Below are 283741 nucleotides of genomic sequence, written 5' to 3' on the forward strand. Positions count from 1 at the left end.
GACAGCCATGGGTAATACACAACTAATATTTCCCTTCTCCCCACACCCAAGCACCACTCCATGCTTTAAAACTACTACTACATTCCTGATATGTTTCCTGTAGTAGTCTCAGTTATACTACAAGGCCAAGTGATAACCTAGGCCAGCATTCCAGGGGACAGGTTTCTTTTCAAGGGAGTTAAGGCAAAACAGGCCAAGGGCCAAAGGACAGTTAGGCAGTCCAATACATACACAATCCAGCAACAAAGTCAACAGAAGTCCAAGGTCATAGCACAGGAGTTCAAGCACATGTCAGGCTCAGAAGACATTAGGAAAAGCTTTATTTCCAGCAACCAGCAAGCTCTTACTACAGGCTTTTAATCACAAAAGCTGATGAGCCCCACCCAGCCTCAACTGCTGTCCATTAGAATTGATGAGCTCCACCTAACCTCAACTGCTCAAAACGAGTAGCTTTCTCCTTTTTATAAGCAAGCACTCCTTCTTAAGGAAGGTCTACTGGCTTGTCGCTTTATGCTCTTGGGAGTTGGGTAGGGTGACCATATGAAAAGGAGGACAGGGCTCCTGTATCCTTAATAGTTGCATAGAAAAGGGAATTTCAGCAGGTGTCATTTGTATATATGGAGAATCCTGGTGAAATTCCCTCTTTATCACCACAGTTAAAGCTGCAGGAGCTATACTAGAGTGACTAGATTTAAAAGAGGGCAGGGCATCTGTAGCTTTAACTGTTGTGTTGAAGAGGGAATTTCACCAGGTTCTCCATATATATAAATGACACCTGCTGAAATTCCCTTTTCATTACAGCTGTTAAAGATACAAGAGCCCTGTCCTCCTTTTCATATGGTCACCCTAGTACAGCATTTATCAATTTAGATAGGGTGACCATATGAAAAGGAGGACAGGGCTCCTGTATCTTTAACAGTTGCATAGAAAAGGGAATTTCAGCAGGTGTCATTTATATATATGGGGAACCTGGTGAAATTCCCTCTTCATCATAACAGTTAAAGCTGCAGGTGCCCTGCCCTCTTTTAAATCTGGCCACTCTAGTATAGCTCCTTCAGCTTTAACTGTTGTGATGAAGAGGGAATTTCACCAGGATTCTCCATATATACAAATGACAGCTGCTGAAATTTCCTTTTCAATGCAACTGTTAAAGATGCGGGAGCCCTGTCCTCCTTTTCATACGGTCACCCTAGAGTTGGGGAGGTTGCTCAAGATCTGCTTCAGAGTCAGAGTCTCCACTCTTTGAATGGAAAGGATCTGGAGCCATTTCCTCTGAACGCCCACGCTTCTTCTGGTCTGGTGCCAGCAACTGAACTGGTTTCTGGAGGCTCTACAACTTCCTCTGAGGATGATTCCTCTAGTGAGGGTATGACAATATGTAAGAACAACAATAACATGTTCTGCGAACCCTGATTTTTTTTTAAAAAAACCCCAATAATATCCTGAGCATGTGCAGTTCTGCATTTTAAACTCACTTCATAGTACCAGGAATAAAATGGAGTTTGTTTCTGCTGCCCTGATGCCCTCATCATCTGCTGCTCTCTGGGTTTTCATTTTGGCGCCCCCTTGCGCTGTGGGGCCCTGGACTTTGACCCCAAGGCCAAACCTTAGCTGAACCGCTGACTACAAGGAGGAAAACTATTACCGGAAAACAGCCAGTCAAAATAACTGGCACTTAAAATGCTTCATGTTAGAAAGAGAGAGGAATGTTTTATCATGCTCGACTTGTCCTATTACTAATAAATATTGCTTTGGCATTTATTGAATTAATGGAATACTTGTAAATTTGGAATCTTTGATGTTACTGTTAAGAAAATCATACACAGGAGTTATCCCAAACTACTCTCTTATGTAACTGTGGCAAGGATTGTGGTTGCTAAATAATGGAGAATGGCAAAGATGCTCAATAGAAGAATAGGAAAATAAGATGTATGAGTTTGCCAATTGGCTAACACATTGTGTAAGAACTAAAGAAGGTAGTCACAAGTGTAACCAATGTAACGAAAGCTGTCAATTTTGTATTGGAACGAAGTACATTTAATATACACATAATCTATACATTTTAAAACTTTATATTGTTTAAAAAAGAAATTAAAAAGAAAAAAGGCTGATCAAAAGCTCACCAGTAGAGGTGATTAAATGCATAATTCATCACTACGTGTTGAACATCGATAAACCACAGGTACTTTGCAGCACAGAATAATGGCCTCAGACATTTTTCATTTTCCTACAGTGCATTAACTGCCTGGCATTCAACAAGCCAAGATACCTTTGAGACTAAATTTGTGTGGGAAGGGAACTGGCAAAGATTATAATGCAGATGTGCCAGCATGCAATTGTGAAACACTTCTGAACAATGTTTGGAGGGTTATTAAATTCCACAGGAAAATGCTGAGTGCAAGTTTTGTGTGTGTCTACCTGGTTTATATCTGGGGTGGGTGGGGTGTAAACATTTCTTAATTAGACTTTTCATGGCATGAATGAAAGAATCAGGTCATGAAGACAGATGCTTTTGTAGACCCAGTATAAAGTTCGTGCTTAACATGGCATGTTTGAGGTTCTTAAACAGAGAAATGAAACTACTCCTTTCAGGGATACCTTCTCCCAACAGAAAAATCCCAGGCCTCTACGGCCTGACTTTTAATACCTTGCCTCAGCAGGCCTCAAACCTAGGGTGACCATATGAGAAGGAGGACAGGGCTCCTGTATCTTTAACAACTGCATTGAAAAGGAAATTTCAACAGGTGTCATTTGTATATATGGAGAACTTGGTGAAATCCCCTCTTCATCACCACAGTTAAAGCTGCAGGAGCTATACTCGAGTGACCAGATTTAAAAGAGGACAGGGCACCTGCAGCTTTAACTGTGGTGATGAAGAGGGAATTTCACTAGGATTCTCCATATATACAAATGACACCTGCTGAAATTCTATTTTCTATGCAACTGTTAAGGATACAGGAGCCCTGTCCTCCTTTTCATATGGTCACCCTACAGGCTGTACTCTTCTATTCACCTTCTGGGATTTGCTCGGGAGGACTTCAGTGCATTCTGTCCCACCTAATCTAATTTCATTCTTGGTTCTGAAGGCCTTAATGAATCATCTAGGATGTTTAGATTACTTTAAATCTGCAAGGATTTCAGTTTTAAAAGGTCTGTAGAGGGGGAGGATTTTCTAAAGCAAAGTATGAGACTGAAAATCTGTGTGTGCTCTTGGGAAAGCAATACATGGTATTATCCTATCACTGTCAATATGCAATGGATAAATGGCCAAGAACTTTAACAAAAGAGCTTTAATGTTCTTTGATGATTGGGGATGTTTTTCTGTTGGCCTGGAATGTTTCTCCAGCCTTCTGAAAATGAGCTTCAAGTTAAAAGGAGGGGCAGAGGAGCAGTTTTGCAAATTAAATTTAGAGAGAAACTGACAGAGAGCTGGAGTTAGCTAAAAACCAAGATGCAGTCATGAAGGACTGGAACAACGGCTTTCTGGGCTTCTCATGCAGGGTCAGCAATTTTGCTACTTGTTTTTATGAGTCTGCTTGCTACTGGATCCATTTCAATTTGGCTTTCACACAGAAATGGCTTGGTTACCTCAATTACCTATATTGGGAAGAGTGCAACACTGTTAATTCTCTTTGTCTTCTTGGCAGCTTTAGTACCATCAGCCATGGCGTTCTTCTAGGCAGGTTGGGAGCAGTGGAGGGCCAATTCCAGGAGGTAGTGCTGGGTAGGGTGACCATATGAAAAGGAGGACAGTTGCATAGAAAAGGGAATTTCAGCAGGTGTCATTTGTATATATGGAAAACCTCTTCATCAGCACAGTTAAAGCTGCAAGACGTATATACTAGAATTACCAGATTTAAAAGAGGGCAGGGTACCTGCAGCTTTAACTGTTGTGATGAAGAGGAAATTTCACCAGGTTCCCCATTTATACAAATGAGACCTGCTGAAAGTTCCTTTTCAATACAACTGTTAAAGATACAGGAGCCCTGTCCTTTTCATATGGGCATCCTAGTGCTGGGAGACTACTTATTGGCCCAATGGCAGTTGTGCTATGGGTCTTCCTAGAGATGTAAAAATTCCAGAAATGTCCTTGGAAAAAACGTTTTTCCCTACTGTTTTTTCCAGAAAAAACACAGACACTGGGGGAAAAACAGAAAAATAAACAAGACTTATTTTTTAGAGCTCTTTATAGATCTAAAGTCACTTTGTTGCTTCAAGACAGCCTTCCCCAACCTGGTGCCCTCCAGATGTTTTGGACTTCAGCTCTATGTCAGTAGTTAAGACAAGTGTATCAGTGATGACTCCTCTTCAAAAGGGATAGTTTGGCTATGTTTACCCAGACCTGGTACATCTAGATTAGACTGCTGGAACACACTGTGTGTGGGTTTGCCTTTGAGGACTACTCAGAAACGACAGTTAATTCGAAATATAGCAGTTGGTAGGAACTGGTTGATGGGAACATATCTCACCAATGGCACAGGGCTGTAGATCTTCTTACCCTCACTAACAACGGTCTCTTATATTGCACCCCTTTGGAGGCTGGTGGCTCCTATGCCATTGGGGCAGTGAATCCATTGTGGGTTTCAGCCAGAGCACCAAAGGTCCTATCCTAGAGGCTGGACCCATTTTTGGGATTGGTTTCAGCACCTTTAGCGTTCTGACTGAAACCTACAGAGGGTTCAATGCCCCACACTGGCATAGGAGCCACCAGTCTTTAAAGGGGTGTATATATATGCTGGTGAAGGTAAGAAGAGCTAGAGCCCCATGCCATATTCTGAGTAAACATAGATGGGATTGTGCCTGTAAAGCTGCAATCCTATGCATGCTTACCTGGGAGTAGAAGACTCATTGAACACAGAGTGGGGACTGACTTCCTAGTTCAATGCCCCACACCATAGCCACCAGCCTCCAATGCCCATTTGACTCACCGCCCATGCTGCCCCCCCCAACTTTGCCCTGTGCGGCTGCCACTGTGGCCATACCCCTGCCGCCATGTCCGTGCCATTGCCACTACTGTGTCCATTGTCATCTCTCTTGGCCATTGCTGCCATGCTGCCGCTGCCGCCGCCACCTTTGTCACCACCCACCTAGCCAGCTGGCCAGTGGCCAGCCAGTGAGCAAGCCGGCATTTTTCCCCCTTTGGCGCGTGTATGCACACCCCACATCATCCAGAAGTGAGCGGCAGCTTCTCTGATTCTCCCAGATGTCTTGCGAAAAGAGGGACTTCCAGGAGAGTCAGGGAAGCGGCTGTTCAGGGAAGCGGTCTTCCTTTTGGCCCAGGAGGCTGCGGGTTGGAGCACAAGGAGGGCACGTCAGTCCATGGACCAGCCAACAAATAGTGGCTTCCCTGACTCTCCTGGAAGTCCTTCTTTTTGCATGACATCTGGGAGAGTCAGGGAAGCCACAATTGACCAGGAGCTTCCTTGGCTCTTCCGGGTGTCACGTGAAAAGGGGAACTTCCAGGAGTGATGTGAGGCCCAGCAAACGTGTGCCTGGCTTGCCCCCATCCCCGCCTTTCCTGAGATTTCAAAATAAATTGAAAATTCCCCCTGGAGTGCCCCCAAGGGCCTGAAAGCCCAGAGATTTCCATGGAAAACTGATGAGTTGGTCATCCTACGCAATACCCCTGCAGAAGCTACGCTACAGATTACTATAGGCCATGTCAGCACGTACAAAACAAGTCAACGTTCTCATAACAAACCTTCAGCTATGGTTCTGTGCATTGAGAATGGAGTTACGCATTTCCCAACATAATGTTTAGCAGATTGTTCTGTTTTTAATAAACTGGAATGGCAACAATTTGCCAGAGAAACTTATTAAACGTTGGTTTCCCCCTTCACTCAAATCTCTATAAAACTAAAATTACTGAAGAGTGGAGATTGCAACATTTCCTTACAATTATGCTTTTTGAAGGAATAGCTTCTTTAAAATTTCCTTAAGTCCGAGGCTGAAAGCAAATTAAGATTGACAAGCCTTGCTATTATTCGTCCTACTGTTGCATTCAGCCTCAGCCTTAAAATTGCTAGTCAACTTGATGGTGAAACATGACCACATGAGGAAATTCCCTTGTAATTCTTCTGTGAGTGCCTTATTCTCAAGTGAAGAAATCAAGGTATTCCATGTGAAATGCAATCTCAGATTCGAAGGTTTCTTGTTACCTCAGTTTTGCATTTATAAGAATGAACAATCACAGAAAAACAATGGGTCAAAATATCCCTTTTTGGCGTCTTTGCCATTAAAAATTAGCATATGCTTGTGATTCTTAGGCTGCTTCCAGTTGGAGCACTCCTAGCACTAACACTCAGAAGGCATCGTCTGCGTTCAGACAACACATTAGTCAATGGTGGGTGGAGTAGTCAACTCACAGTTGAGTTTTTGGTGGGTACTCCCCACACAACATGTTCCTACACAACTGTGGGTGGGTGGGGCTGGCATCACATTGACTAATGGTCAACCTGGCATTTGGCTGACACAGCCCCCACTCCTCTCCCTGCCCTCCCTCCTTCCTCAGTCCTCCTGGTGCTATCCCAGCAGTCTCTATGAGTTGTGCCAGCTGTAGCAGAGCAGCTGGCTCCGTTTTGGCCGCTCTTGCCTGGCAACTCTGTAGCCATGGAGAAAAGTCAACTCAACAGGTCAAAAAATTCCATGGCTTAGTTTGGACAAAACAATAACCACCAGTTTTGCGACTAGTCAACTCTGCAGCCGGTTGTGTTGCTCCAGTGGTTTTTCTGATGAAAAGGTCAACCGTGGGGTGGGTTCTGCCCAACGGATGACACAAATACCAACCGCTGACCATTCAACTCATGGTTGACTGCTAAAACCACTGGCAGTTATAGTGTTGTCTGAACTGAGCCATTGTGTCTTTTCCCCCCTTAATGACAGTGGTGAGGAACCTTTTTCGGCCTGAGGGTCAGGTTCTATTTTGGAGAGGCTGGATCCCAGTGGTAGGTGGGGCTGAAAAATTCACAACCCCCCAAATTCCATTGTTACCAGTTTATAGTAGGAAGCATAGAAGTACTCATGAGCAGCATGTCTGCTAACAAATTAGAAGGATAAGGGCAGTCATTCCATTAGTGCAAATTATGTGTTACTAGCAGAAACTAGGGCAGGATCTACACTACTGCTTATAACGGTTTATAATGGTTATGACAACTGTTCAGGCCCAGGACACATTACATATACCGTTTTCATAACGTTTTTAAAGTGTTATATCCTGCTTGGTGTAGATCGGGCCTAGGTGTGGAACTATGCACAAGAGGAGGATCTCGGGTGACCATATCAAAAGGAGGACAGGGCTCCTGTATCTTTAAGTTGTATTGAAAAGGAAATTTCAGCAGGTGTCATTTGTATGCATGCAGCACCAGGTGAAATTCCCTCTTCATCACAACAGTTAAAGCTGTGGAAGCCCTGCCCTCTTTTGTATCTGGTCACTCTAGTATAACTCCTACAGCTTTAACTGTTGTGATAAAGAGGGAATTCCACCAGGTGCTGCATGCATACAAATGACACCTGCTGAAATTCCCTTTTCAATATAACTGCTAAAGATACAGAGCAAGCAGTTGTGTGATCCGCTGTGCAACCAAACTGTGCACTACATTCACACAACCCATTCTGGAACCAGTTGCAAAAGCATAATGTGCAATTGCTTGTGCAGCAAAATGATTTGGCAGAGCTCTGCTGTTGCTATTTGAGTTTGTGGAATGACAGCGTCATTCCAAATCTCTGCAGGTCTGCTCAGAAGTAAGCAGGAATGAATCGCTCAGTAGCACTTTAAAATAGCAGCACAAATATCAAGTCTATGCATGTCTATTCAGAAGCAAGCAGAACAAGACTCTGCAGGAAAAGGCTCAAAAAGAAGCAGGACTGACTCACTCAGTAACACGTTCAAATAGCATTCCTATTCAGATGTAAACATTGTTGTGATGTTTTTATTGTTTATTACTATTTCTCGAGGATGTAAATGGGGTTTGGACTTCGGATGGTAAATGGTTAATTCTGTTGGGAGGAGGAGTGGGAGCATGGAATGTTGGAGTGGATGCTGATTGGCTGTGAGATTCAAGTGTGTACCAGTTAGCAGTTAGAAGCAGCTAGGAGTTGTGTGTGGAGAGTGGACAGAGTGAGAGTGTCTGGGTTGAAGGGGTTTAGATCAGAGTAGGATCAACGTTTTATTGTTTTGGGAAAAGAGGGAACAGGAGGAGATAGAATTGACTAGTGGGTAGAGTAGGCAAGGATACATGAGAGTCTTGTAACAAACAAGTTTTGCAACAAAAGGAGACCCAAAGGGAGCAGTTGTGACAGTCATGCCTACTCATAAGTAAGCAGGGCAAGCCTCTGCAGGAAGCAGGACTTCCTCCCCTGGCTCCACTCCCTCTGCCTCCAGAAAAAGCTAAGGTAGCCAGTGATAGGTGCTTTCCCCTGCTAAGCACTGACAAAAGGAGTCTTTTTGAGTGGTAAGTAGGGCAAGGCATTCATCTCCAATCAGCTGCAGATCACACATAAGGGCTTTTCCCTCCGTGGCAGAAGGTGTGGGGTCAGCTGCTGGACAGGATGTGGAATCCCGTGGGCCAGAGGCTCCCCTGGATTTTCTGTGGTAAGAAAAACAGAAGAACTGGTGTGGAAACATGGGAAGGTTATGAGTGGAAGATGATGTCTAGATCCATGCCTACAGTAAAATTACATGAATGAGGCACAATGATGGTGTAATAAAAGCCTCATCTGGAAGCACCCTTAAACTGAAGTGAAGGACCACCACCAATCTGCAAACTCCGATAAAGGCAAAAGAGGAATAAACGCTTTCCCATTCTCACCAACCTAAGGTGGTGGGGGACTAAACTGGATCACCCTAAAAGTCTTCAGTGGGTGGGCGGGATCATGGGGGAGTAAGTTGTTCTTTAAATACTGTGGTCCCCAGCTACTTGGGATGTAATCCTATGCACTTGTAGACAGAAAAAAGGCCTTATAATTCCCAGCATTCGCAAACCAGCATGGCTGCTGGGGCATACTGGGAGTTGTAGGACCTTTTTGTCTAAACATGCATAGGATTGCACCAGCAGAGGCTTAAAGTTGTTGACCAATGTTTTGAATTAGACATGGGTGAATCAATCTAGTTCTGGTCCACATCACTGTCTCATTGTACACCTAAAAGGGGTTTTCCTCCTCTTCCCATATTTATTGGCATTTTTTTTAAAAAATGTACAAAACTTCTATTTAAATAGGCATTTTAATGCACACACATGACTAAACATAACCTGAAGGAAAGGAAAGAAACCTCTCGTGCAAGCACTGAGTCATTACTGACTCTTGGAGGGACGCCAGCTTTTGCTGATGTTTTCTTGGCAGGCCTTATAGCGGGGTGGTTTGCCGTTGCCTTCCCCGGCCATTATTACCTTTCCCCCAGCTAACTGGGTACTCATTTTACCAACCTCGGGAGGATGGAAGGCTGAGTCGACCTGAGCCGGCTGCCTAAAACCAGCTTCCGCTGGGATCGAACTCATGCTGTGGGGAGAGTTTCAGCTGCAGAAACTGCTGCTTTACCACTCTGCGCCACACGAGGCTCATTTATTTCCTTTCAAAATATGCATTTCCAAGTGTGTTTATTATCAAAATACACATTTTAAACATATTTTGATACCTTTATTTGAGCCAAGAAGTGTGCTGCAATGTTCAGAAAGTGCAACAACTGGTTCCTAACTATGTTTCTATATACATGTTGGAGCGGTGCAGATCAGGTTAGTTCTTATTGGAATTTGCAAAGACCAAATGAAGATGGAGTCTCCAAACACTATTCAAAGGCAACCCATGTAGAGTGTATTGACATAGCCTGACCTAGATGTGAACAAAGTATGTGTGGAAGTGGCCAGATCTGTTTTCTCCAGGAAAGATTGCAGCTGGTGTATCAGCCAAAATTGTGCAAAAACGTTCCTTGGCCACAGTGGCCACCCAACCATCTGGAAGCAAAGCTTGGCTCAGGAGCACCCCCAAGCTGGAAATGAATCTGATCCTTCAAGGAGAGTGTTTTCCCATCTTAAACAAGCTGTAGGCCTAATCCCAGATGAGCTTTTGAACTGACGGTAGCCAGCTGTCTTATCTGGATTGAGTTAGGTGAACCAGGGGTGAGTGCCCTTGGTGCGTGAGGACAAGTTGCTCTCTGGAGTTCTGCTGGCTGTGTTTGGAAGCAAGCTTGCTTCCAATGGGCCCGGCATACATAATGCAAATTTTATAAAGACACCCGAAATGAGCACGGCCCCAGTACTTCTCACCACTCACACATGGGAAGTGAATAACACACTACAGTCGACGCATCAACGTGCAGAAGGGAGGCCACAATGTTGTGGTTAAGAGTTCTGATGTGGCAAGGGGATTGTTGGAGAATACCCAAAACATAAACACCGGATAACCTATAATGTGAACAGTTATTAATTGTATTAAAACAGGGGTAGGGAACCTTTTTCAGTCCAAGGGCTGAATCCAATTTCAGAAGAACTCCCAGGGGGCCACATTCCAGTGGTAGCCAAGGCTAAAGGCAGAAGGAAATGGGCCCAAAATTACAAAATAATACCAGCCTATTGTAGCTTAAAGCTCATACTGCCAGTAACTAAGCCATAGGAGAGGCACTGCAACCTTTTAGAATTTTATACTATTCAGTTTTATTGTATTCATATTTAATAAATAAAGAATAAAACAAAAATTGAAGAGAGGGGCAGTGGAGGCTAGTGGCTCCGATTCCAGTGGGGCTGTGAACCTACTTTGTGAGGTTCAGTCAGAAGCAGCCAGAACTCTAAAGGAACTCTCCAAGGTGTTGAAGACCATCCCCCAAACGGGTTCAGCACATTGAAGACCTCCTTTAGAGTTCTGGCTGCTTCTGACTGAATCTCAGAGTGGATTCATAGCCCCACCAAAATCGGAGCCACAAGCCTGCACTGAACAAGTGCTTGTCAGTTATCCCAGTGCCTCTTCATTCATTGGAAGACAAAATGTACAATGGTACCTTTGCTCCAATGCACTGCATGCAGGAGCGAAATTGTCACGCATTATCTCCTTCTGTTCTCCTCCGACAATCCCAATAGAATATTGAGTATCTCCCCTGCCCTCCACCCCACTAGCCTCACTGAGCACCTGCCACTACTGTCCCTGACAGATTCCTGTCCACTCTTCCATGAATACCTCCAGTGATGGAGAGCCCACCACCTCCAATGTCCAATTCCAACTTCTTCACAACTTTTGAAGATACAGGAGTCCAACCTACCCTTGCATCAGGCAATCCTAGTTAAACTATTTTTAAAAAGACGTTAAAATGGTAGTTCCTAGGGAAAGATTGCAGGAATATAGCCCAATAGCATTGACACTGAGGGCATGGCTAGCCCTACCGATGGAGGGGTGAGGATCTTGCAATATGATGATCGTGAGATCCTCTCCCTCAGTCTACACACAGTGTGCGATGTCCCAGGAGGACAGAAGATGTTGCGGCCACCACTTTTAAAAAAATTGAAGAGGAGCGCTCAAGCACTCCTTTGAAAAGGTTGTAAAAAACCCCAAAAAGCCTCACGTTCTCCCCCACGCCACCCCTGATGGGCACGGAGCTCTGTTCTCGGCTCCTCGCATTTACACGTGAGGAGCCGGGAAGAAACCGGGACTGCTGCCCACACATCCCGCGGTCTCGGGGCGATCCTGGGACTGCGTGAAATGCCGGAATTAAAGCTGTCCCGGCTATCCCAGGGAAAGGGAGGGATCATCCCTCCCTGCCCCCGGGACCCCCTGTGCATCACGTGGATGCACAGGGATGATCCTGGGGCAATCCCTGGGATATTGCCCTGTCTAGTCATGCCCTGACTGGCAGCAACTCTCCTGGGTTTCAGGTAGGGGTGTGCACGGACCCCCCACTCCGCTTCACTTTAAGATCCGCCATTTTCGGATCGGCCCGCTCCGCCCCGCCCCCACTCCGCCTGTGCCCACTCCACTCCGCTCGGAGCTCCGGATCCGGATCGGAGCTCTGGTCCCCCCCCATAGGGGGGGTTACCGGGCCCTGCCGCCATCGCCGCCCATGCGGCGACGGCGGCAGAGCCCGGTAAGGGACCAAGGGGGAGGGGGCCTTACCTGCCTCCGTCCGCGGTCTGTCACCGTCTTCAATTGAGCCCACGGTTCCACCAGGAAGTCTGGGCCGCAAGTGCGGCCCAGGCTTCCTGGTGGAACCACGGGCTCAATTGGAGACGCTGATGAACCGCGGACGGAGGCAGGTAAGGGAGGGGAGGGCGGGGGGCGTTACCGGGCCCTGCTGCTGTCACCGCATGGGCGACAGCGACAGCGGCAGGGCCCGGTAAACCCCACTTACCTTTCCGGCGGAGCTCCGGATCAAGGCGAAGGATCCGCCTTTACCTCGATCCTCTTCGCCACGCTCCACTGGCCCCCCAATCCTCTTCGCCTCCGCCTTAAGGGCAGGCGAAGCCCCCCGCTCCGCTACTGCTTCTCCGGTCCGATTAGAAGCGGAGCACATCCCTAGTTTCAAGCAGTATTCTTTCTTAGCCCTTTTTGGAAAAGCCAGGGATTGAACCAGGGACCTTCTATATGCAAAGCTGGTGCTTTACCATGGAGCGATGGCCCCTCCCTGTATTGCCTGGGGCTGCAGCCCTATGCACAATTACTTGAGACCATCTAAAGTGGGATTGGCTTCTGAGCCAACATGCATAGGATCAGGCTGACTGATAGCTTCTTTGCTTAGCTCTTGATATGCTTCTGCTATGCCCTTGGGGCTCTATGCTCTTCGATGCTACTATGCAACATTTCTCTCTACCCTGACCAGTGCTTATATTTAACACGCATGTGTTAATTGGCCAGTCATCAAAGACAGCACCGCCACCACATACCACAGCAGTGTCGTGTCCCCTTTTCTGGCCAGGACTTCCATCTGCTACCACAGCAGGGGAGTGGAAGAATCCCAGCTTAGCTCTCACATCACCTTGTGTGGAAACACTCTGCCATCTGCTGTTGCCTGTAAACCATACTAGTGATCTCTGCATAAGACATCTGCAATTGTGATAAAACACCGAGGAAAGTATTTGCTGTCTCATTTGCTTGCACATGCAACAGGTCAGAGAAATTTCGCAAATGTTCAGTAATTGGGTGGGAGTGCCAGAAGCCGTGGAACCCTTTCCATATCTGCTGTGAATTCTTATTTATAGAGCTGAAATGCATTTCCTCTCCAGACAGTCTCTGAATACTCAGATATTTACCAAACATTTTCTGAGTATTTGATATATGCATTTGACGTCTAATTATGTTTGATTTCAATGTTATTGTAATTGAAATAGAAATGCAGTACATCTCACTGTAGTGCATAAGACTTTGACCAGGAGACCTGAGTGCCTACTTGATCAGTCCAGGATCTGAACTTCAGTCCAGCTCAGTCCACCTGCTGCCCAGGTGCTAACTATCAATGGGCAGCAAGTCTTGCGCTCATCAACTTTAAACTGGAATTTGCCTGGACAAATGCAACAAAAATGGTGATAACCTTAACCTAACACAATATAAATAGAAGCAAGGAAGTTAAGGAAACAGGTTAAAAATGCAATTTTATAAACTAAAATATAATGTTAAAAGTAACATGCACAGAGCATTTCACATTGATTCAATCTACTGAGCATTTTCTGTCTAGCAATTTGATTGTTTTGTTGTATTATTTTACATGTGAAGCGCTCTGTATTTGCCTGGACAAGCCTTCAAATAGAGGACTGTCCTCTGTAAACGAGGACACCTGGTCATTCTAATTCTGTAGTATTTGATAACTGGCAGCTTTACCTCAGTTCAGAATGGGATTGGCAAATATGTGCTATTTTAAACAGAAAAACTTTTCCCCAAGCACAACAACAACAACAACAACAATAATAATAATAATAATAATAATAATTTCTTACCCGCCTCTCCCTTTGGATCGAGGCGGGGAACAACATTAGTACAAGAATCAACACATCTTAAACAAATTTGATTTTACATTGATCTGGATAGGCCTTCTGGAAAAGGCTAGTCTTCAAGGCTGTCTTAAAATCACAGAGAGAGTTAATTTTATTAATTTCCTCCAGCATGCCGTTCCACAATCTGGGGGCGACGGAAGAAAAGGTCCTCTGGGAAACTGATGTCACCTAGCTTTGGTTGACTGAAGTAAGTTCTCCCCAGAGGACCTGAGTGTGCAGGGCGGACTGTATGGGAGAAGGCGATCCCGCAGGTAACCTGAACCCAAACCATGTAGGGCTTTAAAGGTAATGGCCAACACTTTGTACTTTGCCCGGAAACTAATTGGCAGCCAGTGGAGTGATTTTAATATTGGGGTAATATGCTCACCCCTAGATGTACGGGTGACCAACCTGGCTGCCATATTTTGAACTAGTTGAAGTTCCAAAATGTGGGTTGCATTGCACTCCTTACAACACCCTTGTGACTGCTACGGGGCCTGAACCCCACCTCCGCCTTTCCATAATTCCTGCAACCCTGCCACATGTGCCCTTCCCTTTCCCCATAACGTGCCTGGCGATGGCAATGATAGAAAAATCTCACATGGGTTGTCTCTGTGATGCCACCATTCCTCCCTGGAATCTGGAATGCTGAAATAGAAGCATCTCAAGCACTGAGGACTCTGGGAAATGCAGTTTTCCAGTGTACCTGAGAGTGGACATTGGGTCTCTTGGAAACTATGTGTCTCAGTGTGCCCTGAGCTAGAGATATATAGCTTCCCAACTTTGACACCATTGCTAGAGTTAGCATGTAGTGATGATTGTTGGCTTGAAATAGTATCTAACTGTATTTAATGTTGTGCAGTGGTATATATTAATATTTGATATGTAATAGCATCTGACAGCATTTGACAGATAACATTTAATGATATGTTATATTTCACAGTATTTGAATGGTGACAGCTTATTCAATGTCATATTTGATGCCTGCCAATTTAGAAATTTCGTTGTTTCCTTACTCTCTTATTCATTAAGGGGCTATTGACTCCTGTTGACTCTGCTTGAGTTGCTTTATAGGTATGCCTCATTATAATAATTGTCAAATAGGTATTCCTTTAATTACGATTTGGTAATTGGCTTCGAGATCAGTTTACATATATAAGTAATAAGACAGTTCTGGGCCTTGAGCTTACAATCTAAAAGACATGAAACACAAGGAAAAAGTGATGGGAAGGAGGAGGAAAAAAACAAGCTCAGGTACCTGTTCTGGAGCAATTCTCTGTATATTGGAGATGTGCACTGTGAGCAGTCCTTAGCCTGTTATCAGTTTTCTGAACAAGCAAAAAATACAATTTTAAAAAGAAATGTAAGTCTAAGGGTGCAATCCCAAGGAGAACATTCCAGGGACCATAAGATTGCTGGGACTTCCCCTTCCGAAAGCCTTAAACACTGCTACAGAAGGGAGGCTTTGAATTGCGATCCCTCCCCTTGTGCCCACTCCATTGCAACCGCTGTAGAAAGAACCATGGCACCAGCTTTCTGAGATCACAAAAATGGATGACCCCTGAGGGGTCAGAAAGGGGTGTTCCAGTGGGCGGGGAATGGGGGGAGAAACAAGGCCAGGATAATACAATCCTATAGCCACTTCAGATCCTTTCCCAGCAGCACAGCTCCTCTAGATGGATTCAGAGGCCCGTCAAATGGTAAAATTACAGAAAGAAGGATGGAGAGGCCAAAATTGCCGCCATCACTCCTGTCCTGTTATTATTATTATTATTATTATTTATTTATATAGCACCATCAATGTACATGGTGCTGTACAGAGTACAACAGTAAATAGCAAGACTCTGCCGCATAGGCTTACAATCTAATAAAATCATAGTAAAACAATAAGGAGGGGAAGAGAATGCCAACAGGTACAGGGAAGGGTAAGCAGGCACAGGGTAGGGAAAAACTAACAGTAGAAAGTAACAGTAGAAGTCTGCACAACATCAAGTTTTAAAAGCTTTAGGAAAAAGAAAAGTTTTTAGTTGAGCTTTAAAAGCTGTGGTTGAACTTGTAGTTCTCAAATGTTCTGGAAGAGCGTTCCAGGCGTAAGGGGCAGCAGACGAAAATGGACGAAGCCGAGCAAGGGAAGTAGAGGCCCTTGGGCAGGCGAGAAACATCGCCCCTCCAGCAGGGCATAGGATTCTCAGAAGCCTCCAAGTCTGGAGGCTTCCATCTAGAGTCACAGCCTAAAGGACTCCGATTTCACATTAAAATTTCACATTCAAAATGCCAACGTATATTTCTAGTTCAAAATGTCACATTTGAAATTTGCCGAGACTGGAATTTGCACCAAGTTTTGAACATTTGTATCAGCTCTGCTTACTTATGATGTGTACACTGCTGAAGTGCAATACTGATGATAGAGTTCATGCTGGCCATTATAAAATAGTCAGAAGATTTAGATCAGTGCAAGATTAGGGACATCTGTGTATCGCTTTCAGAAGTATGGCATTCTTGTTACCTCTGGAGAGAAGGCACATCTATTCCCACAACAGTCTCCACATGTAGGTTTCCCTGTACATGTGAAAGGAAAAGAGCATCACATGAGAAATGCAGGTTGCTTACCTGTAACTGTAGTTCTTCGAGTGGTCATCTATGCATTCACACATATGGGCTTTGCGCCTGCGCAGAGACCAGACCGGAACCTTCTATAGCTGAGTGGAACGTTTTTGGCGGGAACCCCTCCCCCACGCTACCGTGCATGTCCATGGGGTTCCCGCCCTTACCTCAGTTTACAGGAGTCCGACATTGTGCCCCCATAAACATGAGTGTAAATAAAATACAAGTACATTCCACATATAACTATGTCATTTATAAGTCTCACACCACCAAGTGGGGATGGTGGGTGGGTTGTGTGAATGCATAGATGACCACTCGAAGAACTACAGTTACAGGTAAGCAACCTGCATTTCTTCTTCGTGGTCTCTATGCATCACACATATGGGCGAGTAGCAAGCTGACATATATTTGGAGGTGGGTTGGTGCATCATCTGAAGATCTCCGAGAGCACTGTCCTTCAAATGAGCAGTCCTGCCTCGCACGGGTGCCCAAACTGTAGTGCCTAACAAACGTGGATGGAGTGGACCACGTTGCAGCTCTACAGACTTCTGTCAAAGGAACACCTCTGCCGAAAACCACAGATGTTGTGACGGCTCTGGTAGAATGAGCTGTCACAGGTTTCACCAGTTCTAGTTTAGAGATAGAGTAGGCAAGTTCAATTGTCTCTACAATCCAGCGTGACAGACGCCGACATGAAACAGGGAGTCCCTTATAAGGCTCCCCATAACAAATAAACAATTGCTTTGTTTTTCTAAAATTCCCTGTCCTAGCCTTGTAAAAGGCAAGAGTTCTCCTTACATCAAGTGTATGTAAAGCAGACTCTACAGGTGATGTAGGATTCGGAAAGAAAGCTGGTAGAGTGATATATTGGGACAGATGAAAGGTTGACACTACCTTAGGCAAGAAGGCAGGGTCTGTGCGTAACACAACCTTATCTTTGTGAAAGATAGTGTAAGGAGCAACTATCTTGAGAGCTCTAAGCTCACTTGCACGTCTAGCAGAAGTGATGGCTACTAAAAAGACAGTATTGAATGTTAGAAGCCTAAGGTCAGATAAGGCCATGGGCTCGAAGGGCTTCTTTGTCAATGCCTGTAACACCACTGATAGGCTCCATGGTGGAACAATAGTCTTTACTGTCGGTATCATATTTTTAAGCCCTTTTAAAAATTTCCTCGATGTTGGATGCACAGAAGGTGTAAAACCAATCATGCCTCGATGAAAGACGTAATAGCTGCTAAGTGAACTCTGATGGAAGTGAGTTCGAGTCCCTGCTGATAAAGTGTCAGTAGGTATTTGAGGATTAACGCTAAAGGGCAAGATTCAGGTGCTTGATCGTTTTCCAAGGCAAAAGTTTGAAATCTTTGCCACTTTGCCGCATAAGATTTTCTTGTTGAAGGCTTTAGTGATGCCAAAAATATATGGTCTACAGTTAAATCTTTGATACGAGAGGAGGAGTGGATGATATCCTCCATGCCGTCATCTTGAGGGTCGACGGGTTTGCGTGTCGAACCCTGCCCTGGTGTCGAGACAACAGTGTCGGTATCGGCGGGAGTCTGATGTAATTCCCGTCTGACAGTCGAAGGGCGTGGAGAACCACGTCTGTCGAGGCCACCACGGTGTGATAAGGATGCAGTCCGACCTGTCCGACTGGATTTTGGCCAGCACCTTCGTCAACAGTGGAAACAGAGGAAAGATGTAAAGAAGATTTCCTTTCCAGGTTCTGGTGAAAGCATCTCCTAGCGAGTGCTTTCCTCTTCCTGCTCTGCTGCAGAACCTGGAACAAGCTGCGTTTTCTTCGGTAGCGAAGACATCGACAGCAGGGAGGCTCCAGTACCGAAAGAGAACGTCTCTTACTTCGGTATCGAGCTCCCATTCGTGGTCGACGTGGAAAGACCTGCTGAGGGCATCCGCGATGATGTTTTCATTGCCCGCTACATGGGTCGCCGTCAGGTGAGTATTTCTCTTTATGCACCAGTTCCAAATCCTGAGTGCCGATCGATTCAGAGGATGAGACCTTGTCCCACCTTGTCTGTTGATGTACGCCACTACTGTGGTGTTGTCTGTTGCGATCAGGACGATTCAGCCCTCGATCAATTGTGAAAAAGTTCTTATTGCATTCTCCACCGCTAGCAGTTCTAGGTGGTAGATATGATGTTCCCTCTGGGAAGGAGGCCAACGGCCCTGAGTTGTGAGGGAGTCGCAGTGTGCTCCCCATCCGATCAACGATGCATCCATCGTGATCGTTACCGAAGGAGTGTTTCGAAGATCGAAAGTTCTTAAAACCCAGGCTTGCAATATTCTCATTCTGAGTCTTGCAAACCTGATGACTGTATCAAGCCTAATAGTCTCTGAATTGTCCATGCCGAAACTTTTCGGCGGCTCTCGGTATCGATGGCTAAAAGCTGTAAGGTGTTCGCTCTGGTCGACGGTAAGTATGCTCTCCCATCTCGAGACGACAGAGTTACCCCTATAAAGTCGAGCTTCTGATGTGGGGTCAAGATGGATTTCTCCTCGTTGACCCACAAACCCAACAAGTCCAACAGGTTGAGGGTGGTTGAAATGTCCTTCTGGAGCGTGCAACTGCTGTCCGCTACCAGAAGCCAATCGTCCAAGTGTAGGAGCTGCAGAATAAAAGTAACCGTTGTCATACAGAACTTCCTTGGAATGATGAATTTGTTTAACTGCTTTAAGTCCATGATCGGCTGAAGACCTCATATTTCTTCGGGACCGTGAAGTAGCGCGAGAAAAAAACCCTGGTTGAGTTCCTCTGCGGGTACGGGAGAGATGGCTCTCTTCGATAGCAGGGGTCTGTACCTCCGGAAGCAGAGGAAGGGATGGCGCCATTACTTTCACCCCCGAAGAAGGAGGAAGGACATCGAGCTCGATGGCATACCCCGAGTTGATGATAGTGAGCACGCAGGAGTCTGATGTCATTGACTCCCATTGATGGTAATGGGGTGCTAGGCGGTTCGCAAAGGGAGGTGGACGTGGGACAAAGAAGTCAAAGTCGCTGCTTCTTGGTGAAGTCAGGCTGACGCTTGTCTTGTTGAAATGTAGACTGATATGGCCGCTTACTCTGGAGTTGTTGTTGTTGCTGCCTCTGTTGGCTTTGATAGTAGGGCCGCTGCTGTTGTTGTTGAGCAGGTGGTCTTGTTCACCGTCTCAGCTTGTATTGGGCAGGCTGAGCAGAGAAACTTATTTTCTTGGCTGTTGTGCAAGCCTTGTATATAGAGTCCAAGGTCTTGTCCGTCTTGCTATTAAACAAGCCCTCGCCATCGTAAGGCATGTTCTAAATCCTGGCTTTGGTGTCATGAGCCAGATTAGCGGGGCGGAGCCAAGCATGTCTCCTCAAGGACACGGGTCCCATCATCGACTTGGAATGGCAGTCAACTTGGTGTCGCGCTGTCGACACTTGTTGCCTGGCTATGGCTGAAGCTTCACTTTGGAAGACTCGTGCCCGCTCTTTTTTGTCCTCTGGGAGATGTTCACCTAGTGATCCTATTTTCTCCCAGAGGAAGAGCTGGTATCGTGCCATGGTAGCCTCGTAGGCTGATGCCCAAAGAAGCAGAGGAGTAAATCCTCCGGCCCGTAAGGTCCAACTTTCTGCCCTCTCTGTCCACGGGTGCAGAATGTGTCTTCTGTGAGCGGCCTTGAGCCGACTCCCTACGATCGAATTAGGTTTGGGATGTTGGACCAGAAACTGTACATTTTCTTGTTAGACTCGATAGAGGGTCTCTAGCCTTTACGATGTGGCTTGAGACATAGCCGGTGTTTTCCAGAATAATTGAGCCATTTGCTTTAAAGCATGTGGTGTTGGATCACCAGTCCTAATGCCTGAGCCATTCTAAGCATATGGTCAGAAGATCTGACCATATCGTCGGAAGGGGAAGAAGGGTCGTTGTCATGAACCTCATCTTATGGTGAAGGCATCGATGGAGTAGCCGACAACCCCAATTCAGAATCCGATGAATAATTTTCTTCAGGCAAGGATACTGTAACCACCTGGAGGTATACATGCTCCGTCGGTATCGTGGTAACCGCGGCAGTCGATGCCGATGGCTGTGTACGGTGTCGAGGCGTCGACACCGTGGACATTGGTGGGCGGGCGGTGGAGGCAGCGGTAGATGACACATGCTCCGTCGGTATCGTGGTAACCGCGGCAGTCGATGCCGATGGCTGTGTACGGTGTCGAGGCGTCGACACCGTGGACATTGGTGGGCGGGCGGTGGAGGCAGCGGTAGATGACACACCCTCGATGTAAGCGAAGGGTGCGCATAATACTCTTCTTGAGGGTACTGGTGGTCACCCTGGAAGTGGGCGATATCGATCCCATTCCGAAGGCGGTAGAGGGATTAGTCCCTGAACCTCTCACGGCCTGCTAGGCTCTCGGAAAGAGGCCGCTGAAACCGAATCCCGCAACTCGCCCTCCGATAGACTGGGAGGGTGCGTCGGTACCGTAGCCATCGGTAGCGGCTGGAATCTCGATACCGAGGGAGGCCTCGGTATCGAAGCGGTCGGTATGGCAGGAGGAGTAGAGTGACTCCTAGCCGGTTCCGCCGCTCCATTTCCGAAGAAGATTTGGGAGTCCGGGCCTTTTTTGGAGATTTTCCTGGCCGCGGAACTCGCCAGTGACCGTCCAGGCGTTAGGGGTATCTGAGCCCTATTAGCCGCTCTGGAATATTCAGGCACCTCAGTGCAACGGTCATCAACGGACTTACTGGCTGCCGTTTTGTCGATCGTCGAAGATTTGGGAGCCCGGGCCTTTTTTGGAGATTTTCCTGGCCGCGGAACTCGCCAGTGACCGTCCAGGCGTTAGGGGTATCTGAGCCCTATTAGCCGCTCTGGAATATTCAGGCACCTCAGTGCAACGGTCATCAACGGACTTACTGGCTGCCGTTTTGTCCATCATCGAAGATTTGGGAGTCCGGGCCCTTTTGGAGATTTTCCTGGCCGCGGAACTCACCAGTGACCGTCCAGGCGTTAGGGGTATCTGAGCCCTATTAGCCGCTCTGGAATTCTCAGGCACCTCAGTGCAACGGTCATCAACGGTCTTACTGGCTGCCGTTTTGTCGGTAACGGACTTACTTGCTGCCGTTTTGTCGGTAACGGACTTACTGACTGCCGTTTTATCCATAGTAGGAGCCTCCGTGGCTCTAAGAGCTTTTTCCCCCCAAGATGGAGGGAAGTCGTCAGCTCTGCTTTTCCTCGTTTGTTTTGTAAACGACATGCAATGATGGCAGGCCTCAACGATATGGCCTTAGCACAAACAAAGGACACAGAGGGAGTGTCCGTCAATAGGTGGAAGCTTGGCCCCACACTTCACACACTTCGTAAACGGGGCTTCAACTGCCATACAGGCCTCACGCGACCGAAGTCGCTGAGGAAAACTATCTACAATAATTTTTTATTTTTTTTAATATAAGAAAAGTAGTAAGAAGAGTCTTAGAAAAAGATCGAAAAACGAAGAAGATCATAAAAGAGAAAATAAAGTTAATAAGAAAAACGCTAGAGGTTCGGTTAAACAGGTCTGTGCACAATGGCGGACGACGAAGAACTGAGGTAAGGGCGGGAACCCCATGGACATGCACGGTAGCGTGGGGGAGGGGTTCCCGCCAAAAACGTTCCACTCAGCTATAGAAGGTTCCGGTCTGGTCTCTGCGCAGGCGCAAAGCCCATATGTGTGATGCATAGAGACCACGAAGAAGAACTGCTATGTAGAATCAAGGCAAGAATGATTAAAAAGCTTTTGATAGTGCTTCCAGTTGGGAAGACATATACGAACTCCAAATGAGTTAATTTTAAAGAGAGCTACTCGCCCAGAAACATTGACTTGGATTTTAAGAGAAGTTAATTTAAGGAAACGTGTGGAAATAAAGTTTCCTGTTGCCCCCCCAATAGCCACCTGCCCCCTTCAAAAAACTCTTCTATGGAAGGTGTGGGCCCCTCCTGAATAATATGGAGTAGGATATGGGGGCAGCTAGATGATGGGGAATACTACAGGGCTCAGTCCTGGGCCCAGGGCTCTTCAACATTTTATTAATGATTTGGACGAGGAGGTGCAGGGAACACTTATCAAATTTGCAGATGACACAAAATTGGGTGGGATAGCTAATACCCTGGAAGACAGAAACAAACTTCAAAGTAATCTTGATAGGCTGGAGTGCTGGCTGAAAACAACAGAATGAAATTTAATAGGGATAATTCCCAAGTTCTACATCTAGGAAAAAGAAACCAAATGCACAGTTACAAGATGGGGGATACTTGGCTCAGCAATCCTACAAACGAGAAGGATCTTGGAATTATTGTAGATCACAAGCTGAATATGAGCCAACAGTGTGATGTGGCTGCAAAAAAAACAAATGCTATTTTGGGCTGCATTAATAGAAGTATAGCTTCTAAATTGCGTGAGGTACTGGTTCCCCTCTATTTGGCCCTGGTTATGCCTCGTCTTGAGGATTGCATCCAGTTCTGGGCACCACACTTCAAGAAGGATGCAGACAAGCTGGAGCGTGTTCAGAGGAGGGCAATGAGGATGATCCAGGGTCTGGAAACAAAACCCTATGAAGAGAGACTGAAAGAACTGGGCATGTTTAGCCTAGAGAAGATAAGTTTGAAGGGTAACATGATAGCACTCTTCAAATACTTAAAAGGTCATCACACACAGGAGGGCCAGGATCTCTTCTCGATCCTCCCAGAGTGCATGACACAGAGACTAATGGGCTCAAGTTACAGGAAGCCAGATTCCAGTTGGACTTCAGAAAAAGCTTCCTGACAGTTAGAGCAGTACGACAATGGAACCAGTTACCTAGGGAGGTTGTGGGGTCTTCCACCCTAGAGGCCTTCAAGAGGCAGCTAGACAATCATCTGTTAGGTATGCTTTAAGGTGGATTCTTGCATTGAGCAGAGGCTTGGGCTCCATGGTCTTATGGGCTCCTTCCAACTCTACTATTCTGTGATACCCCTCCCCAGCAGTTCCCTTTGCTCCATACCACATTGTTCAGCAGGGTCATGACCCAGGAAGGCTCTTCTGGGGGTGCAGGCGGTGGGGAAGACATGGGAAATGTTCGTTACGCAAACTTCCTTAAATGAACTCATCTTAGGAATGAAGTCATCATCTTGCATCAGAATTTATCAGAAGCTAATGTCCTTTCTCCAAAAACCATTGCAGCACTATGACCTGGAGTCAGCAATGGCCTGGATTTTATGGGCAACCTTATTGTGACCTGTGATGAGTAATGACATTGTGAGTGTTTCCTTATTATGACCAAAGCAAAATGCTGGCTGACCTTATACAGCTAGAGAATGACTGCAGGCTGGCCACTTACGCATGGCCAGAAAAGAGAGAAAAAGCATCACTAAGAAAGGGGATACCAATTTGCATAACATTTGTATGTATACGCGCAAACTTAGAAATAGTAGCTATAATTTAAATTGAAATACAGTGTATCTCCCCATAGTTGAAAAGACTAAGAAGGTGACTGGGCTTGTTCAGTTTGCTTTCCAGACACAGCTGATGGGCAATTTCAAGGCTCCTGTTCTCCCTTCCATATAGTTCTTTCAATCAGTCTTGGACTGGACACCTCTTCAAGTAGAAGACACCTTCAAATAGAGGACTGTCCTCTGTAAAGTAGGACACCTTGCCATCCTAGCTTGTTGGTTGCCTCGACCTAAATGGGTCACAACCAAAAATGAAAGCAGAGAAATTCAACATTGACTTCAGAACTTTGGGGGCTGAGGGAAGCTGTGTTCAAACCATCCCTTCGCTAGGATGGCCCTGCTATAAAACTTATTGCTGGCCAGGAAAATTAAGTCTTTGTAATATCCAATGCAGTTTTCTAAAGGATGAGATCTGCATTTGGTTTTTGAACCAGTGGAATAGAAGCAGAAGCTTGGTAGAAAAAAGCAAAGAAGAAAGCATAACCCTTGTGTTCTGACTTTGCGGTGCTCAGAGGCCTGCACAAATTATACCTTGGTGCTGGCTTGAATGCTGAAACAATTCCAGAGTTTTACAGACACATACATGAGTGTGGTGCTCTCCCTCCCCTCTGAGGAAAATTGATCCTGTAGTCTACCTTGAACTTTTCACCTCTCGATGAAGAGGGAACAAAACAGAAGTGAAAACCACAGATGAGCGAATCAAAGTTTAGGTGAGGTGCGCAGATAGTTCTGGCAGCCAAGACCCTGACAGCACTAAATGTGTCTTCTGCACCGCATAGAGTTATTTGCTTTTGAGTTGTTCACACACAAGACATCGTCCTCTTGTATTGCTTGCAGATTTGGAAATCTTCCACGTTCGTCACTTTAAATGAAGACCAGGCAGCACTATGTTTGTGTAAGTATAAAGTCCACAAAGCAATGTGTGGTTCCAAAAGCTGTTCTGGGACTTGAATATTCAAAGGTTAGAGACAGGATATGATGAAGAAATGATTAAACAAAAGCGAGGAGATCTGCAGCCAATTTCCATAGAAGAGGACCATGATTCAGCTGGTGCATCCAGGGCCCTGGCTTTTATGTATACCAGATGCACAGAAGTTCTCCTCAATTTCCAGTTATTAATGCCCTGTAGTAATCTCGTGCCATGGAGACTGGAACCTTTCTGGCACATGGGTGATTTAGGAGCTCTCTGTCCTCTGACGGAAAGACACAAAGACAAAGGATCTGCGTGCGCCCCTAAGCTGTGTGGTAAACATTTTGGAAGGAGCGCTTCTAGTTATTTAAACATTGAGGTTTATTACATGGGAAAAAGAAAAAAAGGCAGTACCAGTAACAACCTCTTTTAAATAGTTTAACAATCAAACAAACAAAAATCCTCTACCCCTGAGCAGGCCTGATAGAAGCTAAGGAGAGATGGGGTCAATAACACGCTTTACATTTGGAAAAAACACAAATAAATCACACTTTAAAAAATTAGATTCTGAGCCCATACAGAAGTTCAGCTACCCTGGGATAAATTTTCATACCCTGGGACTACTACAATGTCTATATTATTTGCTATTTTTTGTTTTGATGTTTTTATCCTTCCTGTTCTCCAAGAAGCTCAAGGCGGTATACATGGTTCATCCTCTTCCTTATATCCTTACAACCACTCTGAGAGGTAGATTAAGCTGAGAGATAGTGACTGCTCCAAGGTCACTAAATTAACTTCATGGCTGAGTGTAGATTTGAACTTGGGCCTCTCCAGGCTTGGTCTGACACTCTAAGCACAACACCAGTCTGGCTTTTTGTATTATCTGTATCAGCCTACCTAATAGTATGATTTTTAAAATTATTATTAAAAACACATATAAGGCACAGATACATGATAAAACGTATAGCAGAAGGGTCATCCATATGCAGCATTACTAGTCTCTGGAGTATTACTTACATGGTTTGCGGACACTAGATTTGTGAGGTTGTCAGTTTGTAATGTGATAGCGCTGAGCTATTAAGATGAAATTTGGTGCACATATTTTGGGCACAATTCTGTTTTAGGTTTTCAGGTGGGGAAGGAAAGGTACAAAGTAAATTGTAATGCAAGATCAGGCTTTTAATTGTGGAATAATGGAATTTAATTTGGTACACACATTCAGAGCACAATTCTATGTTTCAATAAAAAGCAGGTTGACCCAACACCCATTTTAAAGGGGAGGAGAAAATGCAATATATAAATGCAATTTTCTTCTGAACATCAAAGCAGTAGAATGAAACTTGAAAACATACATTCATGACAATGGGTTTCACTTCAAGGACCAACACCATTTTCAAAGCAAACAAGAAAGCTAGAATACACAAAGCAATTAAATATTGACACTGAAAATGGAGTCATTGGAATGAGATGTCAGTACAACATTCTGCAGTTCTAAGTCAGTCTAAGGAGAAAAGGAGTAATGTGGAAGAACACACTGGCCCCATTCAGAAGGCACCTTAAACCACGGCTTTAACCACGGTGGTTAAGCCAGAAAGCCAGGCTGTGTTCAGAAGACACCTTAAACCATGGCTTTAACCATGGTGAATAAGGCTTTCTGGCTTAACCACCATTGTTAAAGCTGTGGTTTAAGGTGTCTTCTGGATGGGGCCAATGTGACATATGACATTAACGCTAAGGCAGTAGAATGAGAGTTTGTGTGCATGTTTAGGACAATGTACTATGTTTCAAGTTGGCATCTCAACTTGACTCCCAGACCCATTATCAAGAGGGTCACAGGCAAGTGAGGCTTTTCAAACATTGTGCTTTGCTGGTGTAAAACAGTGTCATTCTATTACTTTCTGCCTATTCCATCTGTTAGGTTACAACAGCCTTTGGCATGCACTGAGCCATGTCCATCAGTTTTTTTCATCCTTTGCTTAACTAACACGTGGGTTCGCTTAATGTCTCTGCCAGTGCAGTGCCCCAGACACGAAGAGAACTGTTAATGCAGCTCCATTGATAAACTCTTTAAAAGGCCCATGCTTTCATTGCCAAATTGCTTCAGTTCATGAAATCAAAAGTATGTGGGACTTCAGCTTAGTTGGACCACGAGGAACTCAAGAAATATAATTTCTAAAAATCGTTGACATTGGATTTATTTCCAAGGACTATTGTAGACTCACTTTGAAATTTCAGCAATAGAACATTGATAGGTACACTCCCTGCAACGTAGCAATGATTTGCATTTATGAGACTCTTGATATTCACATAGACTGCCCCTGCCTTCAAGAGCTTCCCATTTATTTCCACTACGGTGTGTATGTATATGGGGAGGGGAGACACGCAACCGCGCCTATTAATGTCTGTGGGAAAGATTGTCTTGAAAGTCCTGCCTCTGTGGGAAATAAGAACAAGGGTTCTCCAAGAGTTTCTCCAGTACTGTAAAATGTTCTCCCTCCTCCCACAAAGGAGAATGTAAATGCTCATCTATCTTGGAATTTCAAAATCCTACTACATAGCATTTTAATAGCATTCACGGGACATTCTAAAGGTCCTTCTAATACATTGGATCAGAGAAAGAGACTCTTTTGATCCAACCCATTATCTCAACATTCCTGACAACGCTCCTGCAAGGTAGGCTAGCGTTATCACCCTACATTCCAGATCTGGGGGTGGGGGGGAAGCAAATGACATTTATTTCAGTTCAGCAGCTTCTAACACACTTCTGTCCTTAGCTATAGCTGAAATTCTTTTCTGCTTGTTCTTCTCTTCTCATCCTGCGTGGGCCATTCTTTGGTACATTTCCTATGAAGTTTCTCTTTTGGTTTTCATATTGTCTGTAGTACTTTTGGGGCTGCAGTCTCCACTCTTTTATTATAGTTCTTCCTTTGTGGTGATACAACTCAAAACTGTGATTCTTCTGATAGCTTTTTAGGAAGTTCCTGGACAGTTCCTTTCCCCAACGCATTTGCTTTTCACAGAACATTATCTGTTAACTGCTGAAATCCACCCGTTTCATATGAATTTCTTTGATCTTGTACTCTCAGCTCATTCCTTTCCAGAATTTAAATGTTGCTGATGTCCACAGTTTCATCCATTTCTAAAACTGCCGCAAAAAGCAATTTGCTGTCCGTAAAAGTGAGCATAGATAGGGTTAAGTCATAACTCTTTATGTATGCTACTTTAAATGGTTTTTAATCCTAAATTATAATAAACCTTTAAGGATTTTATTTTTTGGTAAACATTTCAGGCTAGTAGCTCTAATATACAAGATTGTCTGCAGTAGGAGACAAATTTGTTAAAGTTCTACCAAGCAGGATCTAGGGATCACTTTTTTCAACATATTCATAGTTTTCTCTGAAAGAACTTTATTTTATAAGTTAACCCTCCAACTCTCACTTAAGGATGAGGATCGCGAACATCTTTTTCTACAATAGAGCTCTTGCTCAGCTTTAAAATATATTTGTTCTCTTGATGTTTTATTAATCTGTGGGCCTATTAGGATTCTTAAAACCTAAATTATTATACAGAAAGATCTCCAAAGTTTCAGGAACTTAGCTTAAAAACTATCAAATAGTTGTACAACACGCTTTTTGCAGAGGAAGAACTTAATCAGCAAGAGAGGTGAGAGCATCTGAATCCAGGATGTCTTGTGCCCAATTCCTAAAATAGCCCAGATAATCTAGATTAATTGCTTACAAATAGACTGGGTGAGAGACCAGAGTGTGACTCCCATGCAGCAATTGGGACGTTCAGATTAAGAACTCCAAGCTGGAAAGACAGAAGTGTTCGCTCTCAAATGATATATTTATGTATTATAGAGTGTAATAACTTTACTGGAGCTAGTACTCACATTATAATAATGCAATTACTTGAAATAATATTATGATCTCAAGGCCAAATCTGCATTGCCGTAGGAGTCCTTTTGTCTTGGTAAAACCTTACAGTGCGTAGGAATACATGAAGGGACCAAGTGGGTAGGGTCAATGTTGTGGCTGGGAAGTAAAACGAAACCATGCAATCAACCCAGACCATGCGATTCCCATATTAAAACATCACCGAAGTACACCAACAGGAAATGGTTCCCATAGCATTGTGGTTATGTGTAAACAGGCCTTTAAAAGGGAAATGTTTTTATTGAGTTTGAATAAAAAGCAAGTTGGTATGGCTACTGAACCTCTCAGCATCCCATAACAGTGAGAGGAGATTTGGGACACACAAGGAGAGGATCAATTACAGCTGTAGAAAAAAAAGCCCAGTGGTGGTGGTAAGACAGCTGCATAAGTGGATATGGTTCCCAATTTGTTTTGAGGAAACTAAAAAGGGGGAAATCTGCTCTCAATAAAAACTGCTTGGGGAAAGCATTCGCTTAAGTGTGCCACAGCAAAAGTTGTCCTGAGGTAACATTTCTCCTAGATTTCCTTGAAATACACGGGCAACTGTATCTACCTGCGCAGTTCTCTTTTTTTGTCTTTGGGAGGAGAGTTAGGCATTTGCTGTTCCACTGAGAGGCCTACTCAATGCCAGACTTATTTCTGCAAGCCTCCCCATTTTCTGTGCAAGGGAGTGGATGTATTGTTTCACCTCATCCAGGCTTGATTGGTCCACACAGAGAGGCAGCTTTAATTGATATTTGTTCTCTGCTGGTCCACACAGCGAAGGAATATTTGCAGGAGCAGTGCAAAGGGCAGCGTGGTCTGCAAAGTTGCCTTTCTATTTTGATGGCGGAGCTGCTCAGGGGCAAAAAGTAACTACCTACCCCATCTTGCTTCCGCAATCAGTTCTCCACTTCATAATTGGCAGTACTTGGCCTTTTGCCAACAATCAAATAAGAGATAACCTACACATTCAAAAAGAGCATGCAGTATAACCTTCTTGGAACTGCACTATTTCATAATGCCAGAGCATCAGGCCTGGCTCCTTCCCTGAATATCCAGTTTTCATCAGAAAAGCCCTTTGACTTGTGGAGATAGGAGGAAACCACGCAAGCATCATTCTAGCCCAATCTGGTGCCCATAGTTCAGATTGGGCTATAGGCCAGATGTTTGGGCCTGTAACTCCGTTTTCCTGATCAATGGCCATGTTTGACCAGGCCTGATGGGATTTGAAGCTTAAAACAACTGGAGAGCTCTAGGTTGGGGAAGGCTGTTCTAGCCAATTGCCCAATAAGAAATAAACTAGCTGATTATTGGGAGCACAGGGACTTTTATTTTAACTTGATTAAAATGTATTTAATTTATTAAATAATTTCTTTAAATGTTACTTTATAGTAAGGCATTTGTATTTAGGTTTTTGTTTTGTTGTGGCAACTTATAATGTCTACCTTAGGGTATCCTTAGACTCCCTCTGCAGTACAAATTTCAGGCTATGGCGCTGGTAGTGAACATATTTGGATTTTTCCTCTTTTCAAAAACTAAAACTAGTGCCCGGATGACACTAGTTTGAATTCTTCTCCCTGATAGGCCAGCGTTTCATAGGAAGGGATTTCCTGAGAAGGGGGATAGTCAGCAGTCAAGCATGTGAACCCTCAACCTATGTTTTGAAGTACTACAGTTTCAGAAGGGTGTTACCTCTCCTCCCCACGGTAAAGAAAAATAGGTGAGATGACTACAAGACATGCCCTCCATTTCAGAAGCATTGTCAGCCCTCTACAGCCCAGTGCTGTTCTTATACTCAGTTTAGGCCAGTCTTCTCAAAGCCTAACCTAACACCATAATGATGTTATCAGCATCTTTTTTCCCTGCCTTTGGGATGATCATTCCAGTTGAAGAAAACACGAAATTGTCTCAAGAAAAGGCCTACATAAAGGACAACAGACTATATTTAATAGGCAGTGTAACAAGAGGGTTATATAAATTTATTCTTTCATGTAACATTTGATTAGTTAGGAAAATTCCCATTTTTAAATGTTTAATTCCATCTTTCATTTATTTATTTATTTAAAAAAATCACTAAAAAGGAACCCTTCCCTCCCAAAATACAATCTGTATCTGCTCTATATTTACAGATAACTGGTCGCTATAAAGGCACAAAATGTAAAACTAACGTTTCAATATTTTTTGTGCATAATACAATACTGACAATACTGACTATTGCATTGCCATATTCCCTTTTGTGTCATCAAAAGGAGTGAGAAAGTTGTTTTTCCAGTGTGGAGTTTGTGGGTTCGTGTTTGTGTATGTGCAAGCCCTATCTTATATCTGGGAAATTCTTCACTTCAGCATAGACCACAGTAGCTTAATTGCATCTTCCAGGTATAATACTGTCATTAACACATGGCATTTTCAGTACACACTGAACAAAAAATCAATCTGCATAGTTCTGTAGGAGAAGAGATCTAATGGGCAGGAGACGCAATGTAAACCTAAAGACTGCAGGTGCTCATCCTCATCTCTGTAACAGATTACACCAAGTAAGTTTTAAATTTTGGTAAAATGGACCTGATCTGCTAACACAAGTGCTTAATTTTAGCCACATAAAGAAACTCATACCAAAGGGGAGTATTTGTGATAAAAAGTTAGTGATTTGTAGTATCAGGACCTGTATTTTGTTGTAGGAACAGAAGTAACTGCTGTGTTTCAAGACAGGGATATTTGGTTTCCAGAATAATATATGCCTTAACACAGAGAAAAAGTCCACTATAGTCCTATATGCACTAATCTGGCTTTTTCACACTGGAGAAAGATCAGCAGCTATTTCAGTAGCAGTGGAAGGTTGTTTAGCTATAAAGCCATCATTGGATATGGTTAAAACTAATGCTGATATGTGACAGGTTACTATTGCCTATGCTCTCACCTTTTAAAAATTCCCTGTGTGTATGTGAGTGTTTTTCTTCACCATAGAAAAGAATTATCCACAGAAAGTGTCAAAACGATTTCTCACCCCAATTTTGCATATATAAAAAAACAACTATGGTAATTGGTTAAGTCTAATGCCTTCGTTATGAGTGGTTTACATCCACCTTAAAGGGTCTGTACATTGTACATAAATAAGAAATTACAGTACAAGTAATTCACAATATTTGCTATGGGAATGTTTTTTCTCTTTCAATAAATTCGTGTTTGGAAACATATTGCATCACAGAGAGGCACTTCGTGCTATCCTTCACTTCATAAATTTGTATGTAGCCATTTGCAAAAAAAACAACAGAAATAGTATAACCAGATTTCTTGGGCTTTCACAGTATAAGAACACAACTGTTAGTTCGATCCATGCACAACACGGACTCTTTCTGGTGATAGTCAATACAGATTTTTGGAAACAGCTCATCTCAAATTGTCCATAGCTGACAATCACAAACTTATAGCAACCAAGAAAACAGATGCCATTGCAGCTATTTGATTTATGTTGCTCTATTGTTCAATGAAGAGTCATGTAAGAAATATTCTTCTTGAAATGAATGCAACAGTGCTGTCTTGTCAAACGAAATCAATGCTCTGTTTAAACAAAGCAATGGCCCAGAGCTCTGGTATGATGAATTGCCTTCCATTCTCTATCATAAACTTTTTAGTAGATCAGTTTAATTTCGTATGCACTGTAAGTGTATAGAATCTAAAAATAAGACGTTTGCTATAAATAAAGTGTCCTTTAGTGGCAGTTTTATAGTAAAATAGTCCTTTGCTTTGAGACAACCATTAAAATCAGTTTTAGCATTACAGGCAGCAGCTAAATAGGGTTAACTGATGGCAATAAGGTCCGTTTTGGTCTTTCATTGCAGCTTTTACAGTGTGCAAGCTTAATTGCAAGTATTTCATAGACTGCCTCCCAAAAGTGAAAAGAAGGTTGTCTAACACTAAGAGCCCTGATTATGGAAGACTTCTCAACAGTTTTTAAAGGAAGAAAATCATCAAAATTTGATTTGCTAGTACCGTTTATGCCAAGATTTCTTTTTATCTAATGTGGGAACACACCTGGCAAATGTTGATTAGTGCCAATACAATATTTTTTTCCATGGAAATTAGAGGAAAACAATAAAATTTCCACAGGACAAGCAATCAGAACACGTAAAGTGCAGAAAGACCTCAATTAATTATTAAGCAGTACCAGAAATACCTTCTTGATAAAAACCACATGCTTATGCCCCTCTGGCATCCCAGCCCTTCACTCTCCGTTCAAAGAAGTAAAAAATTCAGTGCATACAATATAGTTATTATAAGTAATAAAATACTAAACAAAGAACCCTATATTATTATTATTGCAAATTCTGTCCAATCTACATGAGTAAAACATAATCCACATTTGGTGTTTGGAAAGACAGACAAGTGTTCTCTCTCTCTCTCTCTCTTTTGGCACAAGTACTTGTGCAGAAAAGAAGGCTTTGGTCCTTGGTACCTAAACTCCCAAAGTGCAGAGGGTGGTGTGCAGTGATGGCTGTCCACAGGATTGCCATGTCCATTTGTGCAGCCAACTGTGAGAGCCTCAATTTACTGCTACCAGCGGCCGCTCACACTAGCAATGTCTGAATGATACTGACGTGGCAGCCGTCCACTAGCGCCGCCTTCCAGGAATGAGGCACGTACGTTGGCGGGGTCAAACAGTTTTCTCCTGTTTTTATTCAGTTCTGCATATGGGGTGGAAAAAGAAATGCTCTCGTTAATATTTTTTTTAAAGCCGTTAAACAGAACAGGCTTAATTATTGTGTTTAATAATAACAAACCCAGATTCATTTCACACACACACAAGGTGATGAAATGCAAATTAGATTCTTGTACGAGAGTAGGCAATTAGTGACATTTTCTTAAGGCCCTTCTACAGCAGCCTACATCAACCTAGTGCCCTTCAGTTGTGTTGGAACTTCAACTCCCATAATGCCCTGCCTGCATTGCCTATGATGGCTGGGAATTCTGGGAGTTGCAGCCCAACACAGCTGGAGAGCACCAGGTTGGGGAAGGCTGTTCTATAGTTTAAAACTTGCTGTTCTAGCTTGCTGCAGTTTTGAATTCAAAGAGGAATAAGGTGGTACTTTAAGAGGGATGCCTTCAACATTCTAGATGGGTGGAGTTCCTTTTTTAATTTCTTTTTTATTGATTTTCAATATTAAAACAATTTTACAAACAATTTTAACACAACTTCATGGGTAAATATACCAAACCATACATGATATAATACATTTTGTTATTATGTTCTTCAGCAAGAAATATACAGAAATATACAAAATAATAACAATTTTGAGCTCACACAGGTAAGTTCAATTTGCTATCAATATACTTTTGGCTGGAGTTTCTAAAGCAACATGTTCAGGTGAGAGCAATATTATATTTAAGACCTGGCAATTCCATGCATACCTCTCTTGTGAGATGCCACAGCTTTGGAATACCAATGAACTAACAGAAAGTTAATGTGTCTTAGGGCCTGTTCAGACAACATGCTAAGTCATGGTTAGGCTGCTAAACCATTTGCAGCAAATGGTTAGTAAGCATGTTTAAACTGTGGTTATGTACCCACCATGGTTAGGAATGGTTCACATAACAAGCTAAGCCACAATGTTTAGCTCAAAATACTTAGCATGTTGTCTGAACAGGGACTTAAGAGTGTTAGAGATGTAAAAGCAAGGGGTCACGCAGGGTGCAGAGCTAAGCTACTCCCCTACTAGTAAGGCAGAGCCAAATATGGTTTTGCTACTTCAACCAGTACTTTTTTGTACAGAGGAAGTTCAGTTCTTGCACCAGTGTTTTGGTGTGTGGTTTTTGCTTTGCAAACCTTCACTTTGTGGACTCAGCTATTCATCCGCTCTTGATAACACACACATCCCTGGCCCATTAGTCATCACAGGATTTTGAGAGGTGTTGTAGCATGGTGACTAAAAGTGATAGTCAGGAGGCTCTGGGTTCAAATCACACCTCAGCCAGAAACTCATTACTCCTACGACCCCATACCCATTTATCTGGGCATAAGCACCACGGAATGTATGGGACTGACTTTGAGTGGACATGCACAGGATTGCACTGTAGGTGGCCTTGGGCAAACATATACAACATGTTATTTCGGTTTGGGTTTTTGGGTGTAGCTGCTTTACTGGCTATTTTGTTTACCTGAGATTGCAAGCAGCATTTTTCTTCGTGCACCAAAAGTAGTAATTCCAAGCTCTTTCAGATCCTGATCTGTAAGAGTGAGGAACGTCTGAAGATCAATCTAGAAAAAGCACAAAACATATACCTTACTAATATAGAAATCTCACACTAACATTCAAAATGCATGCAACATGGGAGTGGTATAGTTAACATCACTGAAGAAACTGGAAGTTTTTAACATTCCAAACATGCATTTATTTATCAGAAGAGAAAATGGACCAAGAAATGTGCAATACAATCCTATACACATCTATTCAGAAGTAAGCCCCATTGAGTTCAATGGGACTTACTCTCAGATAATCCTGCATAGGTTTGCAGCCTTTGGTTTATGTATCTAATTAGAATAGCAAAGGGTACACTAATACCCTATTAGGTAGGAAAACAGATATAAAGGGGAGCCTAAATATGTACCTCTAGTTGCCAAGCACTGGTTACGTGGTCATGGTACAGTAACCATATGGGAGGAAGAGTTTGGATACGCCACTAGTGTCATGTGAGAAGTCAGAGGTGATGGGAACAGTACTACAAACAGGATTAATTCATTTTAATGCATGAATTAATGAAAGCACACTTAAGATTCTCAGGAAGCTGAATTCTGTACTCAACAGCACATTCTGTGCCTATTTTGCTGTCCTATGGAATCATTGCATACATAGAGTCAGTGTGGTGTAGTGGCTAAGGTGTTGGACTGGGAGTTGGGAGATCCGGGTTCTAGTCCCCACTCGGCCATGGAAAGCCACTGGGTGACTTTGGGCCAGTCACAGACTCTCAGTCCAGCCTACCTCACAGAATTGTTGTTGTGAGGATAAAATGGAGAGGAGGAGGAGGAGGAGGAGGAGGTATATCACCTTGGGTTCATTGGAGGGAAAAAGGCGGTATATAAATGTAATAATAATAATAATATTAATAATAAAGGCCTGATTCTGACTCTAGTCCAGCCTTCCCCAACCTGGTCCCATCCTCCCAGATGTATTGGACTAAATCTCCCATTACCCACAGCCACAGTCCAAGCTGGCTGCGGGTAATGGGAGTTGTATTCCAATACATCTGGAGAAGACTTGATTAGGGAAGGCTGTTTTAGTCTGTTGAGCTGGAATGCAGGCAGTAGGGCAATGCGGAAGAGGCGAAGGCCTGATTCTCTGCCACAGCCAAGGGCTCAGGCCCACCTGTATTCAAGTATGCTTATGAACAATGGAAATCTGTTTTGGGAATGTGAAGTTGCTTCTCTCAGCACAGTCCTTTGAAAACACTGAGGCCTGAAGCTGGCTACTCCTATATTCAAGGAATGAATATGTGTTCTTCACAGAATAGTCAATGAACGTACAGCAGATGGTAGCAATTGAGCAATTTAGTTTGGAAAGTAATCAAAATACTCTAGCAGGAACAACAACAAAAAAATGCCTTTTCCAGACACTGACCTCTTGTTGCTGGAATATGTCTGTGTATTTGCCCAAACCCAGTTTGCTGAACAGCTCAGGCAGGTCAGATCCCTTAAATAGACTGTTCAAGTTACAGCCATTGCTTCCTGTCAGCGAGGAGATGCAGTCCATGTAATTGCTGCTGCTGAGATAATGTTCGGCTGGAAGTTCAGAGAGGAAGTACCTTTGAGTTTCCAATCAGTTTGCATTTCACTTTAAAGAGAGGTCCACTGAACAACTTAAATTTCACACAAACCACCATGATGAGGTTTTAATTCCCCCATATCAAATTACCAGACCTTAACATTGACACTTTAATTGAAATATTATAAAAAGAATTAAAAGACTACTGATAGTAAGAGAGGAATTCCTGTTGTTATCAGAAATGAAGGGCTGCTGCTGCTGAAAATGTCAGCCCTAGGTCAAGTCTCCCACCTTTGTTTTTTGTACATCAACTTACTTCATATGTCATGGTGTGGTGGCGGGCATATGGAAGTACTCAACAGTGTGATATCAGGGCAAGAAGCTGAACCACGTGACTGCCATTTTCAGCAGCAGCCCAATGTGTCTAATATATAGCTTTCCCCTAGTATTTGAACATGTATGATTAAAGGTTGAAGTAATTAACCAATTTTGTTTCCCTAGGCTTAGAACAAACCTTTATTCAAGCCAACAGTACTGCATTAGAAAAGTCATGCTCAAAATGAGGGGGGTGCAAGAAATGTGTAGCAAATCATTACTTGATTTCTGTTTCCGTTTAGGGCTGCCAATGGATGAAACGAAGTCGTTGGGAGCTGTAGGACCAATGCCATTATGATCTCTCCAGTTATCAGAGTCGCTACCACTTCCTAGGTGTTCCCGGCTGTTGGACCGCGAGAGAGACATTGATGAGCCCTACCAGAAAAACAAGAAGGAATAAGTGTAACATGAAAACTGGGCAAAGTTTTTCCTTGACAACCCCACTTCGGATTGCAGGAAGTGGGCTGCATCTTTCAATATATCCCATGTTCTTTTAATGATGTCACAACCCTTTATAGAACTACATCAAAAGTTGAAGACGTGCAAAAACCAACACTGTGTTGTGATGCATGTATAAGTCTGGTAAATATGAATCAAGTTGGTTTGCTTAAAAATGTGGCCTGAACAAAATCCTACAGCATCCCTATCTGTACTCTGCCACATACGTACAGCAGATACTGCCTAGTTTGTTTATGCAATACATCTGGAATATGTTGAATATTGACTCCTTTTGATATTTCAAGATTAGCGTATCTAAAGCAGCACTACTAATTACCAAAAGAGTACCAGCCACCTTACATGGCTTTAATACTGTTTAGCACCCTTCTCTCCCCTGACAGGTGCTACTGCTTCTTGGCACAGCTCTTGTTTGTATTGGCTCTGGCCTCATTTGCTCTCCCTGCCATTTAATTCAACTTGCTACAATCAATCACCCACAATAATTTTGTCAATGATTCATCGCTAGTTAAGAAAATCATCTGGCTCGAGGGTCTGCGCGACAGAGGACAAAGAAACCCCCCCAGCAACAATAACAAGCTGCCCCCAGGGCTCCAAAACAAGACTGAAATAATGTTCATGAGTGTAAAAAAACTACTGAAAACAGGAGTTATTTTAGGCACTCAATAACTAGTGCCAAATGGACTTTTCCTCCCAACACAAATGGCAGCTTCAGCTTCCGGTCACCCCAATAACGATCTGCACGCTCAGTAGTTGCTATCTGCATTTTTAAAAATGTTCATCTTAATATCCTGTCCACTTTGGCCCTTGCTTCTGCCGTGAACATATTAAGCCCTATTATAACAGCAGGGGATGCTTGAAGGATATTTTGAGCTACGCTTTGCTTAAATTATAAGATGCAAGCCAACGAAGAATAAAATCAGATTTATATTCTCACCTTTACCCTTCTCACAAAGTATGGAAAATAAAGCCCAGTAAAATACATATTGATTTAATGCAGGGGTAGGCAACTTATGGCCCTCCAGATGTTTTGGCCTACAACTCCCATCAGCCCTAGTGAGCATAGCCAATGGTGAGGGATCATGGGAGTTGTAGGCCAAAACATCTGCAGGCACTGTAAAATGCCCAATCCTGATTTAACGGCACATCAGAATTTGGCGGAGAGGGTTGTTTGCTTGCATATATAGCCAATTTAAAAGGCTTTTAGAAATTGCTGATCATCTGCTGTAAGGTTTGCACTCAATTCTGGACAATGAAATGTAGAGTTAAGAAACTGTGCCAAAGACTATCCTCAATGACCATTGATTATGGAGCGAGGAACAATAGGTTTGTTTTGGGTTTTAAATTGTTCGGGTTTTTTGACTGGTTGTGAATCACTTTAATTTCTGGTGAGTAATTTATCTAATGTATATTTCTTTTTTGTTTATATTGTTGTGTTTTGTATGTTTTGGTGAAATGGAATGCGCTCTGGTAGAGAAAGCAATATAAACTATTATTAATTACTATTATTTTATTTATGTAAATTAATTTCTGTAAGAAATGCCTCAAAAACACTGGGTTTAAGGAAAAGGCACTCACCAGCCACTTCAAAAGTAAACTTGTAGCAGAAAGTTTTGCAAAGCTCTTTTTAAAAAAGGAAATGAGGCCAGACTAATATAACTGGGACTTTGTTTGGTCAGTCTTAACTGAGATTTGGAAATGAATTCCCCCACCCACACCATACCAAGTTTTTGTCACCACCACCCACTGATCACACCTACGTGGCTCAGCTTACTAGTAAGACCTGGCTAATTGCTTTGGAATCAAGGATGTCAAAGCACCGTGATAGGAGTGCTTTCTAATACCCATGGACGTTCTGAAAACAACCCAGTAAAAGCAGGAAAAAACAAAGGGATCCATGGTTTTTATTTTTCCCACATGTCCCAAGCACGGCAAAAACAATGAGTGCTGGAGACTCTGAAGAAATAGTTTACAGAGCAAAGAACCCAGGCTGTGGTTTGTTTCTGAGCCACGGCCAAGTGACTCAGATGCAGAAAACATTTTTAGTTTCCTAATAAACTCCTAGAAAAAGGAGGCAAGAGTAACATGGCTGGAAGATAATGTGAAACACACTGAACAGCGTATCTGCTAAACATATATAGGTGGAATAATGTGCACAAAGCTAAACCTGGTCCCAAGGGAAATCCATTTTATCATTTGTATCCTATCCAAAAAACACGCAGATGGTTTACAGAAAGCCTAGACCCGATTTACTGCAGTATTGTGACTTGGCAAGAGAGAAGAAACTCCTAGCAGAACACAACTGCTGCCATTTTTTAATCATCGTAATTGCTTTCTGTAAATCAAAAGATCAGGCATCATCCTATCAGCAGTATTTGCACCCCGCCACTGGACCACTGCCATTGGGGAAACCATTCTCCTCCCATCTTCTTTTCCAGATCAAATGGCAGCAAACCCCAGATTCATTTGGGCTTGGCAAAAATATGGGAAATATCTACCACTCTATTATTTGCAAGAGCTGTTCCTTTATAGCGTCGCGTTATTGGGACAAGGGAGAGATGCTGCAAAAGGAACACAATGTTTCCCTATTCCCCTGCCAACCAAGAATGCCACATCCCTGCTGCCAGTGAACCACAGTAGTTCATTGTGGCCTGATAACTATACTACAACCCCTTCCCTTTCATGTAGAGGATACTGTAAAACACTTCCCTGTGGCAAATGCTCTATGCATCGGGGCATTGCACTTACCCCATAACTTAACCTAACTCCATGAAACATATCCATGCTGGGCTGCCAACAGGAAGAAGCAAATCCCTTTTCCTCCACTTTATAACTCATAAGGACTCAACTCTTTTCCGTCTTTCACTAAATTACTGGATGTACATGCTTTATGTAGCTGAAAGCTGCAAAGGTGGTTTTATGTCCGTGTGATAACTTGGGCCTATATTTTAGTCCACAAACCATGATTGCCATCTATTCAAGCTAGAAATAAAACCACCACGTTGAAGGGACTTTTCTCTTTTAGACACTTGGGAGAAAAACACAAGAGAACACCAGCATCTTCACTGTGGCACGGAACTATAGCTTTGAGGGATCTCTTGACTGGTCCCGCACAGCCATGCTTACTAACTAAGAGTTAAAACTGCAGGAGTAATGGAACTATGCTGCATCTTCTTGGTGCTCTAAGAGATTGTGGAAATCATTTCATGACATGTTCAAGGTTCGGGCGAGTGGTTCCAATTTCTTGAACACTAAAAACACATTGTAAAAGTCATGCTGCAAGTTTTTCCTTACCTCGTAAGTTGTCGACATAGATGGTTTGTAAGATACGTGGTTGGCTCGTCTTAATTCCTTAATGGTTTCAGCTGGCATTGATTTGGAGAAGCCAAGCCCACTCCAAGTGTTGGTTGGCGTTCTCACTTCCGTAACAACGGGTTTTTTTAACATAGCTTAATGAAGAGAAAAAGTAACAGATGTTTGTAAGTATTAATCTTGCATGCTTTAGATTAAAAAAAAAGCATCCTTCAGTCAAAACTCCTCATAGAATAAGTTCACAGAAATCCAGAAAACCACTTGCTCTCAACTTTTGCTTCCCTTTGCATACAAAGGGAATCACACTTCATCTTATGATTCTGTATGTGGGGTGAGACACATATAAGGTAACGTGTAATGTGGGGACCATGTGTGTGCGTGCACACACACCAAATTCAGAAATGTGGGACTGTTCAACCAAGCAGCCTGCTCAGAGCACAAACTGTAGAGGGAGAAAGATTGTGCTAGCTGATTGAGAAGAAAGCAAGCAGGAAACAGGGATGAAATGGAGGAAAGGAGGACATAATCATGGACAAATGCTACCCCCAGACTGTGGAATGGGCTGCCAGAGGAGATTCGTCGACTTAATACTCTCTTTTGAGTTTAAGACAGTCATAAAGACTAGTCTCTTCCGGCAGGCCTACCCAGATGAATTTTATATGCTCTTTTAACAAGTTTTGTATTGTGTATTGTTGTATTTAATGTTGTTCCCCACCTCAATCCAGAGGGAGAGGTGGGTTAGAATTATTATTATTATTATTATTATTATTATTATTATTACAATTATTATTATTATTGAGGAAATGAGGGCTTCTGTGAGGGCATAAAACATCTTTTAAAAAGCCTAACAAGGCAAAACCTACAAAACAGCCAAATGAGGGCTTGAACAAGTTTAGTAGCCATGGAATGTTGACTATCAATAGAAAAAAATGGAAAACTGAGGGGGGGGGGGTGCACGCGCGTATGTAATGGGAGTCTCCTGGAGGAGCACATGGCTGGCTGGCATCCTGAGTACTCTACACTGCAACATTTTGTTGCAGGTCTCACTGGTCTATCTATGATATCTGTGATCATTCTCCACGTTTTTTAGATGGGGAATAGTCACATGTGCATATTGATGTATGCATATATCACCCATGTCAGCTGTGATCTCTTATGTGGAGGAGTATGGGATGTGAAGAAGCATGAGATGAGCATTGCCCTGCCTTCGTATTTACAGGATGCCTGGTCAGTGAGTGTGTGACCAGCTCTCCTATCTAAGCTACCTTAAAAAAGGGACGCACACGAAGCATCATTATACTGGAGAAAAACGTGTGGTAGCCTAGAAGGCCTGTGCCTTTTAAAAATGTAAAGTGCCAGATGAATCAGTACCAGAATTGGAACTAGTAGATTATCTATTCCCACCACCTGCTTCAAAGAAAGCGTCACAGGGCAACAAGTTTCAAGTTTACAGTGTTCTCTCACATAAAATTTAATAGTAGATACAGAGTTTTTATACACAAAGAAGTTTGGATTGCAAAACATGTTGTCTAAGATACAGTTTCTCCATTTTAGCAAACAACCCGGCCAAATCTCAGGGCAGCAGGGAATAAGTGGGGGGGGGGGGGAGGAGAAACCCTTTCATTGCTCTACTAACAGATAGATGCTACAAGTCACAGTTGTCCCACATACCTTTGGTTGCTAATAGCTTCTTCTGTTCATAGTCAAATGCCTAAAAATGAAACACACAGAAGGCAGCTTAATCACTGCTCTCGCTAAATGTCATGCCAGCACTTTGCTATGCAAGCCACAAAGATTTTGATCACGGTCCATAAGTTTGTCTAGGAGGAACACGAAACACCGAACAACAATGTGCCAACAGCCCAATGAACATTTGATATACTTAAAAAATTTCATCTAAAACTAGCTAATTAGGGCTGTGAATACCTTTGAGTAAAGGTTTAGCAATATCTCCAATCCAGTTTTCAAACACAATCACATCTTATCTATCTATCTATCTAGCCTCCACTAAAACAGCAATGCTTAAAACTTCCATCTTCTTTGTACTGATGCAATTCCAACACTACTAACTGTGTGCTACTCTAGGAATACTGAACTGAGTCTGCCCACTGAATTTTGCTTTATGGTGTGCCTAAAGTTGTGAAGGCCCAGATAAAACAATAGTTTTTCCCTGTTATTTTCCACCACAGACTTCCCCCCCCCCCCCGAAAAATTAGAAAAATTGAACAGCTTTGAATTATGAATATATATTTTTTAGAATTTAAGACGTGTTTACAGATTGTTATCAAGCCTTTAACCCCCACTCCTTTTCTAAAAACGATTACTAAGAAGGCTTTTAAAGAAACACTAGAGAAGTAAAATGTCTGGAAATAATGAAGCCATGGAGGAAAATGTTTTTAATTGCCTGTAAGATTCTCAGCATAGTTATTTCTCCATTTCTTATTAAAGCTATTGATCCAATTATCTTTTAGTGATGGACGTTTTGGGGTGCTCCAAGTTCTGCTCAGTTTTTCAACCATGTGGATAGAGACACATCTCTAGGTGTGCCTAGATAAAACATGGAAGAAAATGTACATTCTTGACAGGCTGGGTTTTCTTCAACAGACGCTTGTGTTTCTTGACTTGTCTTCGACTGCCTCCAGTTCTTCCTGCTTCTTCTGCCTTCTAGGATGATTCAGACATTTCAGGGATGATTTGCTGAAGTTCCCTCTGGTTAGACATAAACTAGGAACCTAAAATATGTTCTATATAACTTGTTGTGTTCATAACATTAATCATGTTTGGTATACTAAAATTTAAAAGTATAGTTTATTCAGACAATGATTACAAATTTACTAATGGAGGTCACTTTTTAATATTTTCAAATATAATGATAATTTTATGAGCAAACCATGTTATACATAATGTAACTCTAGAACATAAAGGCTGCTTTACATTCCCTACTAGTGCTCTAGAGATGTTTTGGACTACAACGGCTGCATTTCTGACCATTGGACATCCTGCCTGAGGCTGATAGGAGCTGAAGTCCAAAATATCTAGAGGGCACCAGGTGAGAAAGGCTCTCCTAAAGTAAACAAGTGACTTTAGATCTGTAAAGAGTGCTTAAAAATAAGTATTGCTTATTTTTTTTTTATTTTGTCAAAATATCTCGGTGGGGGGTTAACCCCTCTGGAAAAAAATCCCCATGGCTTCAACATTTCCAGAAATGTTACATTTCTAGATAACATGTAGATTAACACTGATTCTAGTCTTTTCCTTGATATACTTCAACTTATTTACCTTTAGTAGATTACTGGTGAGTATAGTGGGGCAGTACAGTAAATTTTCATTGGAAATCTTATTGTAATAGACAGCAACCCTTGTGAAAGTACTCCTAGACATATATAGATCCTTTGTGTTTTATGTACACTTGCAGATGCTTGAGAAATTATCAAATTGCTACAGGGAATACTTCAAAAGTTGAGAACCTCAAGCCAGTCCACTGAGTTGGATCCAGACTACGTTATTTATTTATTTATTTATTTATTTATTTATTTATTTATTTATTATGCTTTACTCTTATTGAAACAGATGGTACAAGGTAGTCATGGTTAAATTAGTCCCACTAATTTTAATGGGACTAAAGTAAGACAAACTTAGTCTGGAACCAACCCATTATTACCAGATATTTCCAGAAAGATACTCATTGCTATAAAGAAGCCTATAGCAGGGATGGCTAACATCTGCATTCTTGGGGAAGAGACACTGTTCCAAGGCCCAGAAACAAATGGAACCCTAGCTGGCAGTCAGGCTTTTTAATCAAAATGAGCCACTAGCACTAAGAGCTTCACAGTTATGAGCCAGAACATAAATGGGCTGTTACATACAGAACCCAAGCAGAGATAACATTAAGAGTGGATTTTAAGGGTGGCACGTGAGAGGGAATTCTCTGCAGTGGTCCCGCACCTTGTTGTTGCTGGTTTTATTGTTGGTTTTTATAGCTATTTTATTGTGTTAATGTTTTTAACCCTTTTAATATTTTAACGTTTTATGTATAACGTTATATTTTATTCTGTAAGCCTCCTTGGGAGGGCTTCTGGCCTTAAAAGGCAGCCAAGAATTATTTTGAGTAAATACAATAATTTTTTGATCTTAAGCATTTGAAAACAAGTTCTCTTTTCCTTGTGAGTAAAATGAGCAAATGTAAGCTTGGGGAAGGCTGAGAGGGCCAGATTATTTGCTCTGGAGTCTAGTCCTGGGTCATATGCTACCAGTCAGTTACTCTCTGGCTTTTGAACTTAAAACCTTACTGACCATATTTATTTTATTTATTTATTTACAATATTTATATACCGCTCCCCATTCAAAATTTCAGAGCCGGGTACAAGATAAAATAAAATAAAAACAGAATAAAACACTTTAAGATCGATTTTAAAAGAAGCAAAATGTACAGTGAACTGTGGCTGGTCATTAAGGAAAGGCTTCCTGGAACAATGACATTTTAAGGAGGTTCTGAAAGGAATACAAAGTTGGCACCTGCCTGAACTCCAGAAGCAGGGAATTCCATAGGAGGGGGGCCCACCACGCTGAAGGCTCTTCCCCTGGTGGACTCCAATCAGAGGATGGGTCTATGTGGAACCACCAGGAGCATGCCCTTAGATGACCTCAGTGACCGGGCAGGTTGGTAGGGGAGGAGGCGCTCTCTCAGGTATCTTGGTCTCATGTTGTTTAGGGCTTTGTACACAAGTACAAGAACCTTAAACCTGGCCCAGTAGTGAATAGGCAGCCAGTGCAGTTCCCTCTGCAGAGGAGTTACATGCTGGAAAGGGGCAACTTCAGACAACAGTTTGACCATATGCTCAGTACCTGCATATTCACGTAGGATGTCTGCGGGGCAAGACGGGCTCTTTCAGAGTTCTGTTGGGCTGCTGCCGCCCTCTCCGCTGCTCGTTCACTTCCAGGTGCTTTTTTATCAGCCACCGGGTTCTCTGAAGCACTCAGCTCAGAATCTGACAGCAATCTCTCTGCAGTGCTGTCAAAATAAGAAGTTTATTTTGTCAAGGGTTGGGATTTGTTTTCAAAGCATGTACAGCGACTGGAGGTTTTATAGTTTCCCCCCCATTTTTTTAAAAAATAAAGCTATAGGATATTGGATTATTCAAGGATAAGACAGGTTAGAAAGTCAATCTTTAAGTAGGTGATACAGCAAGCAGTATACTAATGTTTGCTTTAGCCTCCATTGCCACCAGTATTTCAGGAGATTCAGATCAAAGTGTGAATGCTGTTTGGCTTATTTTAAGAAACCGGCATTTTCCTCTTGGATCAATCAACATATCTAGAACATCTAAATTCTGTTGAGAAACATCACATCCAACTTTATGGAGTAGAGAGTTTAATTCCTTAGCCTAATTTTTCAAAAATGTTATAGACGGAAGCATACCAATCTCAAAGCAACTTTCATTCTAACACATATTTTATTTTAATGTTATTAACATTCATTTACCTCCTTAATAGCTAAAAGCCATCAAGATAGTGCACAATTTAAAACAATATAAATAAAAAAGAGTAAATCATTACATTTGGACAGCTGCAAAGGCTAAATTAAAAAGATGTGTCTTCATGACCTTTTTAAAAGCCAAGAGACTGGGGCCAATTGTAGTTTGGAGAAAAGGCAAGTATGGGGGGACATGATAGAGATGTACAAAACTACGCATGGTGTGGAGAAAGTGGATAGGGAGACATTTTCCTCCCTCTTCCATAATGCTAGAACCTGGGGTCATCCCATGAAACTGATTGGTGGGAGATTCAGGACAGATAAAAGTATTTCTTCACACAGCACATAGTTAAACTATGAAATTCACTTCCACAAGATGTAGTGATGGCTACCAATCTGGATGGCTTTAAAAGGGGATTAGACAAATACATGGAGGAGAGAGTTATCAATGGCTACTAGTCCCGATGACTATATGCTCCCTCCAGTACCAGAGGCAGTATTCCTATGTATAGTTTCTGGGGTGGGAGAAAGTTGTTGCACTCATGTCCTGCTTCTGAGTTTCTCGTCAGCAGCTGGTTTGCCATTGTGTAAACAGAAACCTGGACTGGACCTGGACAGAAACCCTTGGTCTGATCCAGCAGGGTCCTTATGTTCTTAGTTCTTATGCGAGCATCTTCTACAGTTTGGGAGTGATACAGGAGAATGCCCTTTCATACAAGCCCAAGAAATGGGCCTCTGCAGGTAATAGCGGTCTCAAAGGGGCCTCTCCTGCAAATCTGAAAAAGCAGGCAGGTTCAAAATGAGACAGGCAGTCCCTTATATAGACAGGTCCTAAGCTGTTAAATATTTTGCTAGAGATTTCTAATATTAAACTAAAATTATAACATTTGAAGGTCCCTTCACTCCATGTGCTACAGATCATTTAGGCGTTTTTATGCTAAGGGAAATGTGATAAGTTTTTAGTTGTTATGGACATCCAAATATGGAATAATAATTTTCTGAACTGCCCAGAGAGCTCCGGCTATTGGGCGGTATAGAAATGTAATAAAATAAATAAATAAATAAATAAATAAATAAATAAATAAATAAATATACACTGGAATGTGATTCAAATTAGTATGTGAGCTTCTTTTGGGAGGTGGCACAACCCTCTCCTTAACTACTCCTAGTGTGTATTTGAATTGTGCGAGAAGGCAGAGTATGAGCTCACCCCTTTCCCAACCAATACAAGAAGCTGTGTGCTTCTGCAACTTCTATTTGCACACACACACACACACACACACACACCCCAAAAAAACATGCATTTTGATCTCATCCTTTGAAGCATGCCGTAGGAATTATGGGTGAGATTACTCCCATGCTTTTGATCTGCTTGCTTGCCTGCCTGCCCTGGGGTAGGACAACAACTGTGAATGCTTCCAGGTGAACCACCTTGAGTTTTATTATGAATGGTTCTTATCTGTCCATGTTAGAGGAGTTACAAACCTCCTTTGTTACAGGAATGTTATAGTTACAAATCAGGAAGTTCCTAATTTAAGTCTCACTACACACTAGGCAGACTTTTGTAAAAAAAAAAAACATTCTCTCAGCCAATCCCATTTGCAATGGGGGTAATATTAGTATTAATCTACCTTACAGGGTCATTGTAAACATTGCAAAAAGATAACAAAGGAAGTACTATATACTACTTATTTGAGAAGACTTTGGAGTAAGATTTTAGAGTAAGATTCTTATTAATGAACGAACAAACAACCCTACTCCAGAAAGCATTTTAAAATGTTACTGCCTCTCAGTACTTTTATTATTTTATATACTTTATTAATGCAACATACTGCAAGTGAGAGTTTTTGGTGCCTTGCAGAAGTTCTACAGTTTGCCTCTTCGCACAGGATTGTTTGGAGGAACTCATCATTTGCTTGAGATCACTGGCATTTGCTGAATGTGAAGGACTTCTTGGCATGCCCACTTCCACAAAAGCATCATTGCAACCTATGAAGAACCAAGAGCAGTAAAACAATGCATATGAAGAATAGGTTTCTATCAGGGATGATTTAAGCTGAGAAGAAGTCCTACCACAATAGGGGTTGATTAGATCATCACAGATCTTCCTACAATATCCAATACTATGAATGGATACCCTGTGTTGAAGCTTAGAAAGACCGACATTTAATCGTTCATATTATAGGGCAGCATGTATTCTGAAATGTAGAAACTAGTATTACATGCAGAGTAGAGCTTCATTTCAAGGTAAGCCTGACAATGTATGGGCTATTCCTGGTGAAATGTGGCGGGGCGCCGAGCAACATTTCCACCAGTCTGCGGAGCAGTGCTCTGCTATCATGCTGTAGTATCTACAATTGCTATAGTATTATATATACATTTTAAAAATGGTATTTTTGACTTATAAATTTGCTAACGAAAAATGATCAGTTAAACACAACAGTTAGTAACAACCATGTTGAGTAAAAAAAATTACAACTATAATAATATTATTATTATTAATGATAACAAAGAATAAACACCCATGAACTTGCTTTGTGCAATTTACAAAAGGACACAGGAATTCACCTTTTCTTGGTGCACAAAACCTTGATTATTGCAAACCAGTAGAGAAATGTTTAACCTCCTTCCCTTGTCCGCTAAAGGGAGGAGAAGCATTTAGGTCAAAGGCTCGTGCTTCTAACACTCAACCATGGTTTGTTGTTATTCTGAACCGAGCTGTTGAGAAACTCTGTCATGAGATGAATGGCAATGGACATTTGAGGACTCCTTCACTGAGCAATTTGAGCTTAGGCACTTCTTTAATATTTAGCATGATGTGACTTAGGAGCCCTGTCTAAGGAACCCCTCCTTAATTTCTCAAAATCTGCTTAGTCTTTCAGCACACCATTTACACAGCTGCTGTTTAGAATGATTCATCGCCAATTAAAACACAAGCTTGTCCTGAATCTCTCAAGAGAGGGAACGCTGCCCCCTCTACCATGTTGGGATGATGCAACCTTAGAAAACACAATGCATATTTTGATTATACCTTCGCCAGCATTCGACTTGGTGGTCACTTGTTCAGAGGCATTATGGCTACTCGTCTGCCTGGATGGATCACTGTGGTTTGGAACCAATACGTTTTCAGTAAGTGCTGCGGCAGATAGTGCAGTATACTTCATAGCTGAGGTCTGGAATAGTTACAAGTACGTTTCATCATCATTTTAAGCATTAAAACATCTTTATTGAAAAAATCCATTACGAACCAAAAAAACAGCATTGTATCACTTTAGCCCATTTTAAACGAGCAAAAGACCTATTATTATGAATGATGAGGGGAATGTAAGTGTAAGGGAGAGTCCATATAGTGCAGAAACCACTATAGGCTGCATCCCCTACCCCACCCTGTGGGATGCTTGTGAGTAGGCGCCAGACCACCCAGTGTCAGGAACGAGGAGATTTTGATCTGAAACACAGTATCCTAGAGTGCAATGTTGTCCTTCTCTCCAAAGGACTGAACGGCAGTGTTATACATACTCAGACGCCACTAGGATTGGGGCTTAGATTTGCCCCCACCCCGCTTTGCCCCAGAGTTTCCCTCCCCGACAGTCTTGCTGACTGCAGCCTACGACCCCTACGAGCCTAGCAGAAGCCATGGAAAGTCTCGTACAATGACTGACTCACCACCTTGCATTGCAATATGTTTGTGCCAATTTCCTATCCAGTCAAAGCTAGATTAACTGAACGTAATCTTTAAGTATGACTTTAATCAATGTAAGACTTTGATCATATCCCACAGAAGCCATCTACTCTTGCCCTCTTCCAACAATGTGAGCTCAGATTGTCACTGTGGGACACTTTCCTTCTGCCAGAAGGCTGAACACAAAACTAGGCAGAGAGCAAAAGGAAAGAAAACTTGGACAAACAGTATTTAGATATTTTCCTACACAATTGCAGGCATGTGGTATTTCCTACCATTTGCGATAGAGAGATATGGCAGAAGCCAAGTGGGAAGAAAGCTACAATGGAGAGGGGATACCACAGTCATACTCTGTGACGCTTAGAAGCCAAACGTTGTAATTAACGTTCTTCTTAACACAAAGGCCCCAATCAAAAATTCGGTATGGTTAAGTTCCACTGAAATCAATGAAACGTTTAGTTGGGATGAACTTAAGCACCACTAATTCTGTGGCTGGATTTGGATGTAACATTGAACTCTGCTTTAACCTGATGTGAACGGGCCTCAGGGTTGTGCACTTTGGGATAGCTGTGAGGAGATTGGAAGCTTTCACTTCCATTTTTAATTAACCCCAATTTAGTGTTATGTCTGAACGCAGCCTGAATCAGGAGAAAATACAGTAAATACACGTCAATATGTTGACTACTATCTCTACCTTTAAACAATACATCACATTTTGCCACTATTAGGGCCTTAATCATCAGGTCAGCAGATTTTACACTGTGCTTATTTTTTTAAATGAAAGCTTTTAATTATCTTACTATTAATCAAAATGCAATGTTGATATAGACTGACTACACAATCCTAAGAATATTTACTCATATGAAAGCTCAGCTCAGTGATGTATTCTCTAGTAAGCATGCTTAGGTTTGCAGCGTAAGTCAATTTGTTTACCTTTACATGACCATTTAAAGAAGTTGGATTTTTCTTGCTTTCTGCTTGCATGCTGTTAACATGGATATCAACTGGGGTTAAGCCAGGAGGGGGAGATGGTGTGTTCTGACTGTAGCTTGGCACTCCTGATAGAAGTATACTGGTTAAGGTGGCTTGGGCAGTAGTTGGCATCATCAGGTGGGGGATAGCAGAGAAACCTGTAAGGAAATGTAAGAACTTCTAGACCAATACAATTCCTTGTTTGCCCTGATACACAAAAATATCTAGAATAATGAGACCCTCACAATGTGGATAAAATAGTCCAAGCTGAAAGTCATATTTTAGTTAAATAAACCGAGGCAATTACATAAGTTTATGAATATATGGTGAGACAGACCATTGCTTCACCTAACCAGAGCCAGTGTGGTGTAGTGGCTAAAGTGTTGGACTGGGAGTCGGGAGATCAGGGTTCTAGTCCCCACTCAGCCATGGAAACCCACTGGGTGACTTTGGGCCAGTCACACACTCTCAGCCCAACCCACCTCATAGGGTTGTTGTTGTTAGGATAAAATGGAGAGGAGGAGGAGGATTATGTATGCCATCTTGGGTTCCTTGGTGGGCAAAAAGGCAGGATATAAATGCAATAATAAATAAATAAATAACCCAGTACTGCCTTTCTCTGACTGGCAGCATGTCTCCAAGCTCACATGCAGAAGTCTTTCACAGCCCTGCTACTGGAAATGTCCAGGATTGAACCTGGGAACTTCTGCATACAAAACATGCATTCTACCCTCAATAATAGTGAAGTTACAGAGTGCATTTCAACCGTCATGACTTGGATAATTGATGTTTCATTGTAACAAAGGTCTTTACAACAAAGAGGCCTTAAGCGGAATGCATTGTTTTAATACTATAAACCTTTATGCAGTGGAGGCTGGTGGCTCTGATGTCAGTGGAGCGCTAAATTCGCCACAGGCTCAGTCAGAACTGTAAAGGAGCTGCCCAAGGTGCTTAGCCAAGGATTTGTCAAGCGCCAAGGATTCACCGCTCCACTGATATTGGAAGTACCACGCTCACTGCTTTTATGATACTTCGTTCTTCATCATCAGGATGCTACACTTCAATTAAAAAAAAAAACTAAACACATTTTTTATTGTTCTTTCTTCAAAAATTTCCATTTTACATTTTTTAGAAAAATAAAATAACATCAAAAAAACAAAATATACCTTATACTAACCTGTAGCACTTGTATTGGCAATTGATGATGCCCACAATGTTGGGCTTGGTGCGCCTGAACTTGGACTCTGCAAAGGACTAACAGAACTATTAAGAGCATTTAAGAGGGAATTTGGAGTAGTGGATGTGTTGACAGATAAGGTGGTCGGACCCAAGAGACCTGCAAAAATAAATAAATAGTCAAGACATTAGACATGCATGTACAGAAATTAAACAATGCTTTTAAAAAGCCAGTTCTTCAAATAAGTCTTGCTTTAATATTAGATTGCAGGAGGATTGAAATTTGAAGCCAGATTGTATTCAATGTTGTTCCCCGCCTCGATCCAGAGGGAGGGGCGGGTAAGAAATAATAATAATAATAATAATAATAATAATAATAATAATAATAATAATTCTGGCTGGATATCAGGAAAAACTTCCTGACTGTTAAGAGATTTGATTTGATTTGATTTATTACATTTATTTACCACCCCATAGCCAAAGCTCTCTGGGCAGTTTACAAAAGTTAAAAACAGTGAACATTAAAAAGTATACAAAATTTAAAACCATCAAAAACATAAACAGTATAAAAACAATGGTATCCATTGTTGGAACCAATTACCTAGGGAGGTCGTGGGCTCTCCCACACTAGAGGCATTCAATAGGAAGCTGGACAGCCATCTGTCAGGGATGCTTTAAGGTGGATTCCTGCACTGAGCCAGGGGGTTGGACTCGACGGCCTTATAGGCTCCTTCCAGCTCTACTATTCTATGATTCTATGAGTCTGCCCTACAATTGCCAGGATAGCTGCTTCTCTTCCTGGATGCTGACACTAACAGAACATGGGGTACTACAGGAATTTCTCACACATACACCTTTACACGCCAGTGACATTAACGTGTTGTGTGTCTCTTCAGCAAACTAACTTGGAAACTACTCACTTTTGCATTGTGTGTTTTAATTAGGAATCTTTTCCTTTACATCTCATGGCTATTACTTCAGCTGTTCCATCATTGCTGAGATCTTTCAACATGCCTAAAAACCCTTATTTCACATCCCATCTCAGATATCTTAATTTCTTATGGTTTCCCCTCTTCAGATGCCTGTCTAATAAGCACAGCTTTTTCTTTTAATTCATAACATGAAGTTTCAAAATATTATAAATTATTATAGATGTACCGAGTCCAGTAAGTCCTAACCCAGCTGAGGATAAGATATCCAAGCCAGGACACGAGAGGCCAACAGGACACGAGATGGTGGATGGGCTTGTTGCTATGGCGACTCCGCTGCTTTCAAGGCCCAGGAGACATTTCCGTGCCTCATACATGTTTAAGGCATTTCGCTCGACACTTTTTACAATTACAGACTGTAAAAAGGAAACCACAATCATGAGAATGTAACAGAATATTTCAAACAATTCTATACAACTGGCAGCAATGAGAAGAATTGTTTACAAACAGATTCTTAAAACAACCTCATTCTGTGGCATTAACAGAAAGAGCACGCTGGGCTCCAAAACTGGCAGGTCTTACACACAACTCTCTGGATTCGCTAAAAAAAGAAAGAAAGAAAGAAAGAAAGAAAGAAAGAAAAATATACTTGTAGAACACGGGAAAGGTAAAATGCATCTTGTTTATTCCCTCAGTTACAAGGTAAAATGCACGATTTTTGAAACAAAGTTTATGCTTTGTAATACTTCAAACCATAAAATAAACGAGCATTTAAGCAAAAATCCACTTCTTGTGTAAAGGTCATTTAGAGTAATGCTAGATAATTAGACATCTAGCATTTTAAAAAAATGTACACAGCAAAGTGAGATCCCTCCAACCTTAGTAATCTGTACTCCACAACTCCCCTATCCAAGATTTTCTATTCTCCACCACTTTTCTGCCTGTTCCACATTCACAAAGCAAGGTTCGTGAAAAAGTAACCACCTTCTTTCCTTCCATTTTAGAAAGAAGCCTTTGAATCCCACATCCTTGTACCCACTGACATCTCTCCCTATACATCATACCAGTCCAGTATAAATGGAACACTGGCTCCCTGAAAACCATGGCTTGCAAATCAGGAGCCACCCTCATAAACACATGCCCCCTTGCTTCCATGTGTAACAATGGCTTCATGTTACAGGTGCACTGGCACATGCTGGGGCCAATATTTATTTATTTTACATCCTGCCTTTCTGCCAAAAATGGCACTCAAGGCTGCTTAATAATAAGTAGAGCTGTGCACAAGTGGCCTCTCAAAATTATCCACCCTATTTGTGGGTGGAGAAATTGGAGCGGCAATTTCACCAAATTTCTTCGGGAGCAGGAGGAGAAATTCTCCAACCATTTCTCTCAGGTAGGCATCACTATTGGGAAGGGTTGCAGTATAGCTTCTTTCTTTTCCTAAGTTTTTTTTTGGGTGTGTGTGTGTGTGTGTGTGTGCACTGTGTCAACTGTGTTGGCAGCCTTTCTCCCCCCACCCCCATTTTGCATCCTCCACAATGCCCCATATACCTAGCATCACTCCAGGACATTGAGAGGAGGGAATGCAGCTGCAACAGAAAAGTAATGGTGAAGAAAATGTGTCGAAAATCCTGAAAAATGTCCTTTAATTTCTAGAAAGTAAGAAAAAAATATATCTCAGGGAACTCCTGAAAGTTTTCTTCCTCCCAAGAAAAGCGCTTCCCCTTTTCTGCCTCATTCTCAGGGCATTTTATAATTTATTTCGAATGTGTGTTGGTGGTATTTTTGATCTTACTTAATCACTGCAAGTTGGCTGAGGGTACTGTCTGTATTTTTATTTCGATTACACATTTCACATTACTCTACAATCTCCTAGGCTGCCTGTACTTCCTGATCTGAAAAAGTGCTAGGGGCAGAATAAATTTATGATACCTTCCCCTGGGCGGGAAGTGCAGGACGCCAGGGCAGGGGTTCAGGCTGTGAGAGAGGTGATTGTACCATGAAAGAAAGAATGCTCTCACAAAGGATGCTCCTCAGATATCTCATAAGTAAGGTAAGCACAAGAAGTCTCAACCAAACCCATGAGAATTTCTCCGAAATTTCTTCTTTGAATTTTCGAAAGCAATTTCTTTTCTATCAAATTAATACTGATAAAAATATTTTTTTATTAAAATGTCAAAACAAGTTAAAAACACAGTTAAAATACAATAAAAGAAATGAAAACACACAGCTAGTAAAAACAAAAAAACAAAAACACCTTCAGGAACAACCTTTACATACCAAAGGCCTGCCTGAATAAAAAACCTAATACAAACCAATGTTCCTTCATAAACCAGAAGTTGAAACCATGGTTATGAAAAACCTCATTTCTCTTGCACAGATGACACAAAATCATGGTAACAGATGCTAGAAAGGGCAAAAGACTAAGGGAATTCCTGCAGAAGGGGGAGAGAAGGTAAATTCCCCAGCCTGGGTTCAAATTTGCTAACCATGGTTTGCAAGGACCTAGTGCTTTATCTGCCTGAAGTTGCATAGCCCTGCTGTAACTTTTAGATAGCAGTTTCTTGAGTACAAACAAACACTATAGAGACTTTGTAAATTTAGTATGTTGATAAGTGCCTCCCATTCCCCAATGGGGAAATACCAAATGTTAAATTCATTTTACTATAGGGAGACTTAGGGCTATAGTATTCTTAGTTTTCTAGAAGCTTGAGGACCAATTCAATCAACCTGTTAATTCTTTCAGTTCATGCGAGCTTCTCTTGCCAGTTTGTACCAAATGTACACATGATGAAGAGGCTGTCGATGTGCTACTATACAGGCCCACATCCTGATTTATCTTTCCACAATAATAGTTCCAGAAGATTATTGTACTGAAGGAAAACCAGGTTTTGACCACTTTTTTTGGGGGGGGGGAGGAATTTGTTTAATCCATTCCAGTGGCAACACAATGGTTCCATCATTTGATTCTGCAGCCCAGGCTGCCTTCAAATTGGCACAAATTGCACAGACCTCCCACACTTTGTGCAATCAGCCTGAGCTTTTAGAAAACATGTCTGCTATAAGGAATGGCTACATTGTCTTTCTTGTTCACGTTTTAGTTACGTGTATAAGCCCTAATGAATTACAGGCCATGTTCTTGCTTGCCATGGAGGAATTTATTGTTAAAGCTTTACTGTGGTATCAGGAAAATAAAACTAGAATATACTCTGATAGAGTCAGTTCAAATAAACCTAGCTATAAATTACTTAATGTTATACATTAAAATCAGGATAATAGAATGGATATTGCCGAATAGTGATTAGATTTGGTGTTTCCATGTTTAGTGTGTGCGCCTATTCCCTTATTTCATAGATCTGTATGTAAGAGTTGAAGAAGTGATGAAAAGTCAAAACCAATGTAAAATGCCACGAGCCACTCAGTTTTAAATCCAGATGATTCAAAGTGCTTCTGTACACGTCACAGTTGTAGTGTGGCCTGGGTATCAGGCAGAAAGATGGTACGTCCTATATGGCGAGATGCACATTTTAGCCACATGAGGGAGTGAATATATCACTCACACACACACACACACACACAGTGTGTGTGTGTGAGAGAGAGCAATTTACATGAGACCTGGAAGCATGAGTAATTTATACTTCTCTCCACTGCCATGATCCATGCAAAAGCATCAAAATCAGTCCTGCTCCTTTGTGCAAAAATAAGACAAGCCACATTAGCACCTTCTTTAATCATGGAGTAAAAGGGAGAGGAGGCGTTAGAAATGCAGCACAGTTTGCAAGGGAGGGAACCTCCATGGATATATTTAAAGGTTCGTTTTCATCTTACTTTAAATGTCAAAGCACAGCGTACACCTTGAATTTTAGAGCATCTGGGTCAGGAAAAATTTATAATGAGCAATTTACAGAGTCACACTAAATAATTCTTAATAAATAACCATGTTTTATTTTCAAACCATGTAGATTTGACCAAAGAGTTGGTTTTGCTTTATTTCTGGGCTACAGAATTTGCCCATAGAAAGGAAACATTTTCTACCAACCTTGCTTGGCTGTTTTGGCTTTGGTTTAATACTAATGAAGACATCTAGCTGTTCCATTAGTTGAGTTATAAAGTGTGGCTCTACATCAATTTCTTCCTTCATATCAAACATCAGCACAAGAGGAAGGCAACCCTGAAAGATTAAATACAAAACCCAAAATAAAGCTATTCTTGTACCAGGCAAGCTATATTCAAATTAAAAACAACAACCCAATGCCTCATACGCAGCATAGCTGTGCAGAATCTTTGCACTATCAATAGGAACAAGATTTCTCTCCCATGTTTTGTGCCCAATTTGAGATAACTCTAATATGCAGCTGACCTGCAACACTGGCACTGACAGATTCTGAAATTCTCAATAGGCTCAGTGCTTTCACAGTGAAAGCAGGGTTCTCCATGCAGAAAATTGCCATGTTTTCTTACTTCAATTTCGGCACTACAAGAATGTGAGTGCAGAGAAACACTGCAGATCAGATAGTGACTGACAGTGGCAGATGGAACCCACTGCCTCTTATCCCCTTTGTTACTGGGTTTTATAAAGAGGATGTTTGTAAAGTGTAATCAAGGAAAAATTAGAACGTCACCTATTTTTTAAGATAAGCACTAATAGCTTTGACATGGAGAGATAACTGAACACACAACATATGATGCTGTACAAACAAAAGTGACTGAGTCAATTGTACAATCCTAGATAAAGATGTTTAATTCAGCATTGTTGGGAGGGAACATATTTAAGAAATTGGCAAACCAACCCAAAGTTCCCATAAAATCCTTATGACAGTTCAGATGTTCCAATTTCAACATGTGTCAACACAGGAGACTCTAAAGAGACTCTAATAAGAAATATACCTTATGCAACTAGATATAACCACAACATCAAATAAGACTTAATGTCCCCCATTACTGTCAAACATGCATGACAAATATGGGAACTTAAATGTTTGTACATGCATGAGGAATTTGTCAGTTAAGATGCTTAAACTATAGGAGACAAACGCAGAGATTTATGGCCATCCAATGCAGAGAGGGAGGAGCAGCAGAGGCTATTTTCAGCTTTATGCTCCACCTGCTCTGCATTTTGGCTCGATGGGCTTTTTTGCCCGTTTAGCTGGGGCTCTGCAAAGCAGGAGGGAAGAAGGCTGGGGAGGCCTGAGAGACCCAGTCCAGTCCTCTCTCCTCCCACTGGCACGCCCCCTTTCCCTCCTCTCCAAAGTTGATTTGTGACACTTGAGAGCAGGTTTTCTCCATGCCAGTGGAGAAAGGGAGGGGAGAGTGGATTCCTGGCTCTGAGGTCGGAGCGCTGACTCCAACCTCAGATCCAAGAATCCAAACTGCCCTATGTCCTCCCAGAACCTTTCTAGGGCCACAGGATCGCTACCGAAGACACTTACCTGATATATCTTCTATTTGTATACCACTTGAACATCTACAAATGAAATCACTTTGTGAGCTCGTTTAGGGTGGGGAGTCAGTGATGACACCCAATTCTACTTGCCCTTTTCAATGAATTCAATGAGTTCCTGAGACTGGTAATAGACTGAATAAAGATCAATAAACTGGACCTCAATCTTGAAGCATTGTAAATGAGACTACTTTTGGAAATTTCAGCTGGTACAACATATGGGAAGTTGATTATGAACTGGGTTGGGGCATATGGAATTCATCTTGCTAGTTTTAACACAACTGTACTGGCTTCACATCCATTCCTGGACACAATTCAAAATAAAATGTGTGGGGGATATTAGGGATATCTTTGTTGTGGCATCCAGATTGTGGCTTGCTGGGTGCTGTACTGGGTGTTTTAAGCCTTTTAGTACATTTTGCTTTTCTACCGTTTTAATCTGGCTTTCCCCCCCCCTCTTGGTTGCTTGGCCTTCTGCTGATTTATTGTACTTCTAAACCACACTGAGGGGCTTCAGTTGGAACAGCGATAAATAATTTAAAGAAATAAATACAACAGTCATGACAGACTCCAAATTAAAAAGGGCTTCGTGTCACTTGTGAGATTGTCCTTGCACTTGATCTCCTCATCTTTATTCACTATTTTTAAAGTTATCAAACCTAATGCTCTTCTGAGCATTAAAAAATACTCTGGTTTCATTTTAGTTTTTTGACATTTCTACACAGAAACTAATTAGTATTCCTTATGGCATCCTGCAGAAGCATTCCTCAAAGGCCATGGTTCTAGATTAATTCCTTCCTCCCCACAGAATACTACTAGCTGCATTTTTAACATTAATTAAAACATATTATAGATAAATGGAACCAGGTCTTACCATCCCATTATATGTGTACTCCCTTGCTGCATTGAAAGAAAGAATGGCCAAGTTAGTTACTACTAAAAGGATGTAGATGCTAAACGTTTCTCTGAGGCAAACTAGAACTCTCACTGCTGCTGCTTTAGGGTTATGGGAATTCATGGGGATTCAAAATTCAACAATCTTCCTGCGTGTTTAAGTTCTGCATTCCAAAATTCTTATTTCATAAAACCAAAGAAAACATGATGTTGGATCGAGATTTACTCATACTTAGAGCAGATCCAGTTAAGTTAGTAGGAATTCAATTAGTCATGACAAAAGGCTGGGTTCGCACAACACACTAACGCACCATGGGCTATTGTATTTTTTAACACAATGCTTTTTCCACAGGTTGGGTTAACATGTTGTCTGAACGCAGTGCGTTTTCCGCAGGGTGGCTTGTTTATCATGCAGTGTAGTTTATTTTTCTTGAACAAGCCACTTTGATAAGCTATCGCTTGTTTTGGGGTTGCTCAGGGTGGTTAACAAGCAACCCAGTGAAAAATGTGTTGCGTTCAGACAACGCGATAACCCATCTTACAGAAAAAGCACTGCGTTCAGACAATGTGATAACCCATGGTTCAACAACAACACAGACTGGTTGGGTTAGTGCGTTGTGTGAACCAGCCATTAACTATGAGCCTCTTTGCAATATGGTGGGGGTGCAGAACCTCTTTCAGGCCGAAGGCTAAATTCCATTTCAGAGAAGCTCTCTGGGGGCAGCACTACAGTGGTGGGTGGGGCAAAAGGAGTGGATCAAAGGCAAAAGAGGCAGATCAAAGGCAAAAGGGGCAGGGCCAACAATAACCCAAATACCAGCCTATTGTATCTTAAAGTTCTTACTGCCAGTAACTAAGCCTTAGAAGAGGCATTTTAACCTTTCAGAATGTGGGAAATCTGCACAAAAGCTAGGAAACTGTCAAATTATCAGTGGTTGGTGGAAAGGAGGTGACATGATCTGGGGAACCCCACAGAGCCAGATTGGGACCTCCATTTGGGCTGGATTCCTCACACCCCCCTCAGACATGAGGTTCTGCACCCTTGCACTATGGTATGATCCAGCCAATGATAAGCATGTTTAAGTCTAATTGATTTCAATGGGAAAGATTAAATCAATTAAAGCTAACAGGACTTAAATGTGCTTAACAACACCTGGACCATGCTCATTATATGTTTAACCATGCTCCTAAAATGTTGTGTGTGAATGAAACTTGTTTAGAAACACACACATCATACAACCACATTCAGACGTAGTTCACAATGATGGGGTAACCCTGCATTTGAGTTCACCTGGCTGATTCCTACTCCATCCACACACAAAAACCCTCTTAGAAAAATAGTCATCAGGAAGAAGGGTCCTAGCCAAGCATTCTCTCCAACATGTCTATGTGAGTTTTCTTTCCTATGGAGGTGCATTCAATTATGTAACTCCACATGATCCAACTATGTGAATCCACACCTGCAGCCAGTCTGAAGTGGTACAGCCAAAATACAGGTTTATCACCTTCGTGAGAACTAGGAACTTCTGGATCAGGGCGTAATATCCAATGCTAATCCTATATAGATTAGACCCACTGATATGAATGAGATGTAAGACTCATCCATTTCAATGGGTCTACTCTTTGTAGGAGCAACACTGAATACTCCCCAGGAATGGCGGCTGCTCCTTACCAAGTGTATACTTGCTGCGAAAACCACAGCCCTACCATTCACTTGAATACTAAAGAGCCACCGTAGAAACACTGTTGTTGCTACTTAGTAAGTAAATATAAATGAATTTACCATGAGGTACTGTCTGGCAAGACAGACTGACTCAATAGTGCCCTGGAGGTAGACTGTGGATTTCTTCTGTGGATTACTAGGATCGGGAAAATGGATCTGAGCACCAGTTCTCTGCATGATATGCTTGATGTTGCTGCCATTTCGACCCATCATAAAGAGATGATGTTGAGCTGCTATATCTAGCTGTGTGCTCACAGGGATTGCAGACGCCAAGGTACCAGCCAGGTGCTCCAAAAGCATAGCTGTTCCTTCCTATTTATATATTTTTTAAAAAAAGTTTGAGAAAAGCTTTCATTAGGTTACCCACCATACATTCTATATAATAACAAACAAAAATTAAGACTTCTCCAAATTAAAAGCAAAGTGATACATAAATGCTTGTGCATGGTATTTTTAGTAGATGGACTGGGGAGACCTAGGTTTAGAGCCACACCTTTATCAATCTCACAGGGTTTTTGTAAGGATAAAGTGTGTGTGTGAGGGGCCTTAATGCCTACGTAACCTCAAAACTCCTTGTAGGAAGGGTGGGCTATACATGTGAGAAATGTAATTTAATACACATTTTAGGGAGAGGTGATTTGTGCTTCGATTTATTGTAAAATGAACCAGAAATCAGCTGCTCCCCCAAAGATCTGAAAGATATTTTATCTTCTGATGCTTCAAATAAACTGAATAGCTGCAAGGTGCATCTGCACAAAACTGCATGGGAAGCCATGGGGAAATCCCTAAAGTTGGACTGCACACATTCTCTAGGCGCCCCCTCCTCTTAGAGCTCCACAATATTCCATGACAGGAAAAGTGGGTGAACATGTGAAAGTGAGTTCACGGCCAGCTGCCGGTTTCAAGGCCTACTTTGTGTATGTCCATCATTACAACAGCTGTGTTCGTACACCTAATCAAATGTGGCTTTGCCTGTAATGTTTCAATCCTAACCTAACAAGATCAGGAATAAAGACTGCAGTCTATCAAGCTTAAGCACATTAGACTGCTTGAGCATATACATCTCACACCTTATACACAAAGGCCAACAAGGCTGAGGTAAAATAGATTTCTGCAAGTCTATTGTCCAAATGCACTTAGATTGAGGAATGGAACAGGTGTGTGCTTTAATCTAAACAGCATCATTATTATTATTATTATTATTATTATTATTATTATTATTATTATTACATTTCTATACTGCCAGTTTACAAAAGATTAAAACGTTAAACATTTAAAATTGCTTTACAAAAAAATAAAACTGTATAAACATAAAAACAGACAATATATAAAGATAATATCCATTTAAAAACAACTTTGAGCTCTCAGCCAAAGATGTTATATGTAATACATGAACTTCCTATCTGTACTAGGAATACCATAGAATTGTTAGCTGCAGAATAGCTTAAACTGCAGTTAGCATTATGCATGATACACATTCTTGAAAGAAGTTTCACTCCTCCCTCTTGTTCCCAGACAGTTTATGTTGTGGGAGTACCTGTGAAATCCATCAGTTGGTCTTGGACAGTACTAATTGGGATTGATTACCAGCCACACAGACTCAAGCGAAACAACCAACTCAAACAGATACTCAGTCCATCTATGCCTTCACTACAATCAGTATAATTAGTTAAGATGTTACCTTTACAGCACTAGCATTATTCTGAGATCCTCTGATGATGACCGTAGCACCATATGTGCGAGAACGTTGTTTAAATGACACTGAAATGTTATAGGTCTGTGATATATGCTGAATTGTGGGAGAATTGGGATCAGGGATTGGTTGAAGGATTCCAGCTATAGGTAATTCAAACATCAGTACCAGAGGAAGCAGCTCCTAGAACAATGATAAAAACAAAATCACAGCAAATATTCAACACAAGTAAGAGCATATCTTGCCTATCATGAAGCTACACACACAGAACGTTAAGCTGAGTGGACTGGAGAGCCATTTGTGCGGTGACCACATTGTACACTCCAGCCATAAAGGAGCAGGTGTCACAGACTTCCAGGATTCTGCCTCTAGTTGGCAATGGTATTGTTATCCAATTTCCATACGTGACATCAGAACCTTAGCATTGACATTGAAATTGCAGGAGCTCAGCTAAACTTATGCTTCAGAACTGTCTTTTGGGACATTTATCCACAGAAAGTGCCCAGAACTTTTCTACTGTAAGCTTTAGCACAACCAATAAAAGTGGGTTGCTTTCCTAACAATAGTTCAAGCAAAAAAAGAAATATAGCTTGCTTGGTTGCTCTCACTGGTTCAGGACTGAGGGACTAAAGGGTAAGTGGATTTGCTAGGATATGTATTTCAGAACAGACTTGAGCCTCTAGAAACAAGCAGTAACACAAAACCAGGAGAACCATAGCTGAGAAAGCCTGGATGCACGCAGCACCTCTTTTTCATGGAGGGAAAGTGGGGTGAGGACCCAAGAAGGCCTCTACTGATAGTCTTAATGAATGGTTGGCACAATTGCATTTAAAAAAGAACGCACATCTCCTTCCAGCAGGGATTTCATTTGTTGCAATTTTCTCCTCGAACTGGGCCAAGGGTAACTTCTGGGTGGACGTATTGGAAAATTTGGGGAATATGTACTCTGTAGCACATATGGTGCTACGGTCATCAAAATTGTATTCATTCAGTTTGAGGCAGTCTATTTGAAAAACATGCAAGTAGGCATTTGGTATTGGGACCCGATGGAACACATATACTGCACTGAAAATCGCTGTAAAGGAGTTTAAATCCATAAAGGTCTGAAATACTCCTAGCAGAATTGAGATGGCTAGGCCAACGCAATTAGAGAGGCCATGTAGAAGGCGGGGCTTCCCCAAATCTTTCCCACCTATAATGGCTTATGGTACCACCTGCCTTGGACCAAGGAGACTGCCTGATCCCACACAAGAAGTTGCAATGGTGACATTACGTCTCCTTTGTAATATAGCTGAATCTTAAATTTTTACTGGAATAGGTAAGCTCAGGTTTGGAAGAAAAACTGGATAGGAAATGTTATTGGGAAAATGTTGAGTGATCGTGCACACCTTACATTATTTTTCTTGAGCAGTAAACCTTGAAATACATAATATCACAAATGTGAAGAAAAATGTTAATTTCCAGGTGCTTTTAAGAGCATTATATTAAACTTGAATCTCATAATTACCCGTATTCTAACTCTGGCAGATTCAACTCCAGCTGGCTGTCCTGCAATAGACACCTGTGGAGGTTGGAACACAAAATTTAAATTCTAACAATGATCATATTATTTTGATTCAGGGGTATGTCTCTATTAGCATCCTTGACACATAACATAATTTAAATGCAAATATAGTTTCTGATTTCTTCCTCTAAAAAAAAATCTAATTATCATAGCTTGCATACAATACAATGTACACATTAAATTCCACCTATTAAGTGTAATTCAGGAAGTAAAAAAAAGAAAAATGTAATTAAATATTGTTTTTAAAATAAAATTTAATATCAAACTATTTTATATCTCAAAATAGAATAAACCAGTTTTGAATTCCCTACCCCAAATAAAGTTTTCCAAACCTGTCAAAGATGACAGTTGAATCTCTAGTGTGTACGCAAGCCAAAATTTTCTGATCACCTGAGCAAGTGACTGTTTGGTTGTGAAAATATTAGGAGTTATTGCTATCACTGCTCCAGGTTTATCTCTGTATCTACAAGGCTTAGCGAAACTAAGAAAAAATGTTTTGCAATTATATATGCGACGCAAAAAAAAGTGGTTTTGTGTCTGGACAAGTCCTTAAAATTGACTCTGTTGACTTCACAGAGCACTCTAAACTAATCTATATAGTCAAAAAAGAAAGCACACAGTTCAGCCTTCTTCGAACTATACTATTTTAGCATGCAGGTGGGTATCCTTAATTGGAGATGCCAGAGAATTTCTTGTAAGACAGTGGAAATTGAACATCATCTTAAGAGAAAGATTGGGTGACCACAGCCTGGTAGAATGCCATTACTTGTCTCAGTGTGTGCATACAAATGCAGATATGTGCAGGCATATATACACATATACACATACACACACACACACACACACACATACATATACTTGGGAACGTTAAGGAATTCAACAACAACTGGAATATAGTTGAACACAACTTGGTTGTGTATTTTTCTGTATTATTTTTAAGTATATCCTTGTGTATGTTTAAATGGCTATGTATTATACAGAAGTATAAAACTGTTAAAAACACAGAGTTGTGTGTGTTGACAGAATAATGACTAGATTTTAAAAAGCACAAAATAATGTCCTGGGATGTGAGTGGGGCATTTATGTATATAACACAAAATAAACTTCTGCCAGTAGAAGACTAGTAAGCCTATCAGTAAGAAACATGTGACACACCCTCTCTGCCCAACACACACACATATGCATTCCAAACTGGTACTGTCCCAATAAGGCTGTGCTACATGCTTTACTCAAATGTGTAGGCGAGTTTTAAGATATCCATTTGAAGAGAACCCTACTTAGGCATTCAAATAGCACTTTAAATGCTCAAGGAGGAGGGAGGGTGATCATGAGTACATTAAATCCGCTCCCCCTCCGTCCCTGTCGTGTTGGGGCCAAATCTCTAAAGTGGAGAGTCTCTTCTATCTGCGCAGGTTCTCTGCATAATGTAGAACTCCAGGGATCCAGGGATAGAAAAGGCTCTTTAGTAGCTCACCTTCAGCATGATAACTGGGACAGAAGAGGATCACAGCTCATGTGCTCATCCTCACTCTCCATCCTCATGCATTGTTATAAGGCAGTATCTGAAGACCCGAACAGGGCTCAGGGCATAGCTAAAACACTGACTCATACATATAGACATTATGGCTAAACACAATCTTGGAGAATACTCACTTGATTGCTTTTTTCGGCTTGGTTATTTCTATTAGAATCTGGAAAGTGGATGTGGCAGCCTGTTTCTTCCATCACCTTTTTAATATTATTTCCTCCTTTGCCAATCACATGAGAATGTTCTGTATGAGATACATCCATTTTCAGGGTGACTCGATTACTCTAAAAAAAGGTTGAAGTATCTTTTATTGCATTTTCCCAATATAGACAGAGAGAGGATACTGAGAGGGAGAGTTTGGGGCGGGGGCGAAAGAGATGTCTTTGTCTCACACTTCATGAAAGAATGGTTTGCATGGAACAATGGATGATATACAAGTTTTTATTTCCAATTCTGAACAACATTCTACTGTTGACAATTCATATGGTCCAGCTTTAACATTATTTCCACTGCAAGTGAAGCATAGTCAAGAAAGAATTGGTGTGCTAAAGAACGACAAAATAAATGAAAGGTGGGTTTTTTCTTTATCTCAGAACTGTAAATTTCTGTTGCCATTGTAGGTCTTGATGATTTTATTGTTAACCTTTATGGTTTTAACTGCTATTTTACTGTGTAGGTTTTTATTGCTTTTAATGTTTTAAACTGGTTTTTTTTAAATGTATTTTATTGTTGTAAGCCACCTTGTGGGGACTTCTGCCCTGAAAGGCAGCCAAGGAATGTTTTAAATAAATAAAAATAAATAAAGATTTCTAGTTTAGAAAATCAATGAATATTTTCTGTGTCCACTATCAAATGGCTAAGTGATGAATATATAGGTGAGCACTATTTTTTAAGGTCACAAGGTCATAGTCTTTTGAAAGATAGTGGACTTTTGAGTAACTTTTCAGGTTGTGTTATGGTCTATTACCATTCCTCACAATTCTTCCTGCGAATGTGTTTTGGTCTCTTGCCCTGTTTGTGAGCATTAAAGGCATCAACACCACCTCATATTTAACTAGCAAGAAAGAATTCTGTGTCGCTGAATAAGCAGGTTCCATGTGAAAAGTGAAGCTCCTACCTGCCAGGCCAACATTGCCACCGGTCTGCCATGTTTCGGTGATTGATGCAGAGAAAGGAGCTTTGCACAGAAGCAAAACAAGCTGGTGGAGAACGGACAGACCGCTCTGTATGCACCAGCTTGCTCGGTTTCCATGCTGGTTGCAGAGGAAGGCACTTCACTTTTCTGGAGCCAGCTTGGAAATGAAGCAAATTGCTGGAGGAAGAACAAAAGATCCATCCTCTTCCACCAGCCTGCTGTGCTTCTGTGCAAAGCTCCTTTTTCTTTGCATCGAGCACAAGAACATGGCAGACCAGTGGCAAAGGGACAGAGTAATCCATGCCTCCACTGACAGCCTGCTTGATTTCTATGCTGGATAGCAGGACGGGGTTTCACCTGCTAATCTAGCAGAGAAATGGAGAGTAGTGTTGGAGGGACAGAGCAATCCTTTCTACACGCTGAGCACAGAAAATAAAATGAACTGGTAGCATAATTATAGATTGCTTCATTCCTCCACCATCAGCCTACTGTGTTTCTATGCTGGAAACATAAGAGGAAAAGTATTGACCTGTATGCTTAGTATAGAAAGCAAGCAGCCTGGTAGCACTCCATGCCTCTTCTGCCATTCTGCTGTATTTCCAGCATCTTACTAGGCTGCTTTTTATAACATGAGCTTGCAAAAGAGGGACCATCTGCTTTGTCCATCCACCAACACATCCTCTTAGGAGTGAAAAGCAGGTGAATAAAATTCTTTGCAGGCTTAACTTTGGGGGCCTAATTTACAAGCCGGAACTAGACAGGCCTTAGACCGATCCATCAAGGCAGATCTTTTCTTCTCAATCCTCTTCATCAACCTTCTCCAGATGTTTTGGACCACCTCTCATCAGCCCTGCTCCTGTGCTTTTAAGAGCAGCCTGAGACTGTAAACCAAGCAGGTTAAATGTATTTCCAAGTTTGGAAAAGCTGTACCGAAGTTTGGCTGATTTTCTTTCTTTCTTGTGTCAAAGTGGGAGTTCTGAGTGAGTTCGCTTTCCCATGGCCCCAGCTTTTCCAGAGACAGAATGAGGACCCAAGAGGATCCTTTCCACAACCTCGATGGCCTCCTCTTCTTTAAAGTGATGCATCCTCTCCCCACTTCAGCTCCCACTAATTTTTCCCCTGCACCCCAATTCAGCCAAAATAACCTGCTCTCCCACATTGACCACACTGTTCTTGAATTTCTGGGTTTTGTCTTAGGCAAATATTAAAGTTGTAAATTATACAAAACCCACTTCTAATAACCCAAATAACTTCAACAAGAGCACTCCTCTTTTCCATACAAAGGTACTAGTCATTGGTACATCTAATGGCAAATCCGTGGTATTTTAAAGTCAAGCCAAACCACACTGAAATAAAGACAATTTTTCAAGGTAAGGAGTTTGTTCCAAGTGTAATTCGGGTTGTGTTTTATCAGCTGATACTTGCTATGCATCTGGCTACTATTTACTTAAATTATATTTATACACCCTGCTTCAATCTTCCTCAATCTGGTGCACTCCAGATGTGTTGGGGATTGCAATTCCCATGCTGATTGGGAATAATAGGAGTTGCAATCCAACACACCTTCATTGGGGAAGGCTGCGTTGCATTCTAGCAACGATCATGTGTTCTTAATTCCACTGCTACAGATTAAATATTGTTCCACACTTCCCTTTTATTATGCATTCAAAATCTAGTTGATATTTAGAACTCAGATATGGTGTTTCATAGATCTCATGTAGTGGCAGGCATGAACTTGTATCTCCTCAAATCCTATCTTGGGCTTGTGTGTGTTGGTGTGCACACTCAGCTAATACATTTTGTAGTAACTGGTTTTATGTTTTTAATGTTAAGTTTTAACCAAATAATGTTAATTGTAAATTGCCTCATGGGGCCTTGTTGGGCCTGAAGACAGAGTATAAATGTAGTGAACATATAATAGTGGCCTATTATGAAAAACACAAAATTACTTACGATTTGAGGTAGGTTGTAGAAGAGCCTGTCAGACCATTATGGGAGGGGATAAGACAGATTTTCAGATACCAAGATGTCAATTATTTAGTTTTAGTAAGTATTTGCGTCTTCATTTTTATGGCCATGGGAAGCGGCACTTGGGTTTTCTGTCTTAAGCCACCAAAATGTCTGGGACCATCTCTGCCCAAGACTTTTTGTTAGTAATGCAAATGTACTGGGGAATTGTAGGAAGCTCGAAGAAAAGGGGAAACTACAATAAAAAGAACTTTACCCACTTTAATCAAAAAGGCATTCTGCAACTTTTGTAAGATGTTCACTTTCAGAACTTGTTCTATAGTCAATAGGTATTCTTTTAGCTCAGCTAAAACTTTTCTTTTTTCTAAAGCTTTTAAAACTTGATTTTGATCTGACTTTTATACTGTTAGTTTTACTCTACCCTGTGCCTGTTTGGTGCATTCTCTTCCCCTTCTTGTTTTATTGTGATTTTATTAGAATGTAAGCCTATGCGGCAGGGTTTTGCTATTTTATTGTTTTACTCTGTACAGCACCATGTACACTGATGGTGCTATATAAATAAATAAATAAATAAATAAATAATTTTACAGTTCTCTTTATAAATTGGCCTGCATATTACACCCAAAGAAGAATTTAAAGCAGTCACCACTGCTGAATGCAGATTATGATCCTTCACATCTCCCACCAGTTAATATTATTACAGACCCTAGGTACTTAACTGCATTTTCCAGAAGCGGGGAACACATATAAGAAACAAACTCACAAAATAATAAATTAGCCTCAACATGTTTCATTGCACAGCATGACCTTTCTAAGAGGGAGCCAAGACTGAATGTGGTCCCTTGAAATCCTTGGCTGCCCTCAAGAAAGGCCATATAGGAAGTGGTCAAAATGCTGTAATGAGAAAGCAGCCAACAGCATCGAGCACAGGAGGTGTCAGTGAATGAGCAGAGGCCTAACCGATCCTCTAGCTCCAGGGCCCTAGGAGGAATGCAACAGAAACCATAAAACAGTACCGCAATAGCAATTACCACATGGCTTGAGAGAGACTGCCTCCTGCAGTGACCAGGGCAGGACAGCAACAAGGCCACAGTGCAGCATCCATGGAGTTCTTTCAGCAGTAACTAGTCATTTCTAAACGTGGGGGCAGGTTCCCAAACTACAACCAATCCTCCCCAATTCTCACAAAATTAAAACAATTTGGGAGATTATATGCAATGAGTAAAGAGTTTAAAAAATGTAAACAAGGAGCTATCCCTTGACTAACTCCTGTGTGGCTGCTAAAACCTGCAGCAAATTGAAAACTATTGCGGACTTTTAAGGGAATGGTGGACGAAATTCCAAGTTCACGTTACTGAGCTTGTATGATCACTGCAGCTCATTGTAGTGGGTTGCCACATGTGCAGCTAGCAATCCTGAATATTCATTCCCTAGTGGGGGTTATCCTTGGCTTGTCAGGTCACCCAGACCTAGGCGGCAGGAGTTATTTGAGGATTAAACTTCTCTCAAATAACCCTACAACAGACCATAGGTGCAGTGCAGACAACGGCCCAGTTTGCATGTAACAGGAAGCTTCTGTAGTTATATTTCCTTGCAGGGCTTCTCGGTGCAGCAGCTGCAGCCATTTTGAATATCTGAGCTGTGGCAGGGCACACTGCTGTTTGTTATTATGTGTGAACCTGGCGAGGGTGGCTTGTTGGGGCGGTTAACAAACTACCTGCAACCCTGAAACATCTTTTGTGTTCTGAGCATCTTGTTAACCACTCCAACAACCCACCCTTGTAGGGTTCACACATCACAACAAGCTACAGTGCACCACTGCTGTGGCTTGAATATTCAAAATGGCACCTGCCATGGTGATGAAAAGCCCTGCATGGTGGCTTCTAGTTACAAGCAAACTGATGCAGCTAAAAAAGCACTTAATAGGATCAGGCTGCTCATGATTATTATTGTTTTAAAAAGAAAATATTATGTTACCAAACCCCAAGTTCTCTAAAAGTACATCCAGAGTTCCTGTTGGGTGCTGTCACTGACTCATTTTGCAGCGTGTAAAGCTGAACTACTAGAAATTACTTGAAAGCAGATCAAATTTAGCATAGAAATAACCACTGGCTGTATTATCCATGTAAATGCTACATTTCAGTGAAAGTGTTTGCTTTTTAATGTAACCTAAGAAGGTTCAATAACTTTAATATGCTGATGAATTCAGCACTGTTGACTCTCAAAAATCAGAAGCCTGAGACTTGGAATTCTAGTCCAAAGCTGAATAATTGATTTTCATCTTACTTTTGTGTCCAAGACAGACATGATCTTTTCTTTTGCTTCTTTAACGTTTTCTTTATTTCCAGAGACTTTAATATGGGGATCTTGAAAAGAAAAACACACACATACACACAAAGATTACTTTGTTAAATGGGCTATACAAACAGTCCAACAAGTTACCCATTCTTCCTAATACAAGCAAACATGTTGCCTTAGGTAACATCTCTTTGTTAATATGCATTACTTTAAGTTATACAATATATGCAAAGTAAACACACAGCTAAGTTTCTTTCTAGAATATCACCCTCAAAGCTTCTGCAGTGTGATAACTTGATAATGAATTTGTTTTCTTATGGCCATGCAACAAGTATATTTCCAAAGGTCTCAAAATATAATTTATTATGGAATGTGTCAGTTAGTTATGGGACTCTGCTTTAACGAAACAGAATTTCTAGGTTACATATTAACACTTTGGGAATGTAAAACTGCCTACTGCCAAGCACAACAGGTCCAGTGTATTATCATAGAAACGTTCAAGATAAGCCATATGAAGTTATTTTCATGAACAACGAGGTTAACAAACTCTGAGCCAGTCCGACAAAGGTTATGAGCCCAAAGAAATTGTTCCTAGCTCTCCTGTCCACATATGTTAACATCTGTGACCAGAAGAAAAGAAAAACACAGAAAAAACATTTATTTATTTGATTTATACCCTGCCTTTCTACCAAGAAAATGGCACTCAGGGTGGCTTAATCATAGAATTATAAAATAGCACAGTTGGAAGGGGCCTACAAGGCCATCGAGTCCAACCCCCTGCTCAATGCAGGAATCCACCCTAAAGCATCCCTGACAGGTGGTTGTCCAGCTGCCTCTTGAAGGCCTCTAGTGTGGGAAAGCCCACAACCTCACCAGGCAACTGATTCCATTGTCGTACTGCTCTAACAGTCAGGAAGTTTTTCCTGATGCCCAGCTGGAATCTGGCTTCCTTTAACTTGAGCCCGTTATTCCGTGTCCTGCATGAAAGCTTCCATGCTTAGTTTTTTGGAGGCAATTCTTACTTGCAACAGGTAGCCAAGAAAGTAGCTTCTACAAGCCTGTTCAAAGCTACCAATATAAAAGCTATCATTCCCCGATAGCGATGCTCACTGAAATAAATGGAAATTAAATGCTAACTCTGGCTACAACAGAGATAGGGTTGTAATGCCAGTCAATTGACTGTCTCTTGTTTGATTGTGGTCCCTTTACAAGCAGGCTTCCTCTACCCAGCACAATAACAATACAGAAAAAATTATGTATCTTTTTTTTTTTTTTTACTTTTGTAGTTACTATGCACATTTTGGCCACATTCAGACATCACACTACATCACAATGGGTTAATAAGTTACTCACAGTAGCTTATTTTTTAAATAGCCCATAAATCCCCGCCACACCAGTGGGCTAATAAACTACTATGTACCATGTACATTGATGGTGCTATATAAATAAATAATAATAATAAAATAATAATGAGAAGTTATTAAGCTACTGTGGGTAATTTGACTCAAACCCCACCAATATATCAATGTGTGACTGTATCACCATGTAGATATTTCAGTGTGTAGATATATCAAATTTACAGATATAAGGATGTATAGATATATGGACGTAAGCCAGTGAAAAGCAGAGTGGCAGCTGTTTTGACCACTCTTGCCATGCAGCTCTATAGTCAGCCAAAATAACCCATGTTGACCACCACACAGCACAATAACCAACAATGGGTTAAAAAACAACAATGCTGCAGACAGTGGGTTATCAGAGTGGGTTATTTTGTCCAAATAACCCATCATAGGTTAAAAGAAAACTCCCACCAGATGGCATGATAACCCATGAGGAGTTAATTAAGCTACTGTGGTTTAATTAACCTGTAATGGGTTATTGTGACATCCAAACCTAGCCTATGCTTAAACATCAGTGTTGCCACTCTTTGCATTTTCCCTGTGGAATCTAGACTGACAGTCAAGGAGAACTGTATAATCTCCTGAATATCGTCCATCATATAAACATGGTTATACTTTGTTACAACAGTAGTATTATATAAGTTAACTTTTCAAATTAGCTTAAGCCTGTGTGTTATACTTAATGCTTGATTTGATCGGTCAATTGACCAAGTAATTTTAAGGCAAGTGACCAACACTATTCAAGGAACAGCCATTTTTTTTTTTTTTTTTGGCTGTATTTTGCCGTCTTACTATAATATGGTCTATATTTGACAGTCTTTTAAAAATATTTTCTAGAAGTGGTAAATGTAATTAACATGAAAAAGTTGGTCACGTTTCCCCCCAACTATACAATGGATGCCAGTTCACATCAAGTAATGCATATTTTACTATGTGTAATTGGCACTTTTTAAAAATGCTTTCTCGGCAGCTTTTTATCAACACTGAAAATACCTGCTGTTGGACTGTCATATCACACACTAACACAACAAAAGCAAGTGACCCATCTCCTGGAGGTACTCCTTTAGTCAAAGTTCTCCTGGCAGGATTTTTCCATTGTTAAATGAGTGCGGAACTAACAAACTTCAGCTAACAGAAAAATAGAGCAACTATAAACGTAGAAGGACAGCACCACCTGGTGTTTTTAGACATTGCCAGCACAGTTATAGAATTATTTCCATAAAGCTAGCTACATTTTGTCTGGAACCCAACTTGCTGACACCAATACTGCAACTGAAGTTATATGTTTTTGAGACATGGCAATGCTAAAGCAGACCTCAGTCCATTCTTCTTGGGGTGCAATGCAAGGCAAGGTGCAGCATGTTCTATGACTGACACACATCTGAAAAATTGTTTGAGCAACTAAAATCTGCTTCCTCTTTCATTCAATGCCTGTGCATCTCTCAATGCAACATGGCATTCTTGACGACATTCTGAAATTATCCAAGGAAGTTCTTTAATCACAACTGCAAAATACAGTTGCAAACAAATCACACAATATCTCATGCTTCAAAGAAGGTGTGGGCGACTTGTGGCCTTCTAAATGGGTTGACTTACAACTCCTGTGATCCCTCACCATTGGCTATGCTGATTAGGAGCGATGAGAGTTGTAGGCCAAAACATCAGAGGAGCCACAAGCTGCCCACCCCTGCTTTAGAGAATACATAGCATCGTCTTCTACTACAGTCAAATTATAACATTGAGACAACGACATTTCTTACAACGAAAGATTTGGAAGTACTGCAACAAACACAATGGGTGCATTGGGACATTACGATAAACTGTATTTTATTGTGTCAGGAACAAAGGCAGCTTCCCTTCTCCTCCTCCATGTATGACTGCAAGGATTTAATTAACCATAGTTTAATTAACCTCAGATTAGCATTACATCTGAGCCCTAAACAGTGGTTGATCTTAGCTATGGTTAGTTGAAACAAGCCAGCTTCATAAATCAGTTTGAAGTTGGCTTGTTTCCAACAAATTATAGCGGGTTTAGAAACACAAGCTAGTTTATCAAAAGCAGAAGTGAAATTTTCCAAACTCCTCTTTAAGGACATGCACTATGTGTGGGAAGCTAGTTTCATTCCTGTCACAATAACCAATGGTTTATTGTGACATCTGAATGCAGCCCTTCAATTACATTTTTTTTTAAAAAAAGTTGCAAGCGTTTATAATGGAATTCTATTATATGGAAGCTGTGAGCCACTTTGGTGATTCCAATACAAAATCTAAAAAATAGCAACGGTTTTAAAGGCCTGGCTATTGCTATATTCTAAGAGTTAGGTAGGGACAGAATATTTATGCCATTTAGCCTGGAGCTTCTTTCCCAAAACATAGTAATGCCAGAGGAATGAGGGTGGTGTGCTCAATCAACTTGGGTTGAAATCTTTGGGGTATTTTGTTTGTTGGGGAAGAGGCGGTGAAATCTGTTCTGAGGCCTTTCCTTTGTTGTGATGATTTGTCCACTCCAGGCATAGAAAAACGTTAGTTAGATAATATAGTTACCTGGTGGCAGCTGCCTGACAAGTCATCTGAAGTTATTGGGTGAAAGCAGATGGGTTTCTAGATTAAGGAAAGAGAACCCAAGTGCTTGCTAATTGGAGCAGGAAACTCCTGATAAAGCCCAACTCTATGATTTTATATAGAGTTCCTATCAGATATAAGACAGCCTCTCCTCATAACATGTATATGATAGCATTTATAGACATGTATATTAATTACATTCACATTCAAAATGTGAATATACCTTTCCTCCCCTTTGTGTGCGTGGAAAGCATTTGTTCTTAGAGACACTGAAACATCACAGAAGTTAAATTTGGGGAAAAAATAACCAGAAAAATGCACAAGTCAGAGAGGCACATCTCTGTGTAGAACAATTTTAAAATTAAATGCATTAGTTTGGGGGGAGGGGGAAGAGGGACAGAGCCAAAAAAAACCCCACCAATCCCACCGCTCAAATTTATTTCAAGCTGCCTTCTCATAAGAGATAAAACGCTGAATACGTCAGGAACTAGTAAACCCCAACACATTTTCAGCAAAGTTAATGAAGATCTTATGAGGCACATCGAATTGCCTTTAACTAGCTACTATCTTTTAGATACACATAGAATGATACACAAGGCTGGGGAAGGGATAAACCTCCCCTCCTTGTGTGCTGTGCTGCGTCCCAAATCACCCCATCGTGCCTGGAGAAATGAAAGGAAATCGGAAGACAACAATGTACACAATGCAGTAAGCATAACATGTGTATGGTGTAGTGGTTAAGAGTGTTGGACTGGGAATCAGGAGATACAGGTTCTAGTCCCCATTTGGCCATGGAAGCTCACTGGTGACTTTGGGCCAGTCACAAATTCTCAGCCCCACCTACCTCACAGGGTTGTTCTTGTGAGGATAAAATGGAGAGGAGGAGGAGGAGGAGGATTATGTATGCCACCTTGGGTTCCTTGAAAGAAAAAAGGTGGAATAGAAATGCAATAAATAAATAAAAACTAACATGTGGTTTGGCCCCAACAAAAGCTCAGTAAGGCTATTCTTCAGATTATGATTTGGAGGATTGTAAAGAACTGTGATTTTCTTCCTTCATCCTTCCATCTTTCTCATGGCTTCATTCTCAGTTACCTGGGTAGTGCTAACCATGGTTTACCGTAAAATCTGAACAGGTAAACTAAGATTTGCATTGGCCCTCCAAACTACAATGAGAAGACACTCCAAGCTTTCATTTCTATTTTGTTTTGAGGAGAAGAGAATAGCCATTGTTTGCCTAATCAGATGATGAACTATGAGAAAACTGAGAACAAAGCAATAGGAAAAGAGTCATGTTAATCAACATCTTGTGAAGTCTGATCATCTGAACCAAGCCAAACACTGCGAAGTTGTTTGTATCAATGGCTAACACTCCTACTGGGGATAGCTATTTTTTAATTTATTACATAGATAAAAGCATTTACAGTAGAGAAGCAGAAGTTGCATGTTCCAAAATCCTTAACACAGCATATTCTGGATGATTAAATGTGATGAGGCACTTTTACCTTAAGTGTGTATTCTTAAGTCATATATGGCCCAACAGGCATGAAAAATTTAGAAATAAACTTATCTTCATATTCATCACATGCACTGCCATTTTAGTTTGAACAAAACCCTAGAATCTAGAAGGCAAAATGTATCTCCGCTGCCCCGCGGCTCCCTGTCCACAATTGCTTCTATTATACTTGTGAAATAGTAGGCAACAGAAATCTTGGAATGCAGGCAGTAAATTTATTTATTTATTTATTACACTTATATACCGCCCCCATAGTTCTCTCTGAAAGAACTAAAGGGATGGTGGGAGCTAGGGGCCACATATGACCTGTGTATTGTCCACCTCTCTTTTAAAGGCCTCAATGAGCATTCAGAAGCTAAACCACTAGATTCCTAGTCACAAACCTTGGACAGGTACTGCTAAACTGAAAAGAGCCTGGATTTCTTGAAATGAGGCCCCACCACTTCTTAGCATTCACATCCAGTTCTCTTGCCTTTCTTGCTCAAGCACAATTAGTGACAACATAATTGTTGTTCACATGCTTGGGAAGATTTGGTCCAAAAAAATTGTTGTTTATGCGTTCAGTCGCTTCCGACTCTTTGTGACTTCATGGACCAGCCCACGCCAGAGTTTTCTGTCGGCTGTCGCCACCCCCAGCAAATTACCTTGCCAGAATACTTCAGTTTTGACACAACTCCTCCATCTATCCTGTGTATAGCTGTCATACTGAGGAGGGTTAACAGATTAAGACAATGGTTCCTTTGAAACAGCATCACCTCTAAAGATCCTTCCAATGGAACGGAGATGAGAACATCCTAGCACCTGAGCACCCCACCCCCCCAGATCAATAGAGCTCCCTGATTTGCTAAACCAAGCTCCCAAACACTCCCTGTCATTCTTTAATTGACACCATCCTGTGCACCTTTGTGACCAAATGGTATCATAACTGCTCACCCATCATGCTTCTGTCATCCCCTTTTCAGAAACTGCCCTGGCCCCCTTTCAGCCTCTAAGGAAACTTTATTTGGCAGTAGACAATCCTATCTTCTTTTCTAAATATATATACACATGTCCTTAGATTCCTGGGCTTAATGTGTGTTTCAGGGGTTTGTCTTGCTGGCATCCACTTTGAGTCTCTGTTGAAGCTCCTGGCTGTGCACCTGTCCTTTAACCTATCAACCCAAGTTTCTGCCAGGTGGAGGCTGTACCATAATCTGGGAACACCTGCTCTTACCTTTTCCGGATCATGGTGCTTTCAAGAGCAGCACTGAGGGCAACCACTTCACCCAACTCACTCTTGGAACACCCAGCTGGGTACGTGTCTCACACAAACAATTTAACGTTCCTCCTGAATGAATGTTTGGAATGCCCAACCCTCTTCACTTTGGGGGGGGGGGATTTAAACTACCATTGAGGATTACCCCTTCTGTTTATCTCATCAGATTAAGGATAAGTAACTAACTCCCTTCTTTCCTCCTTTGTCCTGTGTCTCATTAAACTCTCTCTCTCTCTCTCTTCTCCTCTCCTCTCCTTTCAAACTTGCACCTTATAACAAAGTGTTCATAAACAGATGGTTCTTTTACCATTTACTTCCTCTTCTTGATTAAAACCTGAAGTTTCTCAGCAATGTGTTTCCTTCCCAGAAACTTTGCTGTGATGATCCATTACTTAGACCAAAGAGCCTAAATTGTGTATCCTGGAGTGACATAGAGTCTGCATGTCTGGTAACAAATTATCAGCTACCTTTGGCTCTGTGCACATGGATGGGGCATTGTTCTAATCTTGCATTTGTATGTTGCAACACCTATATGTCTAGCAATATATATAGCCTGTCAGCACTGCATCGGGATTGAACACCCTTTCCTATGAAGCTATCTCAGATGCCAATACTGTCAGTGTTAGGAATACAAGGGTGGCTTTCAAGCAAAAATCATCTCCTTGTGGGTCAAAAGTAACTTAGCCATCACCAGAGATGAGGTGGGCTCTTTGGAAGAGAACAAGAGGACGTGAAGGGAGAATACAGAGTTAGCCTTGAACAAGGGAGACGTGGACTCAAAAGCACACTTGGGCCAGTTACTAAATTCTAGCCTAGCTACCACTCAGTGTTGCTGCGAGGATTAAATGGGGCAACCCCATTTGTTGCACCACGTCCTGCTTGTTCATCCCTGGCCGATGGCTGGTTGGCCACTGTGCGAACAGAGTGCTGGGCTAGATGGACCCTTGGTCTGATCCAGCAGGACGCTTCTTATGTTCTTATGTTTTAACCCACATATGTACTGTCCTGACCATCTTAGAGGAAGGGCAGATAAGCATAATAATAAGTAAGATAAGGAGAATGGTTCGTTAATTCTTTCACAGGACATTGGGGTCCCAAAGGGTTCTGACCAAGCCCCTAGTTCTTTCCTATGAAAAAGGATGTCAAGAAGAGTAAAGGTATTTAGCATCATGCACAAGCATGAAAGCTTTTTTTCCTTCCACAACTGCTGTGAGGACCAACAGGTTGGTATACAACATGGAGCAATATCATCAAGTTATCTTTGGTGGATCAGCTATGTACCACTGAACTATGGACTGTTTGCTAGGGTACACAGCAGGATGGCATTGTCTTCTCAAAACAACTAGGATTAATAAGCAAATAGGGAAAAGTTTGACTTTGATCATCACTGAGGAAATGACTGAGGAATAAGTGCCACAATAGGTGCCCACAGGAGTGATTTGAATATCAGGCCAATATTAAGAGTGGCTTTCTCCATTGAGGAAGTGCTGAAGATGTGCCCTTTCTGGGTAACATGCAAAGGACATTCATGCACATTGCTTTCATAGCAAGATGCATGAGATGGGGTCTAGATGCACAGCAAGATGCACCTGGACTCCATTCTTCTCTCCGCATAGTTTCCTCCTTCACATGTTACACTGGAATTACAAATGGAGAAGCGAGACTCACTTGTGCTTCATCTTTCATCATTGTGATGTGTGATGGCACTGTGAGTATTTTGGTTAAGAACTTTCCTTCTGAGTTAACCAGAAGCAGTGATCAGATTTGATACATCTAAAGTAAACTACAACCCTTTCCCACATTCCTCTAGCTGAGGGTGTTCCAATACTCCATTTGTGTCAAAAAATGATGGGCTGATCCTTCCTCCACCCTCCAAGCCATTGGAAAGGAGTTACCCATGTTTTAAATCAGGATGTCAACCTTGCAGACTGGAGACTGAACGTGGCTTACAAAGAAGCCTATCTGATTCTTAGTTACCTTACCAAATTTTAAAATGGGTTGTCATTAAAATGGGTTGTCATTTTGCTTATTAACACCCTCCCCCACAAAACAACAACAACAACAACAACAACAACCCCTAGGGTTTTAAAATTGAGAGATTCCCAAACTTTAAGGCAGCAGGGTTTTGTATGTAGCTGAAGACCTTTATTTTCTCCGTATTTTAACACCTAATTTAACTTAAATTTAAACTTTGCTGTTTTAATTCCATATTTTAACCTCTATCAATTTTTGCAGTGTGGTTTTATCCTGGTTTTGCTTTTATATTGTATTTTGTATCTGTGTTTTTAGATTGTTGGTTGTTTTTATGTTCTTCATGATTTTAATTTTTGTGAACCGCCCAGAGAGCTTTGGCTATTGGGAGGTATAAAAATGTAATAAATAAATAAATATGTAAAAACTTAGCTGATAGTAACTTGGAGATTTTATTATAGTTCTTGACCACTGAATGAAGGTCCTGGATTGTGTAGCTAATACAAAGTTCTGGCTCCTGGACAGAATAGAGAAATAGATTGGTCCCACAAGAATACCGAGCTGGCCTTCCCTGATTTCAGCCGATACAAGAGTAGCTGCTACTCAGCACATTAAATGATGTCTTTGTGAGGTTTTCAAACAGAATATGCAAGAGGCAACATTACAATGTCCTAAGGAATTTGTGCTGATGAAAAAGTCCTACAACACCTCAGCAGTCATAGAAAAGCATAGCTTTAAAATAGTGTGGATTGGGTGTGTGTGTGTGCAACAACTGAAATTGACATTGAACCCAATTCGAAAGTTTGGATAAAACGCGTAGGCAAGCAGGGAGAGATGTGTCCAAACAATGCTAAATTTTCTTACAATACTAAAATAAGAGGTTTGAAAACTATTATAGGACAAACTTCTCTTAACAAGAACATCACCCACGCTGACTTTTTCCAGCATGAAGTAGAATGAGCAACATTCGTTCAGTGACCACTATAGCCAAGTTGTTACCAGTGTATGGGATTTAAAAGCTGCCATAATAAACACAGGCCCTATAAGAAGATGCTTACATAGAGAAAACTCAATACATCATTTAGGGCAGATTTAAACATTACTTAGACTTTGAACAGGTTTGCAAAACCCCCAATTTGTCCTATGATGTCCCTTTGTTAGGTTTGTTATGTGACCACAGCCACAACATACAATATCCCTCAACTTCTTATCAATGTTTATTGTGCTTTTTATGAAGCATTCCATTACAAACATTCGGTTCTGTTTCTAAAGGATTTTGGCAAATGTTGCAACCAGCTAGCAGCCAAATACCTTAATATCTTTGTTCCAAGAGATTTATTACTTTCTGGCTCAACAACTTTAAGATCGTCCAGTAAATGCAGATGACAAGAACTGCTGTAGCAATTACGCTGGATGCCCCAAGGCATGAAAGCAAAACTTTTTCCACACACTGATTTATTAGTGTTAAACAATTTAATGGAGGGAGAAACACACCAAAGTATTGAATTGTCCCTGCTGTGGCCACAACAGGAATCACATCACTTGAGTTTTGAGCAAGTAGAACATGAATGCCCTTCTAGTGAAATTCCATTATGGGCTCTGTAGTTTAAAACAATATCAAATTAATTCCTAATCAAATTAATTCCTAATCTTAATCCGGAAAGCACACTCTGCTTTCCAGATTAAGAAGCTGACAAATTCCTATAGCTGAAAGTTGTTGAGCATTCAAGAAATCTGGTGGGTCAAGGATTTGTGCAGGAAGCTATGATCATATGACTCCTCTTATCATATTTAAGCAAGGAGCAATTTAAAACATCTAATACACACATGAACATTTGTGCTAATTTGGGCTTTGAACATATGATGAGGAACAGAGACACACAGCAAAGGTAAAAGGAATATACTTGGGATAGATAACAAAGTCAGCTTTCTTTATGAATAGTTTAAAACACACACACTTAACTTTTCTGTTTTGCATTTCTTTGCTAGCAGAAAATTTAGCAGACTTCACTCTCCACCTCACTCAATTATTTCATTTGTCTGTCTGTTTGTTTATTTATTTACAATATTTATATACCACTCCATATCTAAAATAGATTCCGGAGTGGTGAACATATGAATTAAACATTAAAAATAAAGATTAAAACAGCAATTATCTATCAATTGTAAAGAGCAATGCTGAATTGGTCCAATCTGTCACATGCCAGCTCACGATATGATTGAAAGCAGTGGCTACAAACAATACACGATATGCTTCAGTGCAAAATTCTCTTACATGGTTCCAGTACCATGTTCGCATCATAACACACATGAGCAAAACAGGATTAAGCAGTTAGTTACATTTGTTGCCTAGACTACAATTGGCAGCGTGGCTTATTTTAAGCCTTAGGGAGTTCCAGTTCCAACAAAGAACATATGCTTCAGATGAAAAATGTCAGATATAAGGCCTGGGGCCAGATCCATTCTGTAGCCTGGGTCGACACTTCAGTCCCTGATGCTTTTTTGTGTGTGTGTGTGCTCCTCTCCCACATTTTTGGCAAGTCTACAACATGAGGTAGAGTCCTAGCCAGACCATCCCACACAGGTTTGCAAGAAGAGGAGAACCTGGCACTCACAGTACCTTAAACCTGCACATCTGTTCATCATACCATGCAGCATTGGTACCCTCTTGATTAACAGCATTTTGCTACATGTAATTTCTGCCTGATATTATTTGTTCCATCTAGCAAGATATTGTCCCATCTAGGAAGATGCTTAAAATAGTTTTTCTTGCATCCAGCAATACCGATAACTTGTAAAAGGCAAGGAGTATTTCTGACAGTACTGTACCACTTATCCTCGACTGTGTTTTAAAACTGCACTCGACAAATTAGCAATGTGTCTTGCTAGACAACATCTACTTCTCATTTTCAACATGTTTTGACTTTTTTCTGCAACAGAGAATGAAGCATGTTTAATTTTTATGTGGAAGTTCTTTGTTACCTAAATTCTATCCTGCAAAATGCAACACTACAATAAGTAGAGGGATGACACTTTGAGGCGAAAGGCACTGCTGTTTTCACCATGGTGCCACAATAGCACACTTAGCCATACGGCACTCGATCGGGCGTGAACCAAAATATTTTTTGTGCACCATGTACTAGTGACACAAATTAAAAACAGACACACATAAAATCAACCCATTCATGCAAGGTCATGCAAGGTAGATGAATTTAGTCACAATATGGGTTTCCCCCCGCCCCCCACTAAATTCCTCTCTTTTTCAGAACAGTAGGTGCACAAAGTGTGAAAAGTCACAAGTGCTCTGAACCTTTAGTTAAATAAGAACTGCTAAAAGATTCTGCTTCTTGGCTTGGTTAACTTATAAGGCAACAGGCTACTTACATTTATTTCTGCTACAAAAGCAGCCATTGTATCAGATTTATCAAGCTTCCTAGTCTACCCTTTCAGTAATATGTCATTAAGCATAATGCAGGTTCAGGGTTCAGCATTATGACTTCAATCAAATTAGGACTCTAGGATGCTGTGACTTCCTTATATGTAAAACTTTATTAGCTATCACTAAACTAAAATTTCTGGTATCGCAAAACTAAAAATACAACTTTTCTAGTTTCTCTATTATTGCCTGTGCATAACAGTAGAAACACTTCCTCAATTTTCGTTCAGATGCTTCTCATATAGATACCCCATGCAATTACTAGCTCATTTCACTGATTATGCAATAGAGCCAACATTTTAACTAAGCATATCATTTCTTTCTTTAACTATAGGACAGTGCAAATCTGAGTAATTTTCTGGGCTGGCTCTACCATTATTAATAGGTGTAACCCACCTCAGACAACATAATGCCCCCCTTCTTTGGAGTGCCAAAGAAGGGCAGAACATTTATGATTTAGATAACTCTACTATTATCAGGGACCACCATTTTTATTTTATTTTGGAAATACCACATCCGTTCTGGGTGATCTCTAATGTACATCTGACCTGCCTTGTCTGTACTAATACACAAAAACCTGTGTAGGCATACAAGGGCATGATATTACCACTCTCCGCACTGTATGTGGCTGAAGAGAACAAATTTCTCTGCTTCAGGCCATTCAATGAGGTGAGAGGGCAGAAATAATATTAATTGTAGATTTACAGTTTACTAGCCATGACTATTCTGCTAGAATTGGAAAGTGGATGCAGTTATATGTTCCCTTCCACTACATGTATTCCACCCCAATCACTCATGATAAGCTAAAGATGAAAGAGGTTGCTCCATTTTCCTCCTAATCCACAATTGTGGGAAGTTGTTGGCAAGTGGGAAATTTCACACACACACACACACACACACACACACAGAGAGAGAGAGAGAGAGAGAGAGAGAGAGAAGGTGTGGACTTAGGAAAATAGGAACTAAGCCAAAGCCATAGATCCTCAAGGGCAGCCCACTTCCTCAGAATAACCCGATCTGGGTGTATTTCTAACATGGATGCACTAATATAAGCAGAGAACAAGAAACAGATGTGCTGTAAAGCACTGAAAAAAGCATCGATATCCCAAACACGATTTAACTTCCAGTATGATATCCACTAAATATCCTGGCAACCAGCTTGGTATTTAATTTTGTTTTTCATCATGTGCATTATATCAAGATGGAGGACTCCATGGATTTTGAAAGCTAAAAGTTATACCATACTGTTTGCTGATAGTGCTACCCTATGTTTAGAGGCATATGGGTGTCTATAGACTGTACCAGCTGCAAATCCCAGTAAACACTTATCTTTCTTGCTTAACAACCACAGCCTAGCCGCAGCCAGTTAAGGGACTCCATCTTTCATTGTTTCCATGTACCCCTTTTCCCATTCCAAGTCCTCTTAAATTATTATATCACTCCCTCTTCATCAATTCAACTTCTGTTGGGAGCCCATTCTTCAGTTAGCTTTCTAAACATTCCTCAATATATCAGGAGCAAGCATCTGCTAGTCCAAAATTCTAACAAAATCAATGGAAGTGCCTAATTTCACCATGTTTGTTGACAAATAGTATTATGTTCTCCACTAATCTCTACCTGGTTTGTTTCAGAAAAGTTCCCAAAATGACCCTAGTGAGCAGGTGTTTTACTATTAGAAAGCTTACCAAAGAACCTTTGCTCAAAGTGGCTACAGTTAAACATCTAATAAGAGCAAATCTGTATAGTAAAAACAAAAAACAAATTGCATGTAATTTACCTTATGTTATTTTCAGTACTACTTTTAGAAAAGCAACAAATAAGCATCTCCAAATGGGACTTGCAACAAAATATTGCAATGTATGCTCATTCTCTGGTTCTGAGTTCTAGCCAGCCATGCCCTTCTCCATGACTCTATCAGCTGTAAAGACTGAATCCAGCCAATAACTACTGAGCCATGTACAAGGTTATGTTATTATCTTATAAAGCCCTAAACAACTTGGGACCAGGATACCTAGCAGACCGTCTTCCCTTATATACACCCAGACAACATTTACAATCATCAGAGGAGGTCCTGCTTGCCATTTCAAGACGAACGGAATGTCGTCAGGAAGAACCTTGATGGTGGACCTTCTCTGTAGCCGCAGCCATCCTCTGGAAAACCCTCTTTCGTGTGGTTCAGGAGGCGGAAAATGTAACATCCTTCAAACACCTCCTGAAAACATATCTTTTTAGACAAGCTTTCCCTGGACTATAACTTAATTTGGTTTTATATGACATTTTAAAATTTTAAAATCTTGAATTTGTATGTTACGGTTTTAATTGTAAACTGCCCAGCGAGCCTTGGCTGTTGAGCAGTATAAATATGTAATAAATAAATAAATAAATAATTTTCTTTGACACCTTTGGTTTTTCAACAGATACTCAGCACCTTGTGGCTCCCAGAGGTCTTATTAGGCTATTTTGGGGCAGGGAAAATGCCTCTAATAGGTTTCTAGAAAAAGAAATGTTTTGCACTTCTGCATATCTCGGGGTTTATCCAATGATGTTGCTACCACCCCATCTTGTTTCTCAGTGGCTTCAGTCTATTATTATTATTATTATTATTATTATTATTATTATTATTATATACCGCCCATTAGCCAAGGCTCTCCGGGCGGTTTACAATGGCTGGCTTGGCTCCAATCTTGTTGGCACTCAAACATCTAACTTTACTATTGGTGGAAGGACGAACAGAGCAAAATAAAATTTCTCAGCTAGACCCCTCTCTCAAAAGGGAAGTCTTTGCCTGTCACCTAATGTCCTCATGCAAGGGCCTCAGATGAGCTTCCTCTAAACAGGGAGTTTTACAAGATTAATACAGAGACAGGGAGGTTTTAGCCTGCTACCCTACCAATCAAATCATACCATGGTACACAAAACAGTAAATTCTATGGAGAACTCAAATGTTGGGTTCATACGGGCACCAGCAATTGAGGTAAGAAGCGGAGTCAGTCCAACAGTCCATCAAACCTGTTGCTGTCTACAGTGTCCATGCTGGCTGGGGACAATGGGAGTTCAGATTCAACACACCTAGAAGGTGCCTGTGGGGGAAGGATGCTCTAAATGTAGATGCCAGAAACTGAACCCAAGACCTTCTCTATGCAAAACATCTACTGTATACTGAATTATGGTCCCTTCTGTTTTTCTTTTAGAGCATTTATCAAATGCAAATCTCAATAACACCTCATTTTAAACATAATAATATGACTTACACAAAGACTGGTATAGGGTACTTGGGAAAATATTTTCTTATACATTTTATCCCATTTTCAGAAATATAACCTGAAAAATCTATTTATAGACAACAAAGACACCAGACCTCCCAAGCACACATAAATACACAGAAACTATGAGAATTAAGAAAAGCAAGCCAAGTTTGAGGTTGTTGAGAGTAAAGCCCACATTAACTACCTACTCATTTAAGGTCAGTCTGAACAAATAAGTTTTTAAAGTTTTATTAAAGGCCTTGCACCAAAGGGGTTAGATACAATGCAGCAGGAATAGAACCCCCATCATTCCATAACTGAGGGAACACTGAGAAAATCCTGTCTCCTGTACTTGCCATTCAGGTTGTTCTAAGTGGTGGGCATGTGAGCAGAGCTCCTGACAATGATTTAAACATATGAGCAGGATCATATGGACAGTGGAAGTACCTTGGATAGGTCCTTTAGAGTTCTAACAGAAACCCAGAGCAGAATTACCGGCCCACTGACATCGGAGCCACCAGCCTCCACTGTATAAGGATGAAGGCAGTCCTTCAGGTAACCTAGTTCTCCACTGAGATCTAGGCCATTTTCAACTTTGTAAGTTGTAATTGGCAACTTTATTTGTGCTTCCAAAGGAAACGAGTGTACATGAATTAAAAAATAATAATCAATGTGACATATTCCCCCCACTATGAACTCCCAAAAGGACATACTTGGGTATAACAAGTTTTCAAGGATAGCCCTGCATAGAAGCTATATGCATCCCCATCATTTAAGCTCTGAGAAAAACTGATGCAACTATGCCTGGGGAAATCCCATGCAAGGGAGTCCAAAGTAAAACCTATCAACCCAAACACAAAAACATTTTTGGAGAGCATGAAACAAAATAAGTCCATTTTTCGCATGGGCACACACTGCACACTATTGTTTTTCAATTACGCTTTAATGAAAAGCAGATGTAGTTTCTAACATAAAGGTTCAAAACTTGTTGTAATTCATGTGGGATTCTAAACAATAAACATGTCATCAGGGAAACATGCTCTACAAATCTTGATCTCAGCAAAGATACGTAGTAATGGCCTTAATGACACTTTTAAGTAAAATATTTTGGATTTACAAGGGGTACTTAAAGCAGTGGTTTAAACATACTGTGATACATGCACTCTGCAGGCCAATTTAAAAAAACACACAACACAGGCAAAATATGTGGAAAGCAACTGTTTGGAGCCACAATGGCTGCAGTACTGATTCCTTCTGTTTACCCACAAAGCCAATAATCAAATGTAAACCACATTTTAAATAAATAAATAAATATCCCAGCATTTTTGACATGAGCGACCACCAATTCAAGAGAGGCTCCATTTGGTTCCAGCAGTTCAGGGTAAAACGCTAAGCATAGACATCCACTATTGGCAAGTTAAGGGTAAAACAATGAAATATGGGAGATTTGAGGCTTAGAGAGATGACAGAAAAGACAAGCCAGCATTACATACTTGAATGAAAAGGAGAGATTTAGATAACATGATGTGGATGTGCTCCCTTGGATAGAATAAACACCACTAGATGAAGGTTTACCCATAAGACGATGCATGGAGTAGAGTTTATGTGAGTAGGTGTGGGGGTGGATATTAACTTGAATGGACAGCAAGATACATGGTCAAACTACATCAACGTGTTATATGGATATATAAATACCGTCTTTTATGTCAGAGTGACCATGACTACAAGATCTAACTCATTCTTGTAAGTCCCCAATAATTTAAGGAGTTCAAGTAACTTATCAGGAAGGATGTATTAAAAATGAAAATCCAGCTATGCTTCTATAGTTTCAAACTTTATAATACACTTGTTAAATTGCTTGCAAATTGGGAGAAAGCCATTTAAAAATACAGATGGGAGTTAGCAAATGCAAATGGCATTTCCTTAAGGCAAGCTGTTCCAGTAAACGTCTTACACACACACACACACAAAGAGAGAGAGAGAGAGAGAGAGAGTTTTATCACCCCATCCCTATACTGCACAGCTATAGGATTTTAGTAATCAAACCATGCACGTACCAGGTAGTTGTTCTTCACCTCCTTGAACATGTGTATTCTCTAATGCCTATACTATTTAAAGCCCATAGGCCCATTCTACCCCAAATGGTCTTTGCTGTGTAGGCATTTCTCCAGTGTTGCTGGAGGCTGTCCCAGACCACCTACTTATGACCTCAAAAGACAGTATATTATGTCAATGGAATAGCTACTCAGTCTTCAGTTGCTGTGGTGGTGGAATGTTTCCACAAGAGTGGTTTGTTGTCTCAAAATGAAACAGTGAAGTGGTCAAAACAGTTCTCTACTCTCTCATCTGACTTGCAAAAAAGCAACCAACCAAATGAGAGTGCAACTATGCATTCAAATAGTCCTTCAAGACCAAAAACCCAGACAGAGCAGTGATGCTGCTTACAGGGGCTGACCATTTTGAATGTATTACTCCAGTGCTTTATCAACTGCACTGGTTGCCAGTCAATTTCCAGGTCCAATTCAAGGTGTTGGTACTGACCTTTAAAGCCCTAAATGGCTTAGGATCAATCTACCTGAACGAACGCCTTCTCCTATATGTTTCTGCTGCTAAGATCCTTTACAGTAGCTCTTCTCTGGGTGCCGCCATCCACAATGGTGACTACAGGAAGAGCGCTTTCTTGATAGTGGTGCCCCAACTTTCAAATGCCCTTCCCAGGGAGACCCACCTGGTCTCTTCACTGTATACATTTAGATGCCAGGTTAAGATTTTCCTCTTTAAGTAGGCATTTCACCTTTAATCTGTTGCTATATTAATTTTATGACCGAGTCAATATTCTTGACTTTTAAACGTTTTAATGCTTATTATTTTGATACTTGTATTATTGCCTTATTATTGCCTTATTATTTTTATTTCTACATTTCCGGTTATTATGTTGTTGTAGTTTGGTTTTATGATTCTAAACCACCCCAAGGTGGTGTATATTACCAGTTGGGCGATATACAAATCAAATAAATGACTTTAGGAGGTTCAGCAAATTCAGGTTTAGAGGTACAACATCTCAAGAAGGTTTTCTGTTGACATTAGGAAATTAGACATATACATTCAAGCTGGCTTCTCCCCACTGTCTTATAAGTATCTGAATACAGCATGGCAATGCCCTACGAATAATTAAACACCAGGCTGGTAAGACACTTCAGCATGTGCACTTCCAGTGTCTGGAAATAGACTAGTAGCCAGTGAAACTGTCTTAACAAGGGTGTCAAGTGCTCCCCATAACCGGCTCCAGTGAGCAGCCTGGCTACAGCAGTCTGGACCAGCTGAAGTTTCCAAATAGTTTTCAAATGCAGCCCCACATACAGTGCATTGCACTAGTTCAAACAGAATGTAACTAAGGCATGTTTGATCGTGGCCAGATCAGACAACTCTAAGGATGCAGTTCCCACATTAGCTTCAGCTGCACAAACACACTCCTGGCCACTGCGGAGACCTGGGTATACAGGTACAGGGCTGAGTTCAGGAGTACATCCAAGCTGAGAGCCTTCAGGGTGAGTGTAACTCCATCCAGCACAGGTTGAGTCCCTATTGCCTGATCTGTTTCTCGATGAGCCAGGAGCACCTCTGTCTCGTCTCAATTAAGCGTCAATAATTTTGTCCGTTACTGATCTCAGACAATTTAGAATTGGAACAGCTTCCTTGGATTGAGATGGAAAGGAGATATAGAGCTGGGTGTCATCAGCATCAGGTGGCACCAAACCCCCAAACTCCAGGAAATCTCTCCCAGCGGTTTCACATATATGTTAAATAGCATGGGGGATAAGATGGAACCCTGAAGGACATCACAGGCCAACGGCCACGGCATTGAACAGGAACACACACACACACAGCACCACCTTACGAGATTACCCCTTTAAGAAGGACCAAACACACCATATAACAGTACCTACCAGTCCCATCTCAGGCAGATGCCCTAGAAGGATACCATGGTCAATAGTACTGAAAGCTACTGAGAGATTCAGCAGAAAAAACAGGAACCCATTCCCTGTGCCCAGTTCCTGACATACATCATCCACCAAGGCAACCAAAGCAGTTTCTGCTCCATAACCAGGCCTAAAACTAGATTGTAGTGGATTCAGATAATCCACCTCATCTAGAAATCACTGGAGCTGAGACGCTCCAACAACCTACTCAAGAATGGAATACTGGACGTTGGTAAGAAATTATCCAATACAGTGTGGTGTATGGAAGATTTTTTTTAAAAAAGCAATTAAACAAAGGTCTTACCACCACTTCTTTTAAGAAAGATGGAATCACACCTTCCCATAAAGAGGCTTTCACCACTACCCACTCTGCCAGTCCCCCCCATCCCACCCTCTGGCTGCTTTTATACACTAGGAAGAGAGCAAGGTTTCAACAAGCAAGCGGTAGGCCTCAGCCCTCCAAAGATCCTGTCCACATTCTTGGACTATACAAACTGGGAAGTATTCATTATAACTGGTCAAGCAGGAGCCAAAGTTACATCCATCAGATCGGAATCAACTATGACATCCCAGTCAGCACAGATACCATTGATACAATGTGTCACGCAAATTGGTCACAATGGGCTATTCGGTGATCCACCTCTTCTTGTCATGGGCCTTTGACCGCCCAAAAAAGCTCTGTTGGGCTACAGAGCATACGCATTACTCATTGGGCTGTTTGTGGGGAGTTTTCCCCCTTAAGTGATTTTTGTACTTCTGCAAACCTTAAATACCTCCCTCTACTTTCTCAGTAGCCCCTTTTGACTCCAGGCCTGTTGGCACTGAATTTGCTATTAGATGGAGCGATACTCCACTTTGTTTCACGTGTGAAGTATTCTTTAAGAACCCATCCTCAATGAGATTTATGCAACACATTTAATTAAACAGAAAAAAATAGAATTGACAAAAACAGCAAATATTTCATGAACAAAGTGAGAGAAAGAATATCAAATCTGGAGACAGACCCCTTTCTCAGTGGGGCAATGGCATGTTGCAGACTCATGCATGCAACAGTCCTCAAATGCCTTTAGGCCCTTCAAGAGGAGTAAATTTAGAGCCAAGAACATCAATAAAAGAGAGTGCTTAACCCTTTCCCTGTCCATTGTTTCTCTACTCCAAATCACCTCCCCAAAGCAGTTTCCCTACCAAACGGATTTCAAATGCATGTTGCCCTCATCAGCATTCCCCTCCAGATAGATCTTCTGGCATATCATTCAGTTGGAAGAAAATGGAAGAGACAAATTCCACCGAACCATAGTACTAAGCGCCATTATACTGAAGGAACAAATATGCAGCTCTCTGCAACCTGGCTATATCCAGTTATCAATACGCATAATTATTTTTACAGCTCTATATCTTGACATCTGCATGGAAAGTATAATTCCTAACAAAAATCTTTGGAACTGAACCAAAAACAAGTCTGGCAATGATATGGCATCATGTACCAAAGTCAGTAGGAGTGACAGCAGCAATAGTGACTGAAGTAACATAGAAGTTACATCTGAAATATGAAATGCAATACTGCTTAGTATTCAGTGCCATTTTTCATATGTACTGCGCAGTTAAAATCTCTGCTTTATGGGGAGAAACATATGGAAACTGTTAGCCTCAGTTATGTGCTCCCAAGTGAAGTCGAGCTCAGTGGTACACTTTAGTGCTTATGAGCATGCCAAAAGCTAATTTCTCCTATCAACTGCTAAGAGACCATACCACAACACACCTCCTCACGTATGGACCACTCGGCATACAGGGGAGGTTTCTAGACTTACTGAAAATATTGGAGAGGATCAACCTCTACTACTGCCACTCTTAACCTTCCCATAGCTGTTGCTGTTGCATTAGCTATAGGTCATAACACACTCTGTTGCAAAGGCTCTCATCCATCTGCTAAATATGGGTTGTGCTTCCTTAAATCTAAGAGCAAAAACATCTTAACATTGGGGTCCCCACTGTGTCATCTGTGGACGCCACTCTGCCTCCAGACACCTTTTCCACCCAGCAGGCTACCTGCCTCTTCCAATTTTTAATTTATTTATTTTAATTTAAACTGGGAAGCTGGCATACTACTTCAAAGTAAAGCACTGGCCTTCATTTCATGAATGCCTTTGGACCCCACAGCCATTCTTAGAAAATAAAGAGGGCAGGTGGCTGAAGCCTAGCATTTCGTTTTGAAAAAAGGAAGTTAAGTTGAGGGGGGGTAGGTAGGAAGCTTCAGCTATTGGGCGGTATAAAAATGTAATAAATAAACTAAATAAAATAAAATAAATAAATAAATAAATCTTGTGGGGGGGTACAGCCAGTGGTGGGGTATAAGGGGTATTTCCCCTGTGCTATATGTGTGTTTGGGGGGCAAGTACATGTATCTTGGCTGGTTTGTTTTGCCTTTAATGGTGAGTGTGTGTGTGTGTGTGTGTGTGTGTGTGTGTGTGTGTGTGAGAGAGAGAGAGAGAGAGAGAGAGAGAGAGAGAGAGAGAGAGAGAGAGAGAGAGAATGAGAATGAGAATGAGAATGAGAATGAGAATGAATATTTTGCCTTGTGCATGGGGTTTTTCTTTCTTTTCTCATGTGCTATGTTTTGCCTGGGTTTTGTTTGTGTGTTGCCTGTGGGGTTTTTGTGGCATTGTAAGAAGCTACGGTTATAGGCAATAATATTGACGGGCTAATATGGGAAGGTGTTTTGCCTGTCTCTTCCTCTAAATATCACCAATTTGCCTTCTGTGTAATGGACATTTTGTTGCACTCTGTGGGAACAAATATTTAATTTACGGCTCAAACCCCAGCTCTGACTTGTGTCCAGTTTTGTAGCAAAGTTACTTGAGCCTCATGAGTTTGCCTTGTCTGAAATCAGTGTTTTGTGACTGGCCATGCCCATTATGGCAGCCATTTTAAGAATGCGTAAGACCTCCCCATGGCAGCCATTTTATGAGAGTGCCTCACTCTCAAAATTCCAAATGTGCCCATGATCCCCAAAACAAGCACCATTGCATATATAAAAACTCTCTGCACTAAGCTAGAGCAAGGACTCCATACATGGTGGTCCTATATTGTCAACAACTTCTTTCCTCTTAGGGCTTGTTTTCTGAAGAAGTTATAAAGCCCTTATTTGGACAAGCATTTAGTGAGGAAGGATGCATTAATTCACGTTAGCAAAACCAGCGTCCTTGTTTTATATGGAGCTTGTTATTGGTTATAGGTTATGTTGCAATAATTTGCAAATAAAGAGATTGTGGCTTGCTCTAATGTTTCATTGCCTAGGATAGAGATACTGCTAAATTGTATATGCACTCAGCTCCTCTACACCAGAAGAAGATAGGAAAAAATATTTTTAAAAATAGCCATCCTAGAATTCCCTAGGATTACTATAGAAAAACAAAAACTTATCAGTGAAAAGCCTGAACTAGCTAATGCATCAGACTACTGGAAAAGCTCATACACAGTTTTCAGAGCATTTCATATATGCATAGCTCTTCCACACTTTTATGATACATATTCATAGGTATTATATCCTAGAGCAAAGATGGGCAAGAAGTAGGTGTTTTGCACTTCAGGTCTCAGTGTTCTTGACCTTTGGCCGTACTAGCAGGGACTTCTGGGGGTTGAAGTCCAAAACATCTGGAGATCTACTTTCTGCAATTTCCTCCCATCAACAGTAGAACTAGAAAGGCATGCTTTCTCCTTTCGAATTAATACCTCTTCTCCTCTTCATGTTACACATATATTTTAGGCACAAGTGTCACAGATCCAACACATACTGTCAGAGTAAACACACTTATATCTGAGAGAGCATCTTCTTCTATATGAGGTTCCCTTTCCCATGTGTATTGAGATCTGTTGGTAAGAGCTTTGTTCGAGTGCTACTACTATCTGAGATGTAAGACTAGTTAATACTAGAACAAAGGCTTATTGGGTGTCGGGCCCCTACTTATGGAATCCCCCCTCAAAGGACATCCACCAGATCTGTTGGCAAAGCAAGTCTTTGGCAAAGCTAATGGGTTTTAATTGTCCATTCAAGACCAAGACACCCTCAAATACTTTGCATTACAACAGGGAACAATATATTGTTGTTGGGAAAATTCATTTCCCCCAATTACTATGAGGACTGCTGCTAAACTCAGAGGGAATAGGGAATGCTGAAGGGAGGGGGCAGATGACATCAGGATAGTGTTTTGTCTATTTGCCCTACCAACCAGATTTCCCCTTCCCACATAAGTGCAGCAGCTCATGGGCTCGGTCTTCCTTTCACTCCCCCTGCTTTGGGTACAGACTGTTATGCTCCATGAAGCTTCCTTACTGGCCAAACCACACTTCTTCAGCCTACATGCAGACACACAAAAATGCAGGTTATATCAGATCTAGCAAAGCCCGTTTATAGAAAAGGAATAATGAGTCATTCCCTTATAACGAGACATCTGCTTACGATCATCTTGCTTGGGGACTATGGATTTAGTTCCACTTTTTGGCTGTCTTCACCAGGGTAGCTCATCTTATAGGCATTCAGCCAGAGAGACTTCATCATAACAGTGAGCGTAAACGTTTAATATTTGTGTAACAGTAAGTTTAAAAGTTTTTTTAAATTAAAAAAAAAACATTGCTTAAAACCAGACAATGAGGGTTTGAAAATTATCATAATAAAAGGATAGTGTACTACTTATTCCTTTTTGCTAGCTAGTTACAATGCATTATTAAAACCCGAAGTTAAGAGGCTATTTGGGAAGCACTAATATTGGAGAAGTAGTGTTTGGCAATTTTACGTTTGGCGCTCCCAGAAAAGCCATGTCAATTGTGAAGATCATACGCATATATTATGAGTTACACCTTTTACAATTGATACCATGCTTATTGTAGTTTTAATTCTGATAACCACATACAGGATGTCAAGCCTGAGGCAAGCCGAAGAAAAACCGTTGCTAGGATAACACAATAACCCAGTTCACATGTAACGACAGCCCATTGGTTGTTTAAGCCATGGGTTGTCAGGACCAAACAAGCACACTGCCTCCTGCTTGCTTGCCGCTTCTGCTTCATTTCTGCTTTTTTCAACAACCCAGGAATGCTTGGGATACTCACAATGATGTGTGAACATGGAACTCTGGGTTGCTGAGGGGAAAACAACCAGAAGTTTTAACCCAACAACAAACCTATGGATTAAATCTCTGGGCTGTTGTCCTCTCAACAATCCAGAGTTCCAGGTTTGCACATCATGACAAACAACATAGGAATATTCCTGAGTTACTTGGAAATCAGATGCAAAACAGAAGCAGTAAGCAGCCTGGAGACATCATATTCGCTCTCAGCCCAGACTAATTATGGGTGGTTTAACCCATAATTGATTGTGACGTGCGAACCAGGCTGTTAACATCAAACCTTATTCAGCTACAGAATACTAAATTCATGTTTAAAATACTCTTCATAGTCATCTATGGAAAAACACTCTTCGTTGTCGTAATGTAGAAACCCTACACATTGGACTGGGGGGAAAATATATTTCAAATGTCCATGTTTTTCAAGCATTTGCCAATTTTTAAGTAGCAGAACATAACTAATTCATATTTTTCTTAATTATATAAACATTATCATTTTTTCTATTACACTTAAGTACCTACTTCTATTATTTATAGCAGCCTTCCAGATATTTTGGAGTACAATTCCCATAAGACCCAGTCAGCCTGGCCAATGGTCAGGGTGATAGGACTTGTAGTCCAAAATGTCTGGAGGGCACCAGGTTGGGGAAGGATGATTTCAAGTATCTTTGAAGTGAGGCATAACTCGAAATGAGTACACACTGGATTTTGTTTTTCCAGGAAGAACACCATGGCAAAGGGAAGACCAGTCTGGCCCCAGTTGTCAGCCAGAGAAGGAGCAGCTGCAGGGAGTTTGCCTCCCCCCACCAAACACCCATGCTAGAAAGAACACTCTGCTCTTAACTGTAGAAGGAAGGGGAATACTCTGGCCTCTGCCACCATCCAGACAACTAAAGGCTATTGTGTTATTGCATCCTCTCTCAGTTAATACTGTCTGCTGAGATCAGCAGCAACAGGAACATCAGGTAATAAGGGGAGAGTTCTTTTAAGAACATCTGCTCCCAGCACATGCTCTTTGCTGCCACCACCTTTCAGGGGAGCACAGTTTGGGTTGCAGCACTTGGGACACCAGCCTGGCTGAGGAAAGACAGGCTGCTAAGGTTCTACAAGTAAGGGTTGGATGGGTGCAGGGAGGAAATGGTTAAAACTCAATCTGGAGCAAATGTTTTAGAACACAAGTTATTTTATTGCACAGTTACATTTCAGATAATAAAAACTGCGAATTGAAAAGGGCTGAAAATATCTGGTTCCTAAGTGTATGCCTGGCAAGCTTATATGGAGGGGAAAGGCTATTTCCCCACTGACCGGTGCAGTGGAACTGCTGTGGCAACCACACCAAGAGGACTTGTATACATCACGGTCTCCTACCCACTTCCATTGCCTCTCAGAGGTTGGGCACTTCTTCCAATGGGTGGGATTTTCAATACCTAGGGTGATCAACTGTCAGGATTTCCCCGGATTTGTCCTGGTTTTTGTTCTTTCCATAGTGTCAGGGGGGATTTCTATAATTTTCAATAATGTCCTGGAATGACACACCTTCCTCTTTAAGGCTGCCATTAGCATGGCAGGAGGGAATGACATGCTTTCTTGAGGCACCTCATTCCCCCACCCCGAGCTCCAATTGAGGTCTTAAAGGGGAAAGTGGGTCATTCGTGGACATTATAGAAAAGGCCCCAATTGGAGTGGATGGTGGTGGTGCAGAATGAAATCCTTTCCCCTCCTCCACTCCAATCAGGTTCTTTAAGGTGGCGGGGGAATAACGTACTTTTTGCAGGACTCAGAAAGCTGCTTCCCCACACACACACTAGGTGTCCTCTTTTTTGGTTTCCCAAATATGGTCACCCTACAATACCATCTAATCAGAGCAGTAGCAACAACAAAAGTGGCAACAGGAACATTTGGTGGGCTCGGAAAAAGACTCTGAAGAGCTTCTGCGGCCCATGGCTTAGGAAGCCAGGATAGTTACATCCCAAAAGGCTCAATGTATAACATGGTTCTAGTGACGTGGGGTGCAAAGTTTTCTGCTTTTTTCCCATGTGCAAAAAAATATTGTATCAAATTAATTAATAACATACGGATATAATGCCAGTCAAACTGGGCAGTTTAAAAGTTACAATTAACTTTATTTCAAATGACTGTACTTCAAAAAAATCTCCCCACACATGCACACAACACAGCTCCTTGGGCATATTAAAATTATTGTGTTAACAGTTTCCGTGCCGTCATCTTTTCTTTTAAACTTTATATAATGCAAGGGAATTGTATCCTATTAAACTGTTATATCTTAAAATATTTACAAGTATTCCAATAAAAATAATTTTCAAAAAAACGTTTAAAAACGTTTAAGCTACATTAAGTGTGCTTTATTGAATTTCTTTTCCCAAACAAAAAATTCAATTCAACTAGTTCTCAGATATCTTTAAAATATAAAATTTACATGGTGCTTTTTTTTAGTTTTGTTAAGTGAATATGAATCAAACATGCTAAATCAGATACCTGTCATTTTAGCATCAGAAAACTTCCCATAAAAATTCCAATTCAATTTTTTTTCCGGAAAACCCACACCTCTTAGTAACTCTAACATAACGTAAAGTATAACTGATATAACAGTAGTAAGAGGTCCGTTTCACAGATTTCATAGGTTCGTCACATACACGTAACAGGAAGTTTCATCCAGTCTTACCCCTGTGCATACCCACAGGATACATGCCTTTTCAAACATACTCGCCACATGCTCAAACAAAATGCTGAAAAAGGCATGTGTGAAGAGGCCCTGAGATACCATTTTCAAAGACCAGAAATGCAGACTAAATTTCGATTCTGAACTGTACCTATTTGACTGTATTACCTTAACTCCGTTAAGGTCTCCTCCTCCTGACCCCACCCACACCTTGATAAAATCTGTGGGGTTGCATTTAGAAGGAAAACATGTTCTAGATATTCTGGTTGCAGAATGGCTCTTTACAGTTTTAAACTTTTGAATGGCTTTAGAGGGCCCTCCCAGTCAGCAAGGAATACCCACAATAGTACTGCATAACCTTTTCCTTGCATGTCCCCCTCTCCTCCTTTGGGAAATGGAGATCCAAAAAGAGCTATGAAGGATTTCTGCTTGATGCATAATCCCATAGCAAAGCTGGTGGAATACCTATGAGTAGTTCAGCCGTCATGGGGCCCAATGGAGGAAAACTTTAAATGCCAAGATTCACACATACACTCCTTAGTGAATTGCTATAAAAATCAGACCTATATAGTTTGGGAACCAAAACCTTAAGAAAATCCCTCACAGGCCTCAAAAGAGCAAGTGATCTTGAATTCTTCTTCCATTAGTGACACCATGGCATACTAAGCAAGAGGGCTCAGCTGCTTAGCAGGTAGCTATGGAAACCAAGAGACACATGGTAAGCATACAGTAAAAGTAGGAGAGATAAGACTGCAGCCACACAATTTAGACTGTTTTCACAGCTGCCGTCTCCTTGTTTTATTTCAATTCTGGTCAAACTAGTAAGCAATGCCTTTCCTTTTTAAGGGACTTGGAAAATATACAGCCTGAACACAAAGGAGGATAAACATTCATAAACACAAAATAATGAGATCATCTCAGATGCACGGAAACTCAAAACTTGCTTACTGAGCTCATGTGATGTTATCTCATTCTAAGCATTTCTTCCCATTTCATGCTGAGAACAGAAAAACGAATTTCTCAGAAGTTTACCATCCTAGAGTCTGTATGCACGTCTTGTTATTAGTCAGTTTGTCCTGTAATCTTAGAAGAAATGTCTCAGAAATGGCTTGGATCTGGGTACATGAAGAATTGCTTTCTACCACATAAGCAGCCTACCCAAACCCTACATTTTCCTCAGAATCCCTCAGACATCTGAACTAAAGCAGGTAACTGGGCAGAGGGCTTTTTCAGTTGTGGTGCCCTCATATGGAACATGCTTCCCAACAAAGTTCACCTGGTGCCAAATTTGATGTAATTTCATCACCAAGCAAATGTCCAGGCTTTTCCGCATGTTTACTAGCTGATTTCAACTGTTGATTTTACTCTTGTTGGTTTTATTTATTTCACTTTTCCCCCCTATACCGCCCACAAGCTAAAGCTGTTCTGCTGGGTTTTGCTGAATAGTTGTTATTATTATTATTATTTACATTTATATACTGCCCCATAGCCGAAGCTCTCTGGGTGGTTTACAAAGATTAAAAGGCTGAACATTAAAAATCAATACACAAAATTTAAAACCTTAAAAGCATAAAAACAGCTAACATTTAAAACAATAGTTGTGCTCTGCTGAGTCTTCAATTGGAAATATTAGTCTTATTGTATTTGTTATTTTTACTATTTTAATGCAAGCCACCCTGGGAGTTTTATACTGAAAAACAGCTCATAAATATATTAAACAAAAATAAAATAAGTAACTTTATATTCCACTGAGGGTCGGTTTACACAATATGGCTTCTCCTCTACACAAGCAATCCCGGCCCTCCTTGGATACAACTTACAAGGTACTTGCTTGCATGGAGAAAGAATGTGAAATGGGTAGTCATAGATATACCCCACACCAAACCCCATGCTCATGGCAGCATGTTTTTCTACCTTACGTTCTTCCACACAAATGCATTCCAGGGATGGTTGGGACTTTGAGGAGGGGGGAGAACATAGGGTGTGAATAAATTGTGGTTATAGGTAATTCTCAGAAAGTTTTCCATGAAGGAGTAGCTTTATACAATGGCCCTGTGAGAGCCGTGTCCTGCATGGACTGGCCCCATCACAAGGACAGTAAATGTCCATGTCTGCATAAGGAGCATGTCCCCAACAAGGAGAGTTGTGTTTATTAAAGTCTTGTGAGGAAATCTGAAGCTGTTGTTCAACCCAGTCTTCAACCCTTCGTGGCAGTGGATTGAGTCTATCTGGGAAGAACTACTACTAAGTCATACAAAACTGTTTTGCAGTGATGTGCACTTCCCAGAAATGGGGGAGGAAAATGAAGGCACATGGATAAGACAGCCCCTCTTACAGGTGACAACTGTGTGGGGGAATTTGGTGCTCAGTATTTTACAATGGTAGATGTTTAAGGGAGGGCAGCTTGACTCTCTTAAAAGCCATATAACTTGGAATTGCAACAGTTACAAGATGCTTCAGTTCATAAACTGCAGATCAGATGTACACTAAGGCCCAATTAAGAATTTATCATTGCAACATGGTTACCATCCAAACAGGTAACACTTGTCATTGGAAACCATGTAGGTTATGTAGTCAGTTTCAACACCAGCACCCCTAACCCTAACCCTTTCTCTGTTTGCGAGAGTTTTATACAAACTTGGTTGTCCTCAAAGAGTCATATGGGTTCTAGTTCAGCTATTCCAAAGTCCAGCAAAAGCTGATGTGTCCACAAGAGCTCTTGACATGTTTGTGCTGCTGACACATATTCCACTTCAGTAGATGAGAAGGCAAACTCTTACTTGTTTTCAGAAATAGCTGAACCACAACCCGTATGACTCTTTGAGGACAACCAAGGTTGTATAAAACTCTTGCAAACAGAGAGTCAACTCTAAGACAAAACACATTGACATAAAGTATCATATGTTGAGAAACTTGCAAGATCAAGGAACTGTGGAAAGTAAGCATTATTCAACAGAAGAAATGGTTCTAGATGCACTTACAAAACCGCTCACCATAGACAGGTTTGAAAGTCTAAGAGAGAAGATGAATCTCAGGGACTTGGACACTCGTTGTTGAGAAGGGGTGTTAGATGTAATCAACACTGAGTGTGCAAGAAACTCAGCCTGTCATAAGGGAGTGCAGCAGAGAATCAGGTAGTTAATCAGTTAGAGAGATGTTTGTATTACGTTGTTTATTTTGACTGGTTAGTAAGTCTTTAACTGATGATTCTACCATCAGTGTCCCATAATGCAATTCTCAGGCTTTCTTCCTGGTTCTAACTGCTTTCTCTGTGACAGTTCTCATACTTACATTTTTCTTCCCCTGATATAGCCCTGCTGTTCTGAAGGGCAGATCAATATGTTCACTACAGATGCAAAAAGCTAGTTGTACCGTACTACCCAAATAGTACAGCACTAAGTATACATACAGCACTAAGTACACATACAACTAGCCTAAAACCTACGGTCTTGTTCATTCAAATAGCCAATAATATGTGAGCTGTATTTCTATTTACATAATTTCTATTCACACTGCTGACAACTGGGTTGATCTTTGGTAGTAGGACTGCTATCTCTTTTGGCACTAATTGTTATGGTGGGATGGGGCAGAAGAGAAAAGAAATGGACAGTGTATATGCAAAAAATAATAAATAAACTATATAATTTTAAAACAGTCCATTGACTACAGCTGAACCCAGTGGGTTTTTTTTAAAGCCAATTGGCAATAAGTTAATCAGGTTTAAAAATCTGTCAGATATTAAGCTAGTCTAGTGATGAAGAGCATCCACAACTACCACTCCAGCCACCACCAACAATGAAATAGGAAACCATTTGTTTAGCAAGATATTTGACTTTAATATTCACTTAATACAAACACAGGAAACAATAGAGGAAGTCCAAGCCAAAATAAATGGATGGTGGAAACTCATATTTCAGAGTCTAAGGAGATAGAAATGATTAACTGTGGCTAAAGGCTATTTGCCATAAAGAAGAACAAAACCCTTCTTTAACCCTGTATTTTTATTTTTTTTTAACATGCTTAAGTGAAGGGTTTGGGCCTTTCACTTATGTAGGCTATTTTCCCACCATTCCTAAAACTGTGAAGCTAGATTCGACAGAAGAATTCTAGATAAAATGCATATCACTGGAAGTTGTATAAAATATATTAGAGGGGAAGGGGCCTGAGAAGGGGAAATAGAGAGGCAACATGGTCCTGTCAAGGCCAGTGAATTGTTGCCTCATGTGCCTTACTCCATGGCAAGAATCTGGATAAAAGACTACATAATCAAAAGTGATGAAACATGGTACTGTAAGCATCTGTGAGTGAGACAGAGTGAATGTTAAGGATGTGCATGAAGAAGAGGAAGATGTTTCTGTTCTAAAGAAAGCAAGCCTGTTTGGCATTAATTATCTGACCGAATCTGACAAAAAGAGTGAAAATTAGATTTGGAGCATGGCTTAGAGCGGACAGGGATGATCCCTACCCCCACCTAGCTTTGACTATTATACCCCTGATTTCTATCCAAATTTGATAAACACCATTTGATTTGATATACCCCTGATTTGATATTTGATATCAAATTTGATATACCCCTGATTTCTATCCAAATTTGATAAACACGATTTCATAACGTGTCTCATTCTGTGCGTTCTATACCCACATATATTCCCAAAACCACCACAATAGTGAAGACTGAGTTGCAACATCAACGTGCTTTCACATATTTTAGAGTGTGGTTCAATCTCATGAGGAAAAGCCAGCATTTTTGAAAGCAAACCTATTGCTTAAGCCCATCCAGCTATTTCCTTTAAAAAAACCTTCACTTAGCTGTGTTCCAGCTGCCAAATTCTTTGGAAAGGTTTCATTTTACATAACTGGATTCTGCAAATGTTAGTCCCCAAGGAAGACAAAGCCTTTGACACTTAATGATCTAGCGGAAAAGTTCACATTTAAATCTAGAGATTAATAGCATATAATACTCGCCATTGATAACCAAAATCCCCCCTAAAATGGCTCATTTTAGAGCCCCCTGCCCTTAAAATATATTTACAGAAAGTTACTGTAAACTGTACAGTATAGATATCTCACAGAGAAAGCAGGAAATTGGCCCATGTTTATCTCTTTAACAGTTGGGGAGGCATTTATGCAGACATTAGATTCCTAAATTGGGATGTATAAGCTCAGTCTAAGAATTGTGTACATTAGTAAGTGTCCTGAACTTAGAAAAAAAAGAGGTTTTGTTTATCTATTCCTCATCAAAATATAGCTTAATGGTTTTTATTTGTATTGTCCTGATTATGGTCTATATGGATTTTGGGTTTTGTCTGTAATATTATGTATTTCTGTATGTATAATTTGCATCAGCACTGCTTTTTGCAGTGGTAACCAATGCAATAACAACAACAACAACAACAACAACAACCCTACATAATGTATATGTGCAACATGCAGGGCCAGATCCAGGTTTGTGGGGGCTCTGGGCAAAGTCTCATGTGGTGGGTTTCCTCTTCTGCTGATAGGGCATGGGGAGGTTAATTGAAAACAGTGCTCCATGCAGAACTGTCGTGTTTCTCAGAAAGCTCCTGCTTTCAATGGGAGACAAATGACGAGGCCTGCTAGGTAATCCACAAAGCTTTTATTAAGCAGCAAACATCTCTGCTACCTGAAGAGAGTCTAATCTCTTGGAAACTTCCCCCTAGGCAAAACTATGCAAACTAAGTGAGACAATTGACTGACCAAGGAGAACAGGAAGCACCTTCCCAAATGCCCGTAACTTCAGAGAGCCTGGTGTGGAGGCAGGTTCTGGCGCAATCCTAGTCAGACTGACTTTCTCACACCTTCCTTCCACCCTGTGCGTTTTAGCTTCTGGCGGACCCTAGCATCAGCTAGCTTGTCAGGGTGCTCTCCTCCGGAAGAAAGGTCACTTCCCACTGAGTGTGTAGGATTTGGCCTTGAGGAGATAAGCTCTGGAGAGGGCTGACTCCCAGCTGGTGAATCGCCTGTGAGAGCTTCCTCCCCCACTGGTACAGGCTGGCTGGTGTCTGGCGCCTCCTCCTCTAGGTCCGAATCTGATTCTGATTGATTACCTGAAACACCTTTTCCCAAAATAGGGGAAGTAGGGTTAGCCATGACATGAACCAGATGACTGGGAGCCACCATTTTGATTTCCTACAGTGCTCTAGAGTAATACTATATCAAGGAAAAAGAGCCCCAGTGCAAGTATCAGTGGTAAACCCAGTCAGGGTGGTGGGGTTGCAATACCTGCTAAAGGATGTCAGACGCTGACATCAGCTCTGAAACATTTGTAATCTTTCCTGATGCCAAAAACAGTCATTCCCCTTTAAGAATCGACTAGAACAGTCTAGTCAAGGCATTGGCCTCATCAAATGATAACCTAACTGCAACAAATAAATTAAGAGAATTTACTTCAGTTTTTTTCTCTCTCTGAAAGATTCTTAGCTCTACAATCCCCACAGAACTAACAATATTCAATTGTGTTCATGTGAATGTATCCTATATGTCAAGATCTAACATATATGCACTATTGCACATTTTGTTCAACATCTGAAGTCCTGCTCCAGGTCCCTTATTTGTCTGGGGTTTGGAGGGTAGGAATTCATTCATTCATTTATTATATTGCTACACTGCCCCATAGCTGAAGCTCTCTGGGTGGTTCACAAAAAATAATGAGGAATGGGGAGCAGAGATGTTTTAGTTGTGACACTGATCTTTTGGAATGCCCCAGGGAGCTACTTATTAACTGACTGAACCCTATAGCATCCTATAGTATATGCACTCTGTAAAAACATAAAATTATACACTCATTCATTTCTAAGAAGATGTTTACTTAAATAAAACTTAAATAATACAAAAGTTAAATATTAGGTAGATTAAGTATTTTTATGCAAGTCTGAACAGCAAAGAATGTCAGCTACTTAGGATGGTCCATCATTTTATCTTCAACTTGCCATTACAAAAATACATGCAAGGAATTTCTACTGGGAAAAAATCCTTATGTTCTTTCAGTACGATGTAATTCCAAAAGTTACAGAACAGGCTAATGCTCACATCTGTTCATATTCAAATACAGAATACAAACTGATTTGCAGCTAAAAAGACTCCACAAATACCATAGACTCATAGGCCCCGATTGGACATATTGGTGACAATTAGTGGGTTAATTAACCAAGATCAAACCTTGGGATTGTTTAACCCATGAACAATCTCAAGTGCCCTGGGTTCAGATATAACAGAACGAAACTAGGAATGCCTTAGTCATAGGATGTTGCTGGAATTGGGTCATGCGTACTGCACATCCCTACAATTTGTGGGTTAATTAACCCAGCAATTTCTGCCGAATGCAACTGTTACATCCAAACAGGGTCACAGAGTTTGATTTATTTGTTTGATTCCTGTCCTTGGAAAGCACTATCTGCACAGAGACAAAAGCTTGGTCATAATGTGGCATTCATTCAGGAAGCATCGATTGCAGGTATTATACAATAATCCATGTCAATCATCACCCACTCATCTTACTTCCTAGTGTAAATAGGTTTGGTTCTTGCATCAGTTGAATACAATAGATAATTCCAATATTTGATAATGATACAAAATGTTTACATCTTCATAATCCTTGTTGCAGGTTAATAAACTTGATGTATATTCAACCCTCATCATGTGTCTAAACTTTGTCAAATTAGCAACCATTTTTTAGAAACTGATGCATAATTACATTGCATTCTAAATTTATCACAGGAACAACTACCTTGACAGTTATCATTACCCAATGATGCTGAATGTGACGAATGTATAGGCCTTAAAACAGGCTAAAATAAACTAGGAAAGACAAAATAATGTTAACTAGCCAAATTTATCTTTTAAGTACAAGGAATCAGGAACACATGTATCCAAATTATCATAATCTAAGACAAAATTTTACCTTTCTTTGATTTTGCACCAATCTTCAGTTTGGATGGCCAAGCAATCTGGGTGTTAGTTTCTTCCATAATCTGTTAAAAGGACAAAAATGTACAGTTTAAACACATTTTATTATATTTTTAATCCATCGAATAATGAATGTTCTTTGAGCAGATTGCAAAAGAGAAGAACTAATAAAATACAAGGTAACAAACAGCACAGGAATAAATGTGTGCGTATGTGTGTACGCACAGACACCCCTAAACTTAAACTAAAAGAAAACTCTCATTGGGGAGGATATTCCATAAACAAGGTACCCCTAACTTTTTACAGCTAGCAGAAGCAAGGCTGATCTGGTGTTTTTGAACTGCTGAAAGTTTCCAAGTCATGCCAAAGAGAATCAGATATTTGAAGACGGGCCTAAAGTAACTCCAGTGTGAATTATGTATGGGCATGGCTAGACGAGGGGAGTGGAGAGCAACGATCTCGTGATTTTATGATCGCAAGATCGTCACCCTTGTCTACACGCGGCGCGTGATGTCCAGGAAGGAAGAGGACGTCACGCTCGCCATTTTTTTTAATCGGGACTGAGCACAGGAGCACTCCTACAAAAAAGTATGTTTATTTTTAAAAAAACAACAGCACAACACCTCCCTCTCCCCCCCTCCACCCAATGGGCATGGAGCTCTGCGCCCCATTCCCAGGTCCTCATGGTTACGCGAGAGGAGCCAGGACAAACTGCAACACCCAGCCACACATCCCACAGTCCCAGAATCATTCTGAGACTGCATGAAAAACGGGTAGGGCGGTATCCCGGGGCAAGGGAGGGATCATCCCTCCCTAATCTCGGGATCCCCTGTACGTCATGTGGACGCACAGGGATGATCCCGGGGCAATTCCTGGGATAAGTGCTTGTCTAGCCATGCCCTATGACATACAGTAAACCAATTCCTAGTATCACACTTCATTTTAAAGCTTTTATTGAAATATGGAATCCATATAAATCCAAGAAGTTACATTTTAACCAATTTCTTCTATCATATTAAGCTTTTTTCTCTCCCCATAGCAACTTGCTTCTATTATTGCAAGTCTTCTTCCCCTATTTACTCTCAAGTGTTTCTCAGAAAAAAAGTTACTAAAAATACATTTAAAATTCCTTTTCAAAGCATATTACATGTATCCCCTGCTCTACCTCTAAAGAACCTTGCAACAGCTTATAGCTCCCAAGCAGCTTCCCATCCATCCAGCACACAGCACTAAACCAGGTTTTATCCTGGTTGTGCTTTTTATACTGTATTTTTTGTATTTGTGCTTTTAACCTGTTGGTTGTTTTATTATGGTTTTAATTTTTGTGAACCTCCCAGAGAGCTTCGGCTATTGGGCGGTATAAAAATGTAATAATAAATAAATAAAATAAACTTAATTTGTATAAGCAGTAGAACCAAATCCTGTGCCTTCAAACAATGATCAAATTACAAGAGTTACTATTCCTCTGTAGACAGTTCCATACAGTAGAGCAGTGTTTCTCAACCTTTTTCCAACCGTGGCCCCCCCTGTCCTACCGGTAGAAAGGTAGCTATTTAAATGTTATGTCTGTAAATAGAACATGATTTATTTATAATTTTTATAATTTATACAAAATACAATTACATAAAAAATTATACTTTAACTATTTCTCCATCAATGTGACCCTTGTGCTTGATGACCAGAAACAAGCTTTTTTATATATCTGGTTCTATTGCTGTGAGGGATAACCGAAGATCACCTCTGTCCATTATGTTAAGGCAATTCCGCGTTAGGCTGAGTACATAATTCACATGACTGAAACCTGATTCTACCAAATACAAAGTAGGAAATGCCATGAAAAACAATTTTGCTTTGTCCCAAAGCTGTGGAAACTTTTTAGATACCGTACTCTTTATCCAAAAATGGTGTTTTTCTTGACTGAAAGTTACTTTGGCTGCTATGTCGCTCTGTAGCTCTATGAGCGCTTCTTGCAAAGAAACATCAACGTCAGCAGCATTCACAGCAAATGGATCAACTACCCAGGTCGGAATATCCATGTCCAGCAGATCACAGAAACAAACTTCCATATCATTATAAAGCTGCTTCAAATGATCCACATACACAATTATTTCATCATCTTTCAATTCATCACTAATTGCTGCCAAAGAGGAAAACTGGGTGAATTCTCAACGTCCAATATTGGTGGCATACAGCTTGACTTTTCCAAGAAACTCTGTAATAATCTCCTTGCTTGTAAAAAGATCACAATTCCTGCCCTGAAGTTGTTTGTTTAACAAATTGAGCTTTTCGAAGACATCACACAGGTAAAATATATCACATTTAGCGGAGGTTATCTTTTCTTCCATTTCCTTGCCTCTGAAAAATGTCACAACTGAGTCCCACAAAGCAACAAAACGACAAAGGCACAGCCAACGGACTTCTGTATGCAATAATAAGCGTGTGAAGTCTTCATTATTGTCCTCGCAAAGCTGTCGAAACAGGTGGTCTTGAAGTGCATTTGATTTAATGTAATTTACTGCTTTTATTACAATCTGTAGAGACTCACACAAGCGCCCTGCTAGTTTTTTTGAAACCAAGTAATAAAACCTCTGTGCCCCCCTAGGAATATCCTGGGGGGGGGGGCAGGTTGAGAAACGCTGCAGTAGAGAAGGCTCACACATTTGCAGACTCCCTTAGAATCCTAAGCAGGTTTGCTGTTATTTTTAAAGTACTTAGTCCTCATATTGACTTGATTTCATGGAAATCCTCACTGTTAGAGCAGTCCAACAATGGAATCAGTTACCTAGGGAGGTTGTGGGCTCTCCCACACTACAGGCATTCAAGAGGCAGCTGGACAACCATCTGTCAGGGATGCTTTAAGGTGGATTCTGCATTGAGCAGGGGGTTGGACTCGATGGCCTTATAGGCCCCTTCCAACTCTACCATCCTATGATGGGAAAGTTATAAATGGCTTAAAGATACGAATCCCAAACTTGGAAGGCTGAATTCATTGTAGAATATATTGTGGCCTTTACAAATGTGATTAATCTTATAGAAAGTTTGTTGAATTACACTGGTAGGCTATTACCACATGAAATGTAATACTGATGCACTGAGCTCTGGGAGAGAGCAGCAAATTGTTTTTATTGATGCAGATATAAAGATAGGGGTGGATGAGGGGAAGGGAAAGCACAAAACCATGGTGAGTTGTATTACATGTTTCCAGTAAAGCTTTCTATACTGCTTTTGAACACACAACTCGGTTGAGATATAATTTGCACTTAACGAAAAGATAGTGATCACTTAACAAATTTGTGTGCTGCCAAATCAAGATAATGCACAATTACTCACATTAGTTGATTTTTAAAATTATGAATGTTTTTACATTGTTTCAGGGGGTACAGATGTGATGTAGTTAATCCTGAATTAATCTAGCCCTAACTCTTTTCGTCGCCAGCTGAAGACCTTTTTATTCTCTCAGTACTTTAACACTTAATTTTAACTTAATTTTAAATTTTACTGTTCTAACTCTGTATTTTAATCTTATATCAATTTTGCTGCATGGTTTTATCCTGGTTGTGCTTTTTATGCTGTATTTTCTATTTGTGTTTTTAACCTGTTGGTTGTTAATTATGGCTTTAATTTTTGTGAACTGCCCAGAGAGCTTCGGCTATTGGGCGGTATAAAAATGAAATAAATAAATAAATAAAATCTTCTTTCGAAATGAATGAGGAATCCCCTCTGGTGTCTGAACAATATACTCTCTCTTACTAGTGTTGAAGTTTATATAACCTTCTTATCCAAATCTGACTTAAAGGGCTCACCATCTTGTTTACTTTTCTGATTGGTACTATCAAATGGTTTATCAGAGCCTAAAGCAAATTACGGGGTTGTCTTCATAACTGTTGATGTAAATAATCCCTGAACTTGAACTTCAGGCTGATGGGGGAAGGCTTTCTAATTTTTTAATCCAGAAACTAATTTCTAAAGCTGTAAGTATAAGAGCCATTAGGAAGTTCAATTCAGTTGGCACAGGCTTGAATTAAGATAGTTTTCTTTTAAATCATACTACAACCCTGTTCATTCGTAACAACAAACTTTTTCCTGAACAACCCATGATCAACTCCTTCGTGGCTTATGCAGCTTGATGTGTGAATGTACCATGGGGTAACTGCTGGATTCTTTAGCCCCTAAACAATCCAGATGTCCATGTTCTCATGTTACTCTGCACAACCTACAAGGGAGCCAAATTGTGGGTTGTGCTGTAAAGCAGAAGAGGCAGGTGCAACAACCCATCGGTTTTTAAAACAATGGGTTGGTTTGTTATATGTGAACCAGATCTATATATGTTAACTGGTTTACTTTAAGCCAGAACATTTGTCTTATCGACAACAACTGTTTTGTGAATGGCCACTATTAATAATGTCCATGTTAGTGCAATATCTTTGTTAGGCCAACCGAAAGTTTACAACAACAAAATGTGGAAGCTTTCAAGATCTCTTCACCAAAAAAGATAGTACAAAAAGCAGTTTTGGAGGGGTGAGAAAAATTACTTGATGGTATCTGCATGTTTAGAATTCCAAGATAAAGTGGAGGGCAGGGGAGGTGTCTGCAGACATTAAAAGTCATGGAAGTCATGTGATAGTGGAAAAGTTGGACCTGGAGCTGCACCTTATTTATTTATTACATTTTTATACCGCCTGATAGCTGAAGCTCTCTCAACCTTGTGTTGGTGGAACCAGAAAGAGAAAAATGTTGGATCCTCCATTTTGGAAATACAAAGTTTCCTCCACAACTGGGAAGGTGTTGTTCTACTCATTTGTGGGTTTCCTGCAGGCGGTTGGTTGGCCACTGTGTGAACAGAATGCTGGACTAGATAAGAACGTAAGAGCCATGTTGGATTAGGCCAAAATCCATCCAGTCCAGCATTCTACTCACACAGTGGCCATCCAGCTGCCCTTGGACATGAGTGCAACAGCACCGTCCTGCCCATGTTCCCCAGGACCTTCGTCTGATCCAGCATGGCTGTTATGTTTTTAAAATCCAGCTATTACTCTGACATGACCTCACCATCAAGTTATTTTATGCTCCCCCTCCTCCAGGTCAAGCCTGCTTTTTGTAATGTCTTGCTTGACGAAGAGAACTGGAGATATTGAAAGACTGCACTTTGTGATCTTTTGGTTAATCTAATAAAGCTATTATACTAATATGGATTCTGGACACTTCTTTAGTGGCAATGTGGCTACCTTTGAGTGGTGGGTAAGGGTACAGGTGGGGGTTGTGTTAATAACTTGATTATCATACTTTCTGGATACAATTGACCTCACTGTTTACAATTCCCCCCCTCCCAACCATGTGTATTATATACTCACACATGAAACTCTCAGTACTATTCAGGTATCTGATGTAGTTAACTGTAATCCATGTAAGTTTGTGCCCTAACAAATTTGCTAGATTCTAAGGTGCCACAAGACTGTTTGTTTGTTTTTGCTGCAAGAGACATAACATGGCTACCTCTCCAGAAACCCTCTCAAAGAGATAAACATAACAATCCTAAGATCTGTGTATGTCAGTTATTTTACCTGCCTGTTTATATCAACTGCTATCAAACCTTTGCAGTGGGCCTATTCACACGATGACCTGGGCTCACCATGGGTTGTTTAAACTCAAGATGAGCCACAGTGCATTCGACTCCCATTATGAATATGCAACCCTTCAATGGGCTTATGATGTGTCATCTGAACCTGGCCACCATGGATTATTCGAGGGTTAACTGGGTTCAGACAGCATATTGCAATCCCATTGAGGTTGCATTTTCATAACGGTGGCCACATGTGCCTGTGGATCATCGTTCTGTGGATCATCGTGGGTTACATAACCCACCGTAAGCTCAGGGTGTCGACACAAAATGCTTATCTGATTTGCAGACGACACAAAATTGAGTGGGATAGCTAATACCCTGGAAGACAGAAACAAACTTCAAAGTAATCTTGATAGGCTGGAGTGCTGGCTGAAAACAACAGAATGAAATTTAATAGGGATAAGTGCCAAGTTCTACACCTAGGAAAAAGAAACCAAATGCACAGTTACAAGATGGGGGATACATAGCTCAGCAATACTATAAGCAAGAAGGATCTTGGAATTGTTGTAGATCACAAGCCGAATATGAGCCTACAGAGTGCTATGGCTGCAAAAAAAAGCAAATGCTATTTTGGGCTACATTAATAGAAGTCGCATGAGGTACTGGTTCCCCTCTATTCAGCTTCATATTGAGTATTGTGTCCAGTTCTGGGCACCATGCTTCAAGAAGGATGCAGACAAGCTGGAGAGTGTTCAGAGGAGGGCAACAAGGATGATCAGGGGTCTGGAAACAAAGGCCTATGAGGAGAGACTGAAAGAACTGGGCATGTTTAGCCTGGAGAAGAGAAGATTGAGGGGAGACATGATAGCACTCTTCAAATACTTGAAAGTTTGTCACACAGAGAAGGACCAGGTTCTCTTCTCAATCCTCCTAGAGTGGAGTACATGGAATAATGGGCTCAAGTTACAGGAAGCCAGATTCCGGCTGGACATCAGGAAAAACTTCCTAACAGTTAGAGCAGTTTGACAATGGAACCAAATCCTCTCTTCATAGGGCTTTGTTTCCAGATCCCTGATCATCCTGGTTGCCCTCCTCTGAACACGATCCAGTTTGTCAGCATCCTTGAATTGTGGAGTCCAAAATTGGATGCAATACTCTAGATGACGCAATGCTCAAACATGCTCCTCAAGACAAAACACATGGTAAATCACACACACCATATTATAATTATAGGTGTGCATTCATTTCGTAACAAATGCACAGAGGTACAAATGGAACTCCCATTTGTATATATGGGGTAGTTAGGGATAACAAATCTCTGGTCAGCAATGACAGCAGGAGAGCTGATGTAGCTGCTCCTGCTTCTTCTCCAGATGTTGTATAATTCAAAAGCATTGTGGTAAAAATGCAGGGATGCCATTTTACCCCCAATGCCCAGGAATACCACAGTATCCAGGGTATTGTGGGTAAAAATGGTGGTCACCAGGAGCAATAGCTCTCCTGCAGCTCCAACCACCATAGGCAACAGCAAAAGGTAGAACAAATGGACACAGCTATGAAACTCTATACACTGCACCAGTGAGTTGACAGTTGCCTTAGTAGTGCCGTTTAATGTATTATTTGGGTGAACCTTTTGGGTGGCCATGTGTTGATGTACATTGTTCTTCACTATATTTTAAAAAGATAACTTTTATTGAAGTTTTAATACATTCAACCGGAATAGGTTCCTGAACACAAACCATCTTCTTCTTTTTTTTTACTAAGCATCTAAAGTAGTAACTAGCACACCACAATGCAACTGCAGCTGTGCTACAAGTACGTCACTTCCTGCTGTCCGTCTGTCTACACGATGTAAGGCTCAGTCCTTTCCTCGTTGCAGCCCTCCACTGCTAGGATGGGCAATTCTGCTACATCTCTGCATCCAGTATGGCCAAAGTAATGACTCCCAAGGCAGAATCATTATCCTCTGTTGGGTCTCTCAATGAGATCCTAGTATGATCAGGAGACGCACTGAAGTATTCAGCAACAATTGCCCTCACTGAGGGCAGCTAATTCTTACCCTGACACTGAAAGGAAGCCTCTTCAGCTTTGCGTGTGCCCATCAAATTTTGAGTCAGAATAAAGCATGCCTCAGCTATATGAATTTGGTGAAAAACTGATCTAAATGATCTAGTTCCAAGTACTAAGAACATATGAATGTAGTTATGATTAAGGAAACTTCAGGTGCATCCTTTGCTGGTCTCCTACAGAAGAAACTTTGAAAGACAAACACACACCTAAAAATCTCTAAGTTGTATGCTTACTTCTACTGCCTATATCAACAGAATTCTTTAAACCCACTATTTCCAGAGTAGGGTGCCATGTGGAAAAAGTGAAAAATGTCAGCCAGGGCTTAGTACATTTTGCTTTGTATGGGTTTCAGCAGCCATGGGATAATAAATTGCAGCTGGAAGACTATTTCCAAACAAGTGAAATTCTACCATGACATGCATCTATTCCTGAGAATTCCCAAACCCAGATGTGAAATAAGAAATCCAGTGGTATTAAATTAAAATGCTAAATCGCTCAGGTCTCTGTGGTATTTCAGTCCACAGACTGGAGATGGACGCACACATACATCTTAACTCAAAACATTTTAAAACGCATGAAATGAAACAGTCATCATAGCTAGACAGACTAAAACCTCCTTTACATGCACCCAAGTCGCATAACTGCCACCTTCTATGTAGTTGCTCCCATGCTAGTTCGAATCTGTGCAAAGTTTTCTGCCTATGTGATTCTTCCAATAGCATATTTAGCATGGCACAAGTGATGGCCAGTAGCTATAGGCTCCAAGAAATTCCAAAACAGTCCAAAGCTAATCACTACTACTGTGACGAGATCCCTATCAACATGGTTTCCCTGTTACCATCTCCATAGTTCTGAACACAAGGGAAGGTCAATCCATACACAGGTTCGAAACACAGCCAAAAGACAGGGATGATTCCTCAGACAATCAATGGAGCAAATTCTTGAAACGCCTAACAAACCACCCAAAGAGAGTTAGTCCAACCTCGGATTATACGTTGGTAACTCCAGTCAAGGCTTACACAAGATCATAGGGAAAGGTAAACCCTAAAACACAAGGATTTCCATGCCACTGCTTTTGCAAGGGCAACTCCTTGCCGCATGAGTCCAGGCAGAGGAAAGGAAGTCCAACAGTCAATGATCAAACCCAGTCTGCCAGTACACTGAGCTGACAACAAACAAGGACACACAATCCACAAGTTTATGAAAAGCATCACAGTACTTTTCATGGTAAGTTCTTCGTAACCCAAAGTTCCACTTAGGATGGAGCATGAGCAGAGTGCCCCCAAAGTCTCAGACTGTGATGGATCCAAACAAGGAGGTTTTCCAGGAATGCAGACCAGACGTTCCTAGCAAAGGCTCCTCACCTTTGCACCAGCTTAAAAAGGGAGGTGTAGGCCTCTTCCAGACCACTTGACAGACAGGGGCTTTTGGCCTTTCAGCAATGCCTGTGTCGAAAGAGGGCGGCACTGCTCAGCCCACCAAGATGATGCTTCAATCTGTGCGCCCCTTCTGCAAACCCTACCCTTTCTCTATCAAGTTCTTACAGACAGCTTCTCTGCCAAGGCCAAGGCAAGCAGGTGGCCGCAGGGAATAGGGCAACTCCCCTATCCCTGCTCTGAGAACGCTGACAGAGATCAACACATTCTGACATTCCAGAGGCTGAACAGGCCCACAGCCTTCTAGACTGCTATTAATTAAATCTTAGCTAAAAACTACAAGACCCCACGGCAGTGCCTTAACTATCCCTGACACATGAGGAGGTGCCCATGGAACCCCCCAGCTGTGGTCCCATTGCCAAATTCTATCTCAGGTGATGTTACATGTGTTTTGGAGGCCAAGATGGAGAGAGATCTATAGAGCACAATTTGGGAAACCACATAAACAGGATTTGGATTGGTGAGGTTGGGTCAGAATTCTCATAGCCAAGAGAGTGCCTAATTCATATTGCATTTTCATCCACTACAAAAATGTCAAGTAGCTTAAGTTTTCATAGACTCAAAGAAAACCAAAAGACTGTTACCAAACCAAATGTTTTATAGACACTTGATTTAATCTATACCCCTATGCACAAAGATGGTTAGAAAACATATAAAAATAGCTACAAAAAAGTTTTAAAAGTTGAAGGCATTAAAAAAAAACCCTACCAAAGCAGGTTCTGTAGCATCATACAAGCCCCAAAGATGGGAGACACTTCAGGCTGTGGAATGATCAGGCTTATATTGCACGGAGAAGTGGAGAGAGATTGGGCAGCTATTCCTGCCTACTCAATCAATCTTCCCAATTTTTGTAGCTGACAGACTGAATGGACAAAACATACAAATTTACAAACAAACATCTGTATGAGCTCAATTGTGCAATATGCTACATCACTGTGGAAAGCCTATGTGCTGGAGGCTTGTATGAATTGCCTCTAACTAAAGGAGCATTCCCCAACCTGACACCCTCCAGAAATTTTGGATGTCAACTCCCATAGCCCAGCCAGCATGACTAATCTGTAGAAATTTTGGGCATTGTAGTCCTGAAGGGTACCAGGTTGAGGAAGAATGCTTTAAGGGGTACAATTTATCTCCTCCAAAATCTAAATCACTCAATTTCCAAATGAGAAAAGTCAGCAACCATTTTTTTTGTACTGCTGCCATTATTCCTGATCTACTAGTTCTACACAAGTGTAATACTTGCACATTGTTCCCCACCAGAAGGGCCTTTTCCTTCTAGTGTGTTTTGAATCACACTACACATGCCCCGTTGTCCTCTGGGACTGTGGACCTCATTCATTCCTACTCTGTACTTGAGTCACACTACCATTCTGAATGTGTGGTGATACTGCTGTTTGCAGATTAAGCCTATTGAATTGAGGCAGAGGAACAAGAAAGCTGAAAGTAACCTGTACAGCACCATGTACATTGATGGTGCTATATAAATAAATAATAATAATAATAATAATAGGAGACTTTAGCTTCACATACGAAAAATATTGGTGCTGTCATGCCTTACTGACATCAACAGCCTAGAAACAGTGATCCCAGACATGACTACGGTCAGTTTAGTAAATCAATATAAAGCTGGCAAGAGAAGTAAGCTAGTCAGTCAGGTTATGTTCTAGCAACTACCAATCACCTGTGTTTTATTTCTACTTATGACGTTGTCAAGCTACAATGCTATCAAGAGGCTCCGAAACACAACAAGATAAAGGAGTTTAATTTAGTAATGCCCTCAACATGCATCCACTGTTGCAAATCAGCTTTTGATTTTTCCTGCATCTCCATATTACAACTACTTGCAATAAGCACGCTGTCCTTTAGTTCAGGCAAGGCTATCACCCATCCCCAACTCCTGCCCCCATAATGCAAATACACAAGGCTGAATTGGTTGAAACAGAAGTATACATTTCTTGCGTTAAATAAAATAGAGACTTTGGAATTATCATTGGAACTGAAATATAATAATAATAATATATTTCTTACCCGCCTCTCCCTTTGGATCGAGGCGAGGAACAACATTAGAACAGGAATCAATACATCTTAAAAATTCTTGATTTTACATTGATCTGGATAGGCCTGCTGGAAAAGGCTAGTCGTTAAAGCTGCCTTAAAATCACACAGAGAGTTAATTTTATGAATCTCCTCCGGCAGGCCATTCCACAATCTGGGGGCGACAGAAGGAAAGGTCCTCTGGGAAACTGATGTCAGCCTAGTTTTAGCTGACTGAAGTAAGTTCACCCCAGAGGACCTGAGTGTGCGGGGAGGACTGTATGGGAGAAGGCGATCCCACAGGTAACCTGTACCCAAACCATTTAGGGCTTTAAAGTTAATGACCAACACTTTGTACTTCGCCCAGAAACTAACCAAAGCTAGCTGTAGAAGGGCAGCATGACACTTGCAAAAGCGCCTTCAGTCTATCCATCTGATGAATTAATCCAGCCTTCCCCAACCAGGTGCTCTTTGGAGTCAAACTCCAAAACATCTTGACGGCACCAAGTCAGAAAATGCTGAAGTTGTTGCCCTGAATCACAAATTAATTAAAAAAAATAATCTCAAACACTGAAGCACTCTGGCAATCAGACTTCACAGACCAACATGAATAGTCTTCCATAATTTGTCTTTAGGATTTGTGTTATTCCAAGGGCTATTTTCAAACAGTCCACAACCAGCCAACTTGGGTTTACCAACAAGTGTCCTCAAAGGAGAGCTACAGCCAATCACAGGTCTCTAATGAGTGCACCTGTATGCTACACATCTTTGCAATGCTTGTTTGTCATATTCTCACTGTGTTTTTCAGATGCCGTATGCCTAAACTTGAAGCATACAGCAGAAGCCTAAGAAAAGGCTCTTATGAACTCATATGTGAGCATCGATCATTTTTACTCTCTTGCCATTTTACTTCCATTTCTTTTAATCTTAAGAGTGCCTCTCAGGGTCATAAGAAATACAAACAAAAGTGAATAAAATGCACCCATTTATTTATTTTTTATTGCACAATATTCTAATGGCCCCTTTCCTTTCCTATTTCTTCACAAGTCCTTTCACCAAACATGTGCTTCCTGTGAAAAAGTTTCCATTTTTGAAAAACTGTTGACTTAAGCCATAGTTGTTGTTGCCTAAAGCCACAGTATCATTTTTCCTCCCCCTGCTTTCCACTTCTGTATAGTTTTCTCTACAAAATTGGCTCTCTTTATTTCACAAGAAAAAAAGTTTAAACAGATTGAAGGGAACTGGACAAACAAGAGAATGACTAAGTCATGAGCAGCTACCTAAAGAACTGTTCTAAAAGGCTCAAAGGATATTCCCATAAGTTCGCTTCAAAAACACTAACCCATATGCTACCAAAACGCAAGATTCTGCAAATTCACATTTTCCGATAAACCACAATATTTAAGTCTAGCTGTGTCAACTGACCACAAGCAATGCATCTCTAAAATTACTTTTTGCATATTATATAGTGTGGGTGCTGTGCTGGCCCATGACCGAAATAAACTGAAACTATAGCGTGGTAAACTAACAGCAATGATGTGCTGTAGGAATAGTGGAAGTAGAATCAAGGGTCTCCCAAGTTTAGGGCCTACACTGGGTTTCATCAGTGTTAGTCACAATGGGTTGAATCCCGACTAAGTTAGTTGAACTTAGCTTGCACTGAAATCACTGATACTTAAGTCATGGCTAACTTGTCCACAATTTATTCCAATGGGACAAAAGTTCAACTGGCTTAGGCTGGACAGAATGGGCATTTAATGTTTCTGTCAAGTGCATCTAAAATTAATGAAAAGCCTGAAGGTTTACTGCATTTCCAAAATGTGATTATTGGTCCATCCTAAATTGCTGCATATCTTTAGAACTTTTTTAAGCTATTGTCATAAAAAAAAGGTTTATAAACATAATGACGTATTAAGGCTATCTGTGCATTATATTGGGGCAAAAATGTGTTGAGTAACTGAGCAACATGTAAGAAAAAATCAGGGTATTTAATATAGCATTCTAAGAAGGGAGAATGGTGGTGGTGGTGGCAGCTAGATTTTTAAAAGCTAGCAGCTTAAAAAACTGTTTAAGAAAAAGGAAAATAAAGAGTAAGACCACACACCCTTCATGCTGCAAATGTGAGCCCCTCTCCCACAAATCATTTTGGCTGTTGCCCCCAAATCTCCACCACCACAACCAAATTCAGCAGTTACCAAAATGCAATAGAACCAGCCCTAATATGTGAGGCACAACATTCCCATTTATCAGTGACCAATTCTAATCTAATATTTAGGAACTCACTTTAAAAAGACTACATAGAAGCATTTGATTATTTTTAGAACAACAAAATATTCTAGATTCAGCAACAACCATTAGGACCAAGCTGGGACGGTGGCTGATCATACCCTGCTTCAGATATTGAGTGTGCATTCTCCAACTCAAAGTTCTTGAGGTCAGTTGTGATAACCAGAGTGAAGGCTTAAGCTGAAATCAACCACTCTATCCTCTAAACAAAGGCAGAAGGCCAGGCTGATGGTATTTATATCTAGTCTGGCCAATCCAGTTGTTTCATACTACCCAACAATCAAAAGGATTGATGTTGCAAATCCCTATTATGCTTTATACCTGAAAATGGCGCTGAGGTTAAGGACAACACATACAAGGTCCTTCCAGATCAGGCTTTTATTGTGCAATCACACAGCCTCTTTCATGGAATTTTACAAGTGTCCAGATAATGTTTGCAACCCATCCAGGTTTTCACACTGCTTCTTCCTTCTTTCCTTAAGGAAGAATAAACAATATAGCCTCACAATGCCTTTGGATCGATAGCACTAGGTGCCCTCCATCCGGAAGCACCCAAAACCACAGTTAGCTCATTAGGCCAGCCTCAGCTATAGATAAAAAGGTGCCTGGGCCATGTCCCAGACAGACAAGTCATCTATCTTTGAAAAATTTACTCATGTTATTTGCTATGTTATCTGAGTGTGCGATATTTCTTACCTTCTGAAAAAAGTCTTCTCCACTTTTGCCTTTTCCTTCAACAGCAGCTGAAAATAGAACGGGCACATAATTAAACAAATATAATACATCTGCTCTCATGCAGCATTTCCCCTTATGTACTCATTTATCGCCTCTTATTTATTTTATTTATTTATTTAAAATATTTGCATCCCGCCCTATATCATTAGGATCTCAGGGTGGCGTACAGATAAAATCAAACAGTATAAAACAATAAATATACACAGCTAAAAACAAATTAAACCATTAATCAAGTTAACTGTTTAATTTCGGCAGTCCTTAGTAGTTCTCAAAAGACATAAAGTGCTATTAACCCCAATTTATCAGGGTTGCAATACTGACCCATCCATGTTGGGAATAGTGCTTTGACAGTGGTGCTAGAAACAGGATTGCACTGTCCAAAAATAGAAAAGGCTTTGCAAAAGTAATTAATCTTGAATATACGTTGGTCAACCTCCTTCATGCAAATTATGAAAGGTTGGAGGGAAACAATATACTGCATGGTTAATCTGTTGCTTAACAAAGACCTCAATTTGCCTGTGCTTAAAATGGAGCAGATTCCTTTCTACTCTTAAGGGGGAAAGAATATTGTGATTGTAATATGGGGGAAAGGCTGAGATTCAAAAAATGCAGTTAGGCTGCTCAGTCTTTTTTCATAGAACCAGTGGCATAGGTAGTTCAATTCATTTTCAGATTCTGGATAGGTTCATTCAAACTTTATCTACCACCCTAAACTAGTGTTCTTTAATGATCAATGGCTATTTAGAGTTGGTTGAGTAGCACAGCACTCTATCTGTCCCCTCCTCAAACAAACAAACAAACAAAAAGTCAGCTAGATGGGCCTCTGATACAGTCTAGATCACTTATCATCAGTGTAGAGGGATAAGCCATGGAATTCTGGCTTCTCCTCTCCCTTCCTACAGGAATGTCCTCTTTTAGAACTCTGTGAGGTTGTCTGAGGATGCTGTTGCAACCTCAGAAAGCAGCCACCTTGGTACTTTCCATGGCATCTGTGAAGGAGGAAGAACATTATTTCCAATTCCCCTTTCTCAAGGGCATAGGAGTGTCTATGGCCTTGGGAGGGGAAATCCGAAATATCTTATTTCTGCTCAGTTTCAACGACAATTTGCTACGTTGGAGCTTCTGTTCAATAAATTCAAACATAAAGCCATCACGGACATACAAAATTAGTTGTATGGTTCTTTGGATCCCACCCTAGGGCTAGATATAATCTAATGTTTTACTTTGGCTTTTACAACTAAAGTATGTCAGCCTTTGAACTTCCTCCAGTGAATAAACCAAGTGTGTCTGCACATTCAAAAGTACTGAATTACATAGCATTCACACAGTTTACCTCCTTTATTCAACCACAAATACAAAATTTCTGTAATGCTCCCTTTCATCATCACAATTTGAAAATAGAATTAAAACTACACATAATCTAATATGCTTTGTAATACACACACACACACGTACATGTCTGTGTGTAATTATCAGCCATTGATGATTATGTTAATGAAAAACTAGGATGAACTAGTTCATCTCAGTGTGGGAAAACCAGTTTTTGGCAGGAAGGTAAAAACACACAAAGACACACACCACTCCCGTAAATTGTACACTGACTTTGAAATCCATGTTACACACAGTGAAGACACAAAGCTGAAAAAATACACCCTATGTGCTATTGTCAACTTCAATGTTTAAGACTCACAGGGGTGGGGGTCGGGGTGGAGGCAGACCTGCATAGCGCTAGATAAACATTTGGGTTTTCTAGACACCAGTACTGAGCTTTTAGACACTGGAGTACCTGGGAATTTTCCAACCTCTCTCAAAGTTTATTTTTGCTCTCCAACATATACTACCCCCACCACACAAGTCGACAGTCTGTCTAAAGGAGACTAGCAAGACAGAATGAATTTTGGTAAGACTATCTGCTCAGAGGAATGGGAAAATTCACCTGCACCAGACTACTCAGTGTTAAATAGCAACAGAACTGAAACTTATTCTTTGCTGCAGATGTACTGGGATTTGCATTGAGCCTTTTGAGAGAGGCGAGTTACCAACCTAAACTCATGGTCAGTAGGATTTGATAGGAATTATTGTTAGTTTTTCATGAACATCTAGAAATAGACATAAAGCAGTTCAGGGCCAAACCAAATGTTACATGTGAGACCTAAGTCTGCCAATGTTGTTGTTTTAAATGAAAAACAGGTATAGGATGCAGAGGATCAGTAGGAAAACAGTTGCTTAACCCTTTCCCTTGCAGCCATTTTTCATTTCAAAGTTCCCAATTGCCTTTTTACCTGCAGGGCAAAATATAGCGAAGGAAGTTAAAACGAAGTGATTTAAAAAAAAAAAAACAAGTTTTAAATTGGGCTTAATTTCTTTTTAATAACTTGATTTTATCTTTTTCAAGAGGGTCTTGATAGAATTAAAACTGTTGTATCTACAATTATGTTAAAATTTCTCTTGAATGCATTGAATTGAAGTGTGTTTTTAATGCATTATAAATATGGCACAAGTCTGTTGTACTATTGTTATGTGTTTGGTAATACTGGTGGCCAACAACCTTCAGCTCATACTATACATGTCACACACAACATATGGAAAGTCATAAACCAAGTATCCTAATCGAGCAACAACTAGGAGTTTGTACATTACCACACAATCCATGTTCATTCAGACTATATCTACACTTAAAAAAACGAGTTCTAGATCCAATAGCAAATCCAGTCTCCAAAATCTGATCAGGATCAAATGTTATTTTCAACCCTTTTTCGTATTCCAAATGTTGAGTTCACTCTTGTTTCTTTTATTCTCAAGGCATCAAACAGTGTCTGCAATAGGTCAACATGGCCCTTTCTACACCTAAGGATTATCCCAGGAAAATGGAGGGAGCGTGCTTGCCTGCTCCCAGGATCCCCTGTGTGTCATTTGGACATGCAGGGACAATCCTGGGGGGAAAGGCAGGTGTAGAAACGGCCCATGATAAACTATAGCTTTTGATTGTGATTTGTGTCTTCACAGCTGTGTTGGAAGAATTAGGATTAACCACATTTTGTCAAGTTTGGATGAAACAAGTTATGGCTAATCAAGTACAGAAGCAAAAGTTTCTGAACTTCTCACGGCAATGCTAGAGGAAGAGAATGGAGGGAGGGGCTTGCAATCCCAAGACTTGCCTAGCTTTGTTCCCATCACATTAAACCATGGCTTACCATGACATCTGAATCCAGCAAATGACAAAGGACTTGATGCATCTCATCACACTGCAGAAATTATTTGCTTAACTGAAATCCCTATGTAAAGAAAGAGGAACAGATGCATCGCTCACAGAAACTTTAGTTGTAACTTGAAGGAAAGCTCAATTAAAAGACTGAGCTACAATTAACTCTTTTCTGGCACTTTTTCTGTTGCACCGTGCTGAGTATTAAGCACACAACTACAAACAACATGCAAGTACTAATAGATATCAGAGCCATCCGCCTATTTTACACTGGTGTAGTATGGCCTTGAAACAACTTTTCTTTTGTAGTATGCACACTTCCAAGCTAATTAGTGTAAACTGTTGCTGCCTTTAACAAGGAGGATATCGTAAGACCCAACACCTCCACCTGCTTACAAGTGAAGATAAATGACTTTCCCAATAGAAGTACAATGGGTGGGGTCTACCATCAATTAAATTCTTGTTCCTCTGATGTACATTTTGTAGAGTACATCTACAATTCACCTACACCAGACCAGTCTTCCCTAACCTGGTATCCTGCAGATGTTTTGGACTTCAACTCCCATCAGTCCCAACCACCATGGTCAATGGTCAGGAATGCTGGGAGTTGTAGTACAAAACTTCTGGAGGTTGGGGAAGCAGCCTCCACATTTTTTATGCCCTTTACAGCAACAAAATGCCAGTCTAGCAATAGCTGAAATTTGTCAACTGGCATCCTTTGCAGCAGTTCCCCCTCCCCACAGCAAAATCTGTTTTATCTGGCCTTTAGCAAATATATCAAATTTTAATTAAAAAGTGGTAGGAAATTTGCCAACCATTTCTCACATAAAGAAGAGCAATTTGTTTTCAAAATGTTCTATGGTGGACAGATATGCTATACTTTTCTGTTGCATCTCTCACTAGGTTTCATATATGATACTTGGGACATGTACTCCATATGTGAAAAACCTCTGCTGCTCTTAATGCTGGCTATTATAAATATTATAAAGCTTGAACACCTCCAAAGGAGTTAGCCTGTATGACAAAATATACATCTGGACTACTGTGAGGTGAACAGAACATCCCATGATAATTCACAACTTGGCAATCACTGGCCTAAGCAGATAACAGCAAGACTTTTCCTCCTATTATTAAAAACATACAACCTCCCGTTAACTTCTGAAATTTAACAAACTATGCATTTTTCTGATATGGTACTTGTAAAGACTATTGAAATATTCCTAAGAAAGCTGTCTATTCTTTAAACTACAGGTGTGTTGAAAACTGTATCTATTCCTATTTAAATATATATGTAAAGCAATTTGTATTTTCAGCTTTACTCTTGTGGTTTCCACAGTTATAATGCAATATTGCATTTCATACACTTCTCATTTTCAGCCAATATGGAGCTGCGAAGGTTCTATCCAAAACTAACAGCACAAAGTTGAAACAGGTGCTAACTATTATGATACCCATGAACTTCAAGGTTTTGTCTACTTAACCATGATAAAGTACTGTTGAAAATTCTTGAGATTAAATTTAAACAAATGACCTTGAAATTCTACTTGTGTTATTTTAATTCCACTTTGCTGCTCCAGCCTCCAGTACATTTCAAAGCGAATATAGACATATGAAGCCAAGGCAAATTTTGTGTAAATGTAGAATTGTATAAGACTCTTGCAAGTGCCATCCAGCTTTCAACTCATGTCTTTCCTGACTAATCAAAGCAATCCCTGAATATTTTTTTCATCAGTGCTAAACAAAAGCTGCTTAAGCTATCCAAGGGGCTGGACTGCAAATGCATTTTGTTGTGAGTCCTGACTTGTACTATTATTATTGAAGCAATGCATCCCCCTTGAAATGGAACTCTTTTAGTTATGTCTTGTTAAGTTTCACATTTGAATTCAGCCCTTCCAAAAGCACTTTGCATTTAGTCTTTGGAGAAAAGAATATGTATGAGTCCCATCATCCTGCTTCATTTTGGAGATGGGGCGGGGGGGGGCTATTTAAAGGCTCAACCAGTGCCATACCATGGGAGTTTATATGTAACCTCCAGCCAAACTTCTTTGTTAGGCCACTGTGCTATGCAAACTGGGCAGCAATTGTGCCAGCACTAAGATGTGCACAGATATTTGATTATTTTGCCACAAGTTCAAAACTTATCTCCTTATTTAGTTGCATGTAGAAGTATAATGGGATATATTATACTACAATATAATAGGAGGCAGTGGTTGAAATCACTGGAGACAAAAAGGAGAGCAAATGTACTGAACCACCAAATGGACAAATAACCAACTAATGTATAACATATACGGCTTATAAATACATTTTTAAAAAAACTTTTTACTTATATTCACATGTATTTCAAGGGATTGGTTAGTTGGTACAAACTCAAGGAATACCAAAGTACAATGCAAACACTACATATGGTCAAATGCACAGTATATAATTACATGTGAGCTCAACAGGAACCTAGAAGTATATTCTCTGGAGCCACTGGGGTTCTTCAAATTAATGAAGACAGTGGTGCCAAATTCAATGTAGGACAAAGGCTCATCAATGTCACTGTGAATATAAGTAAAAAGTTTTTTTAAAATGTATTTATAAGCTGTACATGTTATATATTAGTTGGCTATTTGTCCAATTGGTGGTCTCGAAGTATAATAGACACCTTATCAGTATAAGCTACTTATACTGAAAAGCTATTTTTCCAAGTGCGTTCACATTATTAAAATCTTCCTATTTTTGACCATGAGGAAATGAAGTCATTGTTGAGGCAACAAGATCAAAGCATGAGCAAAAACTAAATGGGGTGAGTAAAGTTATATTTTCACAGCTGTTTGTGTACAGATATTTAGAAAGGTGACTTCTCAATTCTTTCTAAAGCTCCAATAAAACTTTCCACTGTCTCAGATATAAGAAGACTTAACACCACAAATCTGGGGGCTGTCTTGATGTCTTCCTTGCCCTGGGTTGGCTCCGAATCTGTGCAGCATCGGTTACATGATGCAGCCGCATAGTCAAAGCCACCCCAGGGCAAAGAGCCAAAAATGCACAGCTGAAAAGTCAGGGACTTACTCCTACTTTTCCGGCAAGAGCAAGGGCAGCCCGGCTCTTCTGTTGGTCTGTCCTTGCTCAGGAGCCACTCAGGAGCAGCTTTGGGGGTGTTCTTGGCAGATGATGACCCCCAAATTGGTCGCCGTCCACCCAGGCAGAGGACAGGGTGAGCAGAATGGACACCAGAATGCCCTGCACTGCCTTTCTGCAGGGAGAAGAGTTTATTTTCTTCTGCCTCCTCCCCCTCCTCCTAAAACAAATAATTTCATCCTCCCTGGGCTGCTGCCGCTTTCTACTCCTCCTAAAATATTTTCTCCCCTCCCCAGCTGCTGCTGCTTCCTCCTCTTCACCCTAGTCTAGGGAGGGAGGGAGGGAGCAGATGACAGCCATAAAAACTCCATGCTTGCTCCTTGGCATCGAGATTATCTGGTGCAACCCCACAGCAGTGAAAGCACAGGTTTTGGGGGTGATTCGACACCATGAAGATAGCCCATTGGAAAAACAGTTGTGTGTGGTTCCCGAGTAGGGAGAGAGTGCAGATTTCAAGATGAAACACAAGAGAGCCTTGTGTTATACTGGACTGATAGAACTTTAAACTTATCAAAATTAAGAAGATGCACAGAACTTCTCTACCATTAAAACACAAATTAGGTTTTAACTAATGCAGGTCTGCACAAGTTATGACCCCACAAGATGAACATAGCCTATCAGGCCCCCACGGACCCCATAAACTTCCTGTTTTCACTAATCACTTGGAGCTTAAACAAGAATGTGACAGTTCACAATACAAAGCTGGTAGAAGCTGCCCTTCTCTCAGGGCACATAGGATCGAGCCCTTAGTGAGTTAAGAATTGTGTAGACCTTTCATAAACTAAAAATGTAAGTTCACTCAAAGACTACAGGTGTGGCGCACTTCTGAATCATATCATAAACTTAAAAATCGTTCACAAATGTATCTTTTTGAGTTTGCCTTCATTGGCCACCATCATTCTCTTTAAAAATGAACTCTGGGGGTTTAATGTATATCAATGTGCAAATGAAATGGGGATACCAGGCCAGTAGTTTCCAAGTACACAGAAGACACAGTAGTTACACAGATGTATATACATTAGTGAACTAAACATTTTAAAAACCAAAAGCGAAAAACCAACTCCAGGGCTTATGGAATTCTGATAGCAACTTGAATCCTGGCAGGATGGAAGCCCTGTGGATGAGTGGTTCCTGAGTCCGGGAGACAGGCTCATTGCCTGTTCTGGATGGGGTTGCACTGCCTCTGAAAGAACAGGTTCGTAGTTTGGGGGTACTCTTAGACCCATTTCTATCATTGGAGGCTCAAGTAGCTGCCACGGCTCGGAGTGCCTTTTACCATCTTCGGTTGGTTCGCCAACTTTGGCCTCTCCTGGACAGGGATAGCTTGGCCACGGTGGTACAGGCATTGGTAACCTCAAGATTGGATTACTGCAATGCGCTCTATGTGGGGCTGCCCTTGAAGCTGCTCCGGAAGCTGGAGCTAGTGCAGAATGCTGCAGCTCGGCTGTTGTCTGGAGCTGCCCCTTTCCAGCATGTAACTCCTCTGCTGAGGGAACTGCACTGGCTGCCTATTCGCTACCGGGCCAGGTTTAAGGTTCTTGTACTTGTGAACAAAGCCCTAAACAACTTGGGACCAGGATGCTGGAGAGAGCGCCTTCTCCCTTACCAACCTGCCCGGTCACTGAGGTCATCCGAGGGCCTGCTCCTGGTGGTTCCACCTAGACCCATCCTCCAATTGGAATCCACCAGGGGAAGAGCCTTCAGCGTGGTGGCGCCCCTCCTGTGGAATTCCCTGCCCTGGAGGTCAGGCAGGCGCCAACCTTGTACTCTTTTCGGCACCTCCTGAAAAAATATTTATTCCAAGAAGCCTTTCCTTAATATGCAGCCTTGAATCTGTTTTTGCTTCTTTTAAATTTTGTTTTAACTGTTTTATTCTGTTTTTATTTTCATTTTATCTTGTACACCGCTCCGAAATTTTTCAATGGGGAGCGGTATATAAATATTCTAAAATAAATAAATAAATAAATAAATATAGAACAAGGGTGGGGAACACGTAGCCTGCCAGATATTGTTTGATATCAAACAATATCCCAACTCTTATAAGCCCCAGCCAGGTCAGGGAAGGTGTGAACTGGAGCCCATCAACATCTGAAGGGCTACAGTTTGCTCATCAGACAAACCTTCTAGGTCTGCCTGTAGCATTAACATATGGTACTCAAATGTTGTGAAGCCAACTCATGAAGTCTCTACAGCACACTCTCCCCCAGATATAATTGTCAACATGGAACTGAAAAACATTTTAACTTTATTATTTTCATGTATACCTTTTTGTTTCGCTTATAGCTATAGCAAATACAGGCGCTCCATGTGAAGAGATCAAATAACCTTTACATGCATTCCCATTTCTTTCTCTCCAAATAATTATGATGTATTCAAGATGTCAAATTCTGAGTTTCAGTTTTATCAATTGCTGTATTCATACGGATTTAGATTTTTGTGATAATCTTTGCAGAAGTCCCTACCCTAAAAAAAAAAAAAAAGACTAAAAACCCAATTAGAATAGGCACTAAAGCAAGATAAAGCCTTTTATCAGCTAGTCACATCCCAAATATTGACAATTGAGTCTTAACTGATAATTAAAAGTAATTTCTCCTAAGGGATGATAGAATTAATTTTTTAAGTACTGAAAAACAACTGTAAGTCCGAAGAAGCCCACTTAATTATAGGGAAAAAAACTCCCTGTGCAAGAACAAACAGTGATGCAAATAATTCCAGGCTAAGAAAACTAGTTTAATGCTACATATATTACTCATACAGTGACAATATAATTTAAGCTTCAAGAAGTCACAAGTTGGATTTTGATTCTACAACCCTTCCAGGAGAATCTGTTTACCATTGGGATTTGAACAATGTTTGAAAACAAGTCTGAATACTGTTGACATTTACTGCTGCCAGATGAAGAAGTCAAGAACAGGCATGAAGCTGCTTTTTGTTCTGAGTTGCAATATTAAAAATAAGGAGCATCTAGCAATTTGGGTTTAAACCCAGTCCCAGCTTACTGGATTTCAAACATACTGCTAACCAGAAAGTGCACAAAAGTAATTTAAACTGTCTATATATATATTTCTGCCCAAACTTTGTGCAGAAAGCTCCCTAAATGCCCACACTGAATTCTTCCCAGACCCATTAAGTATTTCTGAAATACTTCCATTTGCCCATATAGCTAAGGATTACGGCCAAGATCTTAGTTAAAATAGACACAGGGTCTCACAGGGATCTATAGTCATAAATGATTTAGAATTCGAAATGAGCAGTGAAGTGGCCAAGTTTGCCAATGACACCAAATTATTTAAGGTGGTTAAAACAAAAAGGGATTGTGAAGAGCTCCAAAGGGATCTCTCCAAGATGAGAGAGTGGGCATCCAAATGGCACCTGGGATTTAATGTAAGCAAGTGATGCATGTTGGGGGGAAAAACAATTCCAACTTCAAGTATAACCTGATGGGATCTAAGCTGGTGGTGACTGACCAAGAAAGAGATCTTGGGGTTGTGGTGGACAACTTGATGAAAATGTCCACCCAGTGTGCGGCTGCTGTAAAGATGGCAAGCTCCATGTTAGGCATTATTAGAAAAGGAACGGAGAATAAAACTGCCAGTATCATACTGCCTTTATACAAATCTATGGTGCGACCACTTTTAGAATACTGAGTACATTTCAGGTTACCAGACTTAAAAAATGGTATTGTAGAGCTGGAAAATGTGCAAAAAAGGGCAACTAAAATGATCAAAGGGCTAGAGGGAAAGCTACAACACATTGATGGTGCTATATAAATAAATAATAATAATAATAGTTGGGATTGTTTAGCTTGGAAAAAGGAGGCTAAGGGGAGACATGATAGAGGCATACAAAATTATTCATGGTGTGGAAAATGTGGATAGGGAGATATTTTTCTCCCTCTCTCAAAATACTAGAACCCGGGGTCATCCCATGAAGCTGATTGATGGGAGATTCAGGACGGATAAAAGGAAGTACTTCTTCACACAGTGCATAGTTAAACTATGGAATTCACTATCCCATGACGTATTCTTGACCAGATACAAAAGAAGGCAGGGCTCCAGCAGCTTTAATTGTTGTGATGAAGAGGGAATTTCACCATGTGTTGCATGCCTACAAATGACACCTGCTGAAATTCCCTTTTCTATACAACTGTTAAAGATACAGGAGCCCTGTCCTCTTTTCCATATGGTCACCCTAACGGTAAGTAAAAATTATCCCACATACACAGAGAGTGAGTGTCAGAGTGAGTAGCTTGTCTAAGCCCACCTAGTGAGTTCATCACAGAGGAGACATTGGAACCAGTGACATCCTGATTTGTAGCTTGATCTGTACCACTGTCTGACACCAGCTCTGACATGTCCAATTCTCTTTATCTTGAAGAAGGAAATAACACTTATACATTTTTTTCACAGACAGCAAACCAAAAGATATGCCATTATGTGGTGGCAAACCCAGCAATCATGGCTCTCTGATTAGTGTACCTATATGACACATGCTTATATTATTTTTGGTGTACCCCTGAAGAACAACGGATTAAACGATTCTCTAACAATATAAGGAATATGTACAGAATTTGGCTAAACACTATTTGATTTCAAGATAAATCTGACAAATTCAATGTTTTCTTCTTTGGTTTCCATATTTTCAACATTCAGAAAAACTTCCTGACAGTTCAATCAAATGAAAGACGGAACTTCATAAAGCTGTATTTTGTTTTTATGTCACTTTTTATCTATCCCTTGTATGATTTATATTGATTTTGCTGGTCTGCGCTCATAATAAATAATAATTGGTCAAATGTTTATGTCCTAGAACATAATGTGAAGCGTACATTAGTGATACAAAACGTCTTGAAGGGAAAACAAAATATTGTGCGCTATCTCCCCAAAAAAATTGAAGCAAAAACTAGACATGTTTGGAATACTGCCTCCTGACTTCTCTATGGCAGGACCAAAGCCAAGTAATGTTTTTATTTCTGCATGTGCAAAAAAATATATTGGGCAGCAAATGATTAGAATTATAATAGATCAAGTCAAGCAAATTAAAATAGCATAAAGCCATTACAAGCACATCTGTGTACTTTCCTAGTTGTACTCGTATTTTATTTCCCAAATGAATAGACAGGGAGTGTATTAGTAGAACTCAAAAGCAACCAAACACAAGGCAAATTTCAAGCTGGTCCCATTCTGTATTGAAACCACAGAAAATTAAAATGGATGTCTATAGGCCAGTAGGATCAAATGGAACCAGAGATCCAAATACTGTCTGATCTTGGTAGGCAGAGGCTCTTTTCAGATCAGGAAATGGGTTTGTGGACCCCCTGTGCTGACAACTGCAAATATCACAGCACTGTATTACCATGGCAAAACAGAACGTACACTGTAGATTCCTGTCTATACAGTCACTTTATGACTGGGTTAACACAACACCCTAAAATACACTCAGTGGTTGAATGTGGATTGTTGTTGATTCATGGATTGTTTGTTGACCCATGAGTTAGCATGTCTGAACTCAGGATATTTTCTGCAGGGTGGTTTTTTAACCATGCAGCATGGCTTATTTTTCTTGAACAAGCCACTGTGAGAACTCATGGTTTGTTGTCGGGTTATTTAGGGTGGTTAACAAGACACCCTTTGGAAAATTCCTAGGTTCAGACAAGATATTGTAGAGCTGGAAAATGTGCAGAAAAGGGCAACTAAAATGATCAAAGGGCTGGAGCATCTCCCCTATGAGGGAAGGCTACAACAGCTGGGATTGTTTAACTTGGAAAAAGGAGGCTAATGGGAGACATGATAGAGGTATACAAAATTATTCATGGTGTGGAAAATGTGGATAGGGAGATAACGCTAACCTACAGTTCAACAACAATCCATATTCAATCACTGAGTGTGCGTTAGCATGATGTGCGAATAGCTCCTATGTGGGCAAATATTTATCCAAATCAGATAGAGCAAGCAAAATATGAATTGGGAATCAGAAAAGCAAAACACATCAAGCAAACGTTGAAAATTTGCTCCTATCTGACCTTTACACTAGCAGAAGGTTCTGTACACATCTAGTAGCAAAAGATAAATGATAGAGATGTTAGATTTCATCCACATCATGATGGAATCAAGCACACTCACCAATATACAGTGTGGATAGCAAAGCACATCTGGATGTGTCCAAGATGCTCACCCTTATTCACACATATATAGCTGCTTGCCAAGAGTGATTATTTTTAACTCAATTTTTGCTTGGAGCAAGGTGGATGTTTTTAACACTTACACTTTGGCGCAGTTTGCCAGGAAAGAGATTTTTGCTTAGCAGTGTAGTGCAGGAAGGTATCTAAGTACTTAAATTAAACAAACTTTACACTCATTCTTCTTTTCATGGCGTGTCAGATGTTTAGAGAATGAGATAGTATAGCATGTGACTTTAAATGCAGCGAGTCTTAAATTTCCTACTAAATATTCCTCTAGCAAAATACTCTACATGTGTTTCAGTGCTTTGCTCTAAACCTCTTGCCAAATGGCCTGCTCTCTTTAAAGGAGACATAGGAATTGCACTAATTTGGAAGGAATGTCAGGGACTCAACAGGAAAAGCCAGCGCTATTACTTCTTTTTTACCACCCTGAATACTGCTATATACATCTGCTGCCAGTGTGCATTTATACAAATAGTTAAGTAAAACCAGCTCTGTGTACTCGAGTTAAATGCCCTTCCAAATTCATTGCCAGCTCTGTGCTATGCCCTTTCAAAAGACAAAACAAAACAAAAAATACCTTAAGTGTTAGACTTCCATTTCATTCTTTCCTTAGCTGTGTGGGTGAGTAATCTTTTTAAAACGGAGAAATTAAAAAAAAGTGTGTGGGGGGAATAAAGACCATTATACTAATTAAATTTGTCTGTCTTTATACTTCCCCAACCCAAATACCAGCTGGTCATCCTGGACCAGGTTCAGCCGAGGACATGATGGTGTCTTGAGGTAGGATTAGGGTTAGGGTCCAAAGTGTTACACCATCATACTACTTCAGATCAAGCACAGGACACTTGGAAATTCTCTTGAGCAAGTCTCACTGAAATGAACAGTGTCACAAGAGTACTACTATACTCCTGTTCACAGGAGAACTTCATATTATTATTATTATTATTATTATTATTATTATTTATTTATTTATATAGCACCATCAATGTACATGGTGCTGTACAGAGTAAAACAGTAAATCGCAAGACCCTGCCGCATAGGCTTACAATCTAATAAAATCATAGTAAAGCAATAAGGAGGGGAAGAGAATGCAAATAGGCACTGGGTAGGGTAAACAGGCACAGGGTAGGGTAAAACTAACAGTGTAAAGTCCAAACAACATCAAGTTTTAAAAGCTTTAGGAAAAAGGAAAGTTTTTAGCTGAGCTTTAAAAGTTGCGATTGAACTTGTGGATCTCAGATGTTCTGGAAGAGCGTTCCAGGCGTAAGGGGCAGCAGAGGAAAATGGACGAAGCCGAGCAAGGGAAGTAGAGACCCTTGGGCGGGCGAGAAACATGGCATCAGAGGAGCGAAGAGGACGAGCGGGGCAATAGTGTGAGATGAGAGAGGAGAGATAGGAAGGAGCTAGACCGTGAAAAGCTTTGAAGGTCGACAGGAGAAGTTTATATTGGATTCTGAAGTGAATTGGAAGCCAATGAAGAGATTTCAGAAGTGGAGTAACATGGTCAGAGCGGCGAGCCAGGAAGATGATCTTAGCGGCAGAGTGGTGGACAGAAACCAACGGACTGATGTGAGAAGAAGGAAGGCCAGAGAGAAGAAGGTTGCAGTAGTCCAACCGAGAAATAACCAGTGCATGAACAAGCATCTTGGCAGAAGAAACAGACAGAAATGATCGAATCCTGGCAATATTATACAGGAAAAAACGACAGGATTTAGCTACTGCCTCAATATGAGGAATAAAGGAGAGCGATGAGTCAAATATGAAGCCAAGACTACGAGCTTCCTTGACCGGAGTAAGCGTAAGATCATTGACAGTGAGAGAGAATGAAAGATGAGGAGAAGGTTTAGGCGGAAAAACAAGCAATTCAGTCTTTGCCATGTTAAGTTTCAGACGACGGTGAAGCAGCCAGGCTGAGATATCTGAGAGACATGCCGAGATACGATCGTGAACATCAGGAGAAAGTTCCGGAGATGAAAGATATAATTGTGTATCATCGGCATACAGATGATATTGGAGGCCATGAGATTGAATAAGCTTACCCAAGGGCAACATGTATAAAGAAAACAGCAACGGGCCAAGCACCGAGCCTTGCAGAACCCCTACTGAAAGGGGAAAAGAGGAAGACGAGCTGCCATTAGCCAACACACTGAAAGAGCGACCCGCTAAATAGGAGGCAAACCAGTTATAGACAGAGCCACGAAGTCCAAGGTCATGAAGGGAATCTAAGAGAAGATCATGATCAACCGTGTCAAAGGCTGCAGTTAGATCAAGGAGAATAAGAATGGAATAAAGGCCTTTAGACTTGGCAGTAAGAAGATCATTGGTGATCTTAGTAAGGGCTGTTTCAGTGGAATGCAAAGGATTGAATCCGGATTGAAAAGGATCTAGAGCAGAGTTACTAGTAAGAAAGTCAAGACAGCGAGAGTAGACCACACGCTCCAGGATCTTTGAAACAAAAGGTAACAAAGAGACAGGTCGGTAGTTAGACAGAGATAGCCTATCAAGAGTAGGTTTCTTGAGAATGGGAAAGACTGTAGCATGTTTAAAAGCAGAAGGAAATGAGCCAGAAGACAGAGAAAAATTAATAATATGAAGCAAGGAAGGGAGGATAGCGGGAATAAGATTTATAAAGACGCGAGAGGGAATCGGATCGCGGGAGCAAGTGGAAGGCTTCGAGGAGCGTAGTATTGTAGACAGTTCATCAGCTGAGACCGAAGGAAACGCAGAGAGATTTGCAGGAGGAACTGACAGATGAGGAACAGGAACTGGAAGAGGAGCAGAGCTGGCCAGATCAGAGCGAATAGTTTGGATTTTAGCATTGAAAAAAGAGGCAAAATTATTAGCAGTCAGAGAGGCGGGGAGAGATGGCGGATTAGGCTTCAGAAGAGAATTGAAGGACGCAAAGAGCCGCTGAGGATGCCTAGCATTTGACTGGACATCCTCATAGTCAATTGTGCCCTATGTGTCACATCTGTCCATCACTTGCTCTGCCACCCTTAATGGTACCCAAAGTTTGCTGCCCAAGGCAGCTGCCTCACCTTGCCAATTAGTTGTTAGATTACCTGTAGGTTGTTTAACCCCAGTGACTTAGTTTGCACAATCATTGCAGTCCATCATGGGCTGCAGTGGCTGTGGGTTTCAGATTGCCAATTCAGCCTTCCACTGTGGCTTTATGTGACATCTAAACCATGCGAGGGTGGCTTGTTTGTTTGGTTAATAAACAATCTCACAAACCTTCAACAGGCCATGGGTTCTGGGCGATTTGTTAATCACCCAAACAAACCACCCTTGCTGTGTTTGGACAATACAACAAGCTGTGTCTGGCAAGGGTAATTATGCAAATCGGTAATTATGCCTTATTAACCACCCTTACCTAGGTTGAATATTCAAAAAGGCTGTGGGAGCCACCTGGCAAACAGTGGATTAACCCACAATTGCGGCCTTTATGTGCAAACAGCCCCAAGGTGACAGTATTCACACAATTAGCTTCTCCCATGTCTATTCACATTTTTTAAAATATTCACATAATTGTTAATTAGGTGAATAGTGCTATATTTAATTTAGCCCTTTGGTATGTTGTGTTCAGTTTCATTAGGGTTTACATTAGGGGTGTGCACGGACCCCCCGCTCCGCTTCTCTTCCAGATCCGTGATTTGTGGATTGGGCCACTTCGCTCCGCCCCCGCTCCGCCTATGTCCGCTCCGCTGCGGAGCTCCGGATCCAGATCAGAGCTCCGTTTCCCCCCCCCCATAGGCTTGCATTAAGCTAAAAAAGTATACAACTTTTTTTCTGTGAAAGTTAGAAACCTCAAGTTTGGCACCATGACACCTCATGGAGGTATACATACACACGCCAAGACTCAAGGCAATCCCATCATCCCCTGATTTTTGGGGAATTTATGAAAATTGGGCACCCCATTCACACCCCTTTCCATAGCTCCGTCAATTTGCATGTCAGAAACCTCAAACTCGCCACCATGACAGCTTATCCAGGGATACACACACACGCCAAGCCTCAAGGCAGTCCCATCATCCCCTGATTTTTGGGGAATTTATGAAAATCGGGCACCCCATTCACACCCCTTTCGATAGCTCCGTCAATTTGCACGTTAGAAACCTCAAACTCACCACCATGACAGCTTATCCAGGGATACACACGCACGCCAAGCCTCAAGGCAGTCCCATCATCCCCTGATTTTTGGAGAATTTATGAAAATCGGGCACCCCATTCACACCCCTTTCCATAGCTCCGTCAATTTGCACGTTAGAAACCTCAAACTCGCCACCATGACAGCTTATCCAGGGATACACATGCACACCAAGACTCAAGGCAGTCGCATCATCCCCTGATTTTTGGGGAATTTATGAAAATCGAGCACCCCATTTGCAGACGTGGACTTTTCTCTGACATTTGGACAGATTAAAAAAAGGGAAGTGGGCACACTCACAGATGCCATCTTGACCCACAATCATGCCAAGGTACAAGGCAATCCCATCATCCCCTGATTTTTGGCGGGGCTTAAACCTGCAGACAGCTCAATGGGGCCATTTCAAAGGAAATCCCAAGATGCCATGAATTGGGGAGTAGAGATCATCAACCTAATATGAATCTTCTTCCACACTTGAAAAATGGATTTGGAACTTCCAAAACTCCAAAGGAGCGCAGGAAGGACTTCTCCCCTGAGTCAAAGCCAGACACAAACCATCCCTGCGAGGCGGGCAGGGGAGGAGGGAGGGAAGGCAGGCAGGCAGCAGACATTTCTGGGAGCATAAGGAAGTGAGCCAAGGATAAGCCAGTAATGCATATAAAATGGAATAAATAAATAAATAAACGAAGGAGAGGTGGAATTAAAAGCAGCAGTGTTGCTGAATAAAGAACAAGAAGAACTTTTTTAAAAAGGCTATATCTGTCTTTTACCAGTAAGAGGGGGACGTGCCCAGGGGAGGGGGAAGCATCTGCCAATTTGACTGGTCCTAGTGACACCAGTCTTTTAAGAAGCAACGCTCTTAGTTCAACTCATGAAAGGCATTGCTCCACCATGCTACTCTCTTTGGAGGGCTCTGAGACCCAGTCTTTTAAGAAGCAAAGCTCTCCCTTCAACTCATGATAGGCATTGCTCCACTGGGTTACTCTCTTTGGAGGGCTCTGATGGCCCTCCAAGTACAGGAGAGAGTGGGGGCACATCCACATGACATGTCCTAGGGGAGCTCATCCCCTTGCACCACATCTTTTCAGTTGTTCCCCAAAGTTAGGGTGGGTAGCAGTGCTCTCTTATTATTGGCCTAGTATATGATTTCAGGTTGTGTTTGTGCATTTGGTGGGGCTACTGTTTTAAAAAACACTGGGAAAAGTCCGTTCAGAATAAGAAAGAGAAGTTCCCAAAATCCCAAGTTACCCGTTTTGCCTATCCCCTCCTCCAACTTTGGGATCATGTGATCATGACTGTGAGTTGACTCTGCCCCTCAGCCCTTCGGAAAAGGTATTTCCCCGTTTTTTAAAAAAATTCTAGCAAGCGAACCGCACCACGCAGAGAGCTGAGAGTAGGCTCAAAATGACCCCCAGCCATGACTCTCTAAGCACAAGAAGTTTCAGAAAGATAGCTTCAAAAACAACACAGTTATCCCCTTTTCTTTTCCACAATGTAATCCTATGGGCGAAATGTTTCAAAATGGCGATCGGATCGGTCCGCGGAAAGAGAAGCGCTCCGAAAATGGGCGCTTCTCTTCGCCTTGCTTCTAGAGGTCCGCGGTCCGCTTCTACTCCGCCTCTGGGCAAGGCGGAGCAGGCCAATTCGCTCCTGCTTCTACGCTTCTAATCGGAGCCGAGCACATCCCTAGTTTACATATCAAAGCTTGCACCTGAATGGGGAAAAGCAACGTGGAGCTAACACCGACAGATTATCCAATATTAAATTAAGAGCTGAACTATCTTTAGAAAGGCATAAAAGACTTAATTAGGAACATCCTTAATTTTTTCGAGCCTTAGAAAAACCAATAGCAAACCTTAAGAAGCTCAGCACTGGAGGACTTTCCAACAGATGGAAACAAAACCTGCACTGATCATGCTACCACAAACATTTTAGCAAACGGAAATAATCTGTACTGTTTCAGGCCTGGCATCTGATTTACTCACTTCACTTCTGCATAGGATGCCCAGCTCTGAAGTGCAAGCCCTAAAGCAAGGCCTAAATCAACGACAGTTGTATTATTATTATTATTATTATTATTATTTATTTATATAGCACCATCAATGTACATGGTGCTGTACAGAGTAAAACAGTAAATAGTAATGAGAACTAGTCATGCATTTCCCCCCAGTAATTTGTCTCTCTTTTTAAAGTGAACATTGATGGCAGATCAACAAACACAGAAATACAATTCTGTGTTTGTCTTCAGTGTGCAAAATGGGGGTGGGGAGATTTAGAAATTTGCAGGGAGAAAATGCAGTATGAGGTGGAGAATCTTTCCTCTTTCTTTCTTTCTTTTGGGGGGACCCACTCCTCTCTCCAGCTTTGTTCCAAGTGATGGAAAGCTGCAGAGATTGGGGCTGAAGAAGAACAGCAGGCAGGAGAAGCAGTTAAAATCCTTTCCAACTCTCCAGTTCTCTCCCTGCAGGTACTATCCCTCTGCACAACAGAACCGAACACGGGGTTGCTGTGTTTGCTGCCAAAGTAATGTTCTGGCCAAATACAAATGGTTTGAAATGCAAGGTCAACATCTTATATACTCCAAGTCCCTGTAATGAAAGACTGCAGGAAAACAAAACCATGGTTGCATGCCTTTGCCATTTCAATATAAAAGCATTTAATTCTACTTTGCAGTTCCATTTCATCTGTACATTCACAGTGCAAGAAGGAAAAGGATATAAGAACCTATGTAACACTATGTCATTTATAATGGCAAATGAAAGAGATGGCAAGTGCTCAATTGCAGTTTTTCAATATATCTAATCTTCTCTGTTACTGTGGGCCTCAATGAAGTTGGTAAGTATTGCCAAGATTAAAAAAAAAGGAGAACTTTTAGCTCCACTATTCCTGTAACACGCATAAGGTTTTTGTGCCATGATTTCTGACTAGCATGCAGACGTAGTAGCCTGCTAATCTGAAATTGTAGTACAATGTATCAAAGGCTTTTGGGTTAAAAGCAAAAAACGAAGAGAGGAAACAATTCCCTGAGAATAGTCCGAAAAGAGTATGGACCTATTGGATTATTTTCCCCATTGTTTGATTAGGAACGAAATCTGCATTAGTGGGCTTAAAGCAGGCTTCTTGCTAATTGCCGCATATGTAGTATAACCCTGCTAGAACCGTATCTTAAGACTGATACTATTTGAGGAGTCTATGTTTGAAGGCGATATCAAATTACGCACACACGTGTGAAACTTGTATACAGATTCTTCAGCGAGGACTCACATTAAATTTTGTTTTAGAACATTATATCCTGCATTATCATAGCTTTAAATTAAACTTAGGCTAGAGCTGGCAGGAAGAGGCTTAACCCACCAAGATAATGTATACAGGCTAGAGCTTAGGCATTTCTGCTTTATAACAAACAGCAACATTAAAGAAGAGCAAAACACTTAGCTTTAGGAAAAGGAGACAAAGGATCTTTACTGACCACTAGTGGTAAGCCATTCTATTTTTGATTACAACAAGCAGACAGACTGCAGACTGAACAACTAAATAGTACTATTTATGTTTGGTTAAGAGCCTCTAAAATTCTAGCTAGTAGCAGGGTTGCAGTTTCCTGTAAACTTCACAATGTAGAGAAGGAAATGAAAGAGTTTTTACATTCATCAAGTGCTGGCATACAAGTGTCCTTTATGCTGTTATAAAATTGCTACTTATACTGAAAGCAATGAAATAGATTAGGTTAATTTCAGATATTATGCTACCATCCTCAACCACGTGGTTAAGGATGGTAGCATAACATCTGAAATTTAAAAATATTGTAGCACAACATCTCCAAAAACTCTTTAACATTATCAGAACCAGAATATTTGAAAGCTTTTCAAATATTTAGATGAATGAATTCTGTATTTTAATCTAATTGCTACTTGCAATCATAGAGTGACATTAAAATATGCATCAATTGCAAAATTGCCCCTCTGAATGCAAAAAAATAGTTTTGGCGGACTCAATTTTTTCATGCTTTGAACAACCAGGCTTCTCTTTTCTACCACCCTCTTCAAATAGACATCTATTACTATTGCCTAAGGCAATGAAGAGTCCAGCAAGAAGGCTGCTTACATACATTCAGCCTCCTTATTAATATCTTTGACCTCCTACATTGTGTGATCAGTGCCCTTTCAGAGCATCCTAAAGGCCATCATGCAATTACTGTACCTCAATAATTTGACAGCCTATTAGGGTTGGGATATCAGCCAACTGACTGCCTATTCTAGACCACTATTGTAAGATAATCCATGTCAAGAATGCCTTTGTTTGGTTGATGGCTAAGATTTTTAATGCATATGACGGAGACATCTGACAGTGAGATGAAAATGATAACCTTCTTTTAGAACTCTGCTCTGCAACCCTCTAGAGCAGGGCTCCCCAAGAGCCAGTGGGAACATTGGGAATTTTAAGAATTATCAAGGGTGCCATTACAAAATGGCTGCCATGGTCACCCAGTCAGTCATATCATACCCACGTTACAGAAAAGCAAACTGGTGAAGTTTAAAGTCACTTAACTTGCCTAAGAACTTGAATACAATGCAGACGTGGGATCTGAGTCTTCAAATACAGAACCACTTGTTTGAACTCATAGGTTTTTTGCTCCAATGGACAATACTAAAATACATTGAATACAATATGGAACTGGGATCTGTTTCCAAACATATAAAACTATGCCTCAGAACCCATAGTTCTCTCTCTTTCAGAATCACCTTATATTCCTAGCACATAAGATCCACTCACCCAATCACTCATTTCTCTTTCATCAATCACACATAACTGTCCATTCACTCCCCAAACACACACACACACACACACACACGTACATATCCCCTCCCCAGGCCACTCCAACTGCTTCCATTGCACCCATCATGGCAGACTACAGTTAAGCAAATCAGGAAAGGGAGAAAAGAACCTGCCAGAAAGAGGGAGGAAGGAAGCCCATGGCACATCGTTTCTAGGACTGGGGGTGTGACATCTGAGTAGAGATTGACCTGGTTTGCATGTAATGAAATCCCTGAGTATGGGTTGTTATTGAATCATGGGTTGTTGTTATGTGTGAATCCTGCACTATGGCTTAACTATGGGTTGTTACCCAGGAAAAAATCCAGGAAGAAAACCCACGGTTTATTGTTGGGCTGTGAACTCTGGGTTGTTTGTGGTTAACAACCCATAGTTAAACCACAGTGCAGGGTTTGCACGAAATGACAACCAACAATTCAATGACAACCCACGATTCAACCTGTATTCTTACTGCTGCTACATGCAAATCAGGTAAAAGTGCTCAAGAGGAAGCATGAGGCACACAGATGCACAAACAAAGCAGCTACTACAGAGGCACAAGTGATATGTGCCCAGGACAATCAGCAAGCAATTAGTATAATTCTGTTCTCAGTTACTCTTGCAATAAAATCAATGCAAGTAACATAAATGATAGTATTTGACTGGTCGAATTCCAACTGTGAGACTTATAAATGTGAACAGCCATCCAAATGCAAGTCTCCCATATTTGAAGAGGATCATCTTGGGACTGACTTCAAATATGCCAAAGTGGGATGAGGCTCTTAGAAACAGCATCAACCGCAGTATTAGCAAATGCAATAATGAGGTCTGCAAAGAATTCTAGGGATGGGAACATTTTGTTAGCGCCAATTCAAGTCTTCAACATCTTTAGTTATCATGCAAACAAGATTTCACTAAAAAACAACAACACCCAACCTTGATTATAATGTCAAAACATTCCATTTGTTGCCATCCAAACAATATGTAAGGGGGTGGGGGGAACCCTTTCCACAAAAAAGGGTTTTTTAAACATTCCATTTCATGTACAATATTATAAACTCCAAGCGTTTCTGCATAAAATGGGATCACAAACTAAAAATGTCTGTTACAAGCCAAACTAAAAGCTCATTCTGAATGTAATTAAACACAGACTCTGCTAATCTAAGGAAGTCTGGGAGATGCCGGGGGGGGGGGGGAGCCAAGATCCAAAAGAGAAGTCACTTTTCAATAGCAAAAGGTCTTGTATTTTGGTTTGAAGATTCAGAACTGGTTGGGGAAATCATTTGTACAGGCAATGGGAGCCAGATTTTTCTGTTCACGATGCGATGCCATTGTTGCTGTTCAATTGTCACCAAATTTACATGTCAGTACTCACTAGCGGTAATCATCAGCCTCACCTTGCAGAAAACCAGTCTGTCTGACCAGCTGTCTGATCAGTTCTTTCCAGTCTGTTGCATATATTCATTTCCTACATCCATTCTGTCCAGTTTCCACATGAATCTGTTTGGGTTTTTTTTAGATCTACGTGAAAATTCACATATAAGCATATATTTAAATAAGACTTTTTGCACTGAATACACATTTCGAGGCATATTTCATCTCAAAATATGAATTCATAACTCCATTTTTTGAACTTAGAATTGCCATGCAAAATCCAGAGCAGTGCAAAATCTGATAGATGGCTACGTTCTCATTTGTACATTAGTCCGGGAGGTGCAAATCAGGTCACTACATTTTGGAATTTGCCAAAACTGAATTCCTCAAGCATCCCTAACCATAGCTGTGTACACATGCTGAAGTTTCACAGTTGCAAGGAAAAGACAGATTGTATTAACTGGCACAGAATTCAGATTTCTAAAGATTTCAGTGTTTGTTTGGAAAATATCAGAAATATCAGAAGTCAGAGACGTAGCTAAATTTCAGCTGTTGAAGACAGGGATTCATTGCCTTTGCTCACCCCATGACTAGCAAAATTAGAATAAACTATGCAATAAATAGCAGAATTCACCAAGAGAAATCATGCAAAACCATTTCAATCTGCATGATTTATACATGTCACAGAATTCAGACTGCCTGGATACAGAACAAGAACATCCTTGGGGAGTGAACAAAGAAATAATTTGGGGTGCAATCCTACGCATTTTTAAACAGGAAAAACTCCTACAACTCCCAGCATGCCCCAGCCATCCATGATGGGAATTGTAGGATTTTTTTTCTGTCTAAACATGCATAGGATTGTGCTCTCAATGTATTACTTTTATTAGAACAGTGAACTATGCAATGGGGGGGGGGGAACTATTGAGTAAGGAGGACTACACTATTCTGTCTTCTGAAAATTGCCATGCTGAATCACATGGAGGTCCTTCTTCTGCCCAACAAATGTAGCCAAACTCCTGACCTCTGTACACTTTTGACCTCTGCTACTGCAATGCTTGCAAGCACACACACATGTGAACTGCATTATGCTTCCCCCTGAACAGTGGCTCAACTCAGACACCACATTCCCAGTCCTTCAAAACAGGGTTTGGGGAGGATTGTAAACAGGCCACAGGCTCCCTTCTCCAGCCCATTCCTTCCCTTGCCAACACAAGCAGATTCCCTTCACTTTTTCCTGGTTTTCATAATCATGATTTACCACAATGCCAACATCAGGCAAACTATAGTTAGTGCCAGGAATTGTCAACCATTATGAAGTCTGTCAATAACAGAGCTCCTGGAAAAAGGGATGAGTTGAATCCAAAAACCTCTAACGAGAACAAATTTGCTGAGGCTGCCTTAATGAGTCAGGCAATCTCAGGCAAAGATGAAATTTACAATTCTCAGTAAGTTATTTCTTAATCTACATGCAAGCCGCTGGAATTCATTTTCTTAATTCATTTTCAAAGACCCAGCTACACTGAAACAAAACAAAAAGGGCCTCCCTCCACAGAACCTTTCAACAGCACATTAAGGCAGGATATTTCCCCTCGCAAGCGAACTATCAACAATATCCACAGAACTGTAATCTCCAGACTGGTTTAACTAATACTGTATGTAGTACACAAAACATGTTTAAAAGAGCAGGCTAGATGTACTATTCCTGAAGCATGGCTTATACATTTTGGTGTTCGACCAAACATTTAAGCACATTTATATACTTTCAGGATATGTGGATTTGTAAATAAAGTGAATCTGGAAACGAAAAATGCAAGGTCTAGTCCTTGTTTCAATCTATCTTCCTCAAATGAAGAGACATGCTTGGATTACTTTTGACTAGGAATTTTATTGTTTAGACCAAGCCCTTTTTACACTAACTGCAAAACTGTAGGATATTTTTTCATATATTTCTACTCTGATCAACAACAGAGCAGTAACGTTCTAGAGCTGGTTAATAAATAACCACTTGCCTGGTCATCTTCAGTGAGTAAAAACTTCCTCCAAGTAACCACACAGGGAAAACTTACACCAGTTGGGGAGGATTTATTTTACACAAATGGTTAAAATGTATGTATAGTCTAGCAAACATTTTTGAGGACTTATTTGCAAGAATGAAGTATGTACAACAGGGGGAGGCAACCTAGTGCCCTCCAAAGTTTTGGACTACAGCTTCCATCAGCCCAAACCAGCAATGGCCAATCATCAGGGATTAAGGGAACTGTAGTCTAAAACATTTAGAAGATATCAGGTTGCCTACCCATGATGTACAAGCTTTCTCCATTGTACCCCAGCAGTTTTGATACTCATACAGTCAAGTAGAATATCCCAATACAGCGATTCCCATATAGTAGTGATTCTCCCTACAGTGGAAGGGAGAAAAAAAAAAAACCCACTCAGATTACATTCTGTTGAAATGTGCATGGAATTCTTAACAGGAAACAACCACATCTTCCTATCCTTGAGAATGTACAATCGCACAATGCTCAATTAGTATCCAAAACCCCTAAGTTCATCTACTGAGATTCGGCAAGAGCCATCTTGCAAGAGTAACAACAACAGTAATATATTTATTTATTTCCCACCTCTCCCTCTGGATCGAGGAGGGGAACAACACCAAATACAAAACACCATAAAATTCATAAAACTGATAAAAAAACATAAGATTAATAATTTATTAAACTTCATCTTAAACTTCAACTGGGTAGGCCTGCCAAAAGAAATCAGCCTTTATGGCTTTCTTAAATTCGGGAAGACTGTTAAGTTGGCGAACCTCTCCCAGAAAGCCATTCCACAGTCTGGGAATGGCAGAAGAGAAGGTCCTCTGGGTAACAGTTGTCAGCCTAGTTTTTGCTGACTTGAGTAAATTCTTTCCAGAAGACCTGAGACTGCAGGGCAGATTGTATGGAGAAGGCGATCCCACAGGTAACTTAGAACCAAACCATGTAGGGCTTTATAGCAACACTTTATTCTTTTCCCAGAAACTAATTGGCAGCCAGTGAAGTGATTTTAAAGTTGGTGTAATACGGTCACCCCTAGGTCACCCAACCAACCTGGCTGCCATATTTTGAACTAGCTGCAACTTGCTTTGGTTGAGTTACTTAGAAGACTTCAAGATTTAGAGATGAGTGACTGATTATCTAAACTATCAGATTTCTTTCTTTCTTACATTTTTAAACAAACGAATAATTGAAGTTCTCTGAGTGGGGTACACATAAATTAAAAACATAAAATACAAGATAATAAAACAATGGCAATAAAATGGAGTAAGATCAGACCAAGATAAATGCAACATAATACAAGCTAAAACAATACAACACATAATAAAACCAGATGTAAAACCAGCAGTAGGGATAAAATGGTAAAGATCTATAAGCACTAAAACAGTTCTCAGACTACATGGAAAAAAATTAAAAAGCCTTCACTTGGTGCCAAAAAGATCATAATGTTGAGAGCCAGTGTGGTGAAGTGGTTAGAGTGTTGGAGTAGAACTTTGGAGATCCAGGTTCTAGTCCCCACTCAGCCAAAAAGCTCACTGGCTGACTTTGGGTCAGTCACTGCTTCTCTGCCTAACCTACTTCACAGGGCTGTTGTGAGGATCAAATGGAGAGAAGGACTATACAGGCTGCCTAGGGTGCCTTACAACAGGGGGGAATAGGTGGGACATAAATGTAATAATAAATAAATAAAATGTAGGTAATAGAGAAGCCTCTCTGGAGAGGGCATCAATGAGGACTACCACCGAAAAGGCCTTCTCTTGTAGCCATCCACTTTGCCTCATTTGGTGAGACCATCTGCAGGAGGGCTTCACATGTTCTTAAAGCTCAGGTAAGAAAATGGGAGAAAATGGTCCCCCAAGCCATATTGGTATGAAATCCAGAACTTTGAATAAGACCCAGATGTTTCAGCAGCATGGATTTAATTGGGTTTTTTTAAGTTTAAAGTTCAATGTTGTCATAACATCTGGGCCCAATTTAAAGTGCTGACTTAAACAAAAGGTACCAGATGTGTGGATAGTGTCATAATATAGTTTAGTCACTAGATGGCACTGGACTTGGTTTTATTTAGATAGAGTCTAGAGATTCTTGTTACTCTTCTGTTCTTGATGGAGGCACAATAAAGTTCTTGCTAGATTCCTGACTGCTCTGTCCTCTAAGCCTTTCTTTGCACTGACCAACCAAGGAATTATGAGAAGATAGCAGATGTATAATGCTGGCATGCAGATTATCAATAAGGCTCATGCAATTGATAGGACTTCAGTGGCACAAAAACAGGTCCCAAAATAAAAGGAAGTGCCTTAAAGGACTTTGGAAAATACCAACTTCAACAAGTACTCCCTGAAACATCTGAATTATCACAGACATCAGAAGAAGCAGGAAGAACTGGAGGCAGAGGAAGACTGCTATACATCATCTGTTCCTATTCGTAAGGAAGTTTAGGGAAATTCCTAATCTTGCTCCTGTGTATGGAGTGAAGCTTAGGGAAACATGATCTGAAGGAAAAGCTACTGAGATTATATTTCGCCAAGAAAGATTCAGTTTAGGAATGGTAAGTCATCATATTTAATTTAAGCAATCTCAACCTATTATTTGAAGAGTGACATTTCATTCACTTTTGTAAATAATTTCTATCAATGAACGTCTTATTTTTGGATCATTCTGAAAACTTATTTCTAGTGGTAGTGTCAGTCCTATAGCTATTCCATGGGAACCAGGCTACTGAGTTTCTTTTAGGTAGGGAGTGTTTATTCTAGTGGCAGCAGTTGAAAGGCTTTATAGCTGAGGCAGAATTTCCTAGTGGTGAGGACTAATTGAAAACTTTATTAAAAATTGTGGCAGTGAGTTCTATAGACCCAAGCCTCAAACTTAATTAAAAAGAAAAAAGAAATAGAGATAGGGTGCTGTTCCATCTGGTGACAAGCTTGATAACCTACAGTGGGTTTTTTCACATGTGGGTTGTAGATTAGAATTACATTAGAACTACGGGTTTTCCCAGAATCCTGGTTTACTGTCCTGAACAAACATAACCACTGCTTTAGGATATGAGAAAAGATTTTTGCTTGGGTTAAACTGAAATGCTTATGGAAATATTGAACTTGCCACTTAATTATTTCCTCAATTCCTTGCACTCTTAATTAATAACTTCAAGAAGAATCCACATTTCGGAACTAAGACTAGACATAGAAAGTCATCCAAAAGGAATTTTGAAAAAAGCAAATGCCTATTCAAAAATGTGGTAATTCTTCTGGGAACAACTCTCTGGCTTTTGCTACTAGAAAGGCCATAATTACATAACCCTTGTTTTAGATATAGCTAAATGCCTGTTAGCAACAACAGCAACTCTGACGCAACAGTTTTGGCGCAAGAGAGAAACTTACCATTCTTTATGTATCGAACATATTGAGTTAATTGACAGGGGAATTCCTGATTTTACAGCAATGGCAGAAGGACGGAATGACTCAGTTGCATTTTTAAGCTTCATCCTACTGAAGCTATAAATCATTTCCATATTGTGACCTAGCAAAACGCTGACGAAATCTCAGAAAGAATCATTCTGTCTAAAAATCCTTGCTAATGTTATTTATTTACACGTTCTTGTTCAAACCAGTTGCCCAAAGCACTGCACAAAACACTAAGATTTAGAAGATACGATATTAAACAATACACAGTAAAATCCAAATAAACAAGATGACAGCAACCAAGCAAAATCAGCTAAGACAGTGTTCCCCAACCTGATGTCTTCCAGATACGTTGGGCTATACTACAACTCTTGTACTCTCCAACCAGTTATTGGGGATGATGGAACATGTAGTCCAACACCTCTAGGGAAGGCTGACCTACAGTTCAAGCAAACCAAGGGTTGAATCCAGTGTTAGTCCTACTCAGAGTAGGCCCATTGAAATGAATAGGACAAGTTAGTCATTTCAATGGATCTATTCACAAGTCAGACGAATACTGGATACAACAGGGAAAAGTCTTAATTAAGAGATAAGTTTAGCTGGCTTCAATTGGACACTGTTCCACAGATCTTACCTCATGAAAGGAAGGGACTGAGGAGTATGTACCGAGATTATGTGACAGGGAAGATTCAAATGGAAGGTGAAGGTAAAGCATAAGATAAAATGGGCCCAGGGTACATAGGGCAGCCTTTCCCAACCTGGTGCCCTCCAGATGTTTTGAACTTCAACTCCCATAAGCCCAGCAAGCATGGACCATGGTCAGAAATGCTAGGAGTTGTAATCCAAAACATCTAGAGGTCACCAAAATTGGAAGGGCAGAAATCAGGCGTTTACCATTAGTCACCAGCACTCTTAATTGGGCCTTGAAGCTAACCAGTGGTGGGGTGCACCCATTTTCACAACTCACCATCCATGAAGCAAGGTCATTGAGGCCAAGCAATTGAGGCTTTCTCTGTTGTGGCACCCCGGTTATGGAATACCCTCCCCTTGGAGGCTCGACTGGTGCCAACGCTGGCTTCATTTCAGCGCTAAGTTAAAACATAGCTTTTTATCAAAGCCTTTGAGGGCTATATTCTCCACGGTTGCACACAGTTTTAATTGTTTTTAATTATTTATATTGCTTTTTTAAAAAAAATTGACTGGTTTTAGTTTAACGATTTAATACAATTTTAGCTATGCATATTCATTGTTTTACATTGTCCTGATTTTATCTGTATGCCACCCTGAGATCCCAGTGATATAGGAAAGGAGACAATTATTTAAATAAATAAAATAAGCAAGAGAACCACATAAAACATATGTTCATTCGTCAACAGCTGTAGTTTCAAGAGTAAAGGGCAAGACTGTGCACATGTCTATGGGAAAGGCCTAAAGAAATCTAAATCGGGCCACTTCAGATCTCTGATATAAATGTGCTTCTTCGGGGGGGGGGGGTTGCATCAGAGCCTTAACAACTACACCCACCCCAATGCCCATCTCTGCCAGCATTGTATGTCCATCACCACCACTGCTGCTTAGACTGAGAGAGGTAGACAAAGATGGTATCTTGTCCTACTAGGGAGCTCAACATCATGAGCCTTCTGGATGTGCCAATGTCCTCCTCCTACCAGCACTGCTTCCTCACTTGCCAACTCCCCTCTGAGAAAGTAAGAGGTGCAGGAAGCAGCTGCTGCCTACTTGCTCACCAGTTCTCTTTTTATCAAGAAACAGAGTGGTAACCATGGCAAGGAAAAGCCGCAAGCAACAGTGGTGGTGAAGACTTGGGTTCACCAAGGGTTTCTTGCCCAGGGTCCCCAAAACCTGAAGATAGAACAGTTGGCAGTCAGGAATCTTAGAGCACTGCACTCCAAAACCTATGTAGTCTAAAAACAAAAAACGCCCAAAGCAATGACGCCAAAAGGTAGGACAGGTCTCCCAAGTGGGTCATAGTCTATGTCAATGTGTGTGTCCCCTACCCCACCCCCAAAAGAGTGTGGCTTTTAATTAAGAGAATTATGGTTGACAAAGTCAAACTTTGCTTGTGGAGCTCTTTGGCCAAGTCTTTGAGTATTACTGTTCCAAAAGTTCAGGTCCAAATAGCTGTGGATACAGGATAGCATGTACCCATTGCATAGCATTTTCCAAAGTCTTGGGCAGGGGATATATCTCAAATCTTATTGAAGTACAAATATTCTCTACACAGTGCACATTTAATGACTTCTGGATTTCTGAGTCAAAGAGTTACACAAAGTCCTTATTTATTAATCAGAAATGTAAATGACCTTACCACACGAGCCAGGTGCACAGTATCTTTGCAATACATCTCACCAGACTGAACATTTTTGCCATTAACATAAAATGCTTCAGTGCATCACCAAGTGAACTCACATTTAATCTGGATCAAACTTTTTTAGTTTTACCTGAAGATAACAAGTTGTGAATGAAGGGCAAGAACACTACTACATAGTTATAAAGCAGAGTTCAATGTTTGTCTGTTTTGATTTTGAGGTTGAATGTAGTATTTTAAGGGAGGAAAAATATTTCCTGAACAAAAGAAGAAACTTAGTTCCGTCAATGTTGATCTTGTTTTATCCTATTCACTGCTGTTATTCCCCCAATCTGATGCTATTTCAGTGCATCTTATAATTATGAATACTTCAACAGTCACATGGACTATCTCAACTAGAAATCACAGCATAAATGGAATCATGTCATCATGCTACATATCAAATCTGATTTGGTTGATAATGGCTGTGTTCGGACAACACAATAGTCAATGATGGGTTAATAGTCAACTCCACGATTGATTATCAAAGAGGTACTCCTCACAAGACATGATTATAATTAACCATGGTGTGGATTAACGCCAGCATCGAGTTGACTATTAGACAACAGTGTATTTGATTGACACATCCCCCACCCTCTTTCCCCCCCTCAGTCCTCCCGTTGGTATCCCATTGACCATTGCGAGTTCTGCAGGCTGGACTAGTCACTGAAAATAACCAACTGTATGTGATGAAATAGTCAATGGTGCCCAAAAGTTGACATGATAACCAACAGTTGTTCAAATAATCAACTCCACACAGCATTGGTTATTTAAATTGGTTAGTTTGGCCGAATAATCAACCGTGGTGTGAAAAAATCCCAACAGATGACACAATAACCAACCGTTGACTATTTAACCCACCATTGATTATCGTGTCATCTGAACCCAGCCAATATCACAGAGACCCTTTTTATCATGATAGTTCAAACCAAATAATTGCATGTCCTGGTTGTGCTTTTTATACTGTATTTTATTTATTTATTTATTTATTTAAGGATTTTTATGCCGCCATTCAGCCAAAAAAGGCTCTCATGGCAGCTTACAAAAGTATTTCTTGACAGTCCCTGCCCACAGGCTTACAATCTAAAAGACATGACACAAAAGGAAAGGGGATTGGGAGGGAGGAGGGGGAGGGGGAAAAGGAAAGCAAATTCAGGCACTACAATCTTAGTTGCAAAGTTCAGCAGTTACAGGTGACAGCAGGAGGGAGGGGTGCTCTCAGCTGGAGCTGGACCCAGGCACGGTGGAGAGGTGCCTGGCTGCTGCTTCCTCCCTCACTGGTGGCCTCTGCAGAGACAGTTGGTAGCAGGAGGGAGGGGGCTCTCAGCTGGAGCTGGACCCAGGCACGATGGAGAGATGCCTGGCTGCTGCTTCCTCCCTCACTGGTGGCCTCTGCAGAGACCGTTGGTAGCAGGAGGGAGGGGGCTCTCAGCTGGAGCTGGACCCAGGCACGGTGGAGAGGTGCCTGGCTGCTGCTTCCTCCCTCACTGGTGGCCTCTGCAATTTTGTAATTGTGCTTTTAACATGTTGGTTGTTTTATTATGGTTTTAATTTTTGTGAACCGCCCAGAGAGCTTCGGCTATTGGGCGGTATAAAAATGTAATAAATAATAAATAAATAAATGTGTATAGCGGATTACAACCCAGCTCTTATAGAATGGATTTTGTAGTTTCTAGTTGCCGTGCTAACACAGAGCATTTAAGAAAGTATATTAACAAAATCCACTCTACGAATGCCAATGAAATGAAAGAAGATTCATTCAATGTGAGGACAGTGCTTATTGAATTAGCAGAAATGTTTCATGCCTTTTACACCTATCATCAAAACAAAACAAAAACAATAAAGAAATGGATTACTTCCACCACTGACAAAATGAATGTGAAAAGTAACCCACCTATCCCACAAGATGCTCAATCCTAGCTGCAAAATTTTAAAAACAGTTCAGTTAAGTGCTTCAGTTCAGTATCTGTTCACTTTTCCTGATTACCGAAGCTATATTCTGACTCAGTTTTACAGTAACTATTGGGATAATGGCTCTGAGCATTATGAATACAGTCTTATGGACAGCATCACTACTAGAACAAAACAGGAATGACTACTAGAATGATCCTCACTAAATTATAGTTCTATAGCCTTGCCCACTGGAATTCTAGAAGAGCTGAGGGTTTCTTTGCACCCACCTTGAGCATGCCACCCACATGAGAGGTTGTCCTCTATTCATGCCATAGGCCCCATTTGGACGTAACAGTGGCGTCCAGTGGCAATTTGTGGGTTGATTAACCCATTTCTTGGGTTAACTGGTTTGTTTAACCCACAGACAATCCCAAGTGGCCCTGTTCAGATGTCATGAAAACAACCTATGAATGCAGCATTGGTAGGTTGCTCCAGAAAACCAGAAGCGACTAACGTACAGCTTGCATCCCCACAATTCATGGGTTAATGAATTAACCCACAAATTTCTGCCAGACATTGTTGTTATATCCCAACCGGGTCATAATGTCTAAGGTGTATTAGACTTTTCAGCAGGGATTGGCAAAAGGAAAACTCACCACCGAAATAATACTAGAACCCAGCGTCATCCCATGAAGTTGAATGGTATGAAATTCAGGACAGATAAAAGGATGTCTAGAGTAGCACTGGGCAAACTTCTCTTGGCTCCTGTTCAGTATTCATAAGCTTTTTTCCTTTTTTGCAAGCATTGAAAATAAGTTTGTCTGTTTTTGGAGATTTATCTCGCAACTTGTAAGCTTGGCATATGTGCACTGATGGTGCTATGTACATACATATTATAATGCCCTCTCCCTGCCAGAAATTGTAGTTTTCTTCCACCTGCACTGAACCCACACCACCAACCATGTAAATTCTGCTTCTCCTCCACCAAAACGAACAAATCTAGGAACATGACGAGCAAAGAACAACCACAAAACATTTGCAACAAAAATCAGGAGAACTAACTGGCTGAAGTAGAGAAAATATTCCCTGAACAAAAGGCTGATGAATCAGGCAGTTATAAATTTTGGCAATATTACTAGTCTACAACATCTGTGTGGCAATGGACAGGAGTATTGGGGATGACTACAGAAAATGTCTGTTAGAGTTCCTGCTTAGTCACTGAGCTCACTGGGAAGCCATAGGCAAGTCACTCTTAGACTAGCTTATTACCCAGGTTTGGTGTGAGCATAAACACTTACATACATCACTGTGAACTCACAAGAAAGGTGAGATACAGATGTGACATAAAGAGGGGGCTGAAAGACTTGGTGAAAAGCTTGGCATTATTTAAGGTGTTCCTTTACCTCAATGTAACTTGCAGGATTTTCTTCTATGTGACAAGTTATTAGTAGAGGTGTGGTCTGCACACAAGGGTGGGAAAGAAAGGTTTTAGACACAAGTTACTATAATTCATAATATCATGAAGAATATAATATGCTTCGTAAGGTAGATTAGATGACGGCCCAAGACTGGCATGCCTTCCAGAAAGAGATAGAATTGGCAGCAATTCTGTATTATTTTTTTTTAAAAAAAAATCTCCAATTGTCTGGGCATTTTGATGAGAATTTTGAAAATTTAAGATAGATTTAATTCAATTGAATTGATTTAAGATTGATTTTATGCATCTAATTTTACCGTCCTACTGTTTTTATCATTTATAATTTTATGTACATCTGCCCTAGTGTTACGGAAAAACTGGAGCCCACACGGAGAAACCGGAGTCCACACCAAAGTTCTTGTCCAAACAGATAGCTTTATTCGCTAGCGAAACAGCAGCCCGGGATGAGTCCACGGGCAGCTGCCCTGGGGACTGGGAGGAGGGGCTTTTTATACACGCCCCTCATGCAGAGGAAACGCCCACACTTTTACACAAAGGAATTGCGTGCGCATCTTGACAGCATAGCACAACCGGTTCAAACCTGTTCGGTAGGAATGTCTGCCTCGGACTTCAGGCATGCGCAAAGAACACGGCCTTCATTAAGGTCATAACCGGAAATGACAGCCAGTTCCCTCACATTCCCCCCTTTGATACACTCTTAGCGAAGGCACAGAGTGCTATCATTATCCTAGATTGTCATCATTGACAGGGACTGGCCTGTAATCCTGCAAGGCCATTAGATGCACTGCAGTACGTTTATCTGCAATTTGCTCTATCATGTCCTTCAAACTTTGTATAATCATTGGCATAAGACAGGGTAACAGCAAGCATAACATAATTCTTATAACAACAATACTGATCATCTCTTTTAGCCCACCAAACTAATTGAACCATGAGCCTAAGCCCTGGCCTGAAGTGAGCTTGGCCATGGGCGATTAGGAGGTATGACGGTTTGATTTGGTCAATAGGACAAGATAGTTTGGTTCAGCGTGGTAATGGTCTGACATGGGGTTTCTCCGATCTTGGGAGCCCCGGAAGATATTCTTTGGATGCACCACCTTCCAATTAGGGTGTTTGTCAGCATTTACTGACCATGGGGATTGGGGTCAGTGGTCTCATTATACGGCTGGCTGACATTGTATTCTTGGGCTTCCTAAGGCCATTGGTCTCCTAGGTTGGTTCCTCCGCATACATAACAATTAGATACATTCAGAGTCGCAGCGACAGTTTCTGCAAAAGTGACAAAAAGGTTGCGCGCTATCTCTGGCACTTCAAAAGGCTGTTCGACTTCTTTCTAAAGTCTTGGAAGAAGTGCTCTTGTATGGTGTGGCCTGTTTCTACAAACTGGGTGAGCTTCAGATAAATCCACCCCAGGGGATCTGCTCCCCGTCCATGAATGCGGAGCCCGAATTGGTTCCCAAAAGTGGTCACGAACTGTTGTGGGTTAAAAACGGTAAAATTCACTAAGTTGCACTGTTGTGCTTTGCAGTTACTGAGGACTGGCACTTTGGTTAAAGAGGCGTGGATTTTACTAAGGGGGGGTGTTGTTGGATAAGTGGCCCACCATACACAGTTCTACAGCCAGTTCCCTCACACTAGGATCACTTTTGGTCAGTGACATGGGGTTTTCAGAACATTTTGAACTGAAAAATGCTCCCTCCCATTCCCCCCCCCATGCCAATTATGTAAATTCGCATAGGATATAGGAGAATTAAGCCTGGGATGGCTACAAGAAGCTCAATTATCCCATGTCCTTAGGGACACTAACACAAAGATACCTGCACTCAGAACTTTAACAGAATTTGAACGAGCATTGTTAATGGTAAGGGAAGGAGGGAATGTCCTAGAGCAGGGCGGGGCAACTTGTAGGGCCCCCATAGATGTTTTTGATCTACAACTCCCATCATCCCTCACCACTGGCTATGCTGGCTAGAACTGATGGAAACTATAGGTCAAAACATCTGGCCCCCCCCTCAAATTGTCCTCCCATGCCCTAGAGAGATCTAATTTATCATTTCCACAGAAACTTTCCACAGAAAATTTTCCGTCCCATTATCACTGCTTTGGGTGATGGAGTAGTATAAAAATGTTAAATAATAAAATAAATGAGCAGACAAGCTGATCTTTTAAAAATGAAATCTAAGATCTGTATATTCCATGCACCAATACACTCTCAGGAATATGGTACATAGGAATCGTCATTCTAAGTAGGTGAAAGCAAACAGTAAACAATTGGCACAGAACCCCTGAAATACATACAGGACATTTCTAATCACTGATCCTAATAGTTGCATTTATTTTAATCAACTCATTTACAAGATGTTGCCCCACCCCAATTGATGGAGAAAACTAAAACTAGAGGAAGACTTGATTCATACCTTATGTAGTCACAAAATGACCCATTAATGCCTCCACAGCTCTCTTGCACAGCCATTTGTATACTACCCTTCTGACCCTGCTCAAGTGTCAGTTTCCATGTCAGAATACAAATGTAAGTAACATGCATATTTGTATAAGTTATTCTGTCTGCAGAACTTGCATTTGTTGGTGCAGAATACACATGGTTTCCATCACCCATTCTGAAACATTAAATATGCACAATTATGAAGGTAGTGCCATTTTCTAGCTTGTGTGGAGGACAAACTGTGCCATGTTTATTCACTAAACAGGCAGGATTTAACCAGGCTGTCCACAATAAGAAGTTAACAGGACATATTTTCCAATAATAGGTAAAGATTATACTGTAACCAGCAAAAATGTGCAAGCCAGCAATACTTAACCAAGACATTCGTGCCAAACCACGATAGCCTGTTATACTACTAAGGAAACATTGAAATTTGAGAAAGTGGTATTATTACAATAGTTAACAAAGGAATGCAAGAACATTTTAAAGACTACAACTCCCACAAATCTATTTCATACATTTATTTTTCTATAGGAAAGCCTAATCAGCAAATATGGCACATGAAAGTTCAAAAAGTAACTGAATCTTTTCCTGCTACGCACACATGAAAGACAAAATGTAAAGGCTATTAAAGATGCCCTAGTTACTACAGAATCCAGACTGCTAACCTGAAACTTCGGTATTTTCATTTGCTAAGCAAAGAACTACGGAGGTACATTAAAAACCTAGACACAGGGAGAAGGAGACTTGGATCCTTTTAGTGGTTTATTATTACTAAAAAGTATTTATATAGGAAAGAATGGACTTCCTGCTTTGCACACCTACCCATTCCAGAAGAACCAGAATTTAATTCTTATGACTGACTTTGTTTCAACTGCTGGAAATAGTTTTACATCTGCAGCAACCTCTTAAGCACAGAGAACCCTTTTATCATGATAGTACAAACTAAATAACTGCATACGTATGGAGAATTACAATCCAGCTCTTGTAAAGTGGATTTTAGTTTGTAGCGACTATGCCAATTCAGAGCATTTAAGAGTGTGTATTCAAATCAGAAAGGTTTAAAAGTTCAAAGATCCACTTTTACATCCTGGTGCCCATGCTATCTTAAAAGATACATTTTACGCGAAAAACTCAAACTTACTACTTCACCCTTACAGAGACTGTTTCCATTACTGAATGCAAGTTTCGACAATGTAATACAGGGCAGCTTCCTTTGGGTCAAGAGCATTTTTTTTAATGTTGGGCACCTGGTCAGGGGCCACAATTCCAAAAGGGGGGGCGGGGGGCGGGCAAAGCAATAAGATGATCAGAACAAAAACGCTATTAATTTACTGCTTTATTTTCTCTTAACACTGTACTTTACAGTGCTGTCATCTCCATCATCCATCTTTCCTATACCTCTTACCCACTCTCATCCATTTGGTTCTGAAAATTTAGGGGAGGGGGTTAGGGCTTTCCTGCCCAGGGATGAGAAGTGTTTTAAGGGTCAGCATCTCCCATGCAGCATACACCAGGTTTATAAGGGAAGGAGGCAAGCACAGAGTCCAGAAAAATGGTGGCGCTTTTAGTGGCTGAGGGGATAACACTTAGGGGGCTACAGAAATGGCCATCAAGGGCCACATGTCGCCCACCCCTAATGTAATACAAGGCATCATTAGTATAATAGAGCACTACCTGGAGTTCTCCAGAATTCCTTTGTTGCCAATTGGAACATCACTTTTGCTGAAGTAATTGTATCCAATGCTGGCCGTCACACTGTGGAACTGATCCCCCTCCAAAATCTGCTCCAGAGCAGTTCTGGGGAACATGCTGGGGTTGCAGAGGGGACAGAACTAGGACAAGTCCCATTATCCATTTGTGTCATGTCGAATGTAGTCCAATGCTTACATAGTAGAGATTTTTAAACTATATCAGTGTCTGTGCTTAAGTTTAACTACTGTGTTGAGAGGCCGGTAAGAAATTATTATTATAATAATAATAATAATAATAATAATAATAATAATAATAATAATAATAATAAAAAAAAAAGTTTCTTGACATAATCAGCCCCCATCCCAACTATTGCCCAAGATGGCGAAATTCTGACTATAGCTGGCTAGAGATTTGAATGACCCAAGGAAGGTGTAGCCCATATAACAATGTGACCCTGAAGAGAGTTCATCAATAACTTTCCCACCACTGAAGTAATACTTGGCCTGCTTAGCAAAACACAGTTCTGTGCCTTACTCCATAAAAAATCTAAATAACAAACTTGTCAGATTTTAAACTGATTATGCAAGGGGAGGGAGCATGAATAGAAAGCAAATTTGCTGCCAAGCCTTAAGCCCAAAAAAGATTTAGTAGTATTTAAGCATCCCAGCAGTCTTTTTAGATGCTCACTTTCAGGAAACCCTCATCAGTGACATGAAACCTGTCCTTGACGATTATTCAAAGCTACAAGCACATTTGCTGATATAAAGTTTTAAAAATTGGCTTTAGTCCGCAGATCTGGTTTGTTTTAACTATAGTCACAGTTACTTCAATCAGATCGTTTCAGTACACTTAAGAAAAGGTTGGCTTGTTCCCTTCCACAGATTCCTTTTTCAATGACCTGTAGTGCCCATCTTCATGTCTTTAGTTAAGGAATCAGTATTTTGTTAAGCATGAGATGTCTGAAAATGATTGTTTAGCCCATCCTCAACCTTCTCCCCACCCCTTTTAACATCAATAGCTTTTTGTAAGTACTATTTACATTATCACATATTGAAAACTTAGTAGTGGCTATCTCTTTACATTGAACAAAGCTGTACTAAAAGCTCCTGCAGGGCCAGATCTACACCAAGCAGAATATGGAACTTTGAAAACAGTTTGAAAACTGTATGTGTGTCCTGGACCCCAACAGTTGTCACTACTGTTATAAACCATTTTAAAGCAGTAGTGTAGATCCTGCAGGGAAACATTTGTATACTGGAATACAATTGGTACTTTCCTCCTTTCCCATGCCTTCAGTATATCACAGATGACTAACACAAGTACATGTGGGCAGTCAGGCTACTAAATGTTTTGTACACTATTAATTTTTGTGGATGTTCAAGGCTGCATTAAACTCTGCCCTCAAAGTATTCATGCTGTCTCTTCCCAGCACGCCAGGCCAAGTACGTTAAATTACTGCTGCATTTCCCAAAATTAATTTAGCAGCAAACTACTCTTGGCAAAGTACAAACCCTACAACACTTGGGGGCAAGTCCTGCAATAAAGTAGTACTAAACTATGAGCACAATAGAACCCACATTTCACTGTTCTTAAGCAGATCACACAACACAGGGATGAATATAATATGGGATGTCTTCTCCAACTCACAGATTCCTGTTGCAATGCTTTGACCTTCAGCCTTCAATAAATCTAGATCAAAACAATACATGGCAGCTCAAATTCATTGTGATTTAAAATTCAAGATTTCTATATGTACACAGCAAATGTCCCACTGGCATGATCAACTCCAAATTTTTCTCATTTAATAGTTTAATACCAGTACTAGTTCAGAATTAATGACTACAAGTCCCCCACAGCTTGGAATCCATGAAATGATATACAGATATTATCTGAATTACATTCCACTATGCAACTATTCAAATCAGCCATGGCCCTCCAGCATGCAACGTATTTGTAATGAAGTCAATTATAAGGAATAAAGTTTAATTGAATCGTTTGTCATTTTTCTTCTCTTGGAAAAGCTCACTGCAGTATATCATCTTTCTAATAACCCACATGTGGAATGTTTAAGACTTTTCTCAGCTGATTACAATGACATTTCAGTTTGTTACAAGGGATCACAACTCCCACCAAGTGCTGTGCCACCTTCTGGCAAATATGACAAGCCTCAGCCCTCTTCCCAACCCTGGGATCTGGATAGGGGGACAAGGATCATCCCATAGTTGCCCAGCACTTCAGAGACACTCTTGGAGTCGCTCTAAGGTGCAATGCAACTGCAAAGACAATCTCCATTCCTGGATGCTTATGGCACCTCAGAAGCAGAGGCCCAAACAAGCCGCCACCGCCCTTTCTGGTTCTGAAGAGGAAGTCAGGAGCTTGCCGTTAGGTTTCCAAATTACTCATAATGCCTTGGAAGCTCAGCACCAAAACAAACCCCAGATCTTGTCTCTGGTTTGGAGCTAGAGAGGAGAACAAAGGCCCTTTCTACACCTAAGGGTTATCTGAGAAAAATTGAGGGATCGTCCCTGCTTTCTTCCAGGATCTGCTGTGTGTCATTTGGATGCACAGGGATGACCCTGGGGGGAAAAGGCAGGTGTAGAAATGGCCAAAGACCATCTCTGCAACTGTGATGGCTTCCAAGGCCCTAGCTAGACCTAAGGTTTATCCCTGGATCATCCAGGGGTCAAACCTGTTCATCTAGGTGACACACAGGGGATCCAGGGCTCAGGCAGGGGTGAACCCTGGATGATCCCAGGATAAACCTTAGGTCTAGCTGTGGCCCAAGTATTTTGAGACACCAGCACTACTGGTGAATCTGATTTTACATAGAGCCTAATCCTATCCCTAAGAATTACAAAGTCTTACTGAATTCAATGGGATTTACCCACAGGTAAGGGTTCACAGAAATGGAGCCTTAATCCTGTTTGAAGTTACATTGCCTTTAGTAAGTATTAATGCTAGTATACCCTATTTATTTATTAATATTTACATACCCCTTAATATAATAAAATATTTAAGTGGTTTACATATAAATATTAATGATCACATTTAAAATACACTATTAAAGAGAATTTTGACTACAATAACAAAAGCAATGGAGAGAACAGTAAGACAGGACAGCATATAATTACAAGCCAGAGAAAGCTTGGGTGAACAAGTGCATTTTCGGGAGCCATTTAAAACATCCCATTTTCTACTTTTCAAATTGCATGGCGGAGGGTATTCTAGAGGGTGAGCACCACCACCAATAAGGCCTGCCTTCAAGATATATCATGACATCATTCTGTTCATCACAGAATTACAAGTGAGTACTACTCTAGCATAACTAAATGGGCGGGTTCACACATCACACTAAGCCACCCTGTAAATGAGCCACAATGGGTTGTTTGTCTGCAGAACAACATACAGCACTCCCAACCGACAATAGGGCTTCAAGGTTTTGTTGTTGACACACAAAGACCTAAACAACTGAACCAGGGAACTCAGGACCAGGAAACCTAGCTGCCCTCCTTCCCATATATGGACTCAGTATATCCTTAACTGAAGGACAGTATAGAAATGTTGTTAAAAATAGTAACAGCAAAGTTGCTTTACTGTGGTCTGGTCCAATGCCTTTCTGCTAATATCTGTAGAGAAGAACCACATGGTGACGGGAGAGAGAGAATACTGCTATGGGAAGGAATATCATTAAGCAACAAGTGTAATTTGTCCCTACAGACATTACTGAATGCTACTCCATTCCAGCAATGTATCAACCAGGCATCTGTTCCAGAGCTACTTATCAGCTTCACAATCTTGTTGAGGAAGTACTCCTGTCCAAAGAACCTGAAAAATTGAGCAGTACAGGGTGGGAGGCTGTGGGGAATGAGAGCAGTTTCTACAGCAGCACTGCTCTGCCTCATGCCTTCCCCCCATGGGCTGACTCATGGCTTTTCTGTGTGCCTGTATTAGGCCATTTGTATCACGGCACTTAAAATCATGTGCAATGGACTGGAGGAACTCCATCCAGAACTAGTTTCACACCACTATCCCAACCTGTTGTCTTCCCAGCCCACAGCTTTGTTTTCCTCTCATCCAACCCAGTACCATATGCAGACATTTGCTTGGCAGTCCCATCCCCTTGGAGAGAGGTTGAGCTGCATATCATCTGCATACTGGTAACAATGAAGCCCCGGCTTCTGGATAACCTCTCTCAGCCACTTCCTATAGAAGTTAAATAGCATGGGAGATGCAACAGAGCCCTGAAGACCATTGGGCAGAACAGAAGTCACCCAGTAGTATCTTCTGGTACAAACTGTAAAGAAAGGACTGGAACCATCATAATGCCATGTCTTCTAACCTCAGGCTGGAGAAACAGACATCACACTTTTAACAATTTAGAAAACATGTGGTAGGTCTCAAACTTTTAGAGGACAAGTAGTAGGACTCAAACTTTCAAGCAGCTAGGGATCCTGTTCTGATCTTCATCCCTAATTAACCAGCAATTCAGTCTCTCTCTCTTATTCACATGCACATTTCTTTCCAATAATTTTAACATGCTTTTAGAGTTTCAAGGCATCTTCAAATTTAAAGTTAAACTGGAACAATTACAATAAGTACTGTGAACTCTCTGCTCAGTTGCATACCAAAATACCTCTATCAGCAAAACAAAATATGAACTGCTTAAAGATTAACCGACCTCCAGGAGTCTGAATCTAATTTGAAACAAATTCCAAACATTATAGTCAGTCATACCGACTGCGTTCCTACTACCCACACAATTTACTAAAGTGATCATTTGAATAAGCACTCAGAATGTAATGCCCATAACCATGCAGATATCTATCACAAGTGAACGCTGTTTTCCCATTTTGAGGGAGCAAAAATGGAAAAGACTTTTAGCAGCAACAACAGACATATTAACTTGCCTGACATATATAGACCGATGAAATCCTGAAAATATTCCTAAAATGAGGAGTGCTGAAGAGTTCAGTCCAGATGTTTTGCAATTATGATAACATGGAGATTAAAAAACATGAATATACAGGATATATTGTTCACTTTCAAAGCTTGTTATAGAAGTAAATTACCTTTGTACAAGATGCAAAGCTAGATCAATTACCTGCTTAACAACGAGGATCATATGCATGATGATAGGGAGAAAATAGAACAATGTACATGATTTTCTCTTCCTCTGTTTACTATTAGAGGATTTGATTTTGTAGAAGCTCTAGGGGACCACATTCCAGTGGTGGGTGGAGCTGAAGTCAGAGAGGGTGGGGCAAAAAATACAAAACATACCAACATGTTGTAGCTTAAAGCTCTTACTGCCATTAACTAAGCCTTGGGAGAGGCATTGCAACTTTTAGAATTGGGGTGAAGGATGGGGATTGCATAAAAACCAGGAAACCACCAACTGGGGGAAGGGGGCACAGCCATTTGGAAAATCTTATAGGGACGGTTTTGGCACCTGGGCTTGAGGTTGCCCACCTCTGCATTAAATAAATGTTTGATGTGACATTTCTGTTGGTAACAACGGATCATCTACATAATGTATATCAGCCACGCTGAATTGGTCCATGCAGTCAGGCATGCTGCTTCCAAGAGTAGCAGGCCCCGATGCCTCTGAGCAGCTCACAAGCAGTGCATGAAAGAAAGAAATTTCCCTTCTTCACCTCTCGCTGCCTCCCCCAGTAACCACTTGGTACTCAGAGTTGAATTGAGAGCTTCCCACTGGGATATTAGGTCTGTCTTCCAAAAGTCACATCTCTGTCAGATAAAACATGTTTCATCCACTAATTTTTGTGAACTGCCCAGGGAGCTTCCGCTACTGGGAGGTATAAAAAACCAAACAAATAAATAAAATAAATCCACTCCAATAATTTATTTTATTACTTTAAATATGTTATTACTTTAAATCTTTACACCTTGTAAATTACTTTTATTTAAATTACTTTAAAGGTCTATCCTATTGTTCAACTAAAACAATGCTCAAGGTGACTCACAATATAGTCATCCTATTAAAATGGTGAAACAGGAGAATATGACGAAGTTATTTGCTTTGTTCAGATTTGTAAAGTCAAACTTATCCCCAACAATAAAGCACATGAACCATTAAAAGTTCAGTTAGTTACACAACTGTTGTGCATATCCAATTCTTTCTAATATACACATCCAACTTTATAACCACTTTTTGTAAATATTGTATCAAAACTGTTTACTTAACTTTCCAGCAAGACAGACATAATTCAAAACAGAACAAAATTTAAGACATTCCACCACAGTCATGGGCAACGATCTGGACACATTTGCAGCAAACCCTCAAACACTTCCTATCCTGCACTTTTAAACATTTGCCTTTTTTCTTTTCTTTTTAGTAAACTGATGCAATTTCTTTTCAATCTACTTTCCATATTATATGATACCAGCCACACTATGCTCATTTTTCCAGTACCACTGAGTTTTCATTCATAGAACAGTGGTTTTCAAACGGCATACTGCAGAACTTCGGGATGCCAAAAAGCTTATTGGACTTCCACAATGAGAAGATCAGTAATGGTGACTAAACTGCCTAGCAGACAGCTTACAGACTACTTCTCCGGCATCAAAACTCCAGAGGAATTGCAGAGTGCCGATTCTTAAAGACAGGTAAACATTTTTCAGGGAGGGGAAGATGGCATGATGCAATTATTGATGCCCATGGCACATAATCTCTCGTTAAATGTGGAATACATTTTAACCAGACGTTAGTGGAATAAAAATGAGCATACATACCACAAGCAATGACATGGTATTTTACTACCTTCTTTAAAAGCTGCAAACATAAATAATGGCATCAATTTGCATGGGGTGACAATTAGTTTAAGGGGTTTTCTCCTATGTGTCTCAGAATCCTCTGCAACATCCAACAGCAAACATTCAGATCAACATGAACAGGATCATGAGGAAATTTCAACTCCACTATTCTAGAATACTCTTCTTGTACGGTATCTTCTATTTAGTTGTGAATGGCTTATATGTCAGATTACAAATAGTTTGAAATCTGACTTTAGATAATTTCTAAAAGCCTCCTTTGTCACATATGCTTATATTATAATAATCAGTTATCTAAAAAGCTAGGTGAATCAATATTTTTTCCTATGAAAGAGATTGCCCGTAGATCTATGACTTGCATGAACACTTGGTAACTTTTTGACACTCATTCCTACTGGGCACAGAGTATTCACTTCAGAGTGTGTATTTCATTAGTGAGTTAGGCTATAAGTAGGGGCAAGATGTAGTCTGCAAAACCTACAGGTCTGAGACGCTTGAAGCAGACCTTTGTGCCGTGTTAATTATTAAAGCCCTTTTGAAAAGCAAAAACAAGTGGAGACTAATTAGAGATTAATTGTGCACACAGCCTCTCACAACACTAATTTCTCGACAAATTTAACCTTCTGAACTTGGTGAAACAAACACTTTCACCCCCTAAAAAGGACAGAGGCAACAACGACTGACATCTGCAGAAAGGAGTTTATCCACATCTGGAACTGGATGTATTTGGGAAACAAGCCGGGAAGGAAAATTGGGAGGAGGAAGAAACAGAAAACGGCAAGGGAGATTTAGAGCCAGCATATTTCAACGTGTGCTCTGCAGACTATTTCTAGCATTGTGTTTTAACTGGCACTTTAGGGTAGAGAAAGAGAGAGAGAGAGAGTGAACTTGAAGCATCCCAGAAGCAGCAAATTGCAGCTGCCGCCATTCCCAAAACAGAGAAAAAGATACCCTGGTTTGAAATGGGATAGAAAACAAAGCTCTGATTGGAAATTCTATCAAAATTTGGCACATAGAATGGAGAACGTTGACCCCTCTAGTCTCACTAGAGATCCCCATGCACTAAGGATGCCTTTAGCTCCCCACCACCACGTTATTCCATATGTCAAGGCAAGCAGAAACACATGCAGCCTCTTCAGTTAACCCCTCCCCCTTTGGCAGCCCTCTCCTTCCGCCCCCAAATTTGCCAGAAAATCTTTTGGATCAGAAAAGATCATTTGCTCCCCCCATTCCACACTCAAGCAATTCAAAAGCATCTTCCCAGAAGTCCACAAAAGGGAAAGGGGCGGGAAAAGTAGTCAGATACTGACAAAACCTATTTGCAGTAACTTTGCTCAGCACTGTCACCGAGAGAGGTTTTCCTCAGAACAAGGAGCGGAGGTTTTGGACAACTGGTCCCTGCCTGTGCTCCCCCATTACTCTTTGCCTTCACCTGTTATACTCACAAAGACTCAGGCCTTAGCTAGACCTAAGGAGTATCCCAGGCAAATGGAGGGGCTGTCCCTACCTGCTCCCGGTATCCCCTGTGTGTCATTTGGATGTATAGGGATGATCCCGGGATACAGGCCTGGTCCAGCCATGGCCTCAGTGGTCCTGTTCAGAAGACACCTTAAACCATGGTTTTAACCATAGTGCTTATGCCAGAAAGCTGGGCTGTGTTCAGAAGACACGTTAAACCACAGCTTTAACCATGGTGAATAAAGCTTTTTGCCTTAGTCACTGTGGTTGAAGCCGTGGTTTAAGGTGCTGTTATATCCTGGATTCTGATGCTGGGACAGCTAAAGAACTTCACCTCTCCTGCGTTATAGCTCTGAGACCAAGCAAAAAAACAACTATCCAGGAGTGGGCTCTGCCGTCTCAGGGTTTGCATAGCCATCTACCATTCCTGCCAAGTGGCAAGGAGAACTTTACCACACTTCAGGTGTAAACAACTGGTAGGAAGGCATCCGGGTAGCTTCCCTACTGTCCTCCAGGGATATGCTAGGTTAGAGAGAGAAGCTCCTATTGAGTTATGGGTCAGGAGTATAGATTCAGGGTATTCAAACTCGTTTTCTTCCTGGGCCTCCAACATCGCAGACCCAGTAAGCGCGCCCCTTTCTTCCACCGACATCGACCCCAAGCCCTTACCAGACGAGCAAACCGCCACAAGGGCTTAGCTTCTGCTCATGGGGGGCAGCTCGGCCATCTATTCCACCCTGCCACGTGGTGAGGATGTTGCCACGCATCCTGCGCCAAGAACCCTCTGTTACGGCCTCACAAGGCTGCCCCCAAGAGCGGCCAAGCAAACGAGGAACGGGCAGGACAGGGGAGAAGGGGGAAGCTCTCCGGCCGGCCGGGCACCTCCCGCCTCTTCTCGAGGCGCCGGCCGCCCGGCCGCCCTCCCCTCCGCTCCCCGCGCGGCTCACCTTGCAGCATGGCCTCCAGTTTCTTCCTGTCCACGCGGAACCTCTCCTCGCCCCACTCGGGGCTGGCCGAGTGGGCGCGGGCGGGGCCAGCCAAGGAGGAGCCCGCGTCGTCGTCGGGCAAAGGCGAGTCGGCGCTGCGCTCGCTGTTGGAACCCGGGTCCGAGAGCGGATAGCCCGGCGGAGCCGCCATCCCGCCGCCGCCGCCGCCGAGTTGCCCAGAGCCAAACTCCCCGGCGGCGGACGCGGAGGCAGCGGCGACCACCGCCCCGTCGCCCTCAGCCGCCGCCGCCGCCGCCGCCGCCTCCCCACAGCAGCAATAGCAGCAGCCGTCGTCCCCTCTTCCGCCGCCGGCTCCTCCGCGGGAAGCTATTTGGCCCCACAGCCGCCCACCCCCGGCTTCATCCCAGCCCGCCAGAGCCTCGGTGGCTCCTCCGGCGCCTGCCTCCGGCTCCAGTTCGGGGGCCCCGCCGAGCGCGCGGCTGCTCTTGCTGCTGCAGCCGCCGCTGTCGCCTCTCGTCTTGCAAAGCGCTTGTCCCGGGCCGGCTGCAGCTCGGCTGCGCCCCCATCCCGCCCGCAGTCCGCACAGCATCCCCGCCTCCTCCATTGGGCAGCGAGAGGCAGGCAGGCGCGCGCGCGCGCGCGAGCCGCCGGAGTGGGGAGGGATAACCTCGGGGAAAGGGGCGGGTCAAGGCGGACAGCTAGGCTTGGAAGGTGGGGTGGGGGGAGAGAGAGCACGAGAGACGGGCCGGAATGCAAACCCAGGAGAGCCTCCGCTCCCCGCTATCGCCGCGCGACGTGTCTGTCAGGAGCGCGGGAGGCTCCGCCCAGCTTAATTACCGCCGCCGCTGCGCACGCTTTGCGCTGTCTATGTGGCCCCAACCCTGCAAGGGCTCGGAGGGGCGGGGGGAGTCAGCTGTCCCGGATAGCACATTTGGCTGGGCAGGCCCAACGATTCTTTGGGAACTTCTCAGGGGTTTCTCAATGAGGGGACGGAGGATTTCCCCAAGATACTCCGAGGCGAAACGTCCTTAGGTTGAAGCAAAAACGGCCGTGTCCTGTGGTGGGTGGCCTCCTTTGGGATGCCAGTTCTATCACGCGCATTAATTTTGTTTGAGATCTACACTGCTGCTTTAAAATGGTTTATAACAGTAACGACAACTGTTGGGGCCCAGGATACACTCCAGATACAGTTTTCAAACTGTTTCAAAGTGTCGTATCCTGTTTGGTGTAGATCTGGCCACTCTTGAACTACTTTCCAGAGGTATGGAAAGTAACGGGACCACAGAAAATGAATACTATGGGCCTTCATGACCACTAAGAGGTTAATACTTCAAAAACGGAAAGAAAGAAAGAAATCACACTAGCCGTTATGCAAGCTCTTGTAACTTTTTTGGGGGGGAGATATATTGCCATCACCTATTATGCCCAATTAACATATGAATATCTATATGGTCTAGAACTATATGTGTAGCAGGAAGCAAGAGCAGAAACTAACATTTGGTTGTATTGATTTCGCTTTAGTGATGTTTCTCTATTTAGGTTTGTGTCTATGTAAATGTTGTTTTATGTTATAGAAATTGTAATAAAACTGTCAAATATTTATTTATTTTAAAACCCTACCTGACACACTAGCCTCCCCTAGTCCCAGGCTGCTGTGGCTGCAGCCACTCAGAGCCTCCCACAGACTGCCTGGCCTGGCCCAATGAATGGAAAAGATCTGGTAATACAGGACAGACAAGCCTTTCCTGTCCACAACTAACCTTCCCCTGCAATGTGCAGATGCAGTGTTGGGTTGTGCTCTAGGACGAGCCCTCTGTTCACAATGGGCAACGGAGAAAACAAATGGACCTGCTCCATGGCGTGGGTTTTCCTCCCATAATACGCCCCAGGGGCCTCTGCAACCAATGCACCCATGGCAGATGCTCTCAAGATGTCCTCAGCAGTCCAGTCAGCGTGGAAAGGGGTTTACTGAGGGAATCTGTCTTGAGAACTGCTATGCCAACACATTCTCTTCTCAGTAGCTGTGGGGAGTCCTGCTAGAAATTTGCCCTAACTGTGTATTGTTTAATCAGAAGTAAATATGCCTCTGGGTTCAGTAAGTCGGGCACTCCTGTTTATATGCAAACATGTGCATCCAAATCCTCCCCTTTTTCCTCTACCCTGAAAAGCCACTTCAGAAGGGGATGAATTGGAGTGGAGAACATAAGGACATTGTCCCATAGGCCACCTAGAGACTTCTGAGAAGCCCACAAGCAGGACATGAGCGCAATAGTATCCTCCTGTGTTCCATAGCAACTGGTATACCATACAGTACCTCACGTCAGCAAACCAGAAAAGAGAAGACAACTCTGCTGCTGAATAATGAATAACGGTAGAAACCTTTAATGCAGCTCTATGTGTTTAGGAGTAAAGTCTCCTACTTTGGAAGCCTGAAAGAAAACTGTAAAAATGTCAGTCGTCGTTCTCTGGAAGCTCCATCCGAGTTACTGGGCACTTAAGGAGTTTGGTCAGGTTGTCATGGCCTTTGGCTAGTACAATAAATTGATTGATTGTTTGCTCAGGTCCCTCACATGACATCATCTGCCTCCCATGCACCTTTCGCCCCTTCTGGCCTTCCTTGTACGACAAAAAAATCCCTCATTAAGTCTGATGTTTTTTTAAATTCGGAATTGCTGCTCTCTCCTACTGTGTGCAGGAGAAGCAGCGCCATTAGAACAGCAGGCTCAATGGGCCTCCTGCTCCTTGGGAACATCTTCTTTTGAAAAGAGGAAGTAACTGAGGAATGAAAACACAGGCGGAGAAGCGAAGGTAGGGAGCATGTTAACCCCGGAGTGATGGAGCTTTGGGTATGTAGAAAGTCTTTTAAAAACAAAAGAGCAAAGCTTTCTTGTTCTCCATACTAGTAAAGAATCACTACAGCCAAAATGGAACATAGGAACAGCCATGCTAAACCAGACCAGTCTATTCCATCATTCTGTTCACATAGTAACCAATCAGCTGCCTGTGGGAAGCCCCTGCCTCTGATTCTGAAGGTAGTAGCCATGTCTTGGCCAGTAGCCACTGATAGCCTTATTCTCCATGCGTTTTGTCTGTTCACGTTGGTGGCTGTCACTACATCTTATAGTAGCAAACTCCATATGTACTCTGTGACGTAGTACTTCCTTTATCTGTCCTTAATCTCCCACCATTCAGCTTCATGGGATCCTGATGGGTTCCAGTATTACGAGGGAGAGAGAGAAAAAACCTCTCCATATTCACTTTTCCCAGACCATACACGATTTTATATATTTCTATCATGTTCTCCCTTAGTTGCCTTTTTCCCCCTAAGTGAAACAGTCCCAAACATAACTCTTTCTCATAGGTGAGATACTCACTTTGGTTGTCTTTTTCTGCACCCTCTCCAACCTTACAAGGTACCCCCATTGGTAAATTTATCACGAGTGCACAATAAAAGCTTTGTATAGAAAACCTCTATGTGAAGCTCCACGAATCTTTCCTCTCTCTGTGTGCGTTACATTAAAAAATATAGAAAGAGGGCAGATAGAGAGATGCTGCTGAACTTTCCCCCCTCCAGGCATTTTTTCAGCTTACACTCTACTTCTTCTAGCTGCTTTTTCACACACTGGGAAAAGGGGAGACACGTGAAGACCCTTTCCCTTCCCCATTGCAGGTGAAAAAATAGTTTGGGGAGATTTATTTATTTATTTATTTATTGCATTTATACACCGCCCCATAGCCAACACTCTCTGGGAGGTTATTTTGAGCTAAAAAAGGGACAAGAGAGGTAAGGGTTAAGTAGTTTCTGTGTATGTTCCCTTCCTCTATTCAGACTCTTAGCATTCCCAAGCTAGTTTGGCTAAAACTCATACTGTGAGTGAGAAAGAAAATAATTACAGAACTCCTTGGAAGGCCTGATTGAACTCAGTAACTGAATCCTGTACACTCAGTAATAGAAACTGATTATATATTTTAAAGAAATGCCACCATATTCATAATGATGAATATGGGTAAATGTTTCCAGTAGAGACTGGTGGATCTGATATCAGTGGGGTGGTGAATTAGAACGTAAGGACATAGGAAGTGCCATGGTGGATCAAACCAAGGGTCCACACAGTGGCCAACCAGCTGTCGACCAGGGACCAACAAAGCAGGACATGGTGCAACAGCACCCTCCCACCCATGCTCCTCTCCATCAGAATCATTCAGAACTCGAAAAGAGCTACCCAAGGTGCGAAACATCAGAGTGACTACTTCTGATTGAAACCCAGAGCTGATCCACAGCCCCACTAACGTCAGAGCCACCAGGCTCCACTGAATATTCCCCCCACAGAATTCCTGCCACTTTAACACAACAGCATCAAACCTGGGATTAAGTGAGAAGAGCTGCCTGGCCCCACTGCCTCCCTTCCCTTCCTAGAAACTAATCAATTGCCACAGGATGTTGTAATGACCACTGGCTGAAATGGCTTTTAAAAAAGTAAGATTAAAAAAAAAAGTCCAATCCATGAAGGATAGGTCTGTCAATAGCAATCAGAGTATACTTCCTCATCACATGTGAATGGCTCACATGCAGAGGAAGAATACCTCCACACGTGCTGGAGAAGTATACCTCTGATTGCCGTTCCTTGTTTTCCCAGAATCTGGCAATCACACTCATGCACTCTTTGCGAGCAGAGGTGTCGTCTAGGAAGGGCAGGAGACAAACTCACTGGTTCTAAGAAACTATTGTTAAAAATAACTGAGGTTTCAGCTACTAGGGAGTAAGCCCCATCAAACACAGTGGGCTTTACTTTCAAGTAAACATTCAGAGGATTGCACTGTAAATGGGCCTATATGCATGCTAAAACCACCAAACCTTTACTTTGGAGAAGGAGTGCCGATTTGTGTTATGTTGATAACTTTGCTTGAATAATTATGAAGTATTAAAAAATGGCAATCCCTTAACCTCACCTTGTCATCTGTAATAGAAGTATAATTATATTGACCTACTTTGCAGGATTGTTGTAAGAGTTACTGAGATAACATATGAAAAACGTTTGTGTAAAAATTATAGAATTATGATATACTACCACTGCATCAGCAGTAATGTAAATAAAGATGTGACTAGGATTTATGGGAAATAACCCATAAGACTCCATACATTCCACATATTTTATTTACAGTGGAAATAAACCCTTTAATGATAGGGTCTTATATTACACAAAGACTCAGCATTTTTTAAACAAAACTCTGTGTGCAATTTTGCCAGTTTTTATATTTATTATGATTATACTTACATTATACTTACCTTACTTTATAACGTTTCTATTATTATTCTGTTTTAGCAATTAAGTATATTATATATGGGAAATAACTGCAGAGTGCTTAAATCTCCCTCTACCCCTCCTTCCTTTGCTCACCGCTTCACGTTCCACAGGACCTATGAATAGACACAAATATCATGGGTGTGGGTGTGTGAGCTCTCCCCCAGTCATCCTCTTGATGGTGAATGTTTACCGTATTCACAGGTCTGAGTCACATATAAGAGCCCCACCATGAAAACCATACTGTTTAATTCTAAATGAGTTGGGGGGACGGGACTACAGTTGCTCATTGGTGATGAAAAGACACTCTGTACATGCTCAGGTATATTTTTTAAAAATATAATATAGCACCACATCTTTTTTCTGGAAGGAAGGGACCTTTTTATTTTCTCAGTATTTTAACACCTAATTTAACTTAAATTTAAACTTTGCTGTTTTAATCTCATATTTTAACCTATATTAATTTTTGCTGTGTGGTTTTATTCTGGTTGTGCTTTTTATATTGTATTTTGTACTTGTGTTTTAAATTTGTTGGTTGTTTTTATGCTCTTCATGGTTTTAATTTTTGTGAACCGCCCAGAGAGCTTCGGCTATTAGGCAGTATAAAAATGTAATAAATAAATGAATAAATAAATAAATCAAATGTCCACAGATGGGAGAGGTTGTAGCTCAGTGGTAGACCCCATGCTTTGCATGCAGAAGGTCCCAGCTTCAATCCCTGGCTTCTCAAAGGCTTGGTTCAGGCAACACAATAACCAATGGGGGTGTGGTCAACCGTCAGTTGAGGTGGTTATTGTGTTGTCTGTCAGACAACACACAACTGTTTGTTACCTATTTTTCCAAAATAGCCAATGGAGAAACACCATGGGCTGCTCCGTTGGCTATCCACACACCTGTTGGTTAGCGTGTCATCTGGGGGCCTCCATTGATTATTTTCCCTGTCCACAGAGTTGTGAGGCAAGAGCGTCAAAAACCCTGGTTGCCTTTGCCCAGAAGGGCTCTATGGGCAGGGAAAATAATCCTGTGCCAGCAAGCGCTTGAGGAGCCCCGATTGTCCCATCCCTGGTTGGGGTGGGGCGATCAGGGCTCCTGAAACACTTGCTGGCATGGGGACATGCCATCCCTGGGAGCCCCTTCCATCCCCTCCAGCCAATCCCCAAATGGCTCCTGGGGCAGGGGAGGCCAGAAGATGCCTCCCACAGCTGGACATGAAACATCCAACCGTAGGAGGCACCTTTGTGATGAGATTGGGGTGACGGAGGGGCAATCCCAGCAGCAGATTCTTCTATGTCACTTCCCTTCAGTCTCAGCACAGGATGTCCCTTTGGCTGCTGCGAAAGGGGACGGGAGGCAACACAGAAGAATCTGAGCTGCTTCTCACAGCAGCAGCTACGAGCCCTGCACAACCATCTGTCGCCCTGATCTCTGTAGCATCAGGGCAGGGGGAAGCGTTTCTGTACCCACCTCCTCCCCTCTTGCCATGGAGATGACGCCAAAGGATGCATTGCCAGGGGGAAGAACTTTTCTGCTGTGGATCCCCTCGCAGCAGAGAAGATCTGCCCCCCACCGGCAATGTGTACAGGAACACTGCCCCCTGCCCTGATGCTACAAAGATAATTGAGAAGGACATGTCACAGCGGGAGGTCATCTCCAGTATGAGAAGGACCCTCTTGGAGCAGAGATGACCTTCCCCCAGCAACGCATTCTTCTCAGTCAGTGCCGGGACAACAGGACAGGAGGCAGCATTGCTAGACCTGCCCCTGCCCTGTTGCCATGGCACTGACTGAGAAGGACATGTCAGCGCCGAGCCATATCATCGGGATGATGTGTGTCAGTGCTGATGCATCCTTCGCTGGAGCGGGGGTCAAGCACCATAACACATGAGGAGACAGGCCCCTCGCCTCGCTGCTCCTCCCCCTGTAATGGCACCATTGGTAAGGTAAGCACTAACCAGCACCACCATTCAGTGGGGAGAGCCTACAGGTGTGTGGGGAGAGATGACAACTCCACGGAGAGGAGGCAGTCCTCTCCACAGAGCAGCACTTCCGTGTCTCCCAAAGTCGCACACGGATTAGCCATCTGTGGAGTGGACTATTCCCTCTCTGTGGACTAATATGTTATCCAAACGCACACAAAGTAGGGCTAGGAAAAAAACTTCCTGCCTAAAGCCCTGGAGAGCTGCTGCTAGTCAGTGTTGATAGTACTGGGCTGAATTGACAATGGTGTGACACAGTCTTTACAATAAGTGGAAATTGTGTTGCTTACCTGGGGAGTTTGTAGCTTTCTGCTTTTTGGTGCAATTGTTATGGGCTTAATTACATGGACTGAGAGGGGCGACCACATGGTTTGGATTGAATACTTCCCCTCCATTCAGTTCCATTGAGACAGTGCCATCTAGTGGTGGAAGACCCACTTTCCCCCCAGATATTATCACTTTAAAAGTGGTTCTTTTCATGATAAAATTTCCAACAGATGTCCTGGTCATTCATGATGTCATTTAAAAGACATGGAAACTTTCATGAGTGGCCAATCACAAGCATGCAATAAATCATTCATTTAGAGGAATTCTCAGGATTAGGCTGCTTCCCGGGAGGGCTGGGCTGGGCTCTGCGGCACTTGCTTAAGGGCTGCCGAGGCGGCCCTCTCCTCATCTTCCTGCTCTGGCGTGTGCCCCGGGAGGACTGCTCTGGGCTCCGTGGTGCTCGCTTGGGGGCTGATGAGGTCGCTGGGTGGCCCTGCTCCTCATTTTCCTGCTCCGGCATGTGCCCCAGGAGTGCTGGGCCTGCTCCGGGCTCCGCAGCGCTTGCTTGGGGGTTGCCGAAGGAGGCGGCTGGGCAACTGCTCCTCCTCATCCTTCCGCACCCCCAGTGGCCGCTCGGAGACCAACAAAAGAATCGCACTTTCCACAGTTCAAAATACGTCACTATTTTGGGGGGGGGGGGGAAGCTCAATCAAAGCAGGACATTTTGGAGTACTTTGCCGTAACAGCAGATTAGAAAACATCGGAGTCCTTTGCATGCAATTCGCAGTGATTGCATAGTATAATGCTGGTGTGATAGAGCTCTATCTCCCGTATGTCCCCTCCAAATCCTTATGAATCTGCACGTCAATCATACAACATGGGTTGCGTATTATATAGAGAGCGTTTCTCCCATGTATTTTAATGAAGGCATAAAATGCCAAGTGCACGGCTTAGTTTAACTTATGCTTAAATGAAACAGAAAGCCACATTCTTAATGGTTAGAACAACATGACATGTGCAGACAACTGAGGGAAATAGAGGGAAATTGGCAGATAGAGGCTCCAATGCTTAGAGAGAATATTGCTTGGGGTTGACTTTGGCACATGCAACTCAGTAATTTTTGTGTGTGGCTAGTACTTTTGATCAAAGCAAAGAATAATAAGAGTTTTCTCATTCTTTTTTTATTCCTTTATAATGATTCCTGTAATGATCTCAGCTCCTCTGCGGTCTCAGAACCCCACTCTGAATAAAGGACAATATTTCTTCCCCGTCCCAAATATTCAACATAGTATAGGTAAAATTATATCTAATATTGGAGCCACTGCTGTTGACGTAGGAGCAGCAGGGAAGCAGAGCCTACCCAAGCCTCTACTAAAGGGGAAATTTTATTAGCACATTAACAATAATCAGCCCTGCCCTCAAATTCTTTCTCCGTGTGGCCAACCATAATGGGGAAGGGGGAAGAATTCTCTTCTGAGTCTAGACTTCTGACTGAGGTACTACTGAGATTCCAAAAAACCCCGCCATGATTCTACTCAAGCCACCATCTTCTGTTCTTTTTGATGAGCGGGGATATCTCAACGTGTGTGCAGCATCTCTGTACGTTTATATCCTCATCCGGTGTTATTTAGCGATGTTGCTGAGCCTCAGAAAGGTGGGTTTTCTTCCCTCAAGCCCATTCCGGATTGGTTCCAAACACCACAGAAGTTCAGGCCTGGTTCGTTATTGACTTGCCCCAGTGCCAGCTGTCCTCACTCTTGTCTACTCCGCCCCCCAAGTTATCTGGCAGTGGTGAAAGCAACAAAGTGGGGTACTGACAACAGGGATGCTGAGAGTGCCTCCAGAGTCAGTTTCAATCCTTCTAGGAGGATCAGGAAGCAAGGAAACTATATTTTTCATGGTTTCTGAGATTTGGGATTTCTGAGCTTTGGGAAAACAGACAGAGCAGCATTCTTGGCATCAAGAATCATGGTAAATGTAATTCCCATGCTCCCTAATGGTTCCTAGTAGGGATGTAGGAACCATGGGAACTACATTTCTTATGGCTCCTGATGTCGTGTTTCTCAGAAAGCTTCTGCTTTTGATGGGAGACAAATGATGAGGCCTGCTAAGTAATCCACAAAGCTTTTATTAAGCAGCAAACATCTCTGCTTCCTGAAGAGAGTCTAATCTCTTGGAAACTTCCCCCTAGGCAAAACTATGCAAACTAAGTGAGACAATTGTCTGACCAAGGAGAACAGGAAGCACCTTCCCAAACGCCCGTAACTTCAGAGAGCCTGGTGTGGAGGCAGGTTCTGGCACAATCCTAGTCGGACTGACTTTCTCACACCTTCCTTCCACCCTGTGCGTTTTAGCTTCTGGCAGACCCTAGCATCAGCTAGCTTGTCAGGGTGCTCTCCTCTGGAAGAAAGCTCACTTCTCACTGTGTGTGTAGGATTTGGCCTTGAGGAAATAAGCTCTGGAGAGGGCTGACTCCCAGCTGGTGAATTGCCCATGAGAGCTTCCTCCCCCACTGGTACAGGCTGGCTGGTGTCTGGCACCACCTCCTCTAGGTCCGAATGTGATTCTGATTGATTACCTGAAACACCTTCTCTCAAAACAGGGGCAGTAGGGTTAGACACGACACCTGATACCTGAGACATTGTCATGAGTAGCTGTCCCAGATGGCTTCCTAATGGAGATTCCTCCACAAAGTTTCTTTGTTGCCACCACAGGTAAGGGAAATGGGAGCAAGGAGGATTCCAGGACCTAGACTTCAGAATGGGCTCAGAAACCCCCCCCCCAAAAAAAAAATTAATGAATTGTTTTGCCTGAACCCATTCTGAACCAAGTTGGGAGAGGGCTCCTCACCCAGAACCAACGTTATTCCTATCTAAGTTTGGAACTAAAATTAGTGATTGGGGTCCTATGCAATTCAGTGGGGCTTAAGTTACATACGATATGACTGGGTTGTAACACAATTAAAAATAATGAGGCATTTCTGTTCAAAACATATAAATATGAATTAACATACCACACTGGTAAAATGAAATGTTTAGCTAGTTCTAGATTATTTGAATTTAATTTGTTCATTTTAGCTGAAATGTACACAATACCTGTCTATTTCACTGCGTGGGAGATTGGTACTGTTTTCTCTGGCTTAGACTTCATACTTCATACCATATAATCTGGACCTCATTAAATGTAAAGCGTATGGATCGGTCCCCCACCATATGTGGGCAGGCATACCAAGGGCAAAGAGACAGCTAGGAATGTAAATCCTTGCTACTAAATATGTGCCTGTCAATCAGGCTTTCTTGATGCTCTTCCATTGGATGAATCTGAAGCCAATTTTGCTGGTTCTTGAAATGACAACCACCACACTCTGAGGCTTTCTAATTTGTAATTAATGAAGGTTTAAAAGATGTGCTATCCTAAAGGCTCTGAACAGTGTCCACCCATTTTCATGTTTAAAAAGAAGGAGGAGGAGATTCCCATTCTGAATCTGAAGGAAATGCATCTACATCTAGATGCTAGTCCAAACAAGACTAGCTCTAGGTTTGAGGGGGGGATATCTCAGGAATGACCATGATAGTTCCCCCCCCCCAAATGTTGAGGTTATCAAATAAAATCTGACATTATCATGTTCATCCCGAACCAGATCAGCACAGCGCATCAGCCATGTATGATTGCCCACTGAGGACTTAACAACTCACTTATTTCTGCTTGCCTGGGACTCAGATCTGTCTGGCTTCAGGTTTTGAGGAGGTCCTGGGCAAGGTGCCCTTAATGAGCCTCTCTTGTTGATGGCATGAGTAGCATGTTGGTGGCATGGGCTCCCCAATGCCCCAACAGGCTGATCAGGCAGGGAGGAGCAGCAGCGGCAGGTGGCCCATCGTGACTCCAGGAATAAAATGGAGTTTTGCTGCTGCTGTGAATCCTTCATCACTTCCTGCTCTCTGGGTGGTCATGGGGGAGTTCTGGGCTGTAGGGCGATGAACATTGGTCCCAAGGTCTAGCCATAGCTGCACCACTGAATCAGGTTGTGTGGGCATGCCCTCTGGTGTCATCTGGGTTGGTGGGAAGTCATTTGGTTCAGTGGGAAGTCATTGGGTTGGGTGGGAAGTCATTGGGTTGGGTGGGAAGTCATTCGGTTTCCCATCCTAAATCAGTTCCTAACCTGGCCTGCAGGAATTAGATTTCCACAGTATGGATTATAAATGTTGAGTAAATAAAAATGCCCCACTCATCAAGTGGGGGAAGCCTTACTCCTTGATAAGCCCCCCCCCCATCATCATCATCATAACCGCAGTAAATTAATGATGTCAACTGGGAATGGCATCATGTTGTGTCAAGTTAGATTACTTGCGCTCATAGCTTTTGTATAGCTTGATAATTAATGGCCACTTGATGGGCACTTGATGTTCCTAGGGCCAGGAATGCGCGTCACCCTTACCTGAAAGGCAGGCCCTGAAACTGTTCCGTATGTCTGCATCTGTGTCTAGATTGGGGTGGGGGAGTGGGGTGGGGGACACCGGCAATTTGTATCCAAAGAATAAGGAATTTGTATCCAAAGAATAAGGAAGTTAAGACGTTTGAGGCTGCAGATGTAGTAATGGGTGAAGTTTAAGTCTTCTATATTGGGTTGGCACTAAAGACTCCACCCTCAGACTGTTCTTGTGATTTACTTTCATTTTTCTATTCAATGCGGTCCCTTTGTTGTTAAAAAAGAAGACCCCTGTCTTTATGCAGGTGCTTTGGTGCCGGGAGGCACCTTGCACCTGCACTTGCCTTCCTTCCCTGCATCTGCACGGGAAGGAAGGCAAGTGTGATTTTTCCTGCCCATGCCTCTGGGAAAAAAAACAGACCCCCAAACAAACGGGGGTGGGAAGAGGAAAGGAACAGGGCCATTCCTCCTCCCCCGCTTTTTAAAATTTCCTAATCTCTATCTGCGGAGCTCCACAGAAACATATAATAAAAATAAAAACGCGGTGGGGGGAAGGAACGTGGCAGCAGAGGAGGACGCGAGAGGGACTGGGAGAACCCTTTCTCCTCCCTCTGGCTGCCTTGTTCCTCCCCCCCCCCCAATTTTTATTTTTATTATATGTTTCTGTGGAGTTCCACAGATAGAGATTGGAAAATTAAAAAAGTGGGAGAGGAGGAATGGCCCCATTCCTCTCCTCTCCCCATTTTTATTTTTTGTACCTTTCTATAGTGCGGGGCCGCCGATGGTGCCCAATCAGGGGGCGCCATGGGCTCCACTCCCAAAAAAGTTGGGGTAAGTGCCCCAATTTTTTGGAGCGCAGTTTCCAGCATTTGCCCCCCAATGGCTTCGCAATGGTGGCTAAGAAGCAACCCCAGGGCAAACCCTTAGTGTAGTTGTGGTTGCGATTTGGCCCTACAAAAGCGAGAAGGATCTGACTTCTTTTAAAAGCAAGGAACTTAACAGTAGTCCTTTATGCACTTTCCCATCGAACAAAGGGCTACTTACCTCTGAGTAAAATATGCAAGCGGCTGCACTGTGAGCTTTTGAAAGGAGTTGACATGAAACAGCCTTAAGGAGTTGCTGTTGCTTTGGGGAAACGGATAGTGCTTGAAAGATTTGTCTATCTGGATGCTCGCCTGCTTTTCCGTGATCAAGTTGTATGTCTGTAAATAAACAGATGCACCACAAGTCTTTAGTTTACTCTCCTTACAAGGGAAACCGATGCTGTGAAAGGCCACTCTGGAATGTTGTAGTGCTTGGAGAACTGGTGAGCCCCAAACGTTATGCTGTCTTGATTCATACCATGCTAAGACCTCTCGGTATAATGATGTAATGATGAAAGTCAAAATAGTTTTAAACGATTACTGTATCCCTGAATTCCTGTGACATCATTTCGGTTTTTCTTTAAAAAAGAAAAGAAAAGCCCATACCACAAGATTAAATAAGTAACTTCACTTGGTTGACCATTGGGAAAGGTCTTCTAATCATTAACCGAAAGAGTAAGAGGGTGTTCTGCTGCTTCTGCTCAAAAGAAAAATAAGTAGAATTACGTTTAATTAGTTATTGCATTTTAGCATAACAGATTCAAGTGCGATTGATCTGCCTCTGCTGCGTTTCCATAGATCAGGCCTATGCAACTCTTGAGCCACTCACCCAAGCACAGCTGCCCACCCAAGCCTGAACAAGCCTCCTGGTTTTGCCGCCTCATGGGGATAGCTGTCAACCACTTGGCAGGCCACAATCAGCTGTTGGTGGGCCGTGGTTGGCTTGGGGATCACAAGTTGTGCAGGCCTGCCACGGACGATCGCATATGCAACACAGTATAAATATTATTGTTGCTTTATGCCAGAGGTGTTGAACCTCTTTCAGCCTGAGGGCCGCCTTCCATTTCAGAGAAGCTCTTGGGGGCCGCATTCCAATGGTGGGTGGGGCTAAAGACAAAAGGGGTGGAGCCAAAATACCAGTGTATTTTAATTTAAAGCTCTTACTGCCATTAACTAAGCCTAAGGAGAGACATTTCAACCTTTTAGAATGGGGTGGGGGAAAGGATTGCACAAAAGCCAGGAAACATCCAAAAGTCAGCAGTCATGGGAAAGGGGCACGGGTGGGGGAAAGGGTGGGGCCATCTGGGGACCCTGGAAGACCAAACTGGGACCCCAGGTGGGCTGGATTTGGCCCCCGGGCTTCAGATTCTGCACCCCTGTTTTATGCTGAAACTAGCCCAGTTCTTTCTGTTCCAGTTGACAGTGGTTCTCCAGAATTTGAAGCAGGAGTCTTCCCCAGCCCTGCTACCCAAGGTCCATTTCATTGTGTATGCCAGAGACTTGAATCTGGGACCTTCTGCATGCGAAGCATGTGTTCCTGGCTGGGTTACTGCAATGTGTTGAAGATGGCTTGGAAACATCAGTTAGTTCACAACAGAGCTAGCAAGTGGCCGATATTTTCATGCAACACCAGTGCTTCTCAAGCTACACTGGTTTCCAGTGCATTTCAGAGCTTAATTCAAAGCGTTGGCATTGACTTTTACAGCTCTAAATAGACTGGGGCCAGAGTATCTATGTACCTGCTTAGCTCATCTTTGGAGGCCCTGCTGAACGTACCTGCTTAGCTCATCACTGCAGGCCAAGCCCTGTTGAAGGAAGTTAGCTGGGTGGCTACAAGTAAGAAGGATTATACTACTTACAAGGGGTCATATACAAAGCTTCCTTCCTGAAATAAAACTAGTACATCACTGAGAGGGCTATGCTGAACATTTCACTCTGGTGTGTTAGCTTTCCGCATCTTGGGAGGGATTTTATTTCAGTTCTAATGTGGGGAAACGTTCAAAAATATGATCCCCACCCAGCAGTCTGAAGCATCCAATACATGGTAGATAGGCTCCTGAGCATGCAGAATGGCCACCTCCATTGAAATGAATAAATATTATTATTATTTTATTTATTTATTACATTTATATACTGCCCCCATAGGTAGAGCTCTCTGGGCAGTTTACAGAAATTCTAAAATGAGATAAAAACAAGTATACAAAATTTAGTTCTAAAACACAGAACATACATACATGGAGCATTAAAAACCATTAAAATAAACATGTGGGTGATTAAGATGTGCTGCCATATGCCTGGGCAAAGAGGAAAGTCTTAACCTGGCGCCGGAAAGATAGCAGTGTTGGCGCCAGGTGAGCCTCGTCAGGGAGATCATTCCATAGTCTGGGGACCACCACCGAAAAGGCCCTGTCCCTCGTTGCCACACTCCGAGCCTCTCTCGGAGTAGGCACAAGGAGGAGGACCTTAGATGTTGAACGTAGTGACTGGGTATATTCACGTCGGGAGAGGTGTTCCAACAGGTACTGTGGTCCCAAGCCATGCAAGGCTTTATAGGTCAAAACCAGCACCTTGAATTGGGCTCGGAAACATAAATGCCACATGCCCTCCACAGAAGTGTACTGGATTCAGGAAAATGCATTTAGTTACTAATGGGGGTGCCTCAGCTTAAATTGCAGGATGGCCTTTATTTTAGATCACCCCTGCAATAGAAAGGAGTAAGCAGGTGATTTTAAAAAGAAATGCATCAAACACCCAGATAGCACGTGAGTATCCATTCAATAACTATGAACTTTGATTTCTCAATGAAATATTTTAGTGGGCTTTTTTTTTAAAAAAAAGAATGATTGAAGAGGCAAAGGATAAGTAAACAACCAGTGCCCGCTTTTTTCCAGTTGTCTGCAGCCCGTCATGTCTGTAATTAGTCCGAATTCCGATAAGCTACATTCCTTCTCTTATAAAGCAAACTGCTAGGCTAATGTGATTCCTGAGCTATGAGAAAATGTTTCCCTTGGTTTACAGGTAGGTTAATATTGGAAATTCCAGTGGAGCTTGCAAGATATCACTGTTTGTTCTGATAAGGACCAATACTTTTGCCTTTATCTTGTGTTCAGGAGGCATCATCATCATCTTCATCATCATCATAGAATCATAGAATCATAGAATAGCAGAGTTGGAAGGGGCTTACAAGGCCATCGAGTCCAACCCCCTGCTCAATGCAGGAATCCACCCTAAAGCATCCCCGACAGATGCTTGTCCAGCTGCCTCTTGAAGGCCTCTAGTGTGGGAGAGCCCACAACCTCCCTAGGTAACTGATTCCATTGTCGCACTGCTCTAACAGTCAGGAAGTTTTTCCTGATGTCCAGCTGGAATCTGACTTCCTTTAACTTGAGTCCATTATTCCGTGTCCTGCACTCTGGGGTGATCTAGAAGAGATCCTGGCCCTCCTCTGTGTGACAACCTCATCATCATCATCATCATCATCATCATCATCATCATCATCATGCCTGTTTTCCATCCCCTCATTTATCCTCAGTCGTTGCTATTTTCATATTATAGAAACAACTAGCATATGGCAAATCTGAATACTAAAAAGAACTACTGATATTAGCTTGGATCTACGATCCACCTTCCCCAAGAGGAAGGACTCTGCTCCTAAAAGGTCCCTTTGTCTGATTTTTAGGGATACTCCCCTTCCCCCCCCCCCCACCCCACCCCACCCTACAGCTCACCCCATTCAGCAGGGTCTCCTGACTCTCTGACTAGGTTCACATAAGCCATAACAGTTTATTTTCTGGAACAACCCATGCTGGGTTAGTATGTTGCCTGTGAGGTTTTTTTTTTTTTACACACACACACACACACACACACACACTGGGTTACTTTCCCCAAATAAGCCACCCTGAGAACTCACAGTCTGCAGTAAGGGTTATTTTACCCATGTGTTGGGTAATGTGTTGTCTGTCATGCCAGTGTGGGTTACAGAGATCGTCTACAGAGCAGCTCAGGATGAGCGGCCAAAACACTGCTGCCACTCTGCTGCAAAGGAAGCTGGCATATCTGCCTGGCTGGGTGGGAGGACTGTAGGAGGACGAGGGGCGAGGGGGGGGATGGAATAAACTATTCTGTGTAGCCTGTTTGTCTGATCATCTGATGGGAACACAGTAGGTTGTTTGCATCACCAACCCAGTGTAGCTTGCCAATCGCCATGGGTTAGCATGGTTTGTGTGAACCCAGCCTTTGTGTGGTATTTTCAGGAGGCTGGAAGGGCTGCTATGGGAAGAAGTGGAGTCGATCCAGTGTAAATCATTATCCAACCCATTGCTTTCAATGTTATATAACCACATGGAGTGCCTGTTTAAAGAAGAAATGTGGGATATTTATTTATTTATTGCATTTTTACACCGCCAAATTGCCGAAGCTGTCTGGGCGGTTCACAAAAATTAAGTTTGAATAGCAATACATTTAACGTATAGCAAATAAAACCTGAGATGTGTATTTTTATTGGTTTTGCCAGTCATGTTTAAAGTTAAAAGGTCATTTAAAATAATAATAATAATAATCTGTACAAGAATAGTCTAGAATAGGCTGATCCAACTTTGGGCCCACCAAATCAAATTCAACATGTCAGCCATATCTGAGAGCATGGCAGCAGCTCAAATCTCCTGTTGTTGTTACCTGCCTGTTTTTGTTACCTGACAGATTGATAAACCAGGGAGGTTTATCCAGCACCTGGCAGGCCCAAATGCATCAGCTATTTGCATTCATAGTGAAGCAGAAGCAACTAGGCCCTCATACCTTTCCAAGAGGTGTTTCTAAGGTGTGATTTGCCAGAAAAGAAAAGAAAAGAGGGCATGTATCACCAAAACAGTGCACAAAAGAGGACACCTGTTTCATATACGAATTTAAGTGTAGAGATGCACATTTAGCAATAAATTTAAGAAGAATTACATTACATTTCACCGTACTGTGATAGCCTGTGACCAGGTGATTTGTATGCCTGCTCTGCTGCTGTTGAGGTGCTGTTGTTGGAGTACTTCAAGACTTGGACTGGATAGGTCTTCAAAATGGAGGACAGTCCCCTGGCAGCCCTTTACAGAGGACTATCCTCTGTAAAAGAGGACACACGGCCACCTTGTAGGATATTTCCCTGTGTTTTCTGTTCACTGCAAAATGGGGATTGTGAAAACCATGACACATAACTGAGGGGAGAAAAGAGAGACATTGCTTCTAGAAAACCCTTTCCCACTTCATTCAGTAATAGCAGAACACACACTGCTGGCCTGTTTTTGATGTAACACTTGGCACTCACCACCTGGTACTGTTTTTTTTTAGAGAGTGAACACATAAACACATACAGATGGGGGAAATGATGATGTCAGAAAAGGCATTTAATCTCTCAAGCGTTCATTACAACAATTTTGGTAGTGAGAAAGCACCAAATCATTTTAACAGACAAATACTGCGAGTCTGTGCTTAGAGGCAGCATGGTGTGCTGTGCCGCTGCTAGGGCCAGATCCTGGGGTGCACATCTGGGGGGATCCCCTAAATCCCCCCCCCAACAGGCAGCCGCTGGTGGTTGCGGCTTCCCCTCTTGCCATGGTGCCACCAAAGGAAAACAATTGCGACAGTAGACAACAGCCGGTTGAGGCTGCAGCCATTTTAAATTCAAGCATTTGTTTTGTGCTAACTTTGATTTACAGTGAGCTGAGCCAATCATATGCTGTCTTTATGGGGTGTGCGGCCAATAAGGGCACCAGAGTGGCAAGAAGGCTGCCCCTTTGCTGCTCCAGTTCCCTCATTGGCTGCACACCCACAAAGACAGCATCTGATTAGTTCAATTCCCAACTAATCCTTGTATTGCTGCACTGGGGACACTGGGTGGTGCTCATACGGCACTCCTTTATGCATTTTGATTGGAGATAAGAGTGGGGCTTCACCACTCAGCACTAGAAAAAGGTAGCCTTTCTCTAGTGCCTAGGAATCCCTTTTTCCATGCACAGTGCGTCACAGAGTGATTACTTCTCTGATGTTTGTGTACAAAGGGACTCCTTTCTCCATTCAGAGAAGCACGAAGCCTCTCTCCGCATGGAGAAAGGGACCCCATGATATCAGGGGCTGCAGTAGAAGAGGGTGGGGCTTCAGGAGAGAGCGTTCTGCCCCTGACATCATCCAGCTCCTGGGGCATTTATTGGGAGGCATTTATTGTGCGCTTGTCATTCTCTACTCTTAGTTGTTTAGACAATGTCATGACCCTCTAGTTTCACTTCTGTTTTTAAATAGCACTTGTGGCAAGATTTTTTAAGTGCTGGATAGTGTTATTTGTGAAAGCAAAAGAAAACACTTTCCCACTTGTGTAATTGCACTATTCTGTTCTACCACAGTGCCACCTTGAGGTTAGGTAGTGGAAAACTAAGAAAGGAAACACTTTTCATGTAGTGCTCAGAACTCAATTCTGCGATGAAACTGAAAGTAGATACAGCGGATTAACAGCCCCATGTAGAAAACCTCCTGGGTCCAGAATAGTTCCTCACCCCTGTTTTAAATAGTTTGATGGCTGTTTCATTCTTGTTTTCCACTGCTGTTTTCATGTTTGATGTTACGTTGTAATTTGTAAGGATGCCTTTGTTGTAGGCTGCCTAGAACGCCTCAGAGAAAAGGCAGGGTATGTGTTTAGCTTTGAGAAGACAAGACTGAGGGCAATGCAGTGTGTGGGCGGGCGATATATGATATCGCTTTCAAGTATCTAGGGGGTTGTCCCACAGAAGAAGCCCACAATCTGTTTTCTATCATCCAAGACTGGAGGGCACAAAATAACAGGCTTAAGTTTCAGGATGGCAGCTTTTGGTTGAACATCAGGAAAGAATCCTAACGGTCTGAGGAGTTAGATGAAGGAACCAATGGCCTAGAGAGACAGTGGGCTCTCTGTTCCTGGAGGCATTTAAGCAGAGACAGGACAGACATCTGTCAGGGATGCTTTAAACTGGATTCCTGCACTGAGCTGGGGATTGGACTTGATGGGCTAAATGGCCTCTGCCAACTCTATGATTTTGCATCCATGCTGTCCAGCTACAAATATAAAACAGAACGATTTTCAGAAACATTTTGCCCCATGCGTTGTTCAAGCAGTGTCATGGTTTGTGATTCATTGTTCTTGGCATCTTCCATATCTCAGTGTTTAAAGATACTTCCCCCCCCCCCAATACACACTGAAACACACTGTTTTGGTTTAGGGCCTTACAGCAGATGGACCTGGACTAATATGATCTCACCACATTAATAGAATAATAATTAGTCTAACTGAAACGGCTCTGAGCCTCAGGCGTTTTGCAAACTTGGCTGGTTCAGAAACGAAAACGTCCAGTGTCCATTGAATCATGATGAATGTACATGCCTTGGGCTTGCAAACTTTTACTCTTTGTGACAAGGGTGTGGAATAGAAGAGAGAAGGGATATTCGATCACTGTTGGAGAGAACATGATTTTTTCCCTCCCCTTCAAGATGCTACCGAATTTCACATTGGCTTAGGTTTGGCAATGGAACTGTGCTTTCACTTGTGGTGGAAACAACGCCCCCAGATCAGACCAAGTGTTCACTGGAATTGCATCTTTTGGTTCAGTGTGCAACCTTTCTGGGCCATGGACCCCTTTGGCAACTTGAGAAACAGATGTGGCTACCACCACCACCACAAAATAACTGACATGGGGAAGCATGGCAAAGGACAATTAACCTCCTCCCAAAACAGTGCAAGGCAGAGCTGGGATCTGATCCGCAACACGCTAAACAACTCATTCAAACCCATGGTTTAAGTGGGAGGGCTTTGGTACCTTGGCAAGCACCAAGAAAGGTGTCCAAGGGCGCACTGGTGCCTGCAGGCACCACATTGACTAGCTTGATATATGGCATGGTTTGTAATGTCAAAGACATCTACCCAAACTACTAAGGCCTGCTGGAACTCCAGTTTCTGGAGTGCTCATCAAACACAAAATGGATTCTGGGTGGAGGCAGACATTAGGTAGACATCTAGATGGAAAATCTGAGTCTGCCAAAGTGTTATCATAGCAGTAGAAGCACATGGTTCCATCCATCTCTAGTGTTCCTTTGAGGCAGCAATGCTATACCCCCTAGCCTGCTCTCAGGAATCTCTGGTATTTGTGTGGTTAGAGGCAGCTTGCCCCATCAAGATAACATCAGTCTGAAACCCAGAACTCTGAGTTGCATGATCTACAGAGGAAACAAATATTGCATATACTCATACTAAATTGTCATGGATACTGATAATGGATTTTGGACACATGAAGCTGCCTTCAACTGTATCTGAAGAACGTTGCTACATCTATCCCAGACAGATCCAAGCTTAGTGGTAGTGGCACTCAAAACTTTCAAGAAGAGCTATTTCTTGGTTGTGAAACCTGGGAGCCTTAAGCTGAAGATGTTAGGAATTGAATCTGGGACTTTATGCATGCAATGCAAGTGCTCTAGCACTGAGGTATAGGACCGTCACAATAGTCTCCAGATTTGAAAATGCAAGATGTGAGTCACCCCTATAAGTTAACCCAGCCTTTCCTAAGTGCTGTCTTCTAGAAGTTTTGGCTTACAACTCCAAGAATTCCTGGCCATTGGCCATGCTGGCTGGGACTGATGGGAGTTGTAGTCCATCAGACCTGGAAGGCAGACTGTTGGGGAAGGCTAGTTTATATCATGCAGTGTAAGGACGTTCATCAACGATATTTTCCCCTTCTAATAATTAATCCTGTTCTGGTACAACAAAACTGATAGCCATTCAGGACATTTTTATCTCCTTATGTAAGAGCTTGGCCGTCGTTCTTTGTCCAGCGTTGTTGACAAATGAAGTGAAAAAGCTGTTGCAGGCATTTTGTGACACTGGAGAACGAACTATAGAGAAACTATTACCTCTAATAGTTTATGATGGCTTGAGATCAGCATTGGTCAGATGCCGAAAACGTCTGACTTCCTCCTAAAAGCACATTCAGCACAGCAGGACGCATTTGTCTGGACGTGTATATATATTGGTCTCCATACTTTATTTACACTTGAAACTTGCTACGATTCCTGTCATTTCCAACTGCATACGCCCACACAACTCGGGTTTCTTGGTATCCGTCTGGACTGGAATCTTTCAGGAGTAATTGAGCTGGTATGCCCTCTTTTGTTGATAATTGGAAAATTTTGGATCCAGCACAAGAACTTAAAATTCCCTTTGCGCAGCCATATGTTTTAGAAGTTCTTGCAACAGCAATTTTCAGGTCATTTGTCGAGCAGGAACTCGAGAAGAAACATATGGCTCCCGCTTATGTCCTGCCTTACTATTCTTAAGAGTATTATTTCATAAACAGAGAAGGGGGTCATTAACGGGTAAATTATTCATAGATCTAGCTGGAAAAGAACCACATACACACAGGAATAGCTGGGCGGGAGTGGTGGGGAAACAACTTGATTTGATACTACATTTAGAAATGAACAGGGTCAGAGTAATGTCTTTCTCAGCAGCAAGTCAAACTGCAGAATGCTACAAAGGAATTTGTCTCCTGGAAATGGGAACTTACACAGGGAAACAATCATACACACATTGTGCATTGGATGAGACTTATCTTTATTTATGTATTTAGTTTAAAAATGTCAAAACCACTCCTTCATCTGCAACAAATCCCAGGGCAGTGTTCACAACATTATAAAAACAAGTACAATATAATCCCAACAATAACATTACAGTAATAAGAGGTATTAAAACTATTCAAGTGGCAAACAACAATCAAACATCCAAACATTTATTGATTGATTGATTGTATTTCTGTACCGACCAATAGCTGGAGCTCTCTGGGCGATTCACACAAATGAAATTTAAGGCTGAGTTTAAAATGTAAGTTTTCAAAATTTAAAATGCCTGGGCACACAGGAACATTTCAATTGGTAGTCGAAATGAAGGCAGAGTCAGCACCAATCATATCTCTCTTGGGAGGGCATTCCAAACATCAGTATTTATCCCAGTGATGGCACATGAAGAAGGCCCTCCTCTGAAGATCTTGATAAGCAGGGAAGGTGATAAGGGAGGAGGCACTCTTTCAGATATTTGGAAACCCAAGCTATTTAGGACTTTCAAGGTGTCATTCAGCAACTTGAATTGGGTTCAGTAGAAAATAGGGAGCCGATATAACTCCTTGAGAATGGGTGTAATTTGGCTCCATATGGGTGAACCGTTCTGAATTCTGGCAGCTGAATTCTTTGCTGGTTGAAAATTCTGGAGGCCCGGCCCTACTGTCAGGAAAATAAGGCAGCTGTTTCAGGCAGCAGGGGCTGGAAGTTGGCAGAACTTTGGCTTTGGGGGCAGTATTGAAATGTAGTAAATAAATAAATAACACAAGGTGTTAGAGGAGAGAGCTATGTGCTACACACCCTGCCTTATAAGCACTAAGCTAGCCTGCTGCTTTCAGACATGGTGGAAAACACTATGCTATCGTCAATGTTGAAGAAATATTCACCTGCTAGTCCAGTTGGCTTTTGTACATGGAATAGAAGGGGAGGGGGCATCCAGTTCTTTGCCTCAGGAAGCAAAATGTCTTGGGCTGGCCCTGAACTTCCAATTGCTTTTTTCATGGGCAACCTGATATATAATGGAGAACCGTAATCTAACCTGGAGGTGTCCAGAGCATGGATCACCACAGCAACGCTGCCCCTTGTGAAATGGCTAAGAGGAAAGGTGTGAATTGGGATTGTGGAGACTAACAAGAAGGAGGGGGAGGGGATCTTTCTACATGGCTGCCGAGCGAAAATAATGTCTTCTACAGCAGACGATATGTAGAACTTTCCCTCCTTGGTCCCCCTTTAGTACAATTGGGGCAGGGGTTCCGGAACATAGTCACTTGAGAACCATCCTAGAACCATCTTTGGCACAGGTGGCCTCGGTGGCACGGAGTGCCTTCTACCAACTTCGGTTGGTGGCCCAGCTACGCCCCTATCTGGACAGGGATAACCTAGCTTCAGTTGTCCATACTTTGGTAACTTCCAAATTAGATTACTGCAACGCCCTCTACATGGGGCAGCCTTTGAAGACGGTCCGGAAACTGCAGCTTGTGCAAAATGCGGCGGCCAGATTGATAGCTGGAACAGGAAGATTTGAGCATATAACACCGATTCTAGCCCGCTTGCATTGGCTGCCTATATGTTTCCGAGCCCAATTCAAGGTGCTGGTTTTAACCTATAAAGCCCTACATGGCTTGGGACCACAATACCTGATGGAACGCCTCTCCCGACATGAACCTACCCGTACACTGCGCTCAACATCTAAGGTCCTCCTCCGAGTGCCTACTCCGAGGGAAGTTCGGAGGATGGCAACAAGGGAGAGGGCCTTCTCAGTGGTTGCCCCCAGACTGTGGAATGATCTTCCCGATGAGGCTCGCCTGGCGCCAGCGTTGTTATCTTTTCGGCGCCAGGTCAAGACCTTTCTCTTCTCCCAGGCATTTTAAGCAGCATTTAATAACGTTAAGTTTGTTTTTAATGGACCCCAGAATTGTTGTTTTAAATGGATACTGTTGTTGTTTTTATACTGTTTTTATGTTTTTTAAAATTTTTGTGTACTTTTAATGTTTACTATTTTTAATTGTTGTAAACCGCCCAGAGAGCTTCGGCAGGGGGGCGGTATATAAATGTAATAAAATAAATAAAAAAATAAATAAACATAGTAGGGCAAAGAAAAAACGGATAAGGGGATGGAATGGAGTGGTTCGAATCCTAAACAGGGACCGCTCCACTCTACAACATTTTGTTGCTGTTCCACATGTATTGACATTTTATCCATCCTTTTTCTAACATTTGGATTCAAACACTGATTTGTTTAAAAGGAAATTGCTTGTAGAAACTTGTGATAATCTCTGTTTACAGGTGAGCTTCTTGGTGAGCTAGAGAACAGGTTTGTGGAATTAACACAAAGATGTTTTACTTTCATGGTCTCATTTGATGGATGTGGGAGGGATGGAGGAGTCGAAGGATGTTGCAAAAGAGGCTTTTTTTTAAATAAAAAGTTATTTCGCAATCCATTTTAGAAAAGAATGTTCGGTATGTTTAGATTGACCTACTCTATTATCACACATTTTAGGAATACCTTGCTTAATCAGGAGTTTGAAACGTCCAAGCAAATAAAAAGCTGCATCCTAGAGGTGATGAAAGGCTTATCGAAATAGCTGGTATATTTAAAACTTGACTCAAGGCAGCAAGGTAGCAAATGATAAATTGTTAGAATACGGGTGCTCTTGTTTATCTGCCCTGTTTTGGGGTCCAAAAGGCAGGGCAGAAATGGTCTGAAACAATCAATACATTCACTTTATTAATCTAGGCAAAATGCTAGCCCACCCAGCCCAAGAAGATAGCAATCTGTTCTTTGAGGATTATTTATTTATTTTGTTACAATGATTTGTATTCTGCCTCTCAAGATATGAATCCTTCCAAGGTAGGCTTACAAGTACAACCAAAATGCAATATAAAAAATCCGCACCATTAAAAATATAAAGTACATATAGGAAGTCATCAAGATCCTTCCCATAGAGTAGCTGTTGTCAGATGGCCATGCGACAGTGTCGGGCGGGGAGTGGGGATGGGCGGGGAGTCCGGCTGGGGGCCACTCCGCTCCGCTGCGGAGCTCTGGCTCCGAATCAGAGCTCCGCAGTGGCGGGGAGTAGCGTCAGGTAAGGCCCCCCTCCCGCCTCCCCCTTACCTGTGTCCGTCGTGGCCCATCCCAGCTTCACTAGAGCCCACGGCTTAACCAGGAACTGTAGGCCCCGGCCTACACTTCCTGGTTGAGCCGCGGGCTCTAGTGAAGCTGGGATGGGCCGCGACAGACTCAGGTAAGACCCCTGTCCCCCTTGGTCCCTTACCTGGCTCTGCTGCCATCGCTGCATGGGCGGCGGCGGCGGCAGGGCCAGGTAACCCCCCCTCCCTCCTCTCCCTTACCTGCATCCGACCACAGTCCCGCGGCTGCTTCAACTGAGCCCGAGGACTCAACCAGGAAGACTAGGCCGCAGTCTTCCTGGTTGAGTCCTCGGGCTCAATTGAAGCAGCCGCGGGACCGCGGACGGACTCAGGTAAGACCCCCCTCCCCCTTGGTCCCTTACCTGGCTCTGCCGCCGTCGCTGCACGGGCGGCGGCAGGGCCAGGTAAACCCCCCTCCCTCCTCTCCCTTACCTGCATCTGACCGCGGTCCCGCGGCTGCTTCAACTGAGCCTGAGGACTTAATTGAAGCAGCCACGGGACTGCGGACGGACGCAGGTAAGGGAGAGGAGGGAGGGTTTTTTTATCTGGTCCTGCTGCTGTCGCTGCATGGGCGGCAGCAACAGCAGCAGGGCCAAGTAAACCCCACTTACCTTTTTTGTGGAGCTCTGGATCGAGGCGAAGGATCCACCTTCACCTCGATCCGCTCCACAACGCTCCGCGGGTCCCCCAATCCTCTTTGCCTTAAGGGGAGGCGAAGCCCCCCACTCCGCTCTTGCTTCTCTGGTCCGAGGAGGAGTGGAGCACATCCCTATTTTTTATGCTCTTCATGATTTTAATTTTGTGAACCGCCCAGAGAGCTTTGGTTATTGGGTGGTATAAAAATGTAAAACCCCATTGACCTCTGGTGTCACCTGATCCCTTCCTAAGTTATAGCTGCAGTATTGCATCTAGCCATCTGATGGCTGAGCACAGTAGGCAAGCAGCGCCCTCTTTTGGCCTTCTGCTGCAATAAAATAAGGATGTTGTTGGGTCTGAGAGCTTCACTCTTGAGACTCTGGGTGCCTCACTAGGTCCTTTTTATTTCAATGTTGTTGTTGTTTTAACCTGAGCTGGAATGGGTTTTACAGAGCTCAGCTCCACCAGCAAACTAGTGGTCTGTTTTCATGAATGCTGCCAATTATTTCTTTAGACATTTCCTAGCCTGCTTTCCTTTAAAAATCAATTCAAAGTGATTCACAAAATTACTAATACACACCAAGACAATAAATACGATAATAAAACAATCCAGAAGTGACTAAGAGCAGAATCATGTAACAAGAGGAGGTTAAAGCGAGTTTAAAAGCAGAGAGAAGTGAAAGCATGAAGCTACGTTGAAAGCTTGGCAGAATAAAAAGGTTATAAGCACACCTAAGGCTCAAAAGAGAGAGGGGGCCAAGCACTCCCACTCAGTGGAGGTTGGTGGCTCTGACATCAGTGGGGCGGTGAATCGGCTTCGGGTTTCTGTCAGGACCAGTCAGAACTCTAAAAGAGCTATTCAAGGGGCTTCTGGATAGTTCCTTTAGAGTTCTGAGTGATTCAGACTGAAACGTGGAGCGAATTCATCGCCCCACTGACATCGGGGCTACCAGCCTCCACTGCTCCGGCCCACATTAAGCTCTGGACACCCACGGACAAACATCTGGTTCACCAAGGGCAGCAGTCAATGAATGCTACGGCCAGGGCAGGAGTTTGGGGCAACACAGCAGGGCTAGCTGACCACATTTGGAAATATGCACAGTGATACATACTGACATCTAAAGTGTGCTTGTGGGGGAGGCTAAAAGACTATGAAATCCAGAGATGACCATTACCTAACGGCACTGCTGTCCATATCCCTGCCTCTCCAAGAATATGAAAGGTTGAGCCCCAGCCCTCTGTGTCAGGCCTTGCAATATAGTTTCCACAGTGTTAAGCATTGGAACCTGCATTGTGAGCACCAGAAGCCAAAGGCAGGGCAACTGTGGCTCTCCAGATGTTCTTGGACTCACATCATCCCCATCTAATATGGCCAGGGATGATGGGAGCTGTAGTCCAGGAACATCTGGAGGGCCACAGAGTTCCCACCCCTGGCACAGGCAACCTTTCAATTGGACAGCTTTTTTTTTCACTTGTGCCAAAACATAAACGTTGCCTTTGTTTGAGCGCCATGTTACATATCACCAGACTGCGCTTCTGTACAACGAATGCAAATGGGGTTGTGGTGGACAGCTCAGTGAAAATGCCAACCCAGTGTGTTGCAGCTGTAAAGATGGCAAACTCCATGTTAGGCATTATTAGAAAAGGAATTGAGAATAAAACGGCCAGTATCATACTGCCTCCCAGTATCATACTCCCGCCCAAGAGTCTCTATCTCTCTTGCCCGGCTTCGCCCATTCTCTCTGGCTGCCCCGTTTGCGTGGAATGCTCTTCCAGAGCAACTACGTACCGCGAGTTCCATTGTAGATTTTAAAACGTGTCTGAAAACTCATTTGTTTTCAATAGCTTTTGGTATTTTAGCTTGATTTACTGTTCTTATTACTATGATTATTCTCTTATTTCTGTTTTGTGAACCCCTTTCCCCCTTCATATGTTTTAATGTGATTTTAGGTTGTAAGCCTCCAGGCAGGGTATCGCTGTTTTATTTGTATATTTTGTACAGCACCAAGTACATTGTTGGTGCTATATAAATAAATAATGATAATAAATCTATGGTGCAACCACATTTAAAATACTGAGTACATTTTGGGTCACCAGACTAAAAAAAAGCATATTGTAGAGCTGGAAAAAGTGCAGAAAAGGGCAACTAAAATGATTAAGGGGCTGGAGCATCTCCCCTATGAGGGAAAGTTACATCAACTGGGATTGTTTAGCTTGGAAAAAAGGAGGCTAAGGGGAGACATGATAGAGGTGTACAAAATTATGCATGGTATACAGAATTTGGACAGGGAGACATTTTTCTCCCTCTCTCAAAATAATAGAACACAGGGTCATCCCATGAAGTTGATTGGTGGGAGATCCAGGACAAATAAGAGGAAGTACTTCTTCACACAGCACATAATTAAATTATGGAAGTCACTACCACAAGATGTAGTGATGGCCACCAATTTGGATGGCTTTAAAAGGGGGCTGGATAAATTCCTGGAGGAGAAGGCTATCAATGACTACTAGCCCTGATGGTTATATGCTACCTCCAGTATCCAAGGCAGCAAGCTTGTGTGCACCAGTTGCTGGGGAACATGGGTGGGAGGTTGCTGTTGCACCATGTCCTGCTTTGTTGGTCCCTGGTCGACAGCTGGTTGGGCACTGAAGAAGTTGTTTCATGCCATTTACACTTACAGTACTTGTTTATTTTTAAGGTGTTTACCATCACAACAGCCCTGTGATATAGGTAATTCATTCCCATCTTGCAGATGGGGAACTCAGTATTAGAGAAAATGGTGTGTCCAAGGTTATGTATCTATAGTAGAAGAGGGATTTGTGTCTAAGACTGCAATCCTATGTCCAGTTAGCTGGGAGTAAATCCCATTAAGCTCAATGGGACCTACTTCCAAGTAGAAATGTATAGGATCCCACTGTTAAGAGCCTTATAGGGTTTGTTAAACTTACCAGACTTTTTAATTAGTTGATAACCTAGCAAAGGCATTCTTCCTTCACTTTCCCTAATATTTCTCTGCCCTCTAGTGGTCATATCTATTGTTTTATGTTTACGTTCAGCAGCATGCTGAACAAGTCTTCCACTGAATGTCCACAGAACTGAGTTTCATTGAAATAAAAGCACCCCAAAAGTTGCAGTTGTGCAAAAAGGAGACAGACATCTGTCTCTTTCAAATTGGATGCTGTTTTTCCAGCTTTTCTGACAAGCACAGCAGAAGAATAAGGTAATCTAGCAGACATATTGCTCTGAACACTATTGGGGTAGGTATGCTAGGTAATTTTAGGCCCTGGACTTCGTGGTCTCACAAAGCCTCCCTTTAAATGCAAAATTCCAGAGGTTAGCCAGAAGAGATAAGGAATTATTTTTAAACAAGCAATGCATGGAAGTGGAAGAAGACAATAGAATAGGAAGGACAAGAGACCTCTTCCAGAAAATTAGAATCATCGGAGGTAAATTCCAGGCAAAAATGGGTATGATCAAAAACAAAGATGGCAAGGACCTAACAGAAACAGAAGAGATCAAGAAAAGGTGGCAAGAATATATGGAAGATCTGTATAGGAAGGATAATAATATTGGGAATAGGTCAGACGGTATGGTCAGTGAGTTAGAGCCAGACATCCTGAAGAGTGAGGTTGAATGGGCCTTAAGAAGCATTGCTAATAACAAGGCAGCAGGAGATGATGGTATCCCATCTGAACTGTTTAAAATATTGCAAGATGATTCTGTCAAGGTGATGCATGCCATATGTCAGCAAATTTGGAAAACACAAGAATGGCCATCAGACTGGAAAAAATCAACTTATATCCCCATACCAAAAAAGGGAAACACTAAAGAATGTTCAAACTATCAGACAGTGGCACTTAATTCACATGCTAGTAAGGTAATGCTCAAGATCCTGCAAGGTAGACTCCAGCAATTCATGGAGCAAGAATTGCCAGATGTACAAGCTGGGTTTAGAAAAGGAAGAGGAACTAGAGACCAAATTGCCAATATCTGCTGGATAATGGAGAAAGCCAGGGAGTTCCAGAAAAACATTTATTTCTGTTTTATTGACTATTCTAAAGCCTTTGACTGTGTGGATCATAACAAACTGTGGCAAGTTCTTGGTAGTATGGGGATACCAAGTCATCTTGTCTGCCTCCTGAGGAATCTGTATAACGAACAAGTAGCAATGGTAAGAACAGACCACGGAACAACGGACTGGTTTAAGATTGGGAAAGGAGTACGGCAGGGTTGTATACTCTCACCTTACCTATTCAACTTGTATGCAGAACACATCATGCGACGTGCTGGGCTTGAGGAATCCAAGGCTGGAGTTAAAATCGCAGGAAGAAACATTAACAATCTCAGATATGCAGATGACACCACTTTGATGGCTGAAAGCGAGGAGGAGCTGAGGAGCCTTATGACGAAGGTGAAAGAAGAAAGTGCAAAAGCTGGGTTGCAGTTAAACCTCAAAAAAAAAACCAAGATTATGGCAACCAGCTTGATTGATAACTGGCAAATAGAGGGAGAAAACGTGGAGGCAGTGACAGACCTTGTATTTCTGGGCGCAAAGATTACTGCAGACGCTGACTGCAGCCAGGAAATCAGAAGACGTTTACTTCTTGGGAGGAGAGCAATGACAAATCTTGATAAAATAGTTAAGAGCAGAGACACCACACTGACAACAAAGGTCCGCATAGTTAAAGCAATGGTATTCCCCGTAGTAACCTATGGCTGCGAGAGCTGGACCATAAGGAAAGCTGAGCGAAGGAAGATAGATGCGTTTGAACTGTGGTGTTGGAGGAAAATTCTGAGAGTGCCTTGGACTGCAAGAAGATCAAACCAGTCCATACTCCAGGAAATAAAGGCAGACTGCTCACTTGAGGGAATGGTATTAAAGGCAAAACTGAAGTACTTTGGCCACATAATGAGAAGACAGGATACCCTGGAGAAGAGGCTGATGCTAGGGAAAGTGGAAGGCAAAAGGAAGAGGGGCCGACCAAGGGCAAGATGGATGGATGATATTCTGGAGGTGACAGACTTGACCTTGGGGGAGCTAGGGGGAGCAACAGCCGACAGAAAGCTCTGGCGTGGGCTGGTCCATGAAGTCACGAAGAGTCGGAAGCGACTGAATGAATAAACAACAACAACTTTTTGCTTTGGTTGTGAAGTACGCAATTCACATGTCTCCCCTGTCCCCCATCACCGCTGTTCTATGCTTTACAACTGCTTCTACGTTCCTGATACATAAAATAAATAAATACTCTGTATTTTAATCTTATATCAATTTTGCTGCATGGTTTTATCCTGGTTGTGCTTTTTATATTGTATTTTGTATTTGTACTTTTAACCTGTTGGTTGTTTTATTATGGTTTTAATTTTTGTGAACCACCCAGAGAGCTTCGGCTATTGGGTGGTATAAAAATGTAATAAATAAATAAATAAATAAATAAATAAATAAATACATTAGAACAAAACCCAAACCCAGTTTATCAACCCTGATTAAAAAACACACATGCACAGTTTTGTACATGCACAGTTTTGCACTTTTAACTCAGAAATCATTGCACCATCATGAGTACAGGAATAAAATGGAGGCTGCTGCTGCTGCTGCCCTCAGGGCTGGCAAAAGCCCTCCCGTTTCCTGAGGTGGGATGATGTGCCACTGCGGCTGCCAGGGACGAGAGAGCCTGAGCCCCCATCATGTGCCATTGTCAGGGCGGAAATATGAGCCGCCTTGCCAGCTGCCTTACCTTGTTCTGAGGGGGTCATTTTTCAGAGTTAGACATTGCTGAGGAGGTGGTCCTGGAGACCTCCTGTCCCACCATACTACAGGTGATCTCCAGGGTCACCTCCCCTCCAGTTCCTCACTCTGAAAAATGACCCCCTCAGAGATAGGTATAGGGTGCTGCTGCTATGGCAATGGCTGCCCTGGAGATCTGCAATGCCTGCTTTCCTGCCATGGCAATAGATTGGCCAGCAGGGATCTCTGGAGCTCCAGACCACCCCATGTCTCGCTTTGGGAGGCACAGGACAGGGGCAGCGGTGGATCCACCACCCTTTCCAATCTGTCACCTGAGATGGAGAGTTCACGCTGACTCATGGTAGGGCCATTCCTGGCTGCCCTAATGCTGAACACATTTATAAGGAATAAGCACCGTTTTGTTGTAGAAGGGGACAATATATTTTTAAAGTAAAAATAACAGTATTACCATCTTTAACCTAGTACATTAGCTGACTGCCTCCTCCTGGCTATTAAATATTTTTTAAAATAAGGATGCTTTAGGAGGCAGTGTCCAACCTGGTGGGCTCCAGCATGTCCATGTCAGCCCTTGTTTTGCCACTGCCCCATCACCTGCCACTCTCAGGATGGTCATCGAGTGGAGGGGGGTGGCTTGAGACCCTGAACTTCATCCCTAAGGTCCAGCTCCATCTGAATGGTACGCATATAATTTCTTGATTTCTCTGCTCACAATGTGATCGCAGAATCACAGAGAGAGGCTGTAATTCTACAGCCAGCCACTTATCTGCGAGTGAGCCCCATTGAACTCAGTGGCATTTACTCCTGAGTAGGCACTGTTAAACTGTCAAGAGGTCTAGCTCAGCTTTGAAAATGTACTTCAGCATATAGTCCAATATTTTAGTTATCAGCTATAACCACTTCTTTCATCCACCAAGTGATTGGGAAGTTTAGCGGGCGTCAGCATAGGGAAGGAGCCAGGCTGGGGGGAGAGGAGTCCAGGGACATCGAGGGTGGGGTGGAGTGGGGGTGGGGCTGTTGCTGTTTTACTTACTTTTTCATTGGAATACCAAAAAATAAATAAAAAAATGGCGGATGCAACAGACGCGACGTCCCTCTTCTCTTCCAGGATGTTGCGCTTCCGTCTAGATGCCCAGGGACAATCCCGGAAGCAGGCAAGTCTGGGATCGTCCCTCCTCCCTCCCCGAAGGCCTTTAGGCATAGAAAAAGCCTCAGTGTTATGAATCTCCACACCCCCACCCTTTGAGACACATTTCAGTTTCTTCTACTTACAGCTGCATTATTATCCAAGGAGCAAACTAGAGCAAACTTTTTTTTGGTAAGAATGCCCAGCGCACAAGTGTTCCTGAAAATCGATCTCCAAGAGGAGCAACAAAGCCCCGTATCAAAGAATTTTGCAACAGCCTCCGTCTCTGGATATTAAGCCACAGAGTAACTTCTGAAGGTTGGCTGCTGAGCTTTTGGGAATGCAGTCCTGTTCTGACAGTTCATCAGGCTGAGTGGGTCTGACATTCTTCATGTAAGAAAACACATGTAATTCAATTTAATCATGGTCTTGTGGCAAAATCTGTGCGTTCCAGGACAATAGTTGCTACTCTCTCAGGCTGCTAAGAAGCATGATCTGAAAACAATTGGGAAGGAACTCTCCATAACTCCAGAGCTGACCTGAAATTATTATTTATTATTATTTATTTATATAGCACCATCAGCCTCCCATCCCATAACACTCATCAATGCTGAGAAACTTGGCCCAGCTGCTGAGCTGTTTTTCAAGTCTGCTTTTCAAGTTTTAAAATGGCATATGCCAATGTATTATAAAAGAAAGAGCAATAGCCAAAGATGTATATGGCTGTCTTAGATCTTTATGTGGACTTTACCCTTCTTCAGCTCTGTAGCTCTTGGCCATGTGAACCTCTCTCTTCCCCTGTAAATAGGGATGGATGATTCTGTAAATGTTGGATTCTCACGGTTTCACATTTTCCCCATATTAAGTTTGTTCTGTCTGGCTTCCATATCAGTTTGCAATTTTATTTTTTTAAAAAGTCTACATGAAAATTCATAAGCATTTCTTTGCTTCCCCCCCCCCCAATATACACATCTTGGTATGCAAGCGTTGTTTAATATACCCATTTTTGTACACTTATATGCACATTTTTGCAAGCAGTTTTCCATAATACAATGTTGCATTGTGCTTTCCCCCCCCATGAATATACACATTTTTGTGTGAATGTTCCCCTAATATATACATTCTTGTATGCACTTTTCTAGAATGTATGCATGTTTTGTTCGGAAAATTGAGTCACAAATTTCTGAGAAGTGCGAATAACCAAGGAAAAGTGTGTTCTTCTTTGTATATTGATTTGGGAAGTGTGAACTTGATAAGTTGGAATCAAAATGCAAACTGAACCAAATTCTCCCCCATCCCTACCTGTAATTTAGCACCAGTAGCACAACAAATCTATAAAACAATATGCATGTATCATATTTTCTTCATTACAACTGTTTATTCCAGAATATTTTTGTGCATCTGTGTTTTGGGGAATCCTGAACTTCCTTTGAAGTTTATGAGAAGATCAGTCATGGCAGGCAAGTTTCCCTAAAAGGCAACTTGCCCACAGCTGACCATCCTTTGTAATGTTCACTTGCGAGAGAGCGTTGGATGGGCTCTTGAGCACACACACAGTTCATACAGAGCAACGGTGGGTGGGGGGCATTCCGGCCTGGTCACTACCCTCTGTGAACTGAGCTAAAATCCTTCCCAGAATCCTGTGCAATGCACAAGGATTCCACGGCTGATACACAAAGATTCCTCAGGTGGCGTCTGGCCTAAATACCCCTGTTCCTCCCCCCCCCCCCTGTATTGAAACCATCCCACATTCTTTTTTCTCCCACTTTGGACACTGGCTAGAGCAGCCTTCCCTCCAGACATTTTGGACTACAATTCCCAGAATTCCTGACCATTAGCTATACTGGCTGGGAGTCTTGGACTAATGGGAGTTGAAGTCCAAAACATCAGGAGGGCACCAGGTTGAGGAAGGCGGGCTAGAAGATTTGAACACCAGTGCACTAGCCTTTCAAGACCTCTTCATTAAACTGAAGATTGGCACCACACCTTGCCCATGAGGGAAGCTTAATCCCAACAGAGGTCTCTGAGTATTCCCATATACTGATCAGGATCTATACCAGCCAAATGGGGTGGGGCTTGCCTTGGGAACCACAACTCTAGGCTTTTGGTTGATATATTTTTTCCTACTTGTTTCTTTCTGCCTAAAAGACAGCCCACAATGATGCAGGCTTCAAATTCCCTTGTCTTGGAAGGTGATTCTATCTATCTATCTATCTATCCATCCATCCATCCATCCATCCATCCATCCATCCATCCACTAATATGACCCCCCTCCAAATATTCAGTTTTGTCTTACTGAAAACAAATATTTATAATTAAGGAAGCAAAGTAAAAACAAAAAAAAGCTGTTTGTAAGTTTTTACTACTGACATTTTCTAATCCGTCTACGGAATGGGAGCAGCACATTGGGAAAACAACACAGGCTTTTTAAGAGTCAGCTTGACTAGAAATGCAAGAGACGAGGATAGAAAGGGTGCTCAGAATGTAGATAGCTGTGAAAGGATCGGTGCCCCTAAACAGCTGTTTGTGGAGTGCATGATGAAATCAGTAAACTCAGAAAAAAGGAACCAAGAGAGCAAACATTTGTGGCTTTTAGATGGTCATCAGCATCATAGAAATCTGACACAGGCCAAGACCTCCTGAGGCAACTGTTTAAGGAAAGACTGACCCTCCTGCTTTAGTATGTTTGGAAAGGACAAGGAGTCAGAAAGTTAATCTTGCCTGTCCAGTATTTTTCCTGTGAGTGTAACACACCGGAATGCCACCCAAGTATGGAAGATATGATTGCTAATGGTAGATTTTGAAGTCTGTAGATTAGAGGGAGAAATCCTGAAGGGATTTGTCTGGACTCTGGAAAGGATTTTGAACACCCCATCACATACTGTCTTGCTAATGGAGCCACTGATATTGTCCATCAGGCTGCAATCCTATATGAACTTACCTGGGAGTCAGTCCCACAGAACTGGGTGGGGCTTATTTCTGAGTAGACATGCCTAGGATTGGATTGCACTGTCATGGACCCCTTTGGCATGGCCAGGCCTCAGCCACACAATGAGTATCAGAAATAAAACCATCAAATTATTTCCCAGTGCCAACCCTAGGTAAATTGGGGTGGGGGAATTACATTTAAACTTTTTGACTAAAACATTTCAAATGCAAAAAGTAACATGGTTAGCATCTCAATCACTACTTTAGCTAGGGTGACCCTATGAAAAGGAGGACAGGGCTCCTGTATCTTTAACAGTTGCATAGAAAAGAGAATTTCAGCAGGTGTCGTTTGTATATATGGAGAACCTGGTGAAATTCCCTCTTCATCACAACAGTTAAAGCTGCAGGAGCTATACTAGAGTGACCAGATTTAAAAGAAAGCAGGGCTCCTGCAGCTTTAACTCTTGCGATGAAAAGGAAACGTCACCAGGTTCCCCATATATACAAATGACACCTGCTGAAATTCTCTTTTCAATACAACTGTTAAAGATACAGGAGCCCTGTCCTCCTTTTCATAGGGTCACCCTACTTTAGCTAAGCTCATGGCATTTTCTCCAACTAGGAAATACTATGGCATGGAGAATTTCTATAATCCTCTTGGGGGGGGGGGTTTGCCTTCACAGAGCCACTTTGCTGCCACTTCGGAGGAAACCCCGCAGTTTCGCTGCTGCGGGGTGGGATGGGGAAATTCCCATGTCAGAGGAGAGTGCAGCCTTTCCAGGCAGCGAAGCGACCACTGAGTTCTTGGATCCCAGCCCCTGCCCTCTGCCCAGCCCTCACATACATACCCTTGACCTACCATGAGGCTTGATCCACCCCCAGAATGCCCCCAGTTTCGAGACGCAGTGAGGACACCACCAACAGATAGCATGAGGAGGGGGTGACCTTGCATTAAATGGAAAATACACTGTAAGCCAGGGAAGGGTGTTTCTGCTGTTTTGCCAGAAAATCCTGTGGTGGGTGTGAGTTGGCGGCTGCATATAAACGACGCAGTGCCACTCCGCTGCCACTACAGGGTATATGTGGTGTACAGCCCCTTGGTAAAGACTCTTTTAAAAACAACAACAACAACAAGAAGAAGCTGCCAAACCTTTGTCCTTACAGGTGGGCCAGAAATATGGAGTAGTCCTGGAGCTGGGTGGGTATGAAAAGTTTCCCTTTCCCTTGGCTCTCCCAACTCTTAAGTAAGGGCTAAATTTGAAACGATCACACATAAATAGTGTAAAAAAAGAAAGAATGGAGATTTGATAGCAGCGCATCACTATTGCGTATCCAGTGGCCAAGTTTCAAGGCAAAGCTATCACAAATCACTTTTGCAGTCTGCCTGGAGATAGCTGTCTCAGTCTCCGCAGACATCAATTAGGATATACAAATTGGGGGGAATTCCAAGAGCTGAAAGCAGTTTGATAAGGTACGTTACAAAATGTGCTTGCTTTAGATCAATCTAAAGTGTGTGAGAGTGTGTGCGTGCGAGAGTGTGTGTGTGTTTCCAGTTTCGGATTTTGTAGGTCTCGAGATGAGTGCTTTGATTCTGATGTCAAGCCTCGCATTATAAAGTGCTCTTAGTGAAATTCCAGATAAGAGGTTTAAAAAAGTTGTAGGTCACAGGAGCAAATCTACTTTTCTAGACTAGGACACCTTCCTCTCAGATCTTGCAACTATCGCTGCATTCTGTCCAAGAGATTTTTAATGAGGCAGGCCCCAAATGCTGCCTGGGCATGTCGTTTCTCCAGGAACCAGTTTTTGAAGGAGACTCAACATTTCTTCCGCGTCTTTACAACTTTACTGTAATACCTGACTGGAATCCCAGAAGATCCAATGAGATAGACATCAAACAAGTAGACAGTTCCTGCATCCAGCCCCCTGATGGTTTCTGTTGTCACTGCCCGCTGCAGATTGAGATCATGGAAGTATTTGCACAGTACCTTCTCACCTTTCTGCCTCAACTCAGGTCCTGAGCACCTATCGGCATTCCTTGTTTCCATCCAAACCTGGTCCTCCTCGATCTGTTTCTTGTATACACAATACTTGCTCAGTTGCTGGGTTCCTAGCCAGGCAATAGTGACCGAATCACAAGTTCTCAGCTTACTGAAGGACTTGATCTTTAAGCTCTCTGGGAGAACGGGGAAGAAAGGCTTGTGGAAGAGTGAGGATACTTGAACCTTCACGGAATCATTGGAAGGCTCTGTGGACCCCAGGTGCACCAAGTATCTGTCACCCAACCGTCCCTTCATCATGAAGTGTCTTAAGCCGGCAAAACTCTCCGTCATCAGCACCTTCCCATCCCTTGATATTTCAACTTGTATTTTGCCGCTGCAAGACTGAAAGGCAAATTGGACCTGCTTGTGCCTTGCCTGGTACTGCAAATAGTGTTTTTGTTTCCTTCCATCCAAGGTGAGTTGAATCACCTTCCCGTCCTTCAGGTCAGTAACCTTGGGCTCAGGTTCTTCGAGGGTTCGGGCAAAGGTGCCTGTATAGGCTGCACTGGCATTGGAGAGGAAGTTGACCACAAAAACGTCAAAGTAATACTGAGTGTTGGGAGAAAGATTGGGCACCGTGTAGGTGTTCTTGGAGCCCACGCATATCTGCCTCACCTCTCCATTGCCAGCTTTGCTGATGATGCTCAGTTCACCATTGGACAATATCACCACTTGCTGAGGATCCAGGATATAAGGAGAGAGTGAGAACGAGAGCGCTTGCAGTGATTTGATCCCAGACGATCTTGTAGCTGTTTCTGCTGCACATAAACTCTTGTAGTTGTACTTTTCGTTCATCAGGAGACAGTACTGGATGTTTTCTTTGTACTGCAAGACTGTTGGACTGTGCTTCCAAGCCAGGGTGACTGTGGTGGGGCCAATGCCAATGACATCTATGCGTGGATCCATCGGGAGCTCTGGATACAGGTGTTCAGACGTTGCGTCAGTGGTCAGATACACTGTGATATGAGTGTCTCTTTCAATGGATAGGAATTCTAACATATAGACAGCAGAATAGTAAGACGTCCCCATGTAGGTTTCCACAGAATTGCCTCTATAGCTGTAGAGAGTAGACACCATCTTTGTGGTCTTCTGAAACTTTGTGGCTTCCTGAAGGTCCAAATTATCTGTCATTGAAATATAGGCATGTAAAATACTAAAGATCAGGCTTGAGGGGAGGAAAAAGGCACCTGTTGGCCTAAGTAATAGAAGCCACTGATGGCACAGGCCTAGCTATGGTATAGAGTCAGGCCTGCACTCCTGCCTGCCTTGCTCAAGAGACATCTCTGCCTTATCTCTGGCTCAATAGACAGGTGGCAAAAGGTTACTAAGATACGGTAGTGTACTGCCTCATGCTTTGGTCTTTGTGGCATACTTGTTAAAAATGTTAGCCATGTTGGATGTACACCCTGTTGCTGAGGGCTTCTACCCTAATATAAAATAATGGCACAATCTTATGTGTGTTTAGACAGAAGAAAGTCCTACAACTCCCAGCATCCCCCAGCTAGCCATGCTGGAAACTGTAGGACCTTTTTCCTATTGAAACATACAGTACATAGGTTTGTGCCCTAAATTAAGGAAGTTCATGGGAGGAAAGTTTCCCATTCCCTCTGCCTCCCTGTGGTCAGCACACCATCTGAGAAGCCTCTCCAGAGGGTGTGAACAAAGTGGGATGGGCGCAGGCGAGGTGGGGAAACTTTCGTTCCACGAACTTTCCAAATCAAACTTATTTTGGAGTTTCCTTTTAACCAGAACCAGTTCCAGAGCAACATTATTTTCATTAGCAGATTTGTCTCAACCAGGGATGAGGAACTTGTGGCCCTCCAGATGTTTTTGTCCTACAGCTTCCATCAACTGTATCCAAGGGTGAGAGATAATGGGAGCTGTAGCCCAACATCTGGAGAGCTGCAGGTAGACCTCCTCTGGTCTAGACAATAGGCCAAGTGTTCTGTTACAGAGCAGGATGAACAGTCTTGACAGTAGTGGGTGGGGAACCTGTGCCCCCCCCCCAAGATGGCCAATTATTGCGGATGATGGACACAGTAGTCCAACTGGAGAAAAGAGGGGGAAAGCACCACAATACAGATGCAGAGAGACAAGCTCTGGTGCTGGTAAAACAATCTTTTCTTTAATAAATTCTTCTTTAATTAGCATTTGGGATAAAATCCTTCTCCAGGAGCTGAAGGAAAACATGAATTGTTAAAATATGTAACAATAACAAAAAAGTCCTCAGTTTTTTTCTTTCGGTTGCCCCCTCTGAGAACGGCACTCTCTAAAACACTCCAGCTCATGCTGCAAGGTCGATGAAAAAAAACGGAGGACTTCTATGAAAGAAAAGATTGTTTTTATCTGCACCAGAGCTTGTCTCTCTTCCCGCCACTGAAGTCCAACAACATCTGGAGGACTTCCAGTTCGCATCTCCTACTCTCAAGTCTAAGCAGGGCAGCATCTACACTACTGCTTTATAAAGGTATCGAAGTTCACTGACAAACTGACAACCGTTGGGGCCCGGGACACATTCCACACACCATTTCCAAACTGCTGTCATAGTGTTATACCTTGCTTGGGGTAGGAGTCTTGAACCAGGGGCTCAGGTGGTGAGACTCCCAGTGTCACTGTGGGAGCTTGCCTCTGTTCTGTGCTTGAGCACCACCATGGATGCAGCTATAAGGTCAGTAAGAGTCAGAGGTGACAGGAGGGTTCATGTCACCTGGGTTCGCGTGGCTCTATGAAGCTCCTGCCTCTGGAAAGGCTCCTCAGTCTGAACAATTTTTCACTAAAAATGTTCCTCTCAATCACCCTCAAGACCAGTCTTCTCAGAGCTGGTGCCCTCCAGACGTTTTGGACTTCAACTCCCATAATCCCTAACCATTGGTCATGCTGACTGGAGCTGATGGGAGTTGTGGTCCAAAACATCTGGAGGATACCAGCTTGGGAAAAGGTGCTCAAGGCCATCAGTCCTGACACAAATATCCCAGGATTCTCTTCTGTTGTCCGGAAAGCTAAATAAAGCCGAAGAATGAATCCATTATTTCAAATGGCTGGGGAGCACTTGTGACATTTGTGAACTTTCTAACCATGTCTGTTCATGAACCTCTTACCATGTGCCTCTTTCCCAAGATAGTTCGTGGAAGTCTTGTGCACCCGTATATTCCACTCAATGGGGACATCGCACGGCGTCACTGTCACTGTGAAAGGTGAGGAAGTTCTGCCTTCCTCTAAAACAAAATAGTACCTGGAAATGAAGTGACACATGGAGCAGGGTTGTTAAAAATCAATGATTTTTTAAAAAGAAATCTAAAAAATCAGATTTTTTAAATTTAAATCGGTTTTTAAAAAAAATTAAATTGGATTTTTTTTTAATAAAATGCTTTTTGAGGGAAAATCTATCTAAAGATAGTTTTCTATTTAAGATACATTATAATCCAAAGGTTATTCATCATGAAATAAGGATTAGTTTTTAATTATGTAGCATGAGGCTCTATATTCATGCAATGTTTACATTTTTTGGTAAATGAATTCCATTAATCCATTCACAATGTCCTGCTCTTCCAGAGGTTTCTGTAAGATTATTTTTCTATTTAGAAGATATTATCACAGATGCTTGGTTTTACAGTTTTCAAAACTGTGAATTTGTGTCTGCAGAGATCTCAATCCCATTGTGCCATTGCAAATCTACGTACACAGACTCACCCCCTTACTACCTCTTAAGTGCTAAGTTTCAAAAAATTCAATGAATAGAGTACACTCTTTTGGGGCGGGGGGAAGTCACATGATTAAATTGAGTCTTTCTGAGTAGTGGTATACATCGTGATTTAAATCATGATTTAAATCAAATTGATTTAAATCAAATCCACCCTGACATGGAGTGTGGGAGAGTGTTCAGGCTCATTTTACACCAGAGGCTTCCAGCTGAAGAGACACCCAGCAAGCCAGAGAAGACACCTGGAGTTCTGCTCCACTCCGGTAGACACTGACAGTGTCATTCAACTGAGCCATCCCCCACTGACAACTGACTTTGGTTGTTGTTGTTGTTGTTGTTGTTGTTGTTGTTGTTGTTATTATTATTATTATTATTATTATTATTATTATTATTAATTTGTATCCCGCCTTTTGCCCTTGTCGTTCCCTTAGCATCCTGCAACACTGACTTTTGAAACCATCTTTGATGCAAAGCACAGGAGGGCCTCTGGTTGAGTCAAAGTGCCTCACTGTGATGGAGCGTGTAGGCATGAGCAATGGTCATGGTGGCTGGGGGATGGTGGGGATTGTAGTAGAACACACCTGGAGGGCACCAGATTGGGGGAGCCTGGTCTGGTCAGTTTGGATCATCTGGTCCTACAGCTGTGTGTCATATTTGTATGTTCTGTAATGCTTGTGTGTGTTTTATGTTGTTTTGAATATTGCTTTGAATGTACGTAAAAATAAAAAAGCAATCCCCACCTTTCAACAAACATGCACCTAAAAGGGATTTGATTTCATATGTTTGAAGCACAGACCAAATAATTTGAATGAAATCTCAACCAACTGCTGCAACTGAGAACAGATGCAATATTTTAAAATACCAATTGATATTTTACTGTCCCTGTGAGTGTTTTATTTGTTGGTTGGTTTGATTTACAAAATTTATATACTGTCCTATGTCCAAAAAAATTATTGAGTGGTGAACAATAAAAAGGAAGAAATAATAATAATAATAATAATAATAATAATAATAATAATATAAATAAATAAAAATACAGATTTAAAATCTTTAAAATCAAATTATGCCAGTAAAACCATGGCTGGTCAGCCAGGGAAGACTTCTTTAAATAGAAATATTTTTGGTAGGCACTGAAAATGAAACAACGGGTCTGTTCAGACAACACACTGAGCCACGGTTAGGCAGCTAACCCTTTTGCAGCAAATGGTCAATGAGCATTTTTAAACCTTGGTTATGTAGCCACCATGGTTAGGAATGGTTCACACAACATATTAAGTCATGGTTCACATGACACATTAAGCCATAACGTTGAGCTCAAAATGCTTAACCACTGTGACTTAGCGTGTCGTCTGAACGGGGTCACTGTCAGTGCTTACTCAACGTCAGTAGGCAAGAAGTTCCATAGAGAGGGAGCCAAGGTGCTGATGGCTCTACTCCAAGTGGACTCCAAACAGACTGCAGGTGCAAGTGGAACCACCAGGAGTAACTCATCTGATGACCTCAGTGACAAGGCAGGGCGGTAAGGGAGAAGACGCTCTCTCAAACACCCTAGTCCAAAGTTGTTTAGGACTTTATATACCTTAAACCTGTCCCAGGACCACAGGTTCTGTTACAGGGAGCATACAACTCCACTGTTAGAACAGCTTTACTGGCTTCCGGTCTGTTTCCAGGCACAATTCAAAGTGCTGGTTATCACCTATATAGCCCTCTATGGCTCAGGTCCAGGTTATCTAAAAGACTGTATCCTCCCATATGAGTCTGCCCGTGCTCTGAGATCTTCTGGGGAGGCCTTTCTCTCAGTCCCACCAACATCCCAGGCAGGCCTGATGGGTACGTGGGAGAGGGCCTTCTTGGTGGCTACTCCAAGGCTCTGGAACTCCCTTCCCAGGGAGGCTAAGCTGGCTCCCTCTGTGCTAGTTTCAAAGGCAGGCAAAAACTTTTTTGTTTCAGCAGGCTTTTGGAACTAGACTGGACCTGTGTTAATGTATTGGATCCCCCCCCTTTTAACCTGTTACAGTTTTTTTTAAAAAAAAATTAACGTGTTTTTAATTTTACTGTAGGTTTAATTCTGTTTTAACTTTTGTAATTTATATTTATATCTTTTAATTGTACATGTTTTAATCTTGTAAACTGCCTGGGGAAAAGGCAGGATATAAATATAATACTGGGGAAAAGGCAGGATATAATAATAATAATAATAATAATAATAATAATAATAATAATAATAATAATAATAATTCTCAACTTGTTCTTGCAGTCTGTACAGTGCCTGTGTCTGAAGGGAACCACATGCATAAGATTTATAGATGGGATGTAATTAATGGTTGTTTTTTTAGGGGATAACAGATCTAAATTAGAATGAAAGAGGTGAGCACTACCTTGCCAAAATCTGGCAATCACATAGAATTTCTGCAACAAAATATTGCAGTACATCCTATTATTATTATTATTATTATTAGCGTTTTTAGCAACTGTGAGCACTATTTTAATCAGAAAGAGTGGGTATAGATTTAATACATACATACCTAAATAAACGCTCTAGTCCTCATTCTTAAGGGCTTGGGTACAAGAGATGCACAGAATTAACCTTTCATTTTCTCTTTCAAAATCTCAAACCCATTAAAAAAAAATCACATCCTATAATAGCGTTGCTGTAGTATTTACCACGGTAGGAAATGAAAGGACATATAAGTTAGGCTGACCATATGAAAAGGAGGCCAGGGCTCCTGTATCTTTAACAGTTGCATAGAAAAGGGAATTTCAGCAGGTGTATATATGGGGAACCTGGTGAAATTTCCTCTTCATCACAACAGTTAAAGCTGCTGTGACCAGATTTAAAAGAGGGCAGGGCACTTGCAGCTTTTACTGTTGTGATGAAGAGGGAATTTCACCAGGTTCTCCATATATACAAATGACACCTGCAGAAATTCCCTTTTCAATACAACTGTTCAAGATACAGGATCCCTGTCCTCCCTTTCATATGGTCACCCTATATAAGTCTGCCTTACCTTTTCGGTATATCTTTGAAGAGGTGGATTGTGGTTTCCTTGCCATCTGCGAGAATCAGGGTGTGATAAAAGTGGGAGAGATCACTCTTGAAGCTTTGCTGTAACGTGCTGGCCACCTCTGCGGAATGACAGAAGCACAGGACCAAGAGAAGCCAGGAGGGCAGGCAAGGCTGGCTTCTAGACATCATCCGTGCTACAGGCCTGGGAGATGATAATAAAAGGCTGAATATGCTTTCTTAAATAGTCAGCATTACCAATCAGCAACTATAGAATTGCAGGTGACAAATATACCACTCAGGCTTTGCTTGCATTTAGTTTCACATCTATATCCTGCCCTTCCCCCAATATTATCATTTATTACATTTGTATACTGCCCAATAGCCGAAGCTCTCTGGTCGGTTTACATAAGATTAACAAACTTAAAAACAATATGTAAAATTTAAAACTACAAAAACATACAACATAAAAACATACGTTTAAAACAACTATAAACAGCTTTAAAAACAAACCTAGGATCAGTAAAGCTCATCACATATTGCTAAATGCCTGGGGAAAGAGAAAACTTTAACCTGGCACTGAAAAGATAACAATGTTGGTGCCAGGCAGGCCTCATTGGGGAGATCATTCCACAATTGGGGGGCCACCACAGAAAAGGCCCTCTCCCTTGTTGTCGTCCTCTGAGCTTCCCTTGGAGTAGGCACCCGGAGAAGGACCTTAGATGTTGAATGTAGTGTACGGGTAGGTTCATGTCAGGAAAGGAGTTCTGTCAGGTAATTTCACATCAGTTGGGAATCCAGTTACAGTAGCAACTGACACTATCTGGAACAATTATAGCACTCTGTGGGATGCCACCTGGCTTCCAATTGCAAAATCTACCACTAAGAGAGCAGTGGATAAATAGGATCTTGCCAGCAAGCCATTTTGGATATTGGCACTTGGAAACTTGGGGCATAGCTAGATGGGGCGATATCTCGGTGATTGCCCTGGGTTCATCCCTGTGCATCCACATGATGCACAGGGCATCCCGGAAGCAGAGAGGGACGTTCCCTGTCTTGGACTGGGCTATCGCCCTACAGTTTAGTTCCGATTTTTCCATGGTCTCAGGATCGTCTGTTATTGCGGTTTTGTCCCAGCTCTTCATGAGTAACAGCAAGGAGCCAGGACCTGGGCATGGGGCACGGAGCACCTCAGGAGCTGTGTGCCCATTGGGGGTGGGGTGGGGGGAGCGGGAGGTGTTTTTTAAAAAAAAAAACTTAGAATTTTTGCAGGAGCGCTTGTGCACTCTATTAAAAAAAACACCCAAAATGGCGGCCGCGACATCCTCTTCTCCCTGGGACGTCGCACGCCATGTGTAGACAAGGGGGATGACCTCGTGATAATAAAATCGCGAGATCATACCCCTCCACCCCCCCTCGTCTAGACATGCCCTTGGTCTGTCTCCCACTCCACACACTTTCTTCTCAAAGGGACCAAAAACAAAAAATAGTTGCGGATCAGAGATCTACAGGGAGTTGTATCACTCATTATGAATCATGCAACGGGCGCTGTCCAGTAGGTACCTCTGCAATCACATTTGTGACACTGCTTTAAGTTACAATGGTCCCATTTGCTGGCTGCATTTTCTGTTTGTTCTGAAATGAAAGCCTTGTTGGAAGATGTCTGGACCCCACAATTTTTTTTGCTGTATAAATTGGTCATGTGGAAAGAGCGTTGTTTTAAATGTTAAAAGTAGAGGGCACAGGGTAAAGCAAGGAGAATACAGGGCCAGATCTACACCAAGCAGAATAAAAAACTTTGGAAACATTTTGAAAACTATATATGGAGTGTGTCCTGGGCCCCAACAGTTGTGGTTTATAACAACAGTTTATAATATTTGTTATAAACCATTTAAAAAGAGATCCTACCGAGTTCAGAGAGGGAAAGCTGTCAAGTTTTGAAAACAGATGGTAGATGCAGATGAAAGTGTCAGTAGGTAGGGGGTGCTCTTAGAACATTCTCCATTTGGGGAAAAGCCTCTTTAAGCTGTTTTTTTTAGCAGTAAATAGAAAGGAAATTGGAACATTTGATTAGCAGACAAAGATAAGAGAGCAGAAAATTGTAAATATACAAAAACAGGGAAGCCACTTTTGTTATTTTTATACCCACACCCACACACATATATAATTTAATAAAGATCAGTAACTCAAAAAAATAAATAAAAAATCGCCCCATTACAATTTTGATTAATGTTTTTGTCCTGGATCTGGTAGTTCTCTTTGCACTGCATCTGACTTCTACTCTTGGTCAGGGATGTTTCCTAACTCCTAGCATGTTTCATCAACCAATAAATATAATACTGCATTTTATTAAAGTAAGAGTATTCAGTTTTTTGAACGCCTTGGTAAAATTTAAAGCAGGTAAATAAATGGATCACAATGTATAAAAAACGACTAGACTAACATGAGTGAATGATGCATGCAAATATTCTTTTGCATCTTGCTTACCTAAATAATTCCTTTTCTATTAATATTCTCAGTATATATTGAATTATCTCTTTGGCAGTTCTTTGCTCAAGCTGTATCTTAGCAACTCGACATAAATGCTTGAACTTTTACATGGACATGAACTTTAGGTTTTCTATACTTGCTGCTGTCCAAAAGGTAAACCACGGTCACATATTGTATTGACAGCAAATCCTTCTGACTGAGAAAGGCAGGTATAATAGGCTTATCCCAGATAGAATATCAACCTCAAGCCTGACTTCTTTTGATTAAATGAAACTACTATAAACAGATTCTTGTGTGTGTGTGTGTGTGTGTATGTATATATATATATATATATATATATATATATATGGGGGAATCACCATTTTATTGCACTTACCTTTAGACAGATGTTATCCAGGCAACTTTCTTTCTGTGCAGCAATCCAGATGAAACACTCTTAGCCACAGCTTGGGGGATCCTTGATGGTGGATGAAAATCACAACTGGAAAACCCGTTTAACAGGAAAAAAACTGATTTTTCCATACGTTTCAGGCAGAAGGATGAAACAGAGTGCCTTCAGACTGAGAGAAGGAGGGGTGGAGAGAGTTCTCTGATCCCCCCCTTAAACCTGTGCAATTTGTATATCATTGAAAACAGGCAGTCCCATTCTAATTACAACTTGGCCTTTTGAGAGCCAGGATTTGTCCCCTGTGGAAGGTGTCAGGCAGGCAGCTGGGTGCAAAGGAGAGTCCTGCCCCACTGGTGGCTGATCTGAGAGTAGGTCTTTGACAGAAATGCAAAAGAGTGTGTATGTGCGAGGTGGAGGGTGTGTGTGTTCATTTAACCCTTTTGTAGCATTAGCTAGCCCAGAGCTTGGCTCTCTCTGTGCATGTGTGTCAATAGGGTGAGAAGAAAAGATTTTCAGGCAGAATTGCTTCCAAGCTAAGCTGTGCATTTCGAACTTGAGAATTCAATGTTTTTGACATCCAGTATCTAGAAACCTAAAGAAATTGGTGGTATTTATTTATTTACACTATTTTATATTTCTAAGCCCAAACCTTAGATTTGTGGAATCAGCGCATGAATCCATAGGATGCAGCATCAGCTGGAGATTAAAAAAAGATAGAAAAGAGGCCCAGTGAACCAAAATATGATGTAAGAGAACCAAAAAAAGTTCCACTCTGTGATGCCAGGCAATTGCTACACATCCATACAGTAATTTAATAAAGCTTTTTATAGCAGAGAAAATGGTTTATCAGACAGGTAAGCATCCCATTTTATTAAAAATCATTGTTAATAAAAGGATTTGTAGCTGGATTCTGTGCATGTTTACAGTGAGTAAAGTGCCACTTGGTTCAAAGGGACTTTACTCCAAGTAAATATGCATAGGATTGTTACCAAAAATGCAATTTTATTATACCATACTTATGCATGGACATGCAGTAACTGCACTGAATCATTAGGATGGGAACAAAACCACAGGCAAATCAAGACAATGGGGTTGTTTGCATGTAACACTAAGCCACGGGGGGTTAACTTCCCTCTGGGATTTAGTGACGTGTGCTAGCTGCCATTTTGGATAGACAAGAAGCAGTGTGCTTGTAGGATGCCATGTTGTGTGAGCCTGGTGTTGTGGATTTTTTGATGGGGTAGACAACCCTCAAATAACTCATAGGCCTTAGCTAGACCTATCTGTTGTTATGCGATGGAGGAGGGAAGATCTCGCATTGTGTTTAATGCGAAATCCCTCTTCCATTTACACGTGACATGCAACGACCTCAGAAGGAGAGGCGTCGCGCCCACCATTTTTTAATTTTTAAAGGGGAAGCAATGCACGAACGCTCATGCGCAAAAGGTAGGTGATTTTTTTAAAATTTAAATTATTTTTCCTGTTCCCCCCACCTACCTACCCCTGATGGGCCCAGCGCTCCTGAGGAGCGCTGCGTCCCGTGCGCGGCTCCCGGCTCTGCACGAGGAATTACGTGGAGCTGAGTCAACCTGCGGCAACCGGCCACACGTTCCATGGTCTTGGGCTCAGCCCAGGACCGCGGAAAACCCGGGGCCAAAGTGGAGGGTGAGATCCTGGGGCAAGGGAGGGATCATCCCTCCCTGATCCCGGGATCCTCTGTGCATCATGTGGACGCACAGGGACGATCCCGGGATTTGCCTTGGGATAAAGCCCCATCTAGCTATGGCCATAGATTGTTTTAGGGTTATTTGAGAGGTACAGTTCCCTAAAGCACGCAGTCTCTCCACCTCCCCACAACCCAAAGGATTCACACTAGCAAAATGGTTGAATGCTTCCTTGGCAAAGGTCCTGCTCTGATCCACATTAAGCCTGATGTTTTCTACCGGCTAGACTACAGTATCTATGGAGTGGTACAGGAACTATATTCCATGGCACTAACATTGGATGCTACCCTCTCGTCCAACAACGAATCAGAGTCCCAACAAGGCAGGGCAATGGCATCATAAAAGCCTCGTCTGTCTGGAAGCACCCTTAGCCATGGCTAACTAGGGTCCCAAACATTCTTTCTCTCTCGCTCCATTTAGAACTGTGGCCCATGTGTTTTTCATTGGATTCTTATGAAAAGGAATGCAGACTAGGATCTTAAATGCATTATTAAGAGGTTGGTGAGGATCCTCTCTTAATGAAAGGGGATTCATATTTTGAAAAGGTCTTAGAGTGAGCTGAAGGCTGGAAGACATCTAGTGGGATCCCCCCCCCCCCACATCATCATCATCATAATTTCCTCTTTGGTGGGTGGGGGAGGAGAATGACTTCCATGGGATATAACATTCTCAACAATGTTGAAAAGCTTTCTTTTGGATCCATTCAAGATCCAATTGCAAAACAAACACACCAGAACACCAGCATCTGGCTATTTGCACAATGGCTGCTGCCAAACTGGGTTCAAATCAGAAGAGTTGGGGTGAAGGAATCAATATTACATCCAAAGCTCCCTGTTCTAACTTTTGCTTCCACTGTAAATGGAATTTAGCTGATGCAAACCAGAGAGGGAACTGCTTTCATATTTTTTGCTACACCTACATCACTGAGTAAATGCACCTGCATATTGTTTCATATTTTTTCCCCATTTTTGGCAAGTTTCTGCCATTCGTGTTATTTTCAGTAAACGGCAGCAGCTGCTTTCCCATTGCCCAACTGGATGGAATCGGTCTTTGTTCCCACTCCAACAGAAGGTGATTCGCACGTAAATGAGGAATCCTCCTGCTCAGAAAATGCAATTTCTTGGCTGCAACGGTCTCAAAGGCACCACATCTCATTCTGCAGCTGCACTTGAGCCTACGAAGTGGTGGTAAAGAGAATTTGGGGATGAAACAGATAACGCCTGTTAGAGAAGGAAGAAAGGGCAGCTGATGGGAGTAGTCTTCTATCCTGGGATGGCCAGTTCATGACCTGGCCGCAGACGAGCTCCTGGGCTTTGACAAGCTGCGCAGCAAGAAGTTTGGCTGGTGCGGTTTCCAAATTCACAGCACTGAAATAACTGGAGCCTCTATTCCCTGAAACTCATCTATATGTCTTTGTGTCAAAAGTTAGCAACTGCAGTCCCCCTTTCATCTGTATTTTGCTATATTCTGGCAACACACATGCAATTTGAGGGGTGTCGAAAGGCCACATTCACATGTGACAGGGCTGTCCCAAGATATTTTGCCACCTGAGGTGAAGGATGAGAAGGTGCCTCTGTGGCGTTACACCCCACAAGTCAGTTCCCTAATGTATGTCTAGAATTGGTAAGTCTGTGGTGCTTAGAATGTTGACCTGAGTGGGTGGAGATTGAATAATTTAGGAGGGGGGGAGGAGTGATATATAAGGGAATGACTGATGGGATTGAGAGGTACTTTTAGGTACTTTTTGAGTCTTTAGCCTTTAGTGCTTTAGCTCTCTGTGAGTAGAGTACTATTGCTCTGGAGAGTTTGAGGATCAGTGTACAGAGGAGTGTCTTTTGAGTGTGGTGTGTGCATAGTCAGTTGATGTATATTAAACAATACTGATCATAAAGGAAGCTCAAGAGTGATTGTGTGAGAGAAAGGAAAGCGTGAATGTGAAGAGAGAAAGGATTGGATGAGAGGTTTTAAAGCGGTTTTGAAAAGTTTTATTTTGAAACAAAGTTTGTGAACCTTAAAATAAATTTTTATTCAGTTTCTTTTAACTACCACAAAAATCCCATGTGTTTCTTTGGCATTTATCATCTGCAGTTATATACATTTAACACCCACTCTGACATAAAATCACCATCAGCACATTTAATTCACAGCCCTTTGATTTATTACTGAAATCCTTCTAAATTAACCCCTTTCTCCACATAGTTTGGAGAAAGGTGGTGTTTGTCCCTCGCCTCAGGCTCCTCAAGTGGTGGGGTTTAGCTTGAGCAGGGAATGTCCGCGGCCAGGCCTGTTGTTCAGAGCCTGTGTCGTGGCACAGCCTTCCCTTGCTCTCATTCGATGTCCAGAAACTGATTGGACTGGCTGTTAAATCTTACTTCACTACTGGCAATCGGACAGCATCTGCTACCACAGTTGAGCATTGAGGGCTGTGTGACATGCATGGCTCTGTCCTGCAACATTACACTGCTGCTCCCCCCACTCCCCAGCATCTGCCTCACTCTACCTAATGAAAGGGCTGGCCCTGGTGTGTGGGTTGCTTCACACCTAATTCCTATGCATTCAAGAGCAGGCTGGCTGAGGTAAGGGAGGGAGGGAGGAGGGAGGGAGGCAAAGGCACATGGTGATTTGTAGTTTAGCAGCAACAGGTCTGCTAGTTGCTTAGAAGAGTGAGCAAGTCTGAAGGAACGCCTCCTCCCATATGTATCTGCCTGGACCTTAAGATCATCTTCAGGGGCCCTTCTCCGTGAGCCCCTGCCAAAGGAAGTGAGGCAGGTGGCTACTAGGAGGAGGGCTTTCTCCGCTGTGGCACCCCGGTTGTGGAATGAGCTCCCCAGAGAGGTCCGCCTGGCACCTACACTGTACTCTTTTCGTCGCCAGCTGAAGGCCTTTTTATTCTCCAAGTATTTTAACATTTAATTTTAACTTAAATTTAAATTTTACTGTTTTAACTCTGTATTTTAATTTTATATCAATTTTGCTGCGTGGTTTTTATTCTGGTTGTGCTTTTTATATTGTATTGTGTATTTGTGCTTTTAACCTGTTGATTGTTTTACTATGATTTTAATTTTTGTGAACCGCCCAGAGAGCTTCGGCTATTGGGCAGTATAGAAATGTAATAAAATAAAATAAATAAATAAATAAATAAAAACCAGAAGCTATTATAGGGGCCAGGAAGTATCACTTGTTGCACTCTGGTGCAGGGGCTCTTCTTTAGTTGGCCTCCCTGGAGTTCTTTCCTTTGGCCAGAGCCAAGTGAGCACACAAGCTGAATGTCCAGCTGAAGTCACTGGTTCAGTCAAGATCCACAGCAGGCTGGATCCATCTAGCACAAGAGGTACTGGAGGTCTCTACACTTGTATGGAGAGCAATGCTTGGCTTGTAGACCTCATGGCAGTGGCCATTCTTTGGCTGCCTGTTGACCTTTGAAATTAACCCCATAACATCCCAAAAGGCTACATACAAAACTATAAAACAGACCCGTTCCTTCACAGCTGACTTGCTCCTGTCCCACAAAAATGTAGACCATGATACATTTGCTAGTTTTTAGGATTCTGCAAGTCGTTTTGCTACTGTCGTGCTGTTGACCTTTATAACAGGAATGAAAGTGTTCCATGAGCAATTGCATGACAGAAGCAGTTCTCTCGGCAACGTTCAGAAAAGAAGAGAAACTTAGAGCAGCAGTCATTTTAGAGACACGATATCCGAACTGTACAGTCTTCCTTTGTTGCACAACCTGGTGTAGTTGTAATGTCTGCCCCAGCAAATATTCCACAAACCATACCTGACTATTTTGTCCATCCAAACCAATATTTCCCCTGCAAGTTCCAATGGAGCTGTGCCATCTCAACAGTTTGGAACCTCTGGGAAAGAAAGGGTTATGGCCTTGAATTGATGGTGGAGTGAGTCTAAGGTCTACGGTATCACACTGAATGGGAAAATTCCTTGTTATTTATGACAGACGTTGCTACTTAAGTGTTGAGACAGTGAAGCAGGAAGAAAATGGGGAGCGTGGCCAAGATTGCCCTGAACTTGGATATTATTAACAGCCAGTACTTCATGAATCAAACACATTGAAGCAACTTGATTGCTGTGTCTTTTTTACTTCCATCTAATGCACATGCACAAATACACACAGCTTAGACTGTATATTAAGTCCTGCCTTTGAAAATATAAGCATTGCTAGGTTTCATCAGAAAGCTGCAACCTGTTTTGCTTTTTATGCATTCTTCCTTCCTTCCTTCGCTTCACCAAGTTTATTTGCAAGTAAATCCCATTGATTTCAATTAGATTTACGTCCAAGTACATTCATTCTTAGGACTGCTACCCTTCTCTCTCTCTCTCTCTCTCTCAGCTAAAAACCAAACCACTATGCATTTCCCCAGCCTCATAATGAAATTGAAAAAGATCACAAAAAGAGGCCGCATTACCCCATAATCTGTGCATCATTTTAACAGGGTAATCCTATATTTTGTTTTTTAGCTACGATGTTGCTGTCATACATGCCAAAGGATTAAACTAACACAAATAGAACTAATCCTTCACCCCTCCTTCAATAAATATATGCACTTAAAGATCAAGGCACACGCCTTCAATATCCTTCTTCAACAACTAAAAGCAACTAAAAACATTAACTCCTTTTAATTATTAGCCCAAAGGACGGGAATCCAAAGAAATAAACATATAAGACTTACAATACAGACTTGCCAGGAGCTGCTTTGCACAAGCTTTTTGATAAACAAGAAGATGTTCAAATGATGTGTGCATGTTCCAGGGCCTTGTGCGAAGGGGATCTTATACGTAGATCTCCCTCGTGGAAAAATGAGCGTGATCCTGATCCAGGTATAGAAGGAGAAGGGTCTGGAAAACAAGTCCTAGAAGGAATGGTTGAAAGAGCTGGGTATGTTTAACTTGGTAAAGATAAGTTTAATTGAAGACATGGTAGCTGTTTTCTAATATCCAAAGGGCTGTCACGTAGAAGATGGAGCAGATTTGTTCTCCATCGCTTCAGAGGGCAAGAGTAGGATCTGTGGTTGGAAATTGAAAGGAAGCATATTTTGGCTGCATGTAGGTGTCAAGGCACTTTCAGCCCAAGGGCCAAATGCCATTTCAGAGAAGCGCTTTGGGGGCACAATTCTAGTGGTGATTGGGGCCAAAGGCAGAATATCTTTTAGATGAAAACTCACACCTCTCAGAAACTAAGCTGTAGGAGAGTCATTTCAGCCTTCTGGAATGTGGGTGGTGGGTGGGGCGGGGATGTCAAAAAGCCAGGAAAATGATTGGCAATTGGGGAGAAGGGTGGGGCCTGAAGAAGGGGGCGTGGTCTTCTGGGGGGACCCCAGAGGACCAGATTTGGACCCCAAGTGGGCTTGACGTTTGACACTGCTGCATTAGAGGAAACTTCCTAACAGCAAGAGCTGTTTGACATCAGAATGGTCTCGAGGTATTTAAGCAGAGGCATGCTGTAGTTGCAAGACTCCTACACTGAGCAGGGTGTTGGACTAGATGACCCCAAAGTCCCTTCCTATGCTAAAATTCTATGATTATATGATCTCACCATAGGGGAAAGGCACAGAAGTTTGTCTTTTCTTTGATGTAAAAAGAGAAACAATTTTTAAAATACTAATATTATTAGCATATTTTTTTTTAAAAAAAAGACATGACAAAGCAAAGTGGGAAAAGGGGAGGTTTTTATTTTCTTATACAAATTCTTGGAGAAGAGGTCCTGATGCCTCTGCGCTACCTCCAGTATCAGAGGCAGTATTCTCCAGTTGCTGGGGAACATGGGTGGGAGGGTGCCGTTGCACTCATCTCCTGTTTATGGATTTCCTGTGGGCAGCTAGTTGGCCACTGTGTGAACAGAATGCTGGGCTTGATGGACCTTTGGTCTGATCCAGCAGGGCTCTTCTTATGTTCTTAGGTGGATAGTTAAGCTGATAATCAGGTAAGGTCAATGTGATGCACCATGACATTCACAATAAAGACAAGTTGCTCTCAGGCGGAGGAGCCAAGCCAAAGTCAAATGCTTGTATGGCAAAGTGAATCCTCAGTTTGCTCTTGCATCACTTGACAAGTGCTGAACCAGGGCCTTGCTAGACCAGGGTTTAGCTCAGTACGAGCCCCGGGCCGGTCCCTGTGCATCCAGATGACGCACAGGGGATCCCGGGCTCAGGCAGGGGTAACCCCTCCTTGGCCCGGGATAACTGGCACTGCTTCTGACCCGGTATTTCCTGTGGTTTCGGGCTGAGCCTGAGACTGCGGGCATGTAGCCCGTTCCACCGCTTTTCCCTGCTACTGCATTTACTCATGAGTAGCCGGGAAAAGCGGCAGAGGCGCACAGCGCTCCACAGGAGTGCTGCGGCCATCACGGCATGGTGGAGAGATGGGGGGGGAAACGGAGCCAGGGGAGGATGGGGATCGGACATTGTGGGCGGGTGGGGCATTGGACATGGTGGGCCAGCGGGCAGGCGATCGGACATGGCGGGCGGGCATTGGACATGGAGGGCATGCGGGCATGCGTCGGAGATCGCAGGCGGGGGAAGGAGAACAGGGCCGGGGAGGAGGGGAGATTGGGGACAGGGGGAAGGAGAATGGGGCCGGGGGGGGAGATTGCGGATAGGGGACGAAGGAGAATGGGGCCGCGGGGGGGGGAGAGATCATGGATGGGGGGAGGGAGTTTAAAAAACAAACAACCCCTACTTACTGTTCCTGGCTCCTGCACTGCCACTGCTGCTTTAAAAGTAAAAAAAAAAAAAATGGCGGCCGCGGCAGCTCTCCCCCAGAGCTCATCGCGGCTCACGTGTGAATAAGGGCGAAATCTTGTGTTATTCATAATGCAAGGTCTCCCCTTCTCTCCCCCGGGTTTTCCACCAGTTCTAGCAAAGACCCCAGTAGCTGCAGTGGTGGCTCCCAAGTCCAGCAAACAGTGGGCCTGCCTCTCCTCTTCTTCTGAGCTGCTATGATACTGTAGAGTAGCTTGGTGCCCTCCAGACATTTTGGACTATGATTCCCAGTATTCCTGACCATTGGCCGTGCTGGCTGGGGCTGAGGGGAGTTGCAGTCCAAAACATCTGGAGGCCACCTGGCTGGTGAAGACTGGGGCACAGTAAAGCACTTGGGTCTGGCTGCAAGAGCCACTTAGTTTGAGATTCCTGTTGCCATTTCTTAAAGAGCTCCTATTGCTTTGTGACAAGGATTTCCTTATACGTCTCTTTAAAACCTTGCACTTGGATATTCTGAGGACCTTTCAAACTTACCACGATTCTCAGACAGACACAGTTGTTCTATTCACAGAATTTTCAGTGGAAGAAAAAGAGCCTTTGGTTCCAGCAGTACACTTAGGTGTGCTGGACTTGTGTGTATGTGTGAATGTACGTACATGCATGCATGTTGTTCTTCAGATGGTACTGTCTATTACTTATTTCACGTCAAAATGTGGTAAGCCAGCCCTGCTGCATTTGGGATCCTCTCCTGCCTATTTTGCTGAGTGTGGCCAGTATATCTGCCTCAAGGAGCTTCATCCCATGTACCTGTTTTCCTCGAATTATCCCCTACAGCGCTAAGTTGTTGTTGTTGTTGTTGTTAGCTAAATCACACCCCGGGCGGCAGCGCTCCTAAGATCCTTTGCATCCAAGGAAAAGGGTTTAAGGGGGGAAATGTAAAAAAAATAATTTAAAAATCAACAGATGATCCAATCCGATTCAAATTTGGTGTGCTTAAAGCTCTCCTTAATATCTATTACTTTGCCAATTTTGATGTCTTTATCTTTAAATCCTACGCAGATGTAAGCATTTGTTTAATTTGAATGCCTAAAAGTATCAAATCCTGTTCTTGCGTCCCCAGTGGCCGCTTGGAAAACAGCAAATGATTCGCTCCAAATGTAGTAGCAAAATAGGTTGGGTCTTTTGACTTTATAGCACAATTAAAGCAGGTACTTTGGCCACATAATGAGAAGACAGGACACCCTGGATCAGAGGCTGATGCTAGGGAAAGTGGAAGGCAAAAGGAAGAGGGGCCGACCAAAGGCAAGATGGATGGATGATATTCTGGAGGTGACAGACTTGACCTTGGGGGAGCTAGGGGTGGCAACGGCCGACAGAAAGCTCTGGCGTGGGCTGGTCCATGAAGTCACGAAGAGTCGGAAGCGACTGAACGAATAAACAAAGCAGGATGCATGGGAGTACTTCACACTCAAAGCCGATTATAAACTGGAAAACTTCAGAGTACTTCCCAATAAAAGCAGATTCTAAACTGGAAAACTTCGGAGTCCTTTGCATGCAATTTGCAGTGATTGCACAGTATAATTCTGGTGTGATGAAGCTCTAAGTCCGACTCTGATGACCCCACTGCACAGTTCTTCTTCCAACTTTTAACTGTGGATTTAGGTGCATTTGGATGCCCTTGGAGAAGGCATTCTGTATATGACCCACTTGTGTACCGGTGGGCGGCAGAGAAGGAGTTAATAACTGTCCTCTTCCCCCATTTCCTTTCGTCGGTGTTGTTGTTGTTGTTGGTTAAATTTTGCTTCTTTTCAGCCCCTGACATCCCATCTGTTCCAGACACTGTCCGTAATTCTTCCCAGCATTCTCCAGGGAAGGCAGTACAATACCCTGGAATTTTAACAATTCTAAACAGATTGGGGGCCACATATGGGACAAAATGATTAGATTATAAGACATCCAATCGCATTTCCTGCCTCCACCCTATATTTAAGCGTTAGGGCTCAGACACCCTATGGCGCTATGAATATTTTATACCGTATGGCCGTTAGATTGATTTTATTCCCCTCTTTCTTTCTTTCTTTCTATTCCCACCGGAGCAGTATAAACAGTAGTATCTGATTGTAGGAATTTAATGAATATGTTAGCCTTACATCTAACAGATGCTGATGATTTTGCCACCTATTATAATTGCAAGCCATGCGCGACCATTCTCCTGGTTTTAATGCGACAAAAGCAAGGAAACCATGCTGCCGTTTCAGAGCTAAAAATGATTAAGAGTTTGAGTTACATCCATGCCAAGAAACTGAATCTTCATCACCTGAAAATAGCAACCCCACTGGCTGTACCCCACGTAAACATTAAGAAGTGTGAAAATTGACAAGCGAGGGATTGAGTTTACTCCCTATGGTCCTGTAATCCGCTTTTCTTTGCTGTTGCTCATCCATTTCACGCGGCACATCCGATGACGGTATTCTAACATATCCGTGAAAAGAAAAAGAAAAATAGTACTGAAATAATCATTCACAGCTATATACATATCTGTAGTTCATTGAAATGGCCCTGATCCTGAGAGGGCACCTTAAATTTGTGTGGATTCTCTCCACAACGCTGGCCTCCCAAACCCAATACTGTCAAGGACTTTGAATCCAACAGAAGAACTGAGTACATTAGACATGAAATGTTACCCAAAACACGGGGAGTAGCCTCCAGATGTTGCTGGACACCAACTCTCATTAGCTCAGACTGGCATAGCCAATGGCCAGGGATGATGGGACTTGTAGTCCAACAACACCGAGAGCACCACAGGTTTCCCAAGCCCTGACGTAAAGCAAAATTTGAGGCCAATTTTCACCTAAAAGATCATGGGAACTTAAAAAAAAGTTCAAGAAGCATCTGTAAAATGCTTTCTATTTGGCCAGATCGCACGTACTGACAAGCCACTGTGAGTTAATTTGCCCATGGGACTTGTCGTTGTGTGTGGGCCACCATTTTTAAAACGCATGTTGTGGCAGAGGCGTGCCGCTTCTTGTCATGCCATGTGAACTCGGCCAGGATGGAGTGTTGTTGTGGTTAACAAACCACCCACAAGCCTAAAACAGGTTGTTTTAGGGTTGTGGCTGGCTTGTTAACCATGCCAATAACCCACCCTGACTGGGTTTGCATGATTCAACAAGCTACAGGGCAGCCCTGCTGCGGCTTGCCTTTTAAAAATGGAGGCCGATGTGTGACAACAAGCCCTGTGGGTAAATAAACCCATGGTGGCATGTTTTGTCCAAACCAGGGTCTCTGTGGGTGTGTTCACCAGTCCCCCGAGCAGTGGATATGCTCAAGGAAATATCAGTAGGAATTCCGTGAGAAGTTAAAAGACTTTTGAGGGCTTCACACATTCCTAGAACCCTAGTTGAATTTAGACGGCAAGGCTGACGTTGCAATACTTCCAATAAGAAACTTGATTATAGATTATTTGGGAAGAATTAACCTGTGGTTATGAACACCTTTTGACAAGATGCTGCCGGAGAGTCAAGTTAAGAGAGGTCCAGTTTCAAAAAGACACACGATACTGAGTGCGCATAATCTTTAATCGCATGCTACCAAAAGAGGAATGGGGGAATCAGATGAATGAGCAATCATAGTCTTACTGTTCTCCCCCTCAGTCAAAGGAAAGCATGTGTAAAAAATTGTAGCCAGATGGTGTCTGACACCATGGAGAATTCAGAAAATATATGGATCTGGTCAAGGTTTGTGCTAGAGAAATTGTGAATTACACCGCACCGCATTTGGAGGAAGAGCGGAAGTCCACAGTTCAAATCTCACCTTGGCCATGAACTCACTGGGTGGCCATAAGGAATTCTCTTTCTCTCTCAGACACACACACACACACACACACACACACACACTGTCTCAGCCTCTTCTACCTATAATCTATTACTGGTCTACTTTACTTGGCTGATGTGACATGTACTATGTATGTTAAGCATTTTGAGAAATTAAGGAAAGCGCTCTATAATGTTGTCACACTTTACCCCAGGGTAGCTTCGGAGTGGCAGCAGGTGATCTACATGACACAGCCGCCACTCCGAAGGGATCCCGGGGGGTGGGGGGAGGGAGCCCCAAAGCTCTGCGCTAAAAAAGTCGGGTACTTACCCCAACTTTTTTAGCTTGGAGCCAAGCTCCACACTGTAAATAAATAAAAACATTTTAAAGAAATGGGGGGTGGGAGGAAAGCGGGTTCTCCTCCCTCTGAGCTCACTCTGGCTGCCCCGTTCCTCTGCCCACCCAAGTTTTTTTTAAAAAAATTAATCTGTAGACGTGAACCTTCATATCTAAAGATTAAAATTTTTAAAAATGGGGGGGGGGTGAGGAACGGGGCAGCCAGAGCGAGCTCAGAGGGAGGAGAACCCACTTTCCCGTTCCTCTCCTTTCCTCAGTTCTGCCAGCGGTAGCAGCAGCAACTCCGATTTGGTGCTCCTTCCCATGCAGATACTGGGAGGGAGCATCAATTTGGGAGCCCAGGGCCTCAGGGCGCAGACCTGAGGCCGTCAAGACGGGCCCCCGGTAGCAACACCAGTTCTAGAGATGTGCAGAATCCCCCTGAGAAGTGTCATTTCTGTTAGAAAAAGTCCTCTTGTGCTTTTTTATTCTCTTGCAGGAAAACCCGATTTCAGCTTGACATTTCATTTTAGGTGAGGTTTGGTGGCAGCTCCGCTCTTGTGCCTTCCATGTCTAGGGCCAGATCTTCACCAAGCAGGATATGACTCTTTGAAAATGGCTTGAAAGATGTATCTGCCGTGTGTCCTGGGCCCCAACAGTTGTCACTACTGTTATAATCCATTTTAAAGCAGTAGTGCAGATTCTGCCTAGGCTCTCATCTTCATGACGCCGTTAATTCTGCACCCGGCGGCACAAGCCGGGGTGCTGCCACATTGACACTCCTTACGATCATCTACATCGGAAGGAGTGCAGTTGCTGGCTTTCCACCGCCACTGTGCCCGCCCACAAAAGCACTAACGCCACCAGTCCGGGGGCGCCTGAGAGTTTCAGTGCCCCCTCTTCAAAGGGTAGCTTTGTTTTTTAAAAAGTGGGACTGTGTGTTTGTTTGTTTTTAAAAAGCTGTAAATTCGAAGGATCACATTCGCAGCTAAACGGGGGAAGAAGGGGGTAGGAATGGGGTGCTCCCTCTCTATTGGGATTTCCACCCCCCTTTATTTTCTTTTTTGTCTTAACAAGGCTCCGCAGAGGCGCAGAGCCTTGCTCCAAGCTAAAAAAAGTCAGGGTAAGTACCTGACTATTTTAGAGTGGAGCTTTGGGGCTTTGCCCCTGGATTGCATCGGAGTGGCGACTGCGTCATGTAGATCACCTGCCGTCACTCTGAAGCAATCCGGGCACAAAGCCCTAGGAGCGAGGTCAGACAGCAGAAGAAGGGAAAGGAAAGGAACCTCTCGTGCAAGCACTGAGTCATTACTGACTCTTGGAGGGACACTGGCTTTCGCTGATGTTTTCTTGGCAGGCCTTATAGCGGGGTGGTTTGCCGGGGTAAATTCCTGATTCTTTCACTGCACAGCTGTACATAAAAGCCCCACAGTGGCTGTGAATCTGCAGCTGCGTCATATAACTGACACAGCGCTGATTCACAGCCATCACGGTGGGGTGGGGTGGGGTTTGAGACTGTATAGACAGCCCCTGGAATCGAGGCCAGGGGTGGAGGCTTTCCGCTGTGGCTTTAGGGCCTAAATATTCCCTCTGTCAGTTCTTTTTTTTAGCCAAAATACTAAAGCACTACTCATGCAGAAGTGGGAGGTATTAGCAGGCTTGGAGGAAACCCAAGTTTTGCCCAGATACAAAATAAATAAATAAATAAATAATAAACTTTTGAATGAAAAATCTTAAAGGGGTAGGGGGAGAACCCAAAGGAGGACTGAGCAGGCTCAATGGCCCCAGAAAGTTGACTGTACATTGTGGGGGGATGGGGGACGACACATGGGAATGGGAAATGTAATAGAGTGTCCTGTAAAAGGGCATAGCTGGCTGGAACCTTGAACAGAAACACATTTTGGGCAGGCCCTGCTTGTTACAGCTACTGTCCAGAAGTAAACAAGTGCTTTTCTTATACAGTTCACTATGGATTTCCATTCTCCTACATACAGATATTCACTGAGGAAGAGAGCGGAACCATGAAGACATGCTGATCTAACTAATTTCCTGCCCTTTGCTGACACAGCTGCAGACATACTGAAGTCAATCTACCTTAAGCCCTACTCCTGATATTAGATTAGCTCTGGTGCCGCCTGACATTCAAGATTTATCCCCTCCAACGAGCTCATTTATTTTTATGACTTGCCTGGCAGTTGTCTGCACTAAACTTCACCTTTGAATTACAGCATGAAATGGGCCATTGACAGCCCAGTTAGCACTTCCTGTCAATAGACCAGCAGAGTTCCGGAGAAGCCATTTGGAACAGACCTGTTGAAGGGTTGCCGAGTTTGGGGAACCAATTATTGTATGCCCCTGACATTCCAGTTAAGTGGAGATGCTGGGCTTTCTGGGATCTGCAAGTACTCACTAGAATACCTTTGGAACATTGGCATAGGAGTACTTCCTGATGGTACACTAGGCATTTCCTGTTCTGTAGAGGGCCACTGTCTGACCCTCAAGACCCTCCTCAAATTCCTGGGCCATCTTTCTTTCAAGTGGTGTTTACAACCTTGCAGGAGTTATGTAGAATAATGTTTTTTATTTAACCAAGCATGCTTCTAATTCTACACCCACTGTATTCTTCCTGCTTTGTCTTGGTATTGTTATGCTGAGTCACTTCCTGGGAGGAGTTCCCTCAAGCCTCCCCTCTGTGAGCTTCTCTACAGGAGCGATTTATTGCACGCTCAAGATTGGTCACTTGTGGACGTTTGTGGGTCCTTTTCATGATGTAGTTGACTTTTGATGCCTTTCCTGCAGTTTTCAATCTGTCGTTTTATAACACTCTGAAAATGCAGTAATAAATGGAAAGTGTGCTATAAAACAGCACCATTCACTGGCAGTAGAATTGGAACATATGGGAAGGAACTAGCAAAAACCGGGTGGGGGGAGCGCATGTATTCTGCCAATCGTTAAACCTGCGAAGGCTCCAGAAGACAAAAACCTGGTAAGGCTGCGGGATTTTTGCTGAATGTGGAGAAGCCCTGTGTCCTTGAGTTATTCTTCCTGTCTGCTATCCCAACTCTCCTATCTAGTTCCACATACATGGATAATAATTGTGGGGTGGGCACTATTAGCTGCTGCCCTCCATTTATTTTTCCTCCTTCCCAGCTGATAGGAAGAAAGGCAGCAACACCCCGGCAGCCCACATTAATTGCAGAAAAACTTTTCTGTTGCACCTGTGATTGCCAGCTTTTCAAATGTAGAATTAAGAACATAAGAAGAGCCGTGCTGGATCAGACCAAGGGTCCATCTAGTCCAGCACTCTGTTCACACAGTGGCCAACCAGCCATCGGCCAGGGATGAACAAGCAGGACATGGTGCAACAGCACCCTCCCACCCATGTTCCCCAGCAACTGGTGCACACCGGTTTATCTCATGGAATAGTCAGGGATGATGGGAGGGCCAAGGGATTCTCACCCCTGCCTTATCTAGCTTGCAATGCAGAAGAATGGATAGGCCATCTGTTTTGAGGCCCTAGTTTGGAAATACGTAGGGTGACCATATGGAAAGGAGGACAGGGCTCCAGTATCTTTAACAGCTGCATAGAAAAGGGAATTTCAGCAGGAGAATCTGGTGAAATTCCCTCTTCATCGCAACAGTTAAAGCTGCAGAATCTATACTAGAGTGACCAGATTTAAAAGAGGGCAGGGCATCTGCAGCTTTAACTGTTGTGATGAAGAGGAAATTTCACCAGGTTCTGCATATATACAAATGACACCTGCTGAAATTCCCTTTTCTGTGCAACTGTTAAAGATACAGGAGCCCTGTCCTCCTTTCCATATGGTCACCCTAGGAAATACGCAATACACCAGGACAAACCCAGCTTTCTTGGCTTCTTCTACCTGAGCATATGTGATGGCATTTTTCTGGGGATTACAATCAGTTATGGGCACCACTTTTGGTAACAATTATGCAGAGATGGAGCCAGGTTGTCTGCGTGTCAATTTCTTGCCTGCCTTCCTCATAAGGATCCTTCTCTTACATATGTTTGTGAAATAACACAACTCTTTCTTTTTACTCTTGTCTGACTTGTGCTGTTATGTAGCAGTTGAACTTCTGTGGTTTTAATGTCTTATTTTAAGACATTAAATCTTAAAATAAGACATTATTTAATCTTATTTTAAGTTTGTGATATTTACCATAGATTTTGAATTATATACATTACCAGGGGTTCTATTCCTTTTTACAACAGCAACAATGAGGCTCTCTAATTTTATGATAATTATTAACATTTGAAAATCTCTCTACTATAAAGCAAGCATCATATAGACATATAACCATACCCTTCAGGAAAAGTAAGAATTCAGCAGCTGTTTCAGTATAGGAAACTCTGTAAGAATCTGTATATTAAACTGTAGCCCAAGGGGGGGGGGATATATTAAAAATGTAGGCTCATAAAATCATAGCATTTCACCCATATAAATTGTGCAGGACGTTTCAACTGTTCTCTTATAATTTATACAAGAGTGCCATAAAATGCTTTTTAGCATTCTACTATGCACCACACAAGCCAGCAGACATCCAGAAATGAGCTCTAGGTTGTCAGAAACTGTACTAGGGTACAGATGAAAGAACAGCAAGAGTGATTACCACTCCGGGGTATAAATTAGAAGAATTCTGGGGACCCAGGGGAAGGCTTTGATTTTTCAATAGACAGAGGTTGGGAAGAGTCAGAAGACAGGGTCAAAAGAAGACTCTCTCCTAAATTGACTTATTGATTCTCTCTAAAAAAAATCAATTAGGCAAAGAGGAAAAATACATGGTTTTCCAGATGGTTGGGGCAGCTTGAGAGATTTATTTACCACCCACGTTTCAGAGATGGGGGAGAGAGGACCCTAACATATTGAAGATCAGAAGCAAGCGAACCAAAGAAGGGAGAGAGAGAGAGTGTGTGAGAGAAAGACTACTGTTGGAGAAGAGTTCCAACTTTATTTACACGGCACCTGTGGTCACAAAAGCGGCTGAATCATGTTTGCATCTTTGGACTATCTTATGTTCTTCATTAGCTCAGTGCCAAGTAAGTCCTTTTCCATTTTAACAGCCCAATCAGAGACATCAAAAAGGGCTAAATACACATTATCCCAGTCAACCCTTGGGAAATGTTTTGTGTGACATATGGTGACCCAAATGTAAAATCTTGTATTACATCGGGGTTTCCCTCCGCCTTCCTCTGTTGCTTTCTTTTACTTATTAAAGGAACAGGAAAATGGAGGGTTTGATACTGACATAATTTATTTCAGCAATGACATGTCAGCTACTTGTTAGCCTAAATTATATTATCTTTCATTTTCATTTTTTTTAATTTTTTTTTTTTTACAAAAGCCATTGGAAATGCCATTCTGTTCCACCACGGATGTCATGCAAGTCACCTTTCAATCCATAAAGAATGAAAATCCCTTCATAATCAGCTGTGCTGAGCTTCCAGAGATCGCCGTGTCTGGACTGCAGCATTGTAGGTCAAGCGATTAAATCCCATCCCTTTTGGCAGCATTTGCCTCATGCGTTTATTTGATGGAACTGAAACGTCGGCAAAGCGGTGGCCCATGTAAAGTGTGACATGTAGCACGACAGGGAGAGAATAATAAAGAAGGGAAGAAGGATGGGCTAAAACAGGGCCGGGTACGTGTTTAAAAAAGACCTTTAAAGGTATGACATACTTTATAGATGGTCCCAAATGGCTCTGCTTCGAACAAGTGTTTCAGGACAAAGGGACATAATTGCTAAAGGAATATGGAGGTTTCCACAAAGATACTCCGATAGAACGAGCTGTGTCTATCCTAAGCTGGTTTTTTCTTTCGAAAAGAAATCTCTTATTTTGCTTAACTAATTCTGCTGTTTTTATTATTTTATTATTTTATTTAACAATATTTATGAATTGCTTACATTAAAGCTATTGCTTAAGTGATGCATGGAGGACAAGATTACTTTTCTGAGAATACCTGTTGGGAAAGGTATATTTTCAGTAAATGCCGAAAACCCACAAGGGATGGTGCTTGCTTAATTTGTAGTGATTGGGAATTCCAGCCATGTCCCTGAAGGCCCTATTCTAATCCATGATGGATCAAACCTCAGGACAGTTGGGTAGCATCAGGAGGGAAACTCCGGATGAGAACAGCAGCTGAGCAGGCTGGTGGTGGTGGTGGGGAATCAGGAGATCTCTTATGGTTTTGCTAGTCATCTATATAGGACAGTGAAATCTTGATCTGAACCACCACTAGAAAGAGATCTCTTTCCGCTTCCCTTCTGGCTTCTGAAATTTCATCAGCCATCATCAAACAAGCATATCTTTGAAACCACAAGGGCTAGAAACCTGAACTTTAAAAATAAAATGAAATATTTTTTTCTGGAAGTTGACTTCTGCGCTCAGTAGCATAACACACTTTCCTGCAGAATACGACATGAGGCCCATGTTTTACTTTAGGAAGAAATGTATTAAAAAATCATACACATTGACTGGGGTGTAAAAATCCAGTTGCCATTGGCAACTTAAACATTAGGCCTGGTTGTCATGGGTAGGACCTCCTTGAATCTTCTCGTTCTCTTCTTTTTCAGACAGTTCTCTCTCTTGCCTTTCATATACCTCCCCAACTATACCATCTATTTTCTCCACAATATATTGTTCTTTCTTTTACACACCCTCCTCAGACACAAAATCCTCTTTCTCCTCATTTCTCCTCTGTATATTCTTCATGTTTCACTTTTGGCCTTTCCAACTTCCATTTTCTTCTCCCTTTCCTCCTCTGCCTCACTTCCCTGGAAAAGGGTCTTCATTTGAGCCAGGGTTTCTCCGAGCGCACCTCCAGAACCCTCTGAAATACTAGTGTAAAGAAGAGTACTTGTGAGCATATGCAGAGAGCTTTTCCTTCTACAGAGTCATTACAACAAACAGCCACACCTAGGAGGAAGGCTCCCAAGGCAGAGGCTGTGACTTCCCGGTGGGTTTGAGTAGTGCTACCTCTCAAGCATCAACCGGAAGGGGAGAGAGATACAAACACCCTCGTAAGAACAGGAACCCTCGTCCCTCTGGCCTATTTCAACTTCCATCTATCCTTTCCTTTCCTCCAAACTGGTTAATGGAGAATCTGTCCTTGCAGGTGGGGAAAAGCTGACCACTATAAGAATGGCATGAAAATAGAAAGAAGCAAGTGAGGATGTTGATGTTTGGACAGTATGGGGCATCTTGTACATACTTCCTAACATCCTGGTTGAACCTGGTTATCTATTGCTCTAAGAGCCTCAGGTACAATTGGATCTAAAATAAGGGTGTTGAACCTCAGGCCTGAGCCACATCTGGCCCCCTGGGGTCTCTCTCTGGCTCTTTGGGGTTCCCCAAAGGGTCATGTCCCCTTCCCCTGGCCTCCCTGTTTTCCCCAACTGCCAATCTTTGGGTGGTTTCCCAGCTTTTTAATGGTTTGTCTCTATTCTAAAAAGTTAAAATGCCTGTTCTAAGGCTTTACTGGCAGTAAAAGCTTTAAGCTAAAATATGCTTCAATGTTTGGGTTTGGGCCTGTTTTTCCCTTGGCTCTACACTTTTTGCCTTTGGCCCCGCCCACCACTGTAATGCGGCCCCCAAGGGCTTCTTCAAAATTGAACGTGGCCCTCAGGCTGGAAGAGGTTGAACACCCATGATTTAAAACATCACAGCCCTGTTCACCAGCAGCTTCATGGATGCTGGCTTCTATCTCCTCATCAGTTCTCAGCCTCCAGAAGTGGGTGGGGGGACGGGACGGGACCCTGATAGCTTGCATCGCCTGAGACCAAACGCTCCCATTGCAACACACACATGTGCCCACTTCCAGACCCACAGGCATCATTTTACTGGTCTGACCCATCCAACGTGCCACCGAGTCCTGGCTCCTGGATGAGAATACCGGTGAAATATCATCATTTGTTACATTCATGCCTTACTTTTTATTTTAGCACAGTTAAAAAGTCTTTTGATGTACATCTAAAAAGTGCCACGTGTAAAGAGCCCACTCCGCCCCCTCGCCTCTGTTTGTTAACATGGACGGCACAGTGGGACGGAAGCACTGTTAAACACTTGGAGTGCGTTAGATGAGACAGTTTGCGTAGACGCTCCTAAAAAAGTAATAATCAAGGGAGATCATTTGGTTTGCCCTTTGGGAACAAACATCTTTTTAATGAGGTCCCAGTAAACGAGCCTCTAGTTATCTCTCTGCAGGATGCCTTGATCAAAGGAAGGCCCTAATAGAGTGGTCTCCCGTAAAAAGAAAGAAAGAAAGGAAAAAAACTCGCTTGATCAGTCTGTGCTCTACTGGGTCTTATTATAAAGCCCAACCTTGGGCAATTCATTTAGCACAAAGGCTTTTGCTGCCCCACACCAAATAAAAGCTGTAAAAAGGGATGTTTTCTGCTAATTAAGAAGAAATGTGAAACTCATCGCAAGTATGTCGTTGAATCTCTTACAGGACAGCCTGAACTCCACTGAAGTCAAAAGTTCAACCACTGAGTCCCCTGAGATTCAGCGACAGTGACATATTGACTGGGGGTGCGTGCAGAGGGTCGTGTGCCTTAGTTTCCTACAGACCTTATCGGAGAGGTCCCTCCCCCACTGTCATACCACGCACACATTCTAAGGGTGCAATTTACACATGAAAAAGGTCCTTCAATTCCCAGAATGCCCCAGCCAGTGCTGGCTGGGGCATTCTGGGAGTTGTAGGACTTTTTCCTGTCTAAACATGCACCAGATTGCACCCTAATTTACTTTCCTTTTTGAAAAAAAGTGATCTGTATTGTGTAGAAGCCTTTGAACACTGATGGGAAAGTAATGGCCCTCCGGCTGTTTTGGTCTATGAATACCACCAGGCCTAACCAGCATAACCAGCCGTAAGGGATCGTGGGAGTCCTAGGCTAAAAATATCTGGAAGGCCACAAGTTGTCTGCCCCTGCCATAGAACAGTCCTGAATAGAAGTTTATCAGGGGCTACTCGAGAAGATAATACTTGAGAAGGTCAATGGCAGATGGGTATTTCTGGAGCACGGTTTGCATAGTACCAGTCATCCTCTGCAATGCACAGCTTCAGTTCTGAAGGGACCGGGTAACCTCCCTTGTGGACTGTGGGAATGCTGTGGACATAATATATCTTGACTTCAGCAAAGCTTTTGACAAAGTGCCCCATGACATTCTGATCAGCAAACTAGTTAAAAGTGGGCTATATGAAACAACTGTTAGGTGGATCCACAGTTGGCTACAGAATTGAACTCAAAGAGTGCTTATCAATGGTATCTTCTCAAACTGGGGGGAGGTAACAATTGGGGTACCGCAGGGCTCAGTCCTGGGCCCAGTGCTCTTCAACATTTTTATTAATGATTTGGATGAGGAGGTGCAGGGAATGCTTATCAAATTTGCAGACGACACAAAATTGGGTGGGATAGCTAATACCCTGGAAGACAGAAACAAACTTCAAAGTGATCTTGATAGGCTGGAGCGCTGGGCTGAAAACAACAGAATGAAATTTAATAGGGATAAATGCCAAGTTCTACATCTAGGAAAAAGAAACCCAATGCACAGTTACAAGATGGGGCATACTTGGCTCAGCAATAATACAAGTTAGAAGGATCTTGGAATTGTTGTAGATCACAACCTGAATATAAGCCAACAGTGTATGTGGCTGCAAAAAAAGCAAATACTATTTTGGGCTGCATTAATAGAAGTATAGCTTCCAAATTACGTGAGGTGCTGGTTCCCCTCTATTTGGCCCTGGTTAGGCCTCATCTAGAGTGTTGCACCCAGTTCTGGGCACTACACTTCAAGAAGGATGCAGACAAGCTGGAACGTGTTCAGAGGAGGGCAATGACGATGATCAGGGGTCTGGAAACAAAGACCTATGAGGAGAGACTGAAAGAACTGGACATGTTTAGCCTGGAGAAGAGAAGATTGAGAGGAGACATGATAGCACTCTTCAAGTACTTGAAAAGTTGCCACACCGAGGAGGGCCAGGATCTCTTCTCCATCATCCTAGAGTGCACGACATGGAATAATGGGCTCAAGTTACAGGAAGCCACACTCCGGCTGGACATCAAGAAAAACTTCCTGACAGAGCAGTACGACAATGGAACCTATAACCTAGGGAGGTCATGGCCTTTCCCACAGCAGAGGCATTCAGAAGGCAGCTGGACAGCCATCTGTCAGGTATGCTTTAAGGTAGATTCCTGCAGTGAGCAGGGGGTTGGACTCGATGGTCTTATAGGCCCCTTCCAACTCTACTATTCTATGATTCTATGACTAGACGGACCCTCAATCTGATCCAGCATGGCACTTCTTTGTTCTTATGATGTCCACATTTATATGAGAAAATAATACTGGTGTAACTTTGGTAGACAAGCAGGTTTGGCTTCAACTCCTTGACAAGACATACAGTTAGCTGCAAACCACAGTTCATTGGAAAGGTATGTATGCTTCTTACCCAAAGACTGCACATGCTCATCCAATCAGAAAACTGAAACATACTGTGACTTCTATTGATAAACATATAACAATCCCAAGGAAGCATTCATGACAGAGCAACTACCTTTTGTACATAAAAGCAGCAAAAATAAGTACAGACTTGTTTTTAAAGTCATATTTCTCGGGGATTATGTGGAGGGGAAAAAGAAATACTAATATCCAAAAAGGCTTTGCTACATTATTTTAGCTTTATTTGGTTGAAGACATACATCATTGTTTCCGTCTCCCCACTGGGTGGTGTGCTTTTTATCTTATGCTCTGTTACAAACATCAAGGAGTTTAAAAAAATCACTTTCGGACCACAATTCAGCACAGAACTAAGCTTCATTGATTCTAATGAGCTATACTGCCCAATCCTATGAATGTTTACTCAGATGTTATTCATACTGAGTTAAGTGTGCTTAATTGTGCATTGGGTTGTAGCAGAAAAAAATTGTGGATTGCAGCCTGCGTTTTAATAAACTTCATCCCACGTACCTGTTTCCCTTGAATTATCCCTACAGCGCTAAGCTGTCGGCGTTGTTGTTGTTGCTGCTGCTTAATCACACCCCCGGCGGCAGCGCTTTGTAAAGGGTTTGAGATGGGGGGAAATGTTAAAAAATAAAAAATAAAATCAACGGATGACCCAATCTGATTCAAATTTGGTATGCTTAAAGCTCTCCTTAATATCTATTACTGTGCCAATTTTGATGTCTTTTTCTTTAAAGCTTACACAGATGTAAACATTTAATTTTTCTCAAATCCTGCTCCTGCACCCCAGTGGCCGCTCGGAAAACAACAAATGATACGCTCGAAAAGTAGTACCAAATTATTGCACTTCTTTTGGCTTTGTAGCACAATTAAAGCAGGGTGCATGGGAGTACTTCACAGTCAAAGCAGATTATAAACTGGAAAACTTCAGAGTCCTCTGCACGCAATTTGCAGTGATCGCACAGTATGACCCTGGTGTGATAAAGCTCAATGTTACTTTGTGTGAGTGATAGCAGAAATCCATAAAGGTTGACACTTCACCGCTAACAGCAACCTGGTGCTTTTGATCAGACAGTAGATAGAAATTACTAAAATGAAGTCATTATCACTTCCCAATGGATAGGCGGGAGAAAAGTTGTAGCAAGAAACATGGGATAAAACAATTAATACTTATTATCCCGTTAATATGTCATCCTATCCCCAAATGTGGAACCAGGATTAAGCAACATAAATTACCTTTTGAAAAGATGAGAGTGAGAGCGAGCGTGCGAGAGAGCTTGAGGATGGTTTCAAAAATTATCCACATAAAGATACTGGCTGGAATTGTATTCTCCTAATTATTTACTTTTCTCTTCATAATTGAAGGATAAAGTCGCTGATAACTTTTTAATGTGGCAAAATGTTTTTGTATGACTGTATTCTCACATAGGTCACAACCGAACACACTATGGAAAATACTTCCTTTCTAGGAGCATTCCTCTTAAATGTGCAACTTACGTATCACAGCCAGCTCTTGCGTATTTGAGAGCAAGATGAGTTAACAAGGGCAGAAGGTGGAAGGCGCCAGCCAGCAACAGCACATCTCTTTGTTGTTCAGCTCAACAAAAAAGCCCAACCTGGAAGCCTTGATAGGGTGCAGGAAGTATCACCTGACCTGCTCTGGCCTCTTGGTTAGGGTGACCATATGAAAAGGAGGACAGGGCTCCTGTATCTTTAACAATTGCATAGAAAAGAGAATTTCAGCAGCTGTCAGTTGTATATATGGAGAACCTGGTGAAATTCCCTCTTCATCACAACAGTTAAAGCTGCAGGAGCTATACTAGAGTGACCGTATTTAAAAGAGGGCAGGGCTCCTGCAGCTTTAACGGGTGATGAAGAGGACATTTCACCAGGTTCTCCATATATACAAATGACACATGCTGAAATTCCCTTTTCTATGAAACTGTTAAAGATACAGGAGCCCTGTCCTCCTTTTCATATGGTCACCCTACTCTTGGTGCAAGAAGGCTGTCTGGTGGTGTGACTATTTCCCCTGGAAGTTCTGTCTGCTTCCCCACAAAAAGAGAGGAAACACATTACTAAATGGAAAACAAAAGAGGATGTGGATTTCCAAATTTAGAAATCATGACGATTATTTAAATAGAAACACGATACATCTTGTGGCTGCCTCCTGAGGTTGCTGTCCAGGTGCTTAACTGTTGATGGGCAACTTCCAGGCCTCTGCTCCTCCATTGTAGGGTGCTTGATCTTTAAACCAGACCCAAATTGGCAGCCCTTCAAATACAGGAGGCCATCAAATAGAGGACTGTCCTCGGTAAAGTAGTATATAAGGTCACTGTACTCTCCAGGCCAGAGTTAGATAGTGGTATTCTGACCAAATCTATATCTGCCATGCCACAGGCCCCCAGTTAGTGGACTGCGTTTGTGGGCTGCCTTGCTGGTTAAGGGCATCTCTACATCAAGGGGAAATCTCTTTGTCTTATTGGGGCTTTGTGCTTCCTGCTTCTTTTACATGATTGTAATGGGCTGCATTACACAACTTCAGCTGCACATGCTAGGAAATCCCGCAATATTTCAAAAGAATTAGGATATCCAGGTGTTTCTTTTAAGAACGTGATTGCTGGGAGGTAAAGGAGAAATCCTGGAGGTTGATGACATTGTGTAATGGCCCTGTTAACTTATGTGAATGGCCAATCCCGAGCATGCAATAAATCACTTGTGAAGAGACACCTAAAAAACTGAGTTGTGGATTAGGAAGCCTTTGGTCCAAATCTTGTATCTGCCTTGAACTCAAGAGATGGCTTCAGATAACCTGCTATTGCAGCCTCCATTTGCAATATGGATGATGATGAAATTATTATTATTATTATTATTATTATTATTATTATTAATAATAATAATAATAATAATAATAATAATAATAATGGCCTAATTTATATGACCTGAGGATTTCTGATATAATGTGCATGAAGCACTATATACAGATTTATTAGAAGGAGGGCTTTCTCTGCTGTGGCACCCCGGCTGTGGAATGAGCTCCCCAGAGGTCCGCCTGGCGCCTGGCTCCTTTCATTGCCAGCTGAAGACCTTTTTATTCTCTCAGTATTTTAACACTTAATTTTAACTTAAATTTAAATTTTACTGTTTTAACTCTGTATTTTAATCTTATATCTATTTTTGCTGCGTGGTTTTATCCTGGTGGTGCTTTTTATACTGTATTTTGCATTTGTGTTTTTAACCTGTTGGTTGTTTTATGATGGTTTTAATTTTTGTGAACCGCCCAGAGAGCTTCGGCTATTGGGCGGTATAAAAATGTAATAAATAAATAAATAAATAAATATTATTATTACAATTCTTGTTTACATATTCACTTAAATGTAGATATTGTTCACCCTGCACTTAGTCTTGCGTTAGAATATAAAAAAGCCATCGTTGACACACAAGTTCATTTATGGAGCTGATATTGGGAACATTTTAAATTAATAATCCCAAGTGTATGGGAAGCAATGGGAGAAAATGCAAACATTGAGGGGAATAAGCAAAGTTAAGTTGATAAAACAAAGAAGGGGGTATATTTCTTTCCAGGGCTGTGAACAGGAGAATAGTAGGCCAATAGCTTGACAGATTAGTTCATTATGTACAACCCAATCCACATTACTCATGTTCAACATCTCCATTACAACACTGATGCCATAGCTTGCCCTTCAGATGACCTTCTCTACTTAACTGCTCAAATACATTTCAGTGCCACCAATTTATTTTCCTGAAACTACCTTAAAAAGAAGGGGGGGGGGAGATTTCCAATTATCTCCTTGCAGTATTTGACAACCCACTGACTTGTCACTACTGCCTGCAGTAATGCACAGCAAGCCACCTTATTCTGGAGATTAATTCTCTTCCAGCCCCAGTATTATATTTCCTACTCCCCAAGGTCTTCATTAGTCCTTTAACTTAAACTGATTGCTTGCTTGCTTCTGAGACGTATGTTAAAGCAGCCCGAAGAGCCCTGGCTTTATTCATATTAGAGATTATTCAATTAAGATGGCTGCCCAGTAGTCAAATAGCAACATGCTCTTGACATTAGGAGATCAGAGTTCTGGTTGTTTTCAGAGTGCCGGAACAAGAACCCCTCCAAAACACTTAAGGAGAGGAAAGGCATCAATGGCGGAAAGACACTCAAAGGGCACACCGAAATGTTAACGGCTGTTAGCGGAGAAGATCTTTGGCTCAGCCTCTCACAGCCTGAAGCTTTGAATGGCCTGTTTTTGCTCTGGGGATGTGAGTATTTGTGCTGTTCGACCAGGGTCAAACTAGATGTGATGGTGGCAGCCATGTGTTTGCCCTGTTCACATGTTGGGGAAGAGCGAAAGCTCGGTGGTAGAGCGCATCAAGGGGCACTCTTGAAATTGAGACAGTTTGCGGGAGGTGTGTGGCAGGGATGAGGAACGGGTGGCCCTCTAGATGCTGTTGGACTTCAACTCAGAGGCCACCAGTGAGGGAGGAATCAGCAGCCAGGCACCTCTCCACCGTGCCTGGGTCCAGCTCCATCTGAGAGCCCCCTCCCTCCTGCTGCCAACTGTCACTGCAGAGGCCACCAGTGAGGGAGGAAGCAGCAGCCAGGCACCTCTCCACCGGGCCTGGGTCCAGCTCCATCTGAGAGCCCCCTCCCTCCTGCTACCAACTGTCTCTGCAGAGGCCACCAGTGAGGGAGGAAGCAGCAGCCAGGCACCTCTCCACCGTGCCTGGGTCCAGCTCCATCTGAGAGCCCCCTCCCTCCTGCTGCCAACTGTCACTGCAGAGGCCACCAGTGAGGGAGGAAGCAGCAGCCAGGCACCTCTCCACCGGGCCTGGGTCCAGCTCCATCTGAGAGCCCCCTCCCTCCTGCTACCAACTGTCTCTGCAGAGGCCACCAGTGAGGGAGGAAGCAGCAGCCAGGCACCTCTCCACCGTGCCTGGGTCCAGCTCCATCTGAGAGCCCCCTCCCTCCTGCTGTCAACTGTAACTGCTGAACTTTGCAACTAAGATTTTAGTGCCTGAATTTGCTTTCCTTTTCCCCCTCCTCCTCCTCCTCCCTCCTTCCCAATCCCCTTTCCTTTTGTGTCTTGTGTTTTAGATTGTAAGCCTGTGGGCAGGGACTGTCAAGAAATACTTTTGTAAGCCGCCGTGAGAGCCTTTTTTGGCTGAATGGCGGCATAAAAATCCTTAAATAAATAAATAAATAAATAAAACTCCCATCAGCCAATGGAGCGGGATGAAGGGAACTGCAGTTCAACAACGTGTTTTAGGCCACGTGTTTCCCATCCCTGGTGTATGGTGTGAGCTACTGTTTTCGTTGAACTTAGACTTTCCACATATGGCGTAGCTGAGTGGTAGAGAACATGCCTTGCATACAACAGATTCCAGGTTCAATCCCAGGCATCTCCACATCATACTTCATTGAAAAAACATTGCTGCCCTCATCACATCATGTTTGGCTCTAGGGTATTGGCAGCTGACTGACTGATGTTTGCTAGTACCCTTCAGACTCAAGCTTGGATCTTTCTGCCTAATGCAAGGAAAAGACGGACATATTCTGGCTTTCACGACACTAGTAGGTGTCAACCAAGGCAGGCATCTATGGTAGGCATGGCTGGGTACTGGTGAGCACCCACCTCCCAGCAGGGGGCAACTGACAAGAGTCCCCTGGACCTCACCACTGTAACCTGCTTGTTCACCTGCCTCTTGCTGTGGGCCAGAGAACAGAGGTGGTGAGAAGGAGGAGCAGTAGATATCACTTGTTCACTGGCAATCTGCCTGTCAATCAAGAAAGTGGTACCAATGATGAGAAAGATGATGAGAAGCAGCAGCAGCAGCTAGTGACAATGGCGGTGAGAAGGCAAACTCACTGAAAGACCCCATGGACAATGTCTTGCCCTCAAACCATGAAAAGTCTAGAGCTGGCACTGCTGGCAATAGAGCTTCCTCAGTTCCCAGTTGGTTTTCTGCATGGTCTCTGCGTTGGTTGGAAAGTCTGTATAAGCCCAGAAGGCTCGTTCACACAGGCTTTGCATCAACATTAGGGGTGACTGAGTGTCTATACATGTCCACTTTATCCACACAATCCATCCATCACGCTTTTGTGTGTGTGCAGTTGGATCGATTATCTAGGCAGAAAATACATGGATGTGAATATATGCATATACAGAACTAGGCACACAGCCCAATCTATGTGAAGAGTGGATGTGCAGGAGAGGTTGAAATCTCATCTCTACTATGACTTTACTATGTGTGGCCCTCAGTGAGCCACCTTCTCTTAACGTCAGTCCTGTATTTGTAATATGGGGACAATAATACTGACCTTATTTTGCACGGCTGTTGTAAGGATTATGGTGACAATGTATGTAAAGATCACTGAACACTCAACGTTTTTTTTCTTAGAAATGTTTAAGATTGTTACAAGTGGGAGCTGCAACAAAATGTTGTAGTGTGGATACTGTATTCCCTTTCCCCGCCACCCAGTTTTTGGTTGTCCTCTCCCAAAAGTCAGTCTGCATTCAGTGGCTACTGAGTACCCTCAGTCTTCATTGAGTATTTTGGGGGGTGCCCCTCTTAGGGTTGTTTTCCTCACTTTTGGGAGGTACTTCTGCAAACCTTGGGGTTTCACCAAGCCTGCTGATATTTCCTCTTCTGAGTGGATGGTGCTGTTTTGGCTACATAAGCAGCAGCACACCGACCCAAACATTGGAAATAGAGGGAATCATATTGCCCGGAAATGGGTGGTTGGTGGAAATTGAAACAAATATTTCCCAACAAGATTGAAAGTACAACAAAACATTCTCGATAAACTGAGACTTTAGTAATAGGTGTAGCTAGCGCAAAAGGACAGGAAAAACTACTTGGTGGATTGTTCTTTTGTCCTTCCCATTTAACCAGAAGTTGAGTTTGTAAATACAGCAGTCCAGTTTGGAAGGTGCATCCTTTTGAGTAACACCATACATATATTTAGTTAATGAGCAGGAAGATTGTTAAATCTCTTGCTATTACTCAACCAGATGTCACAGGAACCTCAGGGCAAACAATCCCTCCGCATTTCCAGTGGAGGCAACAGTGTCTAACATTTGACATTTAGCTTTTACTTATTACATTTACTTAAGTTCTACAAATGCAACAAATTCAGAAGGTTAAACCCCTGTTGAGCTCCCTGAATTCAGCTGGATAATATTGAGATAATCTCTTTGCTGTAATACCTATCAAGCCCCCAGATCTTGGTTGTGTTTTAGAGTGTTTATTTGGGGGGGGGGGGGAGAGAGAGAGATAATCTGCTGCAAATGCAAAGCTGCTGAAATGGAAAGAGGATGATGATGATGATGATGATGATGATGATGATGACAACGATGATGCCTAAAAAGATATTGGCTTCTCTTTGCATTTAGATTTTGCTGCCAAAATCTAATTTGCTGCCAAATTGCATTCTAAACAAATGCAGAGCAACTAAAGACGTCAAGGTGTATAAAAATGCACCAAGAAACTAAACAAATTAAAGTGGAACTATGTTTGCTACATTTCGTACTATCTTGGACCCTAGTGACCAGCAAAAGGTTTGCCTTGCCATTTTTGGTTATCTCTTTGATTGACAACAGCTACAACCATCTTAGCCCCCCCCCTTTTTTAGGACTTAAACTGACTTTGAAGCCTCATTAGCCTCAGAGACTAAGGTGGCAATCCTGCATGCGTTTACCTGGGAGTAAGGCCCACTGAATTTAATGTGAAGTCATACCATTAAGCAGATATGTATAGGATTGTATCTGGAAGAACAATGATTTCTCTGTCACACACAGGGCTCTTAGGAACATAGGAAGTGGCCTTATATTGAGTCAGACCATTGTTCCATCTATTTTGTTACTGTGTACAGCAAGGGTGGGCAGAAGGTGTTTTGGATTTCAACTCCCAGAAGCCCCTGCCAGCATGGCCAATAGACAGGAATTTATTTATTTATTTATTTATTACATTTTTATACCGCCCAATAGCTGAAGCTCTCTGGGCGGTTCACAAAAATTAAAACCATCATAAAACAACCAACAAGTTAAAAATACAAATACAAAATACAATATAAAAAGCACCACCAGGATAAAACCACACAGCACAATTGATATAAGGTTAAAATACAGAGTTAAAACAGTATAATTTAAATTTGAGTTAAAATTAAGTGTTAAAATACTGAGTGAATAAAAAGGTCTTCAGCTGGCGACGAAAGGAGTACAGTGTAGGAGCCAGGCGGACCTCTCTGGGGAGCTCATTCCACAACCGGGGTGCCACAGCGGAGAAAGCCCTCCTCCTAGTAGCCACCTGCCTCACTTCCTTTGGTGGGAGTTTGGTGGGAATGCTGGGAGTTTAAGTCCAAAACATCTGGACTTACACCTGCAGCCCCGTGAGCACCCCGGCCTACGCCAGGGATACACTGCACCCCCATGACCCCCCTGCTGCTGCTTCCAAACCACTTCCCCTCCTGTGGAAATCACAACTTCTGCCAGTTCAGGCCTGGTTTCTTTTGTCTTGCCAACTTCTGTCTGAGGAGATGTTCTATGACTCCTGCTCTTTGAACAGAGACACTCTGGCAGCCATTCTCAGGGCGTTCGATGACTCCTGCCCTGTGAATGCCGCTGGAGCTAGTGAGAGAGTTGAGGTAACTGATTTAAACAGTAAGCGTCGGGAACTTTGAACTGGCTGTTATCTGAGGAGATAGTGTAGGTGTGTGTGTGTTCAGGAAAGGGAAAACAAGATAGACTTTGTTTTGTAAAAAATGAAAAGGAGAAAAAAAATCAGTGGTGCTCTTGGGGGGTGGAATGTGCGGAGCGAGTTTTCCTCTGCAGCTAATGAGGATTGCTTTGTGGTCTTTCACATGAGGAAAAAAAGGAGGATGGAAAAATCAGAAAGGAAATACATTTAGGGATTTTGCATTGCTGGATCTCAGTGTACACATGTGTATAAACTCTACACTAGCAACAGTTCTCCTGAGTTTCAGACAGAAGGGTGGTGGGTTTTTTTGTGGGTTTGTTTAGTGGTCTGCAAAACTAGGCTGACCATATGAAAAGGAGGGCAGGGCTCCTGTATCTTTAACAGTTGTATAGAAAAGGGGATTTCAGCAGGCATAATTTGTATGCATTCAGCACCTGGTGGAATTCCCTCTTCATCACAACAGTCAAAGCTGCAGTAGCTATACTAGAGTGACCAGATACAAAAGAGGGCAGGACTCCTGCAGCTTTAACTGTTGTGATGAAGAGGGAATTTCACCAGGTGCTGCATGCCTACAAATGACTCCTGCTGAAATTGCCTTTTCTCTACAACTGTTAAAGTTACTGGAGCCCTGTCTTCCTTTTCATATGGTCAGCCTAGCAAAACCTGTGCTCTGCCACTGAGCTGTGACGATCCCTTCCAGACTTAGACGTCCCTCTTTAAGTGGACACCTGCTGAAACATGTTGTGCAACATCTAAAAAAGAAAAGTGGTTTAAGGTGTAACCTTTTGCATGTGTAGACAGAAAACAAGGCCTACAAGTTGTAGGCCTCTTTTTCTGTCTATACATGCATAGGATTGCACGCTTATTTCCTTCAGAACAATTGTGCGTGCAGTTTTAATCAACCCATTGATCAGTAATTGGATGACGGTTTCTTTAATTGGGTGAGAGCCCTATATATTTTGCGTCCCATGCAGCCCATCTTGGCTCCACCATTTCATGCATCAGAGTAGCTGTGCTTGTGGAGAGGATTCCTGTATCGCCACCCTTCCTTGTGCCAGTGTTGCGCCATGCACACACATCGCCCCATGCAGAGGCGGAGTCTGGGGCCTGATGACCTATTTGTTAGTCTTTAAGGTGCCACAAGACTCTTTGTTGTTTTGATCAATTAAGGACTCTGGTGTTCTAAGGCTGAGCTGAAGGGGCTGTGTGTAGAAATGAGCCATACTGTATTTGCGTGAGGGAATTGAAAACACATCTGGAAAATCTAGCAGCAATGCCTGTCCCATCCTAGCAAGGTGGTGTGTGTTATTGCTTAGCTCAAGAATAATATTCCCCCTTCCTTTATGACTTGCTGGAGTAGTGCTCAGATAATAATGTTCCCAGGGCAGATGAAAATAGCCTTTCCACCCTCAATCTCTTGTTGGCCAAGTCTGCCATTCACACACTCTACACTGAGGGAGTAAAAAGCCATGAGAATGAATTACTGGCTGGCTGTATGAAGTATGTATTGTAGCCTTCCTTTAAAAAGCCATTGGGGGAACCCAAATAAGGCAGGATCAGAAGCTCAGCTTCAGTAATTAGGGGAAGGAACATAGCTTGGTAGTGTGGTGCATATTTTAACATTAGGCCTCTGCAACTTCTGGACCAAGAAAATGAAGGCGGCTCACCCACCGTAATAGTGGCCACCCAAGACTCAACATCTTCCTCTCCTTGCCAGACTAGGACTACAAAGATTATGAGGATTGTAGCACCTGGGAGGCCAATATAAATGGCTGAGAATCACACGTTGTGGAGGCCTCTTGGACGGAATGTCAAATCAAATGTTTTTTATTGGTTTTATTTTATATTCCTGCCCTCTAGCCCAATGGGTCCTCAAGCCAGGTTATAATAATAAAAGCAAACCCACACCCATATACGCCACCACCATCACCATGACCACCAATACAATAAAGAACTCCACATAAAATGAACACACTTCAATAAAAGTTCTGTCATTCCCTCTGTTTCTGCTACCCAGGCTGTGAGTACCATTGCTTATGTAGCCAAAATGACACTGTGGAGACAGAAGGAAGGAACCCTCAAGTGCCTGAACACAAAAGCACTGCTAGTTTGAAGATTATGATGGCGTGGTTAAAATTATGAAAATCCTTTTTCAAGGGCACTCTACAGCAAAAAAAGAAGAAGTAAAACCATAAATTAACACTTTATACAATAATCAACATTCATTAAAAAAAAAAACTTATTTCACATAATTTCTATCCAAACCAAGCAGTTCAACAAAACACAATACCCAAGGGACAAATGACACTGCCACAAACATGAGGGAGGTGTCAGGAGGCTCGTGCAAATCCTAAGGTTTGTAGGAGTACAAAAAATCTTTAGAAAACAAAACCCTAAGGGGGAGGTAAATCTCAGAAATAGCCCAATGTAGGGTCACCACATGAAAAGGAGGACAGGGCTCCCATATCTTTAACAGTTGCATATGAAAGGGAATTTCAGCAGGTGTCATTTGTTTATATGGAGAACCTGGTGAAATTCCCTCTTCATCACAACAGTTAAAGCTGCAGGAGCTATACTAGAGTGACCAGATTTAAAAGAGGGCGGGGCACCTGCAGCTTTAACTGTGGTGATGAAGAGGGAATTTCACCAGGTGCTGCATGCATACAAATGACATCTGCTGAAATTCCCTTTTCTATGCAACTCTTAAAGATACAGGAGCCCTTGTCCTCCTTTCCATATGGTCACCCTAATCACTGTTGTCATCTTGTAGCCAACTCTACATTTTGTTCTCATGCCCTCCACACCTTCAATGCATGATCCCTGATGCGGATGGAGCAGGGAGGAGGGAAGAAACCATTTTTATATGGTTAATCTAGGAAAGATGAAGAAGAAGCAACTGGGCAAAACGGTGCCGAAAGATATATTTTGGGTGTGTTTACACTGACGGTCCTTCTGATATTTTTGTATTATACCTGTTGTCAGTGGCTTTGGGCTTCTTTTCAGAAGGAAAAGTGGGGTACACATATAAATGGGGGTATGGGTATGTTTATGCCTTGCACTCCTAAGTAGCAAAATCCATCCCAAAGAGCAAATCTTAAAGTGGGACATACAGCACAGAACAACTGCAGCACAATGGGTACAGGGAGGGGTGGTGGTGGTGATGATCCTAAACTTTCCTATACACACTTATCCAGGAGTAAGCACCATTTAACTAAATAGGCTTACTTCTGAGTAATACTTCAGCAGGACTTATTTTCGGAATAAACACATGGCTCAAGCATTTAAACATAGCTGAGACTCCTAAATACTAGGAGTAGGGCATTTCCAGTGGTGGCCCCACCTTTTTAAAATTCACCCCCCCCTCCAAAGCTTTGTGCTACTGTATATTATCAGTTTTATAAAAAAAATGTTGTCACTCTGCATTTTACTAATTGCTGTCCTGTCAATTCTTAATACTCTTCACTTTAGAGGCCTTGTGATTTTTTTTTTAAGAATGATGATTTTATATTTGTATTATTGTGTTTATTATGTGTTATGCATTATTTTTATGCTGCCTTCTGAAGGCTTTTATGTCCCAAAAGCTCAGAAACCTGCTAAAACACACACAACCCAATAGCATAAAATATATAAATATACAGGCATGTCAGTCCAATTTCCATATATGTTTTGGCAGGGGAAAGGATAGAAGAAATTGATTGAGTCATTTGCATCTCAGTACATGTAAGCCCAAGGGTCCCATGTGACTTCTATGTGCAGTTATAGTCTTATACCAATCTTTCCCAACCTGGTGCCTTCCCAGACGTGTTGGATTACAACTCCCAGCATCCCCCAGCCAGCAATCCCAAGCCCCTATTCTACGTAGAGTGTTACTGGGAGGTCAAATGTCTAAACTGGGCCTGCAGTGTTACTGTTTCCTGTTTAAGAAGGCCACACAAACACCGTGTCTGAGCTGAACAATAACATCACGTCTAGTCTGTTGTGAACTTGATTAAAGCTGACTTAAAGCGGCTGCTCTTTTACGCTGTTAGCATTTCTCGTCTCAAGCTTGAAGCAAAGATGCTGCTGTGAAATACGTTTACGCTTTGTTGGCTCCAGAGATAGGAGAAACAATTGGATCATTCCTTTCATCATTTGACCAGCAGCGCTGCTGCTATTTCTGCCAACTGCTGGCCGGACACCACAATGCATTTTGCCAGTTAATATGGTTCCCCCATCTGCTGGCCTTGTTTGCTTCTGAGGTTTGATAGCAGTCAAAGCCACAGGTGTCAACCTTTAGTTGCTAAAGTTTAGCAAGACATTCTTATAAGGGCCTTTCACTGATCGATCCGACGAAAGGGCGTTTTCTGACAGGTTTAGATGCTAACTTTTGGCATCAGCCAATGGCAACGCAGTTTTAGCCTTGCCTTTCTCCAAGGTGTGCAGAGTAGTATGTGTTGAGTTACCATGTTTTATTCTCACAGGATTCATGTAAGGCAGGTTGACCTGAGAAAGAGAGAGAGGGAGGGAGGGGCTTGCCCAAGATTACTTGGGGAGTTTCATTGCTGAGTAGTTATACGGGATGCACATATTCTCCACATCACAAACTGGCAAGTAGTATATGGGAAATGATTGTACTGGACACTGAATTATGAAGAATGCAAAATGATGAGCCAATAACAGACCATCTATTGAATATAAAGCAACGTGCAAAAATTCCGTGTCAAGAAAACAGTTCGGCAATAAATAGTACTGGAGTGCGGAATGAATACAAAAAACAACTCTATGACCCTGTTCAGATGACACGCTAAGTAACAGTGGTTAAGCATTCTGAGCTAAATGTTAAGGCTTCTCCTGTTAACCTTCAAATAAACTTCTCCTGTTAACCTTCAAAGCTTTTCACGGTCTAGCTCCTTCCTATCTCTCCTCTCTCATCTCACACTATTGCCCCGCTCGTGCTCTTCGCTCCTCTGATGCCATGTTTCTCGCCTGCCCAAGGGCCTCTACTTCCCTCGCTCGGCTTCGTCCATTTTCGTCTGCTGCCCCTTACGCCTGGAACGCTCTTCCAGAACATTTGAGAACTACAAGTTCAACCACAGCTTTTAAAGCTCAACTAAAAACTTTTCTTTTTCCTAAAGCTTTTAAAACTTGATGTTGTGCAGACTTCTACTGTTACTTTCTACTGTTAGTTTTTCCCTACCCTGTGCCTGCTTACCCTTCCCTGTACCTGTTGGCATTCTCTTCCCCTCCTTATTGTTTTACTATGATTTTATTAGATTGTAAGCCTATGCGGCAGAGTCTTGCTATTTACTGTTTTACTCTGTACAGCACCATGTACATTGATGGTGCTATATAAATAAATAATAATAATAATAATAATAATAATAATAATAATAAGGCTTAGCATGTCATGTGAACTGTTGAATTAGCGTGTCGTGTGAACCATTCCTGATCATGGTGGCTACATAACCATGGTTTAAATACCCTCACTAACCATTTGCTGCAAAAGGGTTAGCGGACTAACCATGGCTTAGTGTGACGTCTGAACAGGACCTACAGCTTGTGGCTGTCCCAAATGATACACCCCGGATAATTTTTGTGGCAGTTTGGTTGGCCCTAATTAAGGTATTGGCTATTTGAGGATTTTGCATCTCCCACTTGGGCTTGGATTTTGGATATTTATTTATTTTTACTCATGGAGCAGAGTGGCCGCCTTTCTTTTTCATATACTCTGAACCAAGTCATTTTGCTGCTGAGACAAAGGACACGATGGCACCAGCTACAGAAGCCAACTGGAAGGGGGCAGGTGAATCTTACGTTGGTGGGCAGTGTCCTCCTCTGCACCTGAAGGCTGCAGGCTAGGATAGGGCATGTAGAGCAGGCTGCCGGGAACACAAAAGTCTGCCCTCCAACTGAGGGGAACAGTCTGGGCGCTGCCACTGCTGCCTCCTCCACACCAGCCAGCATCTGCTGCCTGAGGCAACTGCCTAATGGTAACGACAGCCCTGCTCTGGAGAGGCTGTCAAGTTCCATGCTCAACTTGCTTTGAGGCTGGAACTACTGAAGCGTTGGCCAGATCTACACCAAGCAGGATATGACACTTGGAAAACGGTTTGAAAACTGTCTATGGAGTGTGTCCTGGGCCCCAACAGTTGTCACTACTGTTATAAACCATTTTAAAGCAGTAGTGTAGATCCTGCCTTTGTGTTCTTTTATGTTGCTAAAAGTCTAGTGTTCTCCACAGCAGTTGGGTCCACTCAGGCCTGTTTCAAAGAAGACTTCCTCACCACTTTTCGTGGCTTGTTGTTGCAGCATCAGCTCATTTCGTTCTGCGGCCAGCAGAGGGTGCAATGTGAAAGGCTAACATTTCCCACCAAGTAGGGAAAACCAAACCGTTTTCTTTAATATTATATTATTGCCTTATGCACCACCACCCTTAAGCCCTTACCCACATCATGCAGCGTTATAAATTTTTCAGATGAGAGCTACATTTCTGCTTAATGAGAAGCACAGAATGATTAGGCATGTAGATATTCTTAAAACGGTCTTGCTATGCAAATTGCTTTTACATTCTGCGATTAAAAGAGCTAATTGAATTAAAACCTGCTACTTCCTTTTGCAAATGTTTGTATTTATTATTCCCCGATCAGTTAGGAGCAGGGCACAGAAAAGATGATTATAATGTTGTTTAATCTTGCCGGGTTTGGGGTTGCACTCTCTGTGTAAATCCAAATAAATTCTCAATTTTTTTTTACAGCAAAGCTGCTAGCGAAGAGATTGCTATGATGCAGCTTGTGTAAAAACAAAAGAGAACCCATTTTGTATTTGAAAAAGTACATATAACAATTCAATATGCCAGCACCTATACCAAAATTTGCTGCTGCTTGAAATTCTCTGCTATGAAGTATCCAAAATCAAAGCTATTTCTTTTACCATGGGTCATATTAGCCCTAGTGAGTTTGTTTTCTTAATGTGCTCTAGTGTTAGTGTCCTAGGAACGCAGGGAGATGCTTTATATGGAGTGCTAAAATAGTCAGATTTAAGTTGTAAACAAGCTAAAAGCATAAGTTAGGGGGCAAAAAAATTTTTTTGGCGCTGCTGGAGTTGGGGGTGGGGGCAGGGGGCTGTGCCTGTGCCAGGGTGTGTGTGCGCCCATCCCAGTTATAGAAGATGCAATCATCCAATATCAGTCTCATTCAGGAGCCACACTTAAGATCTTCCTGGGAGCCGTATGTGACTTTTGAACTGCAGTCAGGTCACCCTGAGAGCGACCTATCAATGGCACAAATAGCATTTAGACACCCACTTCTCATCACTTCACAATGTTCTCATGCAAGGCTAGCCTAGGATCTTGCATTCGTTGGAGGTACGAAAACCTTCCACTGACCTACAGAGCCAGCTCATAAGACAGAGTGGCAAGATTTTAATACACAATGCATCCTTGAAAGTTCTGTTTGCTAAAGAGTATGGGTGTTCCTATTTACATTAAATATTTTGATAAAAATCGAGAGCGTTGAAAATGCAGAGGGGGGTGGAGAGAGGGAGAGAAATCTGTCATTTCCTTATTCCCACATGGATAACACTGTGAGTCAGTGGAGTTTTCCTATCAGTTGCATAATGCAGTAGAATTCTGAGACGGATGGTGGGATTTGCAGAAGCTAGAACTTTGGCCTCCCCGCTCCTCTTCTTAAAAGAAGCATTTCTATTTTAGTGCCATCTCATCCATAAGTCAACCCCACTCTCATTCTCTCAGAACTTTTCCGAACAAGTTTTCCAAATCAACATGTGACTACCTAACTGCTATTTGAAGGTTAGGAGAACAGGGGGAAGGGATGCCTATTATTGTTTCAGTTGTGGGGACGACACGTTGCCCTCTCCTGATATGAACCTACCCATACATTACAATCATCACCTGAGGCCTTCTTCAAATCAAGCTCGGAGGATTGCAACAAAGGTGAAGGCCACCAAGCTGTGGAATGCTCTCCTCAGTGAGGTCCACCTGGTGCCAACATTGTCATCTTTCTGGTCCCAGGCTAAGACATTCCTCTACTCCCAGGCATTTGACAAAACATGAAGGGCCTTTTTAATGTTAGTTACTTTATAGGGCCTTGGGATTTTATTATTAATTGTTTTTAGTTGATTTAAACTGTTTTAAATTTGTGAATATTAAAGGTTTTATATTACGCTTTATTATGTTGTATTTTAGCGTCTTAATTTTTGTGAGCGGCCCGGAGAGCTTTAGCTATTTGGCAGTATAGAAATGTAATGAATGAATAACTTGCACCACTCAATTCTGCAATTCTGCCTCCTATTTTTCTGTAAAGTATCAGGCTTACAATACCTTGTGGAACTCTGGCTATATTCGTCTGTTACAGTAACATTGTTTTAATGTTGTTTTGAAAGCTGTATGACTATTTTCCTCATTTCCTTCATGCAGCTGACAAAGTAGCTGTTGGCTATAAAAGTTTATACCACAGTAAATAGGTTCGTTTTCAAGGTGCTGTAGTATTCATTTAATTTTGAGTTATGGATAAGAAATAAATGCTTGATGGGAACATTGACAGATCATGATTATTAAATTTAAGATAAAAATTCTAAGACTTTGTGATTGTTTTTCCAGCTTATAAATAGATTAGTACTATATATTTGTCACAACCTTGGTTCAATGGCGTATTTGTTCAGATTCTGTTATTTTTTTTAATGTGGTCCTTAAAAATATGGCATACCAGGTGCCAGTTTTGAGCTAATGTAGGTTCTACAAATGTGCTGAAACTTGACCTGTAACAAAATTACCTACAAACTCTAATTCTTAGGCACCTGAGTGCTCAGTACATATTGAGAATTTAAATATGTATATATTATGAATATATTATGTTATTGAAATGTTTTATAGGTATTGTTTATTAATCATTATGAAATTAATTTGATATTTAACTTCCTGACTGTTAGAGCAGTACGACAACGGAACTAATTACCTAGGGAGGTTGTGGGCTTTCCCACACTAGAGGCCTTCAAGAGAGAGCTTGACAACCATCTGTCAGGGATGCTTTAAGATAGATTCCTGCACTGAGCAGGGGGTTGGACTTGATGGCCTTATAGGCCCCTTCCAACTCTACTATACTATGATTCTATGATTAAATAAGTGGCATTAGCAATAAAATGTTGCAGAGTGGGTGTTCTTCTTCAGCACCCTATTCTATTCTCTCCCCACACCCCTCCTGCAATTTTCAGTCAGGAGTCCTCTGTGGGCTGTTTTTGGGGTTCCCCCTTAGAATATTTTCCTATTTTTGTACATCTGAAAATCTTATTATTCCCCCTAACCTGCTGTTACCTCCATCTTGTGTATGGGTGGTGCTGTTTTGAGTGACTACATAAGAAACGGTATGTGTACCTGAACACTGGAAATAGAGGGAACGATGAAATGAAATTAAGTAGAGAGAGAAACTGAGAGGCTTTGTTTCCATCTGCTATTCAAAGTACACATCTGGCTCTTCAATCATGGAATGGCTGCTCATTGATTAGGTAATTGCTTCTCTGGACATTGTGCAGCAGTGATGTCCACGGAGACGGCCATGCCTGATATTGGTCTTCATATGTGTGACCCTGCCTGTAGACTTCAGTGCATGGGCATTTTTGCCAGGCAGCCAAGTAGGATACTTTTTTTTACACCTTGGCCTTTAAAGAATATGCCACCACATAGAAATATTTATGCACCCCATTAAGCGGCTACTGTGCAAACCTGTAAAGAATCACTTGCAAGACTTATCAGGGCTATGCCCTTCCAGGCTCCCAGATGTCTCCATCCAATGAAGCAGCCCATTTCTTTCTCTTAGTTTGGTAGGTCTAAAAAAAAAAGGAAGCCCTTATGGTTAGAACCTCTTCCCAAATGGATAGCACTCAGCTCTCATCATATCAGAATAAGTAATCCCCCTCTTACAATTCTGGCAGCTAGACAGATACGGCATATAATATCATGTCAATTACAGTTTGATCCATTCTTTCATGCAAAATTGACCCTATGGAGAAACCCAGATTTAAGAATGGCAAGGAAAGTATTTTTGTGGAAGACATGGACAGATAAGATGATTTTTACTTTGAATCAATTAATAGGTCCGGACAATGAGTTTTTCTCTTTTTTAGATTTGTGTGTTATATACTGTACCGTACCTGCTACGGCCCAATGGCAATACTTGCAATTGCAACACCTGCGGGAATCTAGGTTTGGTCCAGCTTTTACAGTTTCAGAACCTCCAGCAGTTAGAAACACTTACAACACCTGAACTGACGCGTCGATCCACAACCCATATATATAAGCATTTAGTAGCAGTAAATAAATATGATACAGTTTAAAACAGGATTGGAATAATGAATTGGAATGTCCTGTTTTGCCTAATCAATGGACTGTTGTTCTAGCATCCATATCTGAAGCTTCTATGGACCTTAGGCTACATCTTATTCAGCAAAAAAAATTGTTTCGGGTTTATTGGATTCCACAACGCCTTTTCAGTAAGGGTCTGTCTAAATTGCACAATTGTTGGAGATGTAATACATCTAATGCTTCCTTAACTCATATGCTTTGGCAGTGTCTTGTAGTGGCCCCTTTTTGGGAGGAAGTTATAATAAGGATAAACTTCGTATTGAAACAATCTATAATATGGAACAATGTGCATGTCCTCCTAAATTACTTGCCAGCTTCTTGAAAGTTAACACATGGTCAGAGCAGATGGATCTTCAGGGCCCTCATGACAGCTAAAAGACTTATTTTATCACATTGGAAGAACAAATGCTCACCTCCCATAATGCAATGGACTGAAGATCTAATAACTCTATCAACTTTTGAAGAGGTGTTATATAGGCGCAACTTGCAAGTGGATAAATACATGGATATCTGGTCTGCTTTTCTTGAAATCTATGTATAACTCCCCCCCCCCTTTTTTTTTTTTTGAATGAACGGTACACATGATAAAAAATGATGATATTCCTATATACGTAATGTGTTGTTTTTTCTTTACACAATGTATTTTCTGTTCTGTTTTGTTGATATACACAATAAAAAAAGGGGGGGAAGGAAGCCAGGTTTTGCTTGGCCATTAGTCAGCTTGGCTTCATCTGGCTGTCTGCTGGGGAGCTCTCCAGCAGTGTTAATTGTCAAAAGGTAACTAGACGAGGAAGTCTAGGAAAGCTGTTGTGTACATGGCTTCCAAGCATCAAGTGAGGGTTTCAGTAGTGGGACTGGCTGCCTTCCTGGTGTACTGGTAAGGCCCTGATCCTGATTGTGTGTATATATCATAGTTTCTCCTCTTGAACAGGAGTCTGACACGGTATGTGGGTACACATCTTTCTCCTAAACTTTAGCTTGGACTCATTGTTGGCTCCATTCTTGAGGACCCAGTGCTGACTATGGTGGTGGGATCCAAAGTCAGGGTGTGCATCTAGTTGGAGCACATTAGCTTCTTTTGGTTCCCTGAGTGGGGTAGAGTCTTGCGGGTTCCCTGCCTTCCCTTGGTCTTGGATTAGATTGGGGCCTACGGTAAGGTCTGTCACATCCCTGGGTCTGGAGCTCACCATCACCCCAGAAAGGACTTTGAGCCCAGCAAGACATTGGTTTACCTCACTCCAAGGAGGGCCCTCAGGAACCGTTGGCACATTCCCCAGACCCAAGGACTCCTCCGGGTGCCTACTTCGAGAGAGGCTCGGAGTGTGGCAATGAGGGATAGGGCCTTTTTGGTGGTGGCCCCCAGACTATGGAATGATCTCCCTGACGAGGCTCGCCTGGCACCAACGCTGCTATCTTTCCGGCGCCAGGTTAAGACTTTCCTCTTTGCCCAGGCATATGGCGGCACATCCTAATCACCCACATGTTTAGTTTTTAATCGGTTTTTAATGCTTTATGTGTATATGTTCTGTGTTTTAGAGTTTTAAACTCTGTATACTTGTTTTTATCTCAATTTTTAGAATTTCTGTAAACCGCCCAGAGAGCCTTGGCTATGGGAGCGGTATATAAGTGTAATAAAATAAATAAATAAATAAATAAGGACTCAGCATCCCCCTGTCAAATTCAGCCTACAAGAATGGCTCTCCCAAAGCCTCTCAGATCCTTGAACCACATAGAAGCGTAAGGCTACAGAAATGAGCATAGGGCATTTAAGGCTGCACTCCGTCCCCAATGGAGTTTCTGAGAGACCTGAGCTGATCAGTCTACTTAAGCCTTCAACTGCTGCTAGTTCCTTGCTGGGATAAGGACTCCTGTCATAAGGAGCTACCACAGCTTTTGTAGAGCATTGGCGAAGGTGTATTGCTAGTTGTAGCTTCCTGCAGCCAGTATCTCCACAGATGCCTGATTGGCCAGCTCCTTCCTCTGGGGCTCATCCTCAGCTTTGTCAGGGCCCTCCTCTAATGAAAAGGTTGTATCTGACCCCAGTTTTGTAAGCTGCCACTTTCCTTGGCCATTTTTCCCTTTTCTAATTGTTTCTCTTAACTCCCCAGTCCTGGGGTTCTCCTGATCTTTGTCCTGCTGTCTCTCTAGGTTGTGTTGCTTCACAATAGAAGCAGCTGGGCTGTTTCTGTAGCCTGTAGACAGGTAATGGAACTGGGACCTCTCTCAGAACTCGGATCTGTTCTATAATATAATGAATGTATAAATCAGGCCTGCAGTATCTGTGACCCACTAAGCTGAACACTGTGAATTCTTGAAAGCAAACCCCCCTACTCCTTTCTTGCACAAATTGTGCAAGCCTGTTATAAATCAGTCCAGCTATGGCTTGCAATGAGCAACCTGACAAATTGTTTGTTTTGGAAATCAGAAGCTAGCCTAATATTTCAGTGATAAATAGAGAAGAAAAGTAATTTTAGACATTGTGGAATGAAGGTTACTCTGGCTGTTTGTAAATAAGGTTCTAACTTAGCATTTTAAATTTAGTGCTAGAACAAAAGCCCTCTGGGCATTTCTCTTTAAAAAAAAAGGGGTTTTTGCCTCTTATTCTTGTTGGGGGTGGGGGCGAAGAGAGGAATGACTTGCACAGTATGGTATGTGTGCTTAGAATGACTTTATATCCCATCCAGTTTCCCAGATATTATGAATCAGTGAAAATGTGTGGTGATCTCAATATAATTCTGAAAAAGGCATTTGGGAACTTGCTCATGTGCTTCAAATTCAGCCACAGGAACATTAATACTATTTTATAGCACATTACAATGAACAGGAAAACACATGCCCTTTACCTAGGAGAATATTTTGGCTTGCCTCCTGAACGTTAAGAGAAATTCCAGAGTGCTGCTTTTGGCTTTCAGAGTTCCAGGAATCTGAGGAAGGAAAAAAATGGACCTTCCTCTGCTTTGGTCTTCCTCCCTTTTAGAGGGTGCAAAATCAACCTGCTTCTCCCCAGGCCCCCTGGAAGCAGACGACTTGCCATCTTTGTGGAAGGATGTCCCACTTGGGAGGGACTGGAGAGGATCAAGCCACTGGATAACTGTGCATGAGGCACATGATGGGGTTCATGTTATCAGCAGTGGCCAGGTCTTGCAGTGTGCCCAGGAGAGAGGCAGCATGGCTTTCTAAGGACTGATACGATGAGGGAAGATTTTGTAGAATGCGGATTCCCTCTGTGGGCAGAAGAGCTGCGCCTGTGTGTTTCTGAGGCCCTTTCTACACCTATGGGTATAGAGGGAGGCAGAGGGGGTGTTCCCTGCTTCCAGGATCGTCACCCTCAGTCCACATAGGCCATGCAATGTCCCGGGCATCATGCCTGTCACGGTGGTCTTTTTTAAAAAGAAAAGAAAAGAGGAAGAGCTGGAGTGCTTTCAAGTTCGGGGGTTGGCCCTGTAAAGATTCACAATCTTCAGACATCAGAGTGGAGCTTAGGAGTGGACTAGATGAAGAGACCCATAAGGCCTCTATATCTCATCTTTGTTGGAGCAAGTTACTCACTTGGAAATCATGCCAATGCTAGGGTGACCATATGAAAAGGAGGACTGGGCTCCTGTATCTTTAACAGTTGCATAGAAAAGGGAATTTCAGCGGGTGCCATTTGTATATATGCAGCACCTGGTGAAATCCCCTCTTCATCACAATAGTTAAAGCTGCCCTCTTTTGTAACCCTCAGGTTTGGACCTTGGCTGTACCTCAGACCTTTCTTCTGACTTTATCTACTTGCCTTGTACTACAGTGCGTTGACTGCTCCCTGTATCCTAACTACTCCTGCCTTAAACTGATCTCATACTGGACTGATACCTCTGTGCATGGCTTTTTGCTTGACTAATTAATTTGCCTGTTGGATCTGTCCCTTTTACTTGCCTAAGACAGAGTCAGACTGAGCTAAAGCAGGGTGTGATTCCTCTTCTGTGGTGTAGGTGAAAAAATTGTATGACATTCTGGTAGGGTGGGTACTAACAACTGGATGATGTGGCTGATGGTTGCCTGCATTTCTTTCTTTTTCTCTTAACTTTTAAATTAATTTTGGAACAAATCAAAACAACAATCTACAGAACAACTAGATCATGCCAACATTTCTTCTTCCTTACATTGACAAAAACGGGTTACTAATTGTCGTAATTTGTTGACTATTCCAAAATGATCTAAGCCATTTCCATTGCTCAAACTTAGCACAAAACCTCCTTCCTTTTAAAGTGTCACTCTCTTCTCCAAGGAGCAGCTTGGCCAAGTAGAATAGCCTGGCTGTGTAGTTCTTGCCCCTGGCTTGCATCGTCTGGGTAGAAAAAATAGAGATATGTGAAGGAAGCAAGATGACAGTATACTTCTCCCCATTTTAATGCTCTTTTCCATACCAATGGTGGGGGCCTCAGTGCCCCCTTGTAAATCCATAGGATTACTGAAGCTGAAGCTTGGACAGATCTAAGCTCCTGAATCATAGAATAGTATGATTCTATGTTGGAAAGTTGGAAGGGGCCTATAAGGCCATCGAGTCCAACCCCCTGTTCAATGCAGGAATCCACCTTAAATGTACCAGTAAAAAGAAACCACCAGCCATTTAACTTACTGGTGACACTGTGAAGGCCTTAGGTAAAAGCTGAAATAAGACAAGTCAAACAAGTTTGAAGCTCATTGAGGCTTGGCTATCGATTCTGCATATAACCTTGGCCTCCTAGGGCTGATCTACACCAAGCAGGATATAACACTTTTAAAACAGTATGAAAACTGTATATGTAATGTGTCCTGGGCTTGAACAGTTGTCATAACCATTATAAACCATTATAAGCAGTAGTGTAGATCCTGCCCTAGTGTGATTTCCAAGATGGGTTTTGCAAATTTCCTCCTCTGCTTTGTTAGAAGAATCTGATAGCCTTCTACTGTGAAAGCTCTTGTTGCTTGATTACTGTATGATATTTATTCCAAAATTGAAGTGTCACTGGAGTCAGAAATCAATTCAATTTCTTTCCAGCAAGCATAGGGACTAAAATCTAGGCATCCTGTTCCAAAATGCAACTCCCTCATCACTCACCCACAGGTGTGGGACACAATTTTATTTATTTGGAATAATATTAGGCAAGCTATATGGGGAAATTACAGAGCTAAACCTAAAATTGTACCCTCTGTACTTATTGGCTTGTTTAAAGTGAGTAAAGTATATGCTATACATTAATGATGCCTAGGGTGACCATATGAAAAGGAGGACAGGGCTCCTGTATCTTTAACAGTTGCATAGAGAAGGGAATTTCAGCAGGTGTCATTTGTATATATGGAGAACCTGGTGAAATTTCCTCTTCATCACAACAGTTAAAGCTGCAGGAGCTATACTAGAGTGACCGGATTTAAAAGAGGGCAAGGCACCTGCAGCTTTAACTGTTGTGAGGAAATTTCACCAGGTTCTCCATATACACAAATGACACCTGCTGAACTTCCCTTTTCAATACAACTGTTAAAGATACAGGAGCCTTGTCCTCCTTTTCATATGATCACCCTAATGATGCCTGCAGCGTTACAACAAGTAACAACAGAATAAATTATGCCAAACAGTGGAAATTAACAGCACAATCCTAGGCATGTCAACTCAGAAGAAGTCCCATTGAATTCAATGGGACTTACCCTCAGGTAAGTGTATATAGGATTGCAGCCTGAACAATATCACACTTATCAGTACAGAAGTTGGAAAAACAAATTATTTGTTAATACAAACATACTTCATTAGATGTATGCATTCTATTAGCTGTAGAACTATGTAGATTTTAAATACTTTCATATTTTTCTTACAAGTTTATCTATATATTATAAATATTCAAATTAAAGAATTTTGGCTATTTGAGCTGCCATCAACACATGGCTTCCTCCAATCAAACTTTATTTCCTTCTTTTTATGGATCAATAGGTGGGTGGAAAATAAGTCAGATGTACTCTGAATATTGCCTTGTTCCACTAAAATAATTGTTTTATAGAAAATTGCTGAAAGCTTCACTTTGGACACAAACAGTAGATATGAGCAAATCAATCCCCAAATAGGAGATATAATAACAAAGTGGTTAAATTTTGTGCTGCTGCAATTGCTTGCTGGCGTGGGATGATATTAAATTTCTGACAATGTATTTACTTGCTAAATCTTGTATTTTTATGAGTGGACATGTGCATTTTTAAAATCTGCTTATTCAATTTTACTCTTAATTTTGTTTACTTTTAATCAACTGTAACTGCTTTTATATCATTGTATTCACAGTGCTATTCTACTTTGCTGGTTTTGTGACCGTAATAAACTGCTACTACTATTTCCTTCTTTTTATGGATGTGAACAAGTACCTCCTGAAGAAGGTCTTTTCAGCCACTTTGATACCATGATATTTATGTCAATACCATAGTAACCTCCCACTTTGACTTACTCTGTGATCTATATCATGGAGTAGCTGTCAAGCATGCCATTGATTATTTGAAACATGTTCAGTAATTATAAGTTCAAAACCAGCAACGCGAAGCAGGGGATATAATTAGATCAATTCATCTGTATGTATCAAAAGGGTCCATCTGTCATAGGCATATACAATTTCAGAAAGAGACATTTGCAGCAATGCTGCATTTAATACTCTGTGCATACAAGATGAATTTGTTCCCTCTTTTAGTAATAAGTTTTTCTTCTTTTTTTGCCTCTCAATTACATGAGTTAAAACAGGAATTTTATACACATAAATCCTTTTGGAATCAATGCTAAATTAAAGAAGGTGGTATAAACTTGGAAGGCATTGTATTCTGGAGAATTGTGGCTCAGACAGCTTACATTATGGTCTGACTTTATGAATTGTGGCACCAAAAAACTAGAGGTCAAGATGAGAAGCAGTGATGAACTTGCAATGTGTTGTGATTCCAGTGTTTAACTATATCAGGAACTTGTTCGGGATATTGTACTGGTGCTAGGGATGGTTAAGGAATTTAATATTTGCAAATTCCAATATGAAGTATTAATGCACAGATTGGAATCAAGTGGTGAAAAATGATTTCATCAGAAAAACGTTCAAATTTCTTTAGGCATTCTTCATTTTTAAGTTCGAAAGTTAAGGTGCTAAAAACATACTTTTTCAAACAAGCATTCCCAGGAAGGAAACTGTATATTTTGTAAATGGTAATAATATAAAGCATTTAATTCTGACCTTATGCTGTATTTTTGTACATTGCTTTGAAATTTCTTTTAATGTAAATGATTCATAAACATAGTTAAATACTTGGCCCCAGGAGGAAACTGCTTTGGCTCTAGTTGAAGCTCTCCTCCTGGGAGAAATAGTGGTTTGAGGAGTGAGGGTGATTTTCACTGGGACCAAGGTGCAATCAGAAAGAGCATCTCTACATTAAAGAAAAAACATGCCTCCTTACCTGCCTTTCCCCCCCCCCCCCTTGGGCCTTTCCACATTCACTATGGCCTCCTTCAGATGCGACCACATGATTTGTAATCGAAACCTTCCCCTCTGGGTAATGTCCCATAAAGTTCAATGAAACATCACCATCTATTGGTGGAATTAATTCAGTGATTATTTTAGATAGCAGATTATCTCTAGGGTTGCTTTTTTAGCAAGATTTCCGGGGAAGGTGCAAGAGACATCCTGGAAACTGACGGCATCATGTAATGGACCTGCAAACTTCTGTAAGTGGTCATTCATGACCATGCAGTAAATCGCTCATGTAGAGAAGCTCTTAATTCCCCTCCTCTTGCCACATGCTGTGGGTCTGATCCTGATCATCCCCTCTTCAATGGTGGTTATTTTTAAAGAAAAATCAAGAAGACATGTTGGTTTAGTTTTAGTTTAATTGTAGTTTAACCCTGATATTATCTACAAATTTGTAGTTGTCTCTTTCTTATAGTATCCAGTGAAAAATGCACATTGTTATTGTCTGCGTGCCACCACACAGTGGCAGCGAAACTATCTCAGTCATTTCTTTCCTATCTTTCTGAAAATGAAAGATGCTGCTGTAGTTCAGAGACTTTAGCTAAAGTGAAGAGACAACAGCTGCAAACAGGAGAGGGCTAAGCCTTATCGGTTTAATGTGATTAGCTGCAGAGCAATGACATTTCCTTATCTTGGTCACTGGATGGTCTGTCTGACCCAGCATTAACTAAAAATTAATCCCCAGTAAAACCGTTGTGAATGTGTTTACTGCAACCTGGTTTCTGGAGAAGCAGAAAACTCAAACATACTTTTTAACACACACACACCCCACTGTTATTACCCATAATGTGTGTGTGGAGAACTGTTTTATTTGAATTTGTTTAGTACTAGGGTTCCTAACTGAATGGAGAGTTGTCTGTCTGCATACATGTGTACGTACACAGGTTTGTTTCAGATGGTGAAATGAAGGTGCACAGTGTAGGGGCAGAGATTATTGTGATGCTGCCTGGCTCCGGGTGTTGATCCTGCAGGAATAGAACATCTGAAAAAGTCTCCAGAAAATAATTTCCAAGTGTTCCTTGAACTGCAGTAGTAGTAGTAGTAGTAGTAATGATTTTATTGTTTGGCTATAAGCCATAATGAAAACAGGAACGTTCAGAGATGAGCAACAAATGTAGCTCTTGGTTTCCTGGCCACCAGCACAAATTGCACAAGTATTAACACTGTAAAAAAAAAGAAAAGGATTTTATCCCTCAAATTCCCAAAGGATGAAGGTGGAAAGATGTGTTGCTGCCTGAAAATCAGTGCATTATATGATCCATATCAGTTTTCCATGTCTTTAATCATGAAACCATTCCATCCAACGTCTACATAAGTCGGCAATTTTTTAAATGCACACAAAAAATCACATTTATTTTTCTATGCAACTTTCTGTAATATACACATTTTTGTATGCAGCTTTCGCTAATATGTGCTTAATGTAGCAGAATTGCAGAATCGGAAGTATAACTATGTCCTGATACTCATATTAGTCCAGGATAGGGTGGCCGCTTGTGAATTGCCACGACAAAGATACATAACACCAAAAGAGAGGACAAAAGAAGTTGCTGAATAGGTGCTGGGCAACTTCAAGGCCCCTGGACTCTTCCTGCTGATGGTTCTTTATCTTTATATTGGGCTTGGACTGGACAGCCCTTCAAATAGATTATACTTTCAATATAGAAGGCATTCCTCTGGAAGCTTTTCAAATAGAAGACTGTCCTCTGTAAAAGAGGACACCTGGCCACCCAAACTGTGAATTATGTTGGTTCATTTAAAAATGCACTTCAAATGTAATTCTCACCCATCCCTTATCAACAAGGTATCTGCATTTAGAATTTTTAAGGCAATGGGGAACTTACTTTCCATTCAAACCCCAGCAAATCTGCTTCATCTGCAAGATAATGCCAATCCCTTTGCAACCAAAAAACATCCCCACAACCCTGACTTTAGCTAACCCTATTGTGCCTTTCAAGGAAGACAAGCAACTTCTGATCCCGCAGCCTCAGGGCTGCCCACAGAGGTCAAGGGGTTGTTCTTCCTTGCTTATTGATATTTTCACTTTGTATAGCGAAAGCTTTCAGATCCGGGCCTAGCTGACTGAATATAGATGGTATGGGGCTAGTCCCGTGTGGCTGGGAAGTGTCTGACATGCAAAACCTTTAATCTTCTGTCTAGAATGCTTTAGTATCTGCTTCCTAGAAACTATTTTGACAAAAGTGTCTACTTTACTGTGAGAATAGCTTGCAGACTGATGCTAGCATTTTCCATTTTGGATGCCCTTGAGACGGTTCAAGTAAATGGAAGGAAGAAATGGAATGATTACTGTGTGGCTTACTGTTGATATCTGTAATGATGAGGCCATTAGCTCAGGGTTTTCTTTTCTCTTTGCCCACTGAGAGCACAATTTCTGAAGTAAGGAAAAGAAAAAGTTGGCTAAACTCCCCTGCACTTTCCTGTTCTCCAAGGCTTTTATTTTTTTTAAAGAACTTTTAATGTTTTAAAAGTATTTTTTAAAGATTTTAGTATTTTGGGTTTTTATTATTTTAGTCCCTGTAATTTGGTTTTACCTTGTAGAATCATAGAATAGCAGAGTTGGAAGGGGCCTACAAGGCCATCGAGTCCAACCCCCTGCTCAATGCAGGAATCCACCCTAAAGCATCCCTGACAGATGGTAGTCCAGCTGCCTCTTGAATGCCTCTAGTGTGGGAGAGCCCACAACCTCCCTAGGTAACTGATTCCACCGTCGCACTGCTCTAACAGTTAGGAAGTTTTTCCTGATGTCCAGCCGGAATCTGGCTTCCTTTAACTTGAGCCCGTTATTCCGTGTCCTGCACTCTGGGAGGATCGAGAAGAGATCCTGGCCCTCCTCTGTGTGACAACCTTTTAAGTATTTGAAGAGTGCTATCATGTCTCCCCTCAATCTTCTCTTCTCCAGGCTAAACATGCCCAGTTCTTTCAGTCTCTCTTCACAGGGCTTTGTTTCTAGACCTCTGATCATCCTGGTTTTCATTGTATCTGATATCTGTATTCTGTCCTGTGTCGGCACATTTGTTAGCTTTATGTTGTTGATTTTATTGCAGTGTTATTCATGTAATGCCTAGAGAAATTTATTTTATGAGCTATTTGATATGTTTAATAAATAAATGCAAATGGAGAGATCTTAATTGCTTAAGATCTTGGTTGGTGATCAGTTTTATGGAAGGGGATGAGGAGGGTGGGGCTGTTCTTCAAGGTTGACTACCACAGTTCTCCTCCCATATCTCTCTTGCCTCTGGGTTGGTAGCTGGGCAGGTAGCAAGTATATGGACCAGATTTCTGCTCTAAGGCCCCACCAGACATTAAATGAAACTAGGTGGTGATAATAACTAGAACAAAGTAGACAGATGGCCAGTGATGAAGAAAATCAATGACTGAACTCCATGCTGCCAGGTACATGCATGGAAAATTATACACACAATGCTGTTCACTCCTGCCACGCCTCCCACTATCTCATAATATATGGTTGAATTGTGTTGGGCTGACACTGTGCAATTACGAACACTACACAGATGCCATACAAACAATGAAGGCAGGGTTGGAGCCATTGTTTAAATCCCTGCAGACTTCACTTCATGGGGAACGAGTTTCATAACTACATAAACAGTGCGATGTAAATGCTGTAGTTCTGTGGGAGTAGAGGAACAGCTTGCACAAAATGATATTAGGTACAGAATTCAGTTTCTGGAAAATCTCTGTTTTAATTTTTAAAAAGGAAAAGAAGGAATAGTTTTGTAGCCCTCATGTGAAGATATGGTTAAAAACATTTCACAATGACTCCTGAAATCACAGTAACCAAGGGGGTGGCTAAACTGGATTTCTAGTGGTCAGGAGTAGGACTTCAGCGACTTGCGTAACTCTGTGCATCTCCCCATGAGTAGCGAAACCAGAATAAATTATACAAAAGAGAATATGCATGTATATATAATCCACTTAAGGCCGGGGGCCTCATTGTGATGCCCATTGACACCTCTCTTGGTGCCTGCCTGGTTCTCTGCTCCTCCAGAGTTTTACATTTTGTAAAGATGTCTTTTAACTGGGACACCAGCATACTCCAAAGTGAAGTGCCTGCCTCTAACACATATATTTCCAAGAATGTCTCTGGGGCCTTTACCTTGTAAGATAGGCCAGTAATAAAAGGAGTGCTAAAGTTGAGACAAAGTGGCCTGCCTAAGGTCTCCCAGTGAATTCAGGGCACAGGTTCCCAGCTCATGTTTCACTGGGCTACAGCCACCATTTCTAATCTAGCCGTACTGTATTATGGGAGACTACATTTGTGAATGCCAATTGTTTGCAAATCATCTGAGGACTGAAGTCTTAAACAATCAAGGACAGAACTTTCATACAATATCAAAGTTGTCTGTCCAATCTTCTCAGAGAATCACAAAGTAATCTCATTAACTGAAAACAAAGCAGGCTCTTCTTCGATACCTCTGTGCTTGTGTGTGTATGAGAGAGAAAGAGGGATTTCAACCACATGTTCTTTTCTGCTTTATGAAGAAACCTGTATAAACCTGTCTTCAGTGTGGATGCAACTGTGCAAGGCATCAAAATCTCCAACCCCAATAAAATTGTGCTTTGCATTCTCCACTTTCAAGCAGTGAGAGGTTCTGGGGCATTCACTTCCACAAGTTGTAGGGATGGCCACCAATTTGGACATCTTTACAAGGAGATTAGGCAAATTCATGAAATAACCTATTTAAACACTTAGGAGAGTGTCATTATGCATGATAAAGAAGCATGTGTTCAGCAATGTGAAACAAGAGTCTAGGTAAGGAGAAATCACCTCCATTGTAAAACAGATTCTAGGCAGTTTTGAAATCTTAGCACTATTGTGTGCGGTAGAATTGCTTAGCTTGGCTACATGAGCTACTCATGTAGCCAAGCCTCTGTGCCTCTGCTAGAGGGGTCACTTACCTACCTGTGAATACACTTGGGTATTCCACATGCTGCTTTCTGAGTGGATTAAATTGTGACCTTTTTCAGATGACATGTTAACCACAGTGGTTAAGCATTTTGAGCTAAACATTATGTTTTAGCGTGTCATGTCAACCATGACTTAGCATGTTGTGATTTAAATACATTCACTAACCATTTGCTGCAAAAGTGTTAGTGGCCTAACCATGGCTTAGCATGTTATCTGAACAGGAAGATTATACTGGTTCTGTTCTTCAGCCAAACATGACCTCCCATGTCACAGCATTTTGGTGCTTAAATGAATTCAAAATTGGTAAAGGGCCAGGCACATGCTATACACAAACCAGTGTCGATGGTGTATCTGAAAACTGATTCTTTCCTTTTGTTTCTCAACAGTACTCAACATTTTGGCTTTGAAATATACTTTCGTTTTGTATGCCACCTATATATGTGGTAATTTCAAAGACAGTTCCAGGTGAGTGCTTTCCCTTTGGCCTGTTACCATATTGTATCTGCATTGGCTAGAGGTCAAAATGAAGAAGTGCTAGTATGGTTAAAGCAAATAAAGCTTTAAAAAAGAAAAAGAAAAGCTAAGTCTACAACTACATGTAGAACATGGGGAGTGTAACGACACAAACCAACGACTGGGTTCAGCCTGGATGGGTTGTGCTTCCTGGAAGGAACCAGGAAGTAGTTATGGGCAATACCCATGGGTTTCTGGCCTGGGGAGAGAAAGGCCACAGCCTGAGAGAACTATGTAGAAAAGCTTTTAGCTTAAATAAATCTTGAACTTTTGTTCATAAAGCAGGGCGAACAAGGTAATTTCACCAACTTTGAAACAGGGAGTAGAAATCCTTGCAGAAGCTTGTGTGTGTGTGTAGGTGGGTGGGGCGGTGGGTGGGAGGCAGGTTGCCCTCTTCGGCTCAAAGCAGAAGAAAAGGGATTGCTCATCACCTAATTCAATTCCTCCTTTTATACCTGGTAGTTTCTTTTCTCTGGGTTCCTGGATAATATTTATTCTCGGGCATTTCCTCCCTTGATTCCAGTTCCTTCCCTCCATTAGAGCTTCCTCTCCAACATTAGGAGGAAGTCCCAGCTCTGGAATTTGTGATGTCTTGGGCCTTCTTTGTTTTCCTGTCATTCCCCATTTTATTAAAGGTTGCACTCCATACTGCTCTCCACCTGCCCCCTTTTCTCACAAAGCACCAACAAATTAAATTCTAGAATTAGTTTGAGACCCATGGACTATGGGCATTCTGCCTGCTGTCGTTGCGATAGTCTAACTGGGTGATAGACCTAGTTATGTGAGATAGACATATTTTGTCCCATCAGTGTTATGACCAAGAGTGCAGCTGCATTCAAAACCAACATCCATTTTAATGTTTGCTTTGTATTTCCTCTATGGTTCTGATTGCTTCAGGCCAATTCTCAGAATAGAGGCTGTTTCAGAAATCCTAAATTCAGGTTAATACACTGTACTCAACTGACCCTAATTTCCTACCAACAAAGCTTGTACCAATATCTTAATGTCCATCCCTGTCTGCAATTTTTAATGTAGTTTGCATTAACAATGTGTTTCTTGGCAGTCATCCACATCTATGTTGCTTGGTATTAAAATGTCTGCTCTGTGTTGCAGTTGCCCATTTACATCAGCCAGTGATGGTTAGAAGTCTAAGAACATCACACGTTTGAGAGTATCAAAGGACTGGCTGGTTTTATTTCAGCATTTTAGAACTCATTATATCAAATTAGAAATATGCTTTCCTAACTTGGCACATAACAGCAATGGCTTCTAACATGGTACAAGTAGAGAAACAAAACCAGTAGCACATCCATTTGTCTGGAGGTGACACAAGGTGGAAATAGTTCTCTTTGTTGTGTGCGGAAACAAATAATTTGAATTATTTATCAAATTACTGCAACAGGCTGTTTGAGATGGGGCAGGAGGAAGGAGACAGGAGTTGAACAAGGGAGTCAGAGCCATGGAATAAACAGGAATCAGAACTGGGGAGCCATCAGAACATAACATAAGAAGAGCCATGCTGAATCAGGCCAAGGGTCCATCTAGTCCAGCATTCTGTTCACACAGTGGTCAAGCTGTTGACCAGGAACCCACAAGCAACACCTTCTCACCCATGTTCCTCAGCAACAGGTGTACATAGGATTACTGCCTCCGCTACTGGAAGTAGCACATGACCATCACTAGTAGCCCTTGATAGTCTTCTCCTCCAGGAATGTATCTAACCCCTTTTAAAGCCATCCAAATTGTTGGCCATTACTACATTTTGTCTTAGCGAATTCCATAGCTTAATTATGCGCTGTGTGAAGAAGTATTTCCTTTTATCTGTCCTGAACCTGAAAGGTCTGAATGCAGCTAAGGCTTATTTGCATTCAATGATTCTAGCTTAGAATTCTATATAGAGTGTTATTTATGTGGCTATTCTAATTTTAAACTATTCTTATAATTTTTGTATCTCTTCACCAAGAGAATAATTTTTATTGGGTAACTGATAAGCAGAATGGATATGTGAACGAATGACTAAATAGCACGCTTTATGTAATTGCTTTACATCCAGACCTTTGTGAAAAGGTATACACAGTGAGAGGAGGGAAGCAGGATAGCATTTATCTGACTGGCTCACAAGCCTACCTACCACATCACCTTGAAACTTTGAACGTAATAACTGGCATGTGCAAGTGTAGAGTCCAATGTTCATAATTATGAACACTCCTTGTGCCTTAAAATGACACGTGTGCTAAAGTTCATGGCCTTTGCTTCAGTTAGTGTAAGTTCTGTACATATCTTCCTGAAGAAAATAAGGGAACCATTCTACTCTCCCTGTGCAGATGCTCCCACCTTATTAGGTATGCAGTCATGTGCTAGTCCATGGTACAGCAGTTTCTTTCAATCACCCTGCAGCTTAACATTTTCCTGCCTAAGCTGTCTAAGGTGTTGTTGTTGAGCTCTCCAAGGCCTTTGGTCTTGGGGAACTTTAAAATTCACACTGAGGTCACCTTGTCTTAAGCAGCTTGGGACTTCATGGCCACTATGACAACCATGGGCTTGTTTCTAACATCTAGCTGTACACTTGTTGTAGGACAGATATTAGATTTGACCTTCTGTTCTGGTTTGGATTATCGTGAACCCGGAGTCCAGCAGTGACCTGGACAGGGATGCATAGGCTGAGGTGACCAATGATGGGGGAAGTCTATAGCCTTAATGCATTGCTTGTGGTCTTCCTGAAAGCATTTTATTAGACTCTATGGTTGACAGGACACTGCCCATTTCCTATAGTTCAGGGTCTTTGTTGCTCACTGATGTCAAACCTCCAAAAGGCAGCACAAGGTTAGGAACAATCCCCTGCTCCACTCCAGAGTTCATAACTGAGGAGGAATTTCTTGTAATCACAGAGACAGGCCAACAAGCCCCACCCAAGCCATACCCCTATCCTGCTCAGGGTTAGAGACAGAGGTGGAGACTTGTTTGATTCTGCACTTCCAAAGCATTCAGAGAGCCTCAGAAGCAAGGTGACAAGTCCCTGCCCCTATTACACAGAGGTTAAGCTTGCTATTCATTTGAGGCACCATCAAAACAAACACCATCAAAACAAACCAGAGGCTTCCTCCCAACTTGGGACTGGGAGAAGGAGTATTACTGCAGTTGTGCCTGGTGCCTCGAAAATGCACCTCTTCACTCCCTGCTGTGAGTTGCTGTGAGTCTGGTTAATATTCAAGACACAAAGCTGCATTTGGGTTTTTGCAGCTGCGCTAACCACTAAGTGGCTACAAAAAGAGCTGTCAAATCAAAGCTTCTTGTGTATTCTTAATGCAAAACGATCTCAAGCAGAAGAGCCTAGCAAATCACCTACATTCTCCTAGCAACTTCCTACTCTATACAGCTTGTTGCTAAGAGCAGGTTTATGGTTGTTGTTTTAGCCTTAGCAAATTCTTTTTTCTTCCTGAGTTCCACAACCGCAGGACACATTCTTCTGTCTTTGAAAAAATAGTTGGGGTGGGTGCAGGGAAACTGGACACTACCTCAGCAAATACCTGTTCCCAAACCTATATTTACTGAGAATAGTGGGAATGTGGGGGCATACTTACAGGGGAGAATGGTGTGTATGTGTGTGTGTGTGTGTGTGTGTGTGTGTGTGTGTGTGTGTAGCAGGAATGGATGCTTAACCCTGTAAAATTGTGGGGGAAACTTTGTTGACTAAAATATACAATTAACTTTACTACTACGACGACTATTACTTCTATACCACCCCATAGACAAAGCTCTCTGGGTGGTTTACAACAATTGATAAAAATATGAATTAAAACAATAAAAATAGTCTACAATTTTTAACAAAGAAACATTAAAACAACGTAAACAGCTAAAAACAAATAAACAATGTTTATCCTATCAGACCTGTTCTAACATAGGAGACATACTTATAGATGCCTTGTCATATACCATTAAATGCCTGGGAATAGAAGAAGGTCTTTACTTTAAACTTTAAAATGGCTCTCTTCTGTTTTCTGCACCACATCAGCAGTATTCACTGGGGAGATATTGCCTATTGGAAATCAGGAAGTGGAGCACCAAACCATGGGGGTTGGGGGCTGCATTCCTCTGTACCTTTGGCCCCGTGAAGACTCCATGGGATCTCGTTTTCAGATTTGGTGCAGTCCTGCCACCCATTATTTTAATTGTTGTGGCAACATTAAGTGTACAGGCTTCATTATAGATACTATGGGGACAGAGCCAGAATCAGAAAAAGTTCTAGCCTCTGTGGATTCCAGGATCTTCTGATCTGATACATCAAGTGACATAGGATGGCAGCATGTGGTGAGATGTTGTGTGCAAAAACAGGAGAAACCTCCTGTAAATCAGGAATTATGAGATTAATTCATTCTCCTTTGGCCCATTCACAGGAAAATTGAAGCTAAATTCCTACCCTACCGAAAAATATTTTAGAATGTTTTTAGGATGTTTTAATAATGTATACTATGTTTTTAATCAGTTTTTATGTGTTTAATATTCACTGTTGTTCCCTACTTCGAGAGGTGGATAAGAAAATTATTATTATTATTATTATTATTATTATTATTATTATGTAATTTGACGAATTTTATATCAATAGTTTAAGTTCCATGATGGGTCCTGAACTGAACATTTAATTTGTGATGTGAGAACACTGTGCTGAAAATTCTTTACATCAAAGAAAGGAATTACAAGCCAATGACAATGCATCAGCAACAAACACCTGGTGGCTCATAATGTATGTCCTAAGCCACATGAATGCAGATAAACATTCTTTTAAATGTTTTGTAAGATGTCATAAGGTACTATGGTGTACAAACTAAGTATTGTCCTCAAAAGGTTAAGTACATCTGCCAGCATGGTCAGCAAAATGTGCAATTAAGGCACCTGGTGGGCTTTGTACGGTCATGTGTAAAGGTCCTCATACTACTGCCTAATACTGAGACTTCTTAACAATGTAATACTAGCATTGATAGCTTAAAAAAATTACTTTGGCATTGCTCTCAACTAAATAAATGGCAAATGCAGGCCTCCCTCATTTTTCCAGTTTCCCTCTGGCACATATGTATCGTAGGCATCCAAAGCAGCTGGCCATACATAATTAACCAGTGTTTCATTGAAACACCCCACCTCTTGTTCATCTCAGTGCATACACTGTGTACTCATTGTACTCCATCTTTCCTGAAAAGAGAAGGATGCTTATATAAATACAGAGCAAAGCTGAAGACAACTGTTGTAATTTGTGGTTCAAAATTCTTCTAAACCAAATAGATAACAGAAAGCAATTTATAAATGGAAGAAGGCCATACACACCAACTAGAATAATCCACCCACTCTATTGTTTCTAACCTAAGTGCTTTTTCTAACATATGATACATCCTCAATAGCAGCTTCTATTGCTGACTCTGATTCAATTTCAAACATTATTTACTCATCTTGAAAAGCGATTGCTTTCTAAGTTTCCTTGGTACCTGCTGTCAACTGAATTAGATTCTCTTGTCTCCAGTGTTTGCGTGCTTTGGTTTTGCTTCTTTTGGTATAGAATAATGTCCACACAGTTTTCAGTCAGAACCCCATTAAAGATGGATTGGAATTTATTGTATCTTAGAAAATGGTTACAAAAGGATTCACATCTGTACCCCACTATCTGTTCCTGTAAATACACAGAAAACATAAGAAATTATTTTCCCATCTTGATGTAAAAAATCTTAATAAATTGGCTGATCAACAACTTTATCCAGATACTGTTCTTCCCTAGCCACCCATACACACACAAAATACGAGATACAGACACACAGCTGAGTGTGAAACTATCTTGGGGTACCAGCAGCCTTTCTTCATATCTGAGATGTATGACTGTGGATTTTTTATTATGTAGCATTTAAATTGTGTGCCTCCATCTCTACTCAATCTTTTTATTTGCAAATGTACTCAAATATTACCTCCTTACCAAGGAAACTACATCTGGGCATGTGCTTCATCCCTGGAATTTCTTACCACTTGGGCAAGGGGGTGGAGAGAGTGTATAACCATACTACTGTGGTCCTTAGTTTTTGTTTGTGGAAATATGTAGATACACATTTGCAATATAAACAGTTTTGTACTGCTGTGAAAAATGAAGCTCTGACAGACAGGAAATTATCTTGTCCATAATCTAAACTCTTGGCCCCTGCACATGTTGTCTATGTACACATGGGAAAAAGGGGGTGGCATGTTTTAATCTGCATCTTGAAAGCTGTTTATTTTCAGGTATTTTACCATTTAATCCTGCACATGTAATCAAAATATATGTTTGTTTTGATTGCTTTATCTCTTATGCTTCTGCCAAGAAAGATAAGAAAGATTAGGGTCAAGAAATACAAAACAAGCTTTTAAAGACGCTCTTCAGTATTTGATCTAGGATATGCAGTAGTGTTTTTGTTGTTCAGTTTCACTTAACATTTTTTTAAAACATCAGAAGATGCTGGCCTGGAACAACTCAGTTGAAATATTATATTCAGATGAAGAGATTACTTACTGCAAATTGTTTCAATTTGTGATAGAAAATTATCAGAAGTAATTTTGTACAAAGGACCCATGGTTAATGTAGATAAAATGCTAGCACAAGTATATAGTATACAACGAATATACATTGCAAATTAGAGAATCCTCACGTCGATGTTAAGATGAACACCAAATTATCTGGTATGGGACTGAATCATACTTTCATTTTTCAGAGGGACTCATCAAATTGGAAAATATGAATATATTCTGTTTATAACCTCTCTTGTGCTCTGATTTATTCATAGGATTAATGTTCAATCCATACAACATACATTAATGTTTTAACCCATACAACATACACATTTTACCCTTTTAAAATCAGTTTTCACAAGCACCTTTATATCGTATTTCACCTGTTATATAACAACATTTTGAATTAGCTACCAAAGTGCACTGCTTAAATGTGGATTGTAAAGCCCTCTGTGTGGCACTCCATATTGCTGCATATTCTCTTCATCCTGATAGCTGTTATTTACCTTCAGCTCACTCCTACTCCTTCCATTTTAAAGTACTCAGTTGCAATTACCTTACTGACTCCAAAATATGACTTGGGAACTCCAGGCTTGGACCAAGAATTTATGGTTTGAGACTATATTCTACTCTAGTGAGCTACCTGGGACTATGTGAGCTGAGATGTCAGACACAGAAGAGAAAATGGGTGTACAATAGTGATTGGCAGGTCATATAAAGTCTCTGATTTGGTTGGGCCTAGTATATTTACTAGGGGTCAGACTTTGTGCCTTTTGATGGTCAACAGAGGAGTACCCTCTGCCTGCTGAACTCCAGTTTCCTGGTCTTTCTCAGTTCCCCGGCTCCAGGAACTGACTTCATGGACACTGAGCTGGAGAACAGACAGCTCTGAATTTGGGTCTAGATGCCCCTGGCCTGCCTGACGTGATATTTTTTAAATTGTTTTTTTTTAATTGTTGGTTGTTTTATGGTTTTCATGGTTTAAATTTTTGTGAACCGCCCAGAGAGCTTCGGCTATTGGGCGGTATAAAAATGTAATAAATAAATAAATAAATAAAGCCACTTAAGGCAAATATTAATTTGCCTAGCATTGTTCAGTAAGGATATTGTAAAAGGACACATGTTCTCTTCCGTCACTACAAATGTACATTTATAGTTAGACATAAGCACTGTTCATCTTTAAAATAGTCAGTACTAAGACAAATTATTTGCTAAACTCACTGTGTTTTCATCTGATGAACTTATATATGCAGCTTTCAGTGTATCTACACCAGTGGTTCCCAAAGTGGGCGGTATTGCCCCTTTGGGGGCGGTGGGATTGCATAGGGGGGCGTTAAGAGGCAAGGAAGCAGCAGGGGGGCGCTCGAGGTGGTCTTTTCTGAGAAGCGCCTCTCCAGAAGGTCTTAAAACCCAGGGATACTTTTACGAGAGAAGGTAGTTTGGTCCTAAGCCATATAGGGGAAGAATCCACACATGTATTAACACTATTTAAGAAGAGTCCTTTTAACGGTGAATTGAAATATTTCAAAAGCACCAAAACACTAATGAAGAGACATACCCTGCTTGGTGTGCCCCGCCACACCGGCTGCAAAACAGAGGCGTTCGCTCTCTTTTCCCTCCCTCGGCAAGCCTGTGGCGGGTGCTTTGGAATAAATATTTCATTAATTGTTACTGTTTTGAATGTTATTGTTATTATCTTCCTTAGTGGGTCGTTGAAAACCGCTATTCTGAATAATGATTTTTATAGTGTAGGGTAGGGGGCGCTGGGCATGAGTTTGTGGAACCAAGGGGGCGGTTACCTGAAAAAGTTTGGGAACCACTGATCTACACAGTCCATTTTGGGGGTGGGGGATTAGATACTATGCTTGCTTTCAGCCAGGGCCGGCCAAGACATTTTGCTGCTGGAAGCGGGACAGCGAATGTGCCCCCGTCCCCACACACCTAGTCAAGGTGCACAGTACTAAGGATGGCTAAGAAGTTATTTTGGCACCTGAGGCAGACAATCCCACAAGTGCTTCTCCCCAGGGAATAAAAACACAAGAACAATAAAATAAATAAGTAACAATTTCCTGCCTTTTCATAAACACCAAATCAGCTGCCTCCTCACTCTGCTTAATGGCAATGTTGGCCCTGCACACAGTGGAAGCAGTACAGACAGGGACAATTTTGATGCAGGGCTTTTCTGTGGCATGCTGTTGCTGCTTCTTGAGGAACAAGTTCTGTGCTTCCATTTTTAATACTAAAATCCAAAACTGCGCCTGTGATATTCTCATGCTGTTACTTTTTAATCAAGATACATCCATAATTCTCAATAGGTGTGTACTGGGTTAATAGAAATGTTAGACATTTATATTATGTAGGGGGGTTAATTAAAGAGAATAATGATTATGTGGGAGGGGGCAAAGAATCATGTGGGATTTAAATGAAGTTATATATTTATGAAACTATATTAAAATGAAATGAATTGCAGCAAGGAAATTATATATGTTATAATGAAATGAATTACAGCATGTCTGGATTTAAAGAACTCACTATCTGATTTTTAGTAATTAAAAATTCATTACAAATGTTTCCAGGTTTGTGAGAGGACTATAAATTTTGAAGACTTGGTTATTGGTAAACAAACAACGTTATTTCATAGCAGTTAAATCCCTGTATAATGAGCTGGCCTATTTGGGGAAATGGTATTGGCATGGTAACTGCTCCAAAACTCTATTATACATTGATAGAATCTCAGCATGTCAACATGAAAAAGATCACCTATGTGAAATGTTGCTGTCAGGAACTATAAAGCCTACAGAGAGCCAATGCACAAGATCATCACTATAGCTGTAAGCAACCACACAGCCTGCAGCGATGTTCATTGGCAAAGCAATTGGTGCACTAAGCTGTTGCCTCTGGATGATTTGGTCCAAATATGAATTTGATAAAAAATGAATCTATCCAGCTGGATGACTCTGGGCGTTATAGCCCGCTGTCAGCATTATAGCCCGCTGTCAACGTGGGTTGTGTGCAAAGGACTCAGACGTTGTCTATGTCTTGCCCTGACCTCGCTTCCCCTTCCCCCTTAGCTCTGTTTTTGGCACGGGGAAAGTCTGGTTCTTCCGGTAAATCAAAAGGACAACGCACTACCCTCAACTTGTATTTTCATCCATCGTTTTCAATCCAATGTTCTGTGGGTGTGTTTTCAAGGGGCGGAGAGGGGCGTGCCTTTTCTCCAGCGGGTATTTTCACCTTAAAAGAAATAAGCAGCGCCCTCATTTTGAAAGATAAAGAGATCAAAATTGGCACAGTGATAGCTCTTAAGGAGGGCTTTAGCCATGCCAAGGTTGAATCAGATTGGGTCATCCCTTGATTTTAAGGGATTTTTAAAATGGAAATTAAAGAAATGCTTACATATGCGTAAGTTTTAAAGATAGAGATCAAAATTGGCACAGTGATAGCTTTTAAGGAGGGCTTTCAGCATGCCAAATTTGAATCAGATTGGGTCATCCCTTGATTTTAAGGGATTTTTTAACACACCCACCCAAACCCTTTTCCGAAGGATCAATCTTCCATTCATTTGATCATGCAAAGCTGTTTATCTTCAAGTTCATAAACTATAAATCTGCTGGTTCCCTTACTCAAAAGTAAATCCCATTGATTTCAACTGCATTTACATCCCACTCATACTAATGCATGTTTACCTTTGAGTAAACCCACTGAATAGAGAGAGACTTGCTTCTGAGTAAACACATATAGAACTGACTTTTAACAGTGTGGTCACTCAGAAGCTTTCTTTTTTAAGTCTTAAAACAGCAAAGTGGAAAGAAGTGCTCTGCAACCCCATGCTTACTTCTGAGGTCTTACTTCTGTTTACTCAGAAGTAAGTCACTCTCTGTTCAATGGTGTTTACTCAAAGGTAAGCCTCCATCTAATTTTACTATGTTCACGCTCCAAAGCCTCCAGGCAGGGTGAGGGGAACGGGCGTAGCCTAGGCAACAGGGAATAACCATGTAGGGAGGGAGGGTGCAGTGTCCAACTATCACCAACCAATGAACTGTAGGGGGACATACAAAGGAGATCTGGGGGGCAGGATGTGCATCTAAGTGGAAGAACAGCGATAAGCTGGTGCTCATGAGAGGAGAGGTGTAAAGATGAATGAACCGTAAAAGCGCAAAGGTGAAAGTTGATCAGGCTTTCACACACAATGGAAACAAGGGCAGATAATTCGAGGGTAAACCAGGGTAAACATGCAGGCGTGATGGAGCTCTCAGTTCCGATTGGATAGTCAAATGTAACAAAAAGCTACAACACATTTTGTCAATAATGTGAGGGGTCCTTTTAATTAGCATGATGTGGAAGGACAGAGTTATAGTACATATACAATGCATTCCTCTGCATGGCTATGCAGAAGTAAGTCCTATTGAGCTGAATGGGTCTTACCCTCAAGGCGGCTTACAATATATTTAAAGTAAAATAAAACAGACAAGAGTTATTAAAGGGGGCAAAGATATATACAAGTTTTTCCTCGCAACTCTGCTGTTCCAGCTGCTACTCTGTTTCCGAATCTTTGGACCACTATAGATCTGGCTGGTGTATCAGCTAGCTGTTAGATGCTCACAGGGTGTGGCTTCCTCACATGAGCTGCTGTTGCTAATGTTTCTTTCAGTTTTGGTTCCTAACAGCAGACAAGAGGCATCGGGACAAAGGGGTTTTCATGTCTTTACTAGTCCTCAGAGATGGAATGTTGCTTAGAGGGACACCATCACCATACCTTACAGTGCATCCAGTGGTTGGACAAACAATAATAATAATTATTGAGGAACTGGATGAATTCTACTAGTATTACCTATTCATTTATTTAATATTTATCTATCTGTCAAGGCAAAAGCCCTCTCAAAATGATGTATGAAGGCATAAAAAATACAGATATAAAATACAATAAAAACAACATCCTCCATGTTGTGGATGCATGGGTTAGTTAGTAGACAGAGCATGCATCCCCTTCCTGTTGCTGACTTCATTCACAAGGACCCCAACACTCACTCTCTCATGTTTGCAGTTCTGATGTACAGGGTCACCTTTAATTAGGGTGACCATGGCCAGATCTACACGTCGTTGCGAAGGCGCTTGCGTGCATCTGGAGTGCGCCCCGAAGCTCATCGAGACACACAGGTTTACTTTCAAATCACATTTTCCCGGCTTTTGAGCGCTGTTATTTACTCCGTCTTAAGTCAATTTAAGGCGTTCCTTCTTCTAACGTGTGTAACAATTATTCGCTCTTTCCTCCCCGCCCCGCTCCACCCAGACTTATTTTGTTGCCTTTCGACTTACGATAACATTTCCGGTGCGAACAGCAGCATCCATCTTTAATCATCACCTTTCCCGCGTGCGAGGACAGGTGTGGTGGGTTCCGTTTTCCTCATTCCTTTCCTCTTTTGCCTTTCCCATTTTTAATTTTTTTTAGTTGTTAATAGGGATGCGCATATGTGCATGTTCGGTTAATCTGCTGTTAACATAGCGGCGTCTATTGTGCTTTAAAGCCTATAGCCAACCCACAAATCCGGCGCGAAAAGCAGCATCCATCTCTACTCTTCACCTTTCCCACGAGCGAGGAGAGGGGAGGTGGGTGGGTTCCATTTTCCTCATTCCTTTCCTCTTTTGCCTTTCCCATTTTTATTTTTATTTTAATTGTTAATAAGGATGCGCATATGTGCTTGATCGGTTTACTCTTCACCTTTCCCGTGTTCGAGGAGAGGGGAGCTGTGTTCTCATTAACTTTTTTCTTTAGAAGAAAATGCCGATGTTTTTATGTCTGCTGATGAATGCATGTTCTCTTTTTAATGTATTCTTCCCCCTGCCTCATGGCATAATTTCTTAAAGTAAGAACAGATACTTCCATTATCCCTCCCCCCCTTTTCAAAAACTGTACTTTTGCACAGAATTTTTCTTAGCAGAACTGCTTTTGCTGCCTGGTCAAGCTCACTTCATTTCTGCATGTTGGAATGTAAATAATGTTAAGTTTCTCCCCTCCACACACAAACCCACCCCACCCCTCCTTAGATTACCCTTTAATTTTGATGTTTTTATGTCTGCTGATGAATGCATGTTCTCTTTTTAATGAAGTGCTATTTTTTATTTATGTCCATTATTAATTTAAATTATTTTTTAAACAAAACTTCATTTTTTGGAGGCTACTGGTTGAAAAGGGAAGTACAGATGCCAATACAAAAGGTTTTTATTCAATATGAAACAACGTAACACAAAACATAAAGTCACGAAGAGAGTGAAGGAATGTACAGGAAGAACATTGCAATTATTGTACACTTTAATTTTACCTACGCAACTCCCTATTGCGCCATAAGTATGTGCAAATAGCATCCCTAACTTCGGTTCCCTCAGCTACACTCTCGTTTTCATTATTAACATAGGGTTGTCCTAGGGTCGCAAGTGTTACACGGTTTTGTGGTCCGTCACTGTTAATGACTGCATAACCTCTGGCTTCACAGATGTTGTGCAGAATTACGCAGGAGCCCCGAAATCCCAAAGCTGCAAAGCCGTCCATTACCTGTATTAAAAAGTGAAAGACAATGTTTAAACCAACAGGAATGTTTAAATTGAAACACATAGCAGTTTGTCTCACATGCGCATGTGTACCGGCAACTTGGGGCCAAAGGGGAGAAAAAACCTTCCTATACATACCACTAGTTCGTTCATCACACATGCGCACATGTGCATCCAACTACGGGCCAAAGGGGAAAAAATCCTATATACATAACACACGTTCGTTCATCA

At 42.0% G+C, this 283741-nt stretch overlaps 2 protein-coding genes across 2 annotated transcripts; both read right to left on the reverse strand.

Moving 5' to 3' along the window:
• Positions 1 to 30559: 30559 nt before the first annotated feature.
• BICC1 (BicC family RNA binding protein 1) lies at positions 30560 to 167910 on the reverse strand. Its single transcript, XM_063133101.1, has 21 exons — positions 167706 to 167910; positions 120357 to 120403; positions 106270 to 106339; positions 71172 to 71251; positions 65908 to 66066; positions 64198 to 64251; positions 62679 to 62873; positions 61058 to 61309; positions 56980 to 57111; positions 53170 to 53356; positions 52013 to 52171; positions 50797 to 50993; positions 49213 to 49354; positions 48014 to 48170; positions 45554 to 45719; positions 42380 to 42419; positions 40691 to 40845; positions 37162 to 37315; positions 36422 to 36582; positions 34965 to 35064; positions 30560 to 33493 (listed from the first exon to the last, which is right to left on the reverse strand). Exons 1-21 carry the CDS (start codon positions 167893 to 167895, stop codon positions 33363 to 33365), a joined length of 2928 nt encoding a protein of 975 aa, XP_062989171.1. The 5' UTR covers positions 167896 to 167910; the 3' UTR covers positions 30560 to 33362.
• A 37636-nt stretch (positions 167911 to 205546) lies between these two features.
• Positions 205547 to 212680, reverse strand: LOC134402274 (protein NDNF-like). The gene is made up of 3 exons (XM_063131642.1): positions 212480 to 212680; positions 208870 to 209003; positions 205547 to 206895 (listed from the first exon to the last, which is right to left on the reverse strand). The coding sequence occupies exons 1-3, from the start codon at positions 212665 to 212667 to the stop codon at positions 205547 to 205549; spliced, it is 1671 nt and encodes a 556-aa protein (XP_062987712.1). The 5' UTR covers positions 212668 to 212680.
• Between the last annotated feature and the right edge of the window lie 71061 nt (positions 212681 to 283741).

The sequence above is a fragment of the Elgaria multicarinata genome, chromosome 8 (assembly GCF_023053635.1).
Source record: "Elgaria multicarinata webbii isolate HBS135686 ecotype San Diego chromosome 8, rElgMul1.1.pri, whole genome shotgun sequence".
Classification (NCBI taxonomy): domain Eukaryota; kingdom Metazoa; phylum Chordata; class Lepidosauria; order Squamata; family Anguidae; genus Elgaria; species Elgaria multicarinata.

Coding starts and splice junctions, on each gene's coding strand:
- BICC1 (XM_063133101.1), bottom strand. CDS start 167,895: ATGGCGGCTCCGCCGGGCTATCCGCTCTCGGACCCGGGTTCCAACAGC. Junction 50,994..52,012: donor TGCCAATACAAGTGCTACAG/GTTAGTATAAGG, acceptor ATTTCCTTACAG/GTTTCTCTGCTATCCCCCAC. Junction 33,494..34,964: donor AATGCTGCTTGCAATCTCAG/GTAAACAAAATA, acceptor CCCCATATGCAG/AACTGAATAAAAACAGGAGA.
- LOC134402274 (XM_063131642.1), bottom strand. CDS start 212,667: ATGATGTCTAGAAGCCAGCCTTGCCTGCCCTCCTGGCTTCTCTTGGTC. Junction 209,004..212,479: donor TTCAAAGATATACCGAAAAG/GTAAGGCAGACT, acceptor CTTCATTTCCAG/GTACTATTTTGTTTTAGAGG. Junction 206,896..208,869: donor TCTTGGGAAAGAGGCACATG/GTAAGAGGTTCA, acceptor TTTCAATGACAG/ATAATTTGGACCTTCAGGAA.